General features: G+C 36.1%; 1 non-coding gene and 1 pseudogene across 1 annotated transcript; both read left to right on the top strand.

The window, feature by feature from the left end:
* The first annotated feature begins 11720 nt into the window (after nt 1-11720).
* Nucleotides 11721-11796, top strand: TRNAS-GGA (transfer RNA serine (anticodon GGA)). Its single transcript has one exon. It is a non-coding gene; the product is annotated as a tRNA-Ser (tRNA).
* A 225318-nt stretch (nt 11797-237114) lies between these two features.
* Nucleotides 237115-239916, top strand: LOC136391787 (kinectin-like; annotated as a pseudogene).
* Nucleotides 239917-288358: the final 48442 nt, after the last annotated feature.

Raw genomic sequence — 288358 nt, 5'->3', positions numbered from 1 at the left:
TAACAGAAATCTTCAAGGGAAGAATAAAAAACCTGACTATTCAGGCAAGACATAGTTAAGTGGCCCTTGTGCAAATGAGATCAGTTTACTTGCTTCTTGGAAGAAATACCCTAGGCTGGTCCAGTGTCATAGATGGGGCCGACGGCCCTGGGCACCTTCAGCCTTCAGTGGCAAACCCCAGCTTTCTGGGCAAGGTTAGGTCATAGGTGGCTGGAGCAGGGCTGGAAGAGACTGAACCCTCCCTTAGAGGAGCAAGGGGGAAGCCCACCTTCCAGTGTCCCTGTTTCCTCACAGCAGAGGCGTGTAAGCCTGGCAGGCTTTAGTCAATGACCTTCCTTTCTACTATTGAAGCAGGACCCAGATGGCATCCTATGAGACCCTTTTGGGGTGTTGGATCCTTTAACGGTGTATCCTAAAAGCTGGTAGTTCCCCTGATCTCTATTGGGCTTTTCTGCCTCTTTGTATCTTAAAAGCCATGGTCAGAAGATCTCGCTGAGGGGCTTGAGGATCCCCATCTGCCTATAAAAATCTTTTCCAATTATCTGGAGCTATTTGAAAAAAGACAAAACAGTGTTTTTAGCTGGATCAAATAAAGAAGGTAGTAGTTTGCAAGAGAAAACAATTTGGCGTCTCCTGTTCATCAGCATTCAAAAGAAATTTTAAAAAAATTTAAGTAAAAAGCATGATATGGTAGACCTGTAGGAGTTCCAGGATATGACTCCCCCCTTTTAAATTTTTTTAAATTGTACAATTTGTTCAGTTTAGCACCATAATATACATACATTCAAACATGTACACACACACACATATATATATAATGTGTGTGTGCGCGCTTATATTGTAACTGTGCAAAAACTCAATTTTTTTTAATATGGACTTTTCTCTGTTCTTTCCTTTTGGTTCAAACTGACCTAATCCAGCACTCTGACTCACAGACCTCCCACTCCATTGCATGTCCACCCTCTTTAATAATTAAGTAAGCCCTTAGGAAGATAAAGTTCTAGTAAGTACCAAATAATTTTAGGGACAAAGCCTCAGGACTGTTGACCACAGAGACAGAATTTCAGTCAAGTGAGAGATAACATACAAGCCTCAGTTGTGTTCCAGCTCCAGCCAGAAAAGCAGAACAATCCCACAGACTGCACCCTTCCCAAACTAGAGTGATGTGACATGACTGATATCAGGACCAGAGGCAGTGGACAACTACTCCTTACTTACACTGGGCTCAAGCAATCAGTAGAGCCCAGAACCTCAATTCCTTTAACCACCAAGATTCATTATTTTCCCCTTCATAACCCAACCCTTAGAAGCCATATGGGAGCCAGATCTTAAGCACTTGCTTACCTGTGACTCCTGACTTGGCACCATTTCCTCAACTAATAAACAATTACTTTATTGGTTGCAAACTCCTGTTTGATTGGTCTTTGATGCACTCAGGCAAAGGGACCCATTTAGTCCAATAACATGCATACATACAATTTTGCTATTGAGTTAATATGTACATGTTCATAAACACATAACCTCTTTCACATTTTCCATTTATCCAGAAATATTATGCATTGCAAAACCTATTGTGATCTCTAAAAATTAACACTGTGGTCCTCTCAAAAAAAAAATCAAGATAGTAGGTAAAGTGAAAAGGTGATTTTTATTAGATATTTTATATTTAAAGGGATTAGAAGCAGGGCAAATTTTTAATTAAAAATTATTTTCTTCTTCAAAAATTTGTACTTCACAAGTTGAAATTTCCTGAGGACACATGAGCACCTGCTAAGATTTAATAGTTCCTTTTGAGATACTTTTCCTTTTAGTAGCAAATTTCTGCTGTTCATTTAAGTATGGTTTTAAACTTTGTGTTTTTACTTAAAAAAAAAATTCTTCCTATTCTTTTTAATATGCTGGTATCTTGTGATAGCTCACCTTCTATTCAAACTACAGTGAACACTTCCTCCCTAGTTTACTTTGCCTATTTTTTTTTATTCTCCCAAAGGCATTTCCTTAAAATGTAATATATGACTTTAATACAGCCTTTTTTTCCATAATCCCATAAAATTTGAAGTTCTTTGTACCAATGATCTCTCTCTCTCTCTCTCTCTCTCTCTCCCTCTCTCTTTTTCTTTGATTCTTTTCCACTTGCAAGTAATTACTGTATGGTTATGAAATATACATTTAGAATAATTCCATTTTGTTCCTATGTTAAATTTTCTAGTTTAGACAATGCAACTGACCTCTCAGCAACCAGAAAATCACTTTGGTTATTTTTAGCTATATTTGTCACCACCAGCTGTCGAGGCAGTTAAAAAATTCCCTGTAGAATGCAGTTAAAAATGTTAGTGAGTGCTGCATTTCAAATATAAAATTTCACAGCATTGAAACCCATTCTGTGTTCATAGTGCCTCCACCTCTAAACATAGATCAATATTGCTCTTGCTCTCTGTTTTAACTTAAATAGAAACTGTCAGGAAACCATGATCAAAATCATATAAATTCAATCTTTTCTGTTAAATAAAATCATGATCTAAATTTCTGGATAATAATAAACAACATTGTGATTTTTATAGATAACACAAATATTTCCACATGCCTCTCAGAAATGTTTCCTCTTAAATATAAAAAATGTATTTGAAAAATTACTAAAAGTAGGGAGAGATTAGGGTAATGAGTGATATAGACACTTTATATTTAAAATTGAATATTGAAGTAAATGATTAAAATTTTAAAATAAAGCTAAAAGACAAATACTTTAATCTTTAAAAATAATTAAATATCTATCTCTTCAAGTAGACTAAATACTGCTATAAGTAAATTTTAGAAAAGAGTTTTAAAAACATTTTCCTATAATTTGTATATTGATGTCAAATTTCATGAAAAAATTGCGAGTGTGAACAACATATATTTAGTTTCCAGCGGCTCTTCTTCATCTACTAAAATTAATTGAGCATAAATCTGTTGGCAACTGAACTCTAAAGTGGGATGGAAATAAGGCACAGGTACATATTACTTTAATGAAAAGTGATGTGTGAAACAAATCATAGCCTTGTCAACAAGATAATGGTGAATTAGAGCCTATTTGTTGATGAAAGGCTATGTGACAAGAACATGGAATAGTTTGCAAAGGATGCCAATTGAGGTTTATATTTGAAAAAGAAAAAACTAAAAGAAGTGCATAGCTTTCAAGCATGCCCATGAAATAAACAACACTCTGAAGTCCTGTCCTGAAGATAGATGATTTAGAGCAAATATCAATTTTCTATTACTGCTGAAACAAATTTACTATAAACAGTAGCTTATAATAATACAAATTTATCTTGTAGTCAGAAATCAGACGTAGGTCTCAGAGGAGGTCTCAGAGGACTAAAATCAAGGTATGGTCAGGGCTGTGTTTTTTTCTGAAGCCTCTAGGGGAGAATTCATTTCCTTTCATTAGGACTGTTGACAAAATTCAGTTTCTTATAAACTGGAAACCAGCTTTTGCTTGGTGTCAGCTTAAGGACTGCTCCCAGCTTCTAGAAGCTACCTTTGTTCTTTGGCTCATGGCTCCCTTCCTTCATCTTTAAAGCCACTTAATTAATGATAGGTTGAGTCGTTCTCATGCATTAAATTTATTGTTTCCTCGCTTCTATCTGACTAGAGAAGAAAAGTTTTTCTACTTGCAAAGGTTCACGCAATTAAGCAATTAGTTTGTACCAGCCAGGATCTCAAGATCCCTCCCCTTAACCAAACCTACAAAGTCTCTTTTCCCATGGAAGGAAGCATATTCTCAGGTTTCATGCAGGGGTCCTCAACCTTTTTACACAGTTCACTGTCACTCAGACCATTGGGAGGCCACCACATACAGTGTGCTCCTCTCACTGACCACCAATGAAAGAGGTGCCCCTTCCAGAAGTGCGGTGGGGGCCGGATAAATGGCCTCAGGGGGCCACATGCAGCCTTAGGCTGTAGTTTGGCGATGCCTGGATCATTAGAGCATGAACATCGATGGGGGGGGTATTACTCTGCCTACCATAACCCTTGACATTGATTACTTCATCCAGTATATTTATTTGCTAGAACTGCCAAAACAAAATATCACGGAACAGGTGGCTTAAACAATAGCATTTATTTTTCTCACAGACCTAAGGGCTACAAGTCCAAGAACAAGGTGTCAGTAGGTTTGGTTTCTTCTGAGAACTCTCTCCTTGGCTTGCTGTGTCCTCACTTGGTCCTTGTTCTGTGTATGCACCTGTTCTCCTTTGGTGTGTTTAAATCGGTGTTTCCCAATGTGGGGCCCATGCCCCAATTCGATAGTTAAGGGGGGCAATTTTAAAATGGACACAACTTTAACTTTTTTGCCCCGGGCCATTTAAATGCAATGCTAGATATCGGTGCCAAATTTAACAAAAAATGCAATTCTTAAATAATTGCGGTAAATAATTATTAAGTATAATTTCATTTGACGAGACCAAAATATCAACTGGGTGATTGACGTCGTCAAGTAAACTTCGTCCTGGGTTCACCGCAGAGTATGCTGTCTGCCGCGGGGAACCCCGGACATTTTAAAAACTCGCTAAACAACAGTTATTCTCATCTAATTGGCCCATCGCAACTTCTGTAGTGTTTTACATCATTCAGTTAGTGTTAATTTGAAATAAGTGTCAGTCAAAACTGTTGTAAAAGCTCATTGATTTAATAAATATACATATATATATTGTATAGATATAATTGGTAAGTATTTGATTTTATTTTTATCAATATTAAACTCTTTATTAAGTACTTCTTGCATCGGGGCTAGAAAGCACTAATATTTTATAAATATTATTGGGGCTATAATAGTGCATGCACGACAATTTTAATTTTAGAAGCATAACTTTCCAGAAAATTTTGTCAAGTGGAAAAAATATAGATACCTTTTGATTTGCGGTGGTAGTGTAGTAAATGTGTTATATACATTTAAATAAATATGAATTTTTAGTATACGTTTACTCTATGTCACATTGAATATATTTTAACACATATTTTAATATTAGTTTTTAATTGATCTTATTTTTATTTCTTATAGCCCATAGTAAAATGAGTGGTGCAAGCAAGAAAAAAACTCGTCAATATTCGGAGGAATATTTAAAATTTGGGTTCATAACCACTGTTTACAATGAGCGGATTCCTTTTTGTCTTTTATGCCAGCAATGCTTGACCAACGAAGCAATGAAACAAGGTCGTCTTGAGGCACATTTGAAGGCGAAACATAGTGCTCATATTAATTCAGATTTGAGTTACTTTAAAACTTTAAAGAAAAATTTTGAAAAAAGAACAACATTAAAGTCATTATTTACTGCTCATACTTCAACTAATAATCATGTTCTTGAGGCTAGTTATCAAATTTCTTTATTCATCGCTAAAACTGGAGAAAATCACACTATAGGAGAGAATTTAATACAACCATCAATATCAGCATTTCTTAAAACGGTTCTTGAAAAAGATGACAAAGATGTAAAAGCTATGCCACTCAGTGACAATACTGTTAGCAGAAGAATAGACGAAATGAGTGAGGATATTGAAAAACAACTTATTGAAAAGCTGAAAACAAGAAAATTCTCCTTGCAAATGGATGAATCAACTTTGAGAGACAGTGAGGCAGTATTGATAACTTACATAAGATATATTGATAAAGGACATTTTGCTGAAGAAATGTTGTTCTGTAAAAGATTAGAAAGCACCACTACCTCCAAAGATATATATAATAAGCTAAAAAACTACTTAGATGTCAATGATATACCAATGAAAAATATAACATCTTGTGCTGCAGATGGTGCTCCCAATATGATGGGCAAGAAAAATGGCTGCTTAAAATTGATGAAAGATGCGAATCCAGAAATGATTCTTGTGCATTGTGTTATTCATAGGGAAAACTTGGTAGCTAAAAACATCTCGCCTGTTCTGAATGAAGTATTACATACAGTAATAAAGTGTGTTAATGCTATTAAAGCTAGTGCCAAATGGGAGCATCTTTTCAAGCTATTTTGTGAAGAACAAAATGAAGACCATGTGAGACTTTTACTTCATACTGAAGTCAGATGGCTATCTAAAGGAAACTGTTTGAAAAGATTTATGGAACTGTTTGATACTCTTGGTGATTTTTTAAGCGACAAACCTCAAATGAAGTATCTGTTAACAATAGATGGTAAAGCATTTGTGAGTTATTGAGTCGATATCTTTGAAAAACTAAATATATTAAATAAGCAACTTCAAGGAACAAATAAAACTCTTGTCGATGCAAAAGCAAAGATATTTGGTTTCATTACCAATATTGAGTTATGTCAGAAACATATTAACAACAAAAACTTTAAACAGTTTCATTGGCTCCAAAAATGTGAAGTAACTGATACCGCTTTACTTGTTATTGTCAATCATTTGAATATTCTATCGGCTGATTTAAAAGAAAGATTTTCTGATTTAAAACAAATTGATTTCCCAACATGGATGATGCAGCCAATGTTAGTGGATTTGTCTGATATATCAAATATGCAGTATCAAGAAGAACTCAGAGAATTGCAAAATGATGAGTCAGTTAAAGCTTTATTTAATATCAAAGGAGCGATGGCCTGGCTTTGTGAGGAAACAGAAATCAAATACCCAAATTCAACCAAATGTGCAAGAAAACTATTGCTACCGTTTCCATCTTCATTTTTAGCTGAATGTGGATTTAGTGCTGTAAATGATTTACTGGTAAAAAAAAGAAATCGGCTGGATATAACACAACGTGGAGACTTGAGACTAAAGCTAACCAAATTGGAACCTAATATAAAATCTCTGTGCAGCAAGCATCAAGCACAAGGGTCACACTAAATTAAAATAATAAATTAATATAGAAAAATCTGTATTAAAATTATTTGGAATTTAAATTTCTGTTTTTCATTATATGTTTTGAAATTTTACTTACTGTGTTTTGTTAACAATTTCATAGTGATTTCTTCCTAGAACCTATCATTTATGTTTATTAAGTGAACAAATCAATTTTTTAATGTTAAAAATTATGTATGTTACATAGGGGGGACATAAAAATTTTAGAAAGGTTAAGGTGGGGCATGGCACAATAAAGGTTGGGAAACACTGGTTTAAGTTGTTTTTTTTAGTATAAAAACACTAGTCACTTGGGGTTAGGGCCCCGCTGAAAGGCTCATTCTAATTTAATTATCCTTTTACATACCCTATCTCCAAATGCAGTTACATTCTGAGGTATTGGGGATTAGGTCTTCAATGTATGAAGTCATAGGAGATACAATTCAGCTCAAAATGCACAATAGTTTTAGCATTTCCGCAGGCTAGAAGGGAGTTTAAAAATTGGCTTCTGTAATGTTTGATCAAAAAAACCAGCAATCAGAAAAATCAAGTAGCTGAAGGTTACCAAGCAGTCTTTTGCAGGTAAAGAACTCCAATCCAGTACACCATATTTGCATTGCAAACTTAATTTGCCAATATGCCATGCTACCTATCCACACTGTCATGTAATTTTAATATATGCAATTGCCAAGTTTCAATAGCAGGGTTTGATTTTGCAAAACAGAAACATAAAAAACAACAACCTAGTAATGTATTATTACTTATAGAATGTGGATTTCAAATATTTAACAAAAAAAATTCATGTATATTCATAGGCTTAAGTTTCTGACTAATCTGATCTCTCTTGATTTTTTTTAACTAAGAACATATTTTTTCCAAGACTCAAGAAAGACATCATCTCTTTACAATAAATGTGAACTAAATTAATATTAAGGCTATATATAGATATATTTAAATGCACGATAATGAAATGATGCTTGTTCTGACTTTAAGTAACTCCCAGTAAAATGACAAGGAAATTGGAAATCTCTGTACACTGTAGTTATGTTCTGTGATTTGGTGTGGTCCAGGCTTCACACAGGAGGCACACAAAGAGAAGCAATACAGCCCAGTTAAAACGTTCAATTGGGACAACTTACTGGTGAAGATAATACTAAGTTCGCCAGAAAAGGAAGAGTCATGAGTGGAGAAAGAAAGTATAGAGAAAAATGAGACTTTGGTAACTGCAAGGCTCAGAAGAGAGAAATAGCGCACTGCCGATTTAAGAATTAAATGTAAATAGTTCATGAGTCTCCCCAGAGAAGTACAATGGTTGGGAGACAGGTACATTAGCGAATAGGGATGAAACTAGATATACAAACAAGGTTCTCAGGATGAAAGGCTTAGCATGCTCTCAAAGAACATTAAGTCTTCATTTTATAAGCAAACAGAGTTCCTGAAGAGCTGTAAGTAGATAAATGAAATGATTTGATCAAACCAAGTCCAGTTAGTTGATGGGAGAGGGATAAATAGAAGTGGAGCCTGAGAGCAGGAAACAAATAGAAAGCTGCTGCAATAGTACAAAATAATTGACACATTGTTATGCTAGTAGTTTTGGCAGACACTTAAATGATGCAGCTTCTTCAGATAACCTTTTGAATAAGTATTCTTTTTAACCTTATTTTACTAATGAGAAAACCCAAAAACAGAGGTTTAAATGATTTTCCCTTAAATACAGTATCTATTAATTGACAGCAGTATGATTTGAGCTCCAGCCATCTGATTTCTGAGTCCATGTTCTTAAATACTACACAACACACAACCTTAATGTAGGTAAGAAAATGAAATAAAGAAGTGTCCACAGGACTCAAGATATAGAATAGAAAACCCTATTAATAAACTGAATTTGGAAAGTGAAGGAGAGGAAAAAGTATGCCACGTACTTTTCTGGCTCAGAAAACCCATCTTTATAGAAATCTGTGTTTTAATAGCAATTTGTGTATTTCTCAATTGCAAATGTTTTCATATTAATTTGGGGGTTTGCTTTCTCTTTTCCATATCTGACTTCAAATTTTTTATGGATTAGGATTAAGTTCTATATTTATTTGTAAAGTCCAAAAACCTAGCTTCTAACAAAGTTCTTTTTCTTGTGGGGGAGAAGAAAACTTTACCCTTAAAATTATTTTGGCTGGTCTGAAAATCAGATAGACATGAGACAGATCAGCAAAAGGAAATAACCAAGTTTAATATACACATATGTATGGAATCCTACCTACATGGGAGAGTCAGGCCTCCCCGCCATGATACAACTGGTTCATAGATCAGCAAAAGGAAATAACCAAGTTTAATATAGACATATACATGGAATCTTACCTACATGGGAAAGTCAGGCCTTCCCACCATGATACAACTGGTTCATGGCATAGAGGGCCTTGAGCTAAGGATGAGATAAGGTGCCTTTGAGGTTTCAAAGGGTTACTGAAGGATATAAACAGTAGATGCTTAGTAAATAAAAGTTTGTCCTGTCTTACAGAGAAGTCAAAAGAGGTTATCCCTGATATATGTGTGTGTGGAGAGGCAAGAAGGGAGAGAGATGAGAAGCACTAACTCATAGTTGTGTTACATTAGTTGTTCATTGATTGTTTGTCATATGTGTTATGTGCCTTGACTGGGCAACTCCAGGGTTTCAAACCTGGGTTCTCAGCATCCGAGGTCAATGCTCTATCTACTGTGTCACCACCAGTCAGGCTGACCATTTCTTAGTATACACAAGGCCCCTAATTCAATTTCACTAGGTAGTTAAGGGAGGGGCAGAGGTGCTCTTGCACCTTTAAAACAATCTGCTTACCACAGAGGCATATTTGAGGTGACTCATTCTGAACTTCCATACCATATAGTGGGTATAAAGTAATTTTCTTAACAGAAAATTAGCCTAAAGTCTTTGATTTCAAATAATAAAACCCCAATTTGTACTTAGAAAGTATATTTAGTAATGCTAATAATTAAACTTTGACCAAAACAGAAATTTTTCAGGGTTTCAGGGCAAATGTATTCCAGCATCAAAAAACCAAACCAAAACAAAAAAACAAACAAAAAAACACCCAGGAGTTTATTGTTCTCACCTCTGCATTTACTGGATATGAGCTATAAATACATTAACTGTGGGCTGGCCTTTTCCATGTAATGTAGACAACGATACTACAGGAAAAATACAACCTGCAAACCAATGACCCCTTCATACCTTAAGATAAAAAGAAATTTCCCACAGAAAAAAGAGGATCAAGTGTTGACCTGGAATGCTTGGACTTGCCTGGTCTAGGTACATAGAAGAGGCAACTACTATGAGTTGATGCTTCCCACTCCTACCTCCATTTCTCTCTCTCTTCTCTGTAAAATCAATAAGTATTTTTTAAAATGAATATGTTTGCCAGAAAGGATTGTTACATCTAAACCTACCACAATAAGTGAGAAGACATATGCATTATCTTCTGATAGATATTTTTCTTTACAAAGAAATAAGAGCTTTAAAAGAATCTCCTGTTAAATACTTGTAAAAATCAGTCAAGCAACAAATATTTTAAAATGAAAAATTAATTTGGCATTTGCTAAAATGTCAGTAGATAATCTCAAGTCACCTCATCTAGCTAGCTAACAAACTTATTCAGACACTTAAGAGTACATTTTTCAGATAATTTATTCTGAAATAACCATCAACACGCACTTGTATTTGAAAGCAGATTTTCTACTACCATCTTGTGCGTTTATGGACATACTGGCCAATTTAGAATGCCAGTTCTTAAATATTTTTAGTTCCAGAGGTCTGTTTTAAGTTTTATGGGGCTGAATTTTGGATTTCAAACTGCACATGTCTAAGTATGTACTTAACTTAAATCAAAACTCTATTTTGAGGATAAAAATAATATATGTTGATAACCACATGCACTTCTTTGTATTATGTCCCTGTAAAAATGAACTAGCCACCTATTTGAAAAAGAATTCAGGTCAAAGTCCTAAATTTAGGGACAGTATATTAGTAATACTACCTAGATATATCTTCATAAAACACACAAGTTACTCTTTACTTATCAAAAAAGAATATGGCTCTTCAAAAGACTTCAGTGATTAAGCGATTAAGCTGTGACCTTGTGTTTTCTAATGCTTTTTTTTTTCTGAAGCTGGAAACAGGGAGAGACAGTTAGACTCCCGCATGTGCCTGACCGGGATCCACCCCATGCTCTGCCCACCAGGGGGCGATGCTCTGCCCCTCCGGGGCGTCGCGACCAGAGCCACTCTAGCGCCTGGGGCAGAGGCCAAGGAGCCATCCCCAGCACCCGGCTCATCTTTGCTCCAATGGAGCCTCGGCTGCGGGAGGGGAAGAGAGAGACAGAGAGGAAGGAGAGGGGGAGGGGTGGAGAAGCAGATGGGCGCTTCTCCTGTGTGCCCTGGCCGGGAATCGAACCCAGGACCTCTGCACGCCAGGCCGACACTCTACCACTGAGCCAACCGGCCAGGGCTTCTAATGCTTTCTTGACAGATTTAAGATCTTAAAAAAAATTCATAGCTTTAAGCCTTCAAAATTCTAGCCCTTAATGAAGCTGGATTATTAGAAAGCAGTTTATATACATTCCTTATGTTAGTTTCCATAGAAACACACTCATTGAGTGATGGTTAATGTCACCTTTTTATCTTTTAAAAAGACAGAAGAAACTATACTATTTGCAAAATTTTGTCATATATGACCAAAAATAGCTTTTATGAATGTCAATTGATAAAAATTCTTTCAGAAACCATTTGTAGTTGAAAAATCTTAGCTTTCCTAATGTAATTGACTAATAAGACACTCAAGACTCTGAAATGCAGTGCGCTTCTTACTCATTTTTAATGAGAATTCTCAAAGCTAACTTTAATAATCTTATATTATAGAAGCCCTGGCCGGTTGGCTCAGTGGTAGAGCATCGGCCTGGAGTGCAGAAGTCCCGGGTTCAATTCCCGGCCAGGGCACACAGGAGAAGCACCCATTTGCTTCTCCACCCCTCCCCCTCTTCTTCCTCTCTGTCTCTCTCTTCCCCTCCTGCAGCCGAGAATCCATTGGAGCAAAAATGGCCCGGGCGCTGGGGATGGCTCCTTGGCCTCTGCCCCAGGCACTAGAGTGGCTCTGGTCATGACAGAGCAATGCCCAGGAGGGGCAGAGCATCGCCCCCTGGTGGGCAGAGCATTGCCCCTGGTGGACGTGCCGGGTGGATCCTGGTCAGGCGCATGCGGGAGTCTGTCTGACTGTCTCTCCCCGTTTCCAGCTTCAGAAAAATACAAAAAAAAAAAAAAAATCTTATATTATATATATAATTTTCAAATAAATATTTTGTTTATTTTAAAGGTTGCAACTATTCTTTTTTTTTAACCAAGCACTTTATTTTTATTTTTTATGTATTCATTTTAGAGAAGATGATGATAGAAAGATGATAGATAGATATAGATAGATAGATAGATAGATAGATAGATAGATAGATAGATAGATAGATAGATAGATGATAGATAGATGATAGATAGATGATAGATAGATAGGTAGGTAGATAGATAGATAGATAGATAGATAGATAGATAGATAGATAGATAGATAGATAGATAGATAGATGATAGATAGAGAAGCGGTGGGGAGGAGCTGGAAGCATCAACTCCCACACGTGCCTTGACCAGGCAAGCCCAGGATTTTGAACTGCCAACCTCAGCATTCCGGGTTGATGCTTGATCCACTGTACCACCACAGGTCATGCCATTAGCATTTATTTCAATAGATTGACTAAAAGATTCACTATTCCTAGTATGTATGAGTGTCATCCACGCCATTGAGAGGTAGAATAAAACAAAACATGAAAGTCTGACTAGGCGGTGGCACATTGGATAGAGTGTTGGACTAGGACAAAGAGGACCCAGGTTTGAAACCTTGAGGTCACCAGCTTGAGTGCAGACTCATCTGGCTTGAGCACACGCTCACCAGATTAAGCACAGGTCACTGGCTTGAGCATGGGATCATAGACATGACCTCATGGTTGCTGGCTTAAGCCCAAAGGTCACTGACTTGAAGCCCAATGTCCGCTGGCTTGAACAAAGGGTCACCTACTCTGCTGTAGCCTCCCTCCCCTCTATCAAGACACATATGAGAAAGCAATCAATGAACAAATAAGGAGCCACAACAAGAAAGGATGCTTCTCATCTCACTCCCTTCTTGTCTGTTTGTCCCTCTCTGTCTCTCTCTCTCTTACTCTCTCTGTTTCTGTAAAAAAAACAACAAAAGAAAAACCAAAAAGTGAAAGACAAACGCAAATTCCTTTCTCCTCTTCTTCTTCTTCTTCTTCTTCTTCTTCTTCTTCTTCTTCTTCTTCTTCTATTGAGAGGAGGGGAGACAGAGAGACTCCCACAGGCACCCTAACTGGGACCTACCCAGCAAGCCTCCTACTGAGATGTTCTGCACATCTAGGAATGTTGCTTGGCAATTGAGCTATTTTTATTGCCTCAGGCAGAGTCTCCAGGAGCCATCCTCAGTGCCAGGGTTGCTTGAAACAATTGAGTCATGGCTGCAGGAAGGGAAAAACTGAGAGAAAGAGAGGTTGAGGGATGGAGAAGTAGATGGTCACTTCTCCTGTGTGTCCTGACCAACAATTGAACCTGGGATATCCACAAGCAGGGTCTATGCTCTACCGCTGGGACAACTGGCCAGAGCTTCTCTCTATTGTCTTGAACTGATATGTCCCTCTTTACCTCCCTTAGACATTGGCACCCTGCTCAGGCTTGCAGACTCCAGCCTTAGAGCAGCAGGCTCCAGATCTCAGGCTTTAGGCGTCAAACTGAATTATACTACAGCTAGTGCTTTACTTACGACCACGATTGGTTTCAACAAACCGATTGTAACACGATTTGGTTGTAAGTTGAGTAGACTATATGTACAGTACTGTGAAATGATGTTATAAACATCTTTAAGTCATATTTTATCATAATTTTCTTTTATTATTGTTATATATCATAATGTTCTTTGTTCATTTTATACCATTTGTATCATGTCTACACCATTTTGTTTTTTATTTTTACATTCATCAGGTTTAAGTAAAACACTGCATTACCAGTACAACTGGTTTAATATTTGCAAAGACAATTTCTTCTTGATAGACATCTTGGGAGGGGTTTGATGAAAAATATCCAAGACACAAAACACAAATTGCTGTACTGAGTCTGGGATAACTGTTGAAATGGTGCACATGGAGATGGTAGTGCTGCCGGAAGCTGGTCCGCACTGTCATATGCCCAGCTGGGCAACGCTTGCACTGCCATACGCAGAGCAGTCGTGGCTAGCGATTGTGGTCATAAATTCGAATGGTTGTAAGTTGCATAGGTCGTAAGTCAGTCAATATTTGTACATGGTTTTTGTTACTCCATCTTGCAGAGTGCAAACTGTGGGACTTCTTGGCCTCTGTAAATTCATGCATCAATTCCTATAGTAAATTTTCGTATATAATATATAATATTAGATGGTGGGAAACAAGGGGGTGGGGAGATGTATTCAGGGGGGACATGAGAATCTATGTAAACCCAATAAATTAAAATTTAAAAATAATATATAATATTGGCTATATAATATATATTTCATTGGTCCTGATTCTCTAGAAAACCCTGACCAATACAAATCATTTCCTAATTATTATTATTGCTCTTTGTGTCAAATAGAGTGAACTTTGCAGTTTGGCACTATGCATCTATTACTTTATTTAATTCTAAAAACAAAACTGCAATTGGTGTCAACTACTTCATCGATGTAACAATAGACATATCACTAATAAGTTTCAGATTCAAACTTGAGTACTGATAATGCCATCTTCAGAAGTATATGACTATTGTACCTCTAAGATATTAGAAGTTAAGGATGAGATTGAATGCTATGACTGAAGACTCAGGAGTGTTAAACACTACCCTGTCAATCATTCCATTCTTCTAGCTGAGGACATAAGACACAATAACAGAAACACATGGTGAATATCACTTTACAAGAAGTTGGTACACCAATGGAAATCTCAGTAAAGTAGGATTTAGTTTGAAACCATAAGTGGGGTCCCCCAATGTAAATCTAAATTATAGTGTCTGACTTTATAGACTGTTGAGTGAGAGAGGTAGAGACAGACAGAAAATTAACTATAAAATACATTAAATATAGATAAAATAATAACAACTGCACATCACAAGAAAAAAATGAGAAATGTATGCATTTGAGGTTTTTAATATATACTTAATGGCTTGGGCTGTCATTAATTATTTTGGTAACTTCTCTTCCCTTGGGGGATAGTAGAAGGGATGGCTGAGATGATGTGTTAGAAGAAGCATCAAAAAGTTTCTCCCTCATATTAGACAAATGCAGGTGTTGATTATTAATTAATTACCTACTAATTGCATGATCCTTTGACAAGTTACCCATTGCTATTAATTATTTTATTAATTCACATAAATCTATGATGATAACAAAGATTTATCTTTAGGATTAATGAGTATATAACCGCAGCACCTAACACATACTAATTGATTAATAAATGTTAATTAACTTTTCTTCAGAGGATAATGTTATCATCTACTAGTACCTAATAGTGTTTAATTTTCTTATTTTCAAAAAAGAAAGGTATGTTGAGTTCAATAATAAAGAAATTTAATGCAAAGACAAATATTATATTAAATTATTAATCACCTATGTTCTTATGTAAATGGTAAATGGTTTCTGTGTCAAAAACATTTCCTCATAAGAGCTCAGATCACTATTTTAGCCCATTCCACCACACTGAGCATTCCTCTCCACTAGACAGGTGCAATAAGCTTACATGCAGAAGAACCCCATACTTTGTTTAATGCTCTGCTGTTGAAGTCTTGAAATTCCTAATTTTTAAACAAGGGCTCTGCATTTCCATGTTGCACTGGGCCCCAAAAATAATGTAGTGGTTCCTCTCCTACCAATCAAAATACAGATAGCTGGCATTATCCTGCTTACTCTTTCAGCATTAAATAAAATCAAATAAATCAAAACCCAATTAACTATTTGTTATACATAAAAATTGAGAACCCCAGAATATTACAAACTTACAAATGTTCATTAACATTACATACATTTTTAACTGCTCTGTGCCCCTAACCAACGGAGTGTTCTCCAAAAGTTTCGGCTTCAGGATGTATCTGGTGTTTGACTGAAAAACATTTTACCCCTAGCAGTGCCAGGACTCACACTCTAAATACCTCCTTTGTGCCCTGTGCTTCCTCAAAAGCCGCAGTCAGTTGCTGTTGTAGTCTATGTATAAAGAAAGAAAAAGTGAGCAATACTCTCCATTGTTTTCCTGTATTTTTATTATTTTTCTTCTATTTGAAAACTTCCTAGCTCCTTTTTGGGATTTTCTCAAAATATTTTAACCCTTGCCCTGGCTGGATAGCTCTGTTGGGTATAGGGTAGTTCCAAAGTGCAGCGGCTGCGTGTTCGATTGCTGGTCAGGGCAAGTACAAGAACAGATCTACTGTATTTCCCCATATATAAGACGAACCTGAATTTTGGGGTCCGAAATTTGAAAAAAAAATGTATTACATAAAGTTATTGAATTCGTTTTATTCATCGTATATTTCATACAACTCTTTCCATCACTGTCAAAACTCCTATCTGTTAGCTTGTCCTCATCTGTATCTGATGACAAATCACTGTCTTCATATATTGCCTCATCCACAGTTCCATCTATGGCATTTGAAATACCACAACCACTGTATGAGACACACCCAGTTTTTAGACTCCAAATTTTTTGAAAAAGGGTGCATCTTATAAATGGAGAAATACAGCCTGACCAGGTGGTGGCGCAGTGGATGGAGCATCGGACTGTGATGCTGAGGAACCAGGTTCGAGACCCTGAGGTTGCCAGCTTGAGCGCAGGCTCAACTGGTTAGAGCAAAGCTCACCAGCTTGGACCCAAGGTCTCTGACTCGAGCAAGGGGTTACTTGGTCTGCTGACGGCCCGTGATCAAGGCACATATGAGAAACCAATCAATGAACAACTAAGGTGTCGCAATGAAAAACTAATGATTGATGCTTCTCATCTCTCTCCATTCCTGTCTTCCCTATCTATCTATCTCTCTGACTCTGTCTCTGTAAAATAAATAAATAAATAAATAAATAAATAAATAAGGAAATACGGATTGTTCCTGTCTCTCTCTCCCTTTCTTGTTTTCAGCTGTTTTATTACTAAAATCAGTAATAAATTTAAAAAAAAATTTAACACTCCTCCTAGTGATTAAAGACAAATAAACAATTTGTTGGTTTAGAAAGGTTAATTCTTTCAGTCATTTATTTAACAATCGTTATTGAATCACTATGCTAGGCCTTGCATTCTTTTAGGCTCAGGGAACACAGCAGTGGGGAAGCAACATGATTCTCTCTCTCTGTGGAAGCTTATAAACCAGTGGTCACATCTACCTTTCAGGTAACTGACAGGTAGACATCAGATCGACAAGAAGATAAGCTCATTAATAGCTGAGATATTTTTCTTTCTAAAGACAATAAACATTTTTTGTTTTCTAGGAGCAAAATTTTGAGATTTATTTATTTAGCTGAAAGGAAATTTGATATTACCAATTTTAGAAATGATAAAACATTCCCTTAAATTGTAATTAATGTGAATCTGTTTCTTCACTTATTTTACAATAGTTATTGTACAATTCCATAGTCCATGAAAGGTACTAAATATCAACTGAAATTACAGCTGAAAACAAGGCTATGGGGTTAAATAGCTATGATTAAATCAGACATCAGCTAAGGTGATACTGTTCTTTGAGATTTAGTAAAAAGTATTTGAGTTTTCTAAAATATGCCTTATAGACATCTCAGTACCTTTGCCAAATATGGTATGAATTGCTTCTTCCTTAAATTCTTGTCCCCAGTTTTTTTCCAAGTTCTTTCTGCTGATTCATATAACTCACTTTTCCAACTGTTTCCTCTTAGCCTATTACCAATTCAGTTGTGAAATATAGCTCTTGTCAGTGGATATGGCATATATCACAAGTTTGAAAACAAAAAATGTTTATTTGCACTGCACAACTTACAAGTGAATATCAAAAATTTTTTTATTATTTAACAAGAACTTGATTATTATCAAGAATAGTTTTATATTAATTATTTTGGTCACTATGCAAATTAAATATATTTTTCCTAATAAAATTTCTACATGAAGTCTAGCTCCATACAATAATTCTATTTCATTTTTATATTTTCCCCTTTTTAGGTATTTAATATAGCCCCCAAATGCCTATTCATTTCTTATCAATATAGTTTTAGCAGATTTATATTTTATTGTCTTATATTCACCTAAGACAAACCATTTTTAACTAAAAGATCAGTTTTATTTCTAAGAGATAATCTCCTATAGAAGTTAAAATCACACTTTCAAAAAGTCCTATAAGTAATTGGATAATATAATATAATATAATAATATAGTATAATATAATACAGTCAGTACTGGTAGGGGCAAAAGTAGGTTTATAGTTATGAGAACGTAAAACAGTTTATTCTTGTATTATTTATTAATTTTTGTATGATTTTTAAATTTTTAAAAAATTTTATTTATTAATTTTAAAGAGAGAATAAGAGACAGAGTGAGAGAGAGAGAGGATCATCGATCTGTTCTTGTATGAACCGTGACTGGAGACCAAACCAGCAACCTGTTTGCTTTGAGACGATGCTCCAACCAACTGAGGTATCTTACCGGGGCAATATTTGTATTACTTTTTATATAAACAACTGTAAGCCTACTTTTGTCCCACCTGTATAATATAATATGATGTAATATAATTAATATAATATATGTATATTTATAATATAAATATATGGTATAGAAGTGCAAAGTGCTCAGACAAGTCATTGGAGAAACATTTGGAAGGAATTAGGATGAGCTGGCTTCTTAATTGAAGTGGATGTAAATGAGAAGAAGTAAATCTGTGTTACATACAGGCAGTCCTTGACTTTCAATGGTGGAAAGTGATGAACATTCAGTAGACACCGTATTTCTAATTTTTAATGTTGCTCTTTTTATGAGCTAGCAATATGCAGTACAATATTTGTCATGATGCCAGGAGGTAGCAGCTCCAGTCAGCCACGTGATAATGAGGGCATATACCGATATTATAGTATACTGTGTTGTCAGCGTTTTTTGTTTTGGTTCAATGCTTCAAACAGTCTTTAGGGCCAGGGTGCTTTCAGCTATTTATATTAATGAAGAATAATCATACAACCATTCTACTTTTCAATTTCAGTACAGTAGTTAATAAATTACGAGATATTCAACACTTTATGGTAAAATATACTTTGTGTTAGGTGAATTTGCCTACTTGCAGGCTAACTTAAGGGTTCTGAGACCCTGACCAGTCAGCTTGGTAGGTTAGAATGTCCTCCTTAAACACTAGGGTTGTGGGTTTCATGCTGGTCCGGACACGTATGCGGAGTGACCAATGCACACACATCTAAGTGGAACAACAAATGAACACTTGTTTCTTTTCCACTCTTTTTCTCTTTCCACTTATTCTGTCTTTCTAAAATCCAACAATTAAGAAAAAATAAAAAAAAAATCTGAGCACTGTTTAATTTAATCAAGGCTAAGTTATAATGTTTGATAGGTCAGATGTATTAAATGCATTTAAAAATTTTGATATTTTCAACTTACAATGGGTTTATCAGGAGATAACCTTATCATGAATCAAGGAGCACATGTATAGTTTTTAAAAATAATTTAATATCCCAAACTAAAGTTGGAAGGGTACACTTAAGGAAGTTACAGGATTCCAATGTCTTTATTTTTATTTATTTATTTATTTATTTATTTATTTATTTATTTATTTATTTATTTTTCTGATGGAGGGAGAGAGAAATGGAGAGATATGAGAAGTAGCAACTTGTAGGTGCAGCACTTTAGTTGTTCATTGATTGCTTTCTCATATGTGCCTTGACCAGGGGCTCCAGCTGAGTCATTGACCCCTTGCTCAAGCCAGTGACCTTGACATCATGTGTATGATATCATACTCAAGCCAGCAACCCTGCGATCAAGCCAGATGAGCCCACACTCAAGCAGATGAGCCCATGCTCAATTTGGCTATCTCAGGGTTTCAAACCTGGGTGCTCAACATCCCAGATCAATGCTCTATCCACTGTGCCACCACCTGATTAGGCTCAATATGTTTTGAATGTGGAATGTGGAATACAAAAAGATGAATGCAGAAAGGAGGCAAAGTAGAACAAAAATATGATCACTGGAGATATACACTGTTGGCTATTAAAACATTTGAGCTTTTTTCTAAAAATAAAAACATTCGAAGGGTTTTTAGCAAAGTGATAATTTTCTACTTCAGTAATTTTACTATATAGCTATAATATAGAAAATGAATGAAGGAGAGCAAATCAGAAAATTTAGAAACTAGTTAGGGAGTATTGTGAAATTTCAGATGATAAATGATTATGGTTTAAAGCAGGATAATAGCTTTCAGTCTGGAGAAACTAGAAAAAGAATGAGAGTGTTCACGATGAACGAATGTTAACAAAAATTTATTGAATTTAGAAATTCACTGCATACTGGAGAAATTGGTTGACGTATATTTTAGACATTACAGGCATATTCTATCTGGCTAAACTGATTATCTGTTATTTAAGTATATTTTGTTGCCTAACTTCAAGATTTGATATATACTTTGTAAATGACAGTAAATGAGTAATTTCTTTTATAGTTGGAAATTTAATTTCCTTAGACAAAATGTCAATAAAGAAAAACAAAACAAATGAGTTAAACAGGATTCTTTCTAAAAAAAAAAAAAAAAAATCTCTTATGACAGTTACATAACCCAGTGCTTCTCAAATTTTAGTGTGCATACAAATGACCAGAGATCTTATTAAATTGTAATTCTATTTCCATAATTTTGGAGAAGAACATTTTTAATAAGATTTACTATGATTTTTTTTTTATTTTTAAGGATTTTGCTGCTGTTGCTGACATTCTTGTTTGTGGACTACCAAAGATCTGACTTATACTTGGAAACAATTCCTAGTTAAAACAAGCTCACTGCTAAGCCTAGCATTGTGGCAAATAAGAGATAGATTACTGTTTTGTCCAGAATTTACATTAAATGAAGACTTGGCTTTATGTTTTATTATACACTTTTACTTATCTCCTAATCAGAGAGTCAACTTAAGCTCAAGTTTTCTCTGCAAATTAAAGACTATATGGTGCTTATTCCTTCTGTAAAATTCTTTGAATTATGGCCCTGGTTGGTGGCTCAGTGGTAGAGTGTCAGCTTGGCATGTGGATGTCCCAGGTCTAATTCCTAGTCAGGGCACACAGGAGAAGTGACCACCTGTTTTTTTTCTCCTCCCTCTCCCCTCTCTCTCTTTCCCTCCTGTAGCTATGGCTCAATCAGTTCAAGCGAGTTTGCCTTGCAAGTTGGGGATGGCTCCATGGCCTCTGCCTTGGGTGCTGAAAAACTGGCTTGGTTGCTGAGCAATAAAGCAAAGACCCCAGGTGGGCAGAGCATCTCGCTCTAATGGGCTTGCCTGGTGAATCTGGGTGGGGGCACATGTGGGAGTCTGTCTTTCTGCCTCCCCTACTCTCACTAAAAAAAATAATAATAATTTTTTGAATTAATTTGGGATGACTGATTGATCTATATAACTGTCAATACCTCCCAGTGACCAAAATAATCACCCTTAGTCAAGTGTAAACATGATAGGGCAATCTAACTATATTTATAAGCAAATTCCTTCACTTCATATATTTTGGAATTAATAAAAATACAGATAGTTTATAATAGCATAACTTCATATTCAGAAGTTTTTTCTGTTAAACATTGTTAGAAATTTTAACTGAAGTTTAAACCACAGTGTATAATTTTTTAAAGTGACTCACAGAATCACAAAAATTTTGAGAAGTTTAACTTTGAATATAACTTTGATTTAAGAAGCTTTAATGGCTTTCTTTTATTTAATGCCATGTTCTTTTGAAACATAAGAAAAGAAACCAAATGTTATCCTTTATACTTGTTTTTGGCTATAACTTTAAAGAAAATAAATATTTGATTTAGCAGTAATATGTGAATTATTACCAGTAATGAGGTCATGAATGTAAGTGAGCTAGTTAAGATATAAAAACATGTAGAAAGAATAAAAAAAATTATTAGCCATGTCATATAACAAATATTCATGCAATTTAGTACATGAATTATATATATACTTGGATTATACTAATTATTTGCTAACTTCATAAAACATTTTCTCTTTTTATTGTTTATGCTTTCTATTTATCTATGTAACAAAAGCAATTAGAAAAACATTCTAATTGTACATTAGCAATGACAATTCTGATTGTTTCTATTATAATTATAAAATTATTGATTTGATAGAAATAATACATGTCAGTAGGAAGAAAATGTTTCCTTCTACTCTTCTAGGCTCTTTGGCTAGTCTAATAACCAAATTAGCATAAGACAAATTAACAGGAAAAGAAACAAATTTACCTTCATATGAATGAGGGTTCACCAAGAATGTGAGGTCAACAGGTCATTAGGCAGTTGAGGCTTATATGATATTCCTTCCTGGGCTACAGAGAAGAGGGTAGGAGTCTGGGAAAGAAAAAGGCGAGAAAGACAATTAAAAGGGAGGTGAAAAGAGTAAATGTTTGATAAACAAATGTGTTCTATGCCAGGCAAAGATGTATTTCTGATGTAAAAAGAAGTTATCTTTGGTAATAACTTTCTTCCTGGTACAGGGTCCCCATCTAAGTTATTTTAAACAGTTAAAGGGAGAAGGTAAAGTGAACAATTTCTGAGTCTTCTGTTTCTTAAAACTAAGCAGCCTAAAATCATCCTCATGCCAAAGAGACACATTTTGTAATGGCAAAATTTTGCTCCCTTAAATATTTTTTTTCATTGCCTCTGTATTTCTAACTTTTCTGAAATTTCATATTGTCATTAAACATTTATTATCAGAAAGTATATTTGTCTAATTGACATTGAATTTTCAAGTAGTAAAATTACTAATATTAACTTATTAAACAGATGGTTCTTTCCTCATATGAAGTAACTTAATCTATTTACACAACTAAAATTCATATAAAAGTCAATATTTTTTTCACCATATGGTTTATTACACAAACCTTTAATGGATGGAAGAAACCATATGTAAGGCCAGTAGCTGAAGCCACTATCACAGCCACCTGGCCAACACAGGTTCGCATTTAATCTGGACAGATGTAAAGAATCAACAGAGTCAAGAACTGGTGTTCCATTTTCCTTTATTCTAGACTCGTACTGGCCAACAAGTAAAAAACAAATACACAGGGCAGCAAAACCCACTCTTTCTGTTTTTTTCCTAGAATCAAAGACCCTCACCAGTCTTATTCACCTCTGTTCCCCATCTCCTTCCCTGCACAACCTTGCTTCTCCTTTAGCATGCCACCATTTTGGCTGCTTTCTCCATGTGGCCTCCCTGCCCTGCTTACAACATGGGTTCCTCCTCCCTACCACAATGCTGTCTCCTCTGCAAAATGGCCTCCTAGCTCCTCCTTTTAAAACTTTTTGGTGGGACAGCCCCCTCCTCCAGCACACATTAGCATAACCAAGCCTCTTCTCAAGCAAGGAAAGCATTTAGCTGTATCACGTGAGAGCATCACCTCATGAAAGCAGCAGCCCTCTTTAACAGAGTGAGTAAAAAAATAATTTATCTGCTCAACACCATATATTGCTGAGACCACTCCTGCTTTTGGAACCTGACAAAATCTAATGGAAGCCTGCCAACTTGAGTGCATTACACTGGGAGACATTTTTACATACTAGGATGATGAACTGGACTAATTGTTAATGATAAAATAGGGCTCTAGTAATGTGCCATCATCTTTTAACTGTTAGGGTCCTTGTCCTATAAGGTATCTTTGGTCAAAAACAGGGACTGATCTCTGGCACCATAGAAAGATATCTGGACCTAGTTCCACTTCTTAGCACAGAGCTCCTAAACCCTTGAGATTTCCTAAGTGATAAAGGTGATAGGATAGAATTTTTGTTCAAAGGGGGTGATTCTTGGGACCCTAGATAGCTGTAGCTTTAGAATAGGGACTGGCCACTGGAAAGAGCATACTTTGATTAGAAGTTCTGAAATTTCAGCTCTACTCTCTGATCTTTGAGAGAGGAGAGAGAATGGAGAGTGAGTTAATCATCAATGACATCTCCATAAAAATCCCTAAAGGGCAGCATTTGAAAACCTTTTTAAGTTGAAGAACACCTGGAGATGTTGAGATGATTGCCTGCCCAGAGATATGGAAGATCTACACCTTCAGTTGCCTTTTCCTTAGATCTATGCATCTCTTCCATTTGGGCTGCTCCTGAATTGTGTTCTTTATGATAAACCAGAAAATATAAGTAAATTTTTTCCTAAGTTCTGTGAGCTGTTTTACTAAATTTTAAATTTAGGGGAGGTTGTGAAAACCTCCTGATTTCAAGCTGGTTGGTCAGAAGTATGTGTGGCTTGGGACCTACAACTGCATTTGAAGTAGGAGCAGTCTTTTGGGACTGAGCCCTTTTAACCTGTGGAATCTGATGCTAACTTCAGGTAGAGAATGTCAGAAGTGAATTCAATTGTTGAATATCCTGTTGGTGTCAGGTAATTGAAGATATGTTTTTTTGGGGGGACGTACTTTTAAAAGCATAAAATTCAGTCTCTATTAAAAGTTACATAGTTTACCCTTTTCCTCATTTACATGCACATCATTAATCTTGGCCGATTACTTACGTATAATTGGTCATAAGAGATAATGAATGAAGGAGTGTTTAAAATTGTGAAAAGCTATTCCTACCATTGAGAATAAGAACTGAACATAATGGGATAAGTTTCTTTAAGCTTATGTATGAAAGATAACATATTATTTTCATTCAGCAAGTACTTGGACACTATTACATCTTTAGGTAACTGATGCTTAACTAAACAATACATTTTCAGTTCCTGCAATCTTTCTAACTCGATAAGTTGATTCCATTAATCATTTCTGCTCTTCTCAGAACTTGTTCCAAATCCCTGTGTGTGTTCAATATTAAGGTAAATAAAGCAGAAAGAAACAAATCTGGTGTCATCAGAGTCACAAGCTCCAGGTAATAAATTAATACGTATCCTTGACTCAGAAAGCCTTAGCTGGTTCATCAGTGAAGATCAGGAGCTTTATGGTTTCCAGCTCAGCTCATGGTATGTGTGAGATGAAATGTACCATCTCCTGTGTGTTAGGCTCAGACTTCAGGAAAACCCAAGTCTTGACCCTTCCATGACACATGAAAGGACCTATTGTCTCAATAGACCAGTCTTAACAAAAATGGTCTTGCTGCCAATATCCCCAACTCTATTAACCCAACGTCTCTCTAGATGACTGTGGTTTTTGTTTTCTTCCTTTATCTAATCTCAGGAACTATGCTGTAACTCTCCCCTGTAATTCTCTGGCTGGACCTCAAGCCCTTAGATTTATACTTCTGTCCTTAAATTTCAAGGATTTCCCCCCCACAAAACAAACACACACACAAGAAAATTCATAATCTGTCAGTTTATTAAGCACCATGTGCCTGACCAGGCGGTGGTGCAGTGGATAAAGCGTCAGACTTGTAACCACAGAATTGAGAAATGATAGATACGTGAATTTACCAGGAATTCCAAACTGCCCTCTTGATGTTCCACTTATCTGTTAGACCTCACCCTTACTTACTGGGCTGTCACCCCTGAGACAGAGGAATTCCAAGAAGCTGGCAAGCCGCCCCAAGGAGGAGCATTCTGGACATACCAAGACTTTAGATTCAACACCCACTTGCTCGAGACTCTCCCTTTACCCTATAAAATTCATCCCCCCAGCTTGTACTGGTGCCTTTATTCCCCGGAGAAGTGCCCAGCAGGGTTTCTTTCTTCCTTTCAATAAAAGCCTATTACTGTGGACTTTTCCAACTCCCATGGATTCCAACAGGACTGGGATGCAGAGGACCCAGGTTTGAGACCCCGAGGTCGCCAGCTTGAGCGTGGGCTCATCTGGCTTGAGCAAAATGCTCACCAGCTTGGACCCAAGGTCGCCGGCTCGAGCAAGGGGTTACTTGGTCTGCTGTAGCCCCACAGTCAAGTCACATATGAGAAAGCAATCAATGAACAACTAAGGTGTCACAGCGAAAAACTGATGATTGATGCTTCTCATCTCTCCATTCCTGTCTGTCTGTCCCTATCTATCCTTCTCTCTGTCCCTGAAAAAACAAAAAACAAAAAACACCATGCACTGTATTGTACCTTCAATATATCTGTAACTCCACTTTTTCTGGAGAAGGTAAATAAACACCTATGATTAACAGCTATTATGTACCAATGCTCAACAGGATGTAATTTGATTGACCGTTCTTCCTATCTTACTACCCTGAAGCACTCAGTCCAATAGCTCACTTTCCAATATGTTTTTATCATTTGTTTATAATATTCTTTTATATTCTTTAATTTCTGTAAGGTCTTTAGGAAAGTGCCCACTTTATTACCAACTTTAGTAATTCAAATAGTCTTTATTTTTTCTTGGTTGATATAGTCTTTTTATTTATATATGAGGCTGTAAAACCCAGTTTGTCATAGCTCAAATGCCATGGTTGCTTTCTTTTCTTATTGAAATTCCATGGACTTTCTTGAATGAGTATTTTTCTAATTGCTTTATGCCCTTAAAACACTTTCCAGAGATTTTAAATGATAGTATTTTCAATTTTCTCTTGTTTAAAAGGTTGCTTTTTTGTGGGTAGGGTTCACTGTATTACTCACTCTGTCATTCCCAAATTACCACTTCCTTAATCATAATTTATTTTATTGATTTTATATTTCTAAAAATTCAAAAACATTCAAAATTTATTTTTATTCAACTTTTATAAAAATTTAAGAAATATACTATCAAAAACGATAGTGGCATATTATTAAATTTATTTAAGACTCTATCTACCAAAAATTAGGTAAAGCATAAGTAAATCTTTGAACGCATTTCACAGAGTTTAATATTTTTATGAGGGCTCTTTTGAAATTAGTTAATATATCTTATAATTTCTTCATTTTTGCCTTAGTGAAACTGTAATTTTTTAATTCTAATACAGAGAAAATATGCTGATATATTTTCTCCTGCAATCATTGGAAAAAGTAAGAATATATAATAGTAGGCCACTTATAATCATTCAAATAGATGGGGTAAAAAAAATGTATGTAATGGCTAATTTTATGTAAATATTATATAATATATTTGAAGAAAAATTTTATGGCCTGATAAGGTGGTAGCATAGTGGATAGATCATCAGCCTAGAATACTGAGGACCCAGGTTAGAAATCCCAAGGTCTCCAGCTTGAGCACGGGTTCATCTGACTTGAGTGAGGGCTCACCAGCTTGCGCTTGGGGTTGCTAGTTTGAGTGTGGGATTATAGAAATGACCCTATGATCACTGGCTTGAAGCTGAAGGTTGCTGGCTTGTGCAAAGAGTCACTGGCTCAGCAGTAGCCCCCAGTCAAGGCACATATGAGAAAGCAAACAATGAACAACTAAAGTGCCACAACTATGAGTTGATGTTTCTCATCTATCCCCCTTCCTGTCTGTCTGTCTCTTTCTCCTGCTAAAAAAAAAAAAAAAAAAAATCTTATTTATACTTTTGTCTGGGGTCTAGGACAATCATGGGGCTTTTCTTTCTGTCATTAGGTCTCCATTCCCCTTTTTATAGGTCTCTAATTTTCTTGTTGAAAGACAGAGTCATAGAAGTTAAAAATTGAAACAGTAATATTATCTATTCCAACTGTTTCATTATATAAATATAAAACCTATGGACTTGAGATACAAATTAATGTCTTGTGGCTTTTAATGCACACATGGAACATGTTTGTCCCAAATACCTCCCCAAAGTATATTCCACTCTGCATATAGTTTCTTCCAAAAAATTAGCAATGATGGCAACTAAAGCCATCAGATCAACATAAAACCACCTTCACTTTCTGTATTTCACTATAACCAGATGCAGTATCCTGAATGGGATATTTTCATGTTGGACATTTTTTTTACTCACATCTGAAAATCTCATAAATTTCTGTAAGATTAATTTCCACCAACTTTGTTTAAAGAGGGAGGGAGAGAGATGGAGGATAAGAGAGGGAGATATTTGTTGGTTTTCCTAGGGCGTGTGTGTGTGTGTGTGTGTGTGTGTGTGTGTGTGTGTGTGTGAGAGATAGAGACAGACAGAGGAACAGACAGGGACAGACAGACAGGAAAAGAGAGAGACAAGAAGCATCAATTTTTTGTTGCGGCACCTTAGTTGTTCATTGATTGCTTTCTCATATGTGTCTTGACTGAGGGACTACAGCAGACTGAGTGATCCCTTGCTCACGCCAGTGGCCTTGGGCTCAAGTGGGTGAGCCTTGCTATAACCAGATAAGCCCACATTCAAGCTGGCAACCTCGGGGTTTCAAACCTGGTTCCTCTGCATCCCAGTCTGATGCTCTATCCACTGCACCACCACCAGGTCAGGCTTCTAGGCCATTTGTGATTCCAAATAAGAACTGTAGGCAAAGGAAGGAGAAGTATGTTGTCCATAATTGAAGGGTATCTCCCAAAGGTTACAAGGTCAAGTAAAAAACATGACTGGGTAAGGTTCACACAGGACAAAAGGCTTTAAATAAGGGGCTTGCCAGAATTTACCTTAGCATAATAAAAATATCTTTGTGACTACTTAAAAAGTCTTTTAACACTCCGTTCCTGTCTGTCTATCCCTGTCTATCCCTCTCTTTGACTCTTTCTCTGTCTCTGTAAAAATAAATAAATAAAATTTTAAAAAGTCTTTTAACAATTGGAAGAAAAATGAAGACTATTGATATGGATAATTACTTTTCACTAGTGTTTCTAGTTTATACAGTTTAATTTAATTATTTCAAATAATATGCATATTCTATATAATTCAATTATTTCAAATAATATGCATATTCTACATAATGTAAAATATTTATATAGACAAATAACAGACAGATTATCTCTGTCAATAGTACATATGATTCACTGAAAATAAAATTTCTTTTGGTATTTTTAAACAAATAATTGTTAAACACATTTTAATCTGCTGTTGGGCCTTTCTTAATGGAAAATTGTATGGCACTTGTTTTCTTCCCTAACATCTCAGTGGGAACCCTCAGTCAATTGTTGTAATGATTAGATCTTAGTTTTGTGATATATTGAAATGCTTTAAATCTAGACAGAAGAGGAAAGAAAAGCTCTCTTAATTAAATAGATAACTTGTGTAAAGTGAGGCACTCTTTTGTTTATGGGCTTTAGACAGAATTCTTTGTATATTATACAAGTCCACACTATAAAGAACAAAGATGAGATTTCAAAGGCTTGTCTCCTTTGTGAAAAAGAAAAAGCATTTTTCCTCTCCAGGTGAATATTTCTAAGAAAGATTAATAGATAGAGAAAAAATCATCTTCAGAAAAGATCAGAGTTTGAGCTGTGCTGTTTGTGATTCATGGCTTTATATGTCCCTATAGTAAGTCGGCCATGCACGGAAAAGGTATTTGCCTTCTTTCAAACTTTCCATTGCTAAAATTAATGAACAAACATAGTGATGTCTAACGGTGAAATTTGCAATTTAGTGGGCATATACATTATATGTGTTCTACCTGTGCAAAATTCCCTAGCTGAATTCATTTTGCTGTTAAGAATGTGTCTTCCTCTTCCACTACCATTCCTTTTTACTTCTTATTAAGTCATTTTTATACCTTCATGCACATATTTTCAAATGCTTCTGAAGGACTTTTTATACAATACACTCTTTCCTTTTCTTAACCTTAGTTCTTGCAGACTCTACAATTGAACACAGCCTTTCTTTTGACCACACACCTTTTTTCCTTTGCCTTTGAAATTTTTAAGTGTTCTATTCTAAGTAATTTCATATTTTTATGTAATCTATAAAAATCAAGCTTCTCCTGACAAATTTCTGCAACAATATTTTATTTTCAGCTCTTCTAAAATAATCACCAGCTGAAATTACATATCTCTTGTCTAACATTTTTACCTGTATTATATTAGTCTGTGAGGATTGAACTTTTTTTTTTTTTTTGTATTTTTTCTGAAGCTGGAAACGGGGAGAGACAGTCAGACTCCTGCATTCGCCCGCCCGGGATCCACCCGGCACGCCCACCAGGGGGTGACGCTCTTCCTACCAGGGGGCGATGCTCTGCCCTTCCGGGGCGTCGCTCTGCGGCGACCAGAGCCTGGGGCAGAGGCCAAGGAGCCATCCCCAGCGCCCGGGCCATCTTTGCTCCAATGGAGCCTCGGCTGCGAGAAGGGAAGAGAGAGACAGAGAGGAAGGAGAGGGGGAGTGGTGGAGAAGCAGTTGGGCACTTCTCCTGTGTGCCCTGGCCGGGAATCGAACCCGGGACCTCTGCACGCCAGGCCGATGCTCTACCACTGAGCCAACCGGCCAGGGCCGAGGCTTGAACTTTTTAAAATATATATTACTTCTGTAGAGTGTAACCTACTGCAAAGTAGGATGCTCAGCATAGCCGCTGCGTCTTACTTTATAAATAATATTCATAAATAATCACGAAGGGCATGACTACAGGCAAAGGATAATTTACAGAGTTTTGAAAGAACTTTGGTAGGTAAATAGTTGTGACTATATTATAAAATCAGCTTATGCTCCTTCATTATTTGTAAAATGTAAATCTAGAAATCTGAGAAAATTCTAGGAAATGTCATATGTGGTGGTCCTAAAAAATCTTCCAATAAGAGAACTAAAAAGTTACCTGAATATACTTGTTTGTGTAAAACTATTTAGAATTAGAAATATTTTTATTATTTAGAAAGTATGTAGCAGACTTGTTTCTAAAATAAATAAATAAAGAATAAATAAATAACTGTATTCACAAAATTAAATCACATTTACAAAAGTAATATGGCCACAGTATATCAAGCATAGAACACAGATCTTAAAAAAAAAAAAATAGATGCTGGGAGTGAATTAACATGTAACAGTCTCCATTATCCCTTTTTCCTTAAAGGAATAAAATTATTTTCTAAGGGAACATCATTGTTTCTCATTTTTCTTAGTGATGGCAATAGTCTCAGCAGAAAAGGGATTTAAATCATGAAATGATTTTTTTGAAACAAATATAGTAAGTAAAACATATAAAATGTGCTAGGTTGAGGATTCCAGGTAAATATTTTCAAATAAAAAACAGAGGCTGAGGAAAAAGGACTAATATTCAAGGTCAACGATTTGTATGTCTAGTCAGTTCACATGACACTAGATGTGCAGAGAGTCAGTATTTTATTTAATTCTCTAAAATTTCTCTATTATTTGGACCCTTCTCACAACAAATCTTCTGGGTATAGAAGAAGTAATAGGAAACATAATTTTAGCAAAAAATCAATGAAAACTTAGTCTGACCCAATAATTTCAACAGAATCTTGAAGCTGAAGTCAGTGTCCTTCAGATAATCCAATCTTAAGTTTTCTTCATTTCCCTATTGCTCCTCTCACAGTTGGCGTTACAGAGATGAGGAAAAGGCTTACATGACTTTGAAGCATTAGGGAAAAGAGAACCCTCCTGCCTTATCTCCCAGGCTAGTCCTTGGATATGTACTGTCAAATAAAAACTAATCTGGACTTCAGTAAGAAGAATGTTATTCAAAGCATTATTCAGAAGGAACCTATTCAAAAGGTTTATTTCAATACGGAAGACTACTTTGATCACATTACCACAATGGCATATCCTTACTTCTACACTTGGTAGATGATCCTCTCTACAGCAACAATGCCTCAATTCCATACACACACCATGAAGGATCTAAGGATGCAAACTGGAAGAGCCAGCTGCCTGATCTCACTTATTTCCTCTCTTAATTCATCATGAACAAAAATTGCACTTCCTGAAACAGTGATCTTTTCTAAAGTCTAAATATTAAAGCAGTGAACAGCCTCTCCTGGCATAAAATGTACTTCTAATGCAATGATTATCTTAGGCTAACCAGAGACACAATGCATACATGATTAAATGGGGAAGTTAGAGAAGGAAGGAAAAAATAAAATATTTTTTTGCAAAGGTACTATCTAGTTGCTCTTACAAAATATATATTTAGAAACACAAACTAAAAGCAGCTTTGTAATCTATCAGATTTCAAGTAAAAAAGTAGTATAGTAAAATACTAATAATTAGGCATCAGTGAAAAAACTTGATCAGATAAAGGGAACTAGTAACAATTTATTACACAGCACCAGTCAAGGAAGTCATCAGACACTCATCTAGGAACAGCTTTTTGGTGGCAAAGGTACAGAACTTGGAGGTGACGTGAGAACCTGACATCTTGCTAATCAGGAAAAATTCTCTGTTGTAAAAAGCAGAGGAATTGATATGGGTGGCTGAGCTCCTTTATTTGATTCTGTGCACCAGGAGAACTACATGATGTAATCTGCAAAAAATTTACTAGGAACTAATAGAGCTGAGAATTCAAAAGCAAAATAGGAATAGAGGTTTGACAACACATTTCTGTTTTCAGAAAGTATATTTAAATAGGCTGAAGGAACAGTTTTGTGTGTGTGGGGGGGTGTTTTAACTTTCATAGGATGAAGAAATTCAAAGGACAGTAAAGGTTAAGATACACACTTTTCTATCTCTACATCAGACATGGATCACTGCTTAAAAGAAATAAGTTACAGAAGGAAATTTAGAGTGCAACACCTTTACACACACTTATTGGTCACTTATGTGATAGGCACTGGTATTATTTAATTTTTCCTTTACTATGGGCCAGTGAACACTTGGAAAGTAAAGGAGAAACAACATGCAGGACTTTTAATTTACCCATGACCACTGTGGAGGCTAGTTCATTTGCACATGCTGTTACCTATGTTTTCGATGTTCTTTCTTTTAATTTTTTCTTCGTGATTTCTTAATCATTTATTTACACCCATCTCATGACATTTTCTTTGTCATGTCTCAACCAACATAAGAGTTTTCCTCGGCCCTGGCTGGTTGGCTCAGCGGTAGAGCGTAGGCCTGGCGTGCAGGGGACCCGGGTTCGATTCCCGGCCAGGGCACATAGGAGAAGCGCCCATTTGCTTCTCCACCCCCCCCTCCTTCCTCTCTGTCTCTCTCTTCCCCTCCCACAGCCAAGGCTCCATTGGAGCAAAGATGGCCCGGGCACTGGGGATGGCTCCTTGGCCTCTGCCCCAGGTGCTAGAGTGGCTCTGGTCGCGGCAGAGCGACGCCCCGGAGGGGCAGAGCATGGCCCCCTGTTGGGCAGAGCATCGCCCCTGGTGGGCGTGCCGGGTGGATCCCGGTCGGGCGCATGCGGGAGTCTGTCTGACTGTCTCTCCCTGTTTCCAGCTTCAGAAAAATACAAAAAAAAAAAAAAAAAAAAGAGTTTTCCTCAAAGTGCTAATTGGAGAATTTCATCTAAACTTCTTCTATCAGTATAAGTATCACACATAGTTATAAAAGCTATCTTCTTAGTTTAGTGTCCAGCATCAGATGAGCTCCATTAGATAGGGGTATTAATCTTGTCTAGCTCTCTAATCCAGTATCTATCTCACTGCCTGATATAAAGTAAACCTTCAATTTCTATTTTTTAAGTGAATGCAGAATGGTATGATGAGCACTGACTAAATGACACAAGTACTGTTCACTGGAATGAAGACTCCAGGTGCATGGACTTGCTCCATTTTTTCCATATGAGCCTAGGGCAGTGATTTTGAACCAGGGTCCCGCAAGAATATTAAAATCATGTAATACCTATTTAGTCAAGGGCACTGACCTCTTTTCCCTTAGATTGTCAAATTAAAAAATAACAATAGCCAGCAAAATAATAGCTGTCTATTGTGAAAGCCTTGTCTTGAACCATACATATATAGGTTGTATAATAGGGTTGCATCTTATTGGTCACATAGCATTAATAAGGTTGCAACTGATTGGTTCATTCTTGATAGAAGAAGTCCTTTTATATCTAAGTATAAGCACCTGACTTTTCAAAAAGTCGCTTTGGAGTAAAGAGGAAAAATATTTACTATTATTTTTTGTAAATCAATCAAAATTATACCATTTTTTGTCAAATAAGCAAAGAAATGTATTTTTTGGTATGCTCAACATTTTAGCAATTAATTTATATGTGCCATGAGATGAAAAAGTTTGAAAATTGCTGCTGTAGGGAAAGAGGAGGTTTTATCAAATGTCTTTCTTGACTTGTCCACTAAGAAGTCTCCTCAACTTCAAGGCTGTTTTTGTTTGTTTGTTTTCAGTTTGTTTGTCTTTTCTTTTTTCCAGCCCAGGTCTTTCATTGCCCACTTCTCACCACCCTCCCTGTCGCTTACTTTAGCTTCTAGATACACTGCAGAACCAAGTGCTACTCTTCTCCCAAAGGGTGGTTAATAAATATAAGAACATTATTTTTCCTTTTTATAGCTTTCTTCTTATACCATTTTTAGAAGGATACATCAATCTTTACTAAATTTCTAATTAAAATGAATTACTCTGAAAGAGAAAAAATGTTAAATGAGATAAAATAGAATTATATGTAGAGTACAGCAGAATATATCCAGAAAGGTAGATGTTGGGAGGACAGCTTTTTCCTCTTGAGGGCATTACCAGTTCAGACCTGTACTTGCACCTTTTCAGAGGCATGCTTTTTTTGTAACAGCATTTACTACATTTGATAGCCACTGTGAATCTACCCAACCATGGAAACTCCACTTCCGATCCAGAAATGATAATGTTAGCTTGTATTGCACCCTCTGGGAGTTCATCTACAACCTTGAGCCCACAATCTCGCCATTGGCTGATAATTGCATCTGCTACCTTCACCACTCAAAGCTGGGAATATCTGAAATTACTAATAAAAAATGCCCCAAATATAAATCAGTTTACAGCAATCTTTTGCTAACATTCTTCAATAAATTATATTTTTACTTATAAATAGTCAGAGGTCTTATTAAGCCATCACTCTGCCTTCACTTTGAATTTTTCTCCTGCTTATTTATGAATCTGTAGCCATCCTAGTTTTGTTAAAAATCCTCCCAGCCTTAGAGCCTTTCCATTCCTCTTTTCTCTGCCTGGAGCACTCTTACTCCTAGCCTTTATATGTAGCTTCTCTTCTTGCAACAAATATCATCTCAAATGCAAACCTCTTATGAGTCCTTCTGTGACCCCCTAATCTAAAGAATTCTATGTAAATGTTCTGATGTTTACTCATGGCACTTGTCATTTATCCAAATGACTTTGCCTAAATATTTGCTTACTTGTCCTGCTTTCTCTCCCGAACAGCTAGAATATAAGCCCCATAGAGCACAAAACTTGTCCTCCTTATTCACAGTTATATCCCCACAGTTTAAAAAAATCAACTGCATACTATGCTCACTAAATGGATGCATGAGTGAATAAATGAGCTCTAGACAGAGAAAATGCTTAGCCTATAGATATTCTCATACTAGTTCTTTTACTAAGACAGAAAGTAAAGTATAATTTCATTCTTGTAGTAACAACTATAATAGCTCTTAAATAATAGATCAATCATAATTGAAACATTTACTATAAAAATAAAGTGAAAATTATTGTCTGCTGATAGGTCAATGAATAAATCTACTGTCATAGGATTTACAGACTATACAAAGAATCTTTATTCAGAAAGTTGTATGAGAATACTCCTCACCCACAGAGTTTAACTGAAATTTGTTAAGTCAAACACATTTTCTTGATAAGGAGACTTTTTCAGGTCTCAAATCCATTAAGAATTGCAAGTCATTGACTGACAAAACAACTTAAAATAAAGTGAATTCTAAAAGTGCTTTTGTCACAGCCTGATGTAAGATGAGCAGCAGTTAATCAGAACATATGGACCAAAGGTATAGAGTATGTGAACTATCAGGATGTATTCTGCAACATGGCTCCCTTTAAAATGCCAAGTCCTATAGACTTGCACAAATCCAGAACTCATAGAGTAAATAAAATATTAGGATGTATGCCCAGAATACACAAAATGAAATTTTTAGCTAATCAATCTTAAAATAGTATGACTACTTATATGGCCGCCCTTACTTACAGATACCTACATACACAGTATTTTTTCTTAAATTCCCAAGTGGTACATATTGCTAAGCTCACCAAAGGAATAAATTAAAACAGACACACTTAAGACAAGAAGCATATCTCTTGCAATTTTTATGGAATTCCCCTGAGCAGAACAGTTTCATGAGTCTTTCTAGAAAAGCTGTCTGTATTGCGAAGGTGTGGCTTCTATGCAAAGATCCTTTCTCTGTCGTTTTCTCTGCTTCATGAGGACATGCAGTGGCCAAACCACTATTGATTTTTGCTCTTTTCCTTAGTATCAAAATCATCAAAAAAAGGTGTTGATGTACTTAGCAAAAGTATTTCATTTATTAAAACTTATTGTCTACTATAGGTGACTATTGAAAAATAGAAAAAAAAAATACCAACTTTGAAGTAATTTGCAAGAAATCTCTGGGAAGGGTTCTGACTCTGCTCACAGGAATTGCCTCTTTGTCCTGGATCTCCTCCTTCTCTGGGCTCCATTTACAATCACTTGACCTTCAGGATAGAAGTCAGCTACTCCATTATATACTATTTAACCTTCTGAAGAGAAGATGCAGAATAACAATAATGAAACAGATACAATGAAGAAACCAGTGTCCTGGTGAGACGATAGAGCAGCAATGTGGGCCTTGGATAAGCTATCTATCTACGACATTTAGGTCAGAGAGAACAACCTCTTTGTTTACTGTGGTTGATTTGTTTTATCTTTAACCCTCTGTTATTGGGTCTTTAATTTTAACAGCCAAAAGAAAACCCTTAGTATAGATGAGCTTATTTCCATAAGCAAAATGAGATTGCCTTATTATGAGATATGAAATTTAATGTAACTATGAATTCATAATGAGAATAAATGATAAATAATAAGAATGAGACAGCAGTGATGTTTGCAGATATTTATTCAAGAGACCCTGGATATTTTTTTAAAACTGAAATTTAAATATACTTGCCTTTTAAACTTCCTGATAATTAAGAAAACATAAAAATTAGATTAAAAATTTTAAGTTTCATGATCAAATAAAAAAAGCTCTACATAAAAAGATGATACATTACTATTAATATTAAGTTCTATTTTATTTTCATTTTCATTTTTATTTGTTTTTGTGTTTTTTGGAAGTGAAAAGCAGGTAGGCAAAGAGACAGACTTCCACATGTGCCTGACCAGGATCTACCCGGCATGTCCACCAGGGGACGATACTCTGTCCATCCGGGCTGTTGCTCCATTGCAACTGGAGCCATTCTAGCAACTGAGGTGGAGGCCATGGAGCTGTCCTCAGTGCTGGGGCCAACTTTGCTTCAGTGAAGCCTTGGCTGCAGGAGGGGAAGAGAGAGACAGAGAGAGAGGATAGGGGAAAGGGTGGAGAAGCAGATGGGCATTACTCCTGTGTGTCCTGGCTGGGAATCAAACCCAGGACTTCCACTAATTTCCATTGAATTGAATGCTAAAATATTGTAAATAATATTTATGTTTAAATTTCATAGTAAGTCCATGGGCCAGATTCTTTCTTATTTTCATTCTACAGTTGATAAATAGAGGATTAGGAAGGTTAAAGAGTCATTAGAGAAATCATTTTATAAACCTATAGTAAAAGCACAATTAAGGGCAAGATTATTCTTTGCAATATTGGTTGTTTTGGTTTATTGCAGGATTCCTAGCTGTGTATATTTTTCCCATGCAAATGAGGATACTACATTTTTATATATTTTGATGATTCAAATGTTTAATGTAAGTGAGCAGCATATAGTAAATCATAATATTTAACCTATTATTGTTTTTGTATGATTATTTATATCATCAGTACTTATTTCCTCAGAACTTACAATCTTGTTCTTTAATGCTACACCACAATTGGCTCAAATTTTAACAGAGAAGCACAGTATTTCATCATTGTAATATTATTAATATAAATTTTTATATATTCAAAATGTTTTATTTTTTACTTAATATGTAGATTAAAAAAATGATAGGGTTGCAGGTGGGGGCTATGACCCCCACCTCCCTTAAGTGGATAAAGGGAGACTGACAAACTAGATGTTCCAGGTCACCATCTCCTGGGCATCTAGGTGACTAACCTGGATGTGGAAGGTCCCCTAGCTTATTTATGGTTAATCTTACATAAATCACTGAAAGCTACATTTTCTCTTAAGGACCACCAGCCCCCACCCTCAAATCCCCTATTTAACCCTACCTGTTAGAGAACCGGTTACTGACCTCCGTCTTAGAAGTCAGTCCTGCAGATGACCCCGTAAGAAACACTTCTTAACCTGAACTTGGGTGTCCTCCTTCAGCCAACCTTACAAAAATCTGTTGCCGTTCTTAATTGTTCCTTCAGTTATATAGTTGTATGAGATATATAAAATAAAGAAATAAGAATCTATATTAAAGATATTTTAGAAAAATATAATTGAAATTTTTAATAAGATTGATCTTTTAAGCATTTATTGTTTCCATCTTGATGTTATGACAATGAAAATATATGTCACTGAACTCATGAAAGGACATGGGCCTATAATGTTCACAGGGTATTTGATAAGACAAAAACCTTAGAAACATTTCTAACATTTGAAATACTCTACTTGGTCTTATATGGCTCTGCTACTGGTCCTTTCCAGTGTTCTGTTCTCTTTTCTTTAATGCATCATTGCTCAAAAAGCTTTGAAGAAGGACATACTTTTGAAGATAAAAGTGTACTCTTAAAGTTCATAAACTGCTTGTAAGTGCAGTGGTTCACAAATTGAAGGAATATTTCCTGAAAATGATTTCTGATTGCAACTCAGTGCTTATGAACCAAGACAACCTATAAAATTAAACAGATTAGATTCTTTGCCTGGATGATAAATTAAAGCTGACATTTTGTGCATGTGTGTGCTTTGATGATCATTTTGCCAAGATCTTCACTCTCAGCATCAAGAATATTTTAGATTAAAGTACTTAGCCAATGAAAATGTTAATAACTCTACAGTAACAGTTAAGGTCAATCTGACATATTCCACAATTACGGTTACACAACAGAGCTATCTTTAATGGAACTGTTCAAAAATACACTATGTTAAAAAAAAGTCCTAGAAAATCGTGTTGGCAAGGGTAATGAGATAAATTATATTGTTTTGCAAGATTTTTCAAGTTTTATTTTATAATCTAAAGCAATCTGTAATAACAGTAGCAAGACTGGAACTCACCAATTGTCTCAATATAGAATTACCGTGTCCTCATTTCTTTGTCGTTTTATAAAAAAAAAGAATTTTTGAAATACATATTTCAAAATACAGGTATTACTTGTATGAAAATTTCTTGAGGATGTAAAACACAAGAAATGTAATTATTTTCTATTCAACGGTAGCTTATTGCCAACTGTATATATACTTGCTGGCCAGGGAGTTTTTAGGCATGTTAAAAAGATTTTGGGCCCTGGCCAGTTGGCTCAGTGGTAGAGCGTCGGCCTGGCGTGCAGAGGTCCAGGGTTCGATTCCCGGCCAGAGCACACAGGAGAAGCACCCATCTGCTTCTCCACTCCTCCCCCTCTCCTTCCTCTCTGTCTCTCTCTTCCCCTCCCGCAGCGAGGCTCCATTGGAGCAAAGATGTCCCGGGCACTGGGAATGGCTCCTTGGCCTCTGCCCCAGGCGCTAGTGTGGCTCTGGTTGCAAAAGAGCGATGCCCCGGAGGGGCAGAGCATCGCCCCTTGGTGGGCGTGCCAGGTGGATCCCGGTCGGGCGCATGCGGGAGTCTGTCTGTCTCTCCCCATTTCCAGCTTCAGAAAAATACAAAAAAAAAAAAAAAAAAGATTTTGGAAAGACACTGTGGTTATATAATTAGCAAAATGTGGAGAAAAGAGATGTGAGCAGTGTTGAGAGATATAATACATTTTTACTAGTGTCTACAATTTTTAAAATGCTTTATTAAACATTAAAAGGTACTGACTTAGGTTTAACATTGCTGAAAAAAATATATATTAAACATTTTGTTGCTTTTAATTATTTTGGCATTAATTGGTATTTATCAAATGAGATACCACTTTGAAACCAAAATATAATTACAACTAAATATCATTAGGTGTTTTTATATTTACTCAATATATATTTCTTCATAGTTATCATTCTTGATAATATCATCTCTAGTATCTTCAAATCTTCAAAACAAAACTATATACTGCAAGAACCCTCTATAAGTCTAGTAGACTGGATATTTTTGATCAGTGGTTAGGGCTGCTTTTCACTAGGTTCATGGGTCAGAGGTTGGTGGTAAGATAAAACTAGGAGAAGAGCAGCTGGGAAGACTCTGCTGCTCCGCATGGTCACTTACCCTGCAGCAGACTAGCGTCGCTTGTTCACTGGCAGGTTTCAGGATATGAGAAGAAGGACTTCGAGGCTGAGGCTTACAACTGGCATGCCATCACTTTCATCAGTATGTTGGCCATAAAAACTTAATGTAAGTTAATATTCCAAGGGTTTGGAAACAGACACCGATTCTTAATGGGAGAGGCTTCAACATGACATTTTAAAAGACATTATTAATACTAGAAGAAAATGGATCACTTTTTTCTAGTACTATGTAAAAAATGAGGTCTATTTGTAAGTATTAAAACAACTTGGCCTTTATCAACTTTCCTTCTACAAAGCACTCTTTCTAGTGCTATTAGTCCATAACTTTCTTTCTTTGCTCTTCTTAAATAACAAAATCTATAAGAATGGATCTTTAGACAGAATACATCCTTTCCTTACTACAGATATCCATGTAATATAAAAGTTACCTATGTCAATGATATACTGTTTTATAGCAGGAAATTTACTTGGAAAATAGTAACATTTTCAATGACTTTTATTTAGCTTTTAATCATTTTTATAATATATTGGTACACATATTATAAAAAAATTAAAATCAGCTAATCAGTTTTTAATATACTAATTCTTATACAATGTATTTTATTTCCATCAACCAAAATAATTTAGAATCAGAAAAGTTTTGTTTTTTAATTCTTGGTTTACTTAATCCTACATTCATGATATGTTTTCTACTTTCATTTTTTCTTTAGATTTTTATAAATAATTTGTACAAAGCACAAAGGTAATGTACATAATAAATAATATTAGAGCTTGATATGAGTAAAAGTTAGTACTCCAAATATTGTTGTAATTCTTTTGAAAAAAATTTTGGTCTTTTGCATATTTATACATCTTATAGAATGAGTTTCTCGAATTTTATAAAACAACCTGTTGGGATAGATATAGGGACTGCCTTTTCTCTATAGATCAAATGGTAAATTTTCAGATTTTAACTATATTGAATTCTCTAAATGTATAGGAACTGCCTTTCCTCTATAGATCAACATGGGAAGTTTTTAGATTTTAACTATTTGAATTATCTAAGTGTATTGATTCTATCAAAAATCTTTTTAAGAAAATGAGAATCCAGTGTTTTTCTAATAAGACATAAATTATTTTCTTTTATATGCAATCCACAAAGGTCTCATTGCTACTTTATAAAATTTCAGCCATTCCAGGTTTAATAGCAATTCTTAGGATGAATTTATCCTTGATTGCCTTCACTTCCTCTCTGCATTTCTTTGCCAAGGATGAGATAAAGCTAGCATATTTAGGTTACACAAGACAAAATAACTTATATTCTGATATCCATTTAAAATGAACAAGTACAGAATTTATAATTCATATGGGAAAATTTTATCTGTTAGCAGTTAATTTAAGAGGATCACAGAAAATTTTAAAATACTTAGTTTAAGAAGTGGGAAATGTTCTCTCATTTTCATCCATTCAAACATTTCATCATCACCCCATCGTACAGGAAATAGTTGTTATAGGAGTCAAATTCCTCTATGATATAATTGTTTTAAAAATTCACAATGTTTTATGGAAATGTTAGTAAGTAAATGGTAATATTCTCACTTCTAATTATATATACTTAATTACATATCTATCTATATGTATATATACATAAAGAGAGATAATAAAATAATGATGGTGTTATTCTGCTGAGGCCAACAATTCCTTTTATCTCCTACATATCAATATAGTGAACTTGAGTGTCTCCAGACTACTCCTGAAAAAATTATCTTTCTGTTAAAAATTATCTTTATAAGAAATGTGATATTTCATTTTATATAACTTTAATAATCCAGTTACTCTTTCAAATTATGTATTATATGTGGTCATATTAGCTAGTATTTAATAATAAAAATATCAATGATAAAAAATTTTATTTTAGTTCTTGCTTATATGTGTGGTAGAAAATATGACTTTTATTTCTACAGATAATCTACTACATAATATGACCCTGAAATGCATGCATGTGTCCTAAATAAAATATTGTAAAAGTACTTTTAATATTTTACTATTATTTTTTAGATTAAAATATTAGTTTTGTTATTTTAATATCGAGAGAGAATGCACAGAGATTAAAGATAAAATTATTGTGATGAAAAAGTAAAAAAGGGAGGATAAATAATTTAAAGAAAATAAGTGCCCTGGCAGATTTCTTAACATGATGTCAGGAAACCTTGAAACACAATGTCTTGACCAAAATCATGTTTTAACTCAAATGTCAACTATTCTGAAAACTCAGGAGCAAGCTCGTTTTAAGTGGTCTTTCAACCTAAATATAAAATGACATGAACCACCAATAAGAAATCCAATCCCACCAAGCACTTTGTGATTTCTGTGGGCTTTACTAAAGTTGTTTGAGGGCAAAAGGATTGTGCACAAGCATAACACTTTAATAAATCCAAGTAAGTCTTTCTGTTTTGTGATATTTCTTGGAAAACTACACTTGAGAGCTCTTCCTCAAATGTGATAAATTGTGTCTCCTACACAGTATTATGTGGAACCCCTAACTCTTAGGACCTTACAGTGTGATTTTATCAGGAAATTTGATCTCGAAAGAGGTAATTAAAGTTAAATGAGATCATTAGAGTAGCTTCTAATCCAATGCAATTGGTATTGATTAGTGTCTTTATAAGAAGAGATTAGGAGTCAGACACACACAGAGAAAAGATCAACTGAGGACACAGAGAGATGGCCATCTGCAAGCCGAAGAGAGAGGACTCAGAAGAAAGCAATCCGGCCAACACCTTGATCTTGTATTTCTAGCCTCCAGAACTTTGAAAAAATAATTTCTCTTGTTTAAGTAACCACTTTTTTTATGGTGCCCCTACTGAAATATTCAGCCATCTTAGCCTATCCAGTACCTATTGATTCTTCTTTGTCTAAGATATCATGATGACATTTCTCAAAGCTATAGAAGGTTGCCTTTCCTGGAGAAATATAAAATGTTATAATTTTTTTTTGTATTTTTCTGAAGTGAGAAGCGGAGAGGCAGAGAGACAGACCTCCACATGTGCCCGATGGGGATCCACTCGGCATGCCCACCAGGGGGCAATGCTCTGCCCATCTGGGTCGTTGCTCTGTTGCAACCAGAGCCATTCTAGCACCTGAGGCGTAGGCCATGGAACCATCCTCAGCACCCGGGCCAACTTTGCTCCAATGGAGCCTTGGTTGTGGGAGGAGAAGTGAGAGATAGAGAGAAAGGAGAAGGGGAAGGGTGGAGAAGCTGGGTGCTTCTTCTGTGTGTCCTGGCTGGGAATCGAACTTGGGACTTCCATACCCTTGTCTACTGCTGAGCCAACCGGCCAGGGCTTAAAATGTTATAATTATTAATTTTTTAAATTATAGCTTGGCTATAAACTGGTAGAAGCAGTGACAATAAAATAGTGGTAGAGACACTGAACATTTTTTCATATTTCTATTGGTCATATTATGTGTCCAATTTCAAGAAGTGTCTATTCAGATCCTCTGCTCATTTTTTCATTTGGTTGTTTTTCTCCCTGGTATTGAGGTATATAAATTCTTTATATATTTTGGAAATTAAAACCTTATCATATGTATCACTAGCAAATATGTATTTCCACTTAGTAGGTTTCCTTTTCATTTGTTGATGGTATCTTTCATTGTGCAAAGAATTTTTAGTTTGAGATAGTACCATTTGCTTATTTTTTTCTTATTTCCTTTGCCTGAGGAGATGTATCAGCAAAAATATTGCTACAAGAGATGTCTGAAATTTTACTGCCTATGTTTTTTTCTAGGATTTTTTGGTTTTGTGACTTACATTTAAGTCTCTTATCCATTTTTAGTTTATTCTTATGTTTAGTGCAAGTTAGTAGTCTAGTTTCATTTTCTGCATGTACTTGTTCTATTTTTCTAACACCATTTATTGAAGAAACTATCTTTATACCATTGAATGCTTTTTTGTTCTTTATCAAATATTGATTAATAATAAAAGTTAATGTCACTAATCATCAGAGAGATGCAAATTAAAACCACATTGAGATATCACTTCATATTTGCCATAATGATCATCATCAGTACATCAACAAACAATGGCAAGGATTTGGCAAAAAGGAAACCCTTGTGCACTGCTGGTGGGAATGCAGACTGGTGTAGCCACTGTGGAAAACAGTACGGAGTTTTTTCAAAATATAAAATGAAACTGCTTTTGAATCCAGCAGCCCCACTTCTGGGAATATACCTAATACACCTAAAACAGTAATTTGAAAGAATGTATGCACTCTTATGTTCACTGTAGCATTATATACAATAGCTAAGATCTGGAAACAGCCCAAGTTTCCATCAGTAGATAAAAAAGCTGTGGTACACTTATACAATGTAATACAACCCTGTTGTAAAAAGAAAAGAAAAAAAAACCAGAGGTCTTGGCTGGTTGGCTCAGTGGTAGAGTGTCGGCCCAGCATGTAGAAGTCTCAGGTTTGATTCCCGGTTAGGGCACACAGGAGAAACACCCATCTGCTTCTCCACCCTTTCCCCTCTACTTTCTCTCTGTCCCTCTCTTCCCCTCTTGCAGCCAAGGCTCCATTGAAGCAAAGTTGGCCCAGGTGTTGAGGATGGCTCCATGGCCTTCACCTCAGGACCTAGAATGGCTCCTGCCAAGATGGAGTGGTGCCCCAGATGGGAAGAGCATCGCCCCCTGGTGGGCGTGCCAGGTGGATCCCAGTCAGGCACATGTGTGCGTCTGTCTGACTGCCTCCCCACTTCTAACTTCTGAAAAATAAAAAATAAAATAATAATTTAAAATAAAAGGAAAGAAAAGAAAAAATAAAAAAAAAAGAAAAGAAAATCTTAGCTTTTGTGATCACACAGATGAAACTGGAGATTATTAGGCTAAGTGAAATAAGGCAATCAGAGAAAAACAAGTAACATATAAACTCACTCAGTGCTGGGATTCAAATAATTCAACAACCAGTTCTCTGTCCTAATGACTATTTTAAGTATAAGAAAAAAACAATATAGCATAAATGTATTTCATGCATTTAATACTCAAATATGAACAATAAAAGGTACACAAAACTAGATTATGTTATAAAAAAGAGTTTTAAAATATTAATGAAAAAATATTAAATAATACCTGAGAAAAACCAATGACACTGTTATTTAATATATTTTCATATTGCTTCTTTTTTTTTTTTTTTGTATTTTTCTGAAGCTGGAAACGGGAGAGACAGTCAGACAGACTCCCGCATGCACCCGACCGGGATCCACCTGGCACGCCCACCAGGGGCGATGCTCTGCCCACCAGGGGGCGATGCTCTGCCCCTCCAGGGCGTCGCTCTGCCATGACCAGAGCCACTCTAGTGCCCGGGGCAGAGGCCAAGGAGCCATCCCCAGCGCCCGGGCCATCTTCGCTCCAATGGAGCCTTGGCTGCGGGAGGGGAAGAGAGAGACAGAGAGGAAGGAGGGGGGGTGGAGAAGCAAATGGGCGCTTCTCCTATGTGCCCTGGCTGGGAATCGAACCTGGGTCCCCCGTACGCCAGGCCGACACTCTACCACTGAGCCAACCGGCCAGGGCCTTTCATATTGCTTCTTGATTGATATCCTCATCTGCAATTTTTTTCACCTCTGGACAGAATGAACATTACTACAGGTACTTAGAATACACTGTTGTGCAGATTAATGTTAAAAAAGAGGAAGGAAAGTAAATATGTGTTTTCCACATTGGGCGGCTGCCCAACACCCTCCTTAGAGAGAATCCAATTACTATAAGTGCCATTTTAACAACCGGTTCATGGGACTAAATAAAAAATTAGGCATTGGTTCTACCAAACTGGTGTGAATTGTCTGAATCCCACCACTGAACTCGCTTGTATGTGGAATCTAATAAACAAAACAAACTGACAAAAAAATAGATACAGAGGCATGTGTACTTGAAACATACTGGCAGCTGTCAGAGGGAAGGGTGTTAGGGGAAACTGAATAAAAAAGGTGAAGGGATTAGCCAAAAAAAATGTACAGTGGTCCTTTGTCTATTGTGGAGTTTCGGTTCCAGAACCCCCTGTGATAGGTGAAAATCTGTGAAGTAGCAACCTTGTGTTTATTACTTATATATATTTTAAGGCTTTATAACCCTCCCCACACTCTTTTAAACCTTTCCTGCACTGTTATTAACCTTTCCCACACTTGTTTTGCTTAATTTAATTAAAATAATAAATATATAAAAACACCTATATACTGCAAAATCCCACGATATAGTGAAAAATCTGTGATGCAAAATTAGATATATACAATTTAAAAATCTGCAATACAGTGGGACCACAAAAAGTGAACCATGATATGGCGAGGGACGACTGTATACATAACACACAGACTCAGACAACAGTGTGATGATAGCCAGAGGGAAAAGTGGTGGAGAGCAGGTAGATGTGGGCACAGTAGGTGGAAAAGTGGTGGAAAGCAGGTGGATGTGGGCACACTGGGTGGGAAAGTGGTGGATAGCAGGTGGATGTGGGCACAGTAGGTGGGAAAGTGGTGGATAGCAGGTGGATGTGGGCACAGTGGGTGGGAAAGTGGTGGATAGCAGGTTAATGTGGGCACAGTGGGTGGAAAAGTGGTGGAGAGCAGGTGGATGTGGGTACAGTGGGTGTACAGTGAAGTGTGCTGATGAGGTTTGAACCTGTTTGGTTTTGTGAACCAGTGTAATCCCCAAAATTCAATAAAAAATAATGATTGTGAAACTTTTTTGATTAGTCTCTTTGGCTTTATGGGTATATATGTCTCTACTAAAATGTGAAGTTCTTTTCCATTAGTTTTTTTTACTTTCATGTTGAAACAGTCAAATAAACATTTAATAAAAACATGTTTCTGTGCTTATAAGAAAATATATGTTTTAAAATTTCTCTGATATAATTTAAAAACAGAATATTTCTTCTAGAGCCATCTTTCAAAATATCATCTAATAAAGTTTACATATGTTAAAGCAGTAATGCATCTATCTTCCTAAATGTGTATATTCTTAAATATATGTCTTTTGAAAAGGTTCACAATTTAGGATTATCTTCTAATAAACATGAAGGAATGCTATTACTTCTTAAAGGACTCATCAATCATATCCTGTTATATCCCAATTTTTTATGATTAAAAGTAAATCTGTACATAAAATAATGCATAAATTTTAATAAATATAATGACTCATTTATTGATATTAGAGCCACAATGAAAGCTTAGTTTTTCTCAGTGATGTATATTCTCATGGATAATACTTTTTCAGTCAGGTTTCAGTTGTCTGCTTTAATTTGGAGTTTTCAGTCTATCTTTTCACCTTCAGTTTCGGAATTGTTTGACTTCACATCTGTACTCACTTGAGAGCTCATTAACACACACACACATTTTCTTTAATAAAAAATATTAAACTCACTAACCTGCTAATGATATTTTTCTTTGAATTTCCCTAAAACAAACATCAAAGACAACATGACATTATATTTTTCAAACAAAGGGAAAATATTTCTTCCTTTGCATCTATTTCCCACCATTGTGAAAGCTCCATTTCCTTGTGAAATTGAGAGTCCAGTCCCTAATCCCTGACATGATATTACTTGTTCATTTACACACTACTGAAGTTGAAGTTGAATATTTCCTACACTACTGTCAGGTCCTCTATTCTAAACCAGTGGACATTACCTAAAAGGAAGTACAGGAATATATATATATATATATATACACACACATACACACACACACAGGCTGGGACAAAAGTAGATTTACAGTTGTGAGTTCAAGAAACAGTTTATTCTTGTATTATTATTTTTAATTATTGTATTATTTTTCATATGAATAATATGTGTACTTACAGGCATGTAGAACCATTTCTTCATTTTGATTTCAATTTTTTTTCTTGTTACTTAGCACAGAGTGCTGCATATGTATGTGGTGGTTTCTTCTCTACGATGGCTACATATAAATGAAGCTCTAGAAGAAACAGTCTGAAATTTATTTACTTAGGTTAATAAACATTGTTTATAGGCAGAAAGCCATATTAGACAGGGGTCTGCTAGGCACATGATTTGGTTACCAAGGGGGTATATGCTGTGCCTTAGATGGCCTGCAGTGTCTTAAATTATCAGGTTACTCATCCTGTTGAAGTAATATTCAATGGATCTTTAATACCATATCTTACTTGGCATAGTTTTTAATACATTAAACAGTAGAGAGAGTAATGGCGCAATAGGAAGCGATATCGATAAATGTCCCCCAAAACTCAACAAGATCTTCAACTAGAAATAGAAAAACCTATCCTTGGAGCCTCCAGATGTTTCGCAATACCCCCAAAGGTATGGTCGAGAGAAAAATTGGCTAAATATATAATCAAACCCCGAAGGAAATAGGGAGTAAGAAATGCTCCGCCTTCCTCACTAACCTAAACAGGGCGGCTCTCACTGGGAACTGAGAATATAGAAACTGAGGCGGGCAAAGGGGGTGAATAGATCTAGGCCATGGCACAAACAGCCAAACCAGGCTGTGGCACAGAGATCCAGGCCGAGGAAAAACTGTTCCTGTGGCAACCCGGGCAATACAAGTTAACACTTGCGCCAAACCTAGACAAAGAAAGACAAGCGGGGCAGCCATTTTGCCGATCTCCTGGTCGGCGTGCGCAGATAGTGGGCAAGAGATTCCTTCCAAAGCCCCAAGGGTGTGCGCCCGTGTTGTCCCACAGAGAGGCAAAGTCAGAGACCTTTGTGTGGGCTGAAAGCGGAATCTCCGGGCTGCCCCAGCACCCTGGGAAAGCCGCACACGGAGAGGGAGCGAGAACTAATTCCAACGCTGGAACTTTTCCATGCGGGACGGGGATTCACTCAGAGGTTGAGGCGGCTGGCCTGATATCCTGGTTGGCACGCACGGAGAGTGAGCGAGAAATTCCTCCCAGCACCTCAGGAGTGGGCGCCCGTGTTACCCCACAGAGGGGCAGAGTCAGAGGCCTCTGTGTGGGCTGAAAGTGGAATCTCTGGGCTGCCCCAGTGCCCTGGGAAAGCCGCGCATGGGGACGGAGCGAGAGCCAATTCCAACGCCGGAACTTTTCCATGCGGGTGGGAGTTTCACTCAGGTGAGACTGCTGGCCTGATATCCTGGTCTGTGTGCGCAAATAGTGAGGGAGAGATTCCTCCGAGTGCCTCGGCAGTGCCTGCCTGTGTTATTCCACAGAGGGGCAGAGTCAGGGGCCCTTGTGTGGGCCAAAAAGCGGAATCTCGGGCCGCCCCAGTGCCTTGAAAAAGCCGCGCCAGGGGAAAGAGCAAGAGCCAATTCCAACGCTGAAACTTTTCCATGCGGGTGGGGGTTTCACTCAGAGTGTGAGACTGCTGGCCTGATATCCTGATCTGCGCACGCAGATAGTGGGTGAGAGATTCCTCCAAGTGCCTCGGCAGTGCGCGTCCGTGTTATCCCACAGAGTGGCAGAGCCAGAGGTCTTTGAGTGGGCAGAAGCCCCGCCTGATTATGCTAGCAGCTCTGACTGACTGAGCCTTACCCAGAGCCCTGTGCTGAGTGGGAATAGAGTGGGGAGTTGCCAGCTCTTTGAGCCTCTTACTATCCAGGCAGAGGCAGGAGCAACCACATAGCTGGATTATCAGGCTACTAATTGAGGAAGGAAAGACTAGGAGAAAGGCTCCAGGAACGTGGACTCTCTCACTGGCAGTCTATAAATACTAATGAGCCTTGACTGCCAACGAGACTGAAGCACAATACACGACATCGCCATAGAGACTTATCAACTGCAAACCTCTACCTGAGCATGCCAAAGGGGCAGAACCCGAGGTACAGAGTCACCGACCAGGAAGAGAGAGAAAAGAAAAAGCAAGAAGATAACCTCTCAAAATCAAGAATAATATGCAGACTTTATAGCCTATTCCATTTTATTATATTTGTTCGTTTGTTTCTCTTATCTTCATTCTTGATATTTTTTATTCCTCCTCCAATTTGGTCATTTAACTCTCTGCCGGTCTTACTCTTTCTTCTATTTGAACTACATTACCCATAAGTGTTATATTTCCCATTATCTTTTCTTTCCTCTTCCTTTCTCTCTATAAGCGTTGCACTCCAAAACCCTTAATTCTCTCTCTCTCTCTCTCCTCTTTTTTCTTTTTTCTTCTTTTAGTGGTTCCCTCTTTTTTTTCTCTCTCTATCTTTCTTTTCTCCCTCTATATTAGTTTCTTCCTTTCTCCTTTACGTCTCCTCTCATTCAAACCTCAGTAACGAACAATATCTTATCTGGGACTCAAACTTATGTTTGTGGCATTTGGGGGGGGGGGGTTTACTTCATCTTTTTAATACACTAGCAGTGCTCCCATCCCTGGCTCTCCAATTTATCTACTTCTTGTTCCACTAAATACAATAGTAATTTTTAATTTGTCCCCCCCATTTTCTTGTTTTGCTCTTATTTCTCTCATCATAACTCTTAGTCAACCAACACCTAAAAACAAATCATATTATTCTTCTTCTTTTTTACAAAGTAATTTTTATTTTATTTTATTTTTTTATAAATTTTTATTAATGTTAATGGGATGACATTAATAATTCAGGGTACATATATTCAAAGAAAACATGTCTAGATTATCTTGTCATTAAATTATGTTGCATACCCCTCACCCAGAGTCAGATTGTCCTCCGTCACCCTCTGTCTAGTTTTCTCTGTGCCCCTCCCCCTCCCCCTAACTCTCTCCCTCCCTCCCTCCTGCATCCTCCCTCCCCCCACCCCTGGTAACTACCACTCCCTTGTCCATGTCTCTTAGTCTTGTTTTTATGTTCCACCAATATATGGAATCATGTAGTTCTTGTTTTTTTCTGATTTACTTATTTCACTCTGTATAATGTTATCAAGATCCCACCATTTTGCTGTAAATGATCTGATGTCATCATTTCTTATGGCTGAGTAGTATTCCATAGTGTATATGTGCCACATCTTCTTTATCCAGTAATCTACTGAAGGGTTTTTTGGTTGTTTCCATGTCTTGACCACTGTGAACAGTGCTGCAATGAACATGGGGCTACATGTGTCTTTACGTATCAATGATTTTGAGGTTTTGGGGTACATACCCAGTAGAGGGATTGCTGGGTCATAAGGTAGTTCTATTTGCAGTTTTTTGAGGAACCACCATACTTTCCTCCATAATGGTTGTACTACTTTACATTCCCACCAGTAGTGTATGAGGGTTCCTTTTTCTCCACAGCCTCTCCAATATTTGCTATTACCCGTCTTGTTGATAATAGCTAATCTAACAGGGGTGAGGTGGTATCTCATTGTAGTTTTGATTTGCATTTCTCTAATAACTAATGAAGCTGAGCATCTTTTCATATATCTGTTGGCCATTTGTATTTCTTCCTGGGAGAAGTGTCTGTTCATGTCCTCTTCCCATTTTTTTATTGGATTGTTTGTTGTTGAGTTTTATGAGTTCTTTGTAAATTTTGGATATTAGGCCCTTATCTGAGCTGTTGTTTGAAAATATCAGTTCGCATTTAGTTGGCTGTCTGTTTATTTTGATAATAGTTTCTCTTGCTGAGCAAAAACTTTTTATTCTGATGTAGTCCCATTCATTTATCTTTGCCTTCACTTCTCTTGCCATTGGAGTCAAGTTCATAAAATGTTCTTTAAAACCCAGGTCCATGAGTTTAGTACCTATGTCTTCTTCTATGTACTTTATTGTTTCAGATCTTATATTTAGGTCTTTGATCCATTTTGAATTAATTTTAGTACACGGGGACAGGCTGTAGTCGAGTTTCATTCTTTTCCATGTGGCTTTCCAGTTTTCCCAACACCATTTGTTGAAGAGGCTTTCTTTTCTCCATTTTGTGTTGTTGGCCCCTTTATCAAAGATTATTTGACCATATATATGTGGTTTTATTTCTGGGCTTTCTATTCTGTCCCATTGGTCTGAGTGCCTATTTTTCTGCCAATACCATACAGTTTTGATTATTGTGTCCCTATAATATAGTTTAAAGTCAGGTATTGTAATGCCCCCAGCTTCATTCTTTTTCTTTAGGATTCCTTTGGTTATTCGGGTTTTTTTATAGTTCCATATAAATCTTATGATTTTTTGTTCCATTTCTTTAAAAAATGTCATAGGAATTTTGATGGGAATTGCATTAAATTTATATATTACTTTGAGTGATATGGCCATTTTAATTATATTTATTCTTCCTATCCAAGAACAAGGAATATTTTTCCATCTCATTGTGTCTTTTTCTATTTCTCTTAGCAATGCCTTGTAGTTTTCATTATATAGGTCCTTTACATTCTTTGTTATGTTTATTCCTAGGTATTTTATTTTTTTTTGTTGCAATCATGAAGGGGATTATTTTTTTGAGTTTGTTTTCTAATATTTAATTGTTGGCATATAGAAAGGCTATGGACTTTTGTATGTTAATTTTGTATCCTGCGATCTTACTGTATTGGTTTATTGTTTCTAGTAATCTTTTTGTGGAGTCCTTTGGATTTTCGATGTATAGGATCATATCATCAGCAAAAAGTGATACCTTTAGTTCTTCTTTTCCAATATGGATGCCTTTTATTTCTTTGTCTTGTCTGATTACTCTGGCCAGAACTTCTAGCACCACGTTAAATAAAAGTGGAGAGAGTGGACAACCCTGTCTTGTTCCTGATTTAAGGTGGAAAGTTCTCAGTATTACACCATTTAATATGATGTTGGCTGATGGTTTATCATATATGGCCTTTATCATGTTGAGATATTTTCCTTCTATACCCATTTTGTTGAGAGTCTTAAACATAAAATTGTGTTGTATTTTATCAAAAGCCTTTTCTGCGTCTATTGATAAGATCATGTGGTTTTTGTTCTTTGTTTTGTTGATATGGTGTATTACATTAACCGTTTTATGTATATTGAACCATCCTAGATTCTGGGATAAATCCCACATGATCATGATGTATTATTTTTTTAATATGTTGTTGTATTCGATTTGCTAGTGTTTTGTTTAGTATTTTGGCATCTGTATTCATTAGAGATATTGGTCTGTAGTTTTCTTTCTTTGTGCCATCCTTGCCTGGTTTTGGTATGAGGGTTATGTTGGACTCATAAAATGTGTTTGGAAGTATTGCTTCTTCTTCAAATTTTTGGAAGACTTTGAGTAGAATAGGAACCAAGTCTTCTTTGAATGTTTGATAGAATTCACTAGTATAACCGTCTGGGCCTGGACTTTTATTTTTGGGGAGGTTTTTAATAGTTTTTTCTATTTCTTCCCTGCTGATTGGTCTGTTTAGTCTTTCTGCTTCTTCATGACTCAGTTTAGGAAGGTTGTATTGTTCTAGGAATTTATCCATTTCTTCTAGATTGTTGTATTTGGTGGCATATAGTTTTTCATAGTATTCTACAATAATTCTTTGTATATCTATGATGTCTGTGGTGATTTCTCCTCTTTCATTTTGGATTTTATTTATTTGAGTCCTGTGTCTTTTTTCCTTGGTGAGTCTTGCCAAGGGTTTGTCGATTTTGTTGATCTTTTCAAAGAACCAGCTCCTTGTTTTATTGATTTTTTCTATAGTTTTTCTGTTTTCTATTTTGTTTATTTCTGCTCTGATTTTTATTATCTCCTCTCTTTGGCTGGTTTTGGGTTGTCTTTGTTCTTCTTTTTCTAGCTCCTTAAGGTGTGAAGTTAAGTGGTTTACTTCGGCTCTCTCTTGTTTGTTCATATAGGCCTGAAGTGATATGAACTTTCCTCTTATTACTGCTTTTGCTGCATCCCAGAGATTCTGATATGTCGTATTTTCATTTTCATTTGTCTGTATATATCTTTTGATCTCTGAGCTTATTTCTTCTTTGACCCATTCATTTTTTAGAAGTATGTTGTTTAGTTTCCACAATTTTGTGGGTTTTTCCCCCTCTTTTTTACAGTTGAATTCTAGTTTCAAGGCTTTATGATCAGAGAATATGATTGGTACAATTTCAATTTTTCTAAATTTGCTGATATTGTCTTTGTGGCCGAACATATGGTCAATTCTTGAGAATGTTCCATGTACACTAGAGAAAAATGTATACTCTGTCGCTTTGGGATGAAGTGTCCTGTAGATGTCTATCATATCCAGGTGTTCTAGTATTTCATTTAAGGCCACTATATCTTTATTGATTCTCTGTTTGGATGACTGATATAGAGCCATAAGCGTTGTATTGAGGTCTCCAAGTATGATTGTATTTTTGTCAGTTTTTGTTTTAAGGTCAATAAATAGCTGTCTTATATATTTTGGTGCTCCTTGGTTTGGTGCATATATATTAAGGATTGTTATGTCTTCTTGATTCAGTGTCCTCTTAATCATTATGAAATGACCAATTTTGTCTCTGAGTACATTTTCTGTCTTGTAGTCAGCATTATCAGATATGAGTATTGCTACACCTGCTTTTTTTGGGGTGTTGTTTGCTTGGAGTATTGTTTTCCAGCCTTTCACTTTGAATTTCTTTTTATCCTTGATGCTTAGATGAGTTTCTTGTAGGCAGCATACAGTTGGATTTTTTTTTTAATCCATTCTGCTACTCTGTGTCTTTTATTGGTAAGTTTAATCCATTTACATATAGTGTAATTATTGACACTTGTGGGTTCCCTATTGCCATTTTATAAATTGCTTTCTGTTAGTTTTGTATCTTGTTTGATTCTTCTCTTTTGTTTTTCTATTGTTTGTTTTTGTTTGTTTGTATTCCATACTTATTTCTTCTGTTGCTTCCTTTTTTAAGTAAAGTGTTTTTGTGGTGGTTTTTTCAAGGGTCGTTATCATTAAGTAATGAAAAGGGTACCTACCATATTCATTGTAGTACCCTTTCTTATGAGTATTTCTGCGCTTCTTCATCCTTTGCTACTGTTAATCTTCATCTTATCTCCCCTTTTTTTTCTTTTGTTGTCACAGTTTAAGTTTGGTTTTATTGTTTTCTTGGTGGAGCTCTTACTTGTGGTTTTGTTTTCTTTTGTTCTTTGAATCTGGTTGGAAAACCCCCTTTAGTATTTCCTGGAGTGGGGGCTTTCTGATGATAAATTCTCTCATGTTTTCTGTATTTGTGAATGTTTTTATATCTCCTTCGTACTTGAAGTATAGCTTTGATGGGCATAGTATTCTTGGCTGAAAGTTTCTCTCTTTTAGGGCTTTGAATATTGGGGTCCACTCTCTTCTAGCTTTTAGAGTTTCTGCTGAGAATTCTGACGATAATCTAATAGGTCTTCCTTTATATGTTGTATTCTTCTTTTCCCTGGGTGCCTTGAGAATTTTTTCTTTGTCATTGGGTTGTGTCATCTTCATTATGATGTGCCTTAGAGTGGGTTTGTTGGGGTTAAGAAAACTCGGTGTTCCGTTTGCTTCTTGAATTTGAGGCTTTAGTTCTTTCCACAGGCTTGGGAAGTTCTCATCTAATATTTGTTTGAGTACATTCTCCATTCCATTTTCTTTCTCTTCTCCCTCTGATATACCTATTATTCTTATGTTATTCTTTCTGATGGAGTCCGACAATTCCTGTAGGGCTTTCTCATTTTTTTATTATTTTTGAGTCTCTTTCTTCTTCTCTCTGTTGTGCCTCAAGTTGCTTGTCTTCTATTTCACTAATCCTATCTTCTATCTGGGCTGTTCTATTAGCTAAGCTTGTTATTTCATTTTTCATTTTGTGAATTGAGTTATTCATTTCTGTTTGATTTGTTTTTATAGTTTCAATTTCCTTGGTAATATATTCTTTGTGATTCGTTGAGTTATTTTCTGAGCTCCCTAAATTACCTTTCTGTGTTTTCTTGTATATCTCTGAGTATTTTTAAGATTTCTATTTTAAATTCTCTGTCATTTGGCTCCAAGGCTTCCAATATGTTAAATTATTTCTCCATAGATTTTTCCACATCTATTTGTGTTACCTCTCTATCTTTTGTATCCATAATATTCGATTTCCTTTTTCTTATTGGCATCTGAAGGTGGTCTTGTTGATAGTGTTAATTAGAATTAATAAAGAATAAAAAGGGGGAAAAAAAGGGAAAACACTCCACACACAAAAAAAGTAATAATTTATTATTTCCCCCTTTTTTCTTTCTTCTCCTCCCCTCCTCTCACCTCTTGAGGGAAATATCTTGATGACCTGTGAATTATATTATGTTAAATGGCCTATAACAGAGGGCCTGATTTAGGGTGAAGAGTTCAAGGGGCAAAAAAGGGAGTAGGGACCTACTAAATGCAAAAAAAAAAAAAAAAAAAAAAAAGGGAGAATGTCTTACACAAGCATAAAATGATTTGCTTGTAAGTGATGGTCGACCAAGAGATATAATGAGAGGGATAAGAGGGAAACAGAAAAAAGGAGAGAAAAAATAATAATATTTAAAGAAGAAAAAATAAAAATAATAAGTAAAAATCTGTTGTATTAAGTGGAGCGAAGACTAAATACAATGGAGACTTTGGGTTGGGAGAAATGCTAGTGAGTTAAAAAGCAATGTAAAAAGTACTCAAAATGCCACAAAGACAAACAAATAAAGGAAAACCAAGAACAAAAGCAGAAAAGAAAAAAAAGAACAAACAAAAAAAAAAACAAAAAAAAAAACTTGAGTCCCAAATTAAATAATTTGTTCGTGATTGAGGCTTAACTGGGAGGAAAAGTAAAAAAAGAAAAGTAGAAAAAAATAGAAAGGAAAAAATAAGAAAAAGAGAGAAACAAAGGAAGAAAAAAAAGAAAGGGAAAAAAAAACACCAAAAAACCCAAAAAGAAAACAAAAGGGGAGAGAGTGAGAGTTAAGGGTTTTGGAGTGTAACCCTAAAGGATAGTAAGGATGAAGAAAAGAAATAAAATGTAACACTCATGGGTAGTGTAGTTCAAGAAAAGGGTAGCATAAGATGGGCAGAGAATAAAAGGACCGAGGTGGAGGAAATACAAATAATAATAAAGGCAATGAGAAAAAAGAAAGAAACAACAACAACAACAAAGAATTAGTGGAACAAGTTATAAAGTCTGTGGATTTTTCTTGATTTTGAGAGGTTAACTTTTTCTTTTCTCTCCCTCTTCCTGGTCGGTGACTCTGTACCCCACTTTCTGCCCCTGTGTCACACTTAGGTGGGGATTTGCAGTTGATGGGATTCTATGGCAATGTCATATAATTGGCTTTAGTCTCGCTGGTAGTCAAGGCTTGTTGGCGTTTGCAGAGTCCAACAATGAGAGAGTTTGCTTTCCTGGAGTCTCTCCCCTAGTCTCCCCTTCCTGAATTAGCAGCCTAGTGATCCAGCTATGAGGCTGCCACTGCTTCTGTCTGGGGAGTAAGAGGTTCAAAGAGCTGGGAAATCCCCACTCTATCCTCACTCAGCGCAAGGCTCTGGGTAAGGCTCTGGCAGTCAGAGCCTCCAGCATAATCAGGTGGGGCTGGGAGTCAATTGTTGTCAAGGTGACTGTTCAGCGCCTACCATTGAGTTGGACAACCCAGGCTTTCCAGACTTTGTAGCCGGTTTTGGCTGGGAAGAAAATGCACTATTCGCTGCTTGCTGTATATATCTTAATATCTGCCAAGTCCCTCTTGTTAGGTATATCCCTGAATATGGAGGCTCTGTCAATTGGAAGTTGCCCCCGCCCCTTTAGCGAACGGCACTGAAAAATATTATGCCTCTTGTTTTGGATCGCTGAACTGGGAGAGATCTTATCAATTAGAGCCCCGTGGGTGCGCAGATTTTGTGGGTTAAGCTAATTTCAGTGATTGGATCCACAGCTGTGCTCCAGAGAGTATTTCAGGCTGCCTGCGTGCCCCTCCCCCAACGCTTGATTGTTAGCTTGAATGGCTGGGTGAGGTGCCCTGCCCACGGAAAGAATCTCCCGACTAGGAAAGACAGGTTTGGCGCCCCTCCCGGACTGTGGCACAGGGGTGCGCGCGCGGCTTCTCAGTGCACACCGGTAGCCGGGACTCCCCGGACCGCGGCACAGGGGCGCGAACGCGGCTTCTCAGTGCACGCCGGTAGCCGGGACTCCCCGGACCGTGGCACAAGGGCGCGAACGCGGCTTCTCAGTGCACGCCGGTAGCCGGGACTCCCCGGACTGCGGCACGCGGCGCGCACACGGCTTCTTAGTGCACTCCGGTGGCCAGGACTCTCTGGACCGCGGCGCGGGCAGCTGCACGTGTGGGTTGACTCACTACAGGCGTATTCCCTCCTCGGCAACAGTCCTTTCGCTTTCAGTGTGTGTGTGGAACTCCGGGATGCTCCGAGGATATATTTTTCTGTTTCTAGTTGATAAATTTGTTGAGATTTTGGGGAGATCTGTCGGACACGCTGCTCACGGCGCCATTTCCGTGACATCACTCCATCATTTTATTCTTAACCCAATTTTTTTTCTTATTTGCTTTTTGTGGGTCCATACACCCTTTTTTTTTCTTTTTTTTTTTTTTCCCCCTTATTACTTCTCCCCAATTCAGGCCCTCCATTACAGGCATTGTTTGTACTATTTAGTACAAGATAATTCACAGTTCACCACAAGATTTTCTCAAGAAAGAGGGGAGAGGAGAGGAGAGAAAAAAAAAGGAGGAGGGGAATAATTTCCTTTTTTTAAAAAATTTTTATTTTATTTTTCGTTATTTCATTATTAATTTTTTTTAAAAAAAAACAACTCTTTTCGATTTTCTAATTTTTTAAACTTTTTATTCTTTATTGAATCTCATTAATACTATCAACAAAACCACCCTCAGATGCCATTAAGGAAGAGAAAATCAAATATCATGGATACAAAAGAAAGAGAGGTAACACAGCTAGATGAGAAAAAATCTATGAAGAAAAATTTAATATATTGGAAACCTTGGAGCTAACAACAGAGAATTTAAATAGAAATCCTAAAAATCCTCCAAGATATACAAAAAAACACAGAAAGGCAATTTAGGTAGCACAGAAAACAACTCAACGAACACAAAGAATATATTTCCAAGGAAATTGAAACTATAAAAACAAATCAAACAGAGATGAAAAACTCAATTCACGAATTGAAAAACGACGTAACAAGCTTAGCTAATAGAACAGGCCAGATAGAAGAGAGGGTTAGTGAAATAGAAGACAAGCAACTTGAGGTACAACAGAGAGAACAAGAAAGAGACTCAAAAATTTTAAAAAATGAGATAGCCCTACAAGAATTATCTGAATCCATCAAAAAAGAATAACATAAGAATAATAGGTATATCAGAGGGAGAAGAGAGAGAAAATGGAATGGAGAACATACTCAAACAAATTATAGATGAGAACTTCCCAAGCCTGTGGAAAGAACTAAAGCCTCAAATTCAAGAAACAAACAGAAATCAGAATTTTCTTAAGCCCAACAAACCTACTCCAAGGCACATTATAATGAAATTGGCACAAACCAACAGCAAAGAAAAAATTCTCAAGGCAGCCAGGGAAAAGAAAAATACAACATATAAAGGAAGTCTCATTAGATTATCATCAGATTTCTCAGCAGAAACTCTACAAGCTAGAAGAGAGTGGACCCCAATATTTAAAGTCCTGAAAGAGAGGAACTTCCAGCCACGAATACTATACCCATCAAAGCTATCTTTTAAATATGAAGGAGAAATAAAAACATTCACAGATACAGAAAAGATGAGGGAATTTATCATCAAAAAACCCTCACTCCAGGAATTACTAAAGGGGGTTCTCCAATTAGATACAAAGAAAAAACAAAAACAAAAACAAAGCCATAAGTAAAAGCTCCAAGTAGAAGACAATAAAACCAAATTTAAACTGTGACAACAACAAAAAGAAAGGGGGGGAGAGGATGGAGATTAACAGTAGCAAAGGACGATGGAGTACAAAAGTACTCACAAAATAGTGCGCTACAATGAACAGGGTAGGAACCCTTTTCATTACTTAAAGGTAACCACCATTGAAAAAGCCACCACAGAAGCACATGAGATAAAAAGATAGCAACAGAGGAAAGATGTATGGAATACAACCAAAGAAAAACAAAAGATAGAAAAACGAAAGAGAAGGATCAAACAAGACAGAAAACTAACAGAAAGCAATATATAAAATGGCAATAGGGAACTCACAAGTGTCAATAATTACACTAAATGTAAATGGATTAAACTCACCAATAAAAAGACACAGAATAGCAGAATGGATTAAAAAAAAAAATCCAACTGTATGCTGCCTACAGGAAACTCATCTAAGTAACAAGGATAAAAACAAATTCAAATTGAAAGGCTGGAAAACAATACTCCAAGCAAGTAACATCCAAAAAAAAGCAGGCGTAGCAATACTCATATCTGATAATGCTGACTACAAGACAGCAAAATTACTCAGAGACAAAAATAGCCATTTCATAATGGCTAAGGGGACACTGAATCAAGAAGACATAACAATTCTTAATATATATGCACAAAACCAAGGAGCACCAAAATATATAAGACAGCTACTTATTGACCTTAAAACAAAAACTGACAAAAATACAATCATACTTGGAGACCTCAATACACCGCTGAGGGCTCTAGATCAGTCACCCAAACAGAGAATCAACAAAGATATAGTGGCCTTAAACAAAACACTGAGCACCTGGATATGATAGACATCTACAGGACATTTCATCCCAAAGTGACTGAGTATACATTTTTCTCCAGTGTACGTGGATCATTCTCAAGAATTGACCATATGTTGGGCCACAAAAACAACATCAGCAAATTCAGAAAAATCGAAGTTGTACCAAGCATATTTTCTGATCATAAAGCCTTGAAACTAGAATTCAACTGCAAAAAAGAGGAAAAAAATCCCACAAAAATGTGGAAACTAAACAACATACTTTTAAAAAATGAATGTGTAAAAGAAGAAATAAGTGCAGAGATCAAAGGATATATACAGACTAATGAAAATGACAATACGACATATCAGAATCTATGGGATGCAGCAAAAGCAGTGATAAGAGGGAAGTTCATATCACTTCAGGCCTACATGAACAAACAAGAGAGAGCCCAAGTGAACCACTAACTTCACACTTTAAGGAACTAGAAAAAGAAGAACAAAGACAACCCAAAACCAGCCAAAGAAAGGAGATAATAAAAATCAGAGCAGAAATAAATGAAATAGAGAACAGTAAAATTATAGAAAAAATTAATAGAACAAAGAGCTGGTTCTTTGAAAAGATCAACAAAATTGACAAACCCTTGGCAAGACTTACCAAGGACAAAAGAGAAAGAACTCATATAAACAAAATCCAAAATTAAAGAGGAGAAATCACCACAGAAACTGTAGATATACAAAAAATTATTGTAGAATACTATGAAAAACTTTATGCCACTAAATTCAGCAACCTAGAAGAAATGGATAAATTTCTAGAACAATACAACCTTCCTAGACTGAGTCAAGAAGAAGCAGAAAGCCTAAAGAGGCCTATTAGTAGAGAAGAAATAGAAAAAAACCATTAAAAACCTCACCAAAAATAAAAGTCTAGGCCCTGATGGCTATACCAGCGAATTTTATCAAACATTCAAAGACTTGGTTCCTATTCTACTCAAAGTCTTCCAAAAAATTGAAGAAGAAGCAATACTTCCAAACACATTTTATGAGGCCAACATAACCCTCATACCAAAACCAGGCAAGGACTGCACAAAAAAGAAAACTACAGACCAATATCTCTAATGAATACAGATGCTAAAATACTAAACAAAATACTATCAAATCGAATACAACAACTTATTAAAAAGATAATACATCATGATCAAGTGGGATTCATCCCAGAATCTCAAGGATGGTTCAACATACGTAAAACGGTTAACATAATACACCATATCAACAAAACAAAGAACAAGAACCACATGATCTTATCAATAGACACAGACAAGGCTTTTGATAAAATACAACACAATTTTATGTTTAAGACTCTCAACAAAATGGGTATAGAAGGAAAATATCTCAACACGATAAAGGCCATATATGATAAACCATCAGTTAACATCATATTAAATGGCACTAAACTGAAGGCTTTCTCCCTTAAATCAGGAACAAGACAGGGTTGTCCACTCTCTCCTCTCTTATTTAATGTGGTACTAGAGGTTCTAGCCAGTGCAATCAGACAAAACAAAGAAATAAAAGGCATCCATGTCGGAAAAGAAGAAGTAAAGGTATCACTTTTTGCTGATGATATGATCTTACACATCGAAAACCCCAAAGAATCCACTAAAAGACTACTAGAATCAATAAGCCAATACAGTATGTTCGCAGGATACAAAATTAACATACAGAAGTCAATAGCCTTTCTATATGCCAACAATGAAACATTTGAGAACGAACTCAAAAGAACAATCCCCTTCACGATTGCAACAAAAAAAAGTAAAGTACTTAGGGATAAACATAACAAAGAATGTAAAGGACTTATATAATGAAAACTATAAACCATTGTTAAGGGAACTCAAAAAAGATATAATGAGATGGAAGAATATACCTTGTTCTTTGCTAGGAAGAATAAATATAATCAAGATGGCCATATTACACAAAGCAATATACAAATTTAATGCAATTCCCATCAAAATTCCAATGACATTTTTTAAAGAAATGGAGCAAAAAATCATCAGATTTATATGGAACTATAAAAAAACCCAAATAGCCAAAGCAATCCTAAAGAAAAAGAATGAAGCTGGGGGCATTACAATACCTGACTTCAAACTATGTTATAGGGCCACAACAATCAAAACAGCATGGTATTGGCAGAAAAATAAACACTCAGACCAATGGAATAGAATAGAAAACCCAGAAATAAAACCACATATATATAGTCAAATAATTTTTGATAAAGGGGCCAAGAACAAACAATGGAGAAAAGAAAGCCTCTTCAATAAATGGTGTTGGGAAAACTGGAAAGCCACATGCAAAAGAATGAAACTGGACTACAGTCTTTCCCCCTGTAATAAAATTAACTCAAAATGGATCAAAGATCTAAACATAAGACCTGAAACAATTAAGTGCATAGAAGAAGACATAGGTACTAAACTCATGGACCTGGGTTTTAAAAATTATTTTATGAACTTGACTCCAATGGTAAGAGAAGTGAAGGCAAAAATTAATGAATGGGACTACATCAGACTAAGAAGTTTTTGCTCAGCAAGAGAAACTGATAACAAAATAAACAGACAGCCAACTAAATGGGAAATGATATTTTCAAACAACAGCTCAGATAAGGGCCTAATATACAAAATATGCAAAGAACTTCTAAAACTCAACAACAAACAAACAAACAATCCAATAAAAAATGGGAAGAGGATATGAACAGACACTTCTCCCAGGAAGAAATACAAATGGCCAACAGATATATGAAAAGTAGCTCATCTTCATTAGTTATTAGAGAAATGCAAATCAAAACTGTAATGAGATACCACCTCACACCTGTTAGATTAGCTATTATTAACAAGACAGGTAATAACAAATGTTGGAGAAGCTGTGGAGAAAAAGGAACCCTCATACACTGTTGGTGGGAGTGTAAAGTTGTACAACCATTATGGAAGAAAGTTTGGTGGTTACTCAAAAAACTGAAAATGGAATGACCTTATGACCCAGCAATCCCTCTACTGGGTATATACCCACAAAACTCAGAAACATTGATACGTAAAGACACATGCAGCCCCATGTTCATTGCAGCATTGTTCACAGTGGCCGGGACATGGAAACAACCAAAAAGCCCATCAATAGATGACTGGATAAAGAAGATGTGGCACATATACACTATGGAATACTGCTCAGCCAGAAGAAATGATGACATCGGATCATTTACAGCAAAATGGTGGGATCCTGATAACATTATACGAAGTGAAATAAGTAAATCAGAAAAAAACAGGAACTTCATTATTCCATACGTAGGTGGGACATAAAAGTGAAACGAAGACACATTAATAAGAGTGTGGTGGTTACGGGGGGATGGGGGAAGAGGGAGAAGGAAAGGGGGAGGGGGAGGGGCACAAAGAAAACTAGATAGAAGGTGACAGAGGACAATCTGACTTTGGGTGATGGGTATGCAACATAAGTGAACGACAAGATAACCTGGAGTAGTTTTCTTTGAATATATGTATCCTGATTTATTGATGTTGCCCCATTAATCATAAAATTATTAAAAAAAAAACAACAGTAGAAATATTGGTAATATGTGCATGGCAGAGCATGGGGGGCTATGGATGACAGAGCAGATAAATTTTGTTTCTTCAAATTTGTATACTCTGCCCTGGCCGGTTGGCTCAGTGGTAGAGCATCGGCCTGGCATGCAGAAGTCCCGTGTTCGATTCCTGGCCAGGGCACACAGGAGAAGCACCCATCTGCTTCTCCACCCCTCCCCCTCTCCTTCCTCTCTGTCTCTCTCTTCCCCTCCCGCAGCCGAGGCTCCTTTGGAGCAAAGATGGCCCGGGCGCTGGGGATAACTCCTTGGCCTCTGCCCCAGGTGCTAGAGTGGCTCTGGTCACAACAGAGCGACACCCCAGAGGGGCAGAGCATCGCCCCCTGGTGGGCATGCCAGGTGGATCCCGGTCGGGAGCATGCGGGAGTCTGTCTGACTCTCTCTCCCCGTTTCCAGCTTCAGAAAAATACAAAAAAAAAATATTTTTTTTTTGTATACTCAAATGGTAGGGCTATCAAAGAAGGTAGCTAAACGTTTACTTAAATTTTCCTGCATTCACTGAAGAGGGTATTGAATATCTCAAAGGTTTCATATTAAGATAACTCTCTTTATTTGAAGGGAGGCTTCAAAAATCTAAGTTAGTACTTCTCATAAGTTTATAATTGTGAAATAAAATGCCTGCATAAATTCACATTGTACTATACGAATCATCTAAGTATACTACATTTTATTTGGTTGTTCAATATTTTTTCAAAATACATGCTTTCTTCTGATTGCAACTGATGTTTTTGCTACAACCCAAATAATTAGAAATTGCCTGTCAGTAGCCACCCAACAGATTTTTACACCAGGCTTGACATAGGTAATAACAGAGGAAATGAGCAGTGGCATAAATCTAGTTAGTGATATTTCCTGTGGGACACAATTCTATTCCAATATTTAAAAATATTGGAGCTAAGGGGACCAAGTCAAACTCAGTAATAATTATCAATGATATCTTTGAGGCTTCCTTAACTTAGCAGACAGCTGAAAACTGAGAAAGCAAAAGTTATATTCAAAAAAGAAAATAAAAGATATATATCATGTAGCCTCAAAATGTGAAGCCTCAAGTTGCAAATGTGAAGCATCATTGTCACCTGACTACACCACACTGATGCACATGGAAGCCAGGAGGGAACTAAGGACGCTTGGCAAGCTAAAGATAAGGAAATTCAATTTTCCAGTTAAGTAGACGAGAAGAAATGAGAGGTACATTGCTATTTGGATTAGAGTGATATACACATTTTCCTATTCTTCAAAGCATGATATGGAATCTGCACACTCTAGCGTGAGTCCTCCCCCAGGACTGCCATTAGCTAATTTGATTTCTTTGAACAAATCATTTCTGTAGACCTTGATCTTATTTTCCATAAAATAAGGAAGAGATTGGTAATGGGCCGTCTTTCCAGTACCGTTCACCACAAATAACAGGCATACATGAAGATCAGAAATCTTATACATAGCAGTGTTATATTGAAAGGTAGGTAAGAAATTACATATGGTATACTGCTAATGACAAATACAAAGTTCACTCTTTCTGATTTTTGCTAATCAGGAGACCATATTTATTTATTTGTTTGTTTGTTTATTTATTTCTCTGCAGGAGGTGAGATACCCAATTCATTCATTTACCTACATATATTTATTGCATGCGTAACACTACTTACTTGCCTGACACTGTCCCAGGCATTAGGACATAGTAGTAAATAAATCAAAGGCTCTGCCTTCAAGGGACTCATGTGACCTCTTCAAAGCTCTCTTTCATCTTGGGTTGTCTGCATGGGATTCTGCTTATTAAGATGAAAGTGAGGTTCCAGGAGATTTATTTTGTCTTTATAGAAAGAAAAAAATATTCACCTGGAATTTTCCCTTCACCATTCTCTCTTCACCTTCCCCATGCCCTAATTCTACCTAGGATGCCAGTGAAATGTGTACAGTTACAAAAGTGATCTTATATATAGTTTGGGATAAATTGGTTTATCTTAAAATTATAGACACAGGATTGTAGGATATATAAAGAAAGAAAAAATAATAATCACTATATGTATGTGTGTCTCTTCATCAGTAGGGCTGCCATAACAGAATACCACAGACTGAGTGGCTGAAACAACAAAAATTTATTTTTTCCAATTTTAGATGCTGGAAGTTCCAGATCAAGGTATTAGCAAGGCTGATTTCTGGTGAGCCCTTTTTCCTTGGCTTGCAAACAGCTGCCTTCCTGCTGTGTCCTCACAGCCTTTCCTCTGTGTGCATGCAATCTTGCTGTCTCTTTATCTTTTCACAATGACCCCAGAACTATTGTATTAGGGCCCCACCTTTATCACCTTCTTTAACTTTAATTACCTCCTTAAAGGCCCTATCTCCAAATACAGTCACACTGCGGGTTAAGGCTTCAATTTATAAATTTGGAGAAGGACAAAATTCTGTCCATAACTGTGTAACATTTTTTTTCATGCTACGTGCATATATTTTTCAAGAGCACTTAAACAGAACACATCATTTGTTGTGCTTCAATCACCGACTTTGTCAGCCATAAGTGTAATCTCTCTTTCTCCAATTTCTTTCGCTACACATAGCCCATCACCCTTAAAATTATTGTTCATATCTGCTTCTAAATTCCTACAAACACTCAAAAGTTTCATCCTATGTTCTTATACCAATGGTGCTAAACATTACAGATAATTACCACATGACAAAACTGCTCTTTTTTTTTTTTTTTTTTTTTAGACGGAGACAGAGAAAGAGACAGCCAGACAGGAAGGGAGATGAGAAGCATCAATTCTTCGTTGCAGCACCTGAGTTTTTCATTGATTGTTTTCTCATATGTGCCGTGAGGAGGGGAGTATAGACAAGCCAGTGACCCCTTGCTCAAGCCAGGGACCTTGGGCTCAAGCCAGTGATCTTGGGGTCATGTCTATGATCCCAAGCTCAAGCTAACCACCCTGTGCTCAAGCAGGTGAGCATGTGCTCAAGCTGACAACCTTGGCGCTTAGAACTTGGGTCCACAATAATTCAGACTGACACTACCCACTGTGCCAATTGCCTGGTCAGGCAAAACTTCCCTTTCTTTCACTGAATTCATCCATTCCCTGCTCTATGCCCACTAGTGTTTCATTCATTGTTCAAGATTAGTACAGCCACTGTGACACATTTCTTAACCCTAATTACTAAGGAGAATTAGATACTCTAGTCTTTCTACCACCACTGCCTTGTTGATAACTCTGATGCAGAAACTGTGATTTCAGTTTGTCCTCTAATAGAGAGTATTTTGAAAATATGATCTGAATCCAACATAATACCCAGTACTTGCTGACCTCTTAAAAATGTTACATGCTATCTCTGGCTTTGCCACTCTCTATTCCAAGGGACACTTTTGTTCTGTGATATTGTAACAAGTCTTTTCAACTCACTGAACCTCAATTTCTTCATCTTTAAAAGAGCATTATAATATAGTCCTTGTAAAACTGAATGAAAAATATGTGAGAAACTCTAGTATGTGTTTCACACATAATAGATACTTGGTTAATTAGTTGAATTTAAAAATGCACTTTTTTTTTCTATTAAATCCTAGACTAGAAAGAAAGGAATGCAAAGATGTTACCTAATGAATTGGAAAGAGGTGAACCCAGGTTTAGTGAGACCTGAAGCTTATACACTTTGCAGCCTTGCTATAAAATATACAAAATAAAGAAAAAAACTTATATTAAAATAGAAATAGTAACCTTGAAAGAATAAAGGAGTATAAATAAACTATCCTTTTTAAAAGAAAACTGATAACAATCACAAAATGTAGAAATACATTCTTTTATTTTGTTAACTGACTGCCCGATTCATGCCTTTCGCTTATATTTTATGTATTTTTGGTGATATAGTCCTTGGTCATTTTTATTTGATAAAGATTTTGCTATAGCATTTTCTACAGAAAATTTTTTAAAAATTCAGCTTTAACATTGGTAGGATTAATTTTTTAACAGACAGATTTCTTTCTTCAGTCTATTATTGGTAACGTCATATGACATTTGAGGACTGCTGAAAATTTGAGGCAAACTTTGTTATGTTTTCTTCATCTAAAAAATAGATGATTTGAAGTAATTTTCCACAGACTGAACTCTAGGTCTGTGCACTTAAAACGTTCTTTGTTTTATTTATCCACAAGGGAGCTCCATTTATCCAACTCTCCACTGTTAATTCAAGACTTCTCTTATTATCTCTGTCTCCCTGTTTTTTTTGTCTACCCGTCTTGGTTATGTTTTATCTATAATCTAATTTATGTGCAAATGGTAGCAAGTTTATATATTAATATAACATAATATATAATTATAAAATAATATATTTGGGATATAAACACTTAAATTGCTGTGTGACAATAAAATGACTTTTCAACTAGATTTATTCTTCATCTTAAAAATAAAAGGCATTTAGCCCTGGCCACTTGGCACAGCGGTAGAGCATCGGCCCAGCATGTGGAAGTCCCAGGTTTAATTCCTGGTCAGGGTACACACGAGAAGCACCCATCTGCTTCTCCACCCTTCCCCCACTCCTTTCTCTCTGTCTCTCTCTTCCCCTCCTGCAGCCAAGGCTCCATGGGAGCAAAGTTGGCCCGAGCTCTGAAGGTTGGCTCCATGGCCTCCACCCCAGGTGCTACAATGGCTCTGGTTACAGAGGAGCAATGCTCCAAATGGGCAGAGCATCACTCCATGGTGGGCATGGTGGTGGATCCTGGTGGGGCACATGCAGGAGTCTGTCTGTCTGCCACCCCCCACTCCTCACTTGGAAAATATAAAAATAAATAAATAAATAGCATTAAAATAATACAAATACTATTTTCTAATGTGAAAAAATATATAAAAATAAGACTTTTAAATGGCACACCTGAGTTTAATTTTAAAGTAAATGGTACTTTGATTAGGAAGCTATAAATGTAATAAGGCACAAGCAAAATGAATTTCCCACTTCTTTCTGTGGTTGTTCTAAATGCTCTGGCTTTCATCTATTTGCCTGTTCAGTCTTTGGAACTTCTAAACAGCTCATCTAGCATCAGGACTTAGATTTATGTATTCTTATATTGTTAAAACATATCTTGAACCAAGACATTTTATTATCATTTTACTCTTCATATGTTGACATAAGGCATTTTATTTCCTGAACTGACTATGCAAATCAAACTTCAAAAAAGTCTCCCTAATTTCAAATCACTAAGTATAGTTTGCACAGTGATATTATTTCAACAAAATTTCACTATTAATATTTTTTAGCAAATAAATATGATCAGAATTGATCTTTTCTTTATGAAATGAGAAGTTCTGGAACAAAATATATAATTACAGAGAAATGTAGTTTTTGTAACCTGCAATGGATTAAAAGTGTGTGAAATTTTAGAATTTAAAGTGTCCATAAATATCAGATATAATATTAAACCTCTCAGACAAATCACTCTCTCTCTCTGATAAGAATAACATCCATGGAAAAAAGATTTAGCAGTATGAAGCATAGGCCAATGTCTAGAGAGTTTTAGTCTCCTTTCTACTTCACCAAGAGACACAGTAAGACTAGAATAGACGGTAATTTTGAATTTTGACCTTTTTTTAAAGGGAAAGACCTTAACAAATAAATACAGATAATGTTGGGTTAATTTTAAGAGTCAGTCATCTAGATTAAATGGCATATGAAGTACATATATGAGTCACTTTGCATCAAAATTAAAATGTTTTTTCAGCTCCTGAAGTGGCTCTGAAGCCCGTGCAGGCTTGTGTCTTTACTGAAATGCCCAGCCAGAGCAGTCCCGTCTGAACAGTCAGTAATGTGAGACGAAACCTAGGCTCCTTGATTAATACAAGTTTCTGATGATGGAGTAAATTACAACTTTAATGTACAAATAATGAAGCTCTATTAAAAGAAAGGGTGTCATAAATCAAAATACTGTAGGAAAACCGTAAACCTGTGGCAACATAATGGCCGCCAGGGCTCCAGCTGTATTAATTTTGTAGAATACAATATCATTTCTATAGAAGAGACAACTAAATATATCCCATATGGAAGTGAATTAAGAATGTGATAAACATTCTGGACTATTCATTTAAGTTAAAGAAAAGGTTCATATTTGATACCCCTTGTTAACTCCTCCTCTCTGCCTTGAATCCTGCTTCAGCTTAGACAAACAACAACTGGCTCAGTCTTCATTCTAAGCCTTTCATTTGTCTGAAATGGCCCCAGAAAAAAAAATGAAAAAAGACAGCTAGAACACTAAAAGTAAACCCCAATGATCTCTACTTCAAAATAATTTTTGCTTTCTTTTTCATGTTAGTGCATCTGCTAATCTATCTTTGCTCATTCTTACACCTTATTTCATTGCATTTAGTACTATTAATATATCTAGCATTGAAAGTTATACACAGCATTATAGAGAGCAAGAAAGCAAATCCTGGAGGGAAGGGGGGAGGGCATTGGGAGGAGGAGGACAAAGGAGATGTTGAGGGGAACACAAGGGTAGGGGGGATGTATTCATTGGGACACTTGACTCTATGTAAACACAATAAATTTAAATCAATAAAAAAAGATTAAATTGTATTAGTAAAAAAAATTTATATTTGCTTCTGGAAATTCAAGTGTGTTTCTATTTTGAACACCTTTATATTATCTATTCAAATAAATCTCAGTCATTCTTAGTTTTTTTCCCTGAGTCTTTCTTGGTAACCCAATTCTGGATGCCACCTCTGTCTCTTTTCATTTTTCACCACAGTGATCCATTTTTTAAGGCTCATGCTTGTTGGTATTTATTCATCTTGAATTCCACAGTCATGTGGAATCTCAGAGGGCCTTTGGTTAACAACTGTCTGTTTCAATATTTATGATGAGGGTTCCACCATGCTCCCAAGATAACAAGCTTAGAATCTTTACCCTTACTGTCTGCACTTTGAAGTCACTATTAAACTTCTAGTCTTTTACTGTGGAGCCAAGGTTACTGGTAGAAGGTAAGAAAATTGTTATTTTCCTGTTTGGTTTTGTGACACAGGAGGTTTAAGAAGGTAATAAATATTTTATGACCTAAATTATCTATAAAGAAACTGGATATATTTAATTTAATAGTGGTAAACAAACAAATAGGACATTTCAATATAGTAGTAGCAACAAAGAAAATGTAATATGATCATGCATAATGTGTAAGTAACTGGATGCTGCTTTGGCCTAATATCACAAGAGAGCCATCCTGAGAAAAGGATGCTTGAGATGGCAATTAAATGAAGAGAGTCAGGAATGCAAACATTGGAGAGATTTTTAAATAAAAACAAAGAAGTGAACAAACAAAACCCCCAACTTATCCCTCTCCCCATAGAAACCAACAGAAAATATTTCAGAAGAAACAAAATACTTCTATTTTTGAGGGACAGAAACAAAAAGCTATTTTGGGTAAAGCCCTGTATAGCAGGTAGAAAGTATAAACAAACATGGCCAGATAAGATTCAAAAGCTCAAACTGTAGGCAATCATAGGAAATTTATGGGAAGAAGATTAGGTGTGACCAAGTGGAGAAAGAGATTAGTTTGGAGGTTAGAGTTTTCTAGAGGAAAATTAATCATAATTTAGGACAGAATTATAGCTCCAGAGAGATGAGAACTACCAACACTAGAGAGACTCGGGCCTAAGCATATATCAAAAATTACATGTGTGGCCTGAATAGTTTAATTATTTACCTAAATGGATAAATCTTTAGAAAACACAGATTTTGTATCAGTGTGTGTGTGTGTGTGTGTGTGTGTGTGTGTGTCTGTGTGTGTATAAATATATATACACAAAGAAGTGCTTGTATATATATATATAAGTGTATATACATCAATATGTATGGATATCAATGTATAATATGTTAATATATATATACATATGTGAGTGTCTGTATGTATATTATATAATTTCCAAAGGGAGTATAATGAGTAGGCTTGGAGTAAGAATATAGTTTTAGGAATCATTACATACAGAGAGCATTGAAAAGAAAACCTTAGGGGACACACAAATTTAGAATTATAATAGGCAAAAAGATGTTAAGAGAAAGTAGAATTTGAAGTTGGAACACAATCAATCAAAATATTAAAAGGTCAGATATCTATACATGCAGTAAAACCTATTTAATTCTTACAGATCTCTGTTTCAGTCCCTAAGACAGATGAAATATATGGACACATAGGCCATGAGCACTGTCTTTGAGACACATTGTAATGAGAGGTAAGGGCATAAATAGATCAATTTCAAGAGAATTTGTTACTTGTCATAATTCTAGGAATCATCTTTTCTGAAATGTTCTCTGAAGTAAGTATGTAAAACTGAGCATCTTCCAACCATCTACAATGTATATTTCAAGGTGACAAGAGAGCCCAACTGGGTTCATAGATTTTTTGGGGAAAAAAAAAAACAAAATATATGTTTGGGATCTTTGTTCTCTCCCCTTTTTTGTTTTTGTTGTCACAGTTTAAATTTGATTTTATTGTGTTCTTGGTGGAGCTTTGACTTGTGGTTTTGTTTTGTTTTGTTCTTTGTATCTGATCAGAAAACCCCCTTTAGTATTTCCTGAAGTGGGGGTTTTCTGGAACATGATATTTTCAAACAACATCTCAAATAAGGGCCTAATATCCAAAATATACAAAGAACTCATAAAACTCAACAACAAATAAACAAACAACCCTCCCAAAAAAATGGGAAGAGGATATGAACAGACACTTCTCCCAGGAAGAAATACAAATAGCCAACAGATAAATGAAAAGATGCTCATCTTCATTAGCTATTAGAGAAATGCAAATCAAAAATACAATGAGATACCACCTCACACCTGTTAGATTAGCTATTATCAACAAGACAGGTAATAACAAGTGTTAGAGAGGCTGTGGAGAAAAAGAAACCCTCATACACTGTTGATGGGAATGTAAAGTAGTACAACCATTATGGAAGAAAATATGATGGTACCTCAAAAAACTAAAAATAGAACTACCATATGACCCAGCAATCCCTCTACTGGGTATATACCTCCAAAACTCAAAAACATTGGTACATAAAGACACATGCAGCCCCATGTTCATTGCAGCATTGTTTACAGTGGCCAAGACATGGAAACAACCAAAAAGCCCTTCAATAGATGACTGGATAAAGAAGATGTGGTACATATATAAGGGCTACCGGAAAGTTCTGTCCATTTTTGGAATAAAACAAAATACAAATTTTTCTTACCGTCAATAAATTTTATTAAATAATATAATTGCCATTATTATTAATCATTTCTTGCCAGCATGAGGGCAATTTATATATCCCATTTTTGAAAAATGTTTTATCTTTTGATGCAAAAAATTGAACCAGTGCTTGTTTGATATCTTCTTCATTTTTGAATTTTTGCCCTTTAAAAAATTTTATAAGGGCAAAAACAAGTGATAGTTGGAGGGTGCTCAGTCCGAGGAATATGGTGGATGCGACAGACATGCTTCTGTAGCATTTCTTCCTTGTTGAAATTCGTAAAAATTACAGTGGTGTAAATGAACTTTATCAGTAGCCATGGGTACACTATGGCTTCACACATAAGACTAATGTGAATCAACTTTGTTTTAGTTAATTTGCTATGTCAGTATGTATACTTAAGTGATAAAAATATAGAGGCACACATGAGCCAAATAAACGTGTTTACATGTCAAAACTTGTTGTGATAGAAACAGAGAGAACTTTCTGGTAGACCTTATATAATATGCAATACTACTCAGCCATAAGAAATGATGACATCGGATCATTAACAACAACATGAATGGACCTTGATAACATTATACTGAATGAAATAAGTAAATTAGAAAAAACTAATGCCTGTGTGATTCCATACATAGGTGGGACATAAAAATGAGACTGAGGGACATGGACAAGAGTGTGGTGGTTATGAGGGGGAGGAGAGGGAAAAGGGGGGGGGCACAAAGAAAACCGGATAGAAGGTGATAGAAGACAATTTGACTTTGGGTGATGGGTATGCAACATAATTAAATGTCAGAATAACCTGGAGATGTTTTCTCTGAATGTATGTACCCCAATTGATTAATGTCATCTCATTAAAATTATTAAAAAAATATTTTTGTGAATCTTTCCCTTATTTGTGTGTGGTAATATAGTCACTCTTTTAAAAATATATATTATATTCTAAAGTACTAAACCTATTTTAAGTACAACCCAAATAAATACTAACTCAACTATTGATATGTTGTGATTGTTTACCAACTTAAATTCAGTCTGGAGGATTTGGGGCACTTAAATGCCCAAACCCTTTAAATCATTGTGGATTATTTACAAAAATATTAAATAAAATGTTTTAAAACATTGTATTTTTATGATATTTTTTAAAAGATTATATGCAAAACATTTTTACTTATAGAATATAACAGAGAAATATGAAACCATACGTAGAATTAAAATGCTTTTATTTGTAAAATCCAGAGACAGAAAGAAGCTCACTATTACAATAACTTTGCCACAGAAACTGAAAGATTATGGAAAAAATTGTAAAGTTATTTAAAACACCTTAGTTGGGCATATAAAATATATTATGCTCACTTTGTTAAAGATGGTGCTGCTCACGTGGAAGTCCATTGCCCAGGTGATAATATTAGTTGCCCTCTTGCTTGGGATGGGTGTGATTATATTAATGTGTGTTGGGGGAGGGCTTTCGCACCAAAAGGTTTTAAAAGAAGAGATCACGTTGTTCTGGGGAAGAGTGATTACGTTCTAGGAGGAGCCCATGCTAGAGGACAGCAGAGAAAGGAGAGCAAAGTAAGGACATGTGGAGGAGAGGAGAAGCAGCCAAGATGGTAGAGTGCTGAAGGAGAAGCCAGTTTGTGCACAGAGAAGGAGATGGGGAACAGAGGTGAATAACAGTGGTGAGCTAGAATCCTTTGATTCTAAGAAATTCAGATAAGTCAGTGGCTTTGGGAGCCCTGAATGGAAAAGGGAAGTGTTTTCCCACTGTGTGTATTTCTTGCCCACTGGGGTGCAAGCTAGGATTAAAGCTAATGGTCCACCAGTTCTTGGCTCTGTTGTTTCATTACCATCTGTCCGAATCCTATGCGAACCTGCATGGGCCAGGCTGCTGTGATGGTGGCCGTGGCTACTGGCTTTACAACCTTATATGAGGGTATCCAAGGAAAACAACAATACATATTTTGAGCTCAAAGTAAAAACAAACCAAATTAAATATTTCATTACACTAAACTTGAAGACATTTTACACGACAATGATAATAGATGCATTGTCTATAAAATGATGGCGATGAAATAAAATGTTTCTATATAGAAGCAGATGTCATTTGTCAGGCAAACAGGCTGAGCTTTTATTGTGCACTCATCTGCCATTCAAGAGTGAGGGAAGCTGCAAAAAACCTAAGAGACTCATTGGTTTTCATATTATTGACAGTAGATTTCTGTAAAAAAAACAGTGATTCCATTCAGGGTGTATAAACAATTTTAAATTCTAAGTCACTAAAATGCATTTAATTTAGAATATTTAGTAAAAAATTTGTAATTGTATTTGCCACTAAAAATCATGTTAAAATATTGTAACAACATTTTACTAATATGTGCATATATAGTCAATATTTTGTGTGTGTGTGTGACAGAGACAGAGGGACAGACAGACAGGAAGGGGGAGAGATAAGAAGCATCAATTCTTTATTGGAGCACCTTAGTTGTTCATTGATTGCTTTCTTGTATGTGCCTTGACTAGGAGGCTATAGCAGAGCAAATGACCTCTTGCTCAAGCCAGCGACCTTGGGCTCAAGCTGTTGAGCCTTGCTCCAACCAGATGAGCCCACGCTCAAGCTGGTGACCTCATGGTTCAAACTTGGATCCACTGCATCCCAGTCTGATGCTCTATCAACTGCACCACCACCTGGTCAACCTATAGTCAATATTTAAATATGCAGGTGAAATAAAAAAAATTATTCTACTTGGTTATTAAAAATCATGATAAATCTTATTTGAAAGGAAAACCTCACTGGACATTACTAGGGTTAATGAATTATGTTCAGCTATGGATGTGTAACTTTTTATCTAAACACCCCTATATATATTCATTTTGTTACTAATATTTGTTACTTAAAAATATATTTAAATTTTGTTAAAATACTAGAATGGGCTTGCAAAAATTAGATAATGTCTTCATATTTTTTGCTTTCCTTTTTGGTTTCTTAATTTATTTTTTTATATTATTTTAAAGTCTATGTCAATCTGCTCAGTTGTTCTCCATTACACAGTAGTTGTGGCTTTAGTTGTTCAGTGAAATAAGAGTGGATCTTGCTTAATTCCAGATCAATGTAATTTCTGTGGCTCTCACATTGGGTATAGTATTTAATTATAGTTTTATGTTAGGAGTCATATAATTTGTAGTAAACAATTTGTAGACAAGACAATGCTACATTACTTGAGGGATTATGAAACATAATGAAGTTAGATTTTCAATTCTCTGTACATAGCCTATTAGAGTCTAAACATTTTCTGGGTCTCAATTTCCTCATATGATTATTTAAACATAACTTTACTACTCTTTAGACAATGTCATTAAAAAAACATGTAAAGAGTAGAGAATTGTCCATTATTTAGAAGAAATTCAAAAAATGACAGAATTTATCATTATGGGCTCATTTTATTCTATTCCAAATTTGGAGAAGTTTTAAAATCACCCTCTAAAATGAAAGACTAAAATAAAATAAATATATATGGTTATTCATTAATAAATATTATCTACCTATTATAAATAATCAGCTGTTATAACTAGATATTTTCTTATTTAATAAAATCTATCTTTGTTTTTTTAATTTTTTTGAAAGAGACAGAGAGAGTCAGAGAGTTGGAGAGATAGACCAGACAGACAGACAGGAAGGAAGAGAGATGAGAAACATCAATTTCTTGTTGCGGAACCTTAGTTGTTCATTGATTGCTTTCTCATATGTGCCTTGACTGAGGGGCTACAGCAGAGTGAATAACCCTTTGCTCAAGCCAGTGATGTTAGGCTCAAGCCAGTGACCTTTAGGTTCAAGCCAGCGACCATGGGATCACATTTATAATCCCATACTCAAGCCAGCGACCCCATGCTCAAGCTAGTGAGCCTGTGCTCAAGCCTGATCAGCCCATACTCAAGCCAGCAAGCTAGGGATTTCAAACCTGGGTTTTCCACATCCCAATCTGACACTCTATCCACTGTGCCACTGTCTGGTCAGGCAAAGTCTATCTTTCTCACAAATTTAATGAAAGTAGGATAGTTTTACTCTTAAGAAAGCTTGCCCTGGATTATAGGATGATTTGAAGAAAGATATTCAAGTAATACCAAATATTTATATAATATGTAATAGATCAAATATAATACATAATGAAAAAACATCAAATATTTTATATACTGCCTGACCTGTCGTGGTGCAGTGGATAAAGCATCAACCTGGAAACACTGAGGTTGCCAGTTCAAAACCCTGGGCTTGCCTGGTCAAGGCACATATGGGAGTTGATGCTTCTTGCTCCTCCCCCTCCTCTCTCTCTCTCTCTCTCTCTCTCCCCCCGTCTCTATAATGAATAAATAAAATCTTAAAAAAATATTTTAGATACTTTCTTAGTTAAACCTGTCTTATACAAGTTCTAGTTATTTATAAAAACACTGTTGATCATAAACTAGTATAACCCTTTAAGCAATAACATTTTAAGTTATATTTCTTACAGAAAGTAAGAGACTGAATATATAAACAAAAAATGGCCAGACCATATCTACAACAACCACTAAGAATCCATTATCTAGAGTAACCAGCTCAGGAATTCACCCTATTATCTCCAAGTCAAACTCACAGGAAGTCAGATCACTCATTTTCTCTAGCAAACATTTCAGGAAGCCAAATAATAACCCCTGTAACAATCCCCCTAAAATAGAGCATGATCAATAACTCTCAGCTTTCCTAATTTTTGTCTCTGGTTCCAACATAGGACCAACTAAAGAAAGTGAAATACTAAAATACTTGTGCCTAACCAATCACAGAAGTTTGCCTGTTTCTAGTTATCTCACCTACAGCTTCCCTGTGCTAATATCCCCCAGTTTTGACATACTTGAAGCCTCCCTGTCTTCCCCCAACCCCCATTATAAGACTTTCCCATTCTTCTGTTTGCCTTTGGGTTTCTGGCAAAGTGCAAGTGATGATGATGACTTCCTTGTAATAAACTCTGAAAAAAATAACGTTGGCATGTTCTCATGTTTCTGGTCTTCATTTATTTCCAGACAAGAAAGGTAAGATCATTAATATTTTTAATATGAACCGAACCTAAAAGAGTGAGAATACAAAATCAGTGTAAATATAAACAAAGATTGAACCCAAGCACTTTACTTTATAAAATTTATAAATTAGAGTTACAGCAAGTTAAAGCATATAATAATAATTACTTACCAATTACTTTAAGTCACATTTTCTCTAAGTTTGGCAGAATAAATCTTTATAAAACAACTTACTATAGTTAAATCTATCTTTTTATTTATACTTTGGTTGCTCCACTACTGCCCACCATGAAAGCTGGAATGCCCACTAGTGGGCGATAGGGACCAGGTTGACTACCACTGCTCTATACTAACAGGCATGGCCAGCTATTTTAACACATCCCTCATATAAATGTCCTAGAGAAATAAACTGTTAACAGTGAAGTAGTACATGATTCTCTATAATTAAATACAAAAAAAGCTTTATGATTTTTTCCTTATCATTTCAAATCATGGGGTAAATAAGAGTATTAAGTCAGAAAAAAGTATTATCTCTGAAAATAGTTTCTACAAAGCTTATATAGAAGACACATGTAAGATCAGTAGTTGCCATCATTATGGCCACGCACATGCAGGTTCACATTGGATTCAAGCAGACAGTAAAGAAACAATGGAACCAAAAAATGGTGGGCCATTCCTTTATTAAAGTCTCACACTGGCCGATGAGCAAACAGGCAGGGAAAACACTTTTCTTTCACTCAGAGCTCCAAAGTCCTGACACATTCTCTGGTTTCTCCTAGAATCAAAAGCCTCACCAGTCTTAGTGGAGCTCACAAAGTCCCTTACCTCTGGTTACCCATCTGCACACCTTCTCTCTCTCTGCCAAACATGGCTTATTCTTCAGCTCTCAGCATGCTCTCTGTTCTCACTCTGCAAATATGGCTTCTTTCTGCCTCTTCTTTTCCTTCTCTCTTTTCTTTTCAAAACTTTCTGGCATAAAACCTCTACTACAGCAAACACTAGCAAAACAATGGCCCTTCCCAAGTGGGAAGGTAATTTGCAATTTCACAGACCACATATACCTGGTGCTGCCCAGACCCCAATGCAAACTATAAGTGAACAAACATAAAACTTATATTTTACTAACTGATTTGACCAATATTACACATCTAAATAGAATAATTATTCAGAGAAGAAAAATGAGCACCAAATCAGGACCCTTGGAAAATAATTTAGTACAGGGGAAGGTCTCATAGAAGATCAGGAAAAACTATTACAGGGACCATAGTGAACTTGTTAAATGCCATTCAATTTCTCTTAACACAAAGCAACTAACCATCAAAACCAGATTATACATGCAATAGTTTTTAAAACAACCTAAATCAAAGGATATAGTCTACTCTCTTTTTGCCTCTTCCCCCAGTAAAATTATCAAATTTCAAATTACTAAAATTTTTTGACAAAGGGATTCCCTAGCATGACAAGTTATTATATAATCATTTGGAAAATGATTAACCTTGAACTCTCTATGCCTTGGATTGTGGAATTTTAGTTAAAAGCCCTGAGTGAATGTCTCCTGGATACAAATGCCAAGAAAGTGTGAGTGGGTGACCTTTGTGCAGACAGAAAGGAATGCATGTGAACAGGCTTCAGAAAATTAGCCAGACAGTGGTTGGCAAACTGCTGCTCACAAGCCACATGTGACTCTTTGGCCCCTTGAGTGTGGCTCTTCCACAAAATACCACACACAGGCACTATTTTGATAAGGAATGTATCTACCTATATAGTTTAAGTTTAAAAACTTTGGCTCTCAAAAGAAGTTTCAATCATTGTACTGTTGATATTTGGCTCTGTGACTAATGAGTTTACTGACCACTGGCCTAAAGGTTCTGGATTGCCTTTTCCCTTTGTACTTGTTAATTAGCAAAAGAAAAAGAATGTTCTGACCAAAATAGCCCTTTCTCCATGTCAGCAAAACTGCCATTAAGCATTCTTTCCCTTTATCACCTGATCTCCCTCCCTTGTGATCCTGTTACCTCTGTTCTGCTTCTGATAATAAAAGCTAAGGGAGGAGATTCAGGAGCTCTCTCTTTGCCTCCCTGGTGAGGCCTCCCTCTCTCATCCTCTTGACATAAGTTTGTGTCTTGACTAGGTTTTTTCCACATGACACTAGTAGTTCCCAATGGGCTGGAGTACTACAGGAAAATATACAAGAGCAAGAGAAAAAAATGATACCATATGTTCAGCACAAATTGCAAACTTGGTTCTTGCACATCTAGTAAGCTGCTTGACTACCTGGACACTTATGAAACAAACTTTCTGTTTTGACCATGACTTCATGTTACATCCCAAATTCTGTGAAATCACTTGAAATGAAAACATAGTAAACAATGTAGAAGGTAGTCCTATTAAGACTACATAGCTATAGTAAAAGCTATAAATATTCTTCTGAAACTTTCATTGCCTGTATTTCTGCTTGTTATTATATTAAAATACTTATTGAAAATGTCCATTTTAAAATAATTTCTGCTTAAAAAGACAAATTTGTCAAATAAAGTTATTTTTTTAAATCTATATTTTGCATTAATTAACAAAATAAACTATCTTCAACAAGGAATAAAAATATTAAATGAAATTATATTTTATAATAATAATACATTTTCTTAAATCCAGAATACCCTTTATATTGGTCAAATAAGTTTGTAAATATGAAATAAGTATATGTTTGCTTGCTTTGGGTGTGAGAGACAGGCTGTATCTGGCAAAGTCATTATAGCTTAAGACTTAGTTTTAAGACTAAGCCTTTCCCTTCCTCCTAAAACAAAGGTCTTCCCAAAACTAAGCTTTTCTTCACACCTTTGACTGTTGCATGATAGGGGGTGGTGCACTGTTATGAGAAATCCCATTTATGCCTCAGATAAGTGGCTTTGTATCAGAGACTTCCTTATTTGTATATTGGCTTACAGGCTTTAATTTTCTACACCTATAAAATGAGACAGACCAGGGTTTTTTGCTCTCGGTTCCTCCTATCAGCACTGCAGAGGCCTCCTTGACCCCTTGCCCTCCATGGGAAAAGCAGGTTTTCTGCTTTTCCCTTGGCTTCTCTTTTGGCTTGCCTATTTTGGTGAGACACCAATAAATGAAATGGCCTACCATCCTCCAACTCTGCTATTTCTTTACCATCTGCCCAAATTCAATAAAAACCTGCATGTGAATGGCCACGATGGCGACCCCTGGCTATACACTTTATATGTTTTTTTTTCTACAGGTTTTGTTCAAACTCATTGCAAGAATAGTATTTTATCCAAATAATTCTTCTAGCCTTTTCTTTTCAGGAATTAATGCAAGTTCTTCTAATAGGGTTCATATATAGAGACAATAATAAAAATAGTTTCCAAAACACAAGAAATATTAATTTAATACTTTTAGTAACTAGGCTATTATCATGGTTAGTCACAAAAATTATGTGCCATAATTTTTACACATCTATATAATTTAATGTTTTTATATGATTAAATGATATAATTAATATGAATGTTCTATAGGTAAATTTCTCCTACTATTTACTTAAAAGATATTAGAAATATTTTATTTCCACTTGTGGCTTCCAGCAATACTGCACAAATAATTCTATCTGTCCTAAGAAGTTTGGGAAACCATGGATATGAGAAGGCACAAATGTAGAAATCAAATTAAATATTTTATTAAAAAATTTTTTAAAAGTTAAGATGTACTAAAATGTAAGAACTTGACATTGCAACTTATAAGTAAATAAACCAAATTAAAGAATGCATACTCATTCCACAGATACTGGTCAAACATCTTTCACCATCATTATTATATTTGTTTTTCTTCCTATTTTAGAAGTGAGGAAATGACATAAAGACATCGATAAAGAATATACAAGTAGGAAAATAGTATAAGATTTCATTTATTTCTTAATACTCTTCCAATCTCACAGTATTAATATTAAAAGAGATTTCAGGGCATACTTCATGGAGAAAAACCTAATTAAAATCTACATTTCACATTTCAACAAGAGTATCTTATTCACTAACCCACCTTTTATTATTCAAGCTCGTCACTCTTAACCTGTTAGAAACTCACAGGCATGAAAATGATACCTCAATTAAATTTCAAAATAAAAATTGTTTATTAAAACTCATGACCTATTAAATAAGGAAAAGTATAGCTGCAGACTCCAATTAATTTTGCACTAATTTTAATAATGTTAAATAAATTATTTTTTAAATTAACATAGCAAATACTTAAAAACACTAAATAAGGAATATCCAAAAAAGACCTTTAATCAATCCTTTTACACTCTGTTAATACTGAAAGGAGAAGCTTAGGAGTTTGAAAGTGTGAGGAGACTCTGAGAAGAAGTTATCAATAGGCTACTCATCATATTTTAAAGAGTTGACATTAAATTAAATTTTTACTCTACTATTTTCCCCAGATTACAGATGAGGAAGCCAAGGTACCCAGAAATATATGACTTTCCCAGAGTCACAAACTAATAAAAAGTTCTTACATTTTAGTACACCTTAACTTTTAAAAGAATTTTTACATAAAAAGGTCTTGGAACAAAAGAGGTCAAATATCAGATCATGCTTTTTACTATTAGAATATACAACATAACTTCTCAACAGTATTCTATTAGCATAAAAACCACAGGAAGGTCAAGTTTCACAAATAAGTAGTTTTACAAATGAGTAGTCTTACTCATGGTTAAAAAAAAAAAAGTGTGAATTTCTAGGCATGGTGCATCACAAGGAAAGTTGTCCTTCACACGGCAAACCTGGTACCCAGCTAGAGCACTGTGGTCACTGAAGGCAGTTGCAGTAAAACTCAGGCACCCCTGGAAGACTATGTTCTTATGCTACAAAGCTATGTTCTTAGCCTAGGTGCCTTTGGTCTTTTTTATTGGAGGCCTTCAGCAGTGGTCGTCCTCAGGTTTTACTGCTAAAACTTCCTTATTAGAGAAAGAGGATACTTTATAATCACTCTGATTCAGTGTTCAGTATTTCTCCAACATTCCTTGGGTTCATGAAATTGCAGGAGCCTTTTGTTTGGCCCTCTGTTGGAAGTAAGATGACTTCCATGTCTGTGCTGATACATTTTGTCCTCAAAGTGTCCTTTCTTGAGGTTAAAAGTGAAACAGGGAGGAGCCGGTGGAGTTAAGCCTCCTGCTTATACTATTGTAGTACATAATGAGAGGCTTGACTGTTACTTTGATTTTGGTTTGCTGTCTTAATGAGCAACTAACATCTGGGAGCTCAGCTCACTACAGCTCAGCTGAACTCCAGACAAGCACATGTCCAGTTACATCAAGTCCTTAGAAAATCAGAAAGAAAGATAATCCAAAGATATCTTTTGGTGAAAAAGGGGCATTGCTGGGAGGAAGACTAAAGAATGGTGAAGACTAAAACCATATTGAGAAGTTCTGTGGTCAATGTTAGTCTAGGAAGTGCATAACCAAAGACTAAATTTAGATTATATTATAGAATACTAGCTGTACCTGGCCACGTGTTGCTGTGGCTCAGTCTGGTTAAATGGAAAAGAAAGAAAAGAAAAGTGCACATTTCTAATATGTTTAATTTCACAATGCTGTGGATATACAATGTTTTTTGTTGTTCCATTGTCTGTGCAGATATAGAGATTGTCTGGTTTGCCGAATCTAGAACATGCAACATATAATTGTCCATGTGAGAAGCAATCCATATGTAGATCTAAAGCACACAATTCTAAAGATTGGCCCTGAGCTTTGTTGATGGTGATTGCAAATGCCAATCAAATTGGGAATTGCAATCTCTTAAATTGAAATGGCATATCCATTGGAATCATAGGAATGCGAGGAATGAGGACATCTTCACCTTTGAAAGGTCCTGTCAAGATTGTTGCTTCTGGCCCTGGCCGGTTGGCTCAGTGGTAGAGTGTCGGCCTGGCGTGCGGAAGTCCCAAGTTCAATTCCCGGCCAGGGCACACAGGAGAGGTGCCCATCTGCTTCTCCACCCCTCCCCCTCTTGTTCCTCTCTGTCTCTCTCTTCCCCTCCCGCAGCCAAGGCTCCATTGGAGAAAAAAAAAAAAAAAGATGGCCCGGGCCCTGGGGATGGCTCCTTGGCCTCTGCCCCAGGTGCTAGAGTGGCTCTGGTCACGACAGAGCAATGCCCCAGATGGGCAGAGCATCACTCCCTGGTGGCCGTGCCGGGTGGATCCTGGTCGGGCGCATGCGGGAGTCTGTCTGACTGCCTCCCGGTTTCCAGCTTCAGAAAAATACAAAAAAAAAAAAAGATTGTTGCTTCTATGGCATTGCTCATTAATTTTTTACAGCACACAGACCCAAACACTTCATGTTTTAACATGAAATCCATCAGCGATTTCAGCTTCTGTCTGAAAACATGTGCTGTGATGTCATGCTTATCCACCAGCAATTGGCCAGGAAGTAAGAGCTGTTATATATCGTCCCAAGCTGGATTGCATGTGAATGTAATGAATAGGTCTGGACACCCGTAGTGACAAACATATGCAATTGCATCTTGAGCATACTCATGCATATGACATGGACTGCCTGTATATGAAGATGGCAAAACCATTAGTCTTCCAATGCTCATTGTATTACCATTATATACAACTGCATCTTGCAAATGAATATATTCTTCAGAGCAAAGCTTGGTCTGATTCAAATGGATGAATATCAAACATTCTGTTTCAACTTTTGCATACATATCTACAATGTATTGGTGAAACAATTGACAGCATTTCAAAATGTGATTGTCTTCATTCTCTCGAATCATTAATTGGTATGAATAATAGTTCATTGCACTGCATTTCATATTTGTTTCTTTGCCACTGACTGGATTTATCATCTTAATGTTGAAGTGATATCCATCGGCACCATCCAAAAACATGATTGGATATTGCAGGGCATCATAGTATCGATGAATTTCTGCAAGTTTTATCAATTGATTGTTTCTCCGATGAAGAATAATATCTCTAGGTTGGAATTGATCTCTGACTATAACAATTGCCACTTTGTCTATAGTTAGAGCATTGAATCTTTGCACATGTTTGCCAGCAGCCATTTTGTCAGCATGAATAACAAGTCTTGTGTGTATCAGATAGCATCATGTCAATTGCTGTTGTGAACAAATGCACTAAATTGTTTTTTTTCTTTTTTTTTTTTTAGATTTTTTTCTTTTTTTATTTATTCATTATAGAGAGGAGAGAGAGAAAAGGGGGGAAGAGCAGGAAGCATCAACTCCCATATGTGCCTTGACCAGGCAAGCCCAGGGTTTTGAACCGGCAACCTCAGCGTTTCCAGGTTGACGCTTTATCCACTGCACCACCACAGGTCAGGTCCTAAATTGTTTTTTTCATGAAGAAGCTCTTGCAGTTGGGAAACAATGGATTTTTTTATGCAGGTAGAAATTCCACAGCGTGCATTCGATTCATCATTGCCATCACTGATGAAACACATTCATAGGAATTTATGTTGAACATCTGAAAATTGAAGTAGGGAGCCAGCTTTATGATACATTTGTCTTTTCACTTTGAACATTGGCATGAATTGAGCTGTTATGATTTCTGCACCGAACGACATCATTTGGAAGCATGAGTTCTATTTCCTGATGTTAGATAGGAAATGCTTTGATTCAGTGGTATATCCAGCAAGCAAAGTTTTTAATGTCTCTGGACGGTTCTCCAAGTTGAGGCAGTTTAATTTTTCCAGCAGCACAACACATTCCTTTTGTTTCTCCATTAAATTTCAGAGCCTTGCAATAAGGACATATTTCAGTCATAGTGCTGATGAGAACTTGTGGCTCAAACTATAATCATCAGCTGGGTTGTACCAGAATGCAAGGCGATTATAATTGCATGATTGCTTAGAACAGAGTCATGTTTGATGCTGATCTGCTATTTCTCATTGACATTTTCCAGCCACTCTCAGCCTGTTGCGTTCATTCTGTTGAGAACGAAGCAGATCTGAAACTGCAGAATGCAATCGCCATGCTTGCAACCATGCATCTTCAAGTCTAGCTGCATGTAAATGGATTGTAAATTGGAAACATTGAAATGAAATCGTAAATTTAGTATAGTGTGTGTTGCTTTTACATCCATCAGATGGCGCTGTTTTTCAAAAAAGCATGTTTTTACCTGTCACAGGTGTGACATCTATGTCTATATAATAATAGGTGTATAAAAAAGAGTGCTTATTCTAAGGCAATGTTGGATCACAATTTCAAAGCAATCGATGAAGAACTTTCAAAGATTTAAGATTTTGAACAAACAAACATTTACATTTTTATTTATATAGACTTGAGATAATCCCTAGGCAGAGTTGTGAGATCAGAGAATGTTTTATTTTAAAATATGGTGAGATTAGTTGTGATGTGAAATAGAGAGTAAGTTAGAAAATTCTGAAGACAAAGGAGTGACAATATTAAGTAATACTAGGGTTTTAAGCAGGTGGAAGGGGTCCAAGTGTAAGATTGGCCTCAGACAGGAGGAGGGACAATGTCTTTATTATGAAATATGAAAAAGGGAAAGAAGGAGTGCAGATGTGAACAAACTTGGAGGTGGATATTAGTAAATTCAGAAAGGTCTTTTATATAACTTACAATTTTTTCTCTTGGAAATTGAGGTAATTATTTTCTAAAGGAAATGTGGATAGGAGGCAGGGGAAGACATTGGGAATAGTATGAGAAGCATGCAAGAACCAATAAAAGTGTGTGTTCTCTACAAAGGCATGTGCCTGCTGCTGTATAAAGTAGAACACTTAACACACGGGGGTAGTGGGTAGAGTTTGATAATCAACAGGAACAGTTGATTCTTCAAGTTCCTCAAGACAGCATCAAAATCTTGCAGTGTGGCATCTTGCTTTTATAAACTCATAAGGCAATATTTCATTTCTGATTATTCATAACTGAATTCCAGAGTCTCTACTTTCTAAGATAATAGTCAAAGAGAGGCTGGGTGATCATATGGCTGTAATAAAAATATAGGTATCATTTGAAAATCTGACTAATGAAAACTGAAATTCATAGCCTTCCTCTCTAAACACATAAAATTAGGCTTATACTGTTAAAGCAGGACAATAAAAATCATAATCAATGCAAAATCTTGACTGTATTCCTGTTAAAGACCATAGGGGAAAACCTTACAAAAGAACCCAATTAATCACTGTGCAATGATGCACACTGGAGTAATCAATATTTCCATTGAATGGAAAACCTTAAATCAGCATTTCAGTTTTCCACCAGTATTTATACATTACCCATAATACATTTGAGGAAAGACTCCAATTTGAAATATAGAGGTAAAAAACATAATTATGCACACACACACACACACACACACACACACACACACACACATACACGAGTGTGTGTGAATTATAGTAAGGAACAAAATAACACTTCAAAAATTTATACCATCTAAAATTTAAGAGAAAAAAGTTCAAAACTGAAAAAATAAACAGATAAGAACAAAATAATAACCAGATAATAACAAATAATAAAGATAAGAGTTCTTGGTCTGCAAAGAGAAAAGGAATAGCAAAAAAATATTTTAAACTCAGCTAAGAGCTAGAAGTTAAAAATATAATAAGAAATTTTTTTAAAAATGAGAAATTTTATCATTTAAAATTAAATAATTAAAAATTCATAATAAAATTAAAAAGTAGAAAATTAGTTGTCCAATGCTGTAGCAAAAAAATAATTGGCATTAAGAAAGAAATACAGAGATGGAAAAAACTAGGTTAAATTACCAGCTATCATTACCAAAAGTAAATAATAAGTCAGGATATTAAATAATAAAGGTAAAAACTAGAACAAAAATAATACAAATAAGTAATATATTTAATAAATAAGTACTACAAGAATAAACTGTTCCACATACTCTCAACATTAAACCTAGTTTTGCCCACCAATGTATTAAAGAAATAAGACATTAAATCATGAGTTTTATAAAAAAAAATAGAGGAAATTCTTGTAAGAGAAGAAAAATAACTTATTGTGGAGGATACAATGTTTCAGGTTCCTTATGTTTGATTCTTTCTTGTCATTGAGTGATTAGCTGATTTATCAGCTCTCTAGAACAACTTTCCTAAACATCTATCTAAAGTGAACTCTGGCCTGACCAGGAGGTGGCACACTGGATAGAGCAATGGACTGGGACATGGAGGACCGAGGTCGTCAGCTTGAGCACAGGCTCATCCAGATTGAGCACAGGATCGCTGGCTTGAGTGTAGGATCATTGACATAACCCCATGGTCACTAGCTTGAGCCCAAGGTCACTGGCTGAAAGCCCAAGGTCACTGGCTTAAGCAAGCAGATACTTGCTCTGCTGTAGCCCCCCTGTCAAGGCACATATGAGAAAGTAATCACTGATAACTAAAGAACCACAATGAAAAATTGATGCTTCTCATCTCTTCTCCTTCCCATGTGTCTATCCCTATCTGTCCCTTTCTCTGACTCTCTCTCTGTATCTGTCAATAAGTAAATAAATAAATGAACTCTGACTTATTAAAGAAAAACACATTAAAAGTGTCTACAAAAAAAGTATCTACATATTTGTCAATATATTCTTTATTATTTATTTGTATTATGTTCACACTACAAAATTGATGTTCTGTGAGAGCTTGTACCTTATTTGTATTGGTAAATCACTTAGAAAAGTACCTAGCACATGAAAAGATACTTAATTTTCAATTGAACTTGTTGTTTATTTTTGTTTTGTTTTTTTCCCCTGAAGTACTTCAGTTGTCTCCTTTAAAAATACCCACCTACAAACTTGAATGACTTTTGTTTCCTATTTCAATATTGCAACATTACTTTTCTTTTCTCTCTGTTTTAGAAGAGGTAGGATTTACTATTCAATGTTCACATGTGTTCCTAAAAGATGACAAAACTGGGAGCTAGCAAGAGTTGTAAGTGAACTTATACTAAAGCCAGAACCCATTAACAGAATCAAAGATGCAGTTAAAACGCTTGATACAAATTCCCCAAATAGTTGGAAGAAAAATAAATAAATAAAAATAATATTCAAGTAGCAAAGTCTGCATCATTACTTTTTAAAAATGTTTGCTTTTGGCCCTGGTCAGTCGGCTCAATGATAGACTGTAGGCCTGGTAGTGGATGTTCTGGGTTCAATTCCCAGTCATGGCACACAGGAGTAGCACCCATCTGCTTCTCCACTCCTTCCCCTCTTGCTCCTCTTTCTCTCTCTCTCTTTCTCTTCTCTTCTCCTAGTCATGGCTCATTTAGAGCAAGTTGGCCTCAGGCTCTGAGGATGGCTCCATGGCCTCCACCTCAGGCAGTAAAAAATGGCTCCAGTTGAAACAGAGCAAAGGGTTCTAGATGGGCAAAGCATCGCCCCCTAGTGGGCTTGCCAGTTGATTCTGTTTGGGGAGCATGTGTGAGTCGATTTGTCTCCTTTTCTCTCACTAAAATAAAATAAATAAATAAAATTGTTGACTTCATTATCTTAGAATATAAAATAAACTCTGTGCAACATTTAGAATATTTTGACATTCAATGCAGCCTAAAAATTGTTGTCCACTATTTATACTAAATTGTTCTGAGAACAGATGGCAAAATTAAATAGCTTTTATATATTCAGAATGAAAATGTAAGTTTTTATTGAAAAAGAATAGTAAGATATTTTCATAGTATAGTCACTTATGGAAATAAAAATTTATTTGAACTCTTACATTTTACAGTTTTAAGATATATGTTTGTCACCAATATTTTAAAATTCTAAAGTAATGTTTAACATTGCTTTTTTTATAGTCATCTAGTTATCCTTTCAATCTGTTTTATAATGTGTTCTAATATTCCAATTATTACACATGTGTTTGAATGAACTTTTTTACAGATGGTTATTATCTTATTAATGTGTAGAAATATGCCCATCATAAATCTATATTCTGAGAAGAAAAATCAATCAGTTATTTTGCCGCTGACACATATTTTTGTCCCCTGTAACCTAATTAAAAATTCTGTAAACTATAATTTCTAAAATGCTTTAAGACTCTTGTACATATATAGTAGGCAAAGCAATGGTCCCCGAAAAATGTTCCCACCCTATTTCCAGAACCTGTGAATGTTTTATACTATAAAACAAGGGGGAATTAAAGTTGCTAATCAATTGAAGTTGAGATGGGAGATTATCCTGGATTATCATGGTGGGCCAAACATAAAAACAGGAAGCCTTAAAAGTGAAAAACAAAAAAAAGAAAGTCTGTAAGCACTTTCCATGAGCCAAAGAACAGGCAGAGCCTGGAAGCTATGAAATGGCAGGAAATAGATTCCCCACTAAAAACCTCCAAGGATGAATGTAGTACGCTGCTACCACGGCTTTAACCTACTCCTGATTTCCTACTGTAAGATAATCAGTTTGTGTTTTTAAACCACTAAATTAATGGGAATTTATTATAGCAGCTATGGAAAACTGAGTCACGTGTTTTCTGGCATTCCTTCCTATCAGCTTACTTCTTCCCATATGTTAAAATCTCACTCAACATAAATACCCATTCTGCTATGAGTTGAATTTGCACATCATGTATCAATTACTGATTCAGAGCTAAGACTGCCTTTCGCTTGCCCAACAAAATATTCTTTCAATCAATTGCTTTTCTACCAAAATTTCTACCTCTGCTAATGACAAAAACAATCAAAATATGGCTAGCATTTTATACGTATAGGCACAATATCAAACAAGTTTGTTTTTTGTTGTTTTTTCTTTTTTTTACACAGAGACAGAGAGAGAGTCAGAGAGAGGAATAGACAGGGACAGACAGACAGGAACAGAGAGAGATGAGAAGCATCAATCATTAGTTTTTCGTTGTGACACCTTAGTTGTTCATTGATTGCTTTCTCATATGTGCCTCGACCATGGAGTTACAGCAGACCGAGTAACCCCTTGCTCAAGCCAGCGACCTTAGGTTCAAGCTGGTGAGCCTTGCTCAAACCAGATGAGCCCGTGCTTAAGCTGGCAACCTCGAACCTAGGTCCTCTGCATCCCAGTGCGACACTCCATCCGCTGCGCCACCACCTGGTCAGGCTCAAACAAGTTTTATGCTTTATATTTTTTGTTACCCATTCAAGGGCTCTGTGATGTAACTAATTTTATTATCTTTATTTTTTGCTATTTAGGAAACAGAAATGAACAGCAAATATTTCAGCCATGGTCATAGGGCTATTATTGAATAACACAATGAATACTTAAAAAGAAATATGACTGGCTTCAAATGCTTGTTACAAACATGATGTTCTACTGTCTCCTAATGCAAGTTTACATTCATTGAAATATTTCATCCATCACTAACTCTACATTATCAAGATCATATTAAGTTAATGATGGAAAGGGTCAAAGAATGAAGCTTAAAGTTTATCTGAGATCCTTTCTAAGGATATTTGGAGTGTCTTTATATGTTATGATGACCATTTTTATTTTTTTTAAATTATCAAACTCAAGATATCAAGGTTAAATTTCTAGCAGCTATATTTCTAAATTATAAAGCTGTGTTCATTGTCAACAGAAAACAGTATTTATGTTGATCATATGAGTCAAGCACAATCGTTCCTCTCTCATGGGAATATGGAATTTAGAATAACAGATGCTAGTCTCAATATGGATGCTTCCATTAATAGAAGATTTTGAACACATGAAATGAATGAATTTTGAAATGAACATGTACATGGAAAAAACAAGAAAACTTTACTTGTATTTTTCAAATACTGATCTCAGTTCACAATCAAGATTCAGATGTGGGAATATTTATCAAATAGAATCTAACTTAAACTTTTTTTCTGTCATCTAAGAACAAACATAAAAAGCCACATTTGTTATTATTTACAAAATAAATCCAATAAAGTTATACTGAAATAGTTTCTTATTATTTAGGAAAAATGTATTTCTGCTTTAATGAAATTTGACTTATTCAAGAAAAATATTCCCCAAGTGACATAAAAGATTGGATGACATTTTAAAAAGTTGGAATGATTCTTTAGAGATTAAAAATATGTTATATAAAAGTTTTTTATACATAATCCTAATATTTATATCAAACTAATAATGCACGAGATGCCAGATTCTTCAAGCCAAAATAACTTAGAAGACATTTTAACAATAATATGTCATTAATTCCACAAATTATTTTATTTAAGTAATGCATACACATAACTAAGAACTTCAAATCTCAATATTTATATATTTTTTATACAAAAGACTAACATTATTTCCAATACGTAATCTTTCATTCTTGAATTTTCTATAATAATTAGTTTGTTTTGTATACTTGAACTTTGCAGTTTATTCAATCAGAAAACACTTTATTGCTTCTTTTCTATCTCCACAAGGCTTTAAAATAAATAACAAAATTTAAACAAGAAACATTAGCATACTTTAAGGAAATAGGTGAGCTTGAGCTTATCATTCTTTTTTCTTTTAATTTCCTTTTAATATTCGTTGTAAAGATATTTTTTCTCTCTAATTCAAGTTTAAGTTTTTTGCTTTAATAATCTGTTATTATATCAGAGATTATATTTTTGAAAAATAAATTAAATGAATTTGCTAAATTCAGGAATAAGTGATATCTATAGTATTCTTAATGCTTAATTACTTCCTTTTAACAATTATCATCATAGCTGAAAGAGAAAAATATACTTATCAAAGTATTACTTAACCAATAAAATTCAATGTGTTTATGGCACATTGAAATATTTAACTAATATTACTTTACTTTTCTCTTTTTTAAAATTTTATTTATTCATTTTAAAGAGGGGAGGGAGAGAGGGAGGGAGAGCAAGAAAGAGAGAGAGAGAGAGAGAGAGAGAGAAAAGGGGGGGGAGTATTGGGAAGCATCAATTTATATGCCTCGACCAGGCAAGCCCAGGGTTTCAAACCGGCAACCTCAGCATTCCAGATTGACGCTTTATCCACTGCACCACTACAGACCAGGAAATATTACTTTTCAATATGGTCCTTGTTTGTACTAATAACATGCCATATAAAACAGTAAAAGATGAAAGAAAGAAAGTAAAAATCATAGTACTAACAACAACAAAAACAAAGGAGAAAAGACACTTCTATTTTGAAATGCTTCTCTCAGTTTAGTTGATAGTTCTTTCACTATCATATGTGTAAACATGGAGAAGATAGTATTTTGATAAAATGGATTTCCCAGGATGGGTGTTCAATATGAATACTTGCAATCCTCCTGATGAACTATAGACGGGTGTATAGTTCAAAGATTGTATGACATTTTAAAAAGTTGGAATGATTCCGCCATATTTGTAAGTGTGTGTGTGTGTGTGTGTGTGTGTGTGTGTGTGCATATATATATATATATTATATATATATATACACACAGTACTAATAATATTAAAATTAAAACAAATATCACTTCAAAAATGAAACTGTTTTATTTGTCTAATAACTTTTGCTTAAACTACTAGTCAGTGTTATAGACTGATGATATTTAAACATGGGGTCTTTTGGGATGGTTTTAGGGTTGATGAGGTTATGGGTGTGGGATTTTTTTTATAGGGTTAATGCACTTATAAAAAGAGACACCAGAAAGTTTACTCTTTTTCTCCACCATATGAGGCCACCATGAGAAAGAGACAATCTTTAAATCAAGAAGAGAATCCCCAATATAAGTTGATCATGATGACACCCTTATATCTTACTTCTAGACTCCAGAACTGTGAGAAAATAAAAGGTTGTTTTATAAGTCACTCAGTTTATATTTTATTAGGGCAGAACAAGTAGATAAAGTTAGGTAGAAACTAAAAATATAGACACACCCACTTTCTGTGCCACTACAAATTTGAAAATTGCTACTCAGCTTCATTAAGATGTATAGATGAAAGGAAACTCAGAATATAATTTAAATTTTCTGTATATTTATTTGTACATTTAATATCTTAAATAATTATATAAGATTTCTTAAGGGAACTATTGTAATAGGGAAAATAACATCTAATTTTGATATTATGTACATTTTGTTCTTTTTCATATTGAATCAACATAAAATAATTTTTGAAAATATAAATATACAACAAAGTGGTTTTTCTTCCACTATATCATAAACTCTTTTGAAAAAGGTCTATCTTTAGAAAACTTGACTCCACAAAACTTAAAAAAAAACAAAACTGTGCTCTGACCCAAACAGTAGGATTCATAATGTGTTCTTCCTTAAAAGTATCAAATAATTAATTCAAGGTTCTTTGTTTCTTTTTCACCTATTATCCATAATGACACAATATAATGTTGGATCATTTGTCAACACAATAATGGGTCAACATGATTAAAATATGAATTAATATAAAAGTAATTAAACAGTTTTAGATAAAGTTAGAGTGGAAGCTTTTGGTTTAAAATCTGTCAGTAAACTGAGCATGTGTTTTATGTTATGGATCTCCAAAATGCAAATGCGAGCACTATGTTCTTAAAAATGCACATTTTTAGCTTTTAAGCCTTCAGTTTGATGATTATTAAATAAAATCTCCATAGCAACAATTCTGTTCTTTAAAGTTATATAAATGATCTGTAAATAACTAAATAAATTCTAAATATACAAGTTACATATTAAAATTATTTTTCATGTATTTAAAGAATATGTTGTATATTTTATATGCAATAATGTGTTTGATGTGTTGAAATTTACTTGCAATATTTATATTATTTACCCAAGTGCTTCTTTATCTCTCTCTCTTTCTTTCTTCTCTCTTTCTTTCTTCTCTCTTTCTTTCTTTCTTTCTTTCTTTCTTTCTTTCTTTCTTTCTTTCTTTCTTTTTCTTTCTTTCTTCTTTCTTTCTTTCTTTCTTTCTTTCTTCTTTCACTCTTTCTTTCTCTCTCTCTCTTTCTTTCTTTCTTTTTTTTTTCTTTCTTTTTTTTTTTTCTTTCTTCTTTCTTTTCTTTCAAAGTGAAACAGAGACAGACCAATGGGAACAATCAGGAAGGGAGAAAGATGAGAAGCATCACCTCATAGTTGCAGCACCTTAGTTTTTATTACTTTCTCATATGCACCTTGACAGGGGGGCACCAACCTAGCCAGTGACGTTGGGCTCAAGCCAGTGACCTTGAGTTCAAGCCAGCAACCTTTAGGCTCAGGCCAGCAATAATGAAGTCATGTTTATAATCCTACGCTCAAGCCAGTGACCTTGTGATCAAATTGGTGAACCTGTGTTCTAGCTGGAGGTGTCCACGCACAAGCGAGTGACCTCGGTGGTTTTAAACTTGGGTCCCTAGTGTCCCAAGCCAATGCTCTATTTACTGTGCTACAGCCTGGTCAGGCACAAAAGCTCCTTTCTCACACATCATTTTGAATGTTCCCTCTCTCCCTTTTTTGTGGCAGAGACAGAGAGAGACAGAGAGAGGGACAGACAGGGACAGACAGACAGGAAGGGAGAGATGAGAAATATCAATTCTTCATTGTGGTTCCTTAGTTGTTCATTGATTGATTTCTCATATGTGCCTTGACCGGAGAGCTACAGCAGACCAAATGACCCTTTGCTCGAGTCAGCTACCTGGGCTCAAGCTGGTGAGCCTTGCTCAGACCAGATGAACCTGCGCTCAAGCTGATGATTTCAGGGTCTCGAACCTGGGTCCTCCACATCCCAGTCTGATGCTCTATCCATTGCACCACCGCCTGATCAGGCCCCCATTTTTCTTTTACTGTTTTCTGATTTTTCTATTTAAAATTTTTTTTATTAATTTTAATTTATTGTGTTAAGATGAAATCAAGTGTCCCACTCAATATAACTCCCTCACCCCCACCCACTTGTCCTACTCCTACATTGCCCTCTTCTCTCCACCATTCCCTTTGGAATTTGCTGTCCTGCTATCTTTATCTATGTGTTATGTATAATTTCACTAATTCCTTCACCTTCTCTGATCCCTCCCCTTTGACAGTTGTCCCTCTACTCCTTGTGACCCCGCCTCTGCATCTATTCCATTCCTAGATCACTTTGTTCATTAGATTCAACATATAAAGATCATATGATATTTGTCTTTCTCTGCCTGGCTTATTTCACTTAGCAGAATAATAATCCAAGTCCATCCATGACATTGCAAAAGGTAAGATTTCCTTCTTTTTCATGGCCACATAGAATTCTATTGTGTATATGTACCACTGCTTTTTAATCCACTCATGCACTGACAGACACTTGGGTTGTTTCCAGATCTTGGTTATTGTAAACAATGCTGCAATAAACACAGGAGTGCATATCTTCTTTTGAATCAGTGATTTGGTATTCTTAAGATATATTCCTAAATGTGGGATAGCTGGGTCAAAAGACAGCTCCATTTTTAATTTTTTGAGGAAACTCCACACTGTTTTCCATTGTGGCTGCACCCGTCTGCATTCCTGCTAATAGTACAGGAAGGTTCCCTTTTCTCTACATCCTCGCCAGCACTTATTATTTGTTGATTTGTTGATGAGTGACATTCTGACAGGTGTAAAGCAGTATTTCATTGCAGTTTTATTTTACATTTCTTTGATGATTAAAGACATTGAACATTTTTCATATGCCTATTGGCCATCTGTTTGTCCTCTTTGGAGAAGTGTCTATTTAGGTTTTTTTTGCCCATTTTTTAATTGGATTGTTTACCTTTCTGGTGTTGAGTTTTAGAAGTTCTTTATGAATTTTGGTTATTAACCCCTTAACAGACCATTGTGTGGGTTGTCTTTTCATTTTGTTCATGGTGTCTTTTGCTGTGCAAAAGCTTTTTAGTTTGATACAGTCCCATTTATTTTTTTCACTTGCCCGAGGAGATAAATCAGCAAAAATATTGCTACAAGAGATATTGGAGAGTTTACTGCCTGTTTTCTTCCAAGATGTTTATGGTTTCATGACTCATCCATTTTGAGTTTATTTTTCTGAATGGTGTAAGTTGGTGATCTAGTTTCATTTTTTTGCATGTACCTGTCCAATTTTCCCAACACCACATATTAAAGAGACTGTCTTTACTCCACTGTATGCTCTTACCTCCTTTGTCAAATATCTATTGACCATAAAGGTGTGGGTTTATTTCTGGGTTCTCTGTTCTGTTCCATTGACCTATATGCCTGTTCTTATGCCAGTACCAGGCTGTTTTGAGTACAATGGCCTTGTAGTATGACTTGATACCAGGAAGTGTGATGCCTCCCATTTTATTCTTCATTTTCAAGATTGCTGAGGTTATTCATGTTCTTTTTTGGTTCCATATAAATTTTTGCAATATGTGTTCTATATCTTTGAAGTATGTCATTGGTATTTTAATAGGAATTGCACTGCATCTATAGATTACTTTGGGTAATATAGCCATTTTAATGATGTTCATTCTTTTTACCCATGAACACAGTATATGCTTCTACTTGTTTGTATCTTCCTTGATTTCTTTTCTCAATGTCTTATAATTTTCTGAGTTAAATTACTCCTAGGTACTTTTTTTTGTTACAATAGTAAAGGGAATTACTTCCTTAATTTCTCTTTCAGACAGTTTATTGTTGGGCCAACCTTTGTATAAGGATCAGCTTCCTCTGACTTGGAGATGACAACAGCTCCATAAAAGCCCCAAGCTCTGTAACATTTGTCTCCACTTTTCATCTGTTTCTCCTCCTCTTCAAGCTCCCTGGTCTTCCCACAGAGTCTTCTGTAGTGTGAGTTCAGACTGTCCTCACCCAACTAACCCTTCTAAAGGTTGAACATTTGGTGGGTTAAGGCAACTGAGATTGTGAATACAAAATTATTGGGAACCTCTACATCAAAGGTCTCTTGGTCAGGAGCTTAGTATGGGAAATGTGGCCCTTACTCCAGAGCTTAATCTCTCAGCCACTGCTGGATACTCAAATTTTATTTCTCCCCAGCTAGGTGAGCAGCAGGTTCAGATTGAGTAGGACTGACAGTAACCCCTGCAGAAGTTCTTACAGCTGGTGCGACCCTGGTTTCAGTGAGGAAGACTAAGAGAGTCCTCTCCTGGGGTTGACTGTGCACCCCAGAAAGTGGCTATGCCCCTCGACCAGACCCAACAATAGACTCACAGGGTCCCACACATTAAATGTCCATGCTGCAAGCCTCTCTCCTTCCCCTTGTGTAATCTAGTCCTGCAGGGCAGGATATCCAGAGCCCAGGCTTGCTGACTGTGAAGCTCTACCCTATCCAATGCACATGAGCTGCTGTGCCAGTGCTGATAACAGAGAGTGGAACTAGCCACAGCTGGGCCAGGTGTGAGGAGCCCTTCCTTAGGATACCACTCTAGCAAGGGTTGTTAGTTTCTGAACCTATGCTTTCCACAGCTGGTACCTAAATGTGTAGCCCTGGGCCTCCCTGGCAGGAATCCAGCACAGACCAGTGAGAGACACTGCCTGTGACTGGCCCTCAGCAAACTTCTTGGTGCAACAAGCAATCAGAGTTTGTGGCTGCCTCTGCTGGGCCCAGATGTACATGGAAATACCAAGCTGCACTCCTTGGCTGGCTTTTACCTACTGGGCCTGGGGGAAGGTCCACTTAAATGGCCAAGTTTCCCTGAATCCTGCCTCCTATGGCCTCTGTCTGCTTGTTGGGCTTTGCCACTGAAAAAACCTCTGCTAGAGTCTAGCACAGGGGTAGTCAAACTTTTTATACCTACCACCCACTTTTGTATCTGTTAGTAATAAAATTTTCTAACCGCCCACCGGTTCCACAGTAATGGTGATTTATAAAGTAGGGAAATAACTTTATAAAATTTATAAAGCAGAGTTACAGCAAGGTAAAGCATATAATAATAACTACTTACCAAGTACTTTATGTCATATTTTCACTAAGGTTGGCAGAATAAATCTTCATAAAACAACTTACTCTAGTTAAATGTGTCTTTTTATTTATACTTTGGTTGCTCCGCTACCGCCCACCATGAAAGCTGGAATGCCCACTAGTGGGCAGTAAAGACCAGGTTGACTACCACTGGTCTAGCACCTGCAGCAATTGAGCGATCAAAAAGAATGGTGGGTGTGGCTCTGCCCCTCAGCTCCAGGTGTCAGTCTGTCCAGACTTTTTTTACAAACTCAGTAGGGTTGGGTTCCTAGAGTCCAGTGGGTGTGGCCTCTGAGTCCCAGAGGTGTGGTCTGCCAGCTCTCCAGACAGTTTCAACTGAGTCTCCTGTGAGATGGAAGTACTAGTTCTAGAGTCGGGAGCGTGCAGGGGAAAGAACTAATCTCAACACTAGAAACCTGAGTCACTGACATGACCCTGCTTCCTGGCCTCTCAGAATGACCCGTCGCTATGACTGGGGAAGAACAGACTTTCAAGGGCAGAGCTGTTGCTTTTCCCCAAGCTGATGCCACTCAGAAGGGACAATGCTCTGCCCAAGAAAGATGACAGTCTGCCGTACTGGAGAATGACTCAGCACAGGAGGGTACTGGTTGCCATCCCCCACAGTATCTCTCCCTGGGCTTACAACTTTACACTTTACTCACACAACTCCAGTCCTCTCTGCTCTCCCTCCACCAGAGCCCCAGGTAAGTGGTTGGAAAAAACAAGATTTTCTGTGTGCGCCCTTTAAGATGAATCTGTGTCTCTGAAAGCTCTACTTCTTTCTTGCAGACAGAAACCCTGCTCATTTCATTGCCAAATGCTGTTTGGGCACCTCTTCTAGATTTTGGGGCTCTAGGCTGGGACTCTGGGCCTGGGGCTGAGGACCCACACCTCTCAGGGTGACCCTCCCCACAGTGAGAGTCCCTTCAGACCTCAGCTGCTGCTCACTCTTGGGAGTGGGGCGGCCCTTTTTGCATCTCCACCTTTCCTAGGAGAAGTGTGGCTTCTCCTGTGATCCTTGGTTATTGAGTCCTCTTCCTTTAGTCCAAAGTTGGTTTTTCTAGATGATTGTTCTTAAATTAAGTTGTAATCCAATTTGGTCCTGGGAGATGGCAGTTTGAATGTCTGCCTACTCTGTCACCATCTTGGACTCCTAGGATTTGAACCCTTATATGAATTGAAGAGATATTTTCTAATTTTTTCTTCAATGGAATAACATATTAGTTTGAAAATATCTAAGTGTTTCTTTAAGTTATATACTAAACCATCTAGGCCCAGATAACTTTACATATATATGAGGTATGGAGATGGGAGTAAATATTCAAATGTTGATTAATTTAAATTTTTTTTAGATGAGTTCAGATATTCTCTTTCTACTTAAGGAAATTTTAATAAATCATATTTCTTTAGAAAATTTAATATTTCACTAAAGTTTCCAACCTATCAGCACAACATAAACCATAACATGAAATGGATATTTGAAGAGTCCTACCTTAGTTTGCAAATAAACAGGTCACAATCTTTTGAAGAATAGACTTCCATTTCTTTGGTAATCCAACTGTATTATTAACTTAATAAGATAATTACCATTTTGTTCTTATGAATTCCATATTCAACAAACAACAGTTGTTCTACATATAACACAATGTTTAAGTCTGAACATTGTTGTTTTTGTCTACTAGTTTTTATACTCTTCTCTCAATATAATAGTGGTTCCCTTGAGCACATCTATAACAATGTATTTGAGTAGGAAATGAATACCCTTAATGTATCTTTCCAACATATTATCAGAAATTCACTAACAATATTTATATCATGCTAATAATTTGAAGTCATGGTTCCTTAATACTACGAATTAAGGTCATAAAACATTTCATTTTTCATGGATTCTTGGCAGGGTCCTTGGACCACACCTTGAGACCCTCTGGTCTAGATGCAGCTTGAGATACTCTTTGTATTGACCTTTGTTACAAGTAGGAAGAAGTATCTAACATGAAGCAACATTCAAATCTTTTCTATCAATATGATAATGCTCTGAACTTAGGATGTTGAATGATAGTTTTAATAAATGTTTGCCAAACTTAGTAGGAATCACCATTTTATATTTTCTGTAGCCAAACACTCCAATTTTAGTGAAGAAAATAATAGTGGTTGTTAGAATTAAGTTCGGTAATGAGAGAAAATCAATACCAAAATAATAGTGAATTAATGAGATAGATTTTTGCTCTCTTGTACAAAATTGAAGTTTAATTAGTAGTCTAGGACTAGTGTATTAGTTCTACTTCAAGAAATCATCAGACTGGTGCTCATAATATTTCTCCAATGAACAGAGCCTTTAATCTAAAAATTAAGTATGACTACCCAAACATTTCAGTTGGCAGAATGGAGTAGAAGATAAAAAAAACATCACCTGTCTTTTTAATGACACTTTCCAAAAGTTGCACACAAATTATATGTAATTTGACTGTATGTGGTATTACAATACCTAATTTCAATGATCTGCAGAATTTTAATCTTTATTCAGAGTTGCCAATTTTCTAATGCAATTTGGGATTCTATCAATGACAGCAGAGGGGAAATAAAAGTTTTTGCAGACATATGTATTCATTCTTATGTAAATTTGAATTTCTTCTCTTTGTGGTTGTCCTTCACTCCATATTGTCACTTCGAAATCTCCAAGGGGATCCTTTTCATTTTTATAGCTTGTTTTAGAAGATTCTTAGGTTCTCTTTAATATGTCTTTTCTTACATTTTTATATTGACCATATCTGGAATGCCAAAGAGTATTTGCTTTGCTTCTCCCTGGTTAATTTTCCATGCAAAGACTTTCTGAGCCATGCATTTATAAAAATTCAGTTCATAAACCCATCTCACAAGACCTGTGAAAGGGACAGTTTTTCTCCCGGGATGAGTCAGACAATATTTCTTAGTGATATCCTTTTGCAAATAGACAAATCTTCTCAAGTCCACATTTTTCCTGATAGACATGTTAAGTAATGATTTTAGAAGTTACTTTTTACATTTCTATTTACATATGTATATATGCATTCACTACTTTTAAAACAAATGTATTAATTTTTCTTTATGTGGTTTGTTGACTATTACTTTAGCTATAACTTTACAGGTTTTTAAAACTAACCTATAAAATTCTCTATTAAGTGTATTATTTCACCATAATCCTCATTTGATTTTGCTTTTCATTATTTTGTGGGAAGACTACAAAGTTTTTAAAGTTAACATGAACATATAGACAGGTAAAAATAAGCAGAAAAGTTAGGCAAAATAACAGCAATATAAAGACATTTTTAGTGAGATAAAAATACAAGAAATTAAGTAGTTAAAATAACGTGAAGCTAAACCGTTCAAATATAAATCAAATTTATTGCTGTGGAATCTAATGTAATAAAGATAAGGTAAATTTTAATGAATCATAAAATATAAGTATTATTAAAATTCTTAATATATTCAGAATATACCTATTAAAATATCATTACAAAATTCTGTTAGGATAAAGAAGTAATTTGTTTTGTTTAGCTGAAATCTATTTAAATATTAATAAATTATACTCAAATTACATATGGTTTATAGTTTATTTCTATTATTCAATAGAGTCTACAACATAAATATGTGACCAAATGTTTATTATGGGATATGTAGAGACAGTTACAAAGGAGGTACTAAGGAGGTGCTGATTAAACTTATCCCAAAATATCAGGTAGAAACTTGCATTATCATCTTTGTCTGGAGATATAAATAAATTAATTTACTTAAATGTGTTTATTTCAAAACAAAGTAAACCAACAATACTACAAGGGTATCTCCCAATTTTTATTGCCATTTGAATCATTTTATATTTTTGCATATTACAATTATGTACCATATGAATATACTCAAATGTTTTTCTCTTTATTAGGTTTATGTTTAATTTTGGGAATGAGTACTAATTATAAGAATCATATAGGGACTCTTGGATGATTGACTTGATTGACTCATTTATGGAAACATTTTGACATCATTAAGCTCTGAGTCTGTTATTAAATTCATGTAACATACAATAAGAAATATATCTGTAAATAGAATGAAAATAATAGAAGGAAGATATGATAAAATTCAATAAAGTAACAAGCAACAGTAGGTATTACAATTCTCCCCAAGGAAGCCTGCTTTCTGCAAGGTTGGCATTATCTCCTGGGAAAATGCCACTGAAAAATTACTAACCTTCTCTTTGATTTGGAGAAAACCAAATCAAATCAAACAAAACAAAACTTAAATAGCCATAAATGCCAACTCTCTTTCCAGAATTTTTTTTTTATCAATAGTTGCAGAGTAATTAAACATTATTCTTGAAAAAAGCTCATATTATGTGTTTGTTTTACAGGTTTTCTGTTTGTTTGCTGTTTTTTGTAATCACTCAAAAACTGAAAACTATATTATGGAATAAAATAGTCTCTTTATATAGAAACCTGATAATATCAACCATACAGTATATTTATATTATATATAAGGTATTATATTGTATCATATACTATATTATATATTCTATACTATATTATATAGCACATACATTTATATTAATTAGCATGTATTTATAAATATTTGGTTATATACCCAGATTTTTAGCAAAAACTTAAATGTATACTCAATTAAGTTTATCTTTACTAAATTCTGCTCTACTCCTAATGGCATGATGAAGATTATGCTAGAACTCACTTAGCATGAATATATGAAAGTCCAATCTATATTTTTCATTGTCTGCAATTAAAATTCAGAATTAATCTTAATTCTAATTATACATTGTTTTTATTTTCTGTTTAAAATGTTATATTTTAGCCTGACCACGTGGGTGGTGTGGTAGATAGAGCACTGATTTAGGATGCAGAAGAGCCAGGGTTGAAAACCCAAGGTTGCTGGCTTAAGCATGGGCTCATAGACATGATGTCATGTTCACTTGCTTGAGCCCAAAAGTCACTGGCTTGAAGCCCAAGGTTGCTGGCTCGAGTCCAAGGTCACTGGCTTGAAGAAATGTTGCTGGCTCAGCTAAAGCCCCACAGTCAAGGCACATATAAATAAAAATCAGTGAACAACTGAGGTGCCACAATGAAGAACTGATGCTTCTCACTTCTTGCCCTTCCTGTCTGTCTGTCCCTCTACCTCTCTCTGTCTCTCTTGCTAATAAAATAAAATAAAATGTTATATTTTATATAGAAACCTACAGCTAGATTTTTTTTGTGCAAAGAGAGTGTAAGTATCTAAAATTATTTTTATTATTTGATACACATTAATTTTATTATAGCTATGTTCATTTTGAATATTACTATTTTTTATAATACTTTGTTATCTAATTTTGCTATTCCTTGTCCTTGATTATGCTCATCTTATGCACATATTTTAATTTTTTTCTTTGGGATATTTAGCTAAATTTTCCTCCCTAAAAGCAAGTAGTACCTTTTTCTTTCAGAGAAGATAGTAATGTTTAGAAACCCATTTTCAGATTATGTCTGGTTATAATTTATCATCTGGCATGGTCTAACACACCCTAGTAATTTCTCCTGGTGTCTGGGGACCTGTTTGTGCATCTATTATAAAGAACAAAATGCCAATAAGCAGGTGTTTTTCTGTCACTCCCAAGAGTCTTATAGTCTCCCTTACATGACAAAGGTTAATTCAAGAAATAGTTCAGAGATAATAATAGTCCCTGACAAATTTCACGTTGGCTCAGATTAACTTTTCACAGAATTTAATTAAATTTTCAATAAAACAAAGACTTTCTTGTTAATAAAATTATTCAAAAAGAGAAAGAAATAGAGAGAAGGGTTTTAGACCTTAAAAATAGAAAATTATTAGAAGCACTTAAAAAATATCATCTCCCCTGACCAAATGATAGTGCAGTGGATGGAGCATCAAACTGGGACACAGAGGACCCAGGTTCGAAACCCCAAGGTCACTGGCTTGAGCATGGGCTCACCAGCTTGAGCAATGGGTTGCTGGCTTGGGCATTGGATCATAGACATGACCCCATGGTCGCTGGCTTGAGACCAAGGTAGCTGGCTTGAGCAAGGGGTCACTCACTCTGCTGTAGGCCCCCAACCCCCATCAGGGTACATATGAGAAGGCAATCAATGAACAATTGAGGTGCTGCAAAGAATTGATGCTTCTCATTTCTCCCCCTTCTTGTCTGTCCCTATCTGTCCCTCTCTCTGTCTCTCTCACTGTCTCTGTCACAAAAAATAAATTAAAAAAATATCTTCTCTGTTTTCTGTTCTTTTCTACCATCCAGACTTTTGCTTACACATAAGAATGTCTTAGATCCTAGACATGGTAAAAAAAAAAGTGGGAGTTATTATTCTTTTTGTTAATTATTAGTATAACCTTTATGCATTTTGCTTATCATCAAATGTTTAAGTAATTTATTTAATGATGTTTAGTTATAATAGTTTCTCAAAGTACTTCCAGAAATTGGTAATTATGTTGTATAAGGTCACCTTTAAGTTTAACATTATAAAATATGGTCACAGCAAATCATAAACATATTTTAGTTTTCCTTAACTAAACATCACTCTACTAAATTACCACTTTTACTATTGCCAGTAATTAACCTTGGAGTGTTGCATTTTCAACACCTTCACACAAAAAAGAATATAAAACAATTTAAATACATTACCATTTAATTGCATAATCTTGTACCAATAGGGACTCAATAAAAATTAATTTACTAAATCAGTGTCTTTATGCGCTTATATAATGCAGCATAAAGCAGGTTTGTTTGCAATGAATAGGTGTTGAGTCGGAGAGAAAACTTGTGTTGCGTATATATGCTTAGCTTATTAATTTCCTGCAGGCAGATACTACACATATCACTTGACAAAGGTGAGAGCTATAGAATACCTAAGAAAAGAGAAACTGGAAGGATTAAGGGTTGTTGAAGAATAAAAATTTCACAAAGAGCCTCAAATGCTTTGAACTATTGTTGGCATATCTTGTTTTGACTGCTTAAGAACAAAAGCTTCTTTAGTTTTCTTCTCTTCTCTTTCCATGAATAATGAGGGTAGTATGAGCAACCTGAACAGCTTTCAGTGGGTGATGGATGGTTAAATGAAGTGCAAAGCGTGGGAGAAAGGAGGTAACAACAACAACAAAAAAAAAACTCACAAAAGAATGGTGTAAAAATATTTAACTGTTGATTAAATAAATCTCAAATATTTACTCAGAACATTCATTTGATTTTCTCATTAATTTGAATTAAATTATTTGCCACTTAATGATAAAAATATTAATCAATTGTAAGTCATCAAAATATTTAGTAAGAAAAAAATAGTTGAAGAAAAAGTGAACTTTCCATACAAATAGTTAATGTAGAAAAATATGTCATATATCAGAGTATCCCAATAAGTGTCAATATCACTGACTTTAATATTAAGTTGTGTTGTTGAGAAAAAGTTCTGAACAGACATTTAACTGTCAGAAATTTTTAATATTAAATTTATCATGATATGTTTTCTAAGTGAATTATTTAGAGTAGAAATTATGTTTTTTTCCATATATATGTATATACTTCTTTAAAAGTTTCATTTTTAGTAAGTCAGAATACATTCATTCATGGGATACTTTTACCCTTATTCTGTGGTAAGGTACCAAAGAATTGCAAAAATTAATATTTTCGGAGGAAGAGTCAGGTTTCTTGTCCTCTCCTTTCTGTAGAGAGTGAGGGGAGAGGAATGTGAAAGTTTCCTGGCTTGCAGAGATACACTGTAGAAAACCCCTTTTTCTAGAAAGCTTAAAGGGCATTTTATAATTTGGGCTAAGCATACAGAAAGATTTTGTAAATAAGATTTTTATACTTGTGTGTGATTTGCAGCAACTCACGATGGACGACAGCATTATGTTGTAAATAAAGAGATTTTTTATTAATTTTAATAGGGTGACATTAATAAATCAGCGTATATATGTTCAGAGAAAACATCTCCAGGTTATCTTGACATTTAATTATGTTGCATACCCATCACCCAAAGTCAAATTGTCTTCTGTCACCTTCTATCTGGTTTTCTTTGTGCCCCTCCCCTATCCCCACCCCATCTCTCTCCTCACTACCCCCCCATAACCACCACACTCTTGTCCATGTCTCTTAGTTTCATTTTGATGTCCCACCTATGTATGGAATCATGCAGTTCTTAGTTTTTTCTGATTTACTTATTTCACTCAATATAATGTTATCAAGGTCCATCCATGAACAGACACTTCTCCCAGGAAGAAATACAAATGGCCAACAGATACATGAAAAGATGCTCATCTTCATTAGCTATTAGAGAAATGCAAATCAAAACTACAATGAGATACCACCTCACACCTGTTAGATTAGCTATTATCAACAAGACAGGTGATAACAAGTGTTAGAGAGGCTGTGGAGAAAAAGGAACCCTCATCCACTGTTGGTGGGAATGTAAAGTAGTACAACCATTATGAAAGAAAGTATGGTAGTTCCTCAAAAAATTAAAAATATAACTACCATATGCCCCAGCAATCCCTCTACTGGGTATATACCCACATAACTCAATACGTAAAGACATGCAGCCCCATGTTCATTGAAGCATTGTTCACAGTGGTCAAGACATGGAAACAACCAAAAAGCCCTTCAATAGATGACAGGATAAAGAAGATGTAGTACATATATACTATGGAATACTATTTAGCCATAAGAAATGATGACATCAAATCATTACAATAAAGACATTTTGTGCTAGGTTTTGAATGGAAATGGAGAGAAAACTTGGATTCCCTCCCTTCCCCCGCACCTGTGAGGAAGAGGATAAACACATAGCCAGGTGCAGGGGAAGGGAATAAAGATTAAGCAAGCCCTTTTCCTCTTCTTTATTTTATTTATTTTTATTTTTTTAATAATTTTTTATTAATTTTAATGGGGTGACATCAATAAGCTAGGGTACATATGTTCAAAGAAAACATCTCCAGGTTATCTTGTCAATCAATTATGTTGCTTACCCATCACCCAAAGTCAGATTGTCCTCCATCACCTTCTATTTGGTTTACTTTGTGCCCCTCCCCTTCCCCTTCCCCTCTGCTTCCTTCCCCTCCCCCCCCCTCCCCCGTGGGCCATTAACAAACACTTATCCCCTGGCACCATGCAGGCTTCCCCTCTCATCCTGAAGGCATATAGTTAATGTATATACCTCTAGATAAAGGGATAGCAGATGAACACTGAAAGATTTGGGAATGTCTTTTAATATGTAAAACAACATTTTTTTGCTATTGTGTTACCTTATAAGTTTTAAAATATAGAAATACTTTTCATAAATCCTACAGATGAATGCTATTAGCTTGCTAATGATTGTGTCATTTTCTTCTCCTCCTTTTCCCGCCAACCTGTGTGTGATCAAAGGTACATAACCTGCCTCAGGGCTGTATTCTGGATGGCAGGATTTGGGTCAACTATGCCCTGTGTTAGTCTATGCAGCTGGCATATTAATAAATCTTCTCCTTTTAATAAAACTCCTTAAAAATTCATTTGGACCTTGGTGTCTCTACGTAAACCCGGCAGAACGTTACTTGACAACAATTCCTTCTTTATTCTGGTGGAGCCTCACTTCCTTGAGACTTTAAGAAACTATTTTTAAATGGAACTATTTAAAACACATTATTAAAACACATCATGTCAATATAAAACTACCATTACATTCTCAAAATGGGGGTGCATGTGATATTTGTTAAAAACATGTCTTTAAAGATTTCTTTTTATAGGGAGTCATGGAAAACAGTGAAAGAAGTTTAAAATTTAAAGGAAACAGTAATTTACTTATTAAGATATATTTTTGTGTTTTAACTTCTTCTAGAAAGTTTTCAAAACCAACAAATTTTGCCATTAAGGTTCATCACTTTCCAGCTTATATTATTTTCAGAATCTTTTAGGGTGTGAAAAAAGGTTTTGCATATTGTTAAAAGAGACAGCAAGCACAAAACGGAGTCCCTTGTGTTAAGCCCATATCACCAAATCAAGACTTACTACCTAACTTGATTGCAGTTACAACCTTTCCCAGGAATATAGTCTTAATGATTCAGTTTGGCATTTTCTGGTCAGCATCAAGAAGGTAATTTGCCACAGAACCCCCATTTCATCCTGCAAAGACAGAAGAGGTAATCCATTTTTTTCTTCACCCTTTCTCCTTCTGTCTATAAAAGCTACCATTTTGTACAGTTTCTTAGCACTCAATCCACTCAATGGATTGGATGTTGCCCAACTCACAAACCATTCAATATAGCCAATTAAATTCATAAAATTTACTGTGTTGATTAAAGAAAACAGATTAGGTAGCCACAGTGATATCTGGAGCAAATGTCTGATGGCATTCAGAGACATTGAGAAACACAGGTGTTGTACCCATGAAACCCCACCCTCTTTTGAGTTTGCTGCCTGTAAAGCCAGTAGCCATGGCAACCATCACAGCCGCCTGGCCAATGCAGGTTCACATTTAATTCAGACAGATGGTAATAAAACAACAGAGCTAAGAACTGGTGGGCCATTACCTTTAATCCAATATACAAACAAGGAAGTCTCTGATAGAAAGTCACTTATCTGAGGCATAATGGGATTTCTCATGAGAGTGCACCACCTCACATCATGCAATAAGTCAAGGGTGTGGGGTAAAGCTTAGTCTTAAAACAAAGCCTTTGGCTATAACAATCCTGCCTGCTTACAGCCAGCTTGTCCCTCAAACCCAATGCAAACTATAAGCGAGCAAACATATATATCACATTTACAAACTAATTTGACCAACATTCCACCCCTTTACTCACTTCACAGTCTAAAGCACAGGTATTCCTGCACAGGGAAATTAGGCACATCACACAAATTACAACATGACAAATCATACAATTTTAACAATTACAAAGATACACTTCACCAGTCTCTGAGCACTTTGCCAAGAGTGCAAAATGTCCTCGGCCTTCTTTCTAGCCATGGGAAAAGCTTCCTGGGACAGGGGACAGCCTCCAGCTAAGCCAACCCCCCATCCCCATCAGGGTATTTCACATTGCCCAAAATCCATAAGTCCATCCAACAAAAGAGCCATTTCTCACTCTGGCCATAATCCAGGAACCAGTCCAAGCACATGGGGTTTCAGCCACACTCTCATCCCTGCCATCCTGGCAGGTCTTACACTGTCCCAAAGAGGAGCACATGGCAATGGCCGTCAGCATTTCCATATCTGCTCCAGAGAGCATGATGGCATTCACCCCTATGTCCCAAAATCACGACTATCAGGGGCATAGCAGGTATTCCTTGCTGCTGGGCTCTCACCTTCTGGAGACTGCAGATCACAACTACAGACTGATTCTCCTCATTCTCCAAAGAGGAACTGAAAACATCAGCTCCTGCTGCCAGCCTTGCAGCCCCAGACCCAGCCTCAACCCTGGCCTCAGCCCTAGCCTCCTACCGCTGCTGGCTCTCCACAATGTCCAGGGCTATCTGCAACTCACAAACCTGTGATTCCTTCTCCAGTGGCTGCTCCATTTCCAGGTGAATCTCGCAAGCCTGGTCAGCTTCATCCTCCAGTGCTTCCTCCAGCTACAGGGTCAGCATCTGTTTCTCCCATGTTTGCTCCAGCTCCTTCCACTGCTCAGTTTGCAGGTCCCTGGAAGCCTCTTCCACAGAGCTCTCAGTTTCATCATGCATGGCTGTAAAAGTTAGCCAGCCTACAGCCCCCAAAAGGACAGCCATGGGGAATCATAACAGCAGGCAGTCCTCTACTCCACCACTCAAAGGTGGTGGTGGCTCCATACCAAACTGTATCGAATCCTGCCACAGACTACGCCAAATGTAAAGTCAGTAGCCACAGCCACCATCACAGCCTCCTGGCCCATGCAGGTTTGCATTTGATTTGGACAGATGGTAATGAAACAATGAAGCCAAAAACTAGTGGGCCATTAGCTTTAATTCTAGCTTGAACATTGCCAGCAAAAAAATACACACAGTGGGAAAACACTTCCCTTTCTATTCAGGGCTCCCAAAGCCACTGACTCATTCAAGTTTCCTAGAATCAAAGGTTTTTAGCTCACCAGCCTTATTCACCTCTGTTCCCCATCTCCTTCTCTGCACAAACTCTGCACAAACTGGCTTCTTCTTCAGCACTCCACCATCTTGGCTGCCTCTCCTCTCCTCCATCTGGATTTCTCTGCTCTCCTTTTTCTGCTATCTCCTCTAATGCTAATCTCAGGAACCGAGAGAGAGTAAGCTCCCAGTCTGCCCCACTTTATAGTGTAGAAATCAAAACTTTTAATCCAATATACAAACAAAGAAGTCTCTGATACAAAGTCACTTATCTTAGGCATAATGGGCTTCCTCATGGGAGTGCACCACCCCACATCATGCAATCAGTCAACGATGTGGGGAAAAGCTTAGCCTTAAAATTAAGCCTTAGAATATAAGGATCCTGCCTGCTTACAACCTGTCCCTCACACCCAATGCAAACTATAAGCGAGCAAACATATATATCTATTACAAACTTCTTTGACCAACAACTGCCTTTCTCTCTTTTTCCATGAGCTGTAAGTTTCTCTCAGTTCTAAGCTCTGCTCTCTTTGGGTCAAGCACCTGATCTAATGTATTTCCAAACTTTTTCCCATTTATCTGGATCTCCTAGTTCCATGTTGGTAGCCACTGATACTTTGGTCAATCCCACTTGATTGGAGACCCCCAGCCTTTGGTATTGTTGGTCAATAAGTTTGTAAATATGATGTATATGTTTGCTCACTTGTGGTTTGCATTGGGGGCTGGGCAAGGCTGTGAGGTTGCAGGTCACCTTTCTGATTGGGAGGGGCAATTGTCTTGTTAATGTTTACTGGAAGGGAGATTCTGCCCCCCCCCCCACACACACACAGAGATGCAGGAGGATTACTTCTTTTTTTCCTCCCTGATCCCTTGTCCTCCATGGGAAAAGCAGGTTATCTGCATGGCTTTTCTTGTGGCTTACCTGTCTTGGTGAGACACCAATAAACAGAATGGACCACCATCCTCCAACTCCACCATTTCTTTATGGTCTGCTCGAATTTAATGAGAACCTCCATGTGAATGGCCATAATGGTGGCAGCGGCCTCTGGCCTTATAGGTATGTTCCCAGATGTCACATTCTGCAGTGCTGGTGGTTTAGTCTGCAGTTTCCCATTTGTTTGCAATCCTTCCCCAGATTCCAAGTTGGGAAGTGCTGGTGGCACTTCCCCATTTGTTTGGAATCAGTCTGCAGACCCCATTTGACACCTTGTAGTCCAGTCAGTCCTTCTCCTTAGTTTCTGGTTCTGTGTTGGGAACTGGTGGTGTTGCACACAGGGTCTTCTTGGCCAGGCTGCTGTAATTGGTTACTGCCACAGTGTTACATTGTATGTATCTGTTTGACTTCTTAGGTGTTGTATGGCCAGTAGCCACGGCCACCATCACAGCCGCCTGACCCATGCACGTTTGCATTTAAGTCAGACAGACAGTAATGAAACAACGGAGCCAAGAACTGGTGGGCCATTACCTTTAATCCTAGCTTGCACCCGGCGGGCAAGAAATACACATAGTAGAAAAACACTTCCCTTTCCATTTAGGACTACCAAAGCCACTGACTCATTCGAGTATTCCTATAATCAAAGGTTTTTACCTCACCAATCTTATTCACCTCTGTTCCCCATCTCCTTCTCTTTGCATAAACTCTGCACAAACTGGTTTCTCCTTCAGCATTCCACCATCTTGGCTGTCTCTCCTTCTGCAATGCTGATGGCAGGATCTGAGTGAGGGAGCTCCTGGTCTGCCTTATTTTATAGTGTAGAAGTTAAAACCTTTAAGCCAATATACAAATAAGAAAGTCTCTCATACAAAGCCACTTATCTGAGGCATAAATGAGATTCCTCATAAGAGTGCATCACCCCCCATCATGCAACAGTCAAGGGTGTGGGGAAAACCTTAGTTTTGAGGAGATCTTAGTATTAGAAGGATGTTGAAAAAATCTCAGTATTAAAAGGGTGGGAAAGGCTTGGTCTTAAAATTAAGACTTAGGCTATAAGAACTTTACAAGTTTACAGCCTGTCTCCAACACCCAATGCAAACTATAAGTGAGCAAACATATATAACATATTTACAAACTTATTTGACTAATAGTTATACATAAAGGCTAGCTAAAAGAAATGGGATCTCTAGTTTCTAAAGAGTCAAGTGCACCACCTCCCAGAATACCTACTTAACTTATTTATGTGAAATTCCAGAAGCTGTAAATATCTACACAAAAGGCAAAATCTTACTAAAAAAACAACCTAGAATTACCATGGCCAAAATGGGAAAGGTTCTAATTAGAGAAGATCATTAACTTAAGAAGTACACTTGAAAATATGTGTTTATGAATTATGGTAAACAAACATAATGAGATACCTATTTTGATTGGTATGCAGAGGCTTCAAAAAGCTTCAACATTTGAAATAGCTTTCATTAAAAGGCTGGCTAAAAGTGGTAATGAAAAGTTAAAAAAACACAACAAATACTTACAAGACAAAAAATAAATGGACTGATGTGACTCCTACTGATCCCTTCACCCTCCTTTTAAAATAAAACTATCTGGGATTGTAAAGGGACCTCCTCCAGTGATCTTTCTCCCTTGGTCAAAAACTAAACTAAGGACTATAGTTAAAAGTTTTCTAAACTAAAGAGGCTATCCAAAAGTGTTTTCAAGAATTTAGAGTCATTATTGGGGCCGGAGGTGGCAGATCTCCATCAGCTTGTGCACATGCTGGCAGGACCTGGTGAAGCTCAAAAGTGGATGCAGAAAGTAAAATAGCAAAACCTGAGGATGATATTAGAGATCTCTGACCAAAAATACCTCTGTAAATAGCAACTGACCTTTTGCAATCCACTCCTAGAGTATTTCCTGTCCACAGTGATTGGTTTATTATTCAAATTTTCAAGAAATGTAAAGATGAATCTGTGGCAGACCTTATACAATAATGAGAGTCACCTAATTATCACTTTAGTTGCCCTATCTGTAAACAAATTATTTGCTAAGATTAGTAGATTGATAAGAATGTAAAAAATAGGAGGAAAGGCCAGTGGTCTAACAGAGCCTATTGCCATAGCTGAGCTATTAAAAAAGACCTCAGAGAAAAACCACAGTAAAACAACCAACAAGCTGTTGGCCTTACAGCTAGAACAAATCTAATGCCAAAGACCAGGAATAACTGCTGGGCCTCCCAACTGCACTATCTTAGGGGCCCACCATCAAATCACTGGCCCAGGGATTATCTTGTTTTTAATCAAGTAGGACATTAGAAAAAGATTGTCCTCAAAAGTTCTATGCAAATGTTTCAGCTCCATTGTTTCTATATCTACCAACATAGGCTTCTCCCAGAGTTGGTGGACACACAACAACACAGGGGTCTTCAGTAAATAATTACCAGTAATTCTATTCAATAGCCAAGGAGAAACACACTTAATTAATGGGCAACCTTGCCAAATTCTCGTTGATTCAGAAACTATGCTTTCTACCTTAAATCCCAATCTCATAGGGCAGCAAATCCATTGGAGTAAAAATAAAGGTTTCCATAATGGGGTATCTTATAAAGTTCAGAGATAGTTTCTGTCTCAACAAGTATAAATGATTCTGGCACCTATCACTGAAAAGCATTCCTTGTTATGTGATAAAGTTACAGTCAACCTGTTAGAGCTCTTCTTTCTAAATCAAAATGGCTAATATATCTTGCTATCAATGGAGACCACAATTTAGAGTATCCTGATTTTGCTGAACTTTATCTTCTAATTGTTTTTATTGAACAACTCATGAATTAGGTAGCATCCCATTTCTAAGGAGCTGTTAAAAAATAAAAATGCTTTGTTTCTTTTTTCTACAGGGGAGGAGGTAAGGAATTAAGGGTCCCATACTGGAAATGTGGGGTTCATTTTCAAGAATATCACTGAGCTGGGAAGGGCAGTGTGACAACTGAGAAAGTAAAAAATAATTTCTTCCATGTTAAAGTTACCTTTTCCTTGATTTAGCACTTGCTAGGCTGCTGTAAACATCTCACTCTTTTTCACAATTCTGACAGTTCAGCTTGAGTTTTCAATGTTTCTATGGAGAGTTAGGCCCTTGCAGCAAATACACCATTTTCATTGATGTCATTTACACCGCTAATTTTTAAAAATTAATAGAATTTCTACCCAAATATCATATCAATATACCTTCTAGCAACTAAACATGAAGACTGTAGCTTTTGCTTCTACCTCAGGAGGCTGGGAAATTTTCTCACTGGGATGGTAAATATCATCAGGACTTTTTCCCAGCATCCCAGATCCTTCATATAACTTTTCTCTAATGCAGTGGTTCCCAACTCTCCGGCCGCGTACTGGTACCGGTCCGTGGGCCATTTGGTACCGGTCTACAGAGAAAACATAAATAACTTACATTATTTCCATTTTATTTATATTTAAGTCTGAACAATGTTTTATTTTTTAAAAATGACCAGATTCCCTCTGTTACATCCGTCTAAGACTCACTCTTGATGCTTGTCTCAGTCACGTGATACATTTATCCATCCCACCCTAAAGGCTGGTCTATGAAAATATTTTCTGACATTAAACTGGTCCGTGGCCTAAAAAGGTTGGGGACCACTGCTCTAATGTATCAGGAATTAACATTTCAAAAGCACGTTTAAGCCACATGTATAAGTAAACAGATGCTCTTTATTATTCTAATTAAAAGTGAAACTAACCTATTTCTTTTCAAACTCATTAGTTCTCCTAGTCAGATTGTCCCAATGATGAAGCATCCCATAAGTTTAGTTCCACCTTTTTTTGTAAAATTAATATTAAAAAAAGTAAAGAAAAACAAACAGCTCTTGGTGGGAGGAGACCTGTTTCAATTTAATAAAAGCCTGGACAGGTATATTCTCTACATTTTCTTCTGTAATGACTCTAGTATGAAAAATATTGGGGCATTTGAGATGAATGCAAAATTCTGTCTTTAGTATAAACACCCTGATGTGCAAGGTGGACTTCCAGGACATCCCACAGTGCAAATGATGGTGTCTAACACAAGAGCTCAGTTCTCAAAACTTATTCACAAATGCATAGGAAATAAAATAACAAGAGGAGAAATCCTTCCGCAGTAAGGATACAGTGGTAAAGTGAATCCAACCCAGTTCTATGGTGTATTTTCATTAAAATAATTGAAAAAGAAAAACACTAAAGCTGTAAATTGGAGGACAATAGATTGCAACATTTAAATTTCCTTTTTAAATTCTTAACAAGGAAAATATAATGCTGAACTTCAAAATCATGCCTTTATATGTAAATTTATAGAGGCACGTGAATAAACACAGTGTTAAGTACAGCTTCATTTTATTCTGTCCTAATCATTTTTATTCATAGTCCTGTACTCAGAGAATTGAAAAGGTGCAGCATGAATGGCATTAATATTTATATCAAGCCCTGGCCGGTTGACTCAGTGGTAGAGTGTTGGCCTGGCGTGCAGAAGTCCCAGGTTCGATTCCCGACCAGGGCACACAGGAGAAGCACCTATCTGCTTCTCCACCCCTCCCCCTCTCCTTCCTCTCTGTCTCTCTCTTCCCCTCCCGCAGCGAGGCTCCATTGGGGCAAAGATGGCCCGGGCGCTGGGGATGGCTCCTTGGCCTCTACCCCAGGCGCTAGAGTGGCTCTGGTCTCAACAGAGCAACGCTCCGGAGGGGCAGAGCATCACCCCCTGGTGGGCAGAGCGTCTCCCCTTGGTGGGCGTGCCCGGTGGATCCCGGTCGGGCGCATGTGGGAGTCTGTCTGTGTCTCCCCATTTTCAGCTTCAGAAAAATACAAAAAATATATATATATTTGTATCAATATATCAAGTATACTTCTCTTTTTTCCTTCTGATAATTCCTTAAGAAAAACAAAAGAGAAAAATCATGCACAGGGATAGAAGAAAGGAAAATAATTGGTGTTACAGAGATTTTGACACATTTTGAAAATGAGAGGCAGATAGAAACTTATGGCTACCTCATATAGTGGAGGGAGTCATGGTCCAGTGAGCACAGAGAGAAGGGCAGCAGTAGCACTCTGGATCAGTAGCAGCCCAGAGAGGTTCAGAGCAAGGAATAGAGAGGTAAGAGACATGATTGCAATCCCACTATCTTCATTATCATTACCACTGTACTTTTTCTGGAGTCTCTAGCCAGGCAGATGGTTTGATAGCATGAAACTTCCTAAAAGACCCATCAGATGTTTAATGGAAAGCATTGACAGACAGTTTGTGTTCTAAGACTCTTTGAATTTCCAGAATCAAAATCTTCTCCTTGTTTTTATGCCAATCCTAAACTACAGTATAGTATCGTGAACCCTCTCTTAAGCCAACCTGCATGGAAAGTCTTCCCTTAAACCAAACTTCCAATTCTCTGCTCTTACCTCTTACACCCAGAAAGTGTCCAAGCTCTACAGAAATGTTCTTTATTCTGGTGAGCAAGAAAGTCAATTTTGTTGTTTTTTTTCTTATCAGCAGGTTGTGCTGTTGATACATGGGGCATAGAGGAAGAAAATTTAACTTATTTACTCTAACCTCCTAGGATTTCTGGCTGGAGCTTTGAAAATCAGGTTGACAGAAGCCATTAATTAAAAAACAAAAACAGTTTGTAAATGCATGAAACTTCAATGATGAGTAACTCAAAGAGGTGGTTTAAACTTGAGAATAAGAAACATATTTTTAAAAGAACAATACATAGAAAAGTGATAAGGGAAAGCAAAAACGAGTTTAGGTTTTTAGGGGCGGCAAGATACAGGTGTATAAATGTATGAGGACACCAGTGGAGTAAGATTAGTGTAGGTCCAATTCACTGAGTTTCTTTCTTCATCTGAAGAAACATCTGCTAGAGAAGAGATCTATTGGAATTCCTCATATCTCAAAAGTTTTTGCTTTTAGCAAGATAAGGAAAATTCTAGGAAGGCTTCTCTCTGCATCTGCTGATCCTCATTTGCCTCTAGCTCATGCCAAATTGGCAAGTTTTGGGGTGGCATATTCTAAACCCCTTCAAGATCCAACATTCCATAACATACTACAGGATTCATTTATACATGTGACATTACATAAGACACTCACTTGGTGTGTTTATTAACAAAATAGTTATAAATATCTTTTATAAAAATGAAAAAAGCTACTAGATACCTAAGTTAAACAAAATCTATGAAACACAGTCATGTCCCAATTATAATGCAATTTGTGGCATAATTTTCATAAGCAATTATGTGGTGATTAAAGAGAATCCATTCTACCGCTGTACCTCTAATATTCTCACTCAAATTGTAAAGGTTTTAAGGACTTCAATACAGAGCATTCATTCTTTTCTATCAGTCCATTTAGTGGATAAGATTGATATAATCATAAATTCAAGGCACTCTGCATTGAATTTTAAATTTTAGAATCAACATAAACAACTGTGAGGGAAATAAAAAAAATCCTACCAATAGCAATAGACCTCCACACTAATATAGAAGGGAGAAAACACAATATGTTATTGAGTATGTAATCATATCACATGCTTGTGGGCAGTCATTAGAAAAATAACAAAGTGTATACAAAACCATACAGAAGTTTATATACTAATATAGAAGAAAAACAAAATTAAAACTTTTCTTATCTCCTTAAGAGACAAATCTTTTTTTTTTAATTTATTTATTTATGATTTTAATTTCTGTTTACATAGATTCAAGTGTCCTACCAAATTTATCACCCCCCACCCCCTTACTCCCCCTCGGCCCCCCATACCCCCTCCCACCAGTGCCTTCCCCCTTTCCCTTCAGTATTTGCTGTTCTCTATAATGTTCTCTATAATGTCCTGTTCTCTATAATGCTGTGTTATGTATATATAATTTCATTAATCTCTTTCCCTCTGGTCCATTTGATCCTGCTTCTGTCTCTGTTCTGTTGTTCAGTTCACATTGTTCATTGGATTCCCCAAATAAGTGAGGTCATTTGACATTTTTCTTTCTCTGCCTGGCTTATGTCACTTAGCTTGATAGTTTCCAGGTCCATTCATGTTGTTGAGAAAGGTAAGATTTCCTTCTTCCTCACCGCCATGTAGTATTTTTTTGTGTATATGTGCTACTGCTTTTTAATCCACTCGTCCACTGATGAACACTTAGGCTGTTTCCAGACCTTGGCTATTGTAAACAATGCTGCAATAAACATGGAGGTGCATTTCTTCTTTTGAATCAGTGATTCATAGGATATATTTTTAAAAGTGAGATAGCTGGGTCAAAGGGCAGTTCCATTTTTAATTTTTTGAGGAATCTCTATACTGTTTTCCACAGTGGCTGCACCAGTCTGCATTCTCACCAGTAGTGCAGGAGAGAGTTCCCTTTTCTCCACACCCTCTCCAGTACTTACTATGTGTTGTTTTATTAATAAGCGCCATTCTGACAGATGTAACATGGTTGTCATTGTGGTTTTAATTAGCATTTCTCTATTGATTAATTATGTTCAATATTTTTTCATATGCCTATTGGTCATCTGTATATCCTCTATGGAGAAGTGTCTATTCATTTCTTTTGCCCATTTTTTGATTGGATTGTTTATCTTCCTGGTGTTGAGATTTACAAGGTTTTATAAATTTTGGTTATTAACCCCTTATCAGACATATTGGTGAATATATTCTCCCAATGTGTGGGCTGTCTTTTTATTTTGTTAATGGTGTCTTTTGCTGTGCAAAAAGCTTTTTAGTTTCATATAGTCCCATTTGTTCATCCTGTCCTTTATTTCACTTGCCCATGGAGATAAATCAGCAAATATATTGCTACGAGAGATATTGAAGAGTTTACTGCCTATGTTTTCTTCCAAGATGTTTATGGTTTCATGACTTACATTTAAGTCTTTTATCTATATTGAGTTTATTTTTATGAATGGTGTAAGTTGGTGATTCAGTTTTATTTTTTTGAAAGTACCTGTCCAATTTTCCCAACGCCATTTGATAAAGAGACTGTCTTAACTCCATTGTATGCTGTTTCCTCCTTTGTCAAAAATCAATTGTCCATATAAGTGAGAGTTTATTTCTGGGTTCTCTATTCTGTTCCATTGACCTGTATATCTCTTCTTATGCCAGTACCAAGCTGTTTTGAGTATGATGGCCTTGTAGTATAACTTGATATCAGGAACTATGATACCCCCCACTTTATTATTCTTTTTCAGGATTGCTGAGGCTATTCGTGTTCTTTTTTGGTTCCACATAAATTTTTGGAATATTTTTTTTATATCTTTGAAGTATGTCATTTGTATTTTAATAGGAACTGCATTGAATTTATAGATTGCTTTGGGTAATATGGACATTTTAATGATGTTTATTCTTCCTAGCCATGAACATGGTATATGCTTCCACTTGTTTGGATCTTCCTTGATTTCTTTTATCAATGTTTTATAATTTTCCAAGTACAAGCTTTAACTTCCTTGGTTAAATTTACTGCTAGATATTTTATTAATTTGTTGCAATAGTGAAGGGGACTCTTTTCTTAATTTCTCTTTCAGACAGTTTATTTTGGTGTATAAAAATGCCACTGATTTCTGCATATTGATTTTATATCCTGCCACCTTGCTAAATTCATTTATCAGGTCCAGTAGTTTTTTTGACTGAGACTTTAGGGTTTTCTATGTACAGTATCATCATATCATCAGCAAATAACAATAGTTTTACTTCTTCTTTTTCAATTTGGATGCCTTTTATCTCTTCTTGTCTGAGTGCTGTGGCTAGGACTTCAGAACTATGTTGAATAGCAGTGGTTATAGGGGGCACCCCTGTCTTGTTCCTGATCTTAAGGGGATTTCTTTTATTTTTTTCACATTGATTATGATGCTGTCTTTGGGTTTATCATAGGTGGCCTTTATTATGTTGAGGTATGATCCTGTATCCCCACTTTGCTGAGATTGATCATAAAAGGGGTGCTGGATTTTATCAAATGCTTTTTTTGCATATATTGATATTATCATGTGATTTTTATCCTTCCTTTGTTTATGTGTTGAATCACATTGACTGATTTGCGGATATTGTACCAGCCTTGTCTCTTTAGAATAAATCCCTCCTGATCATAATGTATTATTATTATTATTATTATTATTATTTGTATTGCTAGATCCGGTTTGCTAATATTTTTGAGAATTTTAGCAGCTAAGTTTATCAGGGATATTGGTCTGTAGTTTTCTTTCTTTGTAGTGTCTTTGCCTGGTTTTGGAATCAGTATTATGCTCACCTCATAAAAGGAGCTTGAAAGTTTTCCCTCCTCTTGAATTTTTTGAAATAGTCTGAGAAGGAGAGGAGTTAGTTCTTTTGAATATTTGGTAATATTTGCCTATGAAGCCATCTGGCCAAAAGGCTTTTGTTTGTTGGGAGTTTTTTGATAACTTTTTCAAACTCATTTGATGAAATTGGTCTATTTAGGTTTTCTGATTCTTCTATATTGATTTTTGAAAGATTATATGTTTCAAGTAATTTGTCCATTTTACCTAGGTTATCTAATTTTATGGCATACAGTGCTTCATAGTATTTTCTTACAATCCTTTTTATTTCTGCTGTGTCAGTTGTTACTTCTCTCTCATTTCCAATTTTATGTATTTGAGTCCTCTCTCTCTCTCTCTCTCTCTCTCTCTTTTTTTTTTTTTTTTTTTTGGTGAGTCTGGTTAAAGGTTCATCGATCTTGTTTACCTTTTCAGAGAGCCAGCTCCTAGTTTCATTGATCTTCTGTATTGCTTTTTAGCCTCTATGTCATTTATTTCCACTCTGATCTTTATTATTTCCTTCATTCTACTTCCTCTGAGTTTTATTTGCTGCAGAGTTCTAGTTCATTTAGATGCAGAGTTAAATTGTTTATTTGAGTTTTTTTTAGCTTCTTAAGGTATGCCTGTAAATCTATGAACTTTCCTCTCAGGACTGCTTTTTCTGTGTCCCATATAATTTGAGTTGTTGTATGTTTATTTTCATTTGTTTCAAGAAAATTTTTGATTTCTTTCTTGATCTCATTGTTAAGCCATTTGTTATTTAATAACATGGTATTTAGCCTCCAAGTGTTTGAGTGTTTTTCAGTTTTTCTATTGTAGTTGATTTCTAGTTTTATGCCATTGTAATCAGAGAAGATGCTTGATATGATTTTAGTCCTATTAAGTTTGTTGAGACTCGTTTTGTGTCCTAGCATGTGGTCTATCCTAGAGGATGTACCATGGGCACTTGAAAAGAATGTATATTCTGCTGCTTTAGGGTGAAAGGTTCTGAAGATATTTATTAAATCCAGTTGATCCAGTGTATCCATTAAGTCTGCTGTTTCTTTGTTCAGTCTCTCTCTTGAGGATCTATCCATTGATGTTAGTTGGGTATTAAAATTCCCTACTATTATAGTATTGCTGTGCATCTTGCCCATTATGCCCATCAAAATCTGCTTTATATATCTAGGTGCTCTTATATTAGGTGCATAGATATTTATAATGGTTATATCTTCCTGTTGGGTTGCTCCCTTTATCATTATGTAGTGATCTTCTTTATCCCTTATTAGAGCCTTTGTTTTAAAGTCTATTTTGTCTGATATAAGTATTGTTACCCCAGCTTTTTTTTTTCATTTTCATTTGCATGAAATATTTTTTTCAATCCCTTTATTTTTAGTCTATGTGTATTTTTTGTTTTGGGGTGTTTCTCTTGTAGACAACATATGAATAGGTCCTATTTTCTTATCCACACAGCTACTCTATGTCTTTTGATTAGAGCATTTAATCTATTTACATTTAAGGCTTTTGATATGTAGTTGTTTATTGGCATTTCATTCTTTAAATCTACATTCCTCTTTTACTAGATTTTTTCCCCTTTTATTTCCTGTTTACAGCAATCCCCTTAACATTTCTTGTAGCATTGGTTTGGTTGTAATAAATCCTTTGTGGATTTTGTTTTTTTGTTTTGTTTTGTTTTGTCTGGGAAGCTTTTTATTTCTCTTTCAATTTTAAATGATATCCTTGCTGGATAGAGAAGTCTTGGTTTTAGGCTCTTGTTTGCATTACTTTGAGTATTTTTTGCCATTTCCTTCTGGCCTGTAATGTTTTTGTTGAGAAGTCAGATGTCATTCTTATGGACGGCTTTTTTCTTACAGCTTTTAGTATTTTTCTTTATCTCTTAATTTTTGTATTTTAATTATGATGTGTCTTGGTGTTGGCCTTTTTGTGTTCATCCTTAATGGAACCCTCTGTACTTCTTGAACTTGTGTGACTTGTTCCTTCATCAATTTAGGGAAGTTTTCAGCTATGATTTTTTTTCTACCAGATTCTCTATCCTTTGTTCTTTCTCTTATCCTTCAGGAACCCCTATGATGTGGGTTTCATTTTTCTTCATGTTGTCACAGAGCTCTCTTAGAGTTTCCTCAAACTTTTTGATCTTCTTTCCTTTTTGCTGCTCTGCTTTTGTGCTTTTGTTTATCTTGTCCTCTAACTCACTGATTCGATTTTCAGCTTCATCCATCCTACTTTTAATTCCTTCCAATGTGGTCTTCATTTCTGATATTATATTTGTCATTTCTGGCTGATTCTTCTTTTATTATTTTAATGTCCTTTTTTATACTTGCTATAACTTTATTTAGGTGCTCATTATGTCCATCCATTGTTGCTCTAAGATCTTTGAGCATCCTAACAATCATTATTTTAAACTCTGCATCTGGTAATTTGGTTATTTCCATCTCATTCAAATCTTTCTCTGGGGTTTTTCTTGTTGATTCATTTGGGTTGCATTTCTCTGCTTTCCCATTTTGTCTGTGTATAAGAAGGGTGTGGCCACAGGAGTCCAATGGGTGTTGTCTGTGTTCCCTAAGTGTAGTCTGTCTGCAGGCCCACCACCCCTTTTGCCACTGCTTTGGGTGTTTGGGCACTGACATTGCCGGCACCAGCCAGCTATAGTGGTTGCTGTGGCTTCTGTGTCCCTCCCGATGGTGGGATTGTACCTGTGTGCCTGGGCTGCAAGCCTTGGTCAGCTTCCTGCCTTTGCCTCACCACCATGGGTCAGATTGTGCTCCTGCATCCAGGCTGCAAGCCTTGGCCAGCCTCTGGCCTTTGCCTGATCCCTTGGGGCAGGGCTGCTCTCCTGTGCCCAACCACATCTCAGCCAGTTCCCCGGATTTTGCCTTGCCCTTGCTGCAAAACTGCAGACAGAACTGCTCTTGCATGCACTTTCTGCTGCCGGGGCCTCCTTCAGACTCTGCTCCTGCTAGGCGGGACTACATTCATGCTGGGCCTCAGCCGCGGACAGCCCCTGGTTTCTACCCACACCTATGGGACCTCACTCTCACATCCCACTGCTGCCTGCTCTCCAGCAAGCATTCAACAGTGTGTGAGGGGGATGCAGCTCAGATATTTGTATTCAATACTATATCTTGATGGCTTCTGCTTCTAAGCAATTCTTTGCTCTGAGTGCAGCAAGAGAGCTTCTGTTTGGCTGGTGACTTGCTTCCCTTTGCTGGTATTTTTGGTTCCATAAAAAATATTCACCTTAGAATTGGGGGGTGACTCAGCTTAGGGGTTAGGGTGTCTGTATCTCAATGTGTTTCTCCCTGTGCCTCCTAGATTACACTCTCTTTCTGCTACTCAGTCTTCTCAGCTCTCTCCATCCCCTGGAGCCCTGGGTGAGTGGTTGAGAAAGAGATTTTTGTGTGTGGTCCCTTTAAGACGAATCCTGGGTCTGAGAAATCTCTTTTTCGCAAACAGTATCCTGGCTTGTTTCGCAGCTAAATACTGTCCGTATGCCTCTTCTAGGCTCTGGGGCTGCAAGCTGGGGCTTTGTTCCTGGGGCCCAAGATCCTCCCTTCTCTACTAAACTCACTTCCTATCATGAAAGACCCTCTGGGTTGCCACTTGGTCCCAGGAGCTGTGCAGCCCTCTCCGTGTTTCCACTTTTCCTACCAGTCTTAATGTGGCTTCTTCAGTGATCCTTGGTTAAAGAGTCCTTTTAGTTTAGTCCAAAGTTGGTTTTTCCAGATGATTTTTCTTAAAATTAAGTTGTAACCCACTTTGGTTCTGGGAGGTGGAAGTTGGTATATCTGCCTACTCCATTGCCATCTTGCTGCCTCCACTAGTTTTAGTTCACAGTCCCTCTTTTGATAAGCGGCATGGAGGACAGAGAGCCTCAGTCCTGCTCCAGACTTCACCTGATGCCAGTCTTCATCAGACTGACACTGGCTTGTAGTTTTTGATAACATCCTATATACCTCATGAAAGATTTATTTTTTACCCTGGATATAAATAAGATTGTAGAAGCATTTACTTTCTTACATAACAATAATTAGATATTACCTAAAGCTTCTGAATTGAGAAATATAAAACTAACAAAATGTTAATTTGAGGGTTAAGCAGGACAATTTCTCATTAAAGTAGGGTATTTTAATAAATATTGTTTAAGCTTGATAAACTGAGGAGACATAAGCATATTGTCAAGACTGCAGAGGTGAGTACAAATTGAATTAAGAAGTAGTAATATGAGCTTGCTTGTGATAGTGAGATTGTATAAGTTGGGTAGTGAAAAGGGTCAAACGATCTCATTGAGCATACTTAGCTAGGACCTTTCTAAGAGATGGGTATGGATGTGAGGGCGATCTGGCTGTGACATCTGTCACCTCATTGATCACCAGGGTTGATTCGGCTGATCTGGCTGGCTAGGCGGGTGTCCCCTTCCTCCCTCACCGCTCCATGTGCGTCCCTCCCGAAGTTGCGCGCTCGGTCGAAGAGGACGACCTTCCCCGCTAGAGGAGAGGACCGTTCTTCGGTCAAGAGTATACGAGTAGCTGCGCTCCCCTGCTAGAACCTCCAAACATGTCTCAAGAGATGGGTATAATATAGCAAGAGAAAGAAAGCACAGACAAGCATTGGGGGCCAGAGAGAATTCCAGAAACAACTCTCCAAGGTTCTTACATTGTTTTTGCAGATTTAGCTTTGTCTTTGCAGACGAATCATCAATATTTGTGTAAAGTATATTAGTTTGGGGAGATGTCCCACAGAAGTTTCTTGTTGGAACTTTTATATCCCTAGTCATTTGGCTGAGCTAGACTCCGACCAGTTAAATCAGGTGTGAGATACCAAGAAAAAATATTGCCCTGGGTGGCACAAAGGAAGGAGTCAATTTTAAACAGCTAATTAAAAATCATTAGTTACCAGACTTGTTCTTGCCTTTGTCAAGAGTCAGAGTCAAAAGTCCAGGCTTACCAGAAAAAGAAATAGCATAGGCCCTAGGGCTATTCTTGTCCAGTTGTGAAATCTGTTACCCAGGAAGTGTAAAAAGTAAAGTAAAATACTTCTTTCAATTTTTATCTTTTTCGTTAAATTTGATAAATAAAAATTCCCAAACATTAATATTTGAAAAATATGCTTATTATCTTGTAAAGCACATTAGTTTATATTTGTTCTTGAATACCTATGAAAGAGATAGCAATTCCATTTAAAATATGCTGACCAATAAATTATTATAATAATATCTTTATATAAATATATGGCATTTGCATTAATATTTGTCAGTAAAGTTATTTTTATTATTGTCATCATGACACAATATGAAAATAGTTGACATGGGACAATTAATTTCAATTGTCTTTGAAAATTTCAATTGTCTTTGAGAATAAAATTGAAAATTTCAAAATCAATAAACACCTGATTTAGTTTTGCTATCTACCTAAAATAGCACAAATAATTGTGTACATGTGTAAGTAAAATTTTATAAATCTATTTTGTATCAAGTTCAACAGTAATAAAATGCATAATTGTAGTTTCAAATTACTTAGTAATATGTAATTCTAAATTTATGTAAAATTTCATTAATAAAATTGAATTAGTGGCGGCCAACTTATTGGAAAAAAAATTACTCTTCCATTTTCTATATGGGAAACTATTTACCCAGAAGTTTCATCAGGTTTTTTGTTTTCTGTTTTACCATTTTGGCATTGTATTATGCTGACTAATTTCACAGTAAGTCACCATCTTAGAAATTCTCATAGCATTTTTATTTTCCCTATATAAAGCTTATACTCTTAATTGAAGATACACAAGTTAAGTTTAAAATACTTCTGTATTTCAGTTCCTAGGTAACCTGGACTTTTATCTCTGTCACTATCCACTAGATTAAGTCCTGGTAGTACAATGGTTGGGAAATAAATACAATAGATTTCCATAAGACAGGAATGAGAAGTAGAAGACCCTTTTGGTACTGGATAGAACAGAATTATAGAAAGGAATAGAAGGCAAGAGATAAATGTTTCAAATGAATCATACCAAACCCCCTTGTCTATATACATGCACACTCAAATTTTTATCAAAACTCTGACTTGGGGTGAGGGGTGTGTTTTAGAAATGTTCAGAGAGACCAAAGTAATCTCAATGTCAGGGCTCTTGTTTCTTGATTCCAACAGCATAGCCTTTGGAAATGCTCAGTGTCTTAAGGACATCTTGAATTTAAAAAACTAACTACTGTACTGCAAAAGCTCTGGATTATAAAAAATGACTGTAATGAGAGTGCTTAGGCAGGTTTTCCAGAGTACAACAAATAGGGTCCTACCCACACCAGCTGGGGGGAGAAAAAGCAATTCTTAAGTGCCAAGAATCCCACAGTTTAAAAATGTTCTCAGAGAACAGATATATCAGCAATTGCCTAGTACATGGGGAAAAAATAAACTAAGGAAAACAGAGCTTTCAAGAACTGCATCTAGAGACCACAGATATTTTTAGTATTAGGTACAGTTTAACATCAAACACACACACATGCACGCGCACACACACAGATATTTTTAGTATTAGGTATAGTTCAGCATCAAACACACACACACACACACACACACACACACACACACACACACACACACACACACGAGTCAGGACTAGGCAGGTGCCAGCTCACTCTAGCACATAATGGCCAGTTACTAGGAAGGGTGAAGTACACATGTTTGAAGTCAGCACAAAACCATAAGATAAACAGACATCTCTTTTTCTGTGACACCAGCATGATACATATTTTCCTCAAGAGAAAGAGTAGAGGGGAATCAAGACTTGACTGAATGTAAACCTTGAATTTATTATCTATAGGAGACTAAGTGAAAGTAAGAAGTAATTTTAAATTAGAAGAGTTTAAGAAGGGCAATTTTGTTGCTGTTCATTTGTTTATGTATGCAGAAAGATACATGAAGTATTAGTATATAAGCATTCATTGATGTAGCCTATGATTCTCTGAGCCAGGAGGTATATTTGGCTGCTCATATTATCATAGCCACAGCTCCTAGAAAAGTGTTTGGCATTTAGTAAGCATGTAATAAATATAGATTGATTAAATGAAAAATAGTTTTAAAAATTAGTAAATTATCCTCCAAACTTGTGACTACCTCCAAACCCTTTATTCTCTACATCTGACTTTGTCTACAATGACTTAGGCCATCTAATGGGAATTACCACAGCTTATGCTCTCTTGTGTTTTAATGTTTCTCTAATGAAAAGAGTGGTCAAATACTCTTCATTCTGGCTCTCCAATTGTCACAAACTTATTTTGTTCCTTTTCAATCATTTGTATCCTTGATCTCATTTCTTTCTTTTAACAAGTAGCCACAAATTGGAGATCCATTTTATGTCATACATTTATTTATTTACTTAAATGCATTTATTGAGTAACTACTAATAGCCAGACATTATTTGGGGCATTAAAATATAATAATAGAGACACTAATCAGTGTTATAATTTTATAGTTTTTTTAATTCAGTGTGGTTCCTCTAAATCAACAAACATGTATTTCATATCTTTAACATCAGGTAACACCATTATTATAATGTCATCTAATAGAAATGAAAGGATTAACTTAAATTAGTCCATTTTTTAAGGAACATATGTCTTCACAGTAATAGAATATTTGTATATGCACGTGTGTAAAGACGTTTTTGTAAATAATCTTTGCACCCTTAAGATTTTGAGACCTTACATCTTTGCATATGCCTTCTTTTCATTCAATGTTGAATCCTTTCCGTTTTTTTCCTTAGCTTCAGCATTATCTCCTTTTTTCCCTTCCCATTTCCACCATTTCCCTTTTTTACCTATCATCTTCCCTTCATCTCATTGTACTTACCCTTTATTTGCTTGTCAAATGAAAATTATAGCTCTGTCCTGTTCTTTTGTGTTTAACTACATGTTCTGACAGGACCATATTGACAATATAAAAGTTTAGGGTTCTAACTCAGGATTCTATCTTGAAGGTTCTATCCTTCTCTCCTCTGAAGGACAGAAAGGGCTGGCCAAGCACTTTGTTTGGGAGGGTGAGTAATTTACCCACATCTTGGTGCCTATATGACAAAAAAGGTAAGTGACACTATTTTCATAGGAAAGAGAACTACAGGTCAGGGTAGAAACAAGAATCAAGAATTTAGATAAAGATATAATACTAATTTATTAATAAGCCAGAAATACAAAGAACAAGAACCACTGGATAAAACTGGTGAGCGGAAAGACTCAATATTCAAACTAGGCTCTTAGGACCTGCCAGCACTATTTATGCATGAATAGGAAAAGCCTATTTTAAAATATGGACCAAATTCTAACACTGTCTGTTACTGTATTACTTAATATATATTTCAAATTTATATATAAACATTCAGTGGGGATTTTAAACTCCGTATGTTCAGAAGCTAAGCCATTCTTTCCTTCCTGCTCCCTTCTGCTTATATTCAATCTTACATTATCATCTGCTCTTTGTTCCATCTCCTTGCTCTTGGTTAACCTCAGAACCACTGCTCAGCTATTCCAGGTACAGAAATGTCAGCAAACTGGAATGTAGGTCAGTGAACTATTCCCAGACCTAAACAGCAAGGAGAAAGAATAAGTAAAGACAGAATTTACAAGAAAGCACAAGGGAAATATGGGAACAATAATAAGGTTGAACATATAAGCATTTGATATTTGAAGGAGAGATGAGAATGAAGCATGTGCAATATTTGGAAAACATATATTGGCCATTTTTCCAAAAAAGATTAAATATATAATACTACATATTTTAGAATGTCTGAACAACCTAAAGGGGATAAATACAAAAATATTATTTAAGCACACCATAGTAGATATACTTAAAATCAAAGGAAATGAGGAAATCTGAAAAGCAACCAGAGAAAAAATACTTGCGAAGAGGTTATAATAAGGCTAACTTAGGGATGTTATTTGAAATAGTAAAATAATATGACAAGCAGTGGAACAGTATCTGTAAGTGAATAAAAATCACTCCTAAAATATATTTCTATATGTCTCCTACTTTAAAAATAAAGGCAAAGCTAGTATACTCTTATAAAACTGAGACAACTCATTTCCAGCAGACTTAAACTAATGGATGAGCTTTATATAAAGAAAATAAAAAAACAAAAACAAAAACACTGATGAGGCCAAAAAATAAAGAAAATAATAAAAAAGAAAAGAGAAAATATACATTAACTTTTAAATCAATGTAACAATGCCCAGTAATTATAAAATATTGATATAATTAAAATGGATGACACATATTGAAAATGTTGAAATTAAGAAAGTTCACTTATTCTCAGTTTTTATGGGAATGGTAACTTTAAAGGGGTAAATTAAAATAAAACTATCAACTGAGATATTTATTGAGCAAGTGCACATTTTAAAAATTAAGGCAAATTAAGATTTTTTTCAGGTCAACTAAGCTGAGATAACATGTTACCAAAAAAGTGGTATTCAACTAATATACATATTAAAGTACATCTACATAATAAATAGAATCAGGTAGAAACTTTTAATTGGAAAAAATGTATAAAGAGTTTAGAAATATTATATTTTGAGTAATTATTTTTTTATTTTTAATGTAAAATAATTAGCTGTTTAAAGCAAAACTACAATGCACTAGGGTATTTTATGAAGAAGTAAAAATGTGTGACAGAAATAACAATACAGAAAGTAAATGTATATCTATGACACATATGTGTGAGTGTACATATAATAATAGCAGTATAATATACATATATAAGTATACATAAAGTTTTCATGACATAGATAGCTTTCATGATAAAACAGATATTCTAGAGAAGTGAGTGAGTGGAATTCCTGTACAATTCTAGAAAACAGGTATCGAATAAGCTAAGAATCATATATATATAAATGTACATAGATGTTACGTTTATGGAATAATGACAATTTCTGATGAGATATATTACTACTGTAGATTACTAAAGAGTCTGGGTTCAATCTCTTATTTTATTAAACACATGTAATATTCTAATATTTAAGTTGATATTTTCCAAAGGTAACATATAACTTACAAAATCCCAACACATATATCTATCTACATTATTTATATTGATATAAATATATTGTACATAGCATTGTAAGTGCGTGAATATATATAATTGACAGAGGGATAGAAGCATAGTTTTAGCACTATAACAAATGCAATTCAGCTTTAAAAAAAATCATTTAATTATCCAAGAGCACATGTTTACTAACGTTTTCTGACTTTTAAAGGTGAGGTAACACAAGTACTCACTTGCATTTTAATGACATTTTCTAAGAGATTTTTTTAAATTAAATTTCCCGGGGTGACATTGGTTAATAAAATTATACAGGTTTCAAGTGCACAATTTAATGATACATCATCTGTTTATTTCATTGTGTCCCCATCGCCCAAAGTCATATCTTCTTGCATTACCACATATATTTGACCCACTTTACCCTTTTCTACACTCACTCCTCCTTCCCTCTGGTAACTACCATACTGTATCTGTACCTATGAGCTTTTGTTTGTTTTTTCTTGTTTGTTCATTTACTGTTTTCAGGGGTTGTTATTTTCTGTTGTTATAATTTTATCAGTGTTTCTGCTTGCTACTCATTCATTGTGTACTGTTCATAACACTAGGATTTGCATGTATTCTCTCATTCTTCTGTCATTAGAAGTAGTGCCTCTTGAACTAAATTCTTGATTTGATACCCATATGCATTCCTCAGGGATCTTAGGACATCAATGATGAAATTCTCTCTAAAGCAATTTTTTCTTTCTTTCCACTTCTTTTTCTTTTTTGACTTGCAAACATGTTAGCTATACTTATTTTTTAAGAAACTTCTAATGAGCCTACTTCTTCCCTGAAGATCATATTCTTGGCTGTATTTCCTAAGTCATATTTCTCAGAACATTATGTCATTTCTGGCTTCCTCTTTCTCAAGCTAATTCATTAATCACTGAAAGTTACAACTACATCCTCCAACATTTTGCACAACCAGGTTCTCTAAGGTTTCTAATGATTTCTTAATCATAAAGACATTTCCTTTACCCTACCCTATCCTGCTTAACTTCTCTTGTTTAATGACGTGGAAAGAGCATAGGTTCTTGAAAGACTCATACAGGTATTTGAATCTAAATTGTGTCCCTGTGTTATTTTCAATAAGTCATTTTCCCCATTGTATACAGAATATGAAGTAATTCTATTTTTTTTAATTTTCAAGGCTATTGTTTAGAAATAATTCATTAAAAAAACCATCCAAAATACCCAACATAATTCAATGCTCAATAATTTATAAATTAAATTTTTTGTGAGAATCTATGATCTGTTTATTAGATTATAAATTACACAAAAGTATTTGTTTTACTCTATATTTTAATAATTTCATAGTAACATATATAATAGTGATCAATATGTTTAATTTATGAGCCTATTTTTCTTTAGTCTTGGTGAAACTAAACATTCTAAATAAAACTATGGCCTTTGTTTTTCAAATTCGCTGTAGCATATTTACCTTGGAATAGTCATTCTCATGATTTCAGAAATCACTTATTTGAGGATGCTCCCTAGATCTGCATTCCTGGCTTTGACCTCTGTTTTGAGTTCAGTTCTATATCTTTATTCATTGATAGTCTGCTTGCACCTCGAACTGAAAATAAGCCTTTTTTTTAATGTTTCAGGATACTTTAGATGAAAAGTTGTCATAAATATTATCAACAACATTAACTTAGTGTTCATTGATATTACATCACCATTTATTTAAATAGTGATCCATTCTTTCAGACATCATTTTTCCAGATGTACTTAATCTATGGCTAAACCCAGACAATTAAATTCCAAATTACATCTTTCACAAATACATGTTTCTTTTATTCTTCACTTGGCCAACACCTGAGCACCTGTTTGTTTTCATGTGCCTCAAAATCTTGAAGAAAATAGTGATTATCCATTTTTGTTGTTGGTGGTGGTATGATATATTTCTCTGTTTTTCTTTTTCTTTTATTATAGTAAAAATATTTAACATAGGCTCAATATGTTTAAATGTGCAATACACTGTTGTCTGTAGGTACAATGTCATACTGCAGATGTCTAGGATTTATTCATCTTGCTTGACTGAAACTTTATGCACATTGATTAATAACCACCATTTTCTCCTCCCCACACTCCCTAGCAATCACTCTTTGAATCAATGAATTTGAATATTTTAGGATAACTCATATAAGTGTAATTATACAATAGTCATCTTTCTGCAACTGGCTTACTTTACATAGCCTAATGTTCTCAAAGTTCATCCATGTTAATACATTTTGAATAATTTCTTCTTTTTAAAGGTTGCATAGTGTTGCTTTGTATCTATATCCCACATTTTCTTTATCCAGTCACCTGTCAACGAACATTTAAGTTGTTTCTGCATTTTGGTTACTGTGAATAGTGCTGTTGCAATGAACAACGGGGTGCTAATATCTCTATGATATCCTGATTGTAATTCTTTTGGATATATACTCAGTAGTAGAAATTCTGGGCCAAAAAGCAGTTCTTTTTTTAAATTTTGGAGGAACCATATACTGTTTTCAACAGCAGCTGCACCATTTTGCATTCCCACCAACAGTATGAGAAGTGTCAGATTTATCCAGATCCTCACCACTAGTGTTGTCCTTTTTCTTTATAATCACAGACTTTCTGACTCATGTGAGATAGATTTTATTGAAGACACCACAAAAAAGAAAGCTACATACTTAATGAATACAGATACCAAAATCTTAAACAATATATTAGCAAACTGAATCCAATAGCACATTAAAAGGATTGTATATCATGACCAAGTGGGATTTACACTTGAGATGCAAGGATGGTTCAACATACAAGAATCAACTGTGCTGTACCATATTGACAGAACAAAGAATATGTCACATGATCATCTCAATAAATGCAGAAATAGAAATTGACAAAATTCAGTGCCCTTTCACGATAAGAATTTTCACCAAATTATGAATATAAAGAACCTATCATAATAAAGTCCATAGAGCCTGACCAAGTGGTGATACAGTGGATAGAGTGTCAGACTGGGATGTGCAGGACCCAGGTTCAAGACCCTGAGGTCGCCAGCTTAAGCGTGGGCTCACCTGGTTTGAGCAGAGCTCACCAGCTTGGACCCAAGGTCGCTGGCTTGAGCAAGGGGTTACTCAGTCTGCTGAAGGTCCACAGTCAAGGCACATATGAGAAAGCAATCAATGAACAACTAAGGTGTCACAACAAAAAACTAATGATTGATGCTTCTCAACTCTCCATTCCTGTCTGTCTGTCCCTATCTATCCCTCTCTCTGACTCTCTCTCTGTCTCTGAAAAAAAAATAATAAACGGTAGAGCGTCGGCCTAGCATGCCGAGGACCCGGGTTCGATTCCCAGCCAGGGCACACAGGAGAAGCACCCATTTGCTTCTCCACCCCTCCGCCGCACCTTCCTCTCTGTCTCTCTCTTCCCCTCCCGCAGCCAAGGCTCCATTGGAGCAAAAATGGCCCAGGCGCTGGGGATGGCTCTGTGGCCTCTGCCCCAGGCGCTAGAGTGGCTCTGGTCGCAACATGGCGACGCCCAGGATGGGCAGAGTATTGCCCCCTGGTGGGCAGAGCGTCGCCCCTGGTGGGCGTGCCGGGTGGATCCCGGTCGGGCGCATGCGGGAGTCTGTCTGACTGTCTCTCCTTGTTTCCAGCTTCAGAAAAATGAAAAAAATAAATAAATAAATAAATAAATAAAAATAAAAAAATAAATTCCATACATAAAAAGCCCATAGCTAGCTAGCATCATACAAAATGATGAAAAACTGAAAGCTTTTTCTCTTAGATCAGAAACAAGACAAGATGCATACTTGCTACTATTCAACATAGTAGTAGAATTACAGCAAAGCAATTAGGTAAGAAAATTAAACAACAGGCATCTAGATTGATAAAAAAAAAAAGTAAAATTGTCCCTCAAAACTCTACAAATTAGAAAGATTAGGAAAACAATAGCACCAAAAGAAATAAAATAAACTTCACTAAATTGATGAAAACTTGTATACTGAAAACATCGATGAAGTGTCTAATTTGTCTCACATCATTTACCTCTCTCATTTAGTGTAGTATTTTTAACTGTGTCTCTTCAATAACATAAAACTAAGTTATTTTTTTAAATTCTAGAATTTCAAATGTATAATTTTGCTTTCAAAACATAAAACAAACTTATTTCATGGTATATTTCTGATAAATGCAAAACCTGCTGGCACAGGTGCTATTTAATGTTTCTATTATCTTTTTAATGGTGGCTTCTTCTTCAAGTGACTTAAAATTTGTCCACAATGTGTGGACACTTTTAAGGGAATTTGTTGTGATCTATTTAAGGTAAATTGTGCTTTGGTTTCTTTCAGGAAAATAGAGGTGTTACCTAATTCAGGTCTGTTTAAGCCAAGCTATCCACTTAAGTTTTTCTGAAGACAGATGTGATGCAAAATCTAGTCCCAAACCTGTGTGAGTATAGTTATGCAATTAGAAATGTTAAGGGAGCTCTTTCTCCTTTCTTTTTTTATTCAGAGTCATACTGAGACAGACATTTTTCTCAGTATCTACCATTCTAAGATGGATCATTTTATTTCTAGTTAACAGGACCTCAGTTTTGTTTCCTGTGTTCAAGGTCTAAAAGTCATAAAGAAATACAAAGCCCTAGGAGCTGGGCTTTGGTATTGCTAAATTACCTTATCTCTTCAAATTTGTGTTTACTCTGAACATTGTATATTTTAAAGATGTTCTTTCTTGCCACTTCTAATATGTGTTTATATGCACTTTCATATACATTATGTTATCTCTTATTTGCTCACAAAGCATACATTTTCTAAGAAATTATTCTCTTTTGTGTACAGATTTGCAGATATATACATTTCACTCATGAAATCATCAGGGCAATTTTTCCTTATTCTTTTTTATTTAAATTTTTATTAATTTTAAGTTATTTTATTAACATGGATTCAAGTGTCCTACTGAATATAACACACTCACCCCCCACCCCCGTGTCCCTATTACACCTCTTTTTCCCCTTTTCCCCTAACTTCCTTCCCCCTTCCCTCTGGTATTTGCTGTCCTGTTATCTGTATCTTTGTGTTATGTATATGTAATTTCATTAATCCCTTCACCTCCTCTGATCTGATCCCCTCACCGCCCCCTTCCCTCTGACAGCTGTCCCTCTGCTCCCTGTGACCCTGCCTTTGCCTCTATTCTGTTTCTCAGTTCACTTTGTTCATTGGATTCCACATATAAGTGAGATCATATGATATTTAGCTTTCTCTCTCTGGTTTATTTTACTTAGCATAATAATCTCCAGGTCCATCCATGTCGTGCACAAAATGTAAGATTTCTTTGTTTTTCATGGTCGCATAGTATTCCATCATGTATATGTACCACAGCTTTTTAATCCATTTGCCCACTGCTGGTCACTTGGGCTGTTAATATATCCCTTTTAGCTTATTATTTACTTTTTTTTTTTGGAACAAGTTACACACAATCACTAAGTTAATTACTTCCCATTAACAACTTGTTTACTGCTCGTTTTTCCCTCTCATATTTAATGCGAGAAAACAAAATCTTATTCACAACAGTCAGTTCAAATTCATGTGGTTGGAATTTATCTAGCATATTTCTAAATTTGTGAAGAGATATGTAACTCTCCTTTTGAGCTTGAACAATAAATACAAAAATTTCTAGACCTGATCTCAAGCCTTTATATTCAGTATTTACACATGTCTAATCTAACACATCTTGTTTTCTATCAGAGAATTGGTCTTGATATTGATTTTTTAAATGACTTTGTTCCAGTGTGGAGAAAGCAAATTATTTTGATTGGCATATAACCCTTACCCTTGAACTAAGTTTGGATTTTTGCACAGGGATGTAGACTTTTACTACAGTTATCAGGTTAGAATATATAAACTCCCAACTTTTATATTAGAAACTTATCTGCATGCCCATGTTTAAATATTTTCCAGTTGATCTCGCAATTTCATTATACTGGCAATGAGCACTGTCACAGGAGTTATGCCCAATTTTTTCACTGTCACTGAAGACACCATGGCCCTCTTACAGTTTCCTTGGCCCTTCCTGCTTAACTGAGCCCTACAGATTAGAAAACTTGATAAGATGGTTCTATAATACTGAGTCATTGGAAAATTATTTCCCCTATTATTCTTTCACTTCTCATAGGCAATAAATTCACTGAACCAAAAAGAGATTAAAAAGTTAAATTTCAGCTTTAAATTATGCCCTGCAAGTCATGGAGCAGTAAAATATACTTAAAGCTGTGAAGGCACTAAAGGAGTCATCATAATTTGATGTTGCTAAGAGCAACTAGGACATTAAAGAGGAGAATTAAAGGTAGTATACTTAATTTGAATAAAATTAAGATCCCAGTATAAGAGAGAAAAATGTTGCAAAAAAAGAAGAGGAGGAAGGAAGACATGTTGGTGTGCCTTCTCTCTTTACTCAGTTTAAATCTTGATCTATTTATGGCTGTTGTAGCCTAATGTTTTGCTATTTGTCTTCACTCTGATATAAGAATCTTGGTAAAATAAATGTAAAACTAAGAGAAACTTTTAACTTCTTCCCTTCAATGTTTATTTCTTCAATTATCCCTATAAAATATCATGCTTAAAAAAAGTGTTTTAAAATGAGCAAAAACTTTTCTGCAAAGATTTCAAGCATTTTTGGTTGTAATATCTGATTATGATAATATGACATAAAGGACTTCCATAATTTTAGAACCGAATTCTTTAGTTTGTTGTTTTATCACACTGGTATATTTCTCCCCTTTTATTGAATTTATTGGGTTGACAGTTGTTAACAAAATTATACAGGCTTCAGATGCACAAATCTATAACATTTCATCCATGCACTGTATTGTGTGTGCACCACCTCAAGTTTTCCATCCATCACCATTTACCTCCCCTACACCCTCCTCTACCTCTCCCCACCACCACTGCTTTACCACACTGCTGTACATGTTTAAAGGGTTTTTTTTTTATTATTTTTCCTTTTTTCATCAATTCCTCCAACCTCCTCACCAAGCCATCCCCCACAGCTGACAGCCTGCTCTGTATCTATGGTCTGTATCTATTGTGCTTATTAATATACGCACCCATATGTTCATTGCAGCGTTGTTTACAATAGCCAAGATTTGGAAGCAGTCCAAGTGTCCATCAGTAGATGAGTAGATAAAAAAAAAAGTTGTGGTATATTTACTCGGTCATAAAATTGAAGAAAAAATTACTTTTTTTGACAGCATGAATGGACCTGGAGAGCATTAAGCTAAGTAAAATAAGCCAGTCAGAAAAAGACAAGTACCATATGCTTTCACTCATATGTGAAATCCCGCACTGGAACAGAGAGAAAATCAATCCCATTTAATAAGCCCCCACCCCCAGGTCTGAGAGTTAGCTCAGTTATACATACACACCATACTCCAATGTGTCCTATGTGAAACTAACTTCTTTTAATGACTAATATCCTTGTCTCAAGCTTAACCTAGACATAGAAATATATTTTTCTACTTAACCTAGGTCTGTTTTTACTTTTTCTGAAAACAAAGAATATTTTCTATAAATTTTATTCTACATCTTTGTTCTGGTCTCCAACTTGCACTAGTTGAAAAATACATATGTATTTTGGATTCATGCATATCTAGAATTACTTGTTAATTCTTCAATTATGGCACTATGTGGTTTCAAACAGTTTTGTTAATTTCACTAAGCCTCAGTTTATTTTTTTTTCTTTTCTTTTTTTCTGAAGCTAGAAACGGGGAGAGACAGTCAGACAGACTCCCACTATGCGCCCGACCGGGATCCACCCGGCACGCCCACCAGGGGCGATGCTCTGCCCACCAGGGGGCAATGCTCTGCCCCATCCGGGGCGTCGCTCTGCCATGACCAGAGCCACTCTAGCGCCTGGGGCAGAGGTCAAGGAGCCATCTCCAGCGCCCGGGCCATCTTTGCTCCAATGGAGCCTCGGCTGCAGGAGGGGAAGAGAGAGACAGAGAGGAAGGGGGGGGTGGAGAAGCAAATGGGCGCTTCTCCTATGTGCCCTGGCCGGGAATCGAACCAGGGTCCCCCGCACGCCAGGCCGACGCTCTACCGCTGAGCCAACCGGCCAGGGCCTATTTTTTTTTCTTTATTGCTCTAAAATGAAATATATAACATGCCTAGCACAAGAAAATGTCATGTACAGATAGAAGAATTAATATGAGTATTTTTATTCTTCATTTTTTCTAAGTTATGCACCATAGCTTCATAGCCTGTGAACTGCTTATATTATATGTATGGATCAGAATGATTAGAAAAATAATTAGATATGTATTCATTACATCATCAAATAGAAGCCTGGTTCATTCACTGACGTCATAACTAATAACTGTATTTATCAACTAATTAGCTATTATCACATAAAAATAATAACACCTTAAATTTAACATACTATTTGGAAAATATAAATAGCATTTTTTTCTTAACTACAAAAATATTATTATGGTCTCTGAATAGATATAATAAATATAATTTAAAAGTAAAATATTCTAAATAATTAATTGTATTTGGTTTCAAGAACAGTTACTAATGTCACAGTAAACAATGAGTACTTTAGTCTAACGTTCTAACTGGGGCATTTAGGGATTCAATAGTTGTTCACTAATTTATAAACAGTAATCACAGTTTGGCACTTCCCTTTAAGAACTGCAATTGGCCTGCAGAATCTCAGCCACAAGAAGACATGACATTAACTCTAGGACACCACAATTAATGTACAGTTTATTTTTCAGTTTTAGCAAAATTCTTTACTTTCTATAAAACATTATATTATATATTTATATAAAATATAATTTTTTGTATTCTCTTGCTTATACCTGATAAAAGCTAGTTTTATAGGGTGCCAGAGTAAGTCCTTACTCTGAAATTTACTGAGTGAACTTATGTAAATGAGTTAAAGTGTGTACTTCAATTTTCTCAATACTATATTGAGATAATAGCTCCTCCTTACAGACTTATTGTGAGAATTAAATGAGGTATTGTGTATAAAGTACTATAATATTAAAGTCAAAAAATTAAAAATGGGATGTAGATTGTAGAAGAAATTTGGGGGTAGCTTACACTATTAAAAGGATTAGTCATATGGCCCTGGCCAGTTGGCTCAGTGGTAGAGCATTAGCCTGGCATGTGAATGTCCTGAGTTTGATTCCCAGTCAGAGCACACAGGAGAAGAGTCCATCTGCTTCTCCACCCTTTCATCTTTCCCTTCTATCTCTCTCTCTTCCCCTCCCACATACATGGCTCCATTGGAGCAAATTGGTCCAGGTGCTGAGAATGGCATTATGGCCTCACCTCAGGCACTAAAATGAATCTGGTTGCAATGAAACAATGGCTCCAGGTGGGAAAAGCATCGCCCATTAGTGGGCTTGCTTGGTAGATCCTGGTCAGGCACAAGCAAAAGTCTGTCTCTCTGCCTTCCTGCTTCTCATGTAGGAAAAATACAAAAAGAAAAAGAAAAAAAAGGACTAGTTGCAAGAATTAGCATGTCTTCCTCACTGCAATCTACCCATTCACTAGGTATGTGGCTATAAAGTCCCATCTAACTTTATGTCACAGCCCTAATTTCCTGAATACCTCAGACTACTGCCCAAAGATGGAACCGGGGATAGGAAACCATTTTATTAATTCCATCAGTAGAGAATTTTTAAATCAAGAACATTTTAACACAAAGTCTACTTTTGGACTCTCTCTCTTTTAGCCATAAACATGTAGGGCTCAGTCTGTGGATTCATCTTGGCATTTGACTATAACCAATAAGAAACAGTAGGTAAAACCAGTCAGTCCTGTTCCCTGTCTGCTATCTAGTAAATTGTGGCCATGAGTGAGGATACTACTATCTTTGCAAACATGGAACCCACTGAAATTATGTGGGAAGGGATAAAAAATTAGGCTCTCTGGTATTATTTTTTGTAGTTTTTATTTCCCATTGGATGCCAAGCTAGTGCCTGCTATTGCTGACCTTTGTTTTTTGTTTGTTTGTTTTTTGTTTTGGCATGATAGAATGACATCATGAGGCAGAGCAGGCACTTTGGCAGTTTCAAATTATAGACAATTAGCAGTGTTGTATCTCTGACAAAAATTTGAAAGGTTTTCTTTTTTCACAACTGTATATATGTTTTTTCTTCTTTCAGACAGGTCAGCTTAAATTGAAGTCTCTTTAGCAGCACTGACATTTGTCTCTCTTAGCACCTTACTGCAGAGCGACCATAAGTTATTAATACACACCAATAGATCATGATTTGGGGAAAGTTATATTTTTCTAAAATGTCCCATGTTCTCCCAGAGCCTCAACTGTGAACAACAGTCACTAAGCAACAAAAGTCACTATTTTAACCAACTGGTTAGCGATCATATAATAATGTTATGCCTCATAAGCCTAGGCTTGCAAGATAAAATATAGGGCAGCAGTTAAAATTGAATTTCAGATAAACAAAAGATAATTTTTTACTACACAAGCATTTAATAAAATATTTGTAACATACTGGTACTAAAAAATAATGTTTATCAGAAACTTAAATTTTACTGGATGGTGTTTGTGCTATGCAAACATAAAATTGAGGAATCCTCACTCTTCGTCATACCATTTGGGTTCTGACAGTTCTATATTCAGGATTTATCATTTGCAATTCCTAATACTGTGTGCTAACTATTGATCTACTATATACAGTCTGTATATATTTGCAGGGAGTCCAAGGAGGTGATCCAAAGAGTTTCCAGGATTTTAAGAACTAAAATTGGCCATTTGATAGAATTAGTGGTCTTAACTCATGAAACCACCATTTTGCTCAATTTACTCTATATGTTGGCATTATTCTTTCAGTGTTTTCAACATCACAGAGTTAGAGCAAGATGTATACAGAAACATTTACTACAGGTTTCTGCCTATATTTAATTTTGGACTCAAATATTTCTGTTTTGTATTTACTTTAATCAAATACTGCCTCAAATTAGTAATTCAATAGAAAAGCTGAGATATCTTGGTCATCTTTTATCATATAACTGTATTTTATTTTTTCAGGCCAATTATTTATCTCTAAAATTTTGTTGTTTATATGTTTGTCTGTATTAAGTGAGATAACAGCAGGAATTTTATCTCATAGTATGAAATTTGTCAACATGTTTGAAACATAAATATAAAATTTTTTTTCTTATAGATTATCTATTACATATTTGCTTTTTACACAGTCAATTTCTGGCTTGATTTATTTTGGGGTACACACTGATCTTTATGTCTATTCAGAAGCTATGCTTTTTTAATACAACATGTAGCATAGTCATGAAGATTGAATGCTACAATATTCATTGATATTTTCTGTAACTAAATGTCCAATATATTCTTACACTCAAGTATTTTACTGGGTTTTTAATGACTCTCATTGTTATGGAAATTATTTATTAATATTTTTAACAAGTTCTAAAAATCTAGGAAGGATTCCTGTGATAAAAGTTCCACCTTCATGTTTCTTTCTTTCTTTTTATTTATTTTTTAACAGAGACAGAGAGAGAGAGACAGAGAATCAGAGAGAGAAACAGATAGGAACAGACAGGAAGGGAGAGAGATGAGAAGCATCAATTCTTCATCGCGGAACCTTAGTTGTTTATTGATTGCGTTTTCATATGTGCCTTGACCGGGGGGGGGGGGGGGGCTACAATAGAGCGAGTAATACCTTGCTCAAGCCAGCAGCTTTGGTCTCAAGCCAGTGATCATGGGGTCATGTCTATTATGTCATGCTCAAGGCAGTGACCCTGCACTTAATCTGATGAGCTCACGCTCAAGCCGGATGAGCCCATGTTCAAGCCGGTGATCTCGGGTTTCGAACCTGGGTCCTCTGTGACCCAATTCGACGCTCTATCCACTGCACCACTACCTGGTCAGCTATATGTTGTTTCTAATTAGTAGCACATCTCCCTAAGGAGGTTGAGGTAAATAAGGAAGTTGAAAGAAATCAGAATATGTCATGCCAAAATATATCTGTTTGATGGAAAAATTATATATTTTGAGCTGAAGGCAATCAAGCAGCAAAACCAGGAAAAAAACTCCCTCTTTTTTGCCTAAAGTTAGGATACAATATCTCCTGTTACTGAAGACACTATTATCAGACCATGGAACAGAGCTACTAGCAAAATCTGCAAACCTTATTCCATCAGTTTCCTCCCTTATATTTACCTTCCCACAGTTTGCTGCACATTTAAGCACAGAATGCTTCAATTTGTACTGTCATTTGCTACAAATTTATTATTCTTTGTTGAAAACGCAGCTGGAAACCTAAGTTAGATAGAGGTAAAGTTTTTGCCTTCCCTCGGGAAAGTACTTTGTGCAACCTATAATAAGACATTTACTTGCATGTGACTTTTAGATCCAGATACAATGTTTATAGCTATTCATCTTATATTTTTAACTTAATAATATTTCATGTGCATGCACACTGTCACCTAAACTAAATATATATAAAACCAAGGCAATTTTGCTCTTACCAAACTCCAGTCCTGTGCTATTAAGTTGACATTAGCAATCCTACAGATGACCTGCTTCATCCTTTTCAGGTGACTTTTAATCTCTTTTTGGGCATTATCAAATCCTTCTAAGTCTTTGTTAATATATCTTCTTATGTATAACACTTTCCTTTAATCATCCCACTGAAATTTAAATTATTTTCATAGCCTCTTTACAAGGTTTCTTAATCAATAGTATATTTAATGTATATTAAATAAGAAGTATAGTCAGCTAAGGGAAGTGTCCTTTTGATCCCATTACTCAGCTCCTTATAGCACTATCGTGTTGCCAAATGGCCACTTACATCAAATGAAAATTACTGACCATGGCCTTAAAATATGACACCAATTAACACTGAGAGACCCTGTAATACACAGATATACTTTATTGGGGTGAGCCCATTACACTTTTTTGGGGGCTGTGTTCTATTGCAGTTCCAAGTATCATTTCATGGTTCAGTGTGTGAACTAACATTTTTTTTTCTGTTAAGTACATACAATATGGGCATTAAAATCAGAACCATATTATAATTCTGGTTTTACCACTTCTTAACTGCTTAGCAACACACAGATTTAAAATTTTTGTTTCTTCATCACCATATATACCTTATATCTTTTAAAATATACATATTACCTATATCTAGTGTAGAACGCTCATAACTAATGTGATATATTTTCCCTAAAAACAATACTAGTGGAAAAATTTAGAGGAAAAGCAGTTCATGGAGCATGCATAATATCATGAGGACAAGATATATTTTAAAAGCACCAATGTTAACAAAGGATCAAATATGTCAATTTTGAAAGCATTAAATGTAAATAAGATTAAAATCCCTATTGCTGGCCCTGGCCGTTGGCTCAGTGGTACAGTGTCGGCCTGGCGTGCAGAAGTCCCGGGTTCGATTCCCGGCCAGGGCACACAGGAGAGGCGCCCATTTGCTTCTCCACCCCTCCCCCTCTCCTTCCTCTTTGTCTCTCTTCCCCTTCCGCAGCGAGGCTGCATTGGAGCAAAGATGGCTCGGGCACTGGGGATGGCTCCTTGGCCTCTGCCCCAGGCGCTAGAGCAACAGAGCGACGCCCTGGAGGGGTAGAGCATCGCCCCCTGGAGGGCAGAGCTTCACCCCTGGTGGGCGTGCCGGGTGGATCCCGGTGGGGCGCATGAGGGAGTCTGTCTGACTGTCTCTCCCCATTTCCAGCTTCAGAAAAAAAAAATCCATATTGCTAAAAATAGATTTTTCATGTTGCATTACAAAGAAACAACAAAAAGCATCAAGGAGAAAGAGATAAAAAAAATCTCATTTTCTAAAGGCTATAAACTACATACATAAAGTGAACCAAATATTTTGACAATAAAATGACTCATATTATTTAACAACACATCATGATAACCAGGGATCAATATGTTCACATCAAGAGGTAGAACTTAAGACAAATATTATTAAATAAACTTAGTTATTCAAAAAGACCAGCTAATAATTATAAATTTTAACTAAAAAAAACCCCAATGGTATAAAAATATATTTTTTAAATCTTGTAAATAGAACAAAAAATGCACTGGAACAGCTGTTTTTAAAATCTCTTAAACCTTAGCATTGGCCGGTTGGCTCAGTGGTAGAGAATCAGCCTGGTATGTGGAAGTCCCGGGTTCAATTCCCAGTCAGGGTGCACAAGAGAAGCACCCATCTGCTTCTCCACCCTTCCCCCTCTCCTTCCTCTCTGTCTTTCCCTTCCCCTCCAGCAGCCAAGGCTCCATTTGAGCAAAGTTGGCCCGGGCGCTGAGGACAGCTCTATGGCCTCCACCTCAGATGTTAGAATGGCTCCGGCTGCATGGAGCAACACCCTAGATGGGCAGAGCATCCAGTTGTGTACATGTCTGTCTGATTGCCTCTCTGCTTCTAAGAAAAAAAAAAAAAGAGAGAAAATCCCTTAAGTCTTAAGCTGTCAAGTGAGCAAAAATTAATGGTATGAATAAATGCAATATGATCAATGCTGTTAAGTTATTACATTATCTGAACTATAAACCATAAAAATATATCATTTTTAAGTGTGTATAAGATAGTTCCAATATCATCGTAATTGTTTAGGATTTAAAACACACACACACACACACACACACACACAAAATTTTTAAAAAGTCAACAAAGGAGAAATTTTACAGGCTTCATTATCTAACAATGTTTCACAATTATAGTAGTAACAAGAAAATTCTCCATACTTAATTACTTCATGATCATACAAAAACAAATCATAAGCTTACAAATTATTTAAAAAGTCAAGTAAAAAGTATTACATATAACAACAATACAGATAAATTTGCCAAGAAAACTGGAGTCTAAATAAAATTATATTAAATTAAATTACATCAAAATATCAATTAACAGAATATTACCAAAAAGCAATATGTGTTGACCAGGTAGTGGCGCAGTGGATAGAGAATCAGACTGGGATGTGGAGGACCCAGGTTCGAGACCCCAAGGTCACCAGCCTGAGTGCAGGCTCATCTGGTCTGAGCAAAGCTCACCAGCTTGAGCCCAAGGTCACTGGCTAGAGCAAGGGGTCACTTGGTCTGCTGTAGCCCCCTGGTTAAGGCACATATGAGAAATCAATCAATGAACAACTAAGGTGCCACAACAAAGATTTGATGTTTCTCATCTCTCCCTTCCTGTCTGTCTGTCTTTATCTGTCCCTCTCTCTGACTCTCTCTGTCTCTGCCACAAAAAAACCCCAATATGAAATAATATGAAAAAAATAAAGATAAAGAAGTGATAACAAAGAGAAATGCAGCATTGATGATTAAATTCAAGAATGTTTTTTAGAAAAAAATACAAACAAAAAAATGAAATGCAGAGAGAGCGAATAGTTTTATTATGTTGAAAATGTAAAACTAAACAGCAGAATAAAAATGATTTAATTTGTATATGGTCAGTAGTATGTAAAAAACCATTATTACAAAAAATTCTATAGTATAGTACAAGACTATTATACCAGGAAAAGTAGATTAAATTCCAGAGAGGAAATTAGATTACATATTAGAGGATATATTAATAATATTTTGCATGAAAAATGGTCATGTAAAGAGTTATGTGATCAAAGTACATAGCAAAAGATAATTATGCTTATATTAATACTCAATTCAATTAATTTTTTTAAAGTGAGAGGAAGGGAGATAGTGAGACAGACTCTCACATGAGCCCTGATCAGGATCCACCCAGCAACCCATCTGGGGCTCATGCTCTATACATCTAGGGCCGATGCCCACAACTGAGCTATTTTTAGCATCTGAGGTAGAGGTTCCACAAAGGCATCCTCAGCACCCGAGGCCTAAGCACTGGAATCAATTGAGTCATGGCTGCGGGATGGGAAGAGAGAAGAGAGAAAAAAGGGACAGGGGATGGGAGGAGAAGCAGCTTCCCCTGTGTGCCCTGACAGGGAATTGAACCCAGGACTTCCACATGCTGGGTCAATGCTCTATCACTGAGCCAAATGACCAGGGCCTAACACTGTTTAATAAATAAAAGGTAAATATAAACAAAGGCAATTTCAATAAAGTTAATAGTATGTAAGTATTTATTACTATTCAATTTTCTTTCAAAAAAGAGGAAATTAGCTGTACTTACATTCTACAGTAACAATTACATAAAAACACGATAAACTGTAAAAAATATGTGACTATTTGATGGCTTGATTAGCCTCAAAATAGACACATACAATTCAATAGTATTGTTACATATTTCAGTACCAATTCATCAGTAATTATAATGGGTATATATTTATTTTTGATGGTTACATCACAAAGAAAAACTAAATAAAAAATTATGATGTAAATACAAACTTTTTAATTAGTCATTTAGAAATCTATAAGATATATCAAAAGTCTGTAAAGAATTCAATAAATGAGAGAATATATTCTGTTCCTAGGTAGTATAAGGGGTTAAATTACAATAATTTCTTGTAAGGACTGAGTCACAAAATTTCCTGCAAGGAGTCAAGTCACGGGTAGATAACTAGAAACTTAGTTCACAAACCTTAATCTTTATTTTGTTGCCTAAGAAATACAGGAGTTCTCTTGAAGAGGTTCCCAGAGGCATCATGGCCCTGGCTGACCCTGGGAGACAACTGCCCCTGCTGCCTTGAAGATTTACCAAGGACTCCAGATAGGACCATGCTGATTAGGCCTGTGCTACATCAGAAGAACTTGCAGAGTTCCTACACACCAGACTCTTGCCTCCTGCACACTCCTACGTGACTAACTGCATGGACTTTTCCTTTTTTTTTTTTTCTTTTACCCCTTACATCATTATTAACAGCCCCTGAACCCTATAAAAACCAGCAGCTCTGGGAGAGTGTTAACGCAGTTCTTTTAGACAGGAGTCACTTGCCTTCTCAAGTGGCTGCAATTTGAAATTACAGACACATCATATGCACTCAGTCCTCATGTCTCTTTCTATTGGCATTGAGGGTGATGGGTAACCACGAGTCAGGCTTTGTTTTCTAGTCACAATAGGAATATGATTTTAAAACACTCAGATTTCTCCTAAAACATTAGATGTGATAAATTATAATTATAATAATTAGATATAGATATTACAAAAATTTTTATCATACTTTTAGAGTAAATTTAGAATATTTGACAACACTAACTTTTTGTGGAAAAAAAAACTGCTGATTAAGGATTGCCAATTCAACTATTCTTTCTCCCTCTGGTCTTAAAATTTATTAATAAGTAAGAATAATAAAATAATAAAACCACATAATATTAAAATTATAATATAATTAGAGTATCTGGTAGATAATATAAATCTCCAGATGTGATCAAAGATATATAAAAACTGATATATGAAAAATGGATACATAATTTTTGAAATCACTAGATTTTAAAATTTGATCAATATTTCATTCATTAAAAGTTAATAAAAACTTGATGAAATATATTGTAACTTATTTCATTGTAGTACTCCAGTCTACTGGAAACTACTGGTGTCATGTGGAAAAACCTACTCAAGACACAAACTGATGTCAAGAGGAAGAGGGGGAGCCTGCCAAGGGAGGCAAAGAGAGAGCTCCTGAATCTCCTCCCTTAGCTTTTATTGTCAGAAGCAGAACAGAGGTAACAGGATTACAGGGAGGGAGACCAGGTGAAAAGGGAAGAATGATTCATGGCCGCTTTGCTGACATGGAGAAAGGGCTAAATTGGTCAGTACATTACTTTCCTTTTGCTGATTAACAAGCACAAAGAAAGGGGCAATCCAAAACCTCTAGGCTAATTTTCTGAAGCCCATTCACATGCATTCCTTTGTGTCTGCAGGACGGTCACCCCTCACAGTTTCTTGGTGTTTGCATCCAAGGGGCTTTTAACTCAAGTTCTCCAATCCAAGTCATAGAGGGTTCAAGGTTAGATGGGTGATTCCCACACTTCATAATTTAGCAAAATTAAATGCAAACAGGTCATAGAGTTAAATATAATAAAGTGAATTCTGTTATTATAACAAAACCTGATGCATTTCAGAATTAATATATTTTTTTAAATGAGACTACTGTAGTTGAAGCACACTTTTGCTAAGCTGGCAGTAACATTCTTTCCATGAGACAACTAAACATTATGGCTAAATTCTTGAAATTGCTCACACATTTTGAGTCTGGAATTCCAGTTCTGGGAATTCTCTAAACATTGCAGATGGACACAAATGTGTATTTACTAGTGCTTACTATGTGTGCTCATTTATGAGACAGGCATGTTGACATTTTTGTACTTAAGGTTTTAGAGCTGTAGAGCTGAAATTCAAACAGATATAATACCTAGCTCTTTTAGAGTTTACATTTTACTAAAATATGTTGTAAAGCCAGTTGCCGCAGCCACCATCACAGCCGCCTGGCCTGTGCAGGTTCGCATTGGATTCGGACAGATGGTAATGAAATAATGGAGCCAAGAAATAGTGAGCCATAGCTTTAATCTTAGCTTGCACTGGGCGGGCAAGTAAAAACACACACTGGGCTCCAAAACCCACTCATTCATGCTCACAAAGCTACTGACTTATCTGAGTTTCCTAGAATCTAAGGTTTCTAACTTCACCATCCTTATTCACCTCTGTTCCCGATCTCCTTCTCTCTGCACAAACTAGCTTATCCTCTAGCACTCCACCATCTTGGTTGCTTCTCCTCTCCTCCATGTGGCTTTACTCTGCTCTCCTCCCTGCTCTCTCAGAACGTAATCACTCTTCTCCCGAACAACGTGAACTCTCTTCCTTTTTAAAACCTTTTGGCGTGAAAGCTCCCCCCCCACACACACATCAACACAATTATGCCCATCCAAAGCAATCACCTGGGTGACAGGCCTCCATGTGGGCAGCACCATCTTTAACAAAGAGAGCATAATATATTTTATCTGCCCAACATATGTTAAGTACGAAAATGCCAGGGAAATACAAAATGATATGTTCCATATTATTAATACTAAGGTGACTGTAAGGCCAGTAGCCACGGCCACCATCACAGCCACCTGGCAAATGCAGGTTCACATTTAATTCAGATCAATCATTAAGAAACTGTGGAGCCAAAAACCGGTGGACCATTTTTGTTTATTCTAGATTCGAACAGGCCAACAAGTAAAAAACAAACACACGGGGTGCCAAAAAACACTCACATGTACCTTCGGTTCTACAACCAGGAGAATCTTTCTGGTTTCCTAGAATCAAAAGCCCCAGCAGCCTTATTCACCTCTGTTCTCCATTCCTTCTCCTGTGCAAACTGGTTTCTCCTTTAGCATTCCACCATTTTTGCTGGCTCCTCTCTTCCACGTGGCCTCCCTGCCTCGCTAACACATGGGCTCCTCCTCCCTACCACAACAAGGTCTCTTTTTCCTAAAATGGCCTCCTAGCTCCTCCATTTAAAACTTTTTGTCACGAAAGCCCTCATCCAACATACATTAGCATAACCAACATACATTATCATAACCATACATTAGCATGCCCCTTCCCAAGCATGAAAGTAATCAGCCCCTGCACATGAGCAGTGGCCATCTTTAACAAGAGTGAGCATAAAATAACTTATCTGCCCAACAGTGACCAGTCATCTTCCTTTAGGGAGGACAGTCCTTCTTTTGTAAGTTCCTGTCCTCCCTTGAAATGTGTCCTCCTACATGTCCTTCTTTTTGACATTGGAAGACTAATCTGTAAATGTCCATATTTGATAGATGCAGAGTTGATCCATTGTGTGTGATGTGACATATTTGTATGTAAATGAGTACTTTTTTTTACAATTATTATTAAAATTTAATAGGCATGTAAGCATAATTACAATATAAAATATTACAAATGTTTTAGTATGCATTTATCATATTATAGTGTATTATTGTTTTAATGAATAAAATGTTTTCTTTATTTAGAATATTGTTTTCTTCAATTTATTTTTGTCCTCCTTTTTATTGTAAAAAAGTTGGTCACCTTATTAATATGAAAACAGAAGATTATAAAATCCTTATTTTTTGCTCCAGGTAATAAAACTGAATTGTTCACTGAGACTCAAGACCTTGAACTTTGATTTAGCACTATTTGCCAAGATATGGTTGGAGAGAAAGAGAGTTGTGTCTGGATAAGTGAGAATGAAAGTGTCAATGATTGTTAGAAAAAGATAAAGGCTTGAATCATTCTTAACATGTTTTATATTTAAGATATTAAAAATATATAAATTCTAATCCAAATTGATTGAAAGCTTCTTTGGTTAAAATTATACCTATTCTGGTCCCACTTTTGTTAATGTTTCTCAGGTGGTTTGTCTGAAAGGAATCCCCATGAATAACCTAAATTTAAAAGCACTAAACTGGCTTCTTGTCCAGAGAATAAAAAATTGACATTTTTCTTAGTTCTTTTCTCTACATGTAAACTCTATTCCTTAACCATGCCTTTTTCTGAAATGTTTCCAGAATAGATCTATAATATTTATTAACAAACTTATCTTTCCTGACATTTTTTCTCAAACTGTAAATACTCAGCATTCATTACATGTGCTGTTTCTAGGCTCCATGCTACACAGATCTTTATTATAATATATTTTAAAAAATATTGATTGCAAGCTCATCATCTCAGCTCTGCATATTATCTCATTATGTGGGTTTAAAAAAAAGGCAAGAGTGTTTACATACTTAGTGGGTAAGAAAAGAGAAACATTTTTTTCAACTTCTCTTCCCATATATAAATAAATTTGGTAAGCCTGGACTAAAATAAGTTAAATTTAAAGAAATAAGGAATAAAAATGTAACAAAAGTCTATTTAAATGCCCACCATTTTGCCAACATACCATAAAACACAATGCTTCCCAGTCCCACTGTTAGCATATTTACTGAAGTCTATGACTGTTGTAAGCTTTTGGCTCACACACTTGTCTCCCACATTCTGTTCTCTTTGTTTCAGTAGCATATGTACCAAATATCAGATGTATTTATCCCTAAATCTGTTTAAACCAGTTGTTTTTGTTTTTTACTTACATAATGTATTTAAATATTACTTCAACTTATGAAAATAGGAGTCTGAAAATAGAGTTGTTTCTATAAAACTAAGTTGTATGCCCTGAAAACAACTCTCTAAAGGTGAGTTTCTTGAAATATGTTTTCAAAATAATTGTGCTCTGGATAATTATAAAACACTGCTGAAGAAATCACAGAATTTAAAAAGGATTCTGCAGTCAAATTGTTTACAAAAATGTTTGTAATTGCTTGATATGTTTTAAAGAATGGAAATAAAAAATTGCAGAGGATAAATTATGAGAATGGTTTATTTAAATTTAAAAAGAATGAGAATAGGAAAAGAAAGTACATAGGACTATCAGCTGACTTACAAGCAAAGCCCTTGTCCTTTATTGATAAAATTTTAAAATAAATTTACATATATACTCTTCAAGTTAAAATGAAATGTATAAATTATATACCATCTTTATTTTAAGGTTTCTGCTAACTTAAATTATTTGGGTTAAAGGGCTTCTTCCACATTTTTCATGCCATTAAAAAAAAAAGTAACATGCCCACTCATTGTTCTGATGGAAAGCGCCTCTGACGGAAAGCATAGACAGTGTTACCTCTCTATGATCAATATCATGTGACTCTCACTCTCTAGCCCATATACACAGCTCATTGGAAGAATAGTAAATAGCTTAATCATAGGAAGTCAATATGTAGAGACCAATGAACACCAACCTGTTCTAAAAACATGAGATAGAAAATCAGAGTCCTTTATTTGGGTATATATATATTTCAAATGGTGAAAAGTCCATAGCTGCTAATATATTGGGTATGGATATTAATCAGAGTTTTCTTGAGATATATTCAGGATCAAGATACTTGGAACCTATGTGTAAAATGCATTTATGGGGGAAAAGAATCACACATAGATAGACATTAGTGTGGAAAGAATCTGTGATATTCAGAGAAAAGCAAAAACATATGAAACATAATATTTTTAGTGAATTTAAAATTATATATCTTAGTGCCTTTAAATAGTACCTCTCCCCTGCTTGTTCAATAAGGAACTCTATTTTTATATTTTGCACTGGGGCCTGCAAATTATTTATCCAGCTCTGGTAGTAATGATCCTGACAATGAAAGTTTAGACTTATGTGTTAGTTTCTTTGACAAGCTTCTTTCTTTCTTTCTTTCTTTCTTTCTTTCTTTCTTTCTTTCTTTCTTTCTTTCTCTCTTTCTACTTCTTTTTTTCTTTATGAATTGGCTCATTGATTTTATAAATTAACCCAATACATTTTACCATTTACAGATAAATTAAAATTGGAAGGATTACAAAGATTTCCCAAAAATATACTTACTTTCAAGTGACAGAATCTATAAATATATCCAGACATACCTGATTTCAATGTCTATAATTTGAAATGATTACCTTCTTAACCCTACCCTTGCCCATCATTCATACACTACCTTTTACAGAAATATATTAATGAATCTTTCTTTTTTCATCCTGTAAGGTAAGCTATATAACGATTATCAGAAGTCTGTGATATTGTGAAAAGATTCCAAATTAAATCAAGTTATCTTTTGTATTGTTTGAAATAATATTAGCAAAATCATTAACAGAAAATTAAGAATTTTATATATATTCCTGTGTGTTTCTATAATTATGCACAAAAGGATATTCATAATTACAATTTTTTATATTGTATTTTATTATAAATATAAATTTGTTAAAGTTAACATTAGATATTTAACTTAAAAAACTGGAGTATTTATTTGCAATCAGGTAGCACTAAGCTACTATACACAAATTATGTATGTGTATTGCTTATACAATTTTAATAATCAACAAATTTAGCTATGAATCAAGTATATGTCCACTGCCTTTTATATTATATGTCCAACAATTCTTCATTATAGGGTATAATTATATCAGGTAAGCATAAATCTTATTGATTATTTTTCAGTTATAGTATATACTATAATTTTATCACCAGTGGGACAAATGTTCATATTTGTGTGGTATATTTATGAACTATTAATATTTATAATGTCAGTGTGAATCCCTATTTATGTAAGTGTAATTAGCTAAACATGGTTGTTTCATATGATTCAACATAATATATCCTGCATATTAAATATACATATACTATAAAATTCCTTAAATTTTATTGTTTTTTAAACAGAGAGGCATGCTGTCTTGTAATGTTCCAAATATCTCAGTATATAGTGATCCCATTTTTTGAAGGCAGCTCTCAAATAAAAGTACTATCTGTCTATTTTTGTATGTCCTACTTGTTATATTTTACTCTTAAAATATGGCATAAGAATAGCAATCCATTTTTTGAAGTCAATATTGCAACCGTGTTTTTATGTCAATTCATTTTTGTTGTCATTTTTTTACAATATTTATTAAAAGAGGGCACTCAGAGGTAAATATATAAAAAAGTAACTGCCACTTCAGTTCTGAATTTTGATTTGAACATTGCGAAGACTAAGATAATATAAACACACATATATTTTTATATATATATATTTTGTAATCTACATAAAATCAAGTATTGAAGACTTTTTACATAAAAAGTAACCTATGAATAAAAGTAGCAACAACTGTTCCACTGAACTATAATTTTATTGCAGAGTGATTGCTAAGATATGCAAATTATTTTCAACCATTATCATATTATCTCAGAAAATTCTATTCTTCACTACAGATCTTTCAAGTTTTTTATTGCTATTTTTAGATGTCTGTTTAGCTATGATAATAAGTAAAATGTTATTCCTGTGATTCTATTTACTATTATGAACATATTTCATCTTTACTTCATGTAAATCAATCAAATATGTTTCTCAATTTGGACAATAATAAGTGAGAAATATATGGCTCCAAAAACCAAGGAATAAAGAAGGAATTCAAACAGAAAACAACATATAAATATTGATAGCAAAATGAAAAACATAACAAAACTCTTTAAAAAAAATAGATTCTGCCTCAATACTAAAAAGAGGTTATAATTACTTTCTTAGGGCCTTTCAGATATTGATGATCAACTAGTTGACTTTCTGAATATCTCATTTAACCAGATACTTGTTATTTATGATGATGTAGTAAAAAAGGCAATGCTATGTTTATTAAATTCAATTTTAGTTTTTGTGTTTTTTATAAAAAAAATTTACAAAATTCAATTTCAAAGAAAAAATTCCCTGTGTTTGCCAACAGTGAAAATGTTGCTTCACACAAGATTAATTCTAGGAGCAAGAGTAGAGAAGAACAAGTCTGATGAAATGGCTTCAAAAATAAAGAATAAAATTATTTTAAGAGAACCTGACCTGTGGTGGTGCAGTGGATAAAGCGTAGACCTGGAAATGCTGAGGTCGCCGGTTCGAAACCCTGGGCTTGCCTGGTCAAGGCACATATGGGAATTGATGCTTCCTGCTCCTCCCCCCCTTCTCTCTCTGTCTCCTCTCTCTCTCTCCCTCTCTCTCTCCTTTCTAAAAATGAATAAATAAAATAAAAATAAATATACTGAGACATCTTAAAAAAAAAGAAAATTATTTTAAGATAAAAAAATGAAAAATATATATTCCAATAAATACAATTAAAATATATTCTCTAATAATGTGAAAACAAATTTTCACTAATGCTAAGCACCAGTATTTAAACAGACATTGAATCGATCTTTATTTTGTGTCATCATTGGTCAACCTTAATATAAAACACTTGTCACCTACTTTTATATCTCCATGAAAAAAATTATTTTATATATCTTAATTTTTGATTTTCTATAATACAATAATAATATCAAAGCACTTGAAAATTAGTTATGATTATTCTTTATTATGGAGATAAATGAGTTGGATTTTATATACCTCATTGCTGTGGGGTTTTTTTTTGTTTTTATTCTAAGTATTTTCTTGATATAGGCAGCTGTGTGTTTCATCTAGTTGTTTTTTGCAGAATACTGTATTGGCATTTAACCTTCTTTACCTTTCTTTCTGTTTATGTAAAATAATGATTAAAAATGCTGATGATAAAAATATATATCTTTTTTTAGAGTTGTCTAAAATATTAAAAATGATAATATAAGTAAATAACTGAGCAGTTATATATAATAAGCACTAAATAAATACATTAGAAATACATTAAAGAGATGTATGTTATAGTGCCTTGTGACTTGAACAGGTTACAGAATAAGGTAAATGGATTCTGGATTCCAACAGTTAGCTATGGCATTTTTGAAAAGACTAAAAAAATTCCATGCCTATGTCTTCATTTGAGAAATCAATATTAAAACATATGCAACATGACTTATGAACTAGTAAAAAGACAAAAATTTTATTCAGGTGTAAGTGAAATGTTATGTGATTTCAACTTTTCATATAAATTTAATTAACACATATTTAGAATATTTATTAAGTATTTACTGGGCCCAATACTGGTGCTGGGACATAAGAATAAGACAGATATACTAACTTTGTATTGTTGACAAAGCCATTATTATTATTATAGCAGTAAATTTTCTACTTTCAAGTAAAGAATTCTCCATTATTTTGATAATGCAAATTTCATAATGATGTGTATCATTTCAGCTTAGATATTCAAATTTTTATAATTAAATAAAAAGAGTATATTTTAAATGCTGTCATTTTATGAAAATATAAGAAAAGAGGGAATTCTCTTTATTCTTTAGAGACTAAATAATGTATGCAGTTTTAATTTATTCAACTTCACTACTCATTCTTATTACTAAAGTAATACCAGTGTGAAAAAAAATAAAGAACCAGATGTAGTCTTTGTTTAACATTTAATAGATTGTTAATACTGTAGTTATTTTTAACAATAAAGGTCCCATGGAAAAGTTTTCCTGAATTACTTACATATCTGTATAAGAGGAATGAAAGGCTATTGAGGTATCTAGAAATTATCAAATGCAGAAAATCATCTCCAAATCTCAATCCAAAGTCTAATAGGAATGTACATGGAGTTATGGTAACCTACTTCGGGAAGAGTGAGACACTTCCATGACAGAGACATTGAACCACATTGGAGTAGCCTGCAAAAAGGAAGACAATTGGAATTTCCCCTGAGTGTCCTATTGCTTCCCATTTGCTGAGCTCTAGAGTGAGATCATGCATCCATCCAAGCCAGTCAAAAGGCTTAGGCCACAGAGCACAGATAAAGTCAGAGAAACCAGGTACATCAGTGAGTACAGAGTCAAGTGAAGAGTAAACTGCATACACGTAATGTCATTTTAGTTACACAAAGATTTAGGCATTTGTTTTTTGATTAGTTGATAGCCTTTGGTTATAGCTAACATTTGAATATGAACGCATAACAGCAAAGCATTTTAAAATAAATTAGATGATTTAATAATATCCCATATAACCTGACCAGGTGCTGGCACAGTGGATAGAGTTTTGGACTGGGACCCATAGGACCCAGGTTCAAAACCCTGAGGTTGCTGGCTTGAGCACAGGCTCACCAGCTTTAAGGGGTCACTGGCTTGAGCATGGGATCACAGACATGACCCCATGGTCTCTGGCTTGAGCCCAAAGGTCACTGGCTTGAAGCTCAAGGTTGTTGGCTTGTGTCCAAGGTCTCTGGCTTGAGCAAGGGATCACTCGCTATGCTGTAGCTTCTTGGTCAAGGCGCATATGAGAAAGCAATCACTGAACAATTAAGGAGTTGCAACAAATAATTAATGCTTCTTCTCTCTCTACCTTCCTGTCTGTCCTTATCTGTCCCTCTCTCTGACTCTCTCTCTGTCTCTGTCAAAATAATAATAATAATAATATTACGTCTACAATTCTCTATATTCAGATCACTTAAGAATTCCAGCTTTTTCACTGATTTATAATTGGCCTATTTAAAATTTATACCTTATATATTTTAGTTTCTTTAAATAATGGACATTTATATAACATAATACAGCAATGAATTTATGTTATAGTAGATGACGTCAACAAGATGGCAGGAGGTCCCAACAACTCTTTCCTCCACAAAAACACCAGAAACAACGCAGAAACAACAAATGAATGAAAAGCACTCTGGGAAGGCTTTGTAATACACTCAGGAAGCAGCAGAAACCCTACAGGGCACAAAAACCAACAACTACCATGTGGAACATCACAAGAAGCATCTTACCTGTCCTCCTGTTTAAAGCTGCTCAGGGCAAGAAGGACCCCCCGAGGGCCTTTACTGCACAGGAAGAAAAAGACAGAAGACTTCAGCACTCCTCCTCAACACTGCAGACTTTGTTACTGAGGACCTCACAGTCACTAAGGCTGACTGACCCCAGCAGTTAGAGCTGTCTCCTCCCTAGGACTGAATCTGTGCCTGTGGTGAGACTTGCCCTGAAGGATTAAAGTTGCAACTGGGATTAAAGTTGCAAGTTGGGGAATCACAGCACCTCGCCATCTTGCTGCCTGGAGCACCTACTGCATTGTGCTCCACCACCATGACCCAGGTTGCAGCTTTGACTCTCCAACATTAGGGTATGCTCTTGATTCCTAAATCCTGGCTTTGAGCTAACATTGGCCATCACCAGGACTGCACAGTTGCACCATGCCCCTCCCCTTTTGTCGCAAGTGAGAGCTGTGACCCACCTTCTCCAGGGCCTCTGCATGCCTCTGTGCCTTGGCCCTGAGTCTGGAGTCAAAAAGACCTAAGAGATAACAAGTGCTGGTGAGGATGTGGACAAAAGGGAACCCTTGACAGATGATGGATAATGAATAAAAAAAATGTGACTGTGTTTGTGTGTATGCAGAGATGTTCTGATATTTTATTTACTTACTGAGTCCATTTTACTAAAAAATACAAAATGTTTTAAATATATCTTACAAAATTAGAAAACCATTAAGAAAGATGAAGATATTACATTGTATAATTTTTTAACATAAATACAAATGTTTGAAAATTATATTTTGTTCCCTCACACCACAGCATATCTCAAAAAATTAAAAATATTTTTTCATGTAAAATTTCTATAAGCGATAATATTCCTAGTTATTGTGAAAAAAGCCTGATTATGACAAGCAATCATATACTCTTGAAATTTTCAGTGCAACAACTACAAAAGTAAACACAAGGGTCTGTCAGCACTTTAACAGTTGAAACCATGTTAAATAGTTGGAGAAATTCAGTTTATATATACTATATATATATTCTATATACTATATAGTATATATATACTATATACTATATACTGTATACATATTCAGTATATATATATTCTACTATATGTAATAAAATACATATAGAAAATAGAATGGAATATATGTATATAATAATATCTTTCAGGCATAAAAAAGAAGAAAATCTTGCCATGTGGTCAATGTAAAGCCAGTAGCCAGGGCCACCATCACAGCAGCCTGGCCCATGCAGGTTCACATTGGATTCAGACAGTCGGTAAAGAAACAATGGAGCCAAAAACTGGTGGGCCATTAGCTTTAATCCTAGCTTGCACCCGGCGGGCAAGTACAAACACACACTGGGCTCCAAAACCCACTCACATTCAATGCTCACAAAGCTACTGACTTATCTGAGTTTCCTAGAATCAAAGGTTTCTAGCTCACCAGACTTATTCACTTCTGTTCCCCATCTCCTTCCTTCTCCCTGCACAAACTAAGCACAAACTGGCTTCTCACTCAACACTCCGCCATCTTGGCTGCTTTCCCTGGCCTCCACGTGGCCTTACTCTGCTCTCCTCTCTGCTCTCTCCTCTAATGATAATCTCAGGAACCAAGAGAGCATGCTCTCGTTCTGCCCCCATTTTATAGTGTAGATTTAAAACCTTTAATCCAATATACAAAGTAGGGAAGTCTCTAATACAAAGTCACTTCTCTGAGGCATGATTGGATTGTACCGCCCCACATCAAAAAGGGTGGGAAAGGCTTAATCCCAAAGCCAAGCCCCAGGCTACAATGATCCTGCCTGCCCACAGCCTGCCCTCAACACACATTAATATCACCTGGGCGACGGCCTCCACGTGGGCAGCGCCATTTTTAACAAAGTGAGCATAATATATTTTATCTGCCCAACAGTCAACTTGGGTGAATTTTGAGGGCCTTATGCAACTTGAGGTGAGCCAGATGGAGAAAGACAAATACTGTATGTTATTGTTGATTTGTGAAACATTCTCCCAGAAAGTTAATTCCATAGAAACAGAGAGTAAAAATGTGGGAGACAGGAGCTGGGGGTGGAGGAAAATTGGGAGATATAGGCCAAAGCATACAGACTTTTAGTTGTATACAAAATAAGATCTCAGGACATAATGTAATAGAACCTGGTGACTACAGTTAATAATATGATATACTACATAGTTGAAATTTTGAGAGTAGCTCTTAAGTGTTCTTATTGAAATTTTGAGAGTAGCTCTTAAGTGTTCTTACCCCCCCACATACACACACACCGAGTTAAGTATGTGAAGTAATAGATTTGTTAGTGAACTAGGTTGTGGTTATCATTTCAGATTGTATATTAAATCATCACATTGTATACTTTAATTGTCTTTAATCTCATTGTTAATTATTTCTCAAAACTGAAGAGAAATAAAAAATATTTATAATAGAGTATAAGTCATATGAAATCTAAGTTATAAAGGCTAAGTTATGTTTCTTAAACTGTATTTAGAAATTTCTTAAGGTAATGTATGAAATAATTATAAAGCAGACTAGATTACACTGAATAAGAACATTCTACTATTGTTCTAATAAATGTGGCTTTGTTTTGTTTATATTAACCAGTAATGGCATCAACAGATATGAAAAGGAAAGGTGGATGGGCACTAGATAGTGGAAGTCAGTTAATTAAGAAAATCATATTTTATAAAATAGAGGTTTTCAACTAAATTCTCCTTTATTTTTCTTAGTTAGATGCAATTATATTTTATGGATAGTTTAAAAAGAAACAATATGCCTATATTGTAATAATTGACACTATTATTTTCTCTGAATTATTGCAAATACACTATATATATATAAATGTATTTTGACTATATTTATTATTTATTGACTGTCTTGATGTATTCTCTACAAATAACCATAATAGTACTTCAAGGTAACAGTTTGTGTTTCAGTGAAAATACTACTAGCTGTTGTACTATTATTAGTGATCAATCACAATATCAATAATTCAGAACCACAAAAAGAGTTTCTTGTCCACTTCACAATCCAGTTGACAGCAAGTGAGTGACTAAGCTTAACTTGTTTTTTCAGAGACCAGGGTATTTTCCAAAGTGTGAATTTGCATCTGAGTTTTTTCCATGTGGTAGGCAGATAAGAAAGAAATGGCTGCCCAATGCATTTACCATTTTGATTAAAGTAAGTTAATATTTTTAAAATAAAAACAATGGAGAGGTTATAGTTGAGAATTAAAGATTGAACATACGAGATAAATTGGGGAAATTTAGCATTCACCGCTAGATCCTGAGAGCAGACAGAAATAGAGAATAAACTACTGTTCAAAAGAATTTTGCAATAAGGAGTATTATGTTTCCCAGAGAGAGAGAGAGAGAGGAAACCTGAGTTCAGTTATTGTCATTATTAGTAAAAACTAATAATGTTGACAATTCTGCAATTTTGGTGCTTTCTGTTGGAGCTGGGACAATGACAATAAGCAAAATCCATTGGTGAACAATAATGTTACACAGCTCTTCAAGCAATGTGGATGTAACTTCTATATTGACATGGAAACAAAGATGACAGGCAAGGAACCCATGGATTTTTGTCATAAACATGCTCTTGACTTGGACAAGACTAGCACACCTCTGGAGAAAACATGTGGTTCAACCTGCTGAAATAGAAGATGGAGGTCTGCAGTCTGCTTGATCTAGACCAGTGTTTTTCAACCAGTGTGCCGCGGCACGCTAGTGTGCCGTGAGACACGGTCAGATGTGAGTATAAATACATTTAGAAACTATATTATTAACTATATGTATAATATGTACTGTGTTAGAGTGTCATTTTGTGTCATTTTGGTAGGTGGTGTGCCCCAGGATTTTGTAAATGTACTTGCACCCCTCCTCTGTTCAGTCTATATAATTATGGGTGTGCAAATTTTACAGTTTCAGATTTTAAAGCACCCTAAGAGATCATCTGTTGTAAGGTACCAAAAAGCTGAAAATTGATATTGATATTCTGGGAGGAAAGGTCCAGCTTTCCTATCAGGCTTTCCTGTTTCATCCCTCTTTTAGGGAGGGGAGGGAGAAGAATGTAGAAGTTTCTGGCTTGCAAGAACAATGGGTCATTCAGTTTTAAATCTAAAATAAAGGTTAACCTAGAAACTTCTTCTCTTTTAATAGGAGGCAGAATTTACATACCACCTTGCATTGATTGTAGTTCCTCCCTTTTCCTGGAATCTTGAGGGTAAAATACCTCTAGGCTAGTGAGGGAAGATGAACCCTGAAAGATTTGTAAACATCTTTGATTGTGTTACCTTGAAAGTCGTAATGTTTCTGTGTATCCCCTAAACCAGTGGTAGTCAACCTGGTCCCTATCACCCACTAGTGGGCGTTTCAGCTTTCATGGTGGGAGGTAGCAGAGCAACCAAAGTATAAATAAAAAGATAGATTTAACTATAGTAAGTTGTTTCATAAAGATTTATTCTCCCAAATGTAGCAAAAATTTGACATAAAGTACTTGGTAAGTAATTATTATTATATGCTTTAACTTGCTGTAACTCTGTGTAAAGCCAGCAGGCAGGGCCGGAGCCACCATCAGAGTAGCCCGGTCCATGCAGGTTCGCATTGGATTCGGACAGTCGGTAAAGAAACCATGGAGCCAAAAACTGGTGGGCCATAGCCTTTAATCTAGCTTGCACCCGGCGGGCAAGTAAAAATACACACTGGGCTCCAAAACTCAGTCACACTCAGTGCTCACAAAGCCACTGACTTATCCGAGTTTCCTAGAATCAAAGGTTTCTAGCTCACCAGCCTTATTTCCCTCAGTTCCCCATCTTCTTCCTTATCCCAGATACAAACTCTGTACAAACTGGCATCTCACTCAGCACTCCGCCATCTTGGCTGCTTCTCCTGGCCTCCTCCACGTGGCCTCCTTTAGCTGCTGGCTCTACTCTCTCCGCTCTCTCATGCTAACCTCAGGAACCAAGCGCCAAACTCCCGCTCCGTTCCCATTTTATAGTGTAGAAATCCAAACCCTTAATCCAATATACATAATAGGGAAGTCTCTTAATACAAAGTCACTTCTCTGAGGCATGATAGGATTGTACCCCCTTACACCAAAAAGGGTAGGAAAGGCTTAATCCCAAAACCAAGCCCCAGGCTACAAGGATTCTGCCTGCCTTTAGCCCACCCCAACACACATTAATACCACCTGGGCAACGGCCTCTAACAAAGTGAGCATAATACATTTTATCTGCCCAACACTCTGCTTTATAAATTTTATAAAGTAAAGTTACTTCCCTACTTTATAAGTCACCATTACTGTGGAACCGGTGGGTGGTTAGAAAATTTTACTACTAACAGAGATACAAAAATGAGCAGTAGGTATAAAAAGGTTGACTACCCCTGCTTAACAAATGTTGCCAGCCTATACCATGATGTCATGCTCTCCCCTGCCCATGTGTGATCAAGGGTATATAGGCAGCCCCTGAACTATTTTTGAGACTGCATAATTTGGGCCTGATGCCCTGTGTCAGCCATATGTGGCCGGCATATTAATAAATCTTCTCCTTTAATAAAACTCTCCAAAATTTATCTGGACTGGGTGTCTCTACGTGGACTTGATAAAGTGAGGCACAGTGCCTTTCAGAATCTGGGGTGAGGTACTTTATAATACATCCAGCAATAATTCATTGTAAACCTCTAAATAGCTTTGTTCCAGCAGAAGCCTCTGAGGGCAAAAATAATAAAAATTTTCAAAGTATCTCTACATACTGAAGAAGTGAAATACTGCACATACATGATGTTGGAATCCATGGGAGTCCAAAAGACCAGAGTAACAGGCTTTATTGAAAGGAAGAAAGGAACCCTGCCGGGCACTTCTCCTGGGGGAGAAAAGCACCGGTTACAGACTAGGGGCGAGTTATGTAGTGTTTGGGAGAGCCTGAGGGGATACTGAGGCAAAAGTCCTGGTATGTCCGGAATGCTCCTCCTTGGGAGGCTTCGAGCATGTGGGTGTTGAACCAAAAGTCCTGGTATGTCTGGAGCCCCTCCTTGGGGCGGGTTGTCAACTTTTTGGAATTCCTTTGTCTCAGGGGCGATAGTCCAGTAAGGGTGAGGTCTGACAGATAAGTGGAACAGCAAGAGGGCAGTTTGGAATTCACGTATCTATCATTTCTCGACTCTGTGGTTACATATAAAAGAAAGGCAGTTATTAATTTTATAATATATGGTGAGGGGTGATGAGGAGAAAGAGGAGAAACAATTGGAAAATTATTTCTTCTTCTGGAGAGAACTCAAGAAGGAAATCTTGCCAAGCCAAGTCCCTCATCCAGTTAAGGAGGTCATCAATTTCCATGCTGTAAGGTCTGAACCAGGTGATGTCTCTGAAAACCTGAGTGAGGAAGTAAAAAAATTTTGCGAGGTAATAATTGTTAGCTGCTTGCTACTAGTGCTGAGTGGACAGAGTGACATGGTGATCCATGGTCTTCTGGATGAGTCTCATGAGACGTGCTGGTCTGGTTCCTCTTGAATGGGAGGACATATGGAGATTTTAGGAGACAGGGAACCTGTTGGTGTAAGTTTTTTTAGAAGGATTGAATATGTGTGGTTGAAAAGGAAGGGGGAGTTTGGAGAACATTCAGGAGGGAAATTCTCGGGCTGAGGGGCTGCTTCTTCCTGCTGTCATCCCTACCTATTTGATATTTCCCTCATGAAGTTCTCCTTGGGGTACTGGGGAATAGGAGTGTAGGAGAATTTGATTGTAGGTAATCCTAGAGATTTCTCTCATCCCGGCCTGTAGGAACTTAATAAAGAAAGAGGCAAGTTTGGACATTAGCAATGCAGAGATAAGGAGGGTTGTATAGGGGTGTGTGTGTTAAAGTTCTTCCATGGTAAAGTTAGAGATATTTTTTCCTGGCAGACCTGGAGAGAGCAGTTAGTTTTAGTTAAAAGAAATGTTTCATGTCCGTTTGTAGGCTCTTCTTCAGCCAAGAAGATCCAGTGATCTTGTCCTTTTACTATGTGAAAGATAAAAAGACTGAAAAGCGTTAAGAGGTGTTGCTATTTATTCTCCTAGTTCTTCAGGGATACGGGAGAGCTTTAGGGTTTGGGGATCTGTAGATGTTGAAAGATAGAATTTAGGAGGTTTGCTGATATAGGGTTTCAGATTTTTCTGTTTCATAAGGGCAGGTTTCAGGGTTGATGTGTAGGGTTAGGTAGATTTTTCCAGTTGTCTGATTGGCGAAGGTCTGCATGCAGTTCTGTAAGAAACTAATAAACAAATGTAAGAGGCAGGGTTTAAAAGTTAGAAAAATAAATAGGAGAGTGAGTGGAGCAATGAAAGGTAATAGTCAAGACGCCCAGTTTGTGTGAAACCACTGATTCCATGTTTACGAATTCACTGGGCTTGAGAGAGAGAGAGAGAGAATAGGAATAAGACAGGGTAGTGTGGCTAGTCCCCTTGTCCCTAGAGCTACTTTTGTAGAGATTTCTAAAGCAATAAGAAGAGAAATTACCTGTATAGCTTGTTTGGTCCTTACATTGATGGATAGTGTATTAGGAACTGGAAGAGGCTCATGGGGTGGGATTAGGTTGATATTTAGGGTGAGATAGATTAGGGTATGGAGATGCAGATAGGTGTTGGTCCCACACGAGTAGAAAGTTCCTGATTGGGTGAGGCAGGCTGAGAGGTGAATAGATAATAGAAGGACAAGAGGTCGGTTTTGTTTCTGTTTCTGAGCTCCAGATGGTCAGGGTGGAGGAAAGAGTCGTCCTAATAAGTGGGGAGGGTAGAGGATTGTTAGCTAGGGTGACTGATTAAACATTCTTTGAAAACCAGTTTTCTGACTATACAAATTCTTTTTTTCTCGGTATAAATCTCCTACAACCTGCACAAACCTTCTACAACTTACATAAACCTTTAACTTTCGTGCACTTTCTTATCCAGAAATAACTGGCCTTCATAACAACTTGCTTTTCCTTTTCCTTTCAAAAGTATTTCCATACCTTATACCTTCTATTATCAAAACCATACAATTCCTTCCTAGTCAGAACTCTTGATTTAAAAAATTTTAACCTCTAGTGACAATCAAGTTGACTTTCTTTTTATCCTAGTTTCCCTTTTCCCAAAGCCTGATTAAAAGAGTCCTTAGTTTTTTCATATATTTGCCATACGTAGACTGTTACATCCCGGAGACAGGCCACAGCAGACCCAAAGTAAATTTTATAAGTTTTATTGCAGACCTGCACAGGGACTGCAGGCAACCCATGCAAGGGAGCACTGCAGCCCCCCCAAACCTGCGCAGGGGATGCAGGTAACCCACACAGGGGAACACTGCAGCCCCCTAAACCTGCGCAGGGACTGCAGGCAACCCACGCCTCCGAAGAGACTGGAGCACTGCAGCCAACCAAACCTGCGCAGCCAACAAACTGCGCAGGGACTGCAGCCCCCCAAACCTGCACAGGGACTGCAGCTCCGAGCTTCTAAAATGGCTCCTTTTTATAGGGTGGCTGTCTAGGATGAGCAAGCATCATACAGAAGCTGATGTGGCTGTTAGTCATTGGCTAGGGAGGTCGTGCGCAGTTACGGGGGGGGGGGGTATTACTCAGTGGAGAATTTCAAACATAAACTTCTGATAAGGGTCTCTGACTCAATGCAGGATGTTGCTGAACTCTTTGTTCTCAGTGTCACAGGGACCTTGTACACTCTTGGCAGCCCCAGCATGTCAGTACTCCCTGAATCTAACATTCCCCCATCTCTTTTGGGCATAAATCAAATCCTTGATTCTTCATCAGTGGAGAGAATGGTATAAGGCTGGGGCTCATGAGAATTTTCTACTTTAGCTGTAGCTATAAGCTAATTAGGTCAGGGGTCCTCCCTAGTATGTGCTGGCACGCTGATAGTGTGCCCTTAGTACTACAAGCTTTACGGACTAATTTCTTTCTGCCTTGTATTTTTCTTCTCTGTACTAACTTCTTACAACTTGCACAAACCTTCTGCAACTTACACAAACCTTCTGCAACTTACACAAACCTTCTGCAACTTACACAAACCTTCAACTTTTATGCACTTTCTTATCCAGGAATAACTGGCCTTCATAACAACTTACTTTTTCCTTTCCTTTTCAAAAGTACCTCTACACCTTATACCTTCTATTATCAAAACCATACAATTCCTTTCTAGTCAAAACTCTTGATTTTTAAAAACCTTAACCTTCAGCAAAGACTAAGTTAGTACTAAGTAATCCTCTTTTAAAGATTGCTTTTTGGAGGTGTCCTTTTCCTAAGTAGCCTATTGGACACATGACCAATATTCACAGATTATTCTATAGTGGTAGCTATGAGCACATACATAATTTTCATTTACCTTATAGCTTCTCTCTCAGCCAAGGGACCTACACCCCTTTTCTGTATGACTCATAGCAGTGCATGCATCAAACCTTAAGATGACTTACTTAGCTTTCCTTTACCTTAGTTTCCCTCCCTCCCCAAAGTCTCCATGCGTGGGCCAGTTAACTTCTGGTTTGTGGCTGAAGCAGGGCATGTGGTTCTTCTCAGGGTCAGCTTACAAGGGTTGGCAGGGTCAGTCTTCGCTGTCCACAAAGGTGTCTCTGCTGGGAACGCAAGCTTCAGCCGGCTGCGGTGGACCGAGGCGGGTATGATCATGGTGTCTGGACCCATCTAGGTGGGAGTCAGTCCTTGGGTGGTGTACTGCTAGAAGTGCCTCTTGGACAGTCTTTGAACAGTTTGCTGAGTAACCTATAAAACCTGCAAGTACAAACAGTCTCAAGACTCCAAATGTTTCAAATCAGCCAAGTTCCATTTCAAACGGCAACTGCCAGAGGCTGGCCAGCTACCAACGTCTGCTGCATCCCACTCCATGAGGAGGGGTCTTACACGGCCAATCTCGCTGGGGCCTCCATCTGTTACATCCCAGGAGATAGACTACAGCAGACGCAAAGTGAATTTTATAAGTTTTATTGCAGACCTGCACAGGGACTGCAGGCAACCCATGCAAGGGAGCACTGCAGCCCCCCCAAACCTGCACAGGGGATGCAGGTAACCCACACAGGGGAACACTGCAGCCCCCTAAACCTGCGCAGGGACTGCAGGCAACCCACGCCTCCGAAGAGACTGGAGCACTGCAGCCAACCAAACCTGTGCAGCCAACAAACTGCGCAGGGACTGCAGCCCCCCAAACCTGCACAGGGACTGCAGCCAACCAAACCTGCGCAGCCAACAAACTGCGCAGGGACTGCAGCCCCCCAAACCTGCACAGGGACTGCAGCTCCGAGCTTCTAAAATGGCTCCTTTTTATAGGGTGGCTGTCTAGGATGAGCAAGCATCTACAGAAGCTGATGTGGCTGTTAGTCATTGGCTAGGGAGGTCGTGCGCAGTTACAGGGGGGGGGGGTATTACTCAGTGGAGAATTTCAAACATAAACTTCTGATAAGGGTCTCTGACTCAATGCAGGATGTTGCTGAACTCTTTGTTCTCAGTGTCACAGGGACCTTGTACACTCTTGGCAGCCCCAGCATGTCAGTACTCCCTGAATCTAACATAGACCAACCAGCTTCAGGTTTGTGGTTGGAGTAAGGCATGCCGTTTTTCTATTTTAGCAGCAGTGGGAGTTGTCAGGATCACAGTGTGTGGACCTGTCCATGTGAAAGTCAGTCCTTGGATGATGTAATGCTGGAAGTGCCTCTTGGACAGTGTTTGAACAGTTTGCTGAGTGACCTATAAAACCTGCAAGTACTTAGGGGAAGGGTGTTACATTTCTACACTTTGTAGTTAGAGTTTAAGTCCTAGTGACCACTGCTTCTAGCTGGAATTACCAGCAGGTCCCAGCCTATAATAGGCATGGGGCATTGAGATAGGAGGAACAAAGGAGATAATAAACATTAAATAAAGCAATAAAATCAGACTGTCAATACCCACAGTAGAGATCTTTGAGGGATAAATAGAACTTAAATATTCAGGGAAGACATAGTAGATGGCCCTTGTGTTTACAAGAAATGAGATTAGCTTATCTGCTTTTGGAAGAAATACCTTAGGCTCGTGAACGATGTCCTTGGGCCTTCAGTGGCAATTCCCAGCACGCTGGGCAAGGTCAGGTCACAGGTAGCTGGAGCAGGGCTAGGAGAGACTGAACCCTCCCTCCATGGAGAAAGGGGGCAGCTTACCTTCTCATGTCCCTCTTTCCACAGCACAGGTGTGTCACCGGTGGGGCCGGGAAGCCTGGCAGGCTTCAGTTCAATGACCTTTCTTTCCACTCTGGAGCAGGGCCTTGATAGAATGCTGTGAAACCCCTTAGGGTGCTGGAGCCAAAAGTTGGTATTTCCTGACTTCTTTTGGGCCTTATTTGCCTTTTCTGTTACTTCCTTGGTCATTATAGACCTTAAAAGCCATGCTCAGAAGATCTCACTGAGGGGCTTGACTAAGAGAGCAAAATTGGGAATTCAGTGTTTAAAGAAGCCTGTTAGACTGAGGAAAGAAAATATTTGATCTGTTGTGGTAGGTGGTTGGAGACTGTGGAGGGTCTGAGTTTGATCTAGGGTGAGATTTCAGGTGGTGGAGGTTAAAGTAATGCCTAGATAGACTAGGAACTGAGAATAAAGTTGAGCCTTAGCAGAGAAGACAGGATATCACTTCATAGTGAGGAAGTTAAGAAGGGTGGTGGTGAGTCTCCTTGAGGCAGGCAGGGAGGGGCTGCAGAGGAGTAGGTTATCTATATATTGTAAGAGAGTACTAGTTTTGAGATTGCATGCTGCTAAATCCTGAGCTAGTGCCTGCTGAAACAGGTGTGGGCTGTTTCTGATCCCCTGGGGTAAGACAATCCAGGTAAACTGCTGGGCTGCATTAGTGTCTGGGAAAAGGCAAACAGAAAGTAAGAGTCAGGGTGTAGAGGAATGGTAAAGAAGGTACTTGAGGTCTAGGACCATGAAGTGAGTGGTGTTTGAGAAAATGTGTGACAGTAATTTACAGAGATTAGGGACTACTGGATGGAGGGGAATTACTGCCTCATTGATTAGGTATAAGGCTTGTACCAGGTGATAAGCTCCTGAAGGTTTTCGAACAGGAAAGATAAGGGTATTGCACGGAGATTCCATGGGGATGACTAAACCTGGTTTATGAGGTGGGTAATTACTGGTTTAAGGCCTTAGAAACAGACACAGTTACACATTAAACAAAGACTTCACATATTATGAATTAAGAAATTTAAATGAGTGCGCTTTACTTGTTTCAATTCATTAGAAATATTTTTTGACAAACAATGAGACAAGACAGATTACTTACTCCCATAGCTTAATATACAATTCTGTTTTTTAAGTTTTTCGAGATGGCAGAGAGTTGCCAGCAAAGAGGGGAGGAAGAGAGAAAGCAGACAGTTGGACAGTGTGAGCAGCTGGATGGAAAGAAGGAGGGTCAGAATCTGCAGGAGGAGAGAAGGAGGTTCAAGTATTGGTGGTGGCGCCACGTGGTCAGAGGAGTCAAAAGGATTTAGAGCTCTGAGGAGAGAGGAGAGGGCAAGGAGGAAAGAGGCACAGTCACAGTTTGTAAGGAAGGAGGAGGGGTCAGAGAGGAGACAGAACTGCAGTTTGTAAGGAGGGAAGAGAGGTCAGAGATGAGACAGGCACAGCTTCTAAGGAGGGGGGAGGGGACGAAGAACACAGTGGAGAAGGGAGAGGCCCCTGGCCAGCAGGGGAGGAGAAAGAGACTGGTGAAATGAGAAAACAGGATTCAGTGAAGGGAAGAGCTTTCTGGAGAGAAGAGACTCCAGCAAAAAGATTTGCTGAGAGACTAGAGAGGGGTCCCGAGAGAGGGTGCCCCGGGGGTCAGGCAGGAGAAGGAGAGAGTTTGGGAGTCCGCGGAGAAGGAAAGATTAGGAGCAGAGGTTTTAGGTGAGGTTTCTTTGGCCAAAACCGGCCTGCGTGTAGAACAGAAAGTACAGAAATTAAGGACAGGAGAGAAAGGAGAAGAAAGCCTGCACGTAAGGAACTTCTGATGCCTTCCCCGTCCGGTGGCAGAAATTGTCAAGATCTCTTAGGATATTATAATCGAATGTCCTGTTTTCAGGCCAATGGGAGTCATTGTCTAGTCTGTACTGAGGCCATGCCGTGTTACAGAAGATTAATTTCTTTGGTTTGAGGTCTGAGAGACCGAATTTGGCGAGGATTTTTATGAGACATCCTAGAGGGGTCTGGTCGGAAGGCTTAGACCCTGAAGAGCCCAGAGTGGAGACAGGTGAGCAAGAGGGGGCGTCCCCGCCTTTTGTCACTGTCTCAAGAGGAGAGAATCTCCGTGTGGGGGAGTCGTCCCTGATAGAGGTCGTCACCACCTGTCAGGGAGCTCCGAGGACAAGAAGTCCGAGAGAGTGGAGAGGTTTGGCTAGGTGCCTAGTCTTCCGTGCAGTCCACTGAGACTGAAAGTCAAACCCCTCAAAACGTGAGGCATATCAGAGAAAACCGTCCGACCAGAAAGGGATATTTTTAGAGAGAAATTTAGAGGCCATCCGGGGAAGGGGAAGGGAGAAACTCCTTACCTTCTGGTCCAGCAGGGGTTCAGGACAGGGTTAGACTGCTGGCCAATCGACCTACAATTACACGTCCAAACAGAATCAGGGAGTAAGCCTGGGACGAGCTGCCACTGCCCATTGCTTCCCTGGTTGTAAGTTTGAACGGCAAAGAGGGATCATCCAGGCAGTTAGTACCCTGTCCTGGGTTTCGGCACCAAATGTTGGAATCCATGGGAGTCTGAAAGACCAGAGTAACAGGCTTTATTGAAAGGAAGAAAGGAACCCTGCTGGGCACTTCTCCTGGGGGAGAAAAGCACCGGTTACAGACTAGGGGCGAGTTATGTAGTGTTTGGGAGAGCCTGAGGGGATACTGAGGCAAAAGTCCTGGTATGTCCGGAATGCTCCTCCTTGGGAGACTTCGAGCATGTGGGTGTTGAACCAAAAGTCTTGGTATGTCCGGAGCCCCTCCTTGGGGCAGGTTGTCAACTTTTTGGAATTCCTTTGTCTCAGGGGCGATAGTCCAGTAAGGGTGAGGTCTGACAGATAAGCGGAACAGCAAGAGGGCAGTTTGGAATTCACGTATCTATCACATGACACATCAAAGAATTTAAGAACTGGACCAGAAAGAATAATTAATCAACCACTTTGACATGTCCCAGCTTTGCTAAGTCCCCATGGGCTAAAAATAATATTATAGTATATTGGTTCAAGTCCCTCATATACTGTACTAAGGAGGTGCTAGACCAGTGTTTCCCAAACTTTTTTGTGCCATGACCCACCTAAACCTTTCTAAAATTTTTATGTCCCCCCCTATGTAACATACATAATTTTTAACATTAAAAAATTGATTTGTTCACTTAATAAACATAAATGATAGGTTCTAGGAAGAAATCACTATGAAATTGTTAACAAAACACAGTAAGTAAAATTTCAAAACATATAATGAAAAACAGAAATTTAAATTCCAAATAATTTTAATACAGCTTTTTCTATATTAATTTATTATTTTAATTTAGTGTGACCCTTGTGCTTGATGCTTGCTGCACAGAGATTTTATATTAGGTTCCAATTTGGTTAGCTTTAGTCTCAAGTCTCCATGTTGTGTTATATCCAGCCGATTTCTTTTTTTTACCAGTAAATCATTTACAGCACTAAATCCACATTCAGCTAAAAATGAAGATGGAAACGGTAGCAATAGTTTTCTTGCACATTTGGTTGAATTTGGGTATTTGATTTCTGTTTCCTCACAAAGCCAGGCCATCGCTCCTTTGATATTAAATAAAGCTTTAACTAACTCATCATTTTGCAATTCTGCGAGTTCTTCTTGATACTGCATATTTGATATATCAGACAAATCCACGAACATTGGCTGCATCATCCATGTTGGGAAATCAATTTGTTTTAAATCAGAAAATCTTTCTTTTAAATCAGCCGATAGAATATTCAAATGATTGACAATAACAAGTAAAGCGGTATCAGTTACTTCACATTTTTGGAGCCAATGAAACTGTTTAAAATTTTTGTTGTTAATATGTTTCTGACATAACTCAATATTGGCAATGAAACCAAATATCTTTGCTTTTGCATCGACAAGAGTTTTATTTGTTCCTTGAAGTTGCTTATTTAATATATTTAGTTTTTCAAAGATATCGGCTCAATAACTCACAAATGCTTTACCATCTATTGTTAACAGATACTTCATTTGAGGTTTGTCGTTTAAAAAATCACCAAGAGTATCAAACAGTTCCATAAATCTTTTCAAACAGTTTCCTTTAGATAGCCATCTGACTTCAGTATGAAGCAAAAGTCTCACATGGTCTTCATTTTGTTCTTCACAAAATAGCTTGAAAAGACGCTCCCATTTGGCACTAGCTTTAATAGCATTAACACACTTTATTACTGTATGTAATACTTCATTCAGAACAGGCGAGATGTTTTTAGCTACCAAGTTTTCCCTATGAATAACACAATGCACAAGAATCATTTCTGGATTCGCATCTTTCATCAATTTTAAGCAGCCATTTTTCTTGCCCATCATATTGGGAGCACCATCTGCAGCACAAGATGTTATATTTTTCATTGGTATATCATTGACATCTAAGTAGTTTTTTAGCTTATTATATATATCTTTGGAGGTAGTGGTGCTTTCTAATCTTTTACAGAACAACATTTCTTCAGCAAAATGTCCTTTATCAATATATCTTACGTAAGTTATCAATGCTGTCTCACTGTCTCTCAAAGTTGATTCATCCATTTGCAAGGAGAATTTTCTTGTTTTCAGCTTTTCAATAAGTTGTTTTTCAATATCCTCACTCATTTAGTCTATTCTTCTGCTAACAGTATTGTCACTGAGTGGCATAGCTTTTACATCTTTGTCATCTTTTTCAAGAACCGTTTTAAGAAATGCTGATATTGATGGTTTTATTAAATTCTCTCATATAGTGTGATTTTCTCCAGTTTTAGTGATGAATAAAGAAATTTGATAACTAGCCTCAAGAACACGATTATTAGTTGAAGTATGAGCAGTAAATAGAGACTTTAATGTTGTTCTTTTTTCAAAATTTTTCTTTAAAGTTTTAAATTAACTCAAATCTGAATTAATATGAGCACTATGTTTCGCCTTCAAATGCGCCTCAAGATGACCTCATTTCATTGATTCATTGGTCAAGCATTGCTGGCATAAAAGACAAAAAGGAATCCACTCATCGTGAACAGCGGTTATGAACCCAAATTTTAAATATTCCTCCGAATATTGACGAGTTTTTTTCTTGCTTGCACCATTCATTTTACTATGGGCTATAAGAAATAAAAATAAGATCAATTAAAAACTAATATTAAAATATGTGTTAAAATATATTCAATGTGACATAGAGTAAACGTATACTAAAAATTCATATTTATTTAAATGTATATAACACATTTACTACACTACCACCACAAATCAAAAGGTATCTATATTTTTTCCACTTGACAAAATTTTCTGGAAAGTTATGCTTCTAAAATTAAAATTGTCGTGCATGCACTATTATAGCCCCAATAATATTTATAAAATATTAGTGCTTTCTAGCCCCGATGCAAGAAGTACTTAATAAAGAGTTTAATATTGATAAAAATAAAATCAAATACTTACCAATTATATCTATACAATATATATATGTATATTTATTAAATCAACAAGCTTTTACAACAGTTTTGACTAACACTTAGTTCAAATTAACACCAACTGAATGATTGGGCCAATTAGGTGAGAATAACTGCATTGTTTAGCGAGTTTTTAAAACGTCCGGGGTTCCCCGTGGCAGATGGCATGCTCCGCGGTGAACCCAGGATGAAGTTTACTTGACGACTCCAATCACCCAGTTGATATTTTGGTCCCATCAAATGAAATTATACTTAATAATTATTTACCGCAATTATTTAAGAATTGCATTTTTTGTTAAATTTGGCACCAATATCTAGCATTGCATTTAAATGTCCCGGGGTGAAAGAGTTAAAGTCGTGTTGAGTCCATTTTCAAATTGCCCCCCTTAACTATTGAATTTCCCCCCTGTGGGGCATGGGCCCCACGTTGGGAAACACCGTGCTAGACCATATATGGAGGACATACTAGAAAATTTTAAAACTGGATTAGCCAGTAATTGTTGGAATCCATGTGTAACAGGCATTATTGAGAGGAAGAAAGGAACTCTGCCGGGCACTTCTCCTGGGGAGAAGAGCTCCAATCTAAGCTAGGGGGATAATTTATAGGGTAAAGGGAGAGTCTCAAGCAAGTGGGTGTTGAATCAGAGTGCTGGTATGTCCGGAATGCACCTCCCTGGGGGGCTTGCCAGCTTCTTGGAATTCCTCTGTCTCAGGGGCAATAGTCCAGTAAGGTTGATGTCTGATAGAGAAGCAGAACATCAAGAAGGCAGTTTGGTATTTGTGTATCTATCATTTCTCAACTCTGTGGTTACATATAAAAGAAAGGCAGTTATTAATTTCATAATGTACGGTGAGGGGTGACAAGGAGAAAGAGGAGAAAAAATTGGAAAATTATTGTTTCTTCTGGAGAGAACTCAAGAAAAGAACCTTGCCAAGCCACATCTCTCATCCAGTTAAGGAGGTTGTCCATTTCCACACTGTAAGGTCTGAACCATGTGATGTCTTCAAAAACCTGAGTGAAGAAGTAAAAAAATGTTGTGAGGTTATAATTGTTAGTTGCTAGCTGCGAGTGCTGATTGAACAGAGTGACATGGTGATACATGGTCTCCTGGATGAGCCTCATGAGATGTACTGGTCTGGTTCCTCTCAAATGGGAGGACATGTGGAGACTTTTAGAGACAGGGAACCTATTGGTGTAAGTTTTTAGGAGGACTGAGTATGTGTAGTTTAAAAGGAAGGAGGTTTGAAGAACATTCAGGAGGAAACTTCTCAGGCTGAGGGGTGGCTTCTTCCTGCTGTCGTCCCTACCTATTTGATATTTCCCCTGTGAAGTTCTCCTTGGGGTATTGGGGAATAGGAGTGTAGGAGCATTTGATTATAGGTAATCCAAGAGATTACTCTTATCTGGGCCTGCAAAAACTTGATAAAGAAGGGGGTAAATATTTGAACGAGGAGGGTTGTATAGTGGGGGGTGAAATTTCTTCCATGGTAAAGTTAAGAGATATTTTTTCCTGGCAGCCCTGGAGAAAGCAGTTAGTTTGAGCTAAAATAAATGTTTCATGTCTGTTTGTAGGCTCTTCTTCAACCAAGAAGACCCAGCTATCTTGTCCCCTTACTATGTGAAGGGTAAAAAGACTGACAAGGCCCTGGCCAGTTGGCTTAGCGGTAGAGCGTCGGCCTGGTGTGCGGGGGACCCGGGTTCGATTCCCGGCCAGGGCACATAGGAGAAGCGCCCATTTGCTTCTCCACCCCCCCTTCCTCTCTGTCTCTCTCTTCCCCTCCCGCAGCCAAGGCTCCATTGGAGCAAGGATGGCCCGGGCGCTGGAGATGGCTCCTTGGCCTCTGCCCCAGGCGCTTGAGTGGCTCTGGTCATGGCAGAGCGATGCCCCAGAGGGGCAGAGCATTGCCCCCTGGTGGGCAGAGCGTCACCCCTGGTGGGCGTGCCGGGTGGATCCTGGTCGGGCACATGCGGAGTCTGTCTGACTGTCTCTCCCCGTTTCCAGCTTCAGAAAAATACAAAAAAAAAAAACAAAAAAAAACTGACAAGCATTAAGAGGTGAATGCTATTTATTCTTTTAGTTCTTCAGGGATATGGGAGAGCTTTAGGGTTAGGGGAACTATAGGGGTTGAAAGATAGGATTTACAAGGTTTGCTGATATAGGGTTTCAGATTTTTCGCGAGGGCAGGTTTCAGTGTTGGTGTGTAGGGTTAGGTAGATTTTCCAATTTTCTGATTGGCGAAGGTCTGCATGCGGTTCTGTAAGAAACTAGTGAACAAATGTAAGAGGCAGGGTTTAAAAGTTATAAAAATAAATAGGAGAGTGAGTGGGCCAATGAAAGGCAATATTCAAGACACCCAGTTTGTGTGAAATCATTGATTCCATGTTTATGAATTCACTGGGCTTGAGAGAGAGAGAGAGAGAGAGAGAGAGAGACAAAGAATAAGACAGAGAAGTGGCCAGTCCCCCTGCGGGCAGTGTACTAGGAATTAAAAGAGGCTCATGGGGTGGAATTAGGTTGATATTTGGGGTGAGATAGATTAAAAGTACAGGTTTCTGTGCAATTAGTAGGGAGACGCATATAGGTGTTATGCCGTTTTTCTACTTTAGCAGCAGTGGGAATTGTCAGGATCACGGTGTGTGGACCTGTCCACGTGAAAGTCAGTCCTTGGGTTATGTAATGCTGGAAGTGCCTCTTGGACAGTCTTTGAACAGTTTTCTGAGTAACCTGTAAATCCTGCAAGTACTTAGGGAAAGGGTGGTTACATTTCTACACTTTGCAGTTAGAGTTTAAGCCCTAGTGACCACTGCTTCTAGCTGGAATTACCAGCAGGTCCCAGCCTATAATAGGCATGGGGTATTGAGACAAGAGGGATAATGGAGATATTATACATTAAATAAAGCAATAAAATCAGACTGTCAATACCCACAGTAGAGATCTTCGAGGGACAAGTAAAACTCAAATACTCAAGCAAGGCATAGTAGATGGCCTTTGTGTTTACAAGAAATTAGATCAGCTTATCTGCTATTTGGAAGAAATACCTTAAGCTCATGAACGATGTCCTTGGGCCTTCAATGGCAATTCCCAGCATGCTGGGCAAGGTCAGGTCACAGGTAGTTAGAGCAGGGCTAGAAGAGACTGAACCCTCCCTCCATGGAACAAGGGGGTGGCTTACCTTCTTGTGTCCCTCTTTCCACAACAGAGACATGTACACCAGTGAGGCCAGGAAGCCTGGCAGGCTTCAGTTTACCTTTCTTTCCATTAATGAAGCAGGGCCCTGATAGAATCCTATGAAGCCCTTTAGGGTGCTGGAGCCAAAAGCCAAAAGCTGGTATTTCCTAACTTCTTTTGGACCTTATTTACCTTTTCTGTTACTTCCTTGGTCATTATAGACTTTAAAAGCCATGCTCAGAAGATCTCACTGAGGGGCTTGACTAAGAGATCAAATTTGGGAATCCAGTGTTTAAAGAAGCTTATTAGAACGAGGAAAGAAGAGATTTGATCGTGGTGGTATGTGGTTGGAGACTGCGGAGGGTCTGAGTTCAATCTAGGGTGATACTTCAGGTGGTGGGGGTTAAGGCAATGCCCAGATAGACTACAGACTAAGAGTGAAGTTGAGCCTTAGCAGAGAAGACATGCTTCCCTTCATGGTGAGGAAGTTAAGAAGGGTGGTGGTGTGTCTCCTTAAGGCAGGCAGGGAGGGGCTGTAGAGGAGTAGGTTATTTGCATATTGTAAGAGAGTACTAGTTTTGAGATTGCATGCTGCTAAATCCTGAGCTAGTGCATGCTCAAACAGGTGTGGGCTGTTTTTGATCCCCTGGGGTAAGACAGTCCATGTAAGTTGCTGGGCTTCATTAGTGTCCGGGTCAGTTTAAATAAAAGTAAACAGAAAGTAAGAGTCAGGGTGTAGAGGAATGGTAAAGAGGCATTCTTGAGGTCTAGAATCCTGAGTGAGTGGTGTTTGAGGGAATGTGTGACAGTAACTTGTGGAGATTAGGGACTACTGGATGGAGGGGAATTATTGCCTCATTGATTAGATGTAAGTCTTGTATGTGGTGATAAGCCCCTGAAGGTTTTTGAACAGGAAGGATGGGGGTATTGCAGGGAGAGTCCATGGGGATGAGTAAGCATTGATTTAAGAAGTGGGTAATTATTGGTTTAAGGCCTTGGAAACAGACACAGTTACACAGTAAACAAAGATTTTATATATAAATTATGAATTAAGGAATTTAAATGAGCATGCTTTACTTGTTTCAATTTAAATTATATTAGAGATATTTTCTGACAAAGAGACAAGATGGATTACTTACTCACATAGCTTAATATACAGTTTTGATTTTTTAAGTTTTTTGAGATGGCAGGGAGTTGCCAGCATAGAGGGGAGGAAGAGAGAAAGCAGACAGATGGACAGTGTGAGCAGCTGGATGGAAAGAAGGAGGGTCAGAATCAGCAGCAGGAGGGTCAGAATCAGCAGCAGGAGGAGGAGGTTAAAGTGCTAGAGCTCTGAAGAGAGGGGAGAGGACGAGGGGGAAAAGGGCATAGCTGTAGCGGAAGCTGGTGGGGAGAGGTTGAAGAAGGCACCGCAGCCAGAGCCACAGCTTTTAAGGAGGGAGGAGGGACTTAAGAACACAGTGGAGAAGGGAGGGGCCCCTGGCCAGCAGGGAAGGAGAAAGAGAGACTGGTATTTGCAAGTAAATAAGAAAGAGGAAGAGAGGGGAGGGGGTTTTCTGGAGGGAAGAGACAGGAGTAAAAGAGATTTGTAGAGGGTCAAGAGTGGAGTCCCAAGAAGGGGGTGCCCTTGGGGGTCAGGCAGGAGGGAAAGAGAGTTGGGAATCTGCAGAGAAGGAAAGATTAGGAGCGGAGGTTTTAGGTGAGTTTTCTCTGGCCAAAAATGGCCTGCGTGTAGAACAAACAGTACATAAATTAAGGGCTGGAGTGAAGGGAGAAGAGAGGTCTGCACATAGGAATCTCTGATGCCCTCCTCGTCCAGTGGCAAAAGTTGTCAAGATCTCTTAAGATATTCTAATAGTAGTAGAAAGAACCTGGCTAGGGGCCTAGACTTTTGAGGAAGTCCATAGAAGCAAGCCACTCGGAGTAGAAACCTCCCAAACTGTGAACCTCAGAGAGTAGAGTGAGTCCCAAAGGAGTAGAGGAGTAGTCTCTGAGGCCTGAGATTGGGAGGAACCCATGTTACGAAGGGAGTCTGGCTGGATGGTTTGGACTGAGGAGCCCACAGTAGAGGAGACTGGTGAGAGAAGGGGGCGTCCCCGCCTTCAGTCACAGTTACAAGAGGAGAAAATCTCCATAGAAAAAGAGTCTTAAATGCAAATCAAAATGGCAATGAGATACCACCTCACACCTGTTAGATTAGCTATTATTAACAAGACAGGTAACAGCAAATGTTGGAGAGGCTGTGGAGAAAAAGGAACCCTCATATACTGTTGGTGGGAATGTAAAGTAGTACAACCATTATGGGAGAAAGTATGGTGGTTCCTCAAAAAACTGAAAATAGAACTACCTTTTGACCCAACAATCCCTCTACTGGGTATATACCCCTAAAACTCAGAAACATTGATACGTAAAGACACATGCAGCCTCATGTTCATTGCAGCAATGTTCACAGTGGCCAGGACATGGAAACAATCAAAAAGCCCATCAATAGATGACTGGATAAAAAAGATGTGGCACATATACACTATGGAATACTACTCAGCCATAAGAAATGATGACATCAGATCATTTACAGCAAAATGGTGGGATCTTGATAACACTGTACGAAGTGAAATAAGTAAATCAGAAAAAAACGGGAACTGCATTATTCCATACGTAGGTGGGACATAAAAGTGAGACTAAGAGACATTGATAAGAGTGTGGTGGTTACGTGGGGAGGGGGGAGAGGGAGAGGGAAAGGGGGAGGGGGAGGGGCACAAAGAAAACTAGATAGAAGGTGACAGGACAATCTGACTTTGGGTGATGGGTATGCAACATAATTGAACGACAAGATAACCTGGACATGTTATCTTTGAATATATGTATCCTGATTTATTGATGTCACCCCATTAAAAAAATAAAAGTATTAAAAACAAAACAAAAAAGAGTCTTAGACAAGAGGTCATCACCCCAAGGCTGAGATCCTGGGACGTAGAATATTTGGGTTGTTTTCATAGTTTTGTTGACCACATATTCTTTTTACAAGCACATTTAAATGCTTAGGTTAGACCTCTAGACATGGAATGCACGGAATGGCCATAAACTAACTTCTGTTTGTAAGTTAATTTCCAGAAAGGTTATATCAGTGTGCATTACAAGCATCTACCAATGTCAGTTTCACTTACCAGAATTGAACATTACCGTTACCATTAACCTGAACATTACCAGTTCAGAAATTTATCAGTTTGAAAGGTATAAAGATATCCTTCATCCTTAGCTCCCCTCTCTCTTCCTTTTTTTTTTTTTTTTTGCCAGAGACAGAGAGAAACAGAGAAAGGGAGAGATAGGAACAGACAGACAGAAAGGAAGAGAGATAAAAAGCATTAATTTTTTGTTGCATCAAAAATTTACTAAAACAACCTGGTTGTTCATTGATTGCTTTTTCATATGTGCCTTGACAGGAGGACTACAGCAGACTGAGTGACCCCTTGCTCAAGCCAGCAACCTTGGGCTTAAGCTGATGAACCTTGCTCAAGCCAGATGAGCCTGCACTGAAGCTGGTGACCTTGGCGTCTTGAATCTGAGTCCTCTGCATCTTAGTGTGATGTTCTATCCACTGTGCCACCGCCTGATCAGGCTCTCTTCCACTTTTTTATAATTAGTAAGCCTGAATATATTATATCATTTTCAGGCATTTGTACCATTAGTTTCCTTTTTCTTTGTGTTCAATTTTGGTTTCATGTTGTTTTTTTTTAATGTTATATTATTCATTTACAAACCTTTTGAAATATAGGAGCTCATGATTTGTTGCATCTATTTTTACAACTCATTTTGTCTTTTAAATACTATTAAACACAACATTTTACTTTCATACAGCTGTATTGATTGTTTTATTTTAATACTGGAAACACATTACATATTCTGTGATCAATGTAACATTTTATCACCCTAAAGAAAACTAAATATTAGAATGAAACAAACATTCAATAAAAGATAAAATAGTTATTTAGAAAACTGTAAGGAGCAGTGAGTCAAAGTAATAAATTTACATATCCTTTTTCCAAAAAAAAAAGAAGAAAATGTAAAACAAGTTAACAATTTTATAGTGAAAGTAGGATCTGAAAGGACATTGATGTGAAGTAAGACACTTAGGCAACTCTATCTTATGACTTAAGCAAGATAACCTTGCTTCTTGGACCAGGGCTTTAGGAATGCCAGACATGACCCACATTTCCAAGCTGCCACCGTGCTGAGAGAGTGCACTCGTGTAGACCTGGCTCCCTCTTCCAAACCATAATCTGAGACTTTGAAACCTCCTGCCAAGCCCACTTTCTGGACCTCTCTCTTCTCTTCCGAGTGCCTCATGAGTGTGCATACTCCTAGGCCTAAGGAATGCCCAAAGAGGTCATTTTAGGATAACATAAGTCTTTCAGAGACTGTAGATGGAGCCTGGTAATATGGATTTTCTTGTTCAAATACATGCTCCAGAAACCAGTCAAAGAGCACACTGTAGGCAGGGGCAGGAAGTAAAGATGGCCATGTTGTGAACCAGAAACCTTTATTTATACCTCTGTCAGGACCTAAAAAAATAGCAGTGGGCTTATACTTCAAGTTTTCCTACGTCATTAGCTGTATTCAGAATAGAAAAGTTTCTCATAGCTCTGGACCTTGGTTTCCTCACTTGAAGAATGAGGAGGTTTAACTTGTGTTAAATTTCCTTAGTTGGCTTTTTTCCTTCTTAGTAAATTAAGAGTCTTTGGGGGAAAAACAAGAAGAAAGAAAATGAAATTTTAATAGAATATACAAATAATTGATCTTTTTTTACCTTGAAAGGATTTATATATTTTCATAAAGTGTTGAGAAATATTTATACTAATAAATTCCCCCTTGTGCCAAAAATTGATTTTTAGAAACACACAGAATAAAATATTATATTTGCATGGGGGGCTAGCAAAAAGTTTAACCACAAAATTTAAGCTTTGTGTTCTGAACATGCCATTTTTTTACTATAGGAATGATCTCTGGTTTATCCAGTTTTCTTGCATCAATCAATATGATACTCTGTTGTCTGTTTTTTAGGATTTTTCCCTTTTATATATATACCCTATATTCAGCTTATACCCCATACTTATTTTCATGAATAGAGGGTGAGCTTAACTTTTACTTAAAATAATTGGGCTAACATTGCACAATGGTAATATAGTGAAGTTATCATTGAACTTCATCAATAGGTTCTTGGAAACTGTGGTTATAAGCAAAAGTATGTAGAATGAACCGTTTTTATCATAGGCTAATTGATATAAACAAGATTTATGTTTCTGCAGCATCTTTCTGGTCTCAAAAACTTGGTTCATCTCTCATACTGTAAATAAGAACCCAGTTTGTGGTCTATTTAGTAACATGTTTTTGCATTTCTATGCTTTGTTGTTGGTGATTTCACTATTTCACGTGCCCACCAGTTGTAGTGCTCATGTGCTGTGTAGTGTTGTTCTGTGCAGAAAGGCTATTGTGTGCTTTACAGAAAATATAGTATTAGATATGCTTCCTTCAGTCTGAGTCAGTGTCTATCAGTTCAATGTTAATGAATTGATAATGTATATTAAATATATATATGGAAACATACATAAATATACTGATAGGTTTGATAACAGTGTTGTGACCAGACACTCCCAGGAACCTAATCCTGTTTCTTCCCTAGGAGACATGGTTATGTATGTGTTTATTCAGGTTTGTAGTGCTTTACAGAATGTAACTAACATAAATAATGAGAATCTACTGTATTTTGTAATAAAACACTTTCTGCCCAGCTATAACACCAGGTTCAAAATTCTCTTGAAACTACTTGGGTTGTTATTAAATTCTATTAAAACAATTGCAGTGAAAATTGTGTCATAGTTCCAAAAATCATTTCTCAAAGGGAATAGACAACGTCCCATGTACCTTATGTATCTCACCTGGAATACATGCTTAGTGGCCTAGCAGCAATGACTTGGAATGGAAGTAGTGCGCTGAGGAATTCATAGTGGTAGCCGGGACATGAAGGCCTAAAGACACCCACAGTGCCTTACATTCCAGCCATGCAGCGCCTGCTCTCACAAATACATTTATATTTATTTACACACACTCACACCTGTATATACCATATATATGTATATTCAGACAGTAAATTTGATTTATAACTGCTGAGATAGTATATAAATTCATCTGTAAATTAAAATAATGTCTGTTTCTATTTGATTTTGTTCTAATCCCATTCTTGTTTCATATTTGTGAACATGGCCTCTTTGTAATACCTCTTAAAGTCACCAGTATAGTCCAAATTGTTCTATATAGTTTTTTAAAATTGATTTTAGAGAGAGAAGAAGGGAGTGAGAGTGATAGGAACATTGATCTGTTCCTGTATGTGCCCTGACCAGGGATTAAACTAGCAACCTCTATGCTTCAGGTGCTGCTTTAATCAATTGAGCTATTGGCCAGAGCTGTTCTATCTAGTTTTTAAAATTGTGACTATCTTGTGTCTAGTGTGTTTTTGTATATCCAAATATTCTCTAATTGCTTGAATCAGTATATAATGCTGCTTTTTTGTTTGTTATATCTCCATAAATATAGTATAAAATTGTAAATGAATTAAGTGGATTATATTTTAAAGTTTTTTTGTAGGTGATAAATACCAGTTTTTATTTAGGTTACTAGAGACAATTAATAATTATACACACACTTACACACACACACCCTTTGGATATTCAAATCATATCTAACCCTTTCAAATTGTCATATCATGTACTATATATATTAAATATCTGAATACATATTTTTATATACAGTGATTAACAAAGTTGTAAAAATTGATAATGCACTAATAAGAGTTCAAGTTATTTGATAATTAATGAGATTTATATTATTCCATTTGTTATTTTAAATGCATATATTATGTATTTTTATATATCACAATACAACCTATTTTTACTTTTTTGAAATTTTAAGTATATATATCATAAAATGATGATGTGAATACTTTCCAAGTCATCATTATTATTAGAGTGTAGAAACTGCATAATGTTTAACTATCCAGTTCAAAATCAACCAGGTATGATGATGTAAACCATGTATTGTTCAGGTCTAGATAATGACTAAAATAATCAACATAGCAACCTGTTTCTTCTTCCTATTTCTATATTATTATTTGTCTCCATTTTTCACAGTGCATCTTGTCTTTGTATTCCAGTGAGAATTTTCTGCTAAGAAGGGGTGTTGTGACCTATGCAAAAGCTTGATAGAAAGTTATGATTTTGTTGCATAAAAAAGCATGAAGCATTCTTCATCAGTTTAGAGATTACTTCTCTCATCTGGTTATATTTCAAAACAAAAAGATAGTAAAGTCGGAAACTCAAATAAACCTAATTCAAAATTACACTGTATTTTTGTTTCTTAGTGGAGTCCAGGCCTTAATTTTATTTATCAAATGCACCCAGCTATATATTTTTGTCCTTCATAGTCACTCTATATCCTTAATGGACAATTTCAACTAGAGTTGTCTTTTATAATAAAATCATGTTTCATGGTCATGCTTGTTCAGGAACCCAAAATATCTTTTTCTCCCCCTTGATCATTGTCTAGCAAGTTGCATTATCTACTCCTCACAAATGCTTGCCATATGTAAGCAACATATGGCAGAATTTTATAACTATGCCAAGTATGGACAATGCAAGTTTTCTTTGAAAAACTATTCTTTCCTGGGCTAGCTAAGGTATTACACACAGGTTCTTCTGTAATTCCTTCTTATCAAAAATAATACTATTTATAAGTGCCAGCATCATTTGCATACTAAATTAATACATTCATTTTTATCTCCTTAAAAAATAACCACATTAGATATCTATAATTATTTCCCCTTAATAAATGATGATTTTATATCTTTAAAGAATTTTCTTCTAAATTTTATGCCAGTTGAGTTGAAAAATGGATATGTGTATCTTGACTAAAGCAATTATTTTCACATTACTATATAAGACCACAATAATATTCTCCATTAACAGAACTATGTCCCAGTCTATAAATAAATGTCTACATTTGCAATATAGGCTGTTTTTTAAACAAACAGATCTATGTAAGATCTCATTTTTCTCCTAAATAATTTAGCTCTTATTTCACATTACAGAAATATAAATTATGAAAATAAGAAGGAAAGAGTAAAATCATAGCCATGAGATAGTGTCTTCATTCTTCATGAAGCTTGCACATTTTTGGATGTTATACAAAATGCAATAAATAATTGAAAAAGTAATTCAAATAAATGGTTGGCCATATAAAACTACTCTTCAAGGTGAGTGTTATTTTACCAAGTGATTTTTGTCACATTGAATGATTTTGGAAATTGTAAAGTGGGGGTGGGGAGGGGGGATGTAATATTTTCATATGTTCAAGTGCTGCTTGGCTGATTTGCACAGATTGTGATTAAAAAAAAACAAGCAAAAGCTTCATGATGTCTTTCTTGCTTTCAGTCCAATGAAGAGAATATCAGACAATTGCTTCTGGGAGCAATCAATTAGTAATTCATTATGTTTGAAAAAAGAGTATGTATCAGGCAAAATTGCTTTGGTTTCTTCCTCTGCCATGTGCAGTTGTGTCTGAATACATTGCCCCACGTCTTAGGTGGAGAGAAGTTCTCATCCTACCCAAGTAATATCATCTATCTGGATTATACTCACTTCTCATTGTCAAAAGTACTTCCCCTTTTGTAGATTTGTCTTTTGATACCTTACACTTGTTCATGCTTGTGTCTTGCCCTAGTGTGTATACATCTCCAATAATAAAATTAATAAGCAATCAAACTACTATAATTTAGCTCCTCTCTCAATCTCCATATTTTTCTGTATGCTAATCCAGATTCCCTTCCCACTTGAAAAAAATATATTTATCAAAATTTTCACATTGGCCTTGGATGGGTGGCTCAGCAGTAGAGCATCAGTATGGTATTTAGTTGTCCTGGGTTTGATTCCTGGTCAAGGCACAGAGGAGAAGCAACCAACTGCTTCTCTATTTCTTCCCCTCTTTGTTCTCTCTCCTAGCTCTCTCCTCCCCTCCCACAGCATGACTTGGTTGGAGCAAGTTGAACCTGGGTGCTGAGGATTGCTCCATGGCCTCACCTTAGGCAATAAAATAGCTCGATTGCTGAGCAATGGAGCAATGGCTCCAGATGGGTAGAACATTGCTCCACAGGGGGCTTGCTGGCTGGATTCCAGTCATGCTACATGTGGGAGTTTGTCTCTTTGCTTCTCCACTTCTCACTTAAAAAAAACAAAAGAAATATTTTTTAATTTTTCAAAAAGCAAACTCTCTTTTTTATTATATATACTGATTAATTATAGCACCACTTATCTAATCACTTAAACCAGAGAGCTAGGGGTTTTCTTCCTTACCTTCATGAAGCTTTTTCTAAGCAAATCCCATGGTTGTTTGTTTTCATGTAAATTAATTACACACATATCTGGTATGCTTTCTTCTTTTCACTATCCCTAAAGTATATTGTCTTTGAATTATTCACTTTTTTACCTGAAATTCTAAAATACAGAGAAAGATTTAATTATAACCTCTAAGAATTAAAAAGATAACTGACAAGGAGAAAACTATAATTTGAATTTAACATATGTCCAACTTGAAGCTGAAAGTCAGATACATGTTTCAGTGTACCTTTTCCCCCCAGAATACCTTAGTAGCTTCATTTTTTACAAAAATAATGCTAAGTGAGATATTTTAAGTTCTGCTATAATGGCACATATTAGTTCTCTAAAAATCAATATGACATGCAAAATCACAAAAGAAAAATAAAGAGCTTATAGATCAAAGTAATTAAGGTAATGGTACAACACTCCAAAATTTTGCCAGTCACATTAAAAAATATTAAATAAAAATCATTGTACAGGTTAACCTATGTCATATGGTAAAGAAATGCATAAATACTTTCATTAATAGGCTATTTTACATTGGAAAACACTGAAGTCTTTTTGTAGAAGTGGGCATTGAAATAGATGTAGCTTTTGATTTATCATGAAATGGTAAATTGAGAGTTATATAAAATTGAGTGGAAAATTATAAGCCAGATATGGAAAAAGTATGTCTCATAATACACATGGTAAGTCCAGGTAGCAAGTAGATGTTTAATATGTGTGCACGAGTGAATTCTGTATATTCCTACAGGAGTTGGCTCAGCTGGATAAAGTATTTACTGTTCACCTACTCTTTTTGTTTTTGTTTTTCATGCAAATTTGTGCATAGTCATTTTGGATAGAGAGGAGAATAAGTCAAAACTGATGATATTATTTAAATTCTTAGATTTTAAAAGAAGTGAGAATAGATAAATATTTGTAAAGCAAGAGCTATGAACCTCAGAAGATGGTAGGCATTTTTTAATAGAAGAAAAAAAATTGTAATAAAGCCATCTGACATACTGCATATGGATTATTTTACAATTGGCAATTGAGCAAGATACAATAGCAACTGTGACTTCTATAAAAAGTCATGCTATACAGAAGGCAAGAAAATGCAAAGACCTGATTAAAAGTAAAAGGATTGGGGCTTTACCTTCCAATTTTTCATATTAGAAGCTTGAAGGTTGCCACTGTGTCCTAACAACAAGTAAATAAACTGCAGAGATTAAAAAACAGGCTGAACAGACTAAAAAAGCAACAGTTTTTCTTGGATCTATATAATAGGAGAAGACACTGGGCAAATCACCACCCCTTCCTACTGCCAGATGTGAGAGACAGACAGACAAAGAAAGGGAGATTCAGATTAAGGATGCATGGGAAAAAATACTGATAGTGGGAAGCAGTATTGGGATAAGGAAACTTGAAAGGCAATTTATGAGTTACTAGATCTCCAGTATGGACAACTCTGAGGGTTAGAATCTGTAGAGGGAGTCATTAGGGAGGGAACACTATTTTGTGATTTATCACTAGGAGCTCTACCAGGTTCCCATAGTAAAAAGAGAAATGTCCCCTCAGGATTCTAACAGTGGAAGGAAAAAGGAACCATTTTTTTTTCTGAAGCTGGAAATGGGGAGAGACAGTCAGACAGACTCCCACATGCGCCCGACCGGGATCCACCTGGCATGCCCACCAGGGGGCGACACTCTGCCCACCAGGGGGCGATGCTCTGCCCCTCCGGGGTGTCGCTCTGTTTTGACCAGAGCCACTTCAGCACCTGGGGCAGAGGCCAAGGAGCCATCCCCAGCGCCCGGGCCATCCCTGCTCCAATGGAGCCTCAGCTGCGGGAGGGGAACAGAGAGACAGAGAGGAAGGAGAGGGGGAGGGGTGGAGAAGCAGATGGGTGCTTCTCCTGTGTTCCCTGGCCGGGAATCGAACCCAGGACTTCCGCACTCCAGGCTGACGCTCTACCCTGAGCCAACCGGCCAGGGCCAAAAAGGAACCATTTTTGAAGAATCTCAGAGCATTCTGGTATTATCAGAGCCCAACTAAACTACTCTTATATGGTTCTGCAATCATGATCCAAAAGGAATTGAAAATTATGTTTCCATGAAAACCTACACAAAGATATCTGTAGGAGCTTTATTCAAATTGCCAGAACTTGGAAACAATCAAAATGTCCTGTAGTAGAAAAGAATGTATAAAAAACCTGGGACATAGAGACAATGGGATACTATTCTGTGCTAAAAAGAAATGAGCTATCGAGCCGTGAAAAACATGGAGAAAACTTAAATGCATATTTTTAAGAAACCAATTTGTAAAAGCTGCATTCTCTATGAGTCCACCTATAGCATATAATATTTTTAAAAGGTAAAAATGTAGAAAATGAAAAGACCAGTGGTTCCTAGGGGTGAAGGGGGATAAGGCAGAGCACAGAAAGTTTTTTAGGGCAGGAAAACGTCCTATGATATTATAATGATAGATATACATACTCCTCGGTGAGGCAGTGTCTTCAGAACTGCCATGGCAACCCAGGAGACCATACCTATTAGAATGGGTGATGGCCGCCATTTGTATGGTCTGGCAGAATGCTGGAGAATTGCCAGGGGCAATGAGTTGGTGGCGTTTCTTGTGGCTTTCCTGTCTTGGTGAGACACCAATAAACAGAACGTCCCACCATCCTCCAACTCCACCATTTCATTACCGTCTGCCTGAATTCAATGAGAACCTGCATGTGAATGGCGATGATGGCGGCCCCTGGCCATACAACTGGAGTAGTTTGTGGCAGGATTAGGGTCAGGTAGGTAAGGAGTCACTACACTTGAGTGGTGGGGTAGAAGACTGGTTGCTGTTCTGGCTCCCCATGGCTATGCTTTTAGGGGCCATGGGCTGCATGTTTTTTACTCAAGAGGAAACCAGGAGTTCTGTGCAAGAAGCCATCCAAGTTCGAAAACTTCAGGATAAATTGCAAATCGAATGGCAGAAAAGGCTGAAATTGGAGCGAGCACTGGAGAAGAAATTATGGGTTTGTGAGCTGCTGTTTGCCCTGGAAGCTGAACATTTGCACCAGCAGTTGTTGGAGAAACAACTGCAGGTTCAAGAGCTCGAGTCTCAGCTTCTGGCCAAAAGCCAGCAGCCACAGGAGCCTAAATGGTCGCCAAAGGAGCAGCAGCATCTGTGCTGGTGGATTGGCTTTGAGTCAGCAGGAACAACTTTACCCTCCAGGCGCCCCTTCCATCTTTTCACTGATGAAAAGCACGGTAATGCTGTTGGCGTGTTAACTCAACCTGTGGGGCCTACATACCGCCCTGTGGCATTATCTCTCTAAACAACTGGACATCACCGTCAAAGGCTGGCAGCCCTGCCTCCGGGCACTGAGTGCAGCAGCTGAACTCACCAAGGAGGCTACTAAGCTCACCCTTTCTCAACCCATCACTGTCTTCTCCTCCCACAGGCTCACTGACCTCCTTTCACACAAATCTCTTTCTCTGTTAAGTCCTTCCCGCCTACAAGAATTTCACCTCTGTTCATCGAAAACCCTTCAATCACTCTTTTACCCTCTCTGAGACTCAACCCAGCCACTTTATTGCCAGTTTCAGTGACACTTCCGGAACCCACCCACTCCTGTACGGAACTAATAGATTTCCTCAACAGGCCTTGCGATGGATTATGAGATTCTCCTTTAAAAGATCCAGATCTAATACTCTTTGTAGATGGGAGCTCTGTACAGGGACCCAACGTACAACAATGGGCAGCCTACGCGGTGGTCACCACCTCCTCCACCCTAGAAGCTCAACAGCTGCCAGAGGGCACCACCTCCCAGAAAGCAGAACTGATTGCTCTCACGCGGGCACTCACTCTGGCCCAGGGAAAATGCATAACTATATATACTGACTCTAAATATGCTTTTCTTATTACCCACAGCCACTCTGCCCTCTGGAAGGAAAGGGGTTTCCTCACTACCAGGGGCTCCCCCATAATCAATGCTACCCTCATTTCTAAACTTTTGCAGGCATTACAGCTTCCCACTGAGGTGGCTGTGGTACATTGTAGGGGCCATCAAACCTCTCAGGACCCGGTGGCCTTGGGAAATGCTCGGGCCGACGTGACAGCTCGAAACCTCACCCTGGGAGCCTCCCCCTCTCCTCTCATGTTTCTCTCCACCTCCTTGAAACCTTCCTACACTCCTAAGGAAGAACAGACCCTCCTCAGAAAGGGTGGAGACATGTGCAACCAGGGATGGATATTTCTTGGAGATAGAATTGCCTTACCAAAAGAACAGGCTGAAACTCTCCTTTCTGATATCCACTGTTCCTTACACATAGGGCCAAAAGCTCTCTATCGGTTCTTACAACCACTCTTTTTCTTCCCAGGCCTCCAGCAGACTGTCGAAAAGGTACACGCAGCATGTGCTGTCTGTTCCAAAACCTCTACACAAGGGGGACTCTGCCCTCGCTTCCCTACTCATCAGCTGAGGGGGCACGTGCCAGGCCAGGATTGGCAGATTGACTTCACTCATATGCCCCCTCACAAAAACCTCCGTTATCTCTTAACTTTTGTTGACACCTTTTCAGGACAGATAGAAGCCTTTCCAACTTCTTGAGAGACAGCAGATACCGTGGCCTCCATTCTCATTGAAAACATCATCCTGCAGTTTGTACTGCCGACTACCATCCAGTCAGACAACGGCCCGGCCTTCACTGCCCAAATAGTCCAGCAGGTTGCCACCTCTCTCAACATCACCTGGAAGCTCCACATACTCTATCACCCTCAATTATCGGGTAAGGTGGAAAGGGCCCATGGCATCCTGAAGAGTCAGCTAACTAAACTTTCCATTGAGACCAGGCTCTCCTGACCAAACCTCCTCCCCCTGGCACTCACCAGAATCAGGGCAACCCCACAAAACCCCTCTGGACTTAGCCCCTTTGAGCTGGTTTACGGTAGGCCATTCCTAATCAATCACAGCTTACCTGTCAACCCCCCTCCTCTTGCCACGTACCTCCCCTTTCTGTCTTTACTTCGCCATCTTCTCAGGGAACATGCAGACCGGACCCTTCCTCCCATAGGGGGTCCAGATGAAACACAGCCAGCGGTCCCCCTCCAACCAGGAGACAGCGTTCTTCTAAGGGAGCTCCAGCCTGGCTCCCTGCAGCCCAGATGGATGGGACCCCATATGGTAATACTGACTATTCCCACTGCAGCTAAGTTCCTAGGGCAAACACCTTGGTATCATGTCTCTCGCCTCAAGCTTGCTCCCATACAGGATTGCTGGGAGTCAGAACCACTGGGCCTTACTCGTCTGCGGCTCACAAAAAAATTGGGCCATGCAGACCCTCCTGTTGCTCCTGTCCCTCCCACCAGGAACCTGCCACCAGAGTGAGCTGAAGCAGGGAGCAATGCTGTTCAGTAAGACTGGACTGATAAAAGAAGCTTTAATCTAAACTGTCTGCAAGAAAAAAATTAAGCAAAAATCTCTCCTCTTTCAACCTGCTTAATTCCTAATAGCAGCCACCTATTCTTACCTGGGCTGTCCCTATCCTACCTAAATCTTCTAATTATCAGCATATAACTCATATTTGTCTCTCTTTTTAAAAAATTCTTACAGAACTCCACCAACGAAGTTCCTCAACTCATGGCCAAACGAATGTTCCTCTGGACACCCCTCAAAACCACCACCTTCCGATCTCCCCCTCCCCACGACGCCCCTATTCAGCAGGAAGTAGCCAGACGAATAAGCAGCGCTCCTTATTAACACAAAAAGATCGGAATGTAAGGTCGGTGGATAGAGGGCTAGTCACGTGGGAACTTAGGCTCTGGGAACTTTGGCTAGGACCGCCCACTGTCAAGCGCACCAAAAAGAAACTTCCTAGGACTCCTTGGAAACAAAGGCGATTGACTGTCAGCCAGTAAGATTTCTCTATGTCATATTAGCCCGACAGCCCTAGAGGGACCCTTTTTTAAATATACCCGCGCGGTCTGTCCATGTGCGATTTTTTCCTGACCCTCCATCTTGCACGCCAGTGAGTCTCGTCTGGGGAATGCTTTGTACTGAATAAAGCCTTTTGAACTTACCACACTTGGTGGCTCCGAGACCTGTTTCTTCCTTCTCGGCGGGGAAAAATACCTTACACTGTAGTTGGTACTGTTTCTGTTTATGCAATGTACCCCACTCATCGCACAGTGACCATCATGGAAGATACCTGTAGTTTAGATTGTAAAGCAAGCAAAAGGAGTGGAATGCTGGTCAAATAAGTTTGTAAATATGATGTTTATGTTTACTTGCTTATAGTTTGCATTGGGTATGGGAGACAGGCTGTTAGCTGAAAAAGTTCTTATAGCCAAGGCTGAGTTTTAAGACTAAGCCTTTCCCATACTTCTAATAGTAAGATCTTCTCAAACTAAGCTTTTCCTCACACCTTTGACTGTTGCATGATGTGGGGTGGTGCACTCTTATGAGGAATCCCATTTATGCCTCAGATAAGTGGCTTTGTATCAGAGACTTCCTTATTTGTATATTGACTTAAAGGCTTTAATTTTCTACACTATATAACAAAGCAGACTGGGGGTTCTCTTCCTTGGTTCCTGCCATTAGCATTGCAGAAGCCTCCCTGAGGTTTTCTGCTTTTCCCATGGCTTTTTTTGAGGCTTGCCTGGCTTGGTGAGACACCAATAAACAGAATGGCCCTCCATCCTCCAACTCCGCCATTTCTTTACCATCTGCCCGAATTCAATGAGAACCGCATGTGAATGGCCATGACAGCAGCCCCTGGCCATACACTACTCTAAAAATAAAATCTTTTAAAACAGTATATGGATTTAGGACACAGCGTTTAGAGGAAAGAAAGGATTGGTACTTGGAAGAAAAAGTATAAAACAGTCATGAAGATGAGAATATATGAACAAAGTTAACAAACTGACTTTTTTCTTGAATGAGGACCTGGTTTAACATATATACATTATAGGGGAGCCTCAAAATAAAAAATAAAAAAATTGGCTTTGGCAACAGTAGTTTTTTAGTAGTAATGAATAGGAGAAATTTAATGTTAGGAAATTGTTAATCTACTTGTTATTGTCTCTCAATGGCTCCCTGGCATCTACTCGGAAATGCAGGGAAAGTGTATCTTTGTAGAAATGTGGGAGGAGGGGTGGAGTGGAGAGGAAGGAGCTTACATTATGGAGGGACCTGAAAATTAGAAGAATTTAAATCACAATAGTTGTTTGTAAAAGCTTAGCCACAGATTTACTGTAAAAAGTTAAGTGCTATAACTTAATTAGAAGCTTAGTTTACAAATCTTAATATTTACTTCATTGCCTAAGAAATATAAGGAGGTCTCCTGCAGAAAGTTTCCAGGAGTGCCAGACCCTGGCCATTCTGGAGCAACATCAAGGACACCAGATAGACCTTTACCAGCATGAGAAAGACATTCCAGGGAGGCATGCCTGCAAATCAGACTCCCGTCTCCCATACACTGCTACATGACTAACTGCATGCTCCATAATGAGTTATTAACCTCCCAAAAGATGTATAAACTGGCCAGTGAGCCAATACTCTTAAGGCAGTTCTTTTGGACAGGAGTATCCTGCCTTTACAAGTTGCTGCAATTTGAATTAAAGATGTTCTTATACCACTTGGTCATTGTTGCTCATGAAATTGGAAAAAAACGGGAACAAACTACACAAATCTTAGCCAGTTTCAGTAACATACATAGCGTAACAGATTAACCTGTTAACAGGGATTCTGATGGAATTAATCATAACTCTGTATCTGGAAGGAGCACAGGCCCTGTTTCCTTCAATCTAGTAATGAATCTGTGTGGTCATGTGTGAATGTGCCTGTGCATTTAAGGAGTGCTGGCTAGTGTGCTTGTGAGAAATCGACTTATTTCATTAGCCACACTCCATACACATAGTCACTATTTAATAAAAATGAGGAATAAGGAATTGGAATAAAAATCACAAAGTTATTTACTTTATACTTTTGTGAGGAGATTGTGTTTGCTTATCCTCCATCTTTCCTTCTTTTGTCTTCATAAGAACTTGGGTAATGTGCCTGACATTTGATGGAGGCCGAATATAGTAGCAATTACATGACTTAGTGATACTCAATTGACTAAACAATTACCTGACTTCCTGATTTGTATTTGTAATTCTTGAGGGAATTACTAAGGAAAGAGTTACTGTTGTAACTCTGAAACCTAAAAAGGTAAATAGCTAATAAAGTTTTTAGAAAATATCTATTAAACTAACAAACCTAGAAATAAAATACTAGAACCTATCAATGATGTATTGAATATTTTAGTCAAGTATCAGGAAACATTTTTAAGGGCATACTGTTGGAAGGCACAATTTGCCATTTCTGTTCAGCTCTGAAAGGCCAGAGGCACTGCCTGCCTAATAGAAAAGACTAGAATAGAATTAATTTCAAGAGAATCTGCTGCAGAATATCTCCTACACCTATAAGTATATTTCAATTACAAATTTCAAGAATTAGGATATAACTGCACAAGAATATAATGGGAAACTATATACAAAGGTTTCACTACTCAAAGAAGGAATTGTGTTAAGACAATAAATGCCAGAAGGTCATTCACTACCCATCGCTTCTCATTCCAGAGCTCAGGAGAAAACACAAGGAAAGGTGTTCAGATTCAGAGCACTTTTCAGAAACAGAGAGTAACACTTATGGACCTTCTCTTTGACATTTATGGTTAAAAATACAGCTAAGTGTTCTTTCCAGGCCCTGATTTCCCATCACCTCTCCAAACACTTAAGTTATATTTACCTTTCCACAAGATTAGAGTCTGGTCAGTACACTCTGGAGAATAAGCTGAGAAATGCTTAGCAATGTCTTGGCTCACACAAACGGTACTACATAAATGCTGCAATACATGTAGTTCAGTGACTTTAAAAACTCAAGTGTTTCACAGAAAACCCAAGTCTATCTTAAAAAAATATTTATAATGAAAGCTTTTGTAAATCCTGAAATATAATTAAAAATTAACAGCATCAGCAACAGTATTGGGTTTTGCTTTCTTAGAACATGCACTTCCTTTTATTTCGTATGAAAGAGCTAAGAACTGAGTGATAGTGTTTTTGCATGGTTTGGATTTGAGGAAAGGTAGCAATCCAGCAGAGATGATTCTAATCAAGATGAGTACTTCCCTTGGATAATTGGGGGCATGTGTATACCAAAAGAAATTGAGAGTTATTTAAATTGTTTTGTTCAGGTGTTCACTGAAATGTTTCACTGAGACTCATCCAAAGTAGTTAAAACAATAAATTTACTTTAGCATCACATGGAATACCCAGACTTGATGGATATTGTTTTAAAAAAAGTTAAACTTTCTGTGTAATTTTGCAACAATATTATTTATGGATATATGTTGAATATATAACCATATATTTGATCATTTTAATCTAGTTTAGATATTAGATTTATGTGCATTTTAATAAGAAATATATGAATGGAACTATGCAAATGGCCTTACATTATGAGAACTTTATCATAAAGGTGAAATTTGTGCCATTGTAACAAACAAAGTAGCCTCTTGCAATGATGACTTAAACAAGAAAGAAGTTTACTGTTGTTTTGTGTGTCAGTCCTGTGGTCATGACTCAGAACTGAGAGAGCAGCTTCCATCCCAAGGGCCAAGGAATTTGCAATAGTTTTCAACATCTCCTGGACACAGGAAGGAAGGAGAAAAGCCTAATGAAACATGCATGTATTAGTTTGAACTGCTCAGACAACGATGGCACATATCAATAATCTCCACATATCTTGGGCCAATATTTCCAGAGGAAATAAGTTTAAAGATCTCCATAGGATATTAAAATACATTATTTGTTTCTAAATTAAATTTATTATACATAATTATACAGGTTGCAGGTGCCCAATTCTGTAACTCATCTTTGTAAACCAGATTGTGTGCTCACGCCTCCAAATCATGTCTTTGTCCATCACCATTTATCTACTCCATACCCTCTGCCATCTCCCCTGTTCCACAATCACTCACTGTTGTCCATGCTCGTAAGGTTTTTCTTTTGTTTGTCCTTTAGTGCTCAATCCAAGACTCATAAAATATTTCTTTAAAAAGACTTAAATGTATGAGTATATCTCTGTGTGTGTGCATGTGTGTGTGTTTGTTTTTGTATTTTTCCCTAATTGGACAGGGTGGTCCCCTTCCTGGTTACCACTAAGTACCAAGTTCAAGGTCAATTCCACAGCTTTATGCTGAATGCAGTAGGAAATAAGACCCATTGAGGAAAATGAAAGTCTCAAAACAGGATCAGCAAGAGAATTCTCTGGGCCTTCATCCTCCCATTGTTCCCCAGAAATCTGTCCTATGGCTAAAGTACTCTATTGTATGTATAATGTGGGTTCCTGTTCCTGTGGGGTATTAGCCCCCTGCAATTTTTCTGTTTTTATGGAAAATGCTGAGAAATCAGCAATTCACTGGGAGAATACCCAAGCAGTTTGGTTCCAGGCAAGTCTGGATTTAGAATCTTATCTTAATTCACTAACCCCCAAATCTGATAGTTAGCTTGACAAGTTTTCTTCTTCCAATAAAATCAATTCTCCTCTCTGAACAATAACATCAAGTCAACAATAAGTACTGTATTCTATATAAGAACTGCAACCTTACATATGCCCATGTGGTTGTAGGTACAGCACATAAACACCTTCCCAAGCACTATATATCTGGAAGGTAAATTGACCATAGACTCATTCAGATATTGTAAAAACATAAGAGGTTTTGGAAACAACATTAAATTTAATAAGAAAATTACCTATACCAGAAAGCTATGTGTAAAGAAGCTTCATAAATGGCATCGAGATAACCTTAGTTGTTATTTAAATGCTTAAATGGAATTGTTTGGGAGAATTTCTTGCTTGTTAATATAGTATTCCTGCTTTATTTCTCTATTACAATGATTTCATAGTGAACCTGGCCTATTTGTAAAGTAATTTTACCAAATGTTTAAAAGTATCTTCCAGGCTGAGGGTATTGTATTTTATATAAGCTGTGTTTGCGATATACTGCTTTATTGCTGCTCTGTCCATGGACCCTGTAGTGTTTATGTAAGCTGCAGGCAACTGCCATTGTCTTTAGAAAATCCAGCCAACTGCTTTTATGTCTTTAAGATATCCTAACAGCTAAAATAACATTGGCAATAAGCACACTGAGAAATAAGTATACATTTCAGGAATGGACTTCCCTAAAATTCTATCGATCTGACGGTTGAATAGGCCCGTAAGTGCTTTGCAGCTTTTGCAGATAATCAAGAATAGGAGTTCTGTTCAGATTTTTATTCTCAAGAGGAGGTTATTTTCACTTAGAAAAGAGAATATGTTCTGATAAAACTATATGTGTGATTGTTTCACTGTACAATTTTTATGCTAGTGTTTAAAATTTTTTGATCCTTTTTGGAAGTAGAAGGAAATGCCTGGTTAATTTAAACAGCTTATAATTTAGCAAGCATTTTGGATTTGTTTTATGAGTTATTTCTTCTATAATTGCCATGAAATCAAAATTACATGATTATTTTATATATTACTTTTTTTTAACCCAAAACCTTAAAATCAATAGTATTAATTCAATCAGAAACTCAAAATAATGTCTATGCCCAATTTACAAAATAAATGTATTTGGAATTTGAAAAAATATGAACACACTAAAATTATGGCGATATTCTGGAGCATCCAATTGAAATTTAGAAGACTAGACTAAGAGGACATTGTAACATATTTTAAATTTTCTGGTCCTCCGCATTTACTGTGCATTTCAGTTGTTACTGTGCTTACTTAATTTGTAATTAGGATAGAACTAGGTAGTAAGAATTAGAATTTTTTATCTTTATATATTTTTTTATCCTTCAAATAGCATCTAAAGTAACAGAAATTTGGAAGGACACTTTTGTGTCTGAGAAATACCCCAGAAGCAAACTATAATTTACCTTTATGATGTAATGGACACTAACAAGGACAATGAGATAAATAAATAATTAGTCTGGGAAAAAAAGAGTATTCTGCTATTCATAATTATATAATAGTACTTAATTCATGTGCTTATATATATCTGGGTTTTTAAAATGCAATATTCTAGTTTTACCATCCTGTTATACCATAATAATGATTTGGGGAGGGGTGGATATATATATTAAATAAAATTAAAGACACCATAAAATGTAAATCTTGATTTATGGCTACTAGAAAGCAATATTTCTAACAAATGTATACATAGAACACAATAGTTTCTGAAGCATTTCAGTATAATTGTCCAATAGTAAGTAAAGGTACATATTATTAAGGTAAAATATAATACTTATCTTAAAACTAGTTTTATCATGAATTTAGGTGAAGTTAAACTATCTTCTAGAATTATACATTTCTATTTAACTTTGTGTACATAGGGATCTCTCATGATATTTAGTGAGGACACAAAAATGAAGAGGCTTTTAATACTCATATCATATGCCAAAAGATAATTTTTATAATATTCAAATTAGATGCACAAAAACATAGCAGAAGGGATAATTTAAGGAAAGAAAAATGATGGAATGAGTGCAAATAGAGGGATAGCATTTAGTTTTTTATTTAGTCTCGAGAAGAAGCTATATATATATATTTTAACATGACATTGTTTTGTTTACTTTTTGACAAGTATTGCTGTATACTCAAGACTGTATTACTTCAAATTTAACTGATATTATCTCTTAATATCAGTTTTTCATAATCTTTTAAAATGGAAAATCAATAGAGTCAAGTAATATATACACAAGGGGTCCTAGGGTTACTACAGTCTCAACATAAGATGTTTTAAGTTTATAAAGCTCACTCCCATAAAAATTAAAAAAAAATTTGAGATATCAGTGTTTTGGCTTACACTGAACAAACTTAAATGGTGTGTGGAAAAAACTCTGTCTCCAGTTTGTGTATGACTTCCATGGCTTTGAGGAGTCAGTGGAGGCTGTAACAGAGAAGGTTGTTGCCATGAGCAAACAGCTTAATCTGGAGGTAAAGGTTAAGGATGTCACAGAGCATGATAGAGGATGGGTTGGAAAAATTTCAGGCTGAGGACCCCAGTGATGACAGATTCAGTAAGGTCTACAGAGCTGCTATAGCTGCCTTGCAATGCTATAGGCAGATTTTGGAAGAGAAGTCATCAACCTTCCAGACTAGTCTGAAACAACTTTTTAAGAAGGTAGAGAGGCCTGCAACAGATCCTGTATCTTCCACATCAGCTGCTTCTCAAGATGAAACACTTGTATTACAGGTAGAACCATCTCCAGTGTTTCCTGCATGTTCCTTAGGCAATCCTGATTCACCTGACCCAGTATCTCCAGCACATTCTGCAGGTTCTGCCTCTACAGCTTCCTTTTCCCAATAGGTCACTCTCACCCACCTTGTAATGGCCCTTCCAGTGTGCAAGCCAACCACAGGAATAAAGGTAAGAGGTATTTCTTTACACTCATTTTTTTATGTTACTACAGTACAGTGTATTTATGTCATTTTCCTTTTTCTGTGGCTCAGTTGTGTTTTTATGTTCTAGATTATAATTTTATAACTGTATTAGGATAGATAAGTGACTTAGGCTAGAGTGTGTTTTGACTTACACCAAAATTCAGGTTACGTCACTATTGTGGGAACAGAACTGTGTCATAGGCCTAGGACCTCTGTAAATGGTTAATTCCTTAAAGATATATGTACAGTATATATAAAGTGTTTTCCATGCTTTTTATTAGGTATTGAAAATATAGCTATGGTTAAAGTCCAGAACTTCAAAAAGTTCTGTCTAGAATAAATAGTAATAATAATAACAACAATGTAAGTTAAATGTTTTCAATGCTAGGAGATATAATTGCACATTACATATTAGTTAATTCTCAAAGTAACCCTGTGAGAAGACCTCATCATTTTATATTCTACAGGTGAGAACCCTTCACTGATGAAAATTTTTTAGAGCTGGAATGTAAAACTAGGGAGCCCTTAAGTTTTTTCAAAATATTTCTTTAGGAAACCAGTATAATTCACAGAAAAGTCCAGTTTTCTGAGATAGAATTTTTATGTATATTTATACTGAAATTCTTCTTGGTAAATTTCAATGACTGTTCAGTTTTTCTATTTAAAAATGCAGAGTCAGATTGTCCAAACTTCAAGATTCTTCTCTCAATTAATACAGTTGTGGTTAGGGACTCAGAATAACACTTAAAAAGTAGAAAACTTGGAGCAATAAAGAGATTTAATTGGGCATACATAAAGGACAGTTAAAAATAGGCGTGCAAAAAAAAAAAAAAAGAGAGAGAGAGAGAGACATGAAGGGTGACGGTATCCTGGAGAGAGCCTTAAAATAAGAGAATTAGTGAAGTAACCACAACGCCCATGAACCACATTATTTATCGCACAGCTTGGACTGGAAATGCCTGGTGTGACTTCTCCATGGTGAATATTTTGTTAAAGCATGGCTTCATCCCATAATGCTCAAATTGTTTTTAGTTAGGAGGACTGGAAACATCTATACAACTTTACAGATGCAGCTTCACATAAGCAAACTTAAGCTTTTTTAAAAATTTATTATTTAAAAAGAAAAATTTATTGAGCTCCCTTAGACCTTCTGAGCCAGCTGCTATGCTAATGGATAAAGGCAGAGGAAATACACCACCAGGTAATATGGATTTGTTTTTTCACAGCTCCCTGAGCTACCAGCACTTTCTCAAGCTAGACAGTCTATAGAAGAGCGCACATATGTACAGAAAGGTCAGTTCTACCATTCTAAATCCTTAATTATCCTTAGTTTCATTTAATGTCAGGAACATGCCTTCAGTTGCCCAAACAATCCTCTGAATCATGTTGGTTTTTTCTTATTTCTGTAATAGACCTGACCAGACACTTTCAAAATTCATCAGTCTATTCTTCTAATTGCTATTATTTCTTAGTTCATATACTTATCGCTTTCCTGCAATAATTGCAATATTCCCCAAATGATTTTTTCTGCCCTATCCTTCTAATATTCTGTACATCTGTCTACTCCAGGAAAGTCTTTAGGGATGCAAAAGAATACCTGTATATTTGAATACTGCTGCTCTGGGAAGTGTGAAAAACACCTTTTGCTCAGCAATATGCATTATCTGAATGTTGCAGCAGAAAGAAACATTTAAAAATTCAACAGAATAAGTAGTTAGGTGATTATAGTTTGTTAATCTGTAAAACAAAACTAAACTAAACAAAACAAAACTCAGATGCATCTTTGGATAAGCAGATTGAGAAGAGGGAAACATTTCTAGCTCTTTTATCATAAACTTCAATATCTATCAATTTCCAAACCAACCTACAGGGAAAACACAGCCAAACCTTGAAGAAAGCATTACAATGTTGAAAAATATTTCTGCATTTTAATTTAGAAAATCTTTGTTCATTTCTTAAACCAATGCTGCCTTATTTTTGAGACACCGACTTAAACAAAATAGTTACCAGGTAGAAAAATATATTAAAAAATATATGTTTTACTGAAACAGTATTACCTTTTTATAGACTTTGGCTTATAAAATATAGTATTCAATTCACTATAATAAAATAAATAGTAGTTTATTTGAATTGATATATATATTTCTCTGTGGGCTTTCTTTTGAAAGTGTTCAACAGCCAATGCAATCTCAAATCAAATGCATCACTAAAGAAGCTATAAGCAGCAATTTTTTACCTGTTTCTTTTACTAAAGTTTACCCATGGATTGCTCTTAAAAGAGATATCAAAAGTACATTTATTTGAACAAAACAGATGTGTTATTAGGGATTATTTTTGTCACAATAATTCAATTATATTATTACAATTCTATTATGTTGTTAAATAAGATATTTCAAGCATACATATCAAACTCAGAGTTATAGTCTTAATCTGCTATTTAGTCTGTTTTTCTGCTTCAGAATATTTGTCCACTTTATTTTACTAATTTACTTAATCTATAGATGTTTGCCTTATAGTAACTTTCTTTACAAAGGTGAAACATATTTCTAGAATAAAGCATAGTCATTTTAACTTTTAAAGTCTTATTTGTTTTTGGTTTATTTATTTGTTTGTTTTTCCACTACCACAGCAAAATGGCAATTTTGTAAAATTTTATATACATTATATATGGAATCTTTTTACAGTAATAAATTACATAATAGTAGTGTCTATCAAGTCCAACTCATTATTATATAATTAAGAAGTATATCAGATAACTTTGCATTCATCTAGATGCCAGCACCATATATTACCCCTACTTAATCACTGTAACTGGTGTCAATTTGATTAGTTGGTACAAAGTAGAACTGAAGGAACAAGATCTCCAGGAAACAGCACAGGATGCCGATTCATAGCATACAGGAATTACAATTGAAGGCTACATTATAACAGTGTGAGGCTAAATGAGAAAATCAGTTGACTTGGCTAGAGTGCCCAAATTTCCAGACTTGGTAAAAAGACTAAACTTTGAACTTTGTAGTGGAGTTCACTTATAAAGGTCCAAACAGATTTGAGTCGAAGAGAATACCATAATGAAAATCAAGTGACTTGTTTCTAAGCATGTAAAGAGGAAAAAATCCCCACAAAGTGGACCCATAAAATAAGAGGCAAAGATGAACAGGAAATCTGAGTCTTATTGTAACCACACAGAAACTCCTTTTCTTTAACATGACACTTCCATTTTCAGTCCACTCCCTGCCTTAATCACTAAGTCCCTAGGACATCAGAGTCTGGTCAGCATCAAACTGCCTTGGGAACCAAGCCTGAGGTTGTTCCCAAGGTTGATAAGTGAAAGGTATATGGGGAATCAGTGGTGATGGACGGAGACTTGACTTGGGGTGGTGAGAACATAATAAAGATGATGTGTTGTAAAACTGTGCACCTGAAACCTGTATTATTTTGTAAACCAGCATCACCCCAATAAACTCAATAAAAAGATCAAAAATATATAAAGCTTCAGGTCTGTTGACATGAAGAACAGTTTGGGTCAAGCTAAAGATAACACCTTTCAAAGCCCCCCAATGGGTGGTCTGACTCTTCCACTTATGTGGGATTCACATACATATGTATATATTAAACTTGGTTATTTTTTCTTGCTGATCTGCCTCATGATCTGATTATTAGATCAGCCAGAAGAATCTTGAGGTCAGAGGAACATTTGTTCCTCCCCCATTTTTCCTTATAGAAGAATTCCAACTAAAATATATTTACAAATATAATAGAGAAATTGTAAAATTAATAACAAAAGAATTAGAAAACCATTAACGGTCATTAAGAGCAGTAGAGTGAAATTTTGACAATGAACAAGACATTTGCATAATGGCTAAAGATATTCCACAAATTATTTAGTAATTATAAAAAGAAAAATGGTAACTTTATAGTGGAGAAATACGGTAGATAACACCTCTATCGGTCACCAATCTTAACCTAACCTAATATCACTAATAGTAATAGTGGTAAAAACAGTGTAACATCTGTAGGTTTGATAAATGATAATAAAAATTTACTAACCTCAACAGGTAAATATAACATATATTATTTTAGCTCTATAAAAAATCATGAGATACTGAGTTTTTTATATAATCTTTAAGCCTTACATTTGTCTACATTGAGCTGTAATATATATATTCATAAATGCTGCTAAGAATATTATTATAGTACTGAAATGAGGGATTATTTACTAAGGGAAAATGCTTCTTCCAGGGAGACTAGTTGCTTAACTGGAGAGAATAATTTACCCCTAAGCACCCTTCAATTAGACTGCAGACTTTATAATAAATAAGAGGGAAAAAAACTATTAATCTTTTTTAAAAAATCAAACATGATACAAATGAGAAGCCCAGTGTTTAATTGTTGAAAATAATCAATGAATGAATGTATATTTTTTATATATAACCAAAAATATTGTTTTTTTGGAGAGAAGTTGGTAATTATTTTATGGTATATTTTTCATATGATCTTTTCATTTTTTCCCTTTGTGTAAGCATGTCAATTTACTTTTGTAACATCTCATAATATTCACATCAAGATAAATGGAAAGACTGGCAGGATTTTTATAAAGTGTCACAATAATAAAGCTCTATGGAAATATTAGTTTCTAGAACACAAAGGAAAATCCCAGGGCTCACTCATTTAATATAAAAGGAGTAATAAATCCAAGGATTAGGCATCAAGATGTTTTGCCATTTTTGCCATTGCCCTGATAAGCTTCTTGATCTATAATATATAAAATATTATATATAGTTAATATTTTATTATTTTATTTAATACTTTCAGTAACACTGTAAAATAAGTATTATGATGAACAATTTTAAGATGACAAAACTGATACTCAAAAAGTTTAAGAGTCACTGTCTGTGACACACAGATTATATGTGGCAACAAGATTCAACTTATGACTGCCTTTACTGAAAATATAGACACCTCTATCCTGTATTATTTCTGACTTCCATATAAAATTAATTATAGTCTCTATTTCCTCACCTGGAGCAAAGGTTAGAGTGGATACTTTCTTGTTCTAATCAGCCAAATGAACATTCTTCCTTTCTGATATCTCTAAAACAGCAATTTTCAAACTTTTTTATTTCATGGTATATGTAAACTAATTACTAAAATTCTGCAGCACATCAAAAAATATTTTATTTTTTGGCAATATGACAAGAAATAGGTGTAATTTTGATTCATTCACACAGACAGCTATTTTTGTGTTGTCATTTCTTTGTTTGGCAATCTAAGGGAGGAGACGTCAGTGCCCCTGATTAAAAAGTCAGGTCTTGTGTGTTTTAAAAATTCTTGCAGCATACCTGTTAAAATTGCTGCTCTAAAACATACCCAGGCTGTAAACAGTAGGAAATTTCTATCAATGTTATCATATTTCTCAAATTTTTGTTGTACACAAACTCCAGAAAAAAAACTCATTTTCTTCCTATGTTCAATTACTGTTCTTTTTATCTTTAGGTTTCTGAGTGTCATACTTAGTCATTATATGAATAATGAACATAGCTATTAAGAATGACTTAGAAGTTTTAGTCAGGCACTTTGTTCACCAAAGGAAATAACATAATCCTTCTCCCAACACTTTTCCCTCTTTTATCTTACATGGCAGTTAAGGATCAGATCACAGGCTTTTACAAGTGGCACAGCTGTGAAGTTAGAGCATTGTGCCTTTGAGAAAACAATGGAGAAAACAACAGTAGAAATGTTACATTAAACCTCAAGTTCTATGGTAGAAACTGAGCACTAGTTAGAAAGCTAATAAAAAAAAGCCTATAAAATGATGATCCTTAAAACAAAAGGCAGTGTACATTCTGTTTTTCAACAAAAGGTAAAAAGTAAACTTAATTATAAAATTTTACTATTATTTTTAGAAAAATTGCATATTTCATTCTAAAAATAATCTAATCATTCTTGATGACCTAAGACAAAAAAAAAGCAGCCCCTCAGCCAATGAGGTGGAAAACTCTTGATCCACAGTTTCAAGTAGCAACCAATTGAAACTTCTTAAGATTCCTCCCTACAGCCTCTTTTTTTTTTTTCAAATTTACCTGTATATTTGGAAAAGTCATACTTACAATTTGCTTTTTTAATTTTTTTTTTTTTCATTTCATCTCCTTCCTAAAATGAACACTGGCATTTGCTAAATCTCCCAAACCACTGACCTTCACGCACACTTCTCTTCTCTGTATTGGTCAGTACTCAGGAATGGTTTCACCACTGCTTCAGTTTCAGCAATTAATGTTCCACGTTTCTGTCATTATGAGAGAATAAAAGTTCTGTTTGTGTGGGGGTTTTTTACAACTATGCTTTGATCATATTTCCCTTCCTATACAATTTTTGTTATTTCCCTGTAGTAATCAAATTTCTTGCTTAATTTTTTTTTAGTTTTCTATGTATTTTTTATGAATTCATCTCTAGTTTCTGGAGTACAAATCTCCATTTTATAGACCACAGAAAGTTAGTTTAATTTTTTACTTTCTTCATCTTAGAAGTGAATTTCCTCAGAGTTCTGAACATACTGTTATATAATCTTCAAACTTTGGTCTCCTGTTGAGAAGCTTCATGCTGTTCTATTTACTAATCCATTGCATATAATCCCCTACAGCTTTGATATTCTCTTCAGGGTATCAGAGCTCCTTTTTCCCATTCTATTTTGAAATTTCAAACAGTATGACTTGGTATGTCCTTGAGAAATTTTCCTGAATAGTTTGTTTGATAATATTCATCTCCTCATTTTCACCATAGGAGTTCAAGGTCCATACCCCTATTATTAGGTATTGGACTCTGTGAATTGAATAATTGAATTGTTAGTTTTATGTTGTATATCAATTTTTTTCATCTTTTCTAGAAAACTCCTTTGCTAGAGAGTTTCCTTGATCTTCTGATTCTACTGAATTTTTCTTTATTGAATTCTAACTTTAATGTCCATGAGTTCTTTTTATCCTTTAAATGTTCCCTTTTTATTGGTTTCACTGATAAAATTATTTCCCTAAACTTCAAAAGGAGAATACTTTCCCTGAGGTTTCCTTATCCCTATATATTTTTTTAAAATTTCTTTGAGTTTATTATTTTTAATTTATTTTCACTGCCTTTTAAATTTGTACCTTTCTGGAAATGTATACATAATCCTGAGTAAAGATTATATTTTTGAATGACCTAACAGTGCACTGCAAGCTTCATGGGTGTGCAGAAATCGGCCAAGTAATTGCTCTCAGTGGAGGCAAATTAGACTGGGCATTTTCAACTATTATAAGGAAACTACACCCATAACTTTTGTACCTTCAGCTGATAGTTTCATCAGAGACAAGTCTTTCAATATCTTTCTTTAGGAGAATGTATTTTCTTGTAATAATTCTGATGCTTGCCTGACCAGACAGTGCTGCAGCAGATAGAGTATTGATCAGGGATGCTGATGATCCTGGTCTGAAACCCAGAAGTCAACAGCTTGCGAGTGGGCTCACCAGCTTGAGTATGGGGTGGTCAGTCTGAGCACAGGATCATAGACATGACCCCATGGTCACTGGTTTGAGCCCAAAGGTTGCTTTCCTTAAGCCCAATATCGCTAGCTGGAGCCCCCAGTCAAGGCACATATAAGAAAGCAATCAATGAACAACTAAAGTGCCACAATTATGAATTGATGCTTCTCATTTCTCTCCATTCCTATCTGTTCCTGTCGGTCTGTCTGTCTGCCTCTCTCTCTCTTAAAACAAATAATAATAATAATAATAATAATTCTGAATAATTCTGGAGTTTTATCTTAAGAAATCGAGGTGGCTCTGCTTGGTTATATTTAGTAGGCAGAGGGAGTCTAATTGTATTCTCAACCTATCATCTTGTTTCCACATTCTTTCATATGGCCACATTATAAGGTACCCTGAATATTTCTGGGGTTCTTAGAAGATCAATATGCTTGCATAAAAATTATTTAAAAGTTCTCTCTAGTCACTGGTTTAGGAAAAGTTTTATATATACACACAAATATAATTTTATAATATCTTATACTAATATTGCAATGTTTATATATTTTATAAAATATAATATACTGGAAGTAGTGTTTGAGGGGAAAAAGAGGTATAGGAGGATTTAGATTATTTTCTGATGAATTAGAAGGGAGGGGTTATCAATGAAATGAGATTTTTAATTAATAAAATAAGGAAGTCTGTATTTATGTCTAGTTTTGCTGTGGAAAATCAGAGATCAGTTTTGGAAGCTAAAATTGAGCTGTTTATCTAACGTATGCAATTGCTAGCCAGAAGTAATAGACCAGAGTTTGGACGGGGTTCTGAACTGCAGATTTATTCAGGGATTACCAGAATCTATACAGTATTACAGCATGAATTAGAAAAGTGAAACTCTATATTTAAGAGATTAAGCCAAAGCTGTAAATTCTGGAGAACCCCAATGTTTAGGGCAAATGGAAGAACAAACAAGAGTCTGAGAAGAAACAACTGGTAGGTATGAGGGGAAGTAGGAGAGTATACAGCCCCAAAACCTTGTGAAAACCAATCGATAAGAAAGAATTTGTCTGTGTTAAGATAAGGATTGAAAATTGAATTTGTTGAGGCCACTTTGATCAGGAGAAGATAAAGGCAAATGAATGATTAGGAACAAAAGCCTATATGGAGTAGTTTTAGAAAGAGGAATCATAGAGAAACTGGTATCAGAGAGATGAGACAAATTTTTTAGTTTCTTTTTCTTTTGATTCTGCTTTTGTTTGCTCCTTGATATACTTGTGAATTCAAATTGAGTTGTGTGAAATACAGAAAAATTCTATATATGCTTCATCCAATATCTCCTTAGAACATCTTTCATTTTTAAAAAATTTTATTTATTGATTTTAGTGAAAGAGAAAAGGAGAAAGAGACAAAGAGGCAAAGAAAGAGAGAGAGAGAAAGAGAGGGGAACATTGATCTGTTCCTGACCTGGAATCAAACCAACAACCTCTGTGCTTCCGGATGATGCTCTAACCAATTGAGCTATCCATCCAGGGCTAGAACATGTCTCATAACTACAATATAATGTCACAAATATATTGACACTGATAGAGTTGAGATATAAAATGATTCATGATGGATTTTCTTTAATCTCTAAAATTCCATTTGCTCCTTTTCTCAGGTAATTCTAAATAGATTACTATATTTGCTAAGATTTTAATCTAACTTCTGATCTACATAATCATGTGATATTTTAAAGAAATTTTTATTTTTTTTAGAGAGAGAAGGACAGATCGACAGACAGGAAGTGAGAGAGATGAGAAGCATCTACTCATAGTTGTGGCACCTTAGTTGTTCATTGCTTGATTTCTCATATGTGCCTTGACTGGGGGGGGGGAGGCTCTAGCCAAGTCAGTGACCTCCTGCTCCAGCCAATAACCTTGGGCTTCAAGCCAGTGACCTTTGGGCTCAAATCAGTGACCATGGGATCATGCCTATGATTCCATGCTCAAGCTAGTGACCTCAGGGTTTCAAATCTGGGTCCTCAGTTTCCCAAGATTACTCTCTATCTACTGTGCCACTGCCCACTCAAGCTTGAGGAAATATTTTGACATACTGTATTAAATATTCTAAAAGTTCTGAAGTTGGATAAAATAAAGAGAAAATTAAAAAATTATACCCATATTGGCTACTTTTACCCCAAAGAGGCTATTAAGTTTAAACTGTTCTTTATGAAACAAATCTAAAAACTGTTCAAAATTATAAACTAAAATATTCACTAATGAAATGCTAAAATGGTGAGTATTATGTATTAAATTTAATTTTCTAAATATTCTTAAGAAAATCCATTGTTATAATTTTCAATTTTTGATAAAGCATTTTTAAAATTAATATCTCTGCCAAATAAATAAAAAAGTAAGACTTTATGGGTATTTTTAGAAGCTCTAAAAACCATTCTATCTCATGCCATTAAAAACATTCCAAATATTATAAATACAAAAAAACATTTCTTTTGATTTATATGTTGTAAAATTTGAGGAATAGCATTTCATATTATTAGCTATTGAACAATTATATTTTTGCAACCAAAGCCATTATACACAATTGAAAATAATGCCTCTGTGTGGTTTTAATAGTAATTCTGTGTTTGCTTATTCAGATAAACAACAATTATGAATGTTTCATTATATGTCTGTCACACAGAAAATGTAGAAATACAAAGGAGAAGCTGACCGGTGGTGGCGCAGGGATTAGTTTCGCATAGGTCCGAAACTCCCAGGTCACCAGCTTGAACATAGGTTTACCAGCTTGACTGCAGGGTCACTGGCTTGAGCATGAGATCATCAACATGATCTTAAGGTTACTGGCTTGTTGTCTTGAAGCACAAGGTCACTGGTTTAAGCAAGGGATCACTGGCTGAGTCTGAGCTCCTGCACCCATGAAGGTACATATGAGAAGCAATCAATAAACAACTAAAGTTATTACTATGATTTGATGCTTCTCATCTCTTCTCCCTCATCCCTTTCTCTCTCTCTCTCTCTCTCTCTCTCTCTTTCTCTCTAAAACATCTCTCTCTAGACTTTGTTCTAGTTCTAGAGGATTATAGTTTAGTAAGTGAAAGAGCCATACTAACACATGATTCACATTAAATATGATATATACTGAAGAAGGCAGAAAGAAAATTCCAAAGAATATAGTACTGAGAGTAAGTGGTAGTGCTGCCAAGGGTCACTGTGGAATACACACAGCAATGCCTTGTAACTGAAATTTTGGTGGGCAGAGAATTATGAAAAAGCTAACCTAAAGTTACAAGAGACTCTGATATTTTAGAAACACACTATAAATGTGCTTTTTATAAGTGCATATGTGATCTTGCTCAAATATTCAAAGAAAGGCACTGACCATACCAAGAATAACTTAGGAAATTTGAAGCTAGGTTATACAGAAACTAGTTTACTGTACTGACCACTACCAAAATAATAGAGTAGATTAATAATACAAGTGAGAGTAATTCTATTTCCAGGACATGATCAGGAACAATATGCTGGGGACATCATAATTACATTGATGGACTCAGGTGTTAGTGTCAGAATTTCTTGGTTTCTTGATTCCTTTGAAAAGATGTGTTGAGTAAGAATTGAATGCAAACAAGAGTGCATAAATGGTATTGTTCAAATATGTGAAGGCATATTCCATGGGTTTAAATAACTTACTGTTTAATACATGAGTTAATTCCAATAAATGCACATCTTTTAATACAAATGTCCTCTGAGAAGGGGACAGCAGTAATGCTACTGGGAATTCAGAGGAGAGAAAATTAAGCATGTGTGTGTGTAATAAGTACAAGTATTTAGATATTTTAAACTCTGTTCTAGTGTCCCCATTCTGAAGATTGTTAGGATAGTCGAATGTTTATATATGAAATGAGCCATGATAATTTGTTCATAGCTTTTCAAAGCCAGAAAGATGTTCTTCCTGTTCTTTGTAATCTGTTATTCCAGGGAAGTCCTGAACTCTTTTGTAAATCTAACTTGATTAAATCAGTTCACATGGGATAATCTCCCTTTTTATTAAGTCAAAGTTAATTTATAGGAATAATAATTACATCTGCAAAGTCCCTTGCCTTTGTCATTATCTATTGGTTCCAAGAATCCACAAGTTCCACCTGCACTCAAGAAGTGAGAACTATACAGCGTACACCAGTGGATGGTGATTTCAAGAGCCACCTTAGAATTCTGCCTACCACTCCATTCCAACATATTCTAACTAGTATGTCCAAGGTAACAATGCTGCAATCAAATGAAACAATAAAAGGCTGCTCTATAAAATCTTACAATAATTCTTTATTGACTTAAAAATCAAGTAAAAAATTTATAAGGTTATTGGCCTTTTGATCTTCTACATATATACATCTAAGCTTGTTTCTTTCTGTGTTCCCCTTACTGCTAATCTATGTACCTGAAAAAACACTTGCATTGGGGCACACGAACATTCAGGTTTCTTTGTTTAGAACAATACCTATTCACACTTTATCAATGAAATACTCATATTTTATACAGCCTTAAATTTAGAAATACTTTTCTGATTACTGTTTTAAAAACTTTATTATAAGCCATTATAATATACTTTGGATGCAGTAATTTTGTAAATTATATGTGTATCATATCCTGATCCAATCTATTATAAATATATATATGTTTAAATATATAACTATATGTTTAAATGTATATATATATTTATAATTCAATAAATATAGACATTTACTTTTTTTTTACTTAAGGCTAGATGTGCAAGTAAAGACTAAGATATTCTCTTTATTATTTGAGAACTTATTTTTTAAATCTTTTATATTATACTATAATACACCTGGAATTGATCTTTGTATATTCTTTAAGGTAGAAGTCAAGGTTTACTTTTTTCTATATAGATATGCAATTATTCTAGTAATAGTAGTACTAGATTAGTATTGAATACAATATCATACAGCACAGCCTTAGAACATTTCTATTGTCACAAAAATTCTACAGGACAGTGCTTTCTAATAAATCTTGAATATACAAAAAACAACTTCCTGACTTATCTGTATTATTTTGATTGTTCTTTAATTAAACATGTAAATCACTATGGAAATTTAATATTAGATGATAATTTGTTTTTAAAACATAAAATACATAGCTATTATGAATAGGAAAATCTAACAGAAATGACATTTCTTTTTCTTAGCTGCTTTTCTAAGTCAATTTTTAAAAAGTTAAAATTTAATCACTGTTGATTAAAAATCTCAGCAATGAGACTCTCATTATCCCTGGTCTCTCAACTGCATAAAAATGCAATCCAGCTCCTCTTTGTTCGGAGTCGAAGAGAATATAATATAGAGTGAGGCAAAGCAGGTTTGCAGTTGTTCCTATGGAAAATGATATGATATAAATAAATAATAATACAAGAATACTCTGTTTCATGTACTCCCAATTTAATCTTATTTTTGCCCAACCCTATATCATTAATTTATACTATATTTTTACAATACACTCTGTTGTTACTATTTTAAAATATTTTTGAAATAGTAAATGCATAATTTTAAACTATAAAACTTCATTCATCCTCTTTATATATATAGCAATGGGTATTGATTTCTCCATTATTCTTATGGTTACACTTAGTCATGATGCTTTGCTCAGTAGTGAGAATAGTTGGGAATTTAAATATGATTTTATATGACCATTTAAAAAATAAACTAGTCATTATCAAAACACATACCTTTAAGTCTGAAACCTTTTATAAATGTAAATGCAAAATGTAACAAATTAGCTTTGTATTTTTAATGTGAGAATATAATTATTTATTATTCTCAAATTATGCTTTCCCATAATGCATGGTTTCAGGATAACTGTTATTCTTTCTCTATTTTATGCTTAAATAAGCCTAATGAGAATAGCAACTTTAGATAAATAAAATTAACTACATCCAACCTGTTGTTAGCAATTATTCATCTAGAATCTAAAGACATTTCTTCTAAAATATACCAACTCAAAACAATATTTTCTAATAAAGGATTTTGAAGGGAATTAGTTACCACATTCATAAATTAGTACCTTGCAGGTATTACTGAGTTTGTATAATAAATATTTTAAGCAGGCTGACTTACTGACACCGCTGCTCAGAGTAATCAATGTCACACAGTTCTCCACTTCCCTTTGCTGCACAACTTTAAAAAAATTATAATTTTTTTTCACAGTAGAATAGCACCATTGCTCTTTCTCTTAGTGCCTTCCTGTGGAAAACAGATATATATTACATAACACTGAGATTGGTTCATTTGTTCTTATCTCCTTTATATCCATTACCTGCTCACCCTTGATAACATAAATATAATTATTATACACCTTAGTCAGTAATAGAAACAGATTAGCTTTTTATACCAACAATCTTTTCATTTTACAATGGCTTTCGCAAGGCCATAATTGACTATCTCTTTTTATGATCATATTTTATGTGTTTTGGTTCAAGTTTTCCATATTATCTTTTTCATAAATGTTACACCCTACATTCTGACCCAGAAATAAAATTTTACTTAATTTTCTATGCATGCTACCAAACCACAGCACATATATATTCTAGAAGTACATTGTAAAAACCCACAGCAGTTTAAGCACTAGTTTTCCACTGAGGTAATGTCAGAAATGCATGTTCTGAAAGGGCAGGCAGTATCACCATAGTAAAACTAGTTCACAATAGAGATTTCATTAGTCTCAATTATTTGTAATTATGGTAAATCAAGATATTAAACATTAGTTCAACTCTAACTGTCCCACCACTTCCATAAGCATGGGTCCAGCCGGAGGAAGCCATTAACTTACAGACAGTTGTGCAGGCTCTCAGGTGATATTCTGGGATGCCTTCTATTTGAAATGGTGAAACTGGCCAATAACGTTTTTGATTGTAGACGATACTTAATGAAGCTGTATTTGAGCTGAGGTGTTCTATTCAATATTAATGTTTTGCCATATGGCTAATCAAAAGAGATAAAAATATTTAATTGAAAATAGCCAGAATTTTGGAAATTATCAACAATAGTATCAGAATCAAAATCATATATTGGGAAAAAGAGACAAAGATAATAAGTAAAAGAAACCAGAAGACTACACTTGGCTAAATTAATTGATGTTAAGATTTGATCATTTGGTAGTTCCCCCTTTTTTATTTACTGGGGTAACACTGGCTAAAATATATATAGGTGTCAGGTGTATATTTCTACAATACATCATCTGTACAGTGTATTGTATGTTCACCATTTAATCATTTGTAGAAAGAAAAATCCAAGTATAATAAAATAAGAAAATATTATATAAATAAAATACTATAAAATCATATATGCTTTTATAACATATTGTAGTTTTTTATATTCTTTTTCAACCCCATAATCCAATGCATCAGCAAATCCTGTTGTCTATACTTTCAAAATATACTCTGTAATTAACCTCTCCTTATAAATTCATAACTACAACCTATTGCAAGCCAATAGCTCTCTCTTTGACTCTTATAATAGCTCTGAAATTGAATTCTCAATTCCCCCACTAAATACCTAACTTATGCATATCATATTTTTTCAAACTTTTCTAATATATTTTCAGTTTATTTTTACAAAATGGAAAGTTCTTCTCATGGTTTACACATTTATAAATAATCCTGTTTTTGCTACTACTCTGACTTTCACTGTTACCATTCACTCTACTGCTGAATTATTGTACTTTTATAAGTATTTTTCCATAAGAATCTAATTGCTCATTATATCCCTTCATGAGGGTTCTGATCCACTGTATTCTCATCAGAAATGATGTTCAAGACAATCTTTAAAATCATATCCTTACCAATAAATCTTTTTTCTTATATTCATTAATACTTTTTTATTTTTAGTACTGTAGTACTTTTCACCATTTGTACATGTTCATTTTCCTCTCCCATAAGAATGTATCTTTGTAAAAATCTGTGGCCCATGTTTTAAACTGAATCTTATCTAAGAGCCTAGAATACTGAGAGTAATTATGTGTCGAATAAATAACATGAGAAACACTTCATTTTGACAGATATTTAAAAGGAATTTAAATCAGACTGTAGAGTTGTCAATAAGAAGTTCAGAAAAGCTTCTAGGTCCTATTGCCTCTAATACCAAGTCATAAAGGAATAGATTAAAGAGAATAATCTCGTACCTGTGTGACTACAAGGAAATTATGCACTCTTTAACCAACTTCATTCTATTTAGGTACATTGAGGCACCCCACTTCCAAGTGTACTGCATGGACAAAGAAAATGATAGACTGCTAAAAATATACTTTTTAAAGTATATGAAGAATGTCTAGAAAATGTGGATATGTTATGCAAACCAGAGATAACCTTAAACAATACCTTGTTTAATGATTTATTTATTCATTAATTCAATCAGTCATTAATTGAAAAAGTTTTGCTCAGGTACCAATGATGAGTGAGGCACTGAGATGGGGATGAGTAAATTATGGTAAAGCAAAAATTGGCACATTCCTTAGCCTTTATTTTGCTTATGGTAAAGTCATGAGGACAGTTACAAATTAATAATCCATTTAAGTAAATTACCAATTAAATAGAAATAGTTTACAAATAATGAAGCCATAACAGAGATACCTAATATAGTCAGAAAAATCAGTTTGTTTTTTTTTTGTTTGTTTGTTTTTTAAAGTAAAATTTGAACTGAGAGAGAGAGAAGTGGTTTGCCCTGCCTGCTTGCTCATCTGCAGTTGTGAGACTCTAATAAACAGAATGGCCCACCATCCTTCAGCTCCACAGTTTCTCTACCATCTGCTCGAATTCAGTGTGAACGTGCTTGACCACGACACTCGGCCTTACACAGGGTAATGCTATTTATGACTGTTAATCCAAATTCGGAGGGAACCAAATTATGGAAGACAGGAACAAGGTCCATCGTTTACACATCAAAGCTTTATTGTCTAGCTTGGCCAAGTGGCGGAAACTCAGACAGAAATCTGATGGAAAGCGCGCCGGCCCTTTGTTCTACTTAGTTTTTATAGTTTTGTAAGTGGGAAGTACAGAAGCAAAAATTGCAATTAGGAGCCCCTTACTGCTATTGGTTATAGTCATAGTTCTTTAACATGATAGGACCACGTTCAATTTGCAAACCATACATCATTTTGGAGAAAACAAAATTTACAAATCAACACAATGGTAGAAAGATGTCTCTTTACATATTAAAGGCTTTCCTATATTATCTAGTGTTTATCTGCTATCTTTCTGTCCAGAGTCACACACGCATTTACATAGGAGAGGTAGTGGGGACAAATGCCCGCAAATGGCTCATTGCTATAAGAAAAGGTTTATTTTGGCTTTTCTCTTCCTGCACCTGGCTAGCCATTCACCCCTTTCCCCACAGGTGTGGTGGAATGTCTGGGAATCCATGTTTTCCTCCCCTTGCATTTACAATACAATGCCAAGGGCCATCCTGGTTATGCCAATCACACAGTACAGAGATTATTCTCACAATTTCTCTGCACACCTTAACCCAAATTAATAAAATGTTCTCCAAGCCTCCTAAAATATTAATATTAATTCTGTAGCCTTTGGTACTTTACAACACCTGCGGGTGAAATGGCTCAGTGGCTCCTCATTGACAGAAGCAGGAAGTATAAATCAAAAATAATTCTTTTTTATTGTTCAGTGATAAATTTGTATGACATACTTCAATAAATACATACATATCAATACCTATATCATCTATCTATGTCCTTCTCTACATAGATGTATCTACTTATTGCTAGGTTTTATTTTAAATTTAATTCATGGGGACTGTGATAAAGCAAATAGTCATTACTTTACTTATAATAGCTTCAGAATAACTAGTGCTCTTTGGGGTAGGAAACAATTAGTTATAATTTGTAGGGGGACAGTTTTCACAGATATTGAGAAAGGCATTTTATAAGATATGGAGGGGAAAGTTGTAAAATAGTTGTAAAAGAGTTTGGGATGTTGAGAGAGAAAAAATACTGAAGAAATTATGCAAAGATTTTGGACATGGGGTACCAAAAAGCACTGGCTTAACTTTGGGACAAAATGCATTTAGAATAAAATCTAAAGTATCAGTTTCTTTTTTTCTTTTCTTTTTTTTCTTCTTTTTCCAAGAGAGAAGAGGCAAAATAGATAGACCAACTCCTGCATGCTCCCCAACCAGGATCCACCTGGTAACCCCTGTCTGGGGCTGGCCACCTGGGGTCATGCTCACAACTCAGCCATTTTTTACTTCCTGAGGCAGAGGCTCCATGGAGCCATCCTCAGCACCTGGAACCGATGCACTCGAATCAATCAAGCCATGGCTGTTGGAGAAGAAGAGAGACTGAGAGAGAGAGAGAGAGAGAGAGAGAGAGAGAAAGAAAGAAGAGGTAGGGGGAGGGGTGGAGAAGTAGATATTTGCCTCTCCTGTGTGCCCTGACTATGAATCAAACCAGGGACATCCACATGCTGGGCCCATACTCTACCACTGAAACAACCAGCCAGGGCCAAATATCATTTTCAAATGTGTGTATTTTAGTTGTATTTGTCTGTGTAATGACATGAAATATGACTGATCCAAAAGCCCTGTATAAATATATAGTTTGACAAAGAAAAATTATATAATATAGACTCTTTTTGATTTTTTTTTCTCATCAGTTTTTTTTTCACTTCAAATAATTTTTAAAAATTTTTAATTACAGTTGAGATATAATATTATATTAGTTTCAGGTGTAAAACCCAGTGATTAGACATTAGATAACTTACTAAGTCACCATCCCAATAATCTTGTACCAATTTGGCATCATACATAGCTATTAAAATATTATTGACTATATTCTCTATGCTGTACTTTACATCCCCATAAATTTTCTGTAACTACCAATTTGTACTTATCTCTTAACCTTTGCAACCATTCCTCCAATTCTCCCTCCATCTGGAAGCATCAAAATATTCTCTGTATCTATAAATCTTGTTTCTGTTCTGCTTCAATAAGCAGATTTCATTTTGATTTTTAGATTTGTTGATAGAGGTGTATTTATTGCCATTTTTTTATATTTTTAATTTTTTTCTTTTCTACTTTTTTTTTTTAAAGATTTGTGTTATTTTTTTTATTTTTTTATTTATTCATTTTAGAGAGGAGAGAGAAAGGGAGAGAGAGAGAGACAAAGAGGGAGACAGAGAGGAGAGAGAGACAGAGAGAGAAGGTGGGGAGGAGCTGGAAGCATCAACTCCCATATGTGCCTTGACCAGGCAAGCCCAGGGTTTCGAACTGGAGACCTCAGCATTTCTAGGTTGACGCTTTATCCACTGCGCCACCACAGGTCAGGCTCTACTTCTTCTGAAAGAGGACCGTTTATAATTTCATATAATATTGGTTTGGTGGTGAATTCCATTAGATTTTTCTTATCTGGAAAGCTCTTTATCTGTCCTTTAATTCTAAATGATAACATTGCTGCATAGAGTAACCTTGGTTGTAGGTTCTTGCTTCTCATCACTTGGACTATTTCTTGCCAAGTCCTTCTGGCCTGAAAAATTTCTGTTATGAAATCAGCTGACAGTTTTATGAGAGCTTTCTTGTAGATAACTGCTTTTGCTCTTGCTGCTTTTAAGATTCTCTCTTTATTTAGCTTTAACCTTTTGCATTTTAATTATCATGTGGGCCTTAGTGTGGGCCTTTTGGGGTTCATTTTGTTTGAGACTCTTTTCAGTTCCTGAATTTGTATGTCTGTTTCTTTCACCAGGTTAAGAAATTTTCTGTCATTTTTTCACATAGGTTTTCAATTTCTTACTTTCTCTCTTCTTGTACTGCCATGATGTGAATGTTGATATGCTTGAAGTTGTCTCAGAGGCTTCATATACTATTGTCATTACTTATTTATTTATTTTGGATTTTTTTTTGCTGTTCTAATTGTGTTTTTTCTGCTTTTTTTTTTATCAATTCCCAGTAATGTATTCTTTTTTTTTTTTTTTTTTTTTTTTTATTTTTCTGAAGCTGGAAACGGGGAGAGACAGTCAGACAGACTCCCGCATGCGCCCGACCAGGATCCACCCGGCACACCCACCAGGGGCAATGCTCTGCCCACCAGGGGGCGATGCTCTGCCCCTCCGGGGGGTCGCTCTGCCACGACCAGAGCCACTCTAGCGCCTGGGGCAGAGGCCAAGGAGCCATCCCCAGCACCCGAGCCATCTTTGCTCCAATGGAGCCTTGGCTGCGGGAGGGGAAGAGAGAGACAGAGAGGAAGGAGGAGGGGTGGAGAAGCAAATGGGCGCTTCTCCTATGTTGTCTGGCTGGGAATTGAACCGGGTCTCCGCACGCCAGGCCGCTGAGCCAACCGGCCAGGGCCCCAGTAATGTATTCTTAATTTCAGTTCATGTATTCTTCATTTCTGACTAGTTCTTTTTTATGTTTTCTAGTTCTGTTTTTATGTTTCCTCTTTGTCAAAATTCTCACTAAGGTCATCCACTTTTCCCCTAAGTTCACTGAAGATGCTTATAATCATTGTTTGAAACTTTGCCTCTAGTAACTTGCTTGTCTCCTGCAAGTTGGGAGGGCTGGAATTTCAAGTAGTCACTGGGGGGGAGTGGGTCCAACAGTATCAGCTAAGTTGGTAGGGACTCAGATATGGTACCCACCTGCCAGTTCTGTGGAGGGAGGACTCAGAAAAGGAACAATGGCCTTTGCCAGCATGTCAGTCTGGGAGAAAGCTACTCCTCTATGTCTCCCCCTGATTCTGAACAATTCAGCTCTTTCCTTATGTTCCTGGCACCTTTCAAGCTGCTAACTCAGTGCTAGAGCTCAGAGTGAATGAGTCTGAATGACTCTATGTGTGGTCCCCTTTAAAAAGAATGATTGTGACTCCAGCTGTCCCCAACTCACTCAGCCACAATCCCTGATGGCTTTTATGGCCCTAAGTTATAGAACCTTCTCTTCTTGGCACCAGAACTCTGGGCTGGGTTGGGGATAAGACACCTCTCTATTAAGGGGGGACCTTCAAAGCTGAGATATCCCTCCCAATTTTATATCTACCATGTGTGGTGTGGGTCCAGCCTATTCTGTGTCCCCATCCCTCCTACCTACATGGATATGGCCTCTTCTTTTTTTATTATTGATTTTAATTTATTGTGTTTACGTAGATTCTAGTGTTGCCCTGAATGCATCTCCCCCTCTATTCCTTTACACATCTCCCTTGCCCCCCTCTCAATATCACCCTCCCCCCTTCCCTTCAGGTTATACACAATGGAATGCTATGGGACCATGAAAAAGAAGAAAATCTTACTTTTTGTGACAACATGGATGAACCTGGAAACTATTATGTTAAGTAAAATAAGCCAGGCAGAGAAAGAAAAATATCATATGACCTCACTCATTTGAGGAATCCAATGAACAATGTGGCCTCTTCTTTATATCCTTAGTTGTAGATCTTCTGTTCAGCTAGATTTCAGGTAGTTCTAAATAATGGTTGTTCTATAGTTTAGTTGTAACTTTGTTCTGATGGCTGGAGGATAAAAGTAATATATTTACCTATGCTGCCATCTTGACTGGAAACTAAATCTAATTCTTGAAAATTTATTAGAATTATAGTTAGTGAAAACAGAAGAAACCTACTTATTTAAGTGGAATTATTCCAAGTTAACCTTTTAGGAATAAGAACTCCAAACCTCAGCCAACATTCAACTGTTTTATGATAGCGCTAGGTTCATTAATTCTCTGGGTAAAGGCCTGCTGTAGGCAGATTGTTACTCATAAGATAAAAAATGACTAGAAAAGAAAACAAAGAGCAGGGTACCTATTGAAAATATGCAAAATATGGCAATATTGCCAAAACTTAAATCACTGGAGGAGCATATTTCTGAACATATGTTATTACAGAGTTCACAAGATACTTTTAGAAGACAAGTATTTGGGTAGACTCCAAAATACAAGAAAACCCCAATGATATGACATGATATGAAATAATAATATAGGGAGTTAACCACAAAAATAGAAATTTGGAAGAAATTTGGGAGTAATGCTGTAATAAAAAAATATTAAAATATTTGTTCTGCTTCTGATGATCCCAGTAGAAAGGTCTATTCTTTATTTATTTTAAATCACTTTTAAAAAAATAAAAAGGGATATTTTACCATATTTATAAAATATTATTAATACTCATGAACACTTTAATGCTATATATTAATCAACATTTTTTACAAATTAAATATTTTATAATTCATGATTTAATAACTCTCCTAAATTATCTTAGGACAACAAAACATAACAAAACCTATCTGGCACCATATATAGTTATTACAATATTATTGACTATATTCCCTATCTTGTATTTCACATCCCCATGACTGTTATGTAACTACCAACCTGTACTTCTTAATTCCTGATCCATTTCACCCATTCTCCCATCTCGCTCACATCTGGCAAACATCAAAATATTCTCTGTATCTGTGAATCTCATTCTGTTCTGTTTGTTGATTTATTTTGATTATTTAGATATAAATTTATTACCATTTTATTGTTCATGTTTTTAAATCTTTTCTACTTCTTTTTTAAAAAAACCCTTTAACATTTCATGTAATACTGGTTTGACTGTGAATATATTTAGCTTTTTCTTATCTTAGAAGCTCTTTATTTTTCCTTTGATTCAAAATTATAACTTTGCTGGGTAGAGTAACCTTGGTTGTAGGTCCTTACTTCTTATCACTTTGACTATTTCTCACCAATCTCTTCTGGTATTATTAAAGGCTTTCAAAAAAATAAAAGATTCAGATGAATTTCAGGGTAACTTATTTTTATCCATAGAGAAATCACACAATACAAGAGATTTCTATATAATTAGAATTAGGTTAGGAATTAAGATATATCCACACATATTAATATCATAATTGCATGTTTCTTTAATGCCTCAATTGTACAGGGATTTATTGTTGAAGAAAATTCTTAAATTACCTTTGAATAATGATAACACATCTTTGTCAAATGTCCACTAAAGTCCTAGTGAACTTACTATCCCTTCTCTATCAAAAAAGTACACAGATAACTAGATATAAGATGAATAAAAGAGAATATGATATTTATCTGTTACTAAATAGATGCCGGCAATTTTCATATATTATCAATATTTGGCAATTTCTACCCCATTTCCCATTATCTTACCTGTAAAAGAAGCAGATAAACCTCAGAGAATGATGATAGATTATGATATTCAGAAGGTGACTCCAGGCCCTCGCTGATTGGCTCAGTGGTAGAGCATCAGACCAGTGTGTGGAAGTACCGGGTTCGATTGCTTGTCAGAGCACACAGGAGAAGCAACCATCTGCTTCTCGACCCCACCCTCTCTTACCCTCCCATATCCATGGCCTCCCTGACTTTTACTTAATTAAAAAAAAAGAAGAAGGTGACTCCAATTTAAGCTACTGTTCCAAATGTGGTATATATACTGAAGCAAATCAATACAATCTGTGACCAGATATGGGGCTGTTGATTTAGCAAATGTTTTTATCTCCATAGTGGTTTGCAAGAATGACCCAATGCAGTTCTCCTTTACCTGGCAGACAACAGTAGCCCTTTAGTTCCACATGTCAGCTTCGTGCCAATTCTGCTTTTGGCAGTAGTCTGCTGAAATTATTGATCTTCTTGATATCCCACAGAATATCACACTGTTTCACTACTTTGTTGACACTGAAGCTGATGAGAGAAGGAAATAAGTAACTTAGACTCTTTAGTAGCATACATGATGTTAGCAGTTGAGAGAGAAACACAAAAGAAATGCAGAGACTCACACTCTCAGTGACATTTTCTAGTGGACCTGTGGCCAGGAGCATGTCAGGATATCTCCTTCAATGTGATGGAGAAATTGTAGCAGTTTACATTGCCTGGCATTACTGCAGAGGCACAGCATTCAGAGTGCCTTTTGGATTTTGGAGGAAATGTCACATATTTCAATGAGTTACACTGGAACACATGCTGGAAGACCAGGAAGGCTGACATCTTTGAGTAGAGCCTAGAGCAAGGGAAAAAAACTCTGTAGTAGGTCCAGAAGCTGTAGGCAGCAGCTCCACTCTTGCAGTGCTTAAAAGAGGGAAATAACACCTCAAAGGGTTTGTGCCAAAGAGGAATGCTCTAATGAACTCTAAGAGCATTCCATCAGTGAATCACAGTGGAAAACCATGGTTTACTGCTATGCCTTTCATATTGAACTTGGGATATTTATATGACTTTCATTACCATGTGTGTTTCGGGGTGAGAGTCTTTTTCCCTCTTCTAAGACGTCCAGAGAGAGACTACTTTGTCATTTTAATCCAGGAATGTAGATGACATGGAGCAGATCTACTGTCAATGTGTAATTGACCTGATCATAAGCAAGAAATAGAACTTCACTGCTGTAACCAAATATTTTAAGCACATTTTTCATTGTAGCAAAAATTATCATGTCAACTGATAAAGCTACCATTAGACAATAAATGTATAAATGTGTCAATAATTTAGAGTTTACATCTTTACATGTAATTCTCCCAAAGTTACTTTATATATTTATATGTAAACATAATCATAGTCATAATAATAGATACTCTCATCTAATTAATATGACTGAAAATGCTGGGAAATATATCAATTGTAAGATAAGTAACAAAGCAGAGAAGACCCCTAAGAAACTTTTGGAGTCTTAGAAGTTAGCAATTAACCTTCTCCAAAACACATTAAATTTCTTTAAGGGAAAAAATGCTTCATTATAAGCAATAGATAGACCAATATTTGCCAATTTATCTCATCTTTTTTGTATAAGTATATTTTAGTTGTGCATGCTGAAAGAAAAATGTGTAATAGCAGTGAAAGGAGCAGCCTCCTAATGCATAGAAAAAGATAGTATACTTGTTCACTGGTTGCTAACGCCTATATTTTGCCTATCTTATACTTTTGCTTTAATTCTCCTAAATAAAATTTTGTTGTTTTTTAAAATTAAAAAAGAAAAGAAAAGATAAGACTATACTGGTTTAGGAGAGAAGCATTTTGACTATAGTATGATTCATATCCACAGTAAACTTTAAGAACTTTTACAAAAAAAAGCACTTCTATATTACACTTCTAAATTAACTTAAAACACCTACTCATGTAATATTTAAAACTATCAAAAATAACAAAAAAATTTGAGTTTGATTTTCAAACTATATAAAGAATGTGATGAATTCAATATAATATTTTTAGAAGGCTGAAACTGTATACCTTTTTAAAAACAAAAACAAAAACAATCACCTAAGAAACTTTTCAAATAGTTTTAGTTTACAGCATGTCACATCCTTTGCCTAAAGATCAACATTAAACAAATATAGAGATATTCTCTTGCTTGAAAAACTATGCTTTTTAAATCTTATCTTGACTTTGAAAGAATTTAACATATTTTCTTTAATGATTCTTTAATTTTACAAAAAAGCATTTTTCTTTTGTTTTAAATTCAATTTATTGAGGACAATTGTTAACTAAGTAATACCAGTTTCAGGTGCATAATTCTTCAACACAAATCTGTATACCATCATATCTTTTCATATAGTGACAACCCAAATTCCTTGAGGATTGTAATTTTCCACGGAAAATAATGAAGTGTTGGCCTGACGTGTGGTGGAGCAGAGGGATAAAGCGTTGACCTGGAACACTGAGGTTGCCAGTTCAAAACCCTGAGCTTGCCTGGTCAAGGCACATATGGGAGTTGATGCTTCCTGCTCCTCCCCTTCTCTCTCTCTCTCACTCTTCTCTCTCTCTGAAAATCAATAAATAAAAAATAAATAAATAAAAATAATGAAGTATTAAGGGCACATCAATTCTTTTACTTTTAGAGTTCCTTGGTGGCAGAGAATATGTTTTTCACTCCATCTTGACAAACTGGAACTCAAACTCCATCATTATGAGTGACATGAAAAACATTGAAAAGATTATAAATTTGATAAGGGTAGAATAAGATTATATGGGTCTTGGCAGCTTTTCATTATTATGAAATTGACTTCAGGAAGATTAATGATTTTAGGTATTTTTTAAGGTACATCAATTATATTGTATGATTCTATGTTCATATATCTATACTGCTTACAAAAATTAGAGGATATATTGTTGCTTCATATTCATTTTATAATATCCCCTAATTTTTGTGAGCAGTATATTTTGTTGGTTTTTATGAAAATTTATTCCACTAGTCAAAATATCTCAATTTTATATTATATAAAATGTTAAAGTATATAATTATTATTTTGTTGCTTAAAGGGATGACAGTTTTCAGCCAAAGCTAATGTTTTTATTTTAAATCTAAAAACAAAGATAGTAACTTGAATTCATTGTACTCTTTGATATCCACATATATCAATAAATGCTCTTTGTTATCTATTTAAGTATTACACCAACTCTCTGAGATACATTAGTCTTACCTTAAAGATGATAAAAACAGTCCCTGGCCAGTTGGCTCAGTGGTAGAGCATCGGCCCACCGTGTAGATGTCCTAGGTTCGATTCCCATTCAGGATACACGGGAGAAGCGCCCATCTGCATCTCCACCCCTCCCTCTCTTGCTTCTTTCTCTCTCTTCTCCTCTTGCAGGCATGGCTCAGTTGGAGTGGGTTGGCCCTGGGTGCTCAGGATGGCTCCATGGCCTCTGCCTCAGGTGCTAAGAAGAGCTCGGTTGCTGAGCAATGGAGTAGTGCTCCCAGATGGGCAGAAGATTGCCCCCTGGTGGGCTTGTTTGGTGGAGTCCTGGTCAGGGCACATGAGGGAGTCTGTCTTTGCATCCTTTCTTCTCACTGAATAATAAATAAATAAGTAAATAAACAAATAAATAAAATAGTAAAAACATAGCTCAGAGAGATTAATTGCAATTCACCAATCCACACCAAGATCACAGGGCAGAACTAGGTCTCAAATAGATCTGATAAGAAAATAGACAAACAAAAAATCTGTGCCATTAAAACATGTTTATTTTACCTCTCAATTTACTGATACAGATATTTTCAAGATAATTATACCACAGTTGTTTAGTTCATGCTTATATATTATTCTACTTTTATTAGTTATAAAAATTAATACAGTGTACAAATCTTATTTTTACTTCATCGATTTTACAAATATATCCATTTATGTAACTGTAACTTCCATCCAGATTAAGATCTAGAACACAGCTATCAATCAATAGGTCCATCATGCCCATTCCCAATCAATATCATATTTTGACCTGTTATCACATATGTTAATCTCACAATAATTTCTACAGGATTTCAATTTACAATCTACTTGCTCAAATATTCAAAGAAAGGCACTGACCATACCAAGAATAACTTAGGAAATTTGAAGCTGGGTTATACAGAAACTAGTTTACTGTGCTGACCACTACCAAAATAATAGAGTAGATTAATAATACAAGTGAGAGTAATTCTATTTCCAGGACATGATCAGGAACAATATGCTGGGGACATCATAATTACATTGATGGACTCAGGTGTTAGTGTCAGAATTTCTTGGTTTCTTGATTCCTTTGAAAAGATGTGTTGAGTAAGAATTGAATGCAAACAAGAGTGCATAAATGGTATTGTTCAAATATGTGAAGGCATATTCCATGGGTTTAAATAACTTACTGTTTAATACATGAGTTAATTCCAATAAATGCACATCTTTTAATACAAATGTCCTCTGAGAAGGGGACAGCAGTAATGCTACTGGGAATTCAGAGGAGAGAAAATTAAGCATGTGTGTGTGTAATAAGTAGAAGTATTTAGATATTTTAAACTCTGTTCTAGTGTCCCCATTCTGAAGATTGTTAGGATAGTCGAATGTTTATGTGTGAAATGAGCCATGATAATTTGTTCATAGCTTTTCCTAGGAATATGGTTACCTAAAAACACACATATATGTTTTCTTTCTATTTAACTTTATATTTTAATGTACCATATAAAAAATGAATTGGACCAATAAAAAAATCCCTCAAGACCTGTGGTGGTGCAGTGGATAAAGCGTCGACCTGGAATGTTGAGGTCACCAGTTCAAAACCCTGGGCTTGCCTGGTCAAGGCACATATGGGAGTTGATGCTTCCTGCTCCTCCCCCTGTTCTCTCACTCTCTCTCCCTCTCCCCTCTTTCTCTAATAAAAATGAATAAATAAAAATCTAAAAATGTAAATAAATAAAAAATTAAAAAAAAAGGCTGACCATGTGGTGGCACAGTGGATAGAGCATTGGACTTGGATGTGGAGGACCCAGGTTCGAGACCCCAAGATCGCCAGCTTGAGCGTGGGCTCATCTGGTTTGAGCAAAGCTCACCAGCTTGGACCCAAGGTGGCTGGCTCACTTGAGCAAGGGGTTACTCGGTCTGCTGAATGCTCATGGTCAGGGCACATATGAGAAAGCAATCAATGAACAACTAAGATGTCCCAATGAAAAACTGATGATTGATGCTTCTCATCTCTCTTTGTTCCTGTCTGTCTGTCCCTATCTATCCCTCTCTCTGACTCTATGTCTCTGTAAAAAACAAAAAACAAAACAAAAAAAATCCCTCAAAAAAATGAAAAATCCACACCTGAGAAGCAAGCTTAATTCTTCATTAATTCACATGAGAAGGGGAGAGATTTATTTGGACAGGGTGGTGGTATGGCTAAACAAAAATGAGGAAATGGGAGCATGGAAAGAGTACATGAAACAGACAGAAACAGTGTCCTTTGCACATGCGTATCTAGGCTCTCATCTAATTATGTTTTTCACCAATTCCACCACCCTGTCCAAATTCAGCTTACTCTCTATTACCTATATGTATACTTACTTTCAATCTGTCATCAACGACCTCATCTAGCACCATCTACGCCAGTGTTTCCTAACCTTTTTTGTGCCATGCCCCACCTTAACCTTTCTAAAATTTTTATGTCCTCCCCTATGTAACATACATAATTTTTAACATTAAAAAATTGATTTGTTCACTTAATAAACATAAATGATAGGTTCTAGGAAGAAATCACTATGAAATTGTTAACAAAACACAGTAAGTAAAATTTCAAAACATATAATGAAAAACAGAAATTTAAATTCCAAATAATTTTAATACAGATTTTTCTATATTAATTTATTATTTTAATTTAGTGTGACCCTTGTGCTTGATGCTTGCTGCACAGAGATTTTATATTAGGTTCCAATTTGGTTAGCTTTAGTCTCAAGTCTCCACGTTGTGTTATATCCAGCCGATTTCTTTTTTTTACCAGTAAATCATTTACAGCACTAAATCCACATTCAGCTAAAAATGAAGATGGAAACGGTAGCAATAGTTTTCTTGCACATTTGGTTGAATTTGGGTATTTGATTTCTGTTTCCTCACAAAGCCAGGCCATCGCTCCTTTGATATTAAATAAAGCTTTAACTGACTCATCATTTTGCAATTCTCTGAGTTCTTCTTGATACTGCATATTTGATATATCAGACAAATCCACTAACATTGGCTGCATCATCCATGTTGGGAAATCAATTTGTTTTAAATCAGAAAATCTTTCTTTTAAATCAGCCGATAGAATATTCAAATGATTGACAATAACAAGTAAAGCGGTATCAGTTACTTCACATTTTTGGAGCCAATGAAACTGTTTAAAGTTTTTGTTGTTAATATGTTTCTGACATAACTCAATATTGGTAATGAAACCAAATATCTTTGCTTTTGCATCGACAAGAGTTTTATTTGTTCCTTGAAGTTGCTTATTTAATATATTTAGTTTTTCAAAGATATCGACTCAATAACTCACAAATGCTTTACCATCTATTGTTAACAGATACTTCATTTGAGGTTTGTCGCTTAAAAAATCACCAAGAGTATCAAACAGTTCCATAAATCTTTTCAAACAGTTTCCTTTAGATAGCCATCTGACTTCAGTATGAAGTAAAAGTCTCACATGGTCTTCATTTTGTTCTTCACAAAATAGCTTGAAAAGATGCTCCCATTTGGCACTAGCTTTAATAGCATTAACACACTTTATTACTGTATGTAATACTTCATTCAGAACAGGCGAGATGTTTTTAGCTACCAAGTTTTCCCTATGAATAACACAATGCACAAGAATCATTTCTGGATTCGCATCTTTCATCAATTTTAAGCAGCCATTTTTCTTGCCCATCATATTGGGAGCACCATCTGCAGCACAAGATGTTATATTTTTCATTGGTATATCATTGACATCTAAGTAGTGTTTTAGCTTATTATATATATCTTTGGAGGTAGTGGTGCTTTCTAATCTTTTACAGAACAACATTTCTTCAGCAAAATGTCCTTTATCAATATATCTTACGTAAGTTATCAATACTGCCTCACTGTCTCTCAAAGTTGATTCATCCATTTGCAAGGAGAATTTTCTTGTTTTCAGCTTTTCAATAAGTTGTTTTTCAATATCCTCACTCATTTCGTCTATCCTTCTGTTAACAGTATTGTCACTTAGTGGCATAGTTTTTACATCTTTGTCATCTTTTTCAAGAACCGTTTTAAGAAATGCTGATATTGATGGTTTTATTAAATTCTCTCCTATAGTGTGATTTTCTCCAGTTTTAGCGATGAATAAAGAAATTTGATAACTAGCCTCAAGAACACGATTATTAGTTGAAGTATGAGCAGTAAATAGAGACTTTAATGTTGTTCTTTTTTCAAAATTTTTCTTTAAAGTTTTAAAGTAACTCAAATCTGAATTAATATGAGCACTATGTTTCGCCTTCAAATGCACCTCAAGACGACCTCATTTCATTGATTCGTTGGTCAAGCATTGCTGGCATAAAAGACAAAAAGGAATCCACTCATCGTGAACAGCGGTTATGAACCCAAATTTTAAATATTCCTCCAAATATTGACGAGTTTTTTTCTTGCTTGCACCACTCATTTTACTATGGGCTATAAGAAATAAAAATAAGATCAATTAAAAACTAATATTAAAATATGTGTTAAAATATATTCAATGTGACATAGAGTAAACGTATACTAAAAATTCATATTTATTTAAATGTATATAACACATTTACTACACTACCACCGCAAATCAAAAGGTATCTATATTTTTTCCACTTGACAAAATTTTCTGGAAAGTTATGCTTCTAAAATTAAAATTGTCGTGCATGCACTATTATAGCCCCAATAATATTTATAAAATATTAGTGCTTTCTAGCCCCGATGCAAGAAGTACTTAATAAAGAGTTTAATATTGATAAAAATAAAATCAAATACTTACCAATTATATCTATACAATATATATATGTATATTTATTAAATCAACAAGCTTTTACAACAGTTTTGACTGACACTTAGTTCAAATTAACACCATCTGAATGATGTGAAACACTACAGAAATAGCGATGGGCCAATTAGGTGAGAATAACTGCGTTGTGTAGTGAATTTTTAAAACGTCCGGGGTTCCCCGCGGCAGACGGCATGCTCCGCGGTGAACCCAGGATGAAGTTTACTTGACGACGCCGATCACCCAGTTGATATTTTGGTCCCATCAAACGAAATTATACTTACTAATTATTTACCGCAATTATTTAAGAATTGCATTTTTTGTTAAATTTGGTACCGATATATAGCATTGCATTTAAATGTCCCGGGGTGAAAGAGTTAAATTCGTGTCAAGTCCATTTTCAAATTGCCCCCCTTAACTATCGAATTGCCCCCCTTTGTGGCATGGACCCCACATTGGGAAACACCGATCTACGCACTTTCTCTTCTCTTCAAGTCCTATGGCTTTAACTCCTATCTGTCTGTGTACAATCTCTACATAAATTGTATCTTCCATATCTTCTATGTAAATCTTTCTAAACTTTAAAGTTGTATATCTAAGTGCTTACTGGACCTTTCCACTTAGATATATCTAATTTGGCATATTTAGAGTTGCATTCTTTTTCATGCCCCAAAGAAAACTTCAATTACTCCAGGATTTCTTTGTTATCCTTTTTTATTGAATTTATTAAGGTGACATTGATTAATAAAATTATAGTTTTAAGGTGCACAATTCTATAATACCTCATCTGTATACTGTATTGTATGTTCACCACCCCAAGTCAAATCCATTACTATTTATCACCCCCATACCCCCATAACCTCTTCCATTTTCCTCTAACCCCCTCCAATCTGAATTAGTAACAGGCAAAAAATAAATAAATAAAATAAAATAAAAAACAATAAATAGCATTTTCTTAATATCTCTTTTTTTTTATCAGTCTCTTCATCCTATCCATCAGGTAATACTATTGTATCTATCTTCAAAATATTCCCTTTATCTGGCCACTTATTTCATCTATAGCTACTACCTTAAAGGAAACCACCAACACTTCTCTCCTTGATTATTTGAATGCTCTCAATACCAGTTGTTTCACTCTGCTCCACTAGAATGTAAACTTGATACAGCAGCCAGAAACATTTTTTACACATTTAGTAATTTCATCGTCTACTCAAACTTTTATGACTTTCCATTTTCCTATTCTTTACAATAGCCTGAAGGGAGCAGTAAATTTTAACCCCACCCTCTATGCACTCTGACATCCCCTTCTATTATTCTCATCTTCTGTGCTTTAGTCACACTGGCCTGCTTTGATTGAATGTTGCTAACATTTTAGGCCTCAATTGGCCTTTGTCGCTTCTAGTATTCTGGCCTAATTTGAGGTTTCCCTTGATATTTATATAGCTAATTTCTTTACCTGATAAAACCTTATTAACAAAATTCATCTACACAAGAAGTCTAGTCCTAACAATTCTCTTTCATTCTGTAGACTGCTTATTTCTTTTCTCCATCCAAGGACTCACTATACCCTTACTTGTTTTTAATTTTATTCCCAACAAAGTGTTTATCACTTTTGAAATTACTGTATAATTTTCTTAGTAAACTTGTTACTTTACTTCTGTGTTTCCTTATTATTGGCTTCTGTGTTTGCCTATTTTCTCTCTTCTTACTAGAATAAAAGAGAGACCTGTATGTTTTATACTGATATAGAAAGGTGCCCAAAGTCTGGTGGATGATCAATAAATATTTGTAGAATAAATGAACAAATGAATAAACGTTTTACTCTAAATTGCATGAATGAAGAATAAAGAGAATTTTTTAGCATAATATTAGGGACACACTTGCCATTCACATATTGTAGCTCCTGAATATTATCTGCAATCTGTCTACATTCTTTTCATATCTGTTAACTCAATCTTGATTCAAGGTGCCATCAGTTTTCATCTGGACTACTTGAAATAATCTTCTATTCTTTCTCCATTTTTTCATTTTCTATTTTCTTTTGTAGCTAAAATAAACATTTCAAAGAACATTTCAGATTATGTTAGGTTTGTTTTTTTATTCTGGCTTAATGTTTTTAACAATATCCCCATTCATTCCAAACTGAAAATGCTCGTATCCTAAATATCATGAATAACAGAATTTAGTCCCTGCCTACCTCATCCATCTCTTCTTATCCTACTCTTCCCATCCACTTTTGTTATAATTAAGTTACAGCAGTTTGTTTTTGCTATTTTATATCATATGTTTCTCTTTTTAATCTTTTATACTTCCTATTCTCGCTTTTCCTAGTACTGTCTCCCAAGTTCTTTCTCTTACTGACTTTATATTATTGATTTGAATATATATTATTGGCTTCATTACTGGTAAACTTGGCAGTACTGATCCAGTATCTCATCCTATGATTAGGTTACACACATATAAAGATATTTTATGCATGGGTCAGATGTATGAAAATTTTAAAACTGTTGATAGGAATGTTATATGGGTAGGCCTTAAGGAAATGTTAATGTTGTGACCTCTTTAGTTTTTGTCTCTTCTCCCTTGACAGTTACCAGTTATGATTTTTTCACAAGTACATTGACTGCTATTCAATTCTACTTCTGTTATCTTAAGAATGTTGATAAAATAACTTATGACTCTTTTTTCCATTTCAAGTTCCATGTCTCATTTAAGCATTTATATTTTCTAGTATAAATATTCATATCCTAATGGCATTTTAAAAAATACTTTGAAATGAGTCTATAAAAATGCTCCTAATGCCCAAGAAGGATTTTAAAATCCTCAATATGTAGCACCAGAATTCTAAAAAACTAATTCTTGTTTGGGGGTATTTTCCTCACTGCTAATTAAAAATTATCTTTATAATAAATGTATCTGTTTCTACTTTTGCATATATTTTATAAATATACTAAAATTTCCTCATATTATCATGAGTTTTTGCTTTATCTTTCAAACTGATTTGATTTTTAAATATTAAGATATCTGAAAAAGTATAAAACAATAATGAGACACCCATGTGGCCACTATTCAGGGCTTTATCATTTATTTAGTTGATCAACTGTTTTGTCTGTGTGTGTATGTGTGAAAGCATATGTGTGTATGAAGCAAAACATATCTTTACAGCTAAAGAGCCCTATCCAACATTGCTGCCAATCCCATACTATGTAGGAGTAACTTCAAAATTTATTTCTTTTCCATAAACATTTTATATTTTTGTCAAATATACTTTTTATTAATAAAAGTATTTAGTCTTAATAATAACATTATTTATAATTTAAAAAATTTTTCTCTATTCCTTTTTATTTTAAGAAAAATATCATAAATGATTAGAATAAATGTATATGTTTTTTACTTTTATTTGACACTTGTTAGCATTGTGCTGCATTTCCCAAGGTAAATGTGTACATTTGCATTCTTGGCATGTAACTTATTTTGATAGGTCTAGCTCTATTCAGTAAAAAGGTCAGTATTGCCAAAATTAAATAATCATGTTAGACATTAAAATAAAGACATGCATTGAATATGTATGAATTCAGTCAACAAATATTGAGCAAGAAGCAAATAGTGCTAAAAATATGATTTAGAGTACATTGGCATGTAATGTTGAAATGTGTATGTAGGCATACATGTTTGTCATACTTTTGTTAATAAAATTTTATTATGGAAATATATTAATTGATATATTTTATAATCTTATGAACAAAATATGGTTATGCAGTAATATTGAATTTTTATATTTAGCTCAGTTAGTAAAAATACATTTTTGTGACAGTTAAACAATATTGTGATATGTTTACGGCTAACAATAAGAAGCAATTTGAGACTGATAGAAATGCAAACTAGTCTGCAAGGACACATCATTCATATTGCGCATTGATATTTTCAGACTCTGTGTAGTTTATTTTATATCCCAGGAAAACCAAGAGTTCATCTATCATCTGCTTAATTGTCTGTGGCAAACATTCATGCCTAAGGAGTGTTGAAAACACACCATTAGTATAGGATGAGCAAACAAGCTGTTCCATACAATACCCTTTCACACATCCTCTCTTCTTTGTGATTGTAAAGATAAAATTAAACAGGAAAGGAGTAAAGATAAGAAATGCAATAGATAGTGATGATGTTAATGGTGATAATAATGATGACTATGATGATGAAGAAAACCATAGATGTTGAAGATAAGTACTCAGAATCTTTGTTTTTGATGCATAGATTAGAATCTCATCCCTGTCACTTATTGATTATGTGACTTTTAGACAAGCAATCTAACTTCTTTGTGCTTCAGTTTACTTATCTTAAAATATAGATATTAATCAGATACACTCAGCACTTTGTGAAGCAAATATGTATTTATTTAGTATATTGCCTATAATCACATTTCCTGTAACCCTGTCAAAATGTGACTCTTTCTTTTTACAAACTTGAAGAAGAATAATGAGAGTGTTTATGAGTATCATATATATATATATATATATATATATATATATATATATATATATATATATATATATATATATACATATTTGAAATTTTCTGTTTCTGAAAAATATCAATAAAAGCCAAGAGGCCTAATTACTTGATATGACTCTCTCCTTCATGATCTTAGTGTGTGGCTTTATCTGATTTTTTAATTCTTGTTTCTGTTTCATGCTTGCTAAACTGAAGGTTTCCTTTTCATTTAAACATATATAGTTGTTATTCTAGATTTTCTCCCTCTATTCAAGATAAAACAATTTGATTTATTATCTGAGAGCTAAAATGAAAAGCCTTTTCTTATACACTAGATTTAATACTTTCCCGTTGTTGAAGCCATAACTGTTCACTGCAAATTAGTACTCTTGATTTTTCAGCAGTAGCTGAAAATAATCCAAATACCAATGGGACCCTTTCTTTCTCAAAAAAATGAGCCTCGGGGCATCGCGACGGCACTTGAGCAACTGCAGCAGCGGCCATGCCTCGGAGCGCGAGGTTCCGGCTGTGGTGCCGGCTCCGCTGCGTCTTTTCTTTCTCCTTATCCGTGGTGCAGGGTAAAGGTTTTATAGAATCACATTAACAAAAGCACGATGGAGTTTTATAAGTCAACATATTTTATTGTCCTTATTCTTTCAGTAGTTATTATAGCAATTTTCCTCTTCTTCTGGCTTTTCATGAAAGAAACATTATATGAAATTCTTGCAAAACAGAAAAAAAGAACAAAAGCTTATTCCTACCAAAACAGATAAAAAGAAGACAGAATAGAAAAAGAATAAAAAGAAAGAAATCCAGAATGGGAACCTCCACAAATCTGATTCTGAGAATGTGCCCCGGGACTTTCAATTGTCTGATGCCTTGGCTATAGAAGATGAACAACTTGTATCTGTTCTACTGAATGTGAAACTTCGAGTAGTGTTAGAGAAAGAAAGAAGAAGGAAAAGAAACACAAGCTTGTCCTAGAAGAGCAGGTCACCAAAGAAAGTGACGTTTTCAAAGATTCCAGGCAGAAAAGTAGAACCTGTCCCAGTTACTAAGCAGCCCACTCCCCCTCTGAAGCAACTGCCTTGAAGAAGAAACCAGGGCAGAAGAAGTCTAAAAATGGAAGCGATGATCAGGATAAAAAGGTGGAAACTCTTGTGGCGCCTTCAAAAAAGCAAGAATCATTACCTGTCCACCAAGATACTAAACAAGAAAATGGTTCAGGAAAGAAGAAAGTTTCATCAAAGAAGCAGAAGACAGAAAATGTTTTGGTAGATGAACCCCTTATTCAGGCAACTACTTATATTCCTCTGATGGATAATGCAGACTCAAGTCCTGTGCTGGATAAGAAAGAAGTTATTGATATGATTGAACCTGAGCAAGTAGAAGGAATCCAGAAAATGGGGGCTAAAAAACTGAAGATGGAAACTGACAAAGAAAATGCTGAAATGAAATTTAAAGATTTCCTTCTGTCTTTGAAGACCATGATATTTTCTGAAGATGAGGCCCTTTGTGTTGTAGAGCTGCTAAAGGAGAAGTACGGTGTGATACAGGATGCTTTAAATAAGTCAAATAAAGGAGAAGTGACTGCACTTGTACATCAGCTTCAAGAAAAGGACAAATTACTTGCCGCTGTGAAGGAAGATGCTGCTGCTATGAAGGATCGGTATTTGCAGTTAACCCAGGAAATGATGCCAGAGAAAGAAAGAAACAATGTGGTTATATCAAGGATGAAAGATCGGATTGGAACGTTAGAAAAGAAACATAATGTATTTCGAAACAAAATGCATGTCAGTTATCAAGAGACTCAACAGATGCAAATGAAGTTCCGTCAAGTTCGTGAGCAGATGGAAGCAGAGATAGCTCACTTGAAGCAGGAAAATGGCATACTGAGAGATGCTGTCAGCAACACTACAAACCAACTAGAAAGCAAGCAGTCTGCTGAACTAAACAATCTGCACCAGGATTATGCTAGATTGGTGAATGAGCTGACTGAGAAAACAGGAAAGCTTCAGCAAGAGGAAGTCCAAAAGAAGAATGAGGAACAAGCAGTTACTCAGCTGAAGGTTCAACTGCAAGAAGCTGAGAGAAGGTGGGAAGAAGTCCAGAGTTACATAAGGAAGAGAACAGCAGAGCATGATGCAGCACAGCAAGATTTACAGAGTAAATTTGTGGCCATAGAAGATGAAACACAGAGTCTGCATAGTAAGCTTACAGATACCTTGGTATCAAAATAGCAGGTGGAGCAAAGACTAATGCAGTTAATGGAATCAGAGCAAAAAAGGGTGAACAAAGAAGAGTCTCTACAAATGCAAGTTTAGGATATTTTGGAGCAGAACAAGGCTTTGAAAGCTCAAGTTCAACAGTTTCATTCCCAGATAGCAGCCCAGACCTCTGCTTCAGTTCTAGCCGAAGAATTACATAAAGTGATTGCAAAAAAGGATAAGCAGATAAAACAGACTGAAGATTCTTTAGCAAATGAACATGATCATTTAACAAGTAAAGAGGAAGAACTTAAGGATATACAGAATATGAATTTCTTATTAAAAGCTGAAGTGCAAAAATTACAGGCCTTGGCTAATGAACAGGCTGCTGCTGCACATGAACTGGAGAAAACGCAAAAAAGTATTCATGTTAAGGATGATAAAATAAGATTGCTTGAAGAGCAGCTACAATGTGAAGTTTCAAAAAAATGGATGAATTTAAGATTTTAAGTGACCAAAACAAAGCATTACAATTAGAAGTTCAGAAGCTACAGACTCTTGTTTCTGAACAGCCTAATAAAGATGTTGTGGAACAAATGGAAAAATGCATTCAAGAAAAAGATGAGAAATTGAAAACTGTGGAAGAATTACTTGAAACTGGACTTAGTCAGGTGGCTACTAAAGAAGAGGAACTGAATGCAATAAGAACAGAAAATTCATCTTTGACGAAAGAAGTTCAAGATTTAAAGGCCAAGCAAAATGATCAGGTTTCTTTTGCATCTCTAGTTGAAGACCTTAAGAAAGTAATCCACGAGAAAGATGGAAAGATCAAGTCTGTGGAAGAACTTCTGGAAGCTGAAATTCTCAAAGTTGCTAATAATGAGAAAACTATTCAGGATTTAAAACAGGAAATAGAGGCTCTAAAAGAAGAAATAGGAAATACCCACCTTGAAAAGGCTCAACAGTTATCTATCACTTCTCAAGTTCAGGAGCTTCAGAACTTATTGAAAGGAAAGGAAGAACAGATGAATACCATGAAGATTGTTTTAGAGAGAAGGAGAAAGATCTAGTATAAAAATATATTAAAAAAAAAAATGAGCCTCATCCTCAGGCTCAAAGATTGGGAAGATTTCAACCTTCATTTTAAAGGATCACCAGAATAAGAAAATTTTTGAGTGTTTTCCAGCCCTTCTCGAAGACATTTGATTTTTCCTTTGTTTATAGCGGAAAAGATATGCTTGACTTGAAAGTCATCGCTAATGCCATTATACAAATTATTGAATACTAATAGGATTTACCTGGATTTCCATTATAAATTTCTAGAAAAAAAAATGCACCTCTCCCTCTGCAAGTGAACTACTGAGATAGTTGTAATGTTTCCAGCAATTTGGACCATAGCGTGTAACAGATATGATAGATGCCTTTCTTAATTTCTGATCCAATAGAAGGCTCTTTATCCCCAAGCTTGCTCTTCATATCCCTTAAATCCTCCAGCTCACTGTCTATCCAGAGTGCATATCAACGATTTATTTCCCAGAATTTTTGAAAACTTCCGTAAAACTAATGCCTCATTTTCTAATTATTAAACAAAAGAATGAAAATAAATGCTACATTAAAATATTTTATGATAATCTAGTTCCTGGGCAGAATCAGAATATTTAATTCTAATACAACTTTTGTGATACAGTAAGGATTAATGACCTTTGCCTTATGCAAAATGTACAGGCACAAATTATAATATAAACTACAGTTTCTATCTAACTTAGTAACTTCCTTTAGAAATGCAAGGAGGAATTACTTGAAAATGGAGTACATTCCCCAACCACTTGTACATAAGATCTGACTAATTAATTATTCAATGTATATAGTTTATAAAATGAAAGAAAAAAACAAATGAGCTAACCTTTCCTAGTCACCATCTTCATAGCAATTAGGGAGTAGATACAAATTTAGGTCATATAGAATGGTAAAGTTATATTTTGATGTGGCTTTTTGTAAAACATTAACATTAAATCATTGAATCTGCAAAATGAATACAAATATAAATAATTAGTGATTATCCTTCCAGCCATTTCTCTATAGATATTTACAGCAAAAAAGATATATTTATTTTTAAGATATATATTTAAATAAAATTAAATTAAAGAAAGAAAAATTATTATGATATATTTACTCTACTGTATATTTCCTTTTTTGTATATTATGATTATCATTTAGAGACATGAATTATATTTGCTTTTCTCCCCTTCACATCATATTTACCATTTTCTCTCTAAATGCCCAATTTAGTCTTTTCCTCTGTTTTGATTGAAATTTAGTTTTCATTCACATCTAATTTATTCTAAGTAACTATTAAATTTTATATAATGTTTTCTTTCTAAATTGATATCTTTTAATGTTATTTCTTTCTTTCTTTCTTTATTTTATTTATTCATTTTAGAGAGGAGAAGGAGAGGGGGAGAGAGAGAGAGAGAGAGAGAGAGAGGAGAGACAGAGAAGGGAGGGAGGAGCTGGAAGCATCAACTCCCATATGTGCCTTGACCAGGCAAGCCCAGGTTTCGAACCAGCGACCTCAGCATTTCCAGGTCGACGCTTTATCCACTGCACCACCACAGGTCAGGCCTCAATTGATATCTTAAGCTCAGAAAATTCACTCTGAAAATTTATTCTGAATTTTAAAAATCTCATTTATGATCACTTTTTAATTGAATTAAATTTTTATTACATAATTCTATACTGCACAATAGTTGAGGTCAAGTTCTTTTGTTATTTTGAAGAGTTTTAATTCTGCCCTTTGCATTCATATTTATTAATTTTCTTTCTTTCTTCCTTCTTATCATTCTCCCTTTATGATGAGTGTCATGCCTTTCTTTCATTTTTCACATGGAAAATTCTGCCCAGATCTTTGTTTCTCTCTAAATCTCTTACCAGCTTATGAGATCCAAGTTGTCTACCTTTTGAGGTAAAATTTAAGGACTACTTTTTACCGACTTTTATGTAACTTTACTAGGAGAAAGAACAGAATGCGTTTTGCACTATGTGGGAATCTTTCTGGGAACCTATGTTTAGCTTCTTTAGGAAATTCCCTTGCATATTCAGTATGTCAGCTCAGAATTAATTAGAATGAATCCTGGCAGGGCTTGTGGTTTCTTGTTCTCCACAGCACTTAAAATATGGTAACCCAACGAACTCTCTTGGGTCTCTGAAGAAGTCTTACCCAGTAGATTTAGGTATTTCTATTTTATCATTGATTTTTATTAAAACCGTCTTTGTGCAGACATCCTATTATTATTTTTTTTGAGAAGTTGTAAAATGATGTGATTTTCTCTTTTATTTTTTACTATGTTGGGGCAGGATAGTGTTTTGTACTCTGTCATCCTTATCCATTTGTTGTTTCTTCCATTCTTCCTTCCTTGAACTTTATGGAATGAGGTACATGCCCTTCCTTATTTAAATGCTCCAAGTGACACTCTGAAATGTACCCTATTCCCTTATATTTTAATTACATTCCTGACACTGATAGAAACTGAGCAAGGACACAGCCTTTAGTTTTCCTTGAAGTCCCTCACTGATACAGGTGAATATCAATAATTTATTCATAATTTTGAGATAAATTAACAAAAAAGTATTGCATATATGCATCCTGAAGTAAGTTACAGATTCTAAGAGGCAGGAGAAGTGAGAATTAGAGCTTGAAAGTGTTTATCAATTACGGGTTAACACCTGGACTTAATCATTATAGTGATAAATTTACCACTGAAAGTTCACTTTATTTCTATTCAAATAGTTTGATAAAAGCAAAATAAATTCTACATGTTCCATTTGAAAACATGCTTCAGTGCAATTGTGACTATCTGCTTATTAGCAAAGGAATGTGGAGGTTTTAGATGTTATAATGTTGTTAAGCCTAATTCGGAGGTACCCGAAAACATTGAAGACAGGAACAAGGTCCCTCGGTTACACCTCAAAGCTTTATTGTCTAGCTTGGCCAAGCGTGGCTACTCTGACAGAATTCTGAAGGAAAGCATGCACCAGCCCTTTGTTCTACTTAGTTTTTATAGTTTTGTAAGTGGGAAGTACAGAAGCAAAAATTGCAATTAGGAGCCCCTTACCACTATTGGTTATAGTCATATGTCTTTTAACATGTTAGGACCACGTTCAATTTGCAAGCCATACATCCTTTTGGGGAAAACAAAGTTTACAAGCCAACACAATGGTAGAAAGATGTCTCTTTACATATTAAAAGGCATTCCTATATTATCTAGTGTTCATCTGCTATCTCTCTGTCCTGAGTCACATGTGTTAACTACATGCATTTACATAGGAGAGGTAGTTTCGGTGGGGACAAATGCCCGGAAATGGCTCATTGCTATGAGAAAAGGTTTATTTTGGCTTTTCTCTCCCTGTACCTGGCTAGCCATTCACCCTTTTCCCCACAGGCATAGTGGAATGTCTGGGGATCCATGTTTTCCTCCCTTTTGCATTTACAATACAATGCCAAGGGCCATCCTGACTATGCCAATCACACAATTCAGAGACTATTCTCACAATTTCTCTGCACATCTTAACCCAAATCAACAAAATGTTTCTCAAGCATCCCAAAATATTAATATTAATTCTATAGCTTTTGGTACTTTACAACACCTGCAGGTGAAGTGGCTCAGTGGCTCCTCATTTATACACTTTGTCATCCAAACAGCTGCCTTGTAGAATCATTAAACTATAGGAAACCTTGGAAGAAATCTGTACACAAGCACTCTGTAAAACCAGTGGCTGCTGCCATCATGGCCATGCTGGTTTTCATTGAATTCAGACAGATGGTAAGAAACAGTGGAGCCAAAAAATGGTGGGCCATTCCTTTATTAAAGTCTCGCACAGGCCACAAGCAAACACACAGGGAAAACACTTCCCTATCATTCAGGGCTACCAAAGTGCTAATACTTTCTCTGGTTCCACAACCAGGAGAATCTTCTCTGGTTCTTCCTAGAATCAAAGGCCTCACCAGTCTCAGCAGAGCTCGTAAAGCCCCTCTGCTCTGGTTCCCTATCTGCACATCTTCTCTCCTTTGCAAACTGGCTTCTTCTTCAGCACTCTGCATTCTTCCTGCTCTTCCTGAAAATCTGGCTGGGCCCGCAAAGACCCCTCCACCAGAAAATATTAGCAAAACAATGGCCCCCTCCCAAGCAGGAATGCAGTCTGCAATTTGCAGCCAACTGCCCTGCTCTGAGGACAAGCACACATGTGACTGTCCAATGCTATTTTTTAACAATAAAAGTGAGCAAACTCAAAAAATACAAATTTTACAAACTCATTTGTCCAACACACTCATTTTTAAAATGACATACCCAGTGCTTAGAGAGCTAAATAACATGTCAACTTTAATTCATAACTTGTTAGAAATGAGGTTGAGATATACATATATATCTTTATTATGTGCGGCTTAAGTGTCTGTTTGTCGCCGATAGCTTATTGGTTGCTTGCGTAACTGTACTAGCCAATGGAGTGAAGTTGCCACGGCATTCAAATAGTCCCGCCTTCTGGCATGCCACCTCACAAATTGAGGTTAAAGATTGGAGCAATTATTATGCTGTTAAGAAATCTTAACACCAGAAGGGGTCTTTGCAATGGTACAAGACTAGAGGTTCTCCAATTGAAAAATAATGTCATAATAGCTAAGTCTTTGACTGGCTCCTCTAAAGGTGAAATACATGTCATTCCAAGAATTGATTTGGCTCCATCTCAAACAGGGTTGCCGTTTCAATTGAGACATAGACAATTTCCTGTAAAACTTGCCTTTGCTATGACCATCAATAAGTCTCAGGGCCAAACGCTTAAGCGTGTTGGCATTTTTTTACCTGAGCCTGCATTTGGACACGGTCAACTTTATGTTGCCTGTTCAAGAGTTCATGAAAGAACGGACGTAAAATTAAAAATAATTGATGGTCCTCTGCAAGGCGAGCTTAAAAATGATGGAAAGATCTACACAAGCAATGTTGTGTACAAAGAGATCTTTGACATTTGAATTAACATTTTATTATTTAAATCACCTTTATTTATTGAGCTAGCAGTGGCTCTTAAGAAATGTACCGCCAGTGGTTTCCTTCATTGCACTCTACTTTAAGCAATTAAGCAAGTAGAAGGGGGAAACCCCGTGGGGAAGTAAGCAAAGGGGCGTCCTCGCCGCCTGCCCTTGGTAATTCAGTTTGAATTAGCAGACACCTTTGCACAAATCATTTTAATTACAATTTATAATATCTAGAACAGCGGTCATTTCGTATGACCGCTGGGCTTTCTAGTATATATATAATATCTCCCATTTATTGAGTAATAAGGAGGGAAGAAATGTATACAGCTAAATGTACTTAAAGATAAGATGTAACAGCTGCTTCAAAAATTAATATTTAATTAATTATCAAGGATCAGAATTGCAGGGCCAGTAGCCACGGCCAACATCACAGCTGCCTGGCTCATGCAGGTTCAGGTTTGATTTGAACAGACGAAAATGAAACAATGGAGCCAAGAACTGGTGAGCCATTAGGTTTAATCCTAGCTTGCACCCAGCAGGCAAGAAATACACACAGTGGAAAAACATTTCCCTTTCCATTCAGGGCTCCCAAAGCCACTGACTTATTCGAGTTTTCTAGAATCAGAGCTTTCTACCTCACCAGCCTTAGTCAGATCTGTTCCCCATCTCCTTCTCCCTGCACAACTCTGCGCAAACTGGCTTCTCCTTCAGCATTCTGCCATCTTGGCTGCTTCTCCTCTCCTCCATGTGGTCTTGCTCTGCTTTCTCCTTGCATGGGCTCCTCCTAGAACGTAATCACTCTTCCCTTTAAAACCTTTTGGCGTGACAGCCCTCCCCCAACACACATTAATATAATCACACCCATTCTAAGCAAGAAGGGCAACTAATATTATCACCTGGGCAATGGGTTTCCATGTGGCACCACCATTTTTAAGAAAGTGAGCATAATATATTTTATCTGCCCAACAAAATCTAACCTTTAAAATATTTTCATGTTAACTTCCTTTTGGTCAATTTTTGTGGCTAAACTTTGTCCAGATTGTTGGCCTACAGGGAAAGGGCAAGAAGAACAGAAATGTTTTATACCCGTTAGTAAGAGAGAAGAAATATTGGCTAAAAATTAAGCAAAGATAATTATCTCTTATATTAACAAGTCTCTAAGCAGAAGTTAAAATGTGGATCTAAAACAGGAAAAATAATAGACTATCTAACATGCACAGATGTAAATTAGCACTATTATAAAATATATTTTCTAACTTTAAAGAAGTAATTTATACTACCTAGTAGCTAAATCATCTCAATATTGTCTCACTTTTCTTTTGAAAACTATTTCTTGGTTTCTTTCCTTTTTTAAAAAAACTAACAATTTGTCCAAACTATAATATCCTTCCTTATTTCTCACTGTATTGAATTTTGGGGATGAAGGAGAATTTAGCACAGAAATTATCCTAAGTCCTTAGGCTTAATTCACAAAGTTTTCAAATCTGTTATCCATAGTGAGAGTTAGGATAAAATTTCTGAACTGTTTCCATGAACTCTTGTTTTACTAGATTAACACAAATTTGAAAAGGGGCCATATATGCCTTTATTCAGTTACAAAGTAATTGACAATCTTCTGGACTCTCACCTTAACTTATTCATTATCATATAGGACTGAAGGGGTGATTCATCTGATTGGTGAAGAAAGTGAGTGTCAGTCCCTTGATCTTCATAGTTTTAAACCTGGGTTTCTAGTAAATATTTCATCAGATCTGTTTTCTACCCTTTGGTTGGAGGTCTATATTTGTCCACTGCTACTGACTGAATTAGTGAACAAGTCCTGGTAATAAGAAGAGAAGCATTAGATAGCCATTTGAGCAAAAGATACAAACAATTATACAATAAATTATAATATTTCTGACACTTGATCTTCTGTTGCATTTCTATGTTTATATCTCAACATGTGAATTAAATGTGAGTTTTTGACTAAATTATTTTAAAATCTAATAATAATATGTACAGACTGATGTATCTAAAATACAAGTATAGCATGTTTGTCAGTTATTTAAATTAATTTAGAACTTTTTTATTGCATTGATTTTAATTAATGTTTTTCTGGGATTAAAATATTTATTTCATAACAATAAATTGATTCAATACACTTAATTATTATTCCTATGATAAAATTAAGAACACATAAAATTTTTAGATTTGTATTTTTGTAGAAGTGTTTCATTAAGATATCAACATGAGCTTGACCTGTGGTGGCACAGTGGATAAAGTGTCGACCTGGAACACTGAGGTCGCTGGTTCAAAACCCTGGGCTTGCCTGGTCAAGGCACATATGGGAGTTGATGCTTCCTGCTCCTCCCTCCCCCTTCTCTCTCTCTCTCTCTCTCACTCTCTCTCCTCTCTAAAAAATTAATAAAAGAAGAAAAAAAAGATATCAACATGCCATAGGATTAAAACTGAAGTAACACCTTCTGTAACATGGATTTTAAATTAGGCTAAATTTGTTGCTATTAATTTATTTTTCCAAGAAAGATTTAATTCTCAATAACATCTTCTTGTCTCTTAGCTGAGAATTCAAGTGCATTCAGTAGATAAAGTACTAATAGATTTAGTAGAAAAAGATTATTTTCAGCATCCTTCTATTTTTATGTGGTTCCTATTACAACACTTTAGTATGTAGATTTAAATAAGCACCTGAGACAGTCTGCAGATTTTTGAATCACATTTAATTTAAGTAACAAATTTACACATATAACAAACTCATGTCAAACAAATTTATAATTAATAAATTTAATTTTTTTTCATTAGGAAATGCCATTATTCTTGACTTTTGTTTAGGACATCCTGAAATAATATCAAAAGATATTTTAAGCCTGACCAGGTGGTGGCGCAGTGGATAGAGCATCGGACTGGGATGCGAAAGGACCCAGATTCGGGACTCCGAGGTCGCCAGCTTGAGCGTGGGCTCATCTGGCTTGAGCAGAGAGCTCACCAGCTTGGACCCAAGGTCGCTGGCTCCAGCAGGGGGTTACTCGGTCTGCTGAAGGCCCACGGTCAAGGCACATGTGAGAAAGCAATCAATGAACAACTAAGAAGTCGCAATGCGCAACGAGAAACTGATGATTGATGCTTCTCATCTCTCTCCATTCCTGTCTGTCTGTCCCTATCTATCTCTGCCTCTGTAAAAAAAAAAAAAAAAAAAAAAATCAATAAAAAAAGATATTTTAAGAAATACACTTAATTGATTTCTATTATTTTATTTTATTTTTATTTTTTTGTGACAGACAGAGAGAAGAACAGATAGGGACAGACAGACAGGAAGGAAGAGAGATGAGAAGCATCAATTCTTCGTTGCAGCAACTTAGCTGTTCATTGATTGCTTTGTCATATGTGCCTTGTCCCAGGGGGTACAGCAGACCCAGTGATTTCTTATTCAAACCAGATGAGCCCGTGCTCAAGCCAGCAACCTCAAGGTTTCAAACTTGGGTTCTCTGCATCCCAGTCTGACACTCTAGCCACTGCGCCACCACCTGGTCAGGCAATTAATTTCCATTATTTGAAATCTTACTATTTGTGATGGCATGGATTGACATGGAGAGCATTATGCTCACTTAGAGAAGCCAGTCAGAGAAAAACAAGAACCATATGATTTCACTTGCATGTGGAATCTAATGAAAAATATTGACTAATAAGCAAAATAGAGATATACTCATAGACAGAGAGAAGGCTGACAGCTGTAGGAGAGGGATGTGGAAGGATTGATCAAAAAAGAAGAAAAAAAGAGAAAAACCTCATGGACAGGAACAACAATGTTGTGATTACCAGGGGATTGGGGGGCATGCATGGGGGAGATAGAGGAGGATATGGGAGAAAAATGGTGATAGATGGAGTCTTGGCTTGGGGTGGTGAACACACAATACAGTGTAGAGAAGAAATGTGGTAGAATTGTGCACCTGAAATAGATATAATTTTTTTAACCAGTGTCACCCCAATACATAATATATAAAAAGGAAAATATTTAAAAAATAAAATAATTCTGTTATAAACTGACTCTGTTTTGTGAATTCCTGTTTTTAAATGTTGGTTTTCCTTAAAAGATCACCTCAAAAGCAGAAGTTCTAGTGACAGCCACAGAGAAATGTCCAGCCATCAAAGTGACCTGGAGCTCTCTACAGGGGAGTAAGGAAGGGGGTTCTATCCTTCCTTACTCCCCTGGGTTATTTATCATAAGAATTGGGTTATTTATCCATGGGGGAGATCAGGCCACTTGGGAAAAATCAGAAGCATTCATTTCAGATAGAAAAAAACGAACAACAACAAAAACAAATAGAAATGTTGTACGTTGGTGTGTAACTAAAATTTAAATGAGCTAAATAAAAGTAACTACAAAAGAAAAATTCTAAATATGCACAGTTAGATTGATTGGACTCTTTCTAGTTCAGAATTATTTTGCTTTGAAAGTGTACAAATAAAATTTCATTCCTCTGGGCATATTGATATAAAATCCTGTCTACTTAATTTTCTGAGGAAATATGCCCTTGATAGTGAATAATTTTCACTCTCTCTTTTGATTTACCACAATAAACTACAAACTCATGGATTACTATTAACAGGAGAAACTCATCTAAAGCATCAGGGATATGAAATAGTTCTAAGTAATCCTTGAACTTAAAATGCTTAAAACTGTAGCTGTGTATAAATGAAGGGCTATCAGATGAGTGATATTCCCAAAAAAGTTCTGACATATTTAACTGCCACTGATAATAATTAATAAAGTGGGTATGTAGACATTCGCCTGATAAATCTGAGGGGCATGTTAATGGACTACAATGAAGACAGATAGCTCCATTCTGGTACCAGTCAGCACATAGCCGCCTCATGAAACACTCCTCAGCAAACGCACATCAATCTCATCGTGATGGCTGCTCAGATTAGACAAAGAGGCATACTCCTGTGAATCTTAAAAGGCCATTTCTGTCTCTTGTGAAGCTGTTTAAGTTTGTTTTCATTTTATGGAGACTGGCTGAGCTCTAACACACATGAGACATGACAGATAGACTTTTAAAAAATACCTAGGAAAGAGGGATTTTTACTAAAACATCAATTACAAATGTCGCAAAATGAATTAAACTTGGCATTAGATTGAGAACGGTAAGACGGAATATATTATTTATTACTTTTTCTACACAGTGCTTTTGGGTAGATTCCTATTTTTGAGACATTATTTAATTCGTTATAATTTAGAATGACACCTGATGGTAAGAAGGCAAATTTTCATAGCACGTGCTTCATTATTTTAAAACCTAATTTACATAGTTTATGAGCCACTCGAAATGATTAAGACACCTCAAGGAAAACATCAAATAACTGTTCCTGGACAGTCAATAAGATGATAATTTGATATGCTGAAAGCAACCTCCTCAAAGCACTGCTGTCAATCATTTATTCACTATCATAACCAAAAGTGATATAACACAGAATGTGGTTTCCTGTATTTTCCAGAAATAATTTGTTTCTAGTATTTGTAAAGCTGCAGCAACGTGAAGTCACAGTAAACAATATCAATGTTCAAACTATATCAATAGTGTATATCAAAAAATAAGTGTCATGTATTATTAAAAATACCATCAACAGGATACCAGATGAGTGCTGCTCAGAAATCATATGTTTTTTGTTGGCTGGTTTTGACTACTAAACACAATTGGTCACACTAAGTCAATGTAAAAGCACACTCTTTTTCAAACTACTGCTACAAAATTTATATATTCCTAAGAGACTGAAGGGTTTTTCAATAAATTTTGTGAACCTCTCTAATAAGAAATGGTTTCCGGCTGAGTGATGATTGCTGGAGAAAGAGAGAATGACCTTCAGAATGAATTTTGTTTCACAACATCTTATCACATGTCAGTACTTAGTGTCATTTTTCTAGCTTCAGTCTGCACCACACCCCCAGTGTGAACTAGCTCTCTCTGCCAGGTTCAGACCTCTCTCATTTCTCAGTACATTTGAGGCTTAAAGCTGTACGTGCTTACACTACACATATCTTCCCTTCTCAGGCAGGTCATTTTTGCAACTTTCCTTCTACTATACTGACTTGGACACAGGACTTGAGAATGACCAAGTGGCTCTAGAGTGAAATACAAGTGGACAAGCAGATGCTGAACACGGTCTCATAAGCCTCTTTCCAGCACCACTTCAGCTCTTATTTTCATATTTGGATTCCTTAATCTCCAAATCAGAGAGACCTAAGAAGGTCCTATTTTATTTTACCACCTGTCACCAGTCTTCAGGTTACTATCTTGATGAGCTTATAAATATTGAATCTAGTGCTTTAGTTTCTTGTGAATGTGAGAGCCTGTCAGAATTGTTCCATTTACAACTACTAGAACCTTAGCATGGTACTTGACAATGTCTTCCTGGGGACAACCCCCAAATTTCAAATACTGTCTGACCCGACTTTTGCATTTCACCCAATCCTACTGCCTCACTTCTGAGGGAGGGCTGTTTAGATGCAATCATTAGTATCTGAAACACAGTACATCTGCTTCTTCCCCACCCAACATCCATCTGAGTGTGTATGTTACATGATTCATGATATAATTTGTTTGACAACTATATCAATGAGCCTAAGTACCCACAAGTGTTTCTGTTTCTTGTATTTTTCCCAGAACTAAGCACAACACTTTGCAAATGATAGGTGTTCCATAAAAGTCTGGTGAAATAATAAGTGTTAACTCTAGAGAATACACTAATTCATTTCCCTCTACTCCCTTCAATATCTTAGAAGAATTAAGCAGAATAAAAATGGGATCAGACTCCCAAAGAGGAGGTACAATAGTAAGTTCATGTTTAAAGACAGCAATTATCTAGAAGTTTTTCAAATGGAATAAAAGAAAAAAAAAAAGACAAGCTGCACTTTCATATACATGTAGAAAGTTACAAAAATAAAATGCTTCCCTTCTAACAGTAAGTAAAATCTGGATAATATAAAAAATCATATATTTTCTTGAATTTACCTGAGACAAGTAAGGAGACACTCATCTAGTCTGTTCCATTATATATAATATTTTTTTGAGAAATCACATCTTATAAATACACTTTGTTAGAAAAGTCATGGAATATGGAGATCTATTCACTCAATTAAATATCTCCCCCTCCAAAAAAAATACACAACTCTTTTAAATATCCTGTTCATCTGATAAGATAAAATAAATAGAAATGTATTTGTCAATGACAGTGATATAATGTATATTACATGTAATATATAACAGACAGCAGATAAAATATAATAAATAATATAATGAATATAATATATAAGGTAAAATGAATCTAGGTCATGTCTTAACCATTCTAGCCTTAAAACATACAATTACTGGTTCCATTAATGAGCATCTTTGTTGCCTGGTTTATTTCTTAAAGCAGGGGATGGAAACCTATGGCTCACGAGCCAGATGTGGCTCTTTGGATGGCTAAATCTGGCTTGCAAACAAATCTTTAATAAAAAAAAATAACATTAAAAATATAAAACATTCTCATGTATTACAATCCATTCATTTCCTACCACTCATGTTCATGGTTGTGGGTGGCTGGAGCCAATCACAGCTCTCCTTCGGGACAACATCAAATTTTTATTGGATAATGCGTAAGGTACACAGGTCGTTGTATGGAATTACATTTTAAAATATGTGGCATTCATGGCTCTCTCAGCCAAAACGGTTCCCGACCCCTGTCTTAGAGTTATGGTAGAAAACAGATCATATGTTCCAAAGAGTCAGTTTAAGAAAGTTTAAGGAAAAAACAACTTAAACATTCAAAGTTTACAAAAGCAAACAGGAGATAGTGGATAATATTGCCTATTATAATCCTAAAGGAAAAGGGGCCAACAAGAATTGTGTATGGGGGGACCTGAAGATGGCAGCAGAGTAGGCGGACACCCAGACTCCCAGCTCTCACCACCAAACTGGAATACAAATCAATTTAGGAAAAAATGAGCATGAAAAACCAACTCTGGACTACAAGAAGAGCTCTCAAAAACCAAGGAGCAAAGAAGCCACAACAAACCAGGTAGAAGTACCTGAATCTACTCTGCTTACAGGAACGGGTGGAAGGGGTGAAGCTGAGAGCCCAGAGGGGATCTCACTCCAGGAAAAAGAACAGAAAATACTGATTACAGCCACTTCCTGGAAACCAGGGAGCGAGGTGTGTTGAAAAGACCAGCTTATCTCCCAAATGGAAAGGAAAGAGAGAGGGACAGACTGTGAGGGGCTAAGAATGCAGGAGATGACCTAAAAAAGCTGACTCATTTATGCTGGAGGCGGCCATAGCTGGGGGAGGGACAGATCCTTTCAAAAAACAGTATTGAATTGCTTCTGGATCAGAGATCTCCAGACATCTCTCCAGCTCCAATCAGTGCAACAAGACACAGCTGAAAACAAGAAATGGGGAGGAGGGGCAGTAACTCAGGTCTCCATGGAGATCTGAGATACACCTCCCCCTACTGAAGCTGAGAAAACACCCTGCCCCCAGAGAGATTAGTTGGTGGAAGAGGCCTTCAGAGTCTCAGATTACACCCATTGCATTCCTGGATACAGTTTCAAGGAAGCCCCCTGCTGAGATCAGTAAACAAGACTATCACCTGTTAAGAAAACAAACAAATCAAGACTTCAAAGCTGCATAAATCCGAAAGTGGATTACGAATAATAGCTGATACCAACCCAAGAAGACCTAGAAATAACACAACAGAAAACTGGAGGCAGACAATACCAAGACTAGACTCAACCAACACTACAAAAAAAACACCCAAACACAGATAATGAGAAGACAAAAAAGTGCAATCCAAATGAAACCACAAGAGAAACCTTCAGGAGATGAACTGAATGACATAGAAATAATCAAACTTCCAGATGCGGAGTTCAAAATAATGATTGTAAGGATGCTTATGGATCTTAGAACAACAATGGATGGTTATTATGAACACCTAAATAAAGAAATAGCAAGTATAAAAAGAATCAGTTGGAGATGACAAATACAATTTCAGAAATAAAGACCAAAATGGAAAGAATTAAAAACAGGATGGCTAGAGCTGAGGATCGAATCAGCGAGTTGGAGGACAACTTGAATGAAGGCAGGAAAGCAGAGAAGAAAAAAGCAAAGAGAGTCAAAAAGTCTGAGGAAACTCTTAGAGAGCTCTGTGAGAACATGAAGAGAAATAACATCTGCATCATAGGGGTTCCTGAAGAAGAAAAAGAACAAGGGATAGAGACTTTGTTCAATCATATCATAGATGAAAACTCCCCTAAATTAATGCAGGAGAAACTCTCACAAGTTCAAGAAGCACAGAGGACTCCATTAAAGAGAAATCCAAAGAAACCTACACCAAGACATATCATAATTAAAATACCAAAGCTAAGCGATAAAGAGAAAATATTAAAAGCTGCAAGAAAAAAAAAGCTATCACCTACAAAGGAGCCCCCATAAGGATGACATCTGACTTCTCAACAGAAACACTTGAGGCCAGAAGGGAATGGCAAGAAATATTCAAAGTAATGCAGAACAAGAACCTACAACCAAGACTACTTTATCCAGCAAGGCTATTGTTTAAAATCGAAGGAGAAAGAAAAAGCTTCTCAGACAAAACACAAATGAAGGAATTCATTACAACCAAACCAATGCTGCAGGAAATGTTAAGGGGCCTGTTGTAAACAGATTAAATTGGGAAAAGAATATAGCAAAAAAGGAATACAGCTTTAAAGAATAAAATGGCAATAATCAACTACATATCAATAATAACCATAAATGTAAATGGATTAAATGATCCAATCAAAAGACATAGAGTGGCTGCATGGATAAGAAAACAGGACCCGTACATATGCTGTCTACAAGAGACACACCTTAGAACAAAAGATACACATAGATTGAAGGTAAAAGAATGGAAAGAAACATTTCATGAAAATGGAAATGAAAAAGAAGCTGGTGTAGCAATAGTTATATCAGACAAATTGGACTTTAAAACAAAGAATATAGTAAGAGATAAAGAGGGCCACTACATAATGATAAAGGGAGTAATCCAACAGGAAGATATAACTATTATAAATATCTATGCACCTAATATAGGAGCACCTAAATATATAAAGCAGAATTTGATGGATTTAAAGGGCAAGATCAACAGCAATACTCTAATAGTAGGGGATTTAAATACCCCACTAACATCACTAGATAGATCCTCAAGAAAAAAATTAACAAAGAATCAGCAGACTTATTGGACACACTAGATCAACTTGATTTAATAAATATCTTCAGAACCTTTCACCCTAAAGCAGCAGAATATACATTCTTTTCAAGTGCTCATGGTACATTCTCTAGGATAGACCACATGTTAGGGCACAAAAGTGGTCTCAACAAATTTAAGAAGATTGAAATCATATGAAGCACTTTCTCCAATCACAATGGCATGAAACTAGAAATAAACCACAACAGAAAAGCTCAAAAATGCTCAAACACATGGAAACTAAATAGCAGGTTGTTAAATAATGAATAGATTAAAAATGAGATCAAAGAAGAAATAAAAAAATTCCTAGAAACAAATGACAATGAGCATACATCAATTCAAAATTTATGGGACACAGCAAAAGCAGTACTGAGAAGGAAGTTCATAGCACTACAGGCACACTTTAAGAAGGTAGAAAAAGCTCAAATAAACAACTTAACCTTGCATCTAAAAGAACTAGAAAAAGAACAGCAAGTAAAGCCTAAATGTACTAGAAGGAAGGAAATAATAAAGATCAGAGCAGAAATAAATGACATAGAGGGTAAAGAAACAATAAAGAGGATCAATGAAACTGGGAACGGGTTCTTTGAAAAGGTAAACAAGATTGATGAAACTTTAACTAGACTCAGCAAGAAAAAAAGAGAGAGGACTCAAATAAATAAAATTAGAAATGAGAGTGGAGAAATAACAACTGACACAAAAGAAATACACAATATTGTAAGAAAATACTATGAAGAACTGTACGCCAAAAAACTAGACAACCTAGATGAAACAGACAAATTCCTTGAAACATACAATCTTCCAAAAATCAATCTGGAAGAATCAGAAAACCTAAACAGACCGATTACACCAGATGAGATCAAAACAGTTATCAAAAAACTCCCAACAAAGAAAAGTCCTGGGCCTGATGGCTTCACAACTGAATTCTACCAAATATTCAATGACGAAATAACTCCTATCCTTCTCAAACTATTTCAAAAAATTCAAGAGGAAGGAAGACTTCCAAGCTCTTTGTATGAGGCGAGCATAATTCTGATTCCAAAACCAGGCAAAGACAACACAAAGAAAGAAAATTATAGGCCAATATCTCTGATGAATACAGATGCTAAAATCCTCAACAAAATATTAGCAAACCAGATCCAACAATATATGGAAAAAAATCATACACCATGATCAAGTGGGATTTATTCTGGGGAAGCAAGGCTGGTACAATATTCGTAAATCAGTCAATGTGATTCTTCACATAAACAAAAAGAAGGAGAAAAACCATATGATAATTTCAATAGATGTAGAAAAAGGATTTGATAAAATCCAGCACCCATTCATGATCAAAACTCTCAGCAAAGTGGGAATACAGGGAACATACCTCAACATAATAAAAGCCATCTATGAGAAACCCACAGCCAACATCATACTCAATGGGCAAAAACTAAAAGCAATATCCTTAAGATCAGGAACAAGGCAGGAGTGCCCCCTTTCACCATTCTTATTTAACATAGTCCTGGAAGTCCTAGCCTCAGCAATCAGAGAAGAAGAAGAAATAAAAGGCATTCAAGTTGGAAAAAAAAAAGTAAAACTATGATTATTTGCCGATGATATAATACTGTATATAGTAAACCATAAAGTCTCAGTCAAAAAACTACTGGACCTGATAAATGAATTCAGCAAAGTGGCAGGATATAAAATCAATACTCAGAAATCAGACGCATTTTTATATGCCAACAATGAACAGTCAGAAAGAGAAATTAAGGAAACAATCCCCTTCACAATTACAACCAAAAAAATAAAGTACCTAGGAATAAACTTAACCAAGGAGACTAAAGACTTGTACTCAGAAAATTACAAAGCATTGATAAAAGAAATCAAGGAAGATACAAACAAGTGGAAGCATATATCGTGCTCATGGTTAGGAAGAATAAACATCATTAAAATGTTTATATTACCCAAAGCAATCTATAAATTCAATGCAATTCTAATTAAAATACCAATGACATACTTCAACGATATAGATTACATATTCCAAAAATTTATATGGAAACAAAAAAGAACACGAATAGCCTCAGCAATCTTAAAAAAGAAAAATAAAGTGGGAGGTATCACACTTCCTGATATCAAGTTATACTACAAGTCCATTGTACTCAAAACAGCCTGGTACTGGCATAAGAACAGGCATATAGATCAATGGAACAGAAGAGAGAACCTAGAAATAAACCCACAGCTCTATGGACAACTGATATTTGACAAAGGAGGTAAGGAAATACAATGGAGTAAAGACAACCTCTTTAACAAATGGTGTTGGGAAAATTGGACAGCTACCTGCAAAAAAATGAAACTAGATCACCAGTTTACACCACTCACAAAAATAAACTCAAAATGATGGATAAAAGACTTAAATGTAAGCAGTGAAACCATAAGCATCTTAGAAGAAAACATAGGCAGTGAGCTCTCCGACATCTCTCGGAGCAATATATTTGCTGATTTATCTCCACGAGGAAGTGAAATAATAGACAGGATAAACAAATGGGACTATATCAAACTAAAAAGCTTTTGCACAGGTAAAGACAATAAGAACAGAATAAAAAGACAAACTACACAATGGGAGAACATATTTGACAATATGTCTGATAAAGGGTTAATAACCAAAATTTATAAAAAACTTGTAAATCTCTATACCAGGAAGACAAACAATCCAATCAAAAATGGGAAAAAGAAATGAATTGACACTTCTCTAAAGAGGACATACAGATGGCCAATTGGCATATGAAAAAATGCTCAACATCACTAATCATTAGAGAAATGCAAATTAAAACCACAATGAGATATCACCTCACACCAGCCAGAATGGTGCTCATCAACAAAATAACACAGAATAAGAGCTGGCAAGGATGTGGAGAAAAGGGAACCTTCCTGCACTGCTGGTGGACATGCAGACTGGTGCAGCCACTGTGCAAAACAGTATGGAGATTCCTCAAAAAACTGAAAATGGAACTGCCTTTTGACCCAGCTATCCCACTTTTAGGAATATACCCCAAGAACACCATAGAACGGCTCCAAAAGGAGAAATGCACCTGCATGTTTGTGGCAGCATTGTTCACAATAGTGAAGATCTGGAAACAGCCCGTTTCCGTCAGAGGACGAATGGATTAAAAAGCTTTGGTACATATATACTATGGAATACTACTCAGCCATAAGAAATGATGACATTGGATCATTTACAATAACATGGATGGACCTTGATAACATTATACGAAGTGAAATAAGTAAATCAGAAAAAACTAAGAACTATATGAATCCATACATAGATGGGACATAAAAATGCAACTCAGAGACATGAACAAGAATGTGATGGCAACGGGCATGGGGGGGAGAGGGGGGAGGGGGCAAGGGAAGAGAGAGGGGGTGGGGGAGGGAGGGGCACAAAGAAAACCCGATAGAAGGTGACAGAAGATAATTTGACTTTGGGTGAGGGTATATAGCATAATCAAATGTCAAAATAATCTGGAGATATTTTCTCTCAACATATGTATTCTGATTTATCAATGTCACTGCATTAAATTTAATAAAAAAATAAATAAATAAAAAAGAATTGTGTATGGGGAGAGAGTTGTCCCAAAGAAGCCATGCCTTTGGTATTCATCTATGGCCAAACTACATCCATCCTACATAAAGAAAGAATCAAGGGAGCTTTAAAAAAGTCTTTTGCCCTTTGTGTTAGTCTACCAGGGATGCCATTACAAAACACTCCAGACTGTGTGGCTTTAGAAACAGAAATTTATTTTCTCAGAATTGTGGAAGTTAGGAGTCTGATATTAATGTACTGGCAGATTTTGTTTCTTCTAAGACCTCTTTTTGAGATCCTTTCTCTGTGAGTTCATATCTCTAATATCTTTTCTAGTCTGTTCCAATCTCCTCTTATAAGAACACCAGTCAAATTGGGTCACAGCCCACCCTAATGGTCTTATTTGAACTTAATAACCACTTTATAGACTCTATCTCCAAATGTAGTCATGTTCTAAGGTACTGGGAGTAAGAGCTTCAACATATAAATTTTGTAGGATGTATTTCAGTCCACAATACTCTCTAATCTCTAAGTACTTCCATTTGGCCAAAACCATCTAGGGGCCAGAAGGCAGTAAGTTCCTGCATGTGTTTCATAGAGGTCAGTCTCCTGGATAGCCTCCTGCCATGGAGCAGGATTATATGGAGGGGGGGGGGGGGGATGGAAAATATTTAGATTACCGAGCTAATACATTTTGCATCTGTTATAGCAAAAAATAAAACAATTTACTTTTATTATGAAAGATAAATACATTATCTATTAAATATTTTTTTTAAATAGTTTGGTAGCAATATGGTTTTTATGTCAAACATCCTAATATCTCCATTCACTTTCAAACTACAGAGTTGTGTAATTTCTGTCTGTCCTACTATAAATTTCTGACAGCCATGTTCTCAATCTATATATATACTCCTTCCATCCCTGTAAAATTTGATATAGGATATTACCTGCTCTTTCTTTTTGACATTAATTGATTACACTATTCAATTCTTTCCTGAAGTTCTTCAAGGGCTGGTGTCTTGTCAAACGGTTCACCTTTGCCTGCCCAATAATCAGTTGCTATTCTATTGAGTATAAAACGTAAATTTTATTCCAGCCAAAATATAAATTTTGTGCTGAAGCTATTGTAAAAATTAAGTTTTTTGAACATCTTTTTCAAATTTTATCCCAGTTAGAGATTGCAAGGTTTTATATTTAAATTGCTTTCTGAAGTGGATTATATTGCAAATTCTCATTTTTAAGACTATTTAAAGTAGGTGGGGAACATATTTTGTTAATCATTTCCCCATATGTTTTTTTCAGATTAAATAAAATAAAAAGTAATGACCTGCTGCAGTGAAAAGGACAGATTTTGCAGCCTTGTGACAACAGTATAGGTTGACCACACCCCAATGAATTGAATTAACTAGCTGATGAGTAAGGTTTTAGTGGTTGTATATTTGCTGTCCAGCTCCTGAGCACAATAGCATGTGACCTGGCTGCAGCAGCAGCCCAGATATATCTGCAGAAGAGGTATTTACAAAGTCTTAGGCAGGAGCACATGGCAGCAAAACAAATTTGTTAATGGACTGTGAATACATATTAACTTTAGTCCTAGAGAACCATTTTGGATTCAGTGACATCCTGAAGTGGTAGAGACTAGAAAGCTAATTTTATTTTTTTTTAATTATATGACAAAAATTATAAGCTGTTGCCTGACCAGTGGTGGCACAGTGGATAAAGTGTGAACCTGGAAACATTTAGGTTGCTGGTTCAAAACCCTGGGCTTGCCTGATCAAGGCACATATGGGAATTGATACTTCTGGTTCCTCCCTCCTTCCCTCCCCTCTCCCCCCTCTCTAAAATGAACAAATTTAAAAAAATCTTTAAAAAAATTATAATTGTTAACACTCCTCACATTTTACAGGTTAAAATTGGTCCTGAAAGTTGGGAAACTATTTGGTTTTTTAAATTTTCACAGATAAAATGTTTAATGTCAGTTATGATTGCAAAGCCCAAATGTATTTCCTCCATATCCAACTTTCTTAAAGAAATATATATGATTGTCTAGCAAATATTATTTTTCCCTGTTCTATTGCCTTGTCTTAATATTTCCTCTTTTAAATGTAATATGATCTCCTTTTGTGTGATTCTCATGCAGTAACAGCAGAGTTATATAAATAAGTTATGAAAAGCTAGTCAGTTTTTGTTTGAAGGTATCAAACAAGATTCTCTTAGTAATATATATCAAGATTAGTGTTTACATTCATGCTTAAATTAGCAGTGACAAGAGCAAAAAAAACATGTAAAGAACATGTGGTACATATAAACAATGGAATACTACTGAGCCATAAGTAAAGATGGAATACTGCCATTTGCAACAACTTATATGGATCTTGAGAATATAATGCTCAGTGAAAGAAATCAGACAGAAAAAGTTAAGAACCATATGTTTTCACTCATATATGTGATAAAAAACTGAAAGCAACAAATGAGCAAACAAGAAAAACAGACAAAAATTCATAGATACACACAACACAGTGATTACCAGAGGGAACAGGGGTGAGAAGATAGTAGACTATAAAAAAATAATGAAAAATATATGGTGATGAAAAAATATTTGAATTTGAGTGGTGAGCACACAAGCAATATACAGGTAATGTATCATAGAATTGTATACTTGAAACCTATATAATTTTATTAACCAATGTCACCCAAATTTATTTAATTAAAAAAAAAAGTTGTTGGTTGTATGTTACTAATAGGACCAGAGTACCAACTGTATAAGAGATTAATGTAGAAAAATGAGCTTGTAAATAAAACTTATGGTATACCAAGAAATCTAAAGTACAAAAGAGTAGCTATATGTCTCAAAAATAATTGTTAGAGTCAGTAGATGACAATGTGCCCTCTGTAATACATTTTGTAATTTAACATGGCACTGAAATGAATATTCCTGGTTCTACATATAATCTAAAGATTTATTGTATGCAATACAATATTCTATTAAAATAAACCTCAAGTTTGATGGTTGGGGAAATTCAGAAAATAATATGTGCTTACAAATATATTAGTCTTACCCTAAAGGGGATAATTTGGTAGCTGGAACTTTTCTCCAGAAATATGACTAATTCTCTTAAAATACATTCTCCCAACTTTTGCATTTACTGCTAATGAGACTCATAATAAAAATAATAATTACTAACATACATTGAGTGTTTAATGTGGATTAGGGATTATTGTAAGTGCTTTGACAGTATTATTTAATTTAATTCTGATAACTCTATGAAGTTGGCCCTATTTTTCCTTGTCCAGAGTCACTTAGTAAGTGGGAAACGACATCCACACCCAGTCAGTCAATCTAAAAACCACACTGTTATTTGCTGCTCTGCCTCTATTATGAAGAATATAAAATTATTGAAAAGAACAGTACTCTAAAGAATTGAGAGAAAAAAATATGTATTTATGAAAAACTAAACATTTTATATAAGCCAAAAAAGTGCTGCAATATTTTAAAATGAATTGTGTATACAGAATCACTAAGAGGACAAACAATAAAGTAGAAAACATATAGAAAATATCTTCCTGATTCTCAGAAGAGAATTATCAATAATGATATGGTAGAACTGTGTGCCCTCCAAATTTTCATGTTTAAATCCTAATCCCTAGTACCTCAGAAGGTGACAGTATTTGAACATAGGACTTATAAAAACTAATTAAGTTAGAGTTAGACCATTAGACTGGGTTTTAATCTAATCAAACCGATGTCCTTATAATAAAAGGGAATTGGGGCACACGGAGAGAGATACCAAGAGCATATGCATATAGGGAAGGACTATGTAAAGATGCAGAAGGCAGCTAGCTAGCTAACATCAAGCCATGGAAAGAAACCACAGAAGAAATCTTACCTGCCTGAGTTTGATCTCAGACTTCTAGCTCTTAGAACCGTGAGAAAATGAATTTATGTTGTTTAGCCATACAGTCTATGTTATTTTGTCTGGCAGCACCAGAGATAAAATTATTTTCAAATATTCTAAGTGTTAGTTAATTGCAAATACAGACCATTAATAATGTGATATTTTATAACTCTGAAATTAGTAAAATATAGATATCTTAAAATGACAAAAATAGAAAAGGTTATGGTGAAATTATAACATAAACCACTGGTGATGCTATGAACAACAAATTCTGTCAATTTCTAAGTCTAGTCATTTACATGATTAGAATTAGCATTGCATTTTTTGCAAATGTACATTTAATTTTTTAACTTAGCAAAATAATAAGTAGTTTTTCAAGTGATTAAAATTATTAAAAATATAATTTCAATTACCTTCTGATGTCCATTTTAATGAGTTTTATATAATTAAAAATTAGATGTATTTTATATCTGGATTATATTCTTCTTTTTCATTATTGGTAATACTGCAGTGAACATTTTGCATATATAGGTTTATTTCCTTTAGCTAGATTTCTAGAAGTAGAAATAGACGGTCTATACATACAAATATATTAAAGTACAGTGGAACCTTGAGATACGAGTTGAATTTGTTCTGTAACCAAGCTCATAAGACAGTCAACTCATTTATCAAACAAATTTCTCCCATTTAAAGTAATTTAAATAGATTTAATCCATTTCAGCCCTCTGAAATATCCACAAACCATCCTAAATTATGAAAAATACATGTTTTTCATTAAGAAACACACATGTATACTTTACCAATGCATAACAAAAATATATGAAATAAGAGGAAAAAGTGTTATTTAGTACTGTATTCTTCTTACCTTTGAGACAGACGAGTGCGGCTAATAGAGATGAATGGTGGAGGAGGAGGGAAGGAGGAAGGGATGCCGGCACTGTAGACACATAAACTAAAGCTGCACTTTCTTAACAATAAATGTAAACTAAAACTGCATTTTTATCACTTTAAACAAAACTAAAACTGCACTTTCTTTACTTAAAATGAAACCACAAAGACTTAATTGTAAAAAAATGCACTTTCTTAACTTTAAACTTAACCTAAGCTTAACATTACGTATTTTTTATTTAATCATCACTTGTTTTTGCCTTTTTGGCTGCACTTTCACTTGCAGGCCTTTTGAATAAAAATCTATCCAAAGATGTTTGCTTTTGCTTGCTTTTTATAATGTTATGTAAATGTGACAAACAAGTGTCATTAAAAAGTGCTGAAGCATGACCAGTTGAAACTTTTTCTGGGTGTTTCTTTTCAATGAAACTTGAAAGCTTCTGCCACATTGCCAGCATGTCTTTAATTTCACTTGTTGAAATTACTTCCTCCAACTCTACCTCCTCCTCACTACTAATCTCTTGCAGAAGCTCCATATGTTGCACCATCTGTAGCTCCTTCAACTCCTCAGTTGAGAGTTCCTCCTCATGTTCCTCAACGAGCTCGTTTACACCACCTTCATCTATCTCCAGACCCATCAACTTTCTGAGGGACACAATCTCTTCCAACATTTCTACCTCGGTCTCGATCTCTGGTTTGAATCCTTCGAAGTTCCTGTCTGCAACAACATCAGGCCATAACTTTTTCCATGCCGAGTTCAAGATATTTTTTTGTAACCTCTTACCATGCCAAGTCAATAATGCGTAAACATATCACAATGTTGTAGTGATCTTTCTAAAACTCTCAAAGGGTTAGAATCATATTCTCAGTCACCTCAAAGCAGTGGTGGAACAAGTGCTTTGTGTAAGCAGGCGTCCCCAAACTACGGCCCGTGGGCCGCAATGCGGCCCCCTGAGGCCATTTATCCAGCCCCCACTGCACTTCTGGAAAGGGCACCTCTTTCATTGGTGGTCAGTGAGAGAACCACTGTATTTGGCAGCCCTCCAATGGTCTGAGGGACAGTGAACTGGCCCCCTGTGTAAAAAGTTTGGAGACCCCTGGTAAAGCTTTTTAAAGGTGGAAATGACCTGCTGATCCATAGGTTGCAAGATTGAAGTCGTGTTGGGTGGGAAGTAGAGGACTTTTATAAATTTGAACTCATCGAGAATGTCATCTTCAAGACCAGGTGTGTGGGCTGGAGCATTATCAAGTATTAGTAATGCTTTCATCAGGAGTTTATTTTCTTGAAGATATTTCTTTACTGTAGGACCAAAGACGAGATTTACCCATGCTTTCATCGGGAGTTTATTTTCTTGAAGATATTTCTTCACTGTAGGACCAAGGATGAGATTTACCCATTCAATAAAAAACTGCCGCGTAACCCATGCCCTAGCATTGGCGCGCCATATAACCTACAGTTTTTCATTAAGAATCTTGTGAGTCTTAAAAAAAAAAAAAAAAAAAAAAAAAAAAAGAATATTGTGAGTCTTAAAGGCTCGAGGATTTTCAGAATGATACACTAGCAGTGGCTTTACTTTACAGTCACCATTAGCTTTTGCACCCAATGCAAGGGTCAGATGGTCCTTCATGGGTTTATGGCCTGGCAGCTTCTTCTCCTCTGCGGTGATGAAAGTCCTCTGGAGCATTTTCTCCAAAACAATCCTGTTTTGTCACAGTTGATCACTTGTTGGGGGATGTATCCTTCCCTTGTGATAAGCACAGCAAAACGTGTGATGTACTCCTCAGCTGCCTTAATGTCAGTTTCACCATACCTCACCACCAAGTGGATGCCAAATCTCTTCTTGAAATTTTCAAACCAGCCGTGATTTGCTTTAAACATATCTTCTGCTGCCTTTTTTGAGGTTGATGATTCTTTCTTCCTCAAGTCCCTGTAAATGATATATGCCTTTTTGCATATTACAGTCTCTATCACTGTATCTCCAGCCAGCTCTTTCTCTTTCACCCACACGAGCAGAAGCTTCTCCATTTCTTCATGGATATTTGTCCTTAATTGGGACAGAATTGTAGTTCCTTTCACTGGATTTGTGCTTTTGATGGCATCCTTTTGTTTAAGGATGGTACAAATTGTAGATATATTGCAGTCATACAGCCTTGCCAGTTTCATCACTTGTACACCATGCTCATGTTTTTTTTTATTATTTCTTGCTTTACGTCTATTGACATCATTCTCTTCTTCTCACCACTGTCTTTTACACTCACTTTCTTCGGCCCCCATGATAGCACACAAAAAAAGTTAGTAAAAAATGCAAAATGATGCAAGAACGAGTAAAGCACATGAGATTTGACTTGATTCTGTGGGTAACATGTGAAAAAAAATGAGATGCTGGTGTTGTGCTGCCGTTACTGGACCTGTGCACCAATGCACCAACTAGTGGCAGCTTCCCAAATCATGGCTCGTATCTTGGAATTTCGCTTGAATCTCGAAGAAAAATACAGACCGAGTCGCAGCTTGTATCTTAAAAAAAAAATTGTATGTTGGTCTGCTCGTATTTCAAGGTACCACTGTACATTGAGATAAACTGTCAAAATACTGTATTTCTTATTAGACTTTCACCAATTTGTAATCTTCTTCTAAGTGGTGTGGTTATTTCACTCCTTTAAGCAAAATTAGCTCTGTATCTGTTTCTGATCAGATTAATTCTAAATTTAGTCTTCACAAAATAAAAACTTTTTTTCCTAAAAATTATGTCAGTGGATTTTTGAAATAATAAACTATCATATACTTGTAAAAACAAATTAAATGCTTCATTTTTTTATTTTAATTTTTTTTTTGTATTTTACTGGTAAGAAGGGAGGCAGAGTGACAGACTCCTGCTTGCTCCCAACCAGGATCCACTCGGCATGCCCACTAGGGGGCAATGCTCTGTGCATCTGGGGCATTGCTCCATTCCAACTGGAGCCATTCTAGCACCTAAGGTGGAAGCCATGGAGCCATCCTCAGCATTCAGGCCAACTTTGCTCCAATAGAGCCTTGGCTGAGGGAGGAGAAGAGAGCAATAGACAGAAAGAAGAGGGGCAAGGGTGGAGAAGAAGATGTGTGCCCTGGTAGGAAATCAAACATGGGACTTCCACATGCTGGACCAACACTCCACTACTGAGCCAATGGGACAGGGCCTGAATGCTCCATATTTCTTAAACATACTGAAATTCTCTAAACATGGGAATAATTTTTCCATCAAATTTTACTTTAAAAAATCAGTTTCTATATTTTTAATATTGAAGTTAGTGATTAAATCTGGGAAATTAACTTTTTTTTTAATATTTAGGCAAAGTTACTTAATGTTAAAATATATCTGGGGTTAGAGAAGTTATAATTATTTATCTAATTAACATAATTTTTTATCCACACTGTCTAACTTTCTAATATATTGTGGAAGTAAAATTATTGTCTGCATGTGTATTGGAGAAGCCATAGCCAGCAACAATTACCTCTTTAAAAGTGTAGTCAAGCTTTCATTATCTCCAGCTAATCTTGCCATTTAATTCATAAAATTACATTATTTCAACTATAATATCAAGCATCTTGTATCATATAGACCAGTCCTGTGATGACTTTTGTATTACTTTGGTTGATCACAGACTTCAAGACTATTCTGCTTTTGAACACATGTTTATCAACACTTAAAGATTTGCCGGAAAGTGATATGACTGTATCTGTAATAAACAGGCTTCAGGATAATTGCTGGATTTATAATCATTTAATTTAAAACAATTGTTATAAAACTTTTACACCTTTTTCATAGTTTCCATTTTTTTCAAGTATATATACTTTCTCTTAAACTCTATACATTCACGTAAATTTCATCTTTAAATTGTTCATACACATACTAAACATAAGCCATTGCATTTTAATCACAAGGAGTTAATCTCAGTGGTATAATTCTTTTATTGAAGATAGAACAGGAACTATTTTCCAAGGTATAAATAATTCTCTATAAAGCTTATTTATGCGTGCTTTATTACAGCTGTTACAGACTACGAGCCATCTGAATTGGATTGCTGTTTTTACCTAGCATGATAACCTCAAGGCTGTAATTAATTCAGATTTTTGAAAGCTATCCCCACACTTAATTTTAAAACTCATACAAACATATTGTTCTCTTTTCTTAGTCATATGACAAAATAAAAAAATTTAGCCTGTTTAACACTTTATGTGTCTGTTAATGTGTGTGTGTATCACTACAAATACAAAAGAATAAAATCCTAATATGAATTTATATTTAAATATTGTAAAATCAATTAAAATAATATATTTTGAACACAATATGAGCCCTATTTCTTTTTTTATTTAAATTTACTTGTTCTTTATTTTAAATATTGTATTTGTCCTCGTTTCATTTTTTTACTTTAAAGTAAGATATGTATGGTCTGCATAGGGATTTGTTCATAGTTTTATATATATATATATTTATTTTATAAATTTTTATTAATTTTAATGGCATGACATCAATAAATCAGGGTACATATGTTCAAAGAAAACATGTCCAGGTTATCTTGTCATTCAATTATGTTGCATACCCATCACCCAAAGTCAAATTGTCCTCCGTCACCTTCTATCTAGTTTTCTTTTTGCCCCTCCCCCTCCCCTTCCCCTCTTCTTCCCTCTCCCCCCCCCCCTCCGTAACTCTTGTCCATGTCTCAGATTTGTTTTTATGTCTGACCTATGTATGGAATCATGCAGTTCTTGTTTTTTTCTGGTTTACGTATTTCACTCCATATACTGTTATCAAGATCCAACCATTCTGTTGTAAATGATCTGATGTCATAATTTCTTATGGCTGAGTAGTAGTATTCCATAGTATATATGTGCCACATCTTTATCCAGTCATCTATTAAAGGGATTTTTGGTTGTTTCCATGTCTTGGAACAATGCTGCAATGAACATGGGGCTGCATGTGTCTATACGTATCAATGTCTCTGAGGTTTGGGAGTATATACCCCGTAGAGGGATTGCTGGGTCATAAGGTAGTTCTATTTTCAGTTTTTTGAGGAACCACCATACTTTCTTCCATAGTAGTTGTACTACTTTACATTCCCACCAACAGTGAATGAGGGTTCCTTTATCTCCACAGACACTCCAACACTAGCTATTACCTGTCTAGTTTATAATAGCTCATCTAACAGGTGTGAGGCGATATCTCATGGTAGTTTTGATTTGCATTACTCTAATAACTAATGAATGTCTGTTCATGTCCTCTTCCCATTTTTTTTATTGAATTGTTTGTTTGTATGTTTGTTTTTGAATTTTATGAGTTCTTTGTATATTTTGGATATTAGGCCCTTATCTGAAGTGTTGTTTGAAAATATCATTTCCCATTTAGTTGGCTGTCTGTTTATTTTGTTATCAGTTTCTCTTGCTGAGCAAAAACTTCTTAGTCTGATGTGGTTCCATTCATTTATCTTTGCCTTCACTTCTCGTGCCTTTGGAGTCAAATTCATAAAATGCTCTTTAAAACCCAGGTCCATGAGTTGAGTACCTATGTCTTCTTCTATGTACTTAATTGTTTCAGGTCTTATGTTTAGATCTTTGATCCATTTTGAGTTAATTTTTGTACAGGGGGAGAGACTGTAGTCCAGTTTCTTCTTCAATTTTTTGGAAGACTTTGAGTAAAATAAGAATCAAGTCTTTTTTGAATGTTTGATAGAATTCACTAGTATAACTGTCTGGGCCTGGACTTTATTTTTGGGGAGGTTTTTAATAGTTTCTTCTATTTCCTCCCTGCTAATTGGTCTGTTTAGGTTTTCTGCTTCTTCATGACTCAGTCTAGAAAGGTTATATTGTTCCAGGAATTTATCCATTTCTTCTAGATTGTTGAATTTGGTGGCATATAATTTTTTGTAGTATTCTACAATAATTCTTTGTATATTTATGATGTCTGTGGTGATTTCTCCTCTTTCATTTTGGATTTTGTTCATCTGAGTCCTTTCTCTTTTTTCCTTGGTAAATTTTACCAAGGGTTTGTCAATTTTGTTGATCTTTTCAAAGAACCAGCTCATTGTTCTATTAATTTTTTTCTATAGTTTTACTGTTCTCTATTTTATTTATTTCTGCTCTGATTTTTATTATTTTCTTTCTTTGGCTTGTTTTGGATTGTCTTTGTTCTTCTTTTTCTAGTTCCTTAAGGTGTGCAGTTAAGTGGTTTACTTGGACTTCTCTTGTTTGTTCATATAGGTCTGAAGTGATATGAACTTTCCTCTTATTACTGCTTTTGCTGCATCCCAGAGATTCTGATATGTCGTATTTTCATTTTTATTTGTCTGTATATATTTTTGATCTCTCTGCTTATTTCTTCTTTGACCCATCCATTTTTTAAAAGTATGTTGTTTAGTTTCCACATTTTCATGGGTTTTTTTTCTCTTTTTTTCAGTTGAATTCTAGTTTCAATGCTTTTTTTTTTTTTTTTTTGTATTTTTCTGAAGCTGGAAACGGGGAGAGACAGTAAGACAGACTCCCGCATGTGCCCAACCGGGACCCACCCAGCACGCCCACCAGGGGGCAATGCTCTGCCTATCCAGGGTGTCGCTCTGTTGTGACCAGAGCCACTCTAGCGCCTGGGACAGAGGCCAAGGAGCCATCCCCAGCACCCAGGCCATCTTTGCTCCAATGGAGCCTCGCTGCAGGAGGGGAAGAGAGAGACAGAGAGGGAGGAGAGGGGGAGGGGTGGAGAAGCAGATGGGTGTATCTCCTGTGTGCCCTGACCGGGAATCGAACCCGGGACATCTGCACGCCAGGCTGACGCTCTACCACTGAGCCAACTGGACAGGGCTCAAGGCTTTATGATCAGAAAATATGCTTGGTACCATTTTGACTTTTCTGAATTTGCTGATATTATTTTTGTGGCCCAACATATGATCAGTTCTTGAAAATGTTCCATGTACACTAGAGAAAAATGTATACTCTGTCGCTTTGGGAATGAAATGTCCTATAAATGTCTATCATATCCAGGTGCTCTAGTGTTTCGTTTAAGACCAATATATCTTTATTGATTTCCTGTTTGGATGAATGATCTAGAGCCGTCAGCGGTGTATTGAGTCTCCAGGTATGATTGTATTCTTGTCAGTTTTTGTTTTTAGGTCAATAATTAGCTGTCATATATTTTGGATATATTTTGATGCTCCTTGGTTTGGTGCATATATATTAAGAATTGTTATGTCTTCTTGATTTAGTGTCTCCTTAATCATTATGTAGTGACCATTTTTGTTTCTGAGTACTTTTGCTGTCTTGTAGTCAGCATTAATAGATATGAATATTGCTACACCTGCTTTTTTTTTTGGTGTTGTTTTCTTGGAGAATTGTTTTCCAGCCTTTCACTTTGAATTTGTTTTTATCCTTGTTGCTTAGACGTGTTTCTTGTAGGCAGCATAGAGTTGGATTTTCTTTTTTAATGCATTCTGCTACTCTGTGTCATTTTATTGGTGAGTTCAATCCATTTAGTGTAATTATTGACACTTGTGAGTTCCCTATTGCCATTTTATAAATTGCTTTCTGTTAGTTTTGTATCTTGTTTGATTCTTCTCTTTTGCTTTTCTATCATTTGTTTTTGTTTGGTTGTATTCCATACTTCTTTCCTCTGTTGATACCTATTTTAAGTCATGTGCTTCTGTGCTGGATTTTTTAGGGTGGTTATCATTAAGTAATAAAAAGGGTACCTACCATGTTCATTGTAGTACACTATCTTATGAGTGCTTCTGCACCCCATTGTCCTTAGCTACTATTAATCTCTGTCCTCTCCCCCTTTTTTTGCTTTTGTTGTCACAGTTTAAATTTGGTTTTATTGTTTTCTTGATGGAGCTTTTACTTGTGGTTTTTTGTTTGTTTGTTTGTTTGTTTGTTTGTTTTGTTCTTTGTATCTTGTTGGAAAACCAACCCCCTTTAGTATTTCCTGGAGTGGGGGTTTTCTGATGATAAATTTCCTAATCTTTTCTGTATCTGTGAATGTTTTTATTTCTCCTTTGTATTTGAAGGATAGCTATGATGAGTATAGTATTCCTGGCTGAAAGTTCCTCTCTTTCAGAAGTTTAAATATTGGGGTCCACTCTCTTCTAGCTTGTACAGTTTCTGCTGAGAAATCTGATGATAATCTAATAGGCCTTCCTTTATATGTTGTATTTTTCTTTTCTCTGGCTGCCTTGAGAATTTGTTCTTTGTTGTTGCTTTGTGCCAATTTCATTATGTTGTGCCTTGGAGTAAGTTTGTTGGGGTTAAGAAAACTCAGTGTTCTGTTTGCTTCTTGAATTTGAAGCTTAATTCTTTCCACAGGCTTGGGAAGCTTTCGTCTATTATTTGTTTGAATATGTTCTCCATTCCATTTTTTCTCTCTTCTCCCTCTGTTTTACCTATTCTTATGTTAGTCTTTTTGGTGGAGTCAGACAATTCCTGTAGGGATTTCTCATTTTTTTTTTTAAATTTTCAGTCTCTCTCTTCTTCTCTCTGTTGTGCCTCAAGTTGCTTGACTTCTATGTTACTAATCCTACCTTCTATCTGACCTGTTCTATTAGCTAAGCTTGTTACCTCATTTTTCAGTTCATGAATTGATTTTTCATGTCTTTTTGATTTGTTTTTATAGTTTCAATTTCCTTGGTAATATATTCTTTGTTTTTGTTGAGTGGTTTTCTGAGCTTCCTGAATTGCCTTTCTGTGTTTTCTTGTATATCTCTGAGTATTTTTAGGATTTTTATTTTAAATTCCCTTTTATTTAGCTCCAAGATTTCCAATATATTAATTTTTTTTCTATAGATTTTTTTCTCTTCTATCTGTGCTACATCTCTGTCTTTTTTTTTTTTTTTTGCATTTTTCTGAATCTGGAAACAGGGAGAGACAGTCAGACAGACTCCCGCATGCACCCGACCGGGATCCACCCGGCACGCCCACCATGGGGCGACGCTCTGCCCACCAGGGGGCGATGCTCTGCCCATCCTGGGCGTCGCCATGTTGTGACCAGAGCCACTCTAGCACCTGGGGCAGAGGCCACAGAGCCATCCCCAGCACCTGGGCCATCTTTGCTCCAATGGAGCCTTGGCTGCGGGAGGGGAAGAGAGAGACAGAGAGGAAAACGCAGCGGAGGGGTGGAGAAGCAAATGGGCGCTTCTCCTGTGTGCCCTGGCCGGGAATCGAACCCGGGTCCTCCGAACGCTAGGCCAACGCTCTACCGCTGAGCCAACCGGCCAGGGCCCATCTCTGTCTTTTGTATCCATGATATTTGATTTCCTTTTCTGTAAAGGCATCTGAGGGTGGTTTTGTTGATAGCACTAATGAGAATTAATAAAGATTAAAAAGTAAAAAATATGGAAAGGAAAAAAAGAAAATTTATTATTTCCCTTTCTTCTCCTCTTCCCTCCTTCTTGAGAAAATACCATGAGAAATTGTAAATTATATTGTGCTAAATGGAACAAAAACTACCTATAATGGAGGGCCTGAGTTGGGGAGAAGTGATAAAGGGGCAAAAAAGGAGGTTTGGACTCACAAAATGCAAAAAAGAAAAAATTTGTGTCAAGAATAAAATGACTTGCATGTAAGTGATAGTCAACTAAGAGATATAATGAGAGGGATAAGAGGAAAACAGAAAAAAGGAAAAAAAATTACTATTGTATTAAGTGGACCAAAATGAAGAGCCGGGGTTGGTGGAAATGCTAATGAGTTAAAAAGCGATATCAAAAGCACCCAATATGCCACAAAGAAAAAAAATATTGAGTCCAAATTAAATAATTTGTTTTGATTGAGGATTGAATGAGAGGAAAAGTAAATGAGAAAAGAAGAAACTAATAGAGAGGGAGAAAAAAGAAAAAGGGAAAAGGAAAAGGAGAATAAAGAAAAAAGAACAAAAAGAGAGAGAAAGAGTTAAGGGCTTTGGAGTGTAGTTCTCATAAAGAGAAAGGAAGAAGAAAAGAAAGAACGGCCTAGCGTGCGGAGGACCCGGGTTCGATTCCCGGCCAGGGCACACAGGAGAAGCACCCATTTGCTTCTCCACCCCTCCGCCACACTTTCCTCTCTGTCTCTCTCTTCCCCTCCCGCAGCCAAGGCTCCATTGGAGCAAAGATGGCCTGGGCCCTGGGGATGGCTCTGTGGCCTCTGCCCCAGGTGCTAAAGTGGCTCTGGTCACAATATGGCAACGCCCAGGATGGGCAGAGCATCGCCCCCTGGTGGGCAGAGCATTGCCCCATGGTGGGCGTGCCGGGTGGATCCCGGTCGGGCGCATGCGGGAGTCTGTCTGACTGTCTCTCCCTGTTTCCAGCTTCAGAAAAATGAAAAAAAAAAGAAAAGAAAAGAAAGAAAATGGAAGATGTAAGACTTATTGGTAGTATAGTTCAAAAAAAGGAAAGAATAAGATGGGCAGAGAATAAAAGGAGCAAGGTGGAGGAGAAAAATAATAATAAAGACAAGAAGATGAAAGAAATAAAAAAAAATAAAAAAGTTATAAAGTCTGTGGATTTTTCTTGATTTTGAGAAGTTATCTTCTTCCTTTTTCTTTCCTCTCCCTCTTCCTGGTTGGTGACTCTGTACCCTAGGCTCTGCCCCTGTGGCAGTCTTAGAGATTTGTAGTTGATAAGTCTCTATGGTGATGTCATATATTAGGCTTCAGAATCGTTGGTAGTTGAGGCTTGTTAGCATTTGCAGGCTCCGACAATGAGAGAGTTCATTTTCCCGGAGCCTCTCTCCTAGTCTCTCCTTACTGAATTAGCAGCCTGATGATCCAGCTATGAGGTTGTTGTTCCCTCTGCCTGGAGAGTAAGAGGCTCAAAGAGCTGGCAAATCCCTACTCTATCCCCACTCAGCACAGGGCTCTGGGTAAGGCCTTCTCACTCAGAGCCACCAGTGTAATCAGATGGGGCTGAGAGCCAATTGCTCTCAAGGTGCCTTTCTATGATCCTCCTGGTGTGTCCAGTATGCCTCAGCACTCTGTGGGACCACTCTCCCCAGGCTTTTTGCACTTTGTAACCTGTTTTGGCTGGGAAGAAGATGCCCTAGTCGCTGCCTGCAGAACAGGAGGTCTTAAAAGCTGTCAAATCCCTCTTTTTAATGTATAGCCCTGATTATGAAAGCTTTGCCAATCAGAAGTTGCCCTCACCCCTACATGCATAGCAAAAGGCACTAAAACATATCACACCTCTTGTCTTAGAGATTGCTGAACTGAGAGAGATCTTGTCAGTTAGAGCTGCGTAGGTCAGTTGGGAGGTGAGCAGACTGTGGGTTAAGCTAATTTCAGTAATTAAATCTGCAGATCTGCTTCAGAGACAGACTGCAAGCTGCTTGCGCGCCCCTCCCCCTAATGCTTTTGTATTTTTTCTTCCCGGGGATGTTAGCTTGAATGTCTGGGTGAGGTGTCCTGCCTGCCTGGAGAAGTTAGGGCTCAGGGAAGTTCGCTTTCGTGCACTCCTCACACGCCGCTGTTCAGGGTGCAGGGACCACACCAAGACTCTGGTCACAGCCCATGCATAGGCCTCTCACCCTACCCCTCTGTCCGGGAACATGGGTGCCCACTCCTGTGGTGCTAGGAGGAACCTCTCACACACTATCTACACTTGCTGACCAGGATATCGGGGTTAATGGCGGCTGCTGCTCTCCCATCTTTGCTGGGGTCCAGCGCGGGTGTTAGCACGTGTTGGCTGAGTTGCCACAAGCACACTCTTTCCTTAGCTTGGATGTCTGTGCCGCAGCCTGGCTCCCTCCACATCCTTAGCCCTCACTCTATCTCAGTTCCAAGTGAAAACAGCCCTTGCTCAGGTTAGTGAAGAAGGCAGAGTGTTCCTTTCTCCATCTTATTTCCTATAGGATTGATTATATATTTAGTCAATTTTTTGCTCGATCATACCTTTGTTTTCAGTATGTAGGACTTCCATATGCTCCAAGGATAGATTTTTCCATCTCTGGTTGAAGAACTTGTTGAAATTTTGGGGAGGTTTATTGGTAGTGCTCCTCACGGCATCATTTCTTTGACATCACTTCCCAGCCCTATTTATTTATTTATTTATTTATTTATTTATTTATTTATTTGTATTTTTCTGAAACTGGAAACAGGGAGAGACAGTCAGACAGACTCCCGCATGCGCCCGACCGGGATCCACCTGGCACACCCACCAGGGGTGATGCTCTGCCCCTCCGGGGCATCGCTCTGCAGTGACCAGAGCCACTCCAGTGCCTGGGGCAGAGGTCAAGGAGCCATCCCCAGCGCCCGGGCCATCTCCGCTCCAGTGGAGCCTTGGCTGCAGGAGGGGAAGAGAGAGACAGAGAGGAAGAAGGGGGGGTGGAGAAGCAAATGGGCGCTTCTCCTATGTGCCCTGGCCGGGAATCGAACCCAGGTCCCCCGCACACCAGGCCGATGCTCTACCGCTGAGCCAACCGGCCAGGGCCCCAGCCCTATTTCTTGATACTTACATTACCTGTACTCTTTAAATTATTACTTCAAAAGTCTCACATCAGTTTAAATTTATTTTTAATTTTATTTATTGAGTGAACTAGACCATTATTTTGTGTACTACATCTAGGGTAAAATCATACTTTGAATTTTATGCTTGTCAAAATATCCAGGCATCTAAAAAATATAAAGGCCCAACCAGGCAGAGGTGCAGTGGATAAAGCATTGGCCTGGGACACAGGGGACCAAAGTTCAAAATCCTGAGGTTGCTGGCTTGAGCATGGACTCACCAGCATGAGTGCAGGGTCACAGGCTTAAGCATTGAATCATAGATATAACACCATGGTCACTGGCTTGAGTCCACAGGTCACTGACCAAGGTCACCAGCTTGAACCCAAGATTGCTGGCTTGAGCAAGTGGTCATTGGCTCAGCTGTAGCCCCCATCCCATCAAGGCACATATAGGAAAGCAATCAATTAACAACTAAGGTGCCACAATGCTTCTCATTTCTCTTTCTTCCTGTCCATTTATCCTTATGTGTCTCTTCTTTCTTTCTTACTAAAAAGAAAAAGTAAAAAAAAAAGTATAAAGATATATTACTCAAGCTGAGAAATCTGAAACAATAAAACCATTATTCTAGGGGTCGAGAACTTATGGCTCGTGAGCCAGATGTGGCTCTTTTGATGACTGCATCTGGCTCACAGACAAATCTTTAATAAAAAAATAATAATGTTAAAAATATAAAACATTCTCATGTATTACAATCCATTCATTTCCTATCGCTCATGTTCATGGTTGCAGGTGGCTGGAGCCAATCACAGCTGTCCTCTGGGACAACACCAAATTTTTATTGGATAATGCGTAATGTACATGGGTCGTTGTATGGCTCTCATGGAATTATATTTTAAAATATGTGGCGTTTATGGCTCTCTCAGCCAAAAAGGTTCCCGACCCCTGCATTATTCAAACACATACCCATTTTGTAAAAGGAACTATTTGCAATATAAAAAGACCTTTAAATATACTAAATTCTTAAGAATGCTACCTTAAGTGTTTATGTATGACATAAGCAACTTAAAATTGTTTAGTATACATCAATGATATACAGTATTTGAAAGAATTAAGAATATTTTTTTCTAAGTAGGAATTAAATTTAATGACTATTACCTATAGATTTTTATATTGATTAACTTTGCAAATATGAGTCTTTGTAAAATATTTGGTAGAAGATCATCTTTAACTATGAAATAAATAATTGTTGGCATTACTGTTGAAGTATTTTTTGGATGAACTTGCCATCCCATATGACAATAAATGTTATTTCATATTCTGAGCTAGCTTTCCTAGATTTTCTGTCACTTATTATTGCAAATAGTCATTCTTATTTTACTTATGTAAGCATTTATGAATATAATGTTTATACTAGCATTAGACATTTGGTGTGATTTTTATATTGCTTATGTCAACATATTTATATCTAGAACTTCATTTCACTCTGATTTTAGTATAAAAATTGAGTTTGTAATAGAAAGTATACTGCAATACTTCAACTACAATATTTGAATTGCATTTCAAAGTATATACATTTAATTTTCAAGCAAGAGCCCAATAACTTTTATATGAGTGTTGATAACTTTTATTTTCCATTATTTTCCCTGAAAAAAACAATCCAAATTTTAGCTAAAGTAGGAGGATAATAAAGTGAATCATATAACTTTTCACTTTCCTAGTAGTTCTACTAAAATATTTTCATTGTATTATACAATAATGAACAAGTAAATTTTGTGATTATTATCACAGGTAATATAACTCAGTGGTCCCCAACCCCCCGGGCCGTGGACCGGTACCAGTCTGTGGGCCATTTAGTACTGGTCCACAGAGAAAGAATAAATAACTTACATTATTTCCATTTTATTTATATTTAAGTCTGAACAATGTTTTATTTTTGTTTTGTTTTGTTTGTTTGTTTTTTATTTTTTTACAGAGACAGAGAGTGAATCAGAGAGAGGGATAGACAGGGACAGACAGACAGGAATGGAGAGAGATGAGAAGCATCAATCATTAGTTTTTCATTGCGCATTGCAACACCTTAGTTGTTCATTGATTGCTTTCTCATGCGTGCCTTGACCGCGGGCCTTCAACAAACCGAGTAACCCCTTGCTGGAGCCAGCGACCTTGGATTCAAGCTGGTGGGCTTTTGCTCAAACCAGATGAGCCCACACTCAAGCTGGCAACCTCGGGGTCTTGAACCTCGGTCCTCTGCATCCCAGTCTGACGCTGTATCCACTGCGCCACTGCCCAGTCAGGCAATGTTTTATTTTTTTTAAATGACCAGATTCCTTCTGTTACATCCATCTAGGACTCACTCTTGATGCTCTTCTCGGCCACATGATACATTTATCTGTCCCACCCTAAAGGCCAGTCCGTGAAAATATTTTCTGACATTACACTGGTCCATGGCCCAAAAAAGGTTGGGGACCATGGATATAACAGACCTAGGTTGTTCCAGATTCTTCTCTGATAATGTATAGTAGCTAATCAACAATCAATCTTTAAGGTTAGCCTTTTTAGATTTCATTAGAGTCTGGGATATTTTACAGGGATCCTCCAACATTTGAGTCTTAAACTCAACTTTTTCTCTCCCTATAAGAGAGATTAATGAAATCTCTGTCAGCTTGTTAGTCAACCAGTTTGTTTGTTTATTTTTTGTTTGTTTGTTTTAGGTCTTGGCATCTCAACCAGAGCATTGAGTTTAAGATTTGACAAATGCCTTGAGAAAATACTGCACACAGAACTTTAGGCTTACTCAATTTGCAATTCAACTCCCAATCTCTAGGGCAGTGATTTTCAACCTTTTTTGAGCCGTGGCATATTTTTTACATTTACAAAATCCTTGGGCACACCACCTACCAAAATGACACAAAATGACACTCTAACATAGTACATATTATACATATAGTTAATAATATAGTTTCTAAATGTATTTATACTCACACCTGACCATGCCTCACGGCACACTAGTGTGCCATGGCACACTGGTTGAAAAACATTGCTCTAGGGAACCCAAAGACCAACTCATCTCCCCCCAATTCAGCAAGACCACTGCAAAGCAGTGGCCCCAAGTTTATCCTCACCATTTATTCCCTGAACTGCAAATTAGCAAATAAACTGAGGGATATAGCAAAAGCAACTTTGATACTTACATATTTGTGCCTTTCTTACCTATGAGATTTTTATCCATTGCATTCTAATTTTTTAAATGTATTTACTGATTTTAGAGAGAAAAGATGTGTGTGTGTAGGAAGGGGATAAAGACATTGTTCTATTCCTTTATGTGCCCTGACTGGGGATTCAACTGGCAACTTTTGCACCTAGATGACGCTCTATGGAGCTATCTGGCCAGGGTGCTACTTCTAATTTACTTAATTGTTCTCCAATAAGTTTCAACAATTATTTTCTGCATTTTATCCAATTTTTATGGTTATTTTATATTGGAGGTTTAGTTTAAGAAAGTACTCTAGAATGATAGAAATAGAATCTCTTAAATGATGTTGAGTGTCTAGCTTAAATAAGTTAATAATTATTGGCTAAATTTGATCTTGTTATCTGAAAGTAATAAAAATGTTGGCACAGCCCATTAAATATTTAAACAAGAGAATTTTAAGAAGCAAGAGACTAGCCCTAATTTGTAGTCTCACAGTCTCTCTTTGCAAATTTACCTACTTCCCTTCCCTTTCTTTGGCTCTCATTTAGTTCTCATTTATTCATTTGTATTTGGGGGAAAAATCTTATTAGAAACAATTTATCTTCTCCAAAACATTCTCATTATTTGACAATTGATGGACTTTCTTTTATTCATTTATTTATTTTACTTAACAAAATTCTCCTGAACAGCTATATGTGTGACATTGGAAATGTAATAACTAAAGTCACATATTTCTCTAATATTTAGGAATTTATAGTTCAATTACACATATGGGATGGTGGTTAACTGGGTAGACTGTCAAAATGTAGTTTGACAAATACCATGTTGGAGATAGGATTGTGATAGATAAGGGAATCATAAGCATGTGACCCAACTCCAACTCATTTCCTGAGATACAGGGAATTTTTTGTTAAGACAGATTTAACCATCCAAGAAAGAAGTGAAAGATGAGGGTGAATGTTGGCTCTGAACAGAAGAAACATTAGAGGTAGGATAAGATATGTAGTTTGTTTTTTCAAAAACTTTGTGAGACATGGGGTTTGGAACTTGAACATATAAATTTTTTTTATTGGAGGAGGCAGAATTCAGGCCATAATAATTTGAAATTCTCTTCACTTTTATATATCTATTTGCTGCTATAAATTTTCCTATAAACACTAAATTAAGTGTAGCTCTATGTATGTCTTTATTTTTATTCATTTCAAAGTCTTTGCTAATTTCTTTATAAAATCTTTTTAAAGCCTTTATAATTTCTTCTTTGATCCCTTGGTTTTTATAGTATGCAGTTTAATTTGTATACATTTGGAAATTTTACAAATTTATTTTTGTTACTGAATTCTAATTTTATTCCATTGCCATAAAGGTACATAATTTGTATGATGCAAGACTTTTTAATTTGTTGAAGTTGTTTTATTGCCTAGTTTATGGTCTGTGCTATAGCATGTACATTTGAGAAAAAAGTGTGCTCTGCTGTCATTTGGTTGAGTGCTCTGTATATATCTGTTATATCTAGTTGGTGGGTAGTGTTGTTCAAGCCCTCTCTTTTCTTTCTGATCTTCTGTATAGTTATTCTGTCCATTATTGAATATGTATATTGAGGTCTTCAACTATTTTTTTTATTTTTTATTTCTTTTTTCAATTCTGTTTTTGCTTCGTGTACATTAAAAATCTGTTGTTAAATGCATATAGATTTATAATCAATGTGTTCCATGACTTTTATAATTATAAAATATCCCTCTTTATCTCTAATAACATCTTTTGTTTCAAATTCTATTTTTGTCTTGTATTATTATAGTTACTTCCTCTTATGGCTGCTGTTTCCATAATAATTATATCTTTTTTCAACCTATTTGTAGTTTTGTATCTAAAGCATGTCATGTTTCTTGAAGAGAACATACAGTTAGACCTTATTTTTCTTTACCCACTCTGGCAATCTTTGCTTTTAAACTTAATTATTTTATCCATGCACATTTAATGTCAATTCATATAACTATATTTATACCTGCTAATTAATGATTTTTTTCCAGTACAATCTGTATCTTATTTTTTTTGTCTATTCCTCTATTCTACTTTCTTTGGCATTAAATGAATATTAGTAGTGTGATATCTTAATAACATATTCATTTCTTCATTGTATTTTTGTAGTGGTTGTTCTATGACTTATTAAATACACATCTTACCTAATTAGAATAATTAGGTAAGATGTGTATTTTAGTAACAAAAATAAGTTACCTTAGACTTATAATAATTTTATTCCAGTGAGAAGTCAACATGTAGAAACACTACACATACATATATAGCTCCACCCTTTTTTTTTTTTTGAGACAGAGAGAGAGAGAGTCAGAGAGAGTGATACACAGGGACAGACAGACAGAAACGGAGAGATGAGAAGCATGAATCATTAGTTTTTTGTTGCGCATTGTGACATCTTAGTTGTTCATTGATTGATTTCTCATATGTGCCTTGACCGTGGGCCTTCAGCAGACTGAGTTCAAGCCTTGTTCAAGCCAGTGACCTTGGGTCCAAGCTGGTGAGCTTTGTTCAAACCAGATGAGCCCACGCTCAAGCTGGCAACTTCAAGGTCTCGAACCTGGGTCCTCTGCATCCCAGTCTGACGCTCTATCCTGGTCAGTCCCTTCTTCTTACTTTTTGTGTTATCATTGATCATCATGTCATTTCCACATGTCACAAATCCAACGAGGTGCTGATATGATTATTAATTTATAAAACTTAATTTTAAAGAAACTAAAATAAGAAAAAAAAGCAAATATATATTTATTGAATTTATTATATGAACCTCTTATTTACAATTTCTTTTTTTCACTTGCTCCCTTTTAACCGTTGGATGGGAGTGATAAACTAGTAAGCTTAAGGAAGCTGGTTGTGCTCATGGAGCTATTAGGTTCCTAATTAATGTTTAGTACCTAATTCTCTATTGTTTAAAGAGCATGTTTAGATTTGAACTTTCTCACACTGTATTCCAACTATTAAAAAATAATTCATTCAGGATGAGCTTTGGATCTCTCTGTTGTTGGCCTGCTTCTGCGCCTGCAAAACATCTGGGACCTACTCTCCAGGGCCTGCTTTTCTTAGTATGACACCTTTGCTTTACAGGAATGGTGCTGGGCAGGAGTAGTAGCCTCTTGTGGTTCTATTATGGCATCACCACTCATTAAGGACCTGCGTAGGGAGAACAACTCTCAGTTTTCTTAGTCTGCCATGCCTGAAGTAGAGCCTCCAACCTAATCCAGGAGGTTCGGTAAAGGAAAAGACCTTTGTACTTCTGTGATTTAATTGCCTAGAATTTAACCTCCTTACCAAAAGGTGGGGATGAGAAATTCAAGTTTTCTTCTTCTCCAGTCTAGCAGCTGTGGAGGGCCTAGTTTTCATGGCTGTCCAGAACAGAGCTTCTATCACATTTTTAACTGGGGCTGGGATAAGAGAGGAAGTAGTGAGTATGTCTCAAGAGTCACAAACCTTTCATCTTCTCACCAAGATTAAATAGGTTTATTATTATTATTATTATTATTATTATTATTATTATTAAGAGGCACGGAGACAGACAGACAGGCTCCTGCATACACCATGATCCATCAGGCAAGCCCCCTAACCGGGGATGATCTGCCCATCTGGGGCTGCTGCTCTGATGCTAGGCAACTGAACTATTTTCGTTTCTGAGGCTCAGCTATAAAACCATCCTCAGTGCCCTGAGCCAACTGGCTCAAATCATTTGAGCCACAGCTGCAGGAGGGGAAGAGAGAGAGGGAGGGAGGGAGGGGGAGAGAGAGAGAGAGAGAGAGAGAGAGAAAAGAAGGAGAAAAATACCCTGACTGGGAATCTAACCCAGGACTTCCCCATGCTGGGCGATGCTCTAACACTGAGCCAATTGGCCAGAGCCCTAAATAGATTTTAAATAAGAATGTTTATTTATACATTTTATCCCCTCAAGAAAATTTCCAGAGTTCTTGGTACTGTTTTATTTAATATTTTTATTTTAAAATTTTTCACCAGAGAAAATTTTCCACTGGGGTATAGGCCCATCAAGCTGTCACTCACAGTTCCTTCCAAAGTCCATCCTCATAGTCTCACTGCATATTTTTAAAGATTAAATGCAGTGATTGTATATATCTGTCTTTATTTAATTTATAAATAAATATATGTATTTGCGTTGTGAACAGGTTTATCCTTTGTGGTATGATACTACTAATTACTGTTGAAATGATTACTATATAGCATGTTGAGTTCAAGGGACAAAGAAATTTTGGCTGGAAGTAGAATATATAAAATTAGTCAGAGGAGTAATTAGATTATACAATTCTTAAGTGATCAGGTTGCCACAGAAATGTCCTGTTGCAAAATTATAACTAACAAGAAATATTTAAAAATCCTGTTTGCTTACTCTTGCTTTTCCCTCCAACATTATTTCTATCATCAACAAACTATTGCATCTTATATTACACATGAGAACTAAGTGAATTTCTTAATATTCTTTCAGGGAGCTCTATTATTGATGATTGCCAACTAAGAAAATGTCCACTCATCAGAATTTTGAATATGTTTCTTATCAAATCAAAAAATGAACCTTAAGACTTTTATATTTATAAAAATAAAATAATACTAAATTAACAAATATCTGGATGCACATATGAATGTAGTTATCCTCATATGTTTTGGTTCTGGCTTCATAGAAAATATTAATAAGAAATGGTATGTTTTTAAAATGCTGATCACATTGCTTCAGTCTGTCCTGGAGTTTAAATAAAAGCCTCAGGCAGTAAAGGTTATATCTCACAACCTGTGATCCAGCTGCATCTTCCTTGTAATGGACTCTGAAATAATATGACTTTCATAAATATTATAGCAATGGCTTCACCTTGAAGCAGTTGAATTTTACAACATAAGTTAATGGAGAAATTTTAAAAATGCAGTCATATTTGTATTGTGTTATGCCTACAGGGTTCAAATGAAATGAGATTAAAACACTGCAAGTTCAGGATATTCTGGCCAGTTATTACTAAGGTATTCAATAAATATTGTCAACCCTCAAATAGGATTTTGGGAGCAATAAGATGGCTTTCCAAGTGTGTGTAGAGAATAACAAATTAAGACTATGGAAGATATACAAGAAATTTGCTATTTTTAACATTTTGGAAAAGAATTATACTCCATCCTACAATTAAGAAGGCAATTTTAGGTTATGGTTAGTCCTTCATAAAAATAATGATAATTAGTAATAATAAAATGGATCACTACTAACTGAAAAAACTGGAGAAAGAACAAAAACATAGATTCGGGAAGTATGTTGTCCTTTATTAGAGGAATATATACTAGGTGAGTTACTAATCTGTATGGAGTTTGACCCAAGGACAGGCCTCAAATGTATTATGTGGACTACACAAATTCCATGTAAACACCCTGTAGTCTTCTTTAAAAACTAAGTCTTCAAATAGTTTTAATGATACAGAAAGAACCAATCTTGGAAAGGAGAGATCTGTAGAGTCTTTGTAGGACCCTGCCCAAATCTCTGGCTGATCTCTGAAGTATGCACCCACACACATTCTAAGGTTTTAGGTTAGGTATGGAATACAGTCTATTATTTTGGGGAAATAGAATATAAATTTTCCAAACTGTGTCATTCAAATTATCTAAGATAAAAAATAAAATTAGGCCTATGTAAAAACAGCAAATGTGATCCATACTGAAGAAAAGGACAATAAAATGGATACTAGATTAGATGGGGCTTCGATGTTGGAATTAAAACTAGAAAGTATTATATCTGTGCTTAAGGACATAAAGAAAAATACATTTGTTGTACAAGGAAAGTAGAGTTGTGGAACTGAAAACTAAAATCCAGAAAATTACAACAAAAGATTACTGGGTGAGCTGAACATAGATTGAAGATAATGGGAAAAAAATAAGAAAAAATAGATCAATAAAATAGCTATTCATTCTGAAATATAAAAAAATAATTTTGGTAAAAGCCATTAACAGAATATCAGGGATTTGTGAGACAATATGAAAATACTTAACATAGTTGTAATTGGAATCTTAGAAGAAAAAAAGAAATAAAACATTCAGAATAATGTAAGAAATAATAACCATCATTTACCTCAGATTACTAAAAGTTGTATATTTATATAGTGATGAAAGAGAGATAGCACAATTAATAAAAAAGAAAATTATACCAGTTGTATTAAAGGAAAATTTCTGAAACTCCAAAATGAAGCCAGTATCTTGAAAGAGAAAAGAAAAATAATCCAGTGTGTACAGGAAAGAGGAATTTGAATAACTGCTTAATTTTTATCATAAACAGCATATACCAGAGGACAGTAGAATGATTCCTATAAACTACTAAAAGGGAAAAAATAAACACAATCAAAATAAAACAGAATTCTGTATTCAGTGAATATACCTTTTGAGAATATAGGTTAAATAAAGACATTTTCAAGTATAAAAAAAGCTTACATAATAAAAAAATATTAAGAGTTACTTCAAGCAAAATGGAAATTAAAAATGAATACTTGGATTTTCAAGAAGAATGAAGAAGACAGAAAATATGAAATATTTAAGTAAACATTAAAGAGTGCTTTTCTATGTCTCTTTAAAGTAGAGTTAGTGATGCTGTAAAGAATGGCAGATAAACAGTCCTACATCTTTGTACATTTTCTATATTTTAAATTGAGTTGTACAATATTAACTGTAAGTAGACTATGGACAGTTATAAATGTATATTATAATAACAAGAGCAATAACTAAAATAATGCAAATAGGTGAATGTAAAAATACCAAGAGATAAAAGACACTTATAATTAAATATTCAAGTATTCAAATGAAAGCAAGACAGGATGGAAAAATAAATTAAAAACAAAAAAGATTTAAAAATAAACAAATATGCTAAACATAACACAGCCTAATAAATTAATATTTTAAATGGTAATGGACTAAACCCCCTTATTTAAAAAAATGATAAAAAATGAATAAAATCGAAAAACCTATTATATTTCATTTGCAAGAGACATATTTTAAACATAAATTAGAAGGAGGGTGAAAGTAAAAGGATGGAAAGAGTTCCATCACAAGAGGGTAAGCCTGAGAACAATGAAATAGCTAGATTATTGCAAACAGAAGACTTTTGAGCAAAGGGTATTATCACATTTTTAGAGTCATTTATGGAAAAAGGTAGACGACATAATGATGACATAACATTCATAAATATTTGCCTAATAGCAGAGTAAAATAAATTAAACAACATTTTACTAAATTAAATCCTCACAAAATAGAGAGTCATAGATACAAAGAACAGACTGACAGCTATTAGAGGGGATGGCTCTTGGCATATTGGGTGAAAAGGGTGAAGGAACTAAGCAAAGAAAAAAAACCTCATAGACACAGACAATAGTATGGTGATTACAAGAGGGGAAGGGAGATGACTGGGGGGGGGGGGGTAGACAAGGGTGAAGAGGAGATAAATGGTGATGAAAGGAGACTTGCCTTTGGGTAGTAAACACACAAAACAATATCCAGATAGTGTATTATAGAATTGTGTTTTATACAGTATATAATTTCTGTTTTACATACATGTAATAAGATTTGTTATAAGGAATATTGACTCACACAATTATGGAGTTTGAGAAATTTGCCATTTGGAAGCTGCAAGCTGGAGACCCAAGATGGTTGTGTGTAAGAAGGCCTAAGAGCCACAAAGCCAGTAGTGTAAATTTCAATCCAAGTCTGAAGGTCTGAGAACCAGGAGCACTCAGGCAAAAGAAGTCCAATGTTTTACACATTTAGAGAATTCAACCTATCTTTGCCCTTTTGTGTTTTTGTTCTATACAGGCTCTTCATGGATTGAATGATGACCAAACACAGTGGGAAGGACCATTTGCTTTACCTAGTTCAACAATTCAAATGCTAATCTCATACAGAACACACCTCCACATTAGAGCCAGGAGTAATTTAAACCAGCTCTTTGGGCTTCCTGTGGCCCAGTCAAATCAACACATATAATCAGGTACCACTTTATTTCTATTTCTTCATCTTTGCTTCAAAGAGTGTTTTATTTTTTTTATCTTGTTTATTACCTTTGTAATTATTCTGGGTTATCTATTCTATGTACTCTAAGAAGGTGCGATGCTGGGGATAAAATAGCCTCTCTGCTGTGAGAACAGTCACCTGGTTATCTGTTAATTTATGAATGAATACCTAAAGGATTAAATTGTTGTCTGAACTCTTTTTTAGATATCCATGTCTAGAGTGAATATTGGATATCCAAGATTCTTCTAAAACTGCCACACAAGGTGACAGATACCTCGGTTAAAGGTACATTGCCTTTAGGGTGAAAGTGTTTATTCTCTTAGAAGTGACTTGTCTAAGGCTGTTTCTTAGGATATTCAAGCAATTTAAAGCTTTCTGTAGCCAGTGACTAATAGGATTTAATTTTAAGGAGATTAAATGCTCTGGGAGAAAAACCTAAAATTATATTAGGACCCTGACTGAGGTATATTTCTGGGGCTATCTCCAGTTTTGCTGGGGAACTGGAATGTTTACTAGTAGACCCTAAGATAATAAACTTTTTATACTGGATCCACAGACATGCGTTAGGTGAAGCCAGATGATTAGTGCATAAAAGCCTTGGCCATCCACCAGCAACATATTATAGTTTCAAGCAATAGAAATCATTCTAATATTAATTTTTAATGGAGAATTTATAAATTCTTAATATTTTGCCACATTATAGTCAAAAGTAACATAATTTCATGGTTTTGACATAAACTTACATGGAAGATGTAAAAATGTAGTATCTGGATTAGGGCATGCAGTGGCTGAATCATTCTAAAAGATTTGGTTAAAGTGCCAGATTGGAAAATACATATTGCATGCCATTATTTCACATATGTATATAAAATATTTATAAAATGTTTTTATATCTAAATAATTGATGCAATATTTAAATAGCTTTCTCATGCTAAGTACTTAAGTTCAGCATAAAAATAATCCCTGTGTGCCTGACCAGGTGGTGGCACAAGGGATAAAGTTTTGGCCTGGGACGTGAAGGACACAGGTTCGAAACCCCAAGGTCACTGGCTTGAGCACAGGCTCATCTGGCTTGAATGCGGATGTAACAACTTGAGCACAGGGTCCTGGTTTGAGCATGGGATCATACACATGACCCTATGGTCACTGGCTTGAGACCAAAAGTCACTGGCTTGAAGATCAAGGTTGCTGGCTTGAGCCCAGGGTCACTGGTTTGAGCAAGGGAAGGGGTCACTCGCT

This window comes from Saccopteryx leptura, chromosome 2, assembly GCF_036850995.1.
Source record: "Saccopteryx leptura isolate mSacLep1 chromosome 2, mSacLep1_pri_phased_curated, whole genome shotgun sequence".
Classification (NCBI taxonomy): domain Eukaryota; kingdom Metazoa; phylum Chordata; class Mammalia; order Chiroptera; family Emballonuridae; genus Saccopteryx; species Saccopteryx leptura.
This window is presented reverse-complemented; position numbering and strand designations above follow the sequence as displayed.